We start from the raw sequence: 288,358 nt of genomic DNA, 5'->3' as shown, positions 1-288,358 counted from the left end.
GGCACAGGCCCGGGATCCCAGGGCGCCGGGGGCACAGCCCAGGCTCCTGCGCTCCCCCTCGGACAGGTGGAGGTGGGGACCGCCCAGGACAGAGGGGATGCTCCTGCTCCCGGGCGCCCCCAGGCTGTGCAGGTCAGCGCCACCCCCACCCTCAGAGCATCCAGGCCAGTGCAGACTGGGAGACTGGGGTATATCTGGGGGAGCTGACTCCAGGGCTGAGACCTGGCCACCACCAGTGTGGTTGTTCCTCCTGTGTCACCGTGTTCCTGGGAGAAGCAGAGCAGCCAGGGAACAGAGGCCTCACAGGATAAACAGCTCTGACCGAGCCGTGCACCTGGCAGGGGGCGGGGCAGCTTCCCCAGGTGCACACACCTGAGAATCAGCACTGCAGGCCCCTCCCCCAGAAGACCAGATGGAAGGATAGGGGAAGGGCAAGCTCTTGACCTAGCAGTATTGGAATGTTCCAGGGGAAGTTGAGGGATTTACAGTATATAGAAGTAGATGGTACTCCTCTTTTTTTTTTTCCTTTTTCCATTACAACTTGTTTTTATATCAGACTATAAATTTCCATTTTTTTAATCTTTTTCCACCTTAAATACAATATTTTACCACCTCTTCATTTTTAAGTTTCTTCCTTTTTGACTTTCATATTTCTACAATTACAGGTCTTAGATATATTTTCCACTTAGAGATTCCCTTCAACATACTGAACTTAATTTTGGGAGATATATAAGATATGTTTTTGTTTTGTTTTGTTTTGTGTTTTTTCTACCTCATTTTGTTCTCCAATGGCAGAAATTAATACCTTCTAAAACATGACCAGCATGCACCAAGAACCAAGTGGTATACCATGCTGGTTCATTCTGTGAGATTATATGCTCTCTTCACTCCCATTCTGGCCCCTTCTTTTATGTCATTTATAATTTGGTGGTCAATGGTGGGGCTTTCTACAAGTATTTCTGGTCTATATAAATTTGGGACTGGGCATTTTCTAACATACAGAACTTAATATACTCAGAACCAAGAGGATCACCCTTTAAGATGCCTCAGGTAGACTACATTTTCCCTCCACTACAACTTCATCACCACCACCATCTCCCAGCACCCCTCCTTTTTTTCCTTCTCCTTTTTTTTCTTTTTTTCCTCTTTATTTTGCTTTTTGGTCTTCTTTTTTTTTCCTCTTCTTTGAGATTCTTCGCCTTTTATTTTTTACTACTTTGTTTTAAAATTTGTTTTTCAGTTTAGTGGTCCTTTTATATTATTTTGTTTTGATCTTTGTTCTCAATTTCTGGCCTCTGACCTCATCAGAATCATCTAGAGTGAAATTTACTTAGGTCGTGGTTGATATTCTTAACTCAGCCTGCTCATACAGCCACTCTGCACTGAGCAAAATGACTAGAAGGAAGAACTCACCACAAAAGAAAGAATCAGAAACAGTACTCTCTGCCACAGAGTTACAGAATTTGGATTACAATTCGATGTCAGAAAGCCAATTCAGAAGCACAATTATAAAGCTACCCGTGGCTCTGGAAAAAAGCATAAAGGATTCAAGAGACTTCATGACTGCAGAATTTAGATCTAATCAGGCTGAAATTAAAAATCAATTAAATGAAATGCAATCCAAACTGGAGGTTCTAACAACAAGGGTTAATGAGGTGGAAGAAAGAATGAGTGACATAGAAGACAAGTTGATAGCAAGGAAGGAAGCTGGGAAAAAAAGAGAAAAACAAAAGGCCATGAGGAAAAGTTAAGGGAAATAAATGATAGCCTCAGAAGGAAAAATCTATGCAAAATTGGGGTTCCAGAGAGCGCTGAGAAGGACAGAGGGCCAGAAAGCATATTTGAACAAATCATAGCTGAGAACGTCCCTAATATGGGGAGGGAAACAGGCATTCAGATGTAGGAGATTGAGAAATTTCCCCCTAAATCAATAAAAACCATTTAACACCTCGACATTTAATGGTGAAACTTGAAAATTCCAAAAATAAAGAGAAAATCCTTAAAGCAGTGAGAGACAAAAGATCCCCAACATATATGGGGAGAAAATTAGATTAACAGCAGACCTCTCCACAGAGACCTGGCAGGCCAGAAAGGGCTGGCAGGATATATTCAGGGTGCTAAATGAGAAGAACATGCAGCCAAGAAAACTCTATCCAGCAAAGCTCTCATTCAGAATAGAAGGAGAGAGAAAGAACTTTCAAGATAGGCAGAAACTGAAAGAATATGTGACCACCAAACCAGCTCTGCAATAAATATTAAGGGGGGGTTTGTAAAAGAAAGAGGAAGTCCAAAGAAACAATCCACAAAACCAGGAACTGGGGGATCCCTGGGTGGCGCAGCAGTTTAGCGCCTGCCTTTGGCCCAGGGCGTGATCCTGGAGACCCGGGATCGAATCCCACATCGGGCTCCCAGTGCATGGAGCCTGCTTCTCCCTCTGCCTATGTCTGCCTCCCTCTCTCTCTCTCTGTGACTATCATAAATAAATAAAAATAAAAAAAACAGGGACTGAATAGGTGTTACGATGGCACTAAGTTCATATCTTTCAATAGTAACTCTGAATGTGAATGGGCTAAATAATCCCATCAAAAGACACAGGGTTTCAGACTGGATAAAAAAGCAAGACCCATCTATTTGCTGTCTACAAGAGACTCATTTGAGACCTAAGGATACCTCCAGCCTGAAAATGAAAGGTTGGAGAACAATTTACCATTCAAATGGTCCTCAAAAGAAAGCTGGGGTAGCAATCCTCATATCTGATAAATTAAAGTTTATCCCAAAGATTGTAGTAAGAGAGGAAGAGGGACACTATATCATACTTATCATAAGGGACACTTATCATGTTAGGTCTATCCAACAAGAAGACCTAACAATCATGAATATGCCCCTAATGGGGGAGTTGCCAAGTATATTAATAAATTAATAACCAAAGTAAAGACATACTTAGATAAAAATACACTAATAGTAGGAGACTTCAACATGGCACTTTCTGCAAATGACAGATATTCTAAGCGCGTTATCACCAGAGAAACAAGAGCTTTAAATGATTCACTGGACCAAATGGATTTCACAGATATATACAGAATTTTGCACCCGAACTCAACAGAATACACATTCTTCTTAAGTGCACATGGAACTTTCTCCAGAATAGACCACATACCTGGTCACAAATCAGGTCTCAACCAATAACAAATGATTGGGATTGTCCCCTGCATATTTTCAGACCACAATGCTTTGAAACTAGAACTCTATCATAAGAAGAAATTTGGAAGAAACTCAAGCACACAGAGGTTAAAGAGCATCCTGCTAAAAGATGAATGGGTCAACCATGAAATTAGAGAAAAATTTAAAAGATTCATGGAAACTAATGAGAATGAAGATATAACCATTCAAAATCTTTGGGATACAGCAAAAGCAGTCCTAAGAGGGAAATACATTGCAATACAAGCATCCCTCAAAAAAATTGAAAAAAACTCAAATACAAAAGCTAACCTTGCACCTAAAGGAACTGGAGAAAGAACAGCAAATAAAACCTACACCAAGCAGAAGAAAAGAGTTAATAAAGATTCGAGCAGAACTCAATGAAATAGAGACCAGAAAAACTGTAGAACAGATCAACAAAACCAGGAGTTGGTCTTTGAAAGAATTAATAAGATAGATAAACCATTAGCCAGCCTTATTAAAAAGAAAGAGAAAAGACTCTATTAATAAAATCACGAATGAAAGATGAGAGATCACAACCAATACCAAGGAAATACAAAGGATTTAAAAAACGTATTATGAGCAACTATATGTCAATAAATTAGTCAATCTAGAAGAAATGGATGCATTTCTGGAAAACCACAAATTACCAAAACTGGAACAGGAAGAAATAGAAAGCCTGAACAGGCTAATAACCGGGAGGAAATTGAAGCAGTCATCAAAAACCTCCCAAGACACAAAAGTCCAGGGCCAGATGACTTCCCAGGGGAATTATATCAAACATTTAAATAAGAAACCATACCTATTCTACAAAGCTGTTCCGAAGGATAGAAAGGGAAGGAACACTTCCACTCGTTTTATGAGGCCAGCATCACCTTAATCCCAAAACCAGAAAAAGACCCTACCAAAAAGGAGAATTATAGACCAGTATCCCTGATGAACACAGATGCAAAAATCCTCAACAAGATACTAGCCAATAGGATCCAATAGTACATTAAGATTATTCGCCATGATCAAGTGGGATTTATCCCTGGGATGCAAGGCTAGTCCAACACTCGTAAAACAATCATCATGATAGATCATATCAACAAAAGAAAAAACAAGAACCCCATATGGTCCTCTCAATAGATGCAGAGAAAGCATTTGACAAAATATAGCATCCACTCCTGATCACAACTCTTCAGAGTGTAGGGATAGAGGGAACATTCCTCAGCATCTTAAAAGCCATCTATGAAAAGCCCACAGCAAATATCATTCTCAATAGGGAAACACTGAGAGCCTTTCCCCTAAGATCAGGAACACGACAGGGATGTCCACTCTCACCACTGCTATTCAACTTAGTACTAGAAGTCCTAGCCTCAGCAATCAGGCAACAAAAATAAATAAAAGGCATCCAAACTGGCAAAGCAGAAGTCATACTCTCCCTCTTCGCAGATGACATGATACTGCAGTTAGAAAACCCAAACGACTCCACCCCAAGAATGCTAGAACTCATACAGCAATTCGGCAATGTGGCAGGATACAAAATCAATGCCCAGAAATCAGTGGTATTTCTATACACTAACAATTAAACTGAAGAAAGGAGAAATCAAGGTGCGTTTACAATTGCACCCAAAAGCATGAGATACGTAAGAATAAATCTAACCAAAGAGGTGAAGGATCTATACCCTAAAAACTACAGAACACTTCTGAAAGAAATTGAGGAAGACACAAAGAGATGGGAAAATATTCCATGCTCATGGATTGGAAGAATATTGTGAAAGTGTCAATGCTACCCAGGGCAATTTATAAGTTCAATGCAATCCCTATCAAAATACCATAGACTTTCTTCAGACAGTTGGAACAAATCCTCTTAAGATTTGTGCGGAATCAGAAAAGACCCTGAATAGCCAGGGGAATATTGAAAAAGAAAACCAGAGCCCCGTGTATCACAATGCTGGATTTCAAGTTGTACTACACAGCTGTGATCATCAAGACAGTGTAGTACTGGCACAAAAACAGACACATAGATCAATGGAACAGAATACAGAACCCAAAAATGGGCCCTCAACTCTATGGTCAACTAATACTCGACAAAGCAGGAAAGGCTATCCACTGGAAAAAGGACAGTCTCTTCAATAAATGGTGCTGGGAAAATTGGATAGACACGTGCAGAAGAATGAAACTAGACTATTCTCTTGCACCATACACAAAGATGAACTCAAAATGGATGAAAGATCTAAATGTGAGACAAGAATCCATCAGAATTCTAGAGGAGAACACAGGCAACACCCTTTTTGAACTTGGCCACAGCAACTTCTTACAAGATACATCTATAAAGGCAAGGGAAACAAAACCAAAAATGAACTATTGAGACTTAATCAAGATAAAAAGCTTCTGCACAACAAAAGAAACAGTCAACAAAACTAAAAGACAACCTACAGAATGGGAGAAGATATTTGCAAATGACGTATCCATAAAGGGTTAGTATCGAAGTTCTATAAAGAACTTATGAAACTCAACAACAAAGAAACAAACAATCCAATCATTAAATGGGCAAAAGACATGAACAGAAATTTCACAGAAGAAGACAGACATGGCCAACAAGCACATGAGAAAATGCTCTGCATCACTTGCCATCAGGGAAATACAAATCAAAACCACAATGAGATACCACCTCACACCAGTGAGAATGGGGAAAATTAACAAGGCAGGAAACAACAAATGTTGGAGAGGATGTGGAGAAAGGGGAACCCTCCTGCACTGTTGGTGGGAATGTGAACTGGTGTAGTCTCTCTGGAAAACTGTGTGGAGGTTCCTCAAAGAGTTAAAAATAGACCTGCCCTACGACCCAGCAATTGCACTGCTAGGAATTTACCCCAAAGATACAGATGCAGTGAAACGCCGGGACACCTGCAATGTCCACAATAGCCAAACTCTGGAGGGAGCCTCAGTGTCCACCGAAAGATGAAGATAAAGAAGATGTAGTCTATATATACAACAGAATATTACTCAGCCATTAGAAATGATGAATACCTACCATTCAGGGATAGAACAGGAGGATATTATGCTGAGTGAAGTAAGTCAATCAGAGAAGGACAAACATTATATGGTTTCACTCATACGGGGAATACAAAAAATAGTGCAAAGGATTAAAGGGGAAAGAAGAAATAAAGGGTAGGAAATATCAGAGAGGGAGACAGAGCATGAGAGACTCCTAACTCTGGGAAATGAACAAGGGTAGTGGAAGGGGAGGTGGGTGGGGAATGGGGTGACTGGATATTATACTATATGTTGGCAAATTGAACTCCAATAAAAAAGATACATAAAAATTATTTTATGGCTTAAAACCTTTTAATGGCTTTTCAACAAACTGAAAGCAAAAGCCACGTGTCTTTTTCTGCTTATCTGACCCCTGTTGAGTTCCCTGACTTTTTTACCTAAAAATAATTTTGTCTGCTTGACTACTGTTCCATTTCCAGTGCTTGGCAAATTGTCTGACATACAGCAGTTACTACGTCTGTTGGTTAAATGAAAATCAGAGATGACCAGGTAAAACAATACAATTGAAATTAGGGACTATGGGTAGGTATTTTAATCCTAGGGCAGATCCTATGTGCTATATGGACATTACTCTAGAGAGGCAAAAGAAAGATAAATGTGTTTGATGGTCAGGCAAAAGTATAATCCTTCAGGTTAACTCCAGAAAGGACAGACTTATGAAAGATTTTAAACCAAGCGTGGACTTGAGATTTATCAAAATATCTGCTCTTAGTTATTTCTAAGAGCAATCGTCCACCCCCAAGAGAAAAAGTAATGACAAGGAAACTAAATTCAAAGGAAATAAATATCCAGCATAAATAAACACATAGCTAAGAAATTCTTTGCTTCAGGTTATTTCTTCTAAAATAGATTTTCTACTAATTATGCAGGCATAACCATAACTCATTATTTTAATATATAGAAGGCATAAGGTAGAGAAGGAGGAATCATTTTTCTAGCGATATGTTTTGTTTCAAAGTATTTATTCTACTTAGATGGTCCCCGCATTGCCTTTTGCTGACCAGGGCTCTTAAGGAGAGCTGAAACAGGCATCTGAAGAAAAGCCCTCTCAAATAGCCAAATTTAGAGTACTGCACTTATACACACAGACATATGTATACACAGAGACAAAACAGAAAAGACTAGAAGAAAGAAAGCATGATGAAACCAGCATAGAACAATTTGTTTCATCTACTAGGTCAGCTAATGCTACATCTTTTTGTTAGAAAAAAACAAAACTTGTGTCTTAGAATATATAATCATCTAATTAACTTCCCAGGAATTCTTTCCACAGACTCTGGGACACTACTTTTTTTTTTTTTTCCTGAAAGTGTATAAATGATTGTGGTAGTATAAGTGATACAGAAGATTGTAGTCCTCCAAAGATGCACTTAAAAAGACTTTCTAAGGGTGTCCAGAGTGGTCCACTTGTTGATGGAGGAGATAGTGGTGGTATGAGAAATAAGCAATACTAAGATATTCCATCTGACACTGGACAAAGAGGAAAACGATTTTTATTGTTGTTATATAGTAATATCACCTTTCATCTGTCGAATACTTACTCCTTACACACACACTACTAAACAATTTATACATCTCTATTAAACTTCCAAAAGATTGCAACACAGAACCAGTCTTCCTCTAGTGCATATACATCTGTACTCATTTGTAAAAGGGTGTGTGTGTGTGTGTGTGTGTGTGTGTGTGTGTAATTTCATAAATGACTAAATCAGTTTCAAATTGGAGACAATTGCGTACAAATTGTAACTGGCAGAGTAAGGATTCCAAACAAAGTTTATCTTCTACAAAGTCAGTACTTTTTAGGATACCACATTGACTCTAGTAAAAGTGAGTAACAGAAAAACAAAATCTCAACCATCTATCTACTGTCAAGACTTATGGTTCAAAGCTTTTAGAAATCTCATTTGGGTGATAGGAAAATGGGAAAATAATTAGATGTGCATATTTCTGAAGAAACACAAGCTTCATCAGTACTGCAAATCAATATGTGTGCCAGACATATCTTTTTCTAAAATTAGCTCTGAATCCATTAGGGTTGTTAGATACTGAAAGTCTCTCCTAGCTCTAAAATGCTCTGTTCCTAATAAAGAAATCTGACTTCAACCACATGCCCTGGGCAAAAGCCCTTAATCTGAGGAATAAAATCACTAAAGGAACATTTTAAGTCAACCTAATGAGTTTTCCCCCATTTTACAATAAAATATTTTGGGTCCCTCATTCCATGAAGTCTATTTTAATTTCCCAAATGGAAGTAAAAACAAAACAAAACAAAACATAGTCATATTTTTTGGAATAAAAATGATGCGTTTGTTCTGCTTATTCATTTTTTGTGTGTGTACATGTATAGGACTATATGTATACATATTTTACTCTAAAGAGAGTCAACTAACTGAGAAACTAGTTGAGATCTCTGGGGTTTACTAAAAAGCCAACTTCAAGGACTATCTGCCACTACTTTCTTTTATGTTTCTTGTCAATATACATTTTATGACCTTAGCATTATAGTTCAGAGGAACGTGAGTAACTATTTTTATGTTTTTGCAGATCTGTGGTTTTCTGAATAAATTTTGCAGAAATTTCATACTCTGGCCTAAGACCAAGTCTTGAGAAGTTAATTTACACCATAGATATAAATTTACATTTTAAGGGAAAATGAGGCCTAGGACCTGGGAGATGAGTCATTAAAGCCTGAAAGTCTGAGGGAATATCTCACTTTTAGAGTGATGTATTTACATTCTAAAAGATTAGAGTGAGAACCCAGGATCCTTTCTATTCTGTCTCTAAGGAGCAGGAATTTTCTCCCTTCTTTTTTGCAGTGGAGAGGAAGCTGTTATCTTTTTCATATATATAAGCAGGAAAAAAAATCAATTTTTCCCTGGCCCTTGCATAAGGAGTGTATGGCTCCCCAAATATGTTTTCCCATCTGCCTCTCACTTTATTGTCTCAAGGTAGGCATTGGAACAAAGTAAGCAATGCAGTTATTATCCCGGAAATAGTAACAAATAATCTTTCACTGATCCAGAATGCCTCTTATTCACAATGGGGATAAAATTTAAAAGAAGAGTATTTTAAAATTCAAAGATTTACTCTTCTTGTCTACTCCAAATTTTATTTTTTGTTTGTACATTATGGACCATGAGTTACCTTAAAAGTTATTTTAATTATGTAGTATAAGGATAAGTAAGTTGGTATAGATAGAATGATAGATTAGATGAGAGAGAGAAGAGGGGTGCCTGAGTGGCTCAGTGGTTTTGTGTTTGCTCAGGGCATGATCCTGGCATCCTGGGATAGAGTCCCGAATCAGGGTCTTTGCAGGGACCCTGCTTCTCCCTCTGCCTATGTCTCTGCCTTTTTCTCTGTGTCTTTCATGAATAAATAAATAAAATCTTAAAAAAAAAAGAAAAGATGAGAGAGGAACACACAATAAGCACTGATTGATATTTATATTTGCTAGAACATGCTTATCAATAATTATTTTAAATATAAATGGACTAAATTCTTCAATCAAAAGACATAGAGTGGCTGAAATGGTTAAAAAACAAGACCTATCTATGTGCTGCCTAACAAGAGACTCACTTCACATGTCCGTGATGTGGTTTTGGCATATAGTTGAGGTTTGGTGGGGTGAGGTCCAGAGCTGACGAGCAAGAAAGAATTCTTGAGACATCTTTGGTTCAAAATGGTGGTTTTGTTAAAGCATGGGGGCAGGTCCCTTGGACAGGAAGTGCTGCTGCCATGGGCTTGTGAGGGTGGCTAATTATATACCTGGAGTTGGGGGAAGTAAGGAAAAGAGGAGATTTCAAAAGAACTTTCATATGCTAAAAAGGACCTATAAGACACTGAAGGCCTTGTCATTGTCAAGTTAAAAGTTGTATTAACATTAAGATGGGGGGGGGAGTTTCCTTCTGGAAGTTAGGTTACTGGTAAGGATTCTTTTTTTCTTGTGAATCACTAAGACATTTTGTAAACTGAATGAGACTCAAGTCTAGAGGACAATAATATCTATAAATTAACTATTTGTTTTTCCTTTCCCTTAGCTTGAGGTGTGGGCAGGAGTGCCCTAGGAATGTCACACATATTCCACCCAGGAGTGGGGATAGGAGTATGTAGGGTGTGAACTTGTGCTTTGTCCTCAGCTAGGCTTCTGTTCCTGTCATAAGGACGTATAAAAACTGAAAACGAGGGGATGGGAAAAGATATTCCATGCGAATGAAAGCCAACAGGACCTGGGGTAGCTATACTTATATCAGACAAAATAGGCTTTAAAACTAAGACTCTAATAAGAGACAAAGAAGGGCATTACATAATGACAATGGGGTCAATCCAAAGAGAGTATATAATGTTTGTAAATATTTACGTACTCAAAATAGGAGCGCCTAAATATATAAACCAAATATTAGCAGACCTAAAGGGAGAAAATGACAGTAATACAATGCCAGTAGAGAACTTAAATACCCCTTATATCAACGGATAGATTATCCACACAGAAAATCAATAAAGAAACTGTGACCTTAAATGACACATTAGACTAGATAGACTTAATATATACAGAACACTTCATCCAGGAGCAACAAAATACATATTCTTCTCAAGTGCACATGGAACATTCTCTAGGATGGTTCATGTCATGCCACAAAACAAGTTTCAACAAACCTTAGAGGATCATTCTATTGAGGTGACTCGGGATGAGCTCCTGCAAGCAGGCAGGTCACCAGAAAGACCAAACCATGATGAGAAGCTTGGAATTTTCAGCTCTACCCCACCCCCACTTCTCCAGAGAAGGGACAGGGACAGAAAATACAGTTAATAATTGATCATGCCTGCATGAGGAAACCTCCATAAAAATCCCAAATGTAGGGGGTTTGAAGAGGTTCCAGCTTGGTGAACAGCCAGGATTCTGATGCACCCCAATTCCATGAGGACAGAAGCTCCTGTGCTCAGGACCCTCTCCACTGTGTGCTGTTGAAATCCTGCCCTACAGAGTCAGTGAACATAGTAGCATCTTGTATGCCACTAAATTTTGAAATGAATAATTATGCCTTAATAATGACTGGAACAGCAGATGAATCTTCCAAATATGCTGAATAAAGACGCTGAGCATAAAGAATACGTACTGTATGATTCCTTTTACTTGAAACTCGAAAACTCATATTTAATTTATAGTGACGGAAAGTAGTTTGGTGATGGCCTGGGACTGGGAGGCGGGGTTGAGGCTGACCCAAAAGGGGCATAAGGAATGGGTACATTTTTTTCCTTGATTGTGGGAGTGGTTACATTTGTCAAAATATGTTGAACTGTATCCTTAAAGTACATTTTATGTAAATGATACTTCAATAAAACTGTACTTGAAAAATGACTGGGTGACGGGCACTGAGGTTGGCACTTGACGAGATGAACACTGGGTGTTATTCTATATGTTGGCAAATTGAACACCAATAAAAAATAAATTTATAAAAAAAGAAAAATAGCAACAAAAAAAGAAAAATAGAAACAGACATAGAGGGAACTCAAACCTAAAGAAGGTTGATACATACATGCTCAAACAATGTGTAGGTATCTGCAAATATTTGTCCATTGAGTGGTCAATAAATCACTCAGCACCAAGTTCTTAGGAAAAAATTGGGGAAGTACAAAGGCAGGCTTTGGGCTGCTTACAAACACAAATGATACCTGCTTAACACCATAATCTTAATGGTCAGGAATAACTATTATTGTTTTAATAAATAAAAATAAAAACTGTCACTTGCCCATTTTCTCCTGGAAGTTTTCACATTTTAACAATATTTATTTCTTATCCATCAGAGAGGCCAGTGGGCAACAGGAGAGTAAGTTCTTTATTTCTGACGGCAGGTGTCACAATTGCCTAATAAAAGAGAAGCAGTCTGTTTTCTTAATGCAAAAGAGAAAGGCATGCATCACCTTGAAACATGGTTTTAAAATATTCAGTTACTACCATTAGCATGTTAGAACTGACATAGTAATGAGCACATTTCCTCTATTGACAAGTAACACGCTGGTCAAGCCACAGCATTGATTTAATAATAGTTATTGAGGGAACAAAAGGGAATGCTACCTCACCAAATGCATGTATGCAGGTGTGTGTAAAAACACATATCCAAGGATACTACAAGAGTATCTCAGCTTCATAAATGTTGAAATGTGAATGAATGTCACACTTAGCACCAGGGGAATATAGTAACGAACCACGTGCTATTTGCAGGTGAGTCATACCTCCTTGCCACTGCTTCCTAGTTTCCCAGACATCTGCCCAGTCCAGTTTTCCTTGCACAGATTCTATTTCTGGAGGATGTCAACCAAGTGCCAATACTCCTGCTGGCCGATGCTTCAGGAAAACAATAAGGTATTTTGAGGCCAGCAGGGTCTAGGGTAGTGAAGGATGGTAGTGGTCACTGGGTATTTGCTGAGGGACACAGGAGCTAGTACTTTGCTTTTCATCTGCACTTTTGGCATGGTTAGGAGAGAAATAAGGAACTCTCTCTGCTGCCCATAATAGGAGCCTACAGCAAGTGCCTGCTGTTTTGGTACTTGGCCCATAGCTCAATAAATACAAGGAAAATAAACCAGCTAACAGTCTTTGGACAATATCCATCCCAAACATGGCAGCTGACCATGAGAAACTTCATCTCTCAGCTCAGCACAAGCTTTTATCTTCCTTTGCTCTCATTCTTAGAGAAGCTTTTACTATTGCTTATATTTTTAAAAAAGTAAGTTAGCCCTCAGTTTTTCATATAACACATCTCTGCACTCAATCCTGAGCCCCTCATTTTAGCTAAGACTACCATTCTTGTTGGTGGATGTTCCTTTGTAAGACAAGAGACGAATAGGTACTGTGTTGAAAAAGGTGTCCTCCAGTAGCTGAGCTATGAAAAATATTCTGGCATTTTCCAGACATGGATACACCTTCGTTGAATATAATATTTCTTCTCTACTTCTATTTATTCCTCAAGGATAAGAAATATTACCCTAAATAGTCAAACACATAAATAATAATAAAAAGGCAAAAAGTATAAATCTTTTAAATGACCAATTACAAATAAATATGGAATATTTCCTTGCATGGAGATAGCCGTCTCCAGGGCAAAAGCTGAAAGATCCAGTCTCTACACTGAATTACTGGGTGAATGCTATTCCTAAGCAAAATATAGATGATACCATTGGCTTGGAAGATGGGGAAGAGAGAGTGAGGATCGTATCAGCCTGGTTCTGGGTGAGAGGATATTGGGTATGAGACAATGAATTAGTCTCATAGCAGAATTAGGAAAGAGTGAGGTACTGTGACAGGGAACAGCACACATATGCCTGACCCAGACAGGAATAAGGATTGGCAGTCACTGAACTGGCTGCACAAACTGATTTAGGAACAGCCATTGTTGTCTAGACGTGACAAGCTGATAAAGAACTTTGGCATTTGCAGTCCTGTAGACAACATACAACAAGGAAAAGTAGTATAAAATTAGGAGAAAAAAGTTCCTGGAACTAATAAGTAAGTTTAACAAGGTCACCAATTAGATACATAGCTCAATGGAACAGAAGAGAGTCCAGAAATTGTACAATCTGTCTCTATCTCACATATATACTCATTGACAGTTGCTTTTACAGTTGCATACAGATAAGTCAGTGGGGAAAGGACACTTTTTCAACAAATGGTGCTGCCAGTTGTTGTTCATCGGATCTTACCTGAATGAGCATCGGATGAGCATCGGATCTTACCTGAAACCACACGTGAAAATTAACTTAAAAAAAAAAAAAAAAGACTCTACTGAAGTAGAAAACTGGTCAAGTCTTTAATGAATAAGGAAGAGGGTTATTGTAAACTTTAAGTCTCAAGTTTGGTTCCAAATCAAAAATAGAACCAAGAGGGGATCCCTGGATGGCTCAGCAGTTCAGCATCTGCCTTTGGCTCAGGGCTTAGTCCTGGATCCCAGGACCGAGTCCCACATGGGCTCCCTGCATGGAGCCTGCTCCTCTCTCTGCCTGTGTCTCGGCCTCTGTGTGTGTGTGTGTGTGTGTGTGTGTCTCTCATGAATAAATAAATAAAATCTTAAAAAAAAAATAGAGCCAAGACATTTGAGTGAAGACAGTGGTCAACTACTTACTGATTCAATAGTTAACAAGAGAACTGTTGGGTCTACCAGATTGAATGGATCAGGCTTGGCCAGGGAAGCAGCATTCAGCCCTAGAGGGTCAACGTTGTTAAAAATGTTCTGAAGGTAATGCAGATTGGGCTGATGGTAGAGAATGCAGGTCCAGCTTGGTTCAAAAGCAGACCCTAAGTAATTTCTCTGTGGGACTGGGTTTCTTCTATCTGCCTTGGTCACACACGGCTTCATCAACACACCCTGAGGCCTGCAGTCACAGCGCTCTCTGAAGGTTGTGTTCACACTGAGGATTTCCCAGGTGAACTGAAGATTCAGGCAGGGGTTCTGCTGCTGTACACTTTATATCCACAGGAGGGCGCCCTAAGCCCAGGATTTATCTACAAAGGCTTGTTTCAGCTCTGAGTCCACAAAACAAGTGCGCCTTGCTTGAGCCCCTCTCTCTTAAGGTTCAAAACTTCAGACTAAAACCCACCTGCCCCCACCCTGGAATCCATTACTTTGCTCAACAACAGCTCGCTGGTCACAGCCCTTCAAATGCAGGAGAAAAGTAGGGTAGATAGAAATGAAAAGAGGAGAAGGCAAGGAGCCCTTATTCTAGGAGGACCTGGGGAAGCTCCCCTCCCTGCTCTTTGGGCCCTGGGGCCCCTGGGCTCAAGGAATCTGCTTCATGCTTTCTGTCACCAGCTAACTGGATTCCTCCTAGTCAAAAGCATTCCTGGGAGAGTCTACAGCAGGGAAGTAAGTGGCTTTCCTGTAAACCTATCAAGAGGAGCCTTATAGATGGTTCACAATACGGGATTTTTAGGGAAGTTCAGGAATCAGAAGTTGAGGAAGAAAAGTTAACGGACAATCAAATGGAACCTACATGGAAATAAAGAAAAGGAGTAGGGAACTGGGCAAAGTACACAAAAGTGTACCAATTCTCTGGGCTGGAGCTTATTGACAGAGCAGAGCTGCAGTTTAGGAAGACGGCTGTATCTGTTTGCGTTTATATGTTTGCATCACATAAATCCTATATGGTGGGTTTATACTGCTATTTATTTCTTGCTATTATTAAATATACAGTAAAGTTAGTTTTCCAGAAGAGCACTTTAGTTAGCTCTGCTAAGGGAAACACAAGAAAGAAGCTTTTAGTTTTCATTATTTGAAATGTTCGTCATAGAGGAGGAGTAAACTCTATCAGGAATTGGCATGGTGGATCAGCAGATGAGCAATCCTATCTGGGAAGACAGGAGGACTCAGGAGGACAACCAGGGCTTTTCCTAGGATATTTGGAAAGTTACGGATTTTTTTTTTCTGTATGATAGATTCAGTTACTTATAAGTAATCACTGTAAAGCTAATCTAACAGTTTTAACTTGATTCGATAGAACTGATTCTCCCTCTCAGATTTTTCCTGTCCGCCCACAGAAATCTTACTATCTCATTTTGCCATGATTTTCACTGCTTTCTTATATTCCATGGACCACATTCTACCTGAAGAAATAGCACTTCTTCTTTTACCCCCAAGGGTAGATAACCCTCTGTTGCAGGAGACTATAAAATCATTCTTTATTTTTACATTAAATATTGAAACATCAGAATATGAAAGAGTTACAGCTTTTCAGCTTCACCCATCTCCAAACCACCTCCACCTAGTGATATCTTAAAATTGACAGACCTTTTCACTTCTGAAATCACATTAACCTGAATGTTGGGATCTTCATAGACAAATGATAATAATCAAGAACAGATACCCCTGTAAGAAGAAGAGATCTTCCCCCACACACTCACAATACACACCCATCTTGGGAGTCAGAGAAGTATTGTTTCTTTAGGTAGAAGAATTTACTAAGTGTGTAATCACAGGGAGGAGAGAGGAAGGCAATGATTCCAATGTTTCAAGACTTCCCCAAGTATTTATTTGAAAAGTAAGCTTTGTGGGGGAAACAGCAGTAAATCCCGTCTTAGATGTTGCATTTGAGATAAAAAAATCAGACAGCTGCATGGAGATGTCTGGTAGGGCTGAAGAACCCAGCGACCTGTAGCTCAGAGAGCTGGTCCAAACACTCATGCTAAGTTCAACAGGGCTCACCTGGGTCAGGTTGATAGCTGAGGCCTTCTTAACTCTGAAGAGCTGCAGACACAATAAAAGGCTGAGAATGTACTTTTCAGATGAAAATAGGGAAGAAGGAAGGGATGGGATTACAGCATGTGGGATATAAAGGAAAAGAATTTCAAAGAGGAGATTTACAGATAGGAGGACTGGAAATGAAGAGAAGTCATCCTCTGAAACAGCAAATGGCAGCAGAAGAGTGAGCGGTGCAGGTGTCAGGGAGATTGGGTCCTGGCAGAGACCAGTTCAGAGAGGGCCTGAAATGCCAATGAAAGAAGATTTGAGGACTGGAATTCCCTCCTGATGCTTCAGTTCAGCTCCATGGGAAAAGCTGTCCTTCAGTCGAAAAGGAATGAGAATGAATGAGTTAACACAGCCAGTTCAAGGGAGTTTCAGGAGTTAAAGTGAGATTGACAAAAGGGATGGTGAATAGTGACAAAAGTCCTGCTGAATTTCATGTGACTTTGTGGAAGCCTGGTTGACCAGAACCTGGCAGTCAATCTGAGAAATGGAAGGTAAGGATACAGAGGTCAGGTATCATTAATATGACAAGAGCCTAACTGCAAAGGACAAGGTAGAAAAAGGAAGCACTGCAATGGCGCATTATGGGATTCCAGCAGGATCATAAAATTGAGAGAAGGGGAAGGTATAAATAGAAGAAAGTCAGTACTTGGAAGCAAATCCCATCACAAGAATGCACAGCCATGGGAGTGTATGAGAAAATAAGGCAGATACAGTCATAGAAGGCAAGTTCCAGATCCAAAATCTTGGAAAGAAGTCATTTCTAATTGATAACATTCAAGGCATTCAAGACATGCCGAAGCATTGCTCCAAGGGCTGGGGTGAAGCAGCATCCCACTGGTTGGTCTTCAAGGAAGTCTGGGGTGTATCAGGTTAAAAATGTCTGAGCAATTATTTGTGTTGCTTTTAAGAAGCATTAGCATGTAAAATGCTAAGGGAGTGGAAACATAAGGCAATCTCTCACTCCCTGACACAGATGGAAGGGTGTTGAAAATGTTGAAAGAGCACCAAGAGATATACTGGGTGATGCTGTGAACAGCACAGAAGAGGGGACAGATCTAAAAATAATGAAGAGGGGCTGAGGGCAAGCTTCTCTCCTCCTCCCTCCCTTGGGTAGAACATGGCAGAAAAGTGAGGTCTTCTTTGAAGAAGGCCATAAAAGATGAGGTAGAGCCAGACCCTCACTTGACTATTACCCAACATTGTTTGTTTGTTTGTGTTACTAGCTGTGGTGTGTGAGGGAGATATGGGTCCTTCGACTTTAATGGACCTCAAATATGTATTCAGCAGACAAACCTCCAGAGAAGAGAAAACCTGGCGTCTTGTCATAGTCTCTTTTTTTTTTTTTTGTCATAGTCTTACGTCCAGAGTTGACAAGGCACCCTCAGGGTTCATCAGAGTTCTCTCCCCTTTCTGCTTACTATCTGTCTCTCTCTCTACCTCCTTTATTTCTAGATCTTTCTCACTTCTCCAGAACAGTTGAACCTTCGATACTAATATGACCTAAGAGAGTGTGGGGAGTCACAGAGTCTGTGCCTGCCTTGGCTAATTCCTTGGCTGAGCCCTGGCTTTCCACAGCAGCCCTCTTACAGATTGGGATGACCACTTCAGACATATACATTGGTTTGTTTACATGGACCACTGTGTTCTTTGAAAATTGTCAAAACTACCAATGTTAACTTTATTAATGTGAACATGATTTCGTTATACTTCGTTCTTACTCTTGAAAGTGGCCTGTATCATCAGATAAGTGATCCCCCTCCCTCTAAAACAGAATATAAATTTAGACCATAGGGAATTGCATTGTGAAATCTGTTCTCTCGTTATAACTACATTTCTTTAAGAATTCTAGCCCATTCTCAGTAGAGGTCGAAACCACGTTTCTTATTTGTTTCTTTGTATACACTGCTTCAGAATTTGAAGGACTTGTAAATGCCCTTTTCAGCAGTTTTTCTTTCTGAACCATAACTTTTCCTCAGACATTGTATGCAACTCTCCCTCCCCTTCTCTCTTTCTCTCTTCCTTTCTTTCTCCTCTTCTTGTCTAGTTGGTGCCAACCTATATGCTAGGTATTAACGTAACTGCTAAATGTTAAGGTGCTTAGGCCTACTTATACCCTTCTACTCTTTCCTCAAACCCTCATTCTAAAGAAACTTCTCATAAGAAAGTCCCATCCAGAGATATCTTCTAGTAATAATTCCAGAATGCCCACTTGCAAACCCCTCCCTTAAAACACAGTGTTCCACATTTTCCGTGACCAATTCTAGTATGTCAACAGCAGGTAAAGTCCTCTCTGCCATGCTTATCAAGGCATCTCTCATTTGGTTTTGACCCTCTTAAAATTGACCCTACAAAATGGTCTCCCAAACAATATTTCTTATTTTCAAACATGGGCTCCTTAAAATTTCAAAAATATTTCAGTCTCCTCTTTAAGTGCTCTCAGTCCTGTTCCTTGCTTCCTTTTCCAAAAAATATATTATACAAGTTCCCTGACAAAGGTCTTTTGTCTTGTCTCTGACTTTGTTTCCTCATCTGCCATGCAGTGTAATTTTGAGTCATCAAGCTTTCCTGTCCTTGTACTCCAAAGTCTCTTCATTCATCACCACCCACAGAAAAACATTTTGATCAGTAAAATCTTTGCAGTGATACCACTTTCCTTCCTGTGGCCCCAAGTGGCCCATGTGTTCTTCTCATGGGTGACTGAACTCTGCTTTGATCATGTTTGTGGTCCTCACTCACTCTAACATTCCGGGACAGCTTGTCCACCAGTTCTCTGTTGTTTGGCTGTGTCCTGATCTTCCCATGTTTGAATAGAATTCTCTGAGAAAATGCAGGTCCTTGTGTGTGTTCGTGCATGCATACACGTACCTGCTATGTCCCTTGGTTCCAGTGATGTCTATGGCTTGGTTAGGTCACTTTTTCATCTAGTATATTATCCTTTTTTCAGTGTGTTTCTGGATCAAGAAAGCAGCCACACATTGAAAACTGTGATGTGAATGAAGAACCATTCAGATCTATTTTTCTCCTGGTAAACTGTCATGATATGAACATTCCCAGAGAATCCTAGGAATCAGCTTAAATCCAGGCACAAGTACCTGGATGCCTTTTGACATTGAGAAGACTCCTGGGGACTAAGTGGCATTGCTTCTACTGCTCATTATATATATATATATTTAAAGTTATTTATTCATGAGACACAGAGAGATGCAGAGACATAGGCAGAGGGAGAAGCAGGCTTCCTTGGGGAACCTGATGTGGGACTTGATCCCAGGACTCTGGAATCACCACCTGAACCAAAGGCAGATGCTCCACCACTGAGCCTCACAGGCATTCCCTGCTGCTCATTTTAATTCACTTCCCTACTGCAGAGAATAAGATGATTAGAAGAAACATTATCATTACATATATTTCTCCCCTGATTTCTAGAAATAAAATATTTTAAAGTCTTTAAAGCTGCTTGGCATAGCTAATTCCTTACTTCTTTCTTTGCCTCTTCGTGGATAATAAAGTATAATTAGTCATCATCCTTGCCACAGAAATATCTTACATGCTGTTACTTTGTCTTTTTAAATTTGTATGCTGAAAAGTTGATTTAGTGCAACTATTTAAAAATGTGAATAATTTTTTATTATCATATTTTTAGCTATTAATTTATTATTAAATTCTAAAGCATATGGTGAATAAATTTCAATATATTTTAATGGATAATTTTCAAGTTCTAAAAATTCAAAGTGCTACACTGGAAAGAGTGTCCTATCTGGGGTAAACCCCAGTTGCCCGTTTATTCACTGTGTGACATTGGTTAAATCGTTCTGAGTGTTAATATAATCACCTGCAAAATGGAAACATGACTAAATTGTAATGAGTGTGGTGAAAATTAAGTAAGGTGATGTGTGACAAGGACCTAATGTAGTGTCTGATTGACTTAGAGTAAGTGTCTTTCCCTGCTTAACAGATGTTAAATATTGATCCTTTGCTCACCTAACCCTGCATTCTGCCATAAGGCATATTACTCAAGGTCATGGTGAAGAGGGGCCAGGAGGGGGCACATTCCTCATTCTTGTCTCATGCTTATTTATTATCCTCATCTCTATCTCTTAGTCTTCACTCTATTCTGGAAACTTCCCTACATCCCCAACTCTATTACGTTGACTTTTCAAACCTTGTTGTTCCTCAAGAACTAAGTTAAGCCATATTTCCTCCAGGAGCTCAACTCTTCCAGGCTGTGTAGATCGCCATTGTTCTAAACTTGTATAATATTTGTAGCCTGTACCACATAACCTGTCACCTAAGGATGTGATTTCTTATATTATTCTGGAAGTATTTCATGTGCATTTAACTATTATCTTCAACTAAATTAAAAATTCCTGGGCAGAAAAAAATTATGCGTTATCTATTATCTATATTCATCACTTGGTAATGTATGAGTTACAATGTACTAGATATACAGTAGCTCAAATAACTTTAACTATATAACAAATCAATTAGTTAGTAGGGTTGAAACTATTTGAATACATGTGTTTTTTAATCACTAAAGAGGGATACATTTGTTTATCCTTGTATGAATTCAATTTTCTTAACTTACCACATTGTCAATTTTGTATGTAAATTATAATAATATTTTTCACTAAAAAATAAACTCCTAATTCCAGACAATTTGGTCAAGGGTGGGGAAAGGAAGAGAGCAATCAGTGTCTTTAGAAAACAAATTACTGGGCACTGTACATAGACATTTGTCCTTTGCACTTATCTGCACTTTGCAATAACATCCTAGGTTCTCATGATTTATGACATACTGTAAGTATCAATAAATAAAGTGCTGTAAGATGTGAGGTTCAACCATTTCTGGAGATGGTCTCATCAGAATGGAGAATAAATTAGTATAAATATAAATTATTTGTAAGAGACCGGCTTTAGGACCCAGGGCACTTGAACGAGTTCTAGGACTTCCATATGTTTGCTGTAGAACCATAGATAAATCTCTTAACAACCTATTTGGCCACGGATTCTCCCCTTATAAAATAACAACAATAGCACTTGTTATGCTTCTGTCTTAATGATTTCATTAAGATTCAAACTAGGTAAAAGATGTAAAAATACTTGGAAAAACTTACAACACTGATCAGATATATGGTAGTCTCTTGATTTTGCTTTGGTTGGAAACAGAATTATGCTTTTGAAAGAATTTCTAGATGATAAAAACATATCACATTTTGCTGTTAGGCTGCATGCATATTGCCAAACATCAAAAGGAAACTACTCAGATGTTTGGTCTACCAACATGTCAACCATCTGGAGGTTTCCAAAAAAAGTATTTAAGTCCTTATTATAGCAATGCTCTTGGAGGTTTTTTGTTTTTTTGTTTTCTTTTTTTTCTTAATAGCTCTGTGACATCTGATAATTTTAATGGAAAAAATTTTCATTTAAACTGATGATTGGTGATATGCCACTTACACCACCTTTTAAAGTTGTCCAAATCTCTAGGCCACTTTTCTGAAGATGCATATATTTTTGTGACAAATGAAGAATCATTAAGAAATTGAAAATTATGTAATAATAAGTTAGGTGTTGCCCCTTCCCCATGATATATACCAGTTTTTGAAGGTTGGATGTTACTAAGCAGAATTTCAAAGGGCCCCTTGTACCTCATTTCCTAGCCCATATATCTATGTAATGTCTTAAGTAACAGAAGTAGAACATTCTTTGAAGGTGGAAAAGAACTGAAATCCTGACTCCTTTCTTTTGTAATTTATAAGTCTATGTTGGATAGGCTGGAGTAGCCTGACCAAGGCAAATTTCATAAAGAGATAAGGGATCATTTAGGTAACAACAACAACAACAACAACAACAACAAGAAAACAACAACAAAAACCAATAAAAGGAAGAGGAAAAGACCAGATTATATACTTGGATTTACTCAATAGGGGAGAAGAGAGTGGAGATGGGCTCATGATCATATTCCTAGGCAAATAGAATCCATCCTACCCCGTGACCTGGCCATTCTGAATATACTGATATGCCTTGGTGAAATGACTGCATGTATACGACTTAAAAACTTTGCATTTAATGTGCTCTGTCAGTGGTATGCTGGTAAAGTTTTAATAATTGACTCTCTGAAAAAACAAATGCATGTACACACATAAATGCATATATGTTTCTTGTAGATTTTGCTGATATAAAGGATATCTGACATAATTTTAAAATAATAAAACATGTGGTATTCTTTATTATAAATTCTATATAGCCATTAGGTTTTCACAGAGTGCTTTCACTGATTTCTGTTGAGCATTTATGTCTGAGGCCAAACTATAGTTGCATGTGATATGTGAGTGTAATTCTGATATGAATATTAATTCATATCTTTGTTTAGGTGAATGAGGGAATTGAAACAACAAAGCTATCTATTGGAATTTCACTCATTTGTTAAAGATGTGAGTAACTTTGTTGAATTGGACAATAGTTTTCAAATACTGAAAGTAATATCAGGTTTTTGTGCTATTCACATTGTAATTGTTTATAAAGGCTCATTTTTAAAATTTAATCTGCATTATAATTTTTTTCCAAAACTTTCTTAAGTATAGACAATAAGCAAATCAATAAATGATTAATAGCATTTGCTTATTTCTGTAATATAATCTTTCCACAACAGTCCATTTCAAGCTACCAATGTGACATCACCGAACATGCGGTAGACATGTATAGTTGCACATCGTTATATTACACTTCCATTACACATAGTAGAATGAAACAATCAGAGAAGCATAGGTTAAAATGTAGTGTAATAGGAAGTTGTAAGTTTTGAGTATGTCCTTTGCTTTTGTGATGATTAAGCAATGTGTCAACCTGAGAGCACTATGAACTGTTCAGATTAAATACTATTTTTGGTGTGTCTACACGGGTGTTTCTGGACTGGTGTAACATGAATCTATGGGCTCAGTAAAGCAGATTGCCCTCTTCAATGTGGTTGCATGTCATCCAGTCTGTTGAGGCACTGACTAGAACAAAGGGCAGAAAAAAGAGGAATTCACTTTTTATTTCCTGTGTGCCTGCTTGAGGTGAGACATTTCATCTCATTTTCTCCTGCCCTTGGACTAAATTGAACTGCCAGCTCTCCTGGTTTTCCAGCTTGCAGATGGCAGATTCTGGGACATCTCAACATTCATAATCATGTGAGCAAGTTCCTCATAATAAATAATTCTTCACAAATTTCAGTCTCTCTATAAATATGTCTATGTATATATGATATATAATAATGTATATAATAAAATGCATGTATCCATAACTAAATACACAAATAAATATATTTCAATATGTAAATATATAAATATATTAATATCTATCTAAATATATGTATCTTCTGTTTCTCTGAAGAACTCTAAGAAGTCTCTGAGAACTCAGTAAGATTTACTATAATTTATTTAATTATAAGCTTATACAGGTTGTTTTTGAGTAATGGCTGTGTTTCATAACCAGCTTGTAATATTCCCAAAACATCTCACAATTGACACTCACATGCTCATTTTTCCAGCATGCCATTATCTATAGTTTTTGTAGCTCAGTCAGTTTTACTATAAGAAAACTTTACCTGAGCATGAAGAAGGGAAATATGCCAGAAGAAATCATTTTGCCTTGGAGGAATTGGTTGGATGTCCACATCAGACCAGTGGACAGCAAAAATATTGACAATTCCTGCCTGGGGGCTATAGCATGGCTATCCATGACATCTGTCATAAAGCTTCAACTGTAGCCCTGGTAGTGTTAAGCCCACCAATGATAGTGAGGCAGTGAAGGGGGAAGACAGGCAACACCAGGAGAAGGGCTTTCTAGAAGGCTATTCTTTGCAAAGCACAATCTTTAGAAGTATGTCTCATTTCCTGTTCCTCCAGTATAAACATCAATGGAAGTTTGATTAATTTTTTTGAGTAATTGTTAAAAAGTATTTTTACAGGAAGAATTCTAATCTTCTGTGACTGGCCTCAAGTCATTTCATTCGGGGCATTAAAAGATGATGCAGCTTTCTTTTTCCATTTCCACATTGTGATGCCCAGTTATCTGTGGCAATACTGTTAGAGGACCACAGGGAAAATATTTTGATTAATTATGTGAGACTTTAACACCTACCACAAACCTATGACGAAGCTCAAAAAAATTTCATTTTTGAAAGTTACCACACACTAGAGTCTCAAAAAGTTGTGGTTTTATTCATTGACATTATGGGGTACGTTAAATCAACAGATGAATGGAGCAATCCTTGAATGTCAAGCTAAAATGTAAGCATGAAGACCTCTCAAAATTAACACTCTATGTGACAGTGAAAGGATTATACATGATAAGGTGAAAAATGTTTATGTTTAATTAATCTTGACATCATACAGACAACTACCACACTTCTAAGAGCAAGGTAAGTGGAATACTGAGGAGTAATACATGACACATGAATTCTGTTCTTCCTTCTGCCAAAGGCTTCACTCATCAAGGGGTCTTATTTTGTCATGGCTTAAGCCAGTAAAATGAGAGTGGGGTAAAAACATAAGTCACTTGTAATTTTACAGTTCTGACTTGAGCCAGCACAATTCAGCAGCACGGCTGAGGGGTTTTGGTCAAAGACTAATTTCTTTTATTCTCCAAAGAGCAGAGTTAAGAACAACCTTCACCATCCTTAAAAATGCATTAAAGATTCAGCTTTAGAAAACAAACCATTTCACTGAGTACGTTTACCTGTTGCCTGGACTGAAAAAAATATAGGAAGCATAATGCCAAGTGAAAAGCAAAATATATCTAAGACAATGGTGAAAATATACAAGATTCTTTGTATGTTATTTTATTTTATTTTAAAGATTTTATTTATTTATTCATGAGAGACACACAAAGAGAGAGACAGAGACACAGGCAGAAGGAGAAGCAGGCTCCATGCAGAGAGCCTGATGCGGGACTTGATCTCGGGACTCCAGGATCATGCCCTGGGCCAAAGGCAGGTGCTAAACCTCTGAGCCACACAGGGATCCCCAATTCTTGGTATGTTTAGATTTCTTGATTCTTGTCCTAGCAAGTAGCATCTCAATGAAGTAGATCTTTTGATTCACTGATTAAAAGAAACAAAAATGGAAACAATGGTTACTACAAATCAGAAAATATTATGTAACATTGATAATTAACATTTATAAAATTTAAGTAATAGTAAGAACCCTACTGAATGATGACAGCATTACCTCCATTTTGTAGGTATTTAATTAGAAACACTAATTAAATAACTTGGTTTGAAGTCCTGAAGCTAGTTTTGGGCAGAATGAAGAAAAGAACTGAAGTTTCCTACATCCAAGTCCAATTTCCTTTCCATGGTACTAGATTGCCAATCATGCCCAGTAATGGGACATGTCCACTTATCATTCCAAGCCCTGAAGTGGTCAACTGGGTATCTTTTGAGATGCTAAGCTTTTGTCTTTGTGACCAAATAAGAAGATGGGCATCATTTCCAGACTTCCCTACAGAGTGGATCACATCCGGGGTTTCAGCAGGCCATATCAAATGGGGCTTGCTGAAGGAATGAGTGTTGTTCCCAGTCTTAGGACCTGGATGGTCCTTTCTTAAGGAAGTGATAGTTGATGGTGTCTGAGTCGATTTTTCCCTTTATGTCTCTGCAGGTTCAATTCCAGAAAAGATTCATAGAATGGGGTGGAGGGTAAAAATAATTTCCATATATTTTATCCTGAGTTTTCCCCATTTATAATTTTTTTTGTTGTTCAGAGACTATTTTTCACTGAAACAAAGGCCATATTCTGTCAGAGAAGTTGAGTTCCCTGGCCCAACTCATGTAAGATTCTATAAAACACAAAAATAATATGTGGATTATATCTTATTGAAACACTTTACAAGAAATAAAACCATAAAAGCATATAGTATATGTTTGTAAATGTTATTGATCTTCTGACTACCTTGTAAATTATCAGTGGTTAATCAAGAATAAAACATGCTCATCAATAGAGGGTTTTTTAATGAACTTTTCTTTCTCTCATCTTAGTTTGTATTAAACTCATTATGACCTAACAGAAATTTATAGTTTTTAGCATAGATTTAAGTAATCTTAATCTCACAGATGACCATGTAGCCACTTTTCTCATTACTATATTAGTGTACACACAACCCTGGGTTATTTTTGTTCAGTATTGTGGCTTTTTTTTCCTTTCTGAAATTGAGTTATTTTAAAGATGTGAAGTTAAAAAAATATAAAATAAATGATAAAGAATTTCAAAAATTAATAAATAAAAATGATAACTAAATTGTGTTTTGTACATTGTAGAACTCAGTGGTATTCCTTTCTCAAATCTGAAATAAGCGTGAGACAACATTTGGGAACAAAGAAAAAGTAAAAAATGTCTTACATGATATGGTTCAGAGTTTCTTTTCTACAGTCAGCTTCAGATTTTAATTTGCAGGTCTTGGCCTCACAGCAAGGATTGGAACATTCCTTTTAAAGCACACACAGTGGGAAAGTGGGTTCAGCATTTTTTCTATAGACTGAGTGCATACAATTTTAGTACAAGATGGCAAAGAAATTTCATTTTTTAAATTAAATTACTCTACTCTACAGATTCCAGAGGAAATGACCAAGGAAATTTAATAATAGAAAAAAAATGTTAAGTACAATGAAAATGACTTTTTAAAAAGATAAAAATAGAATTACCCAAGAATTATCACAAATAAATTTGGCCTAGATGGTATTGCATGTAATTAATTTAAAACTTAAAGGGAGAATATTTCTATACTATTCAAACTATTTGAAGCTAGGGAAAAACTTTAAAATTCTCAATTTATTTTACTAAGCCTGCATAATTCTGATAATGAGAGCTGGTAATGAATATACACACATAAGCACACACATACACATGTACACACATGTATGCATGCACATGCACACAAATACATGCACACACACATGTATACCTACGCACATGCATGCACATGCACACATAAACACACAAATACACATGCATACATAAATACACACAGTTCTCATTTATGAATATAAATGCAAAAGCTTGAATAAAATGTTAACAAAACAGCAGTTTATTAATATAAGTCTCCATTACAACTATGCAGGGTTTTTTTTCACCAAAAGTAGAAGGGTGTCTCCATGATACAGAATAAAGTAGTATTATCTATCACATTAAGAGATCAAAGGTACAAAACAACTAATATTATTGTGGTAATGGCAAAGATTAGAAAATAAAGATAATATATAAAGAAAGAAAATCTGATAAATAGCAAAAAATATCTAATAAAATAAATAATATGCCACAGATTATTTATAGTCTATATTTTTATGAAAATTCTGACAAATTCTATGAGAGAATGAAAAGATATGAAATTGTAATAATAATTGGAAAGTATAAATCACATTTTCATGCTTTATATGTAATAAAATATTTGACTGGGGAAAAATAGAGAATCAACTCTAAAAACAATGGATTTGTCACTAAGATGGCTTTTCAAGATAATAAGAAAATAACATCAAAAGGAGTAATAAAGTAGCACCTAATATAAAAAAGTAAACATTACGCATACTAATAGCAAAAAGAAAAATAGGAAATACTTCAGAACAAGCTTCATCATATGCAAGAACTACGTGAAGAACTTTATATTTAACTTTCCTGAGAAACTCAAAGGCAACTAATCTTTTAAAACAATCATATTGTGAAAATGCCGGTGGCCCTCAGAGAAAAATATGAATTTCATGTATTTCAATCGAATCTCAATTCTATTTGTGGGCAAATTGATAAAAAAAAAATACCAAGAGCTATATGGGGGAATGAACACTGAAGCATGACTATGCAAATTACACCCTCCAAGATGAACACACTTGCCACTGCAGGTATAACATGCATTGCATGGTTACAGCCACTAAAATAGTGTGATGCTTATGTGATATGTCTAGACAGATTGATGGAATGATTGTTTTTAGGACCTAGAAAAAGACCTAAATAGGTACAAAAAAATAGTAAAGTAGCATATGAAACCATGGAAAATTGGATTATTCACTAAGAGATACTATATAAAATTTATATACTACTTTTAAGGTAAGAAAACAGCTATTTAAAATTCGGCTGTTCATAAGCCTAACTATAGTTCTATTCCACTCCTTAAGAAGAAAATCAACACAAAATGGAAGCCCTACGGGAGCTGGCATATCTACTTAGAGCATATTAGATCTTACACATCACATGGACAGTGTTTCTCTCTCTCTTTCTTTCTCTCCTATTCCTGTCACTGTGTCCTGACCACACGCCATGTGTCTGCTGAAAATCAGAAGTACCTCGGAATGTGAACAACTTCAATTGTCTTCCACCCAAGAAGCCATATGGGAATTTGAGCAAGTAGGCATGAGATAACCTTACATCCAGCTTACTATAAAGTGTCAACCCATTTTTAATACTTTGTATTTCATTATAATTAAAAGAATATTTGTAATACTCTTTACAAATTATTAAGTGATATCATGAAATCTTCTAGTGTAATTCAACAGCTTAAAATGTGTAAGTAAATAACTGAAGCATAGAGAGATTATATGCCTTCCCCATTGTCATGGAGCTTCTTAAAGTAATGAATTAACCTTGGGCTGCCACAGGCTTCATTTGTTACTGGCTTTCGATCTTTGGAACTAGTTACTTAACTTTTCTGAGTCTTACTTCTCTAAATTGGGATAACAAAACCTATTCAGTAGGTTTGTTGTGAGTAATAAAAGAGATATGGTATACATAAAAATTTATTTTTCAGATTGACACATTAAAAAACTTTTCAAATATAACTCATTTTTTTCAGTCTTAAAAGAAGATTGCTAGAAACACAGAATGTTCTCTTAGAAACTTAATGCGGGATTGCTGGCAAATATTCTATCAAAGACATACTTTAAAGCACACTGATACTTTGCAGAGGTCAGATTTTTATAAAGATTAACAGAATTATAATTATTGTACAGAATTGTAATTATCTTAGATGTTTTATATTAATAGCCCATTTTCTACAGGTTTATGTGATTTTTCTTTTACTCCTTCTCTGTGTCATTTACTGCCTGGTTTATACATTGGCTTGGTAAGAGAAGGCCTGGTCTCACTATGGAGAGAACTTCTAGATCTGTAATTGTTTTCACTCAACAAACGATTAACTGTGATTTATGTGATTTAAGAATTTCTGACTAATATGTCTAGAAAAGATAAGTGACATGTTATAGTTAATGATTTACTTCTTTACATCAAACTTTATGCAATCATGTCATAAGTGCATCCTGGCTTTTGAAATGCCTTTCAAAATGTGTCTAAAATCAGTGTTAAAAACACAAGTGCAGGGCACCTGGATGGCTCAGTCAGTTAAGCTTCCAACTCTTGGTTTCAGTTTAGGTCATGATCTCAGAGTTGTGAGATCGAGCCCCATGTAAGGCTCTGTGCTCAGTGTAGAGTCTGCTTGGGATTCTCTCCTTCTTTCCCTCTCCCACTGCCCCTTCCCTCCTTTGCACTATAAACAAACAAACAAACAAACAAATAAATAAATAAAATCTTAAAAAAAAAGAATCACAAGTGCAAGCCTATTTTTTACTATGATGCCAAGCTTGTCTTTAGAAAGAATTTCCAAAAGAATATTTCTTGATGAAGAAAACAGCATAATTCTCATGCTGCAATAATTCTAATAAGTTTTTAAACTGTGGATATTTTCATACCTTCGGAGAGCCACAATCACAGTCTTCTCCTACTTCCAGAAGTTGGTTTCCACACACTGGTTTTGTTATTATGTTTTTAGGAATTGGTGCTTGCAGCAGGCACTTTGGTTTTTGAGATAAAATGTATCTCTCAAAATGTGAACGGCAGGATGTACTGAAATCCTTCGGGAATTTTGAACTGTAACCAGAAGAAAAATCATGATATCTAGTGATAAATGAACATGAGAACCTGACTTGTCTAACTGTAGCACCTGGTTCAATGGAAATTCTAAATTCAGTATCTGGTTAGGACTGTACTACGTTACATGTGGAAGGAGAAAGAGCATTATTTGGAAAATTGTTTTCTTAGACACTGGGCTTGTAGAACTGGAAGAATTTCAATTCCTATGTGGAGGCGATCACTCACAATATTATTATTACAATAATGTGATATTTGTCATTTCCTGTTTGATTTATTTCACTTAGCATAATGCTCTCTAGATCCATCCTTGTTGACATGAAAGGCAAGATTTCACTCTTCTTTATGGCTGAGTAATATTCCACTGTGCGTGTGTGTATTTGTACGTGTAGCATTTTCTCAATCTATTCATTTGCTGATATGTTACTTTCATATCTTGGCTATTGTTAAAAATATGTTAATGTTAAAATTATTTTAAGTTAAAATAACATGGTTACCATACTCAGAATCTCTCACTTGGCATATTTGGAAATCTTAAATAATGAGCACTGATAAGCTGGTAAAACCTGTGTATCAAAAGATTATAGGGTGAATTAATGGAATTCAGCCACTGGTAAAAAAAAAAAATACTCATGCACATAGATTGCATCTGAATTCTTTAAGATTTAAGAAATATATATTTTTTCTCAAGAGTGACAAGGCCTCACCTCAGATACTGGTTCATCACACAACTCCCTGAGGGACACTTGGTATAATATGGAATATCAGGCATACCAAGGACATGACCCAACTCATGTGACATCAGTCCTACAAGAGCCACATTATTCTTTTTCTTAGCCTGGAAAACAGAAATATCTATTACTTAACATATTTAGCTATTTCCTAGTTAATAAAATAGTTCAACAGATGAAAAATAATGAGTCATTAAGCTCCTTTCTGTGTCATTGACTATTGTAAAATGTTGAATTAACATTTGAATTGGTTGACTCCAGTGAATCCAGCCATTGAATCAGTGCTCAATAAATATTTTCTGAGCTAATAAGGAGCTCTTGGTAAACCATAAATAAATTAGGGTAATTACATTCTTCATTCTAACTACTGTACTAGGTATTCAAAGGCCTCCAAAACCTCTTGTCATGATGCTTGATATTGGTAGTGCTTGGCCATATGATACTAAAATGCACCTTCTCTGACCTCTCTGACCATTGATACTGAAGATAATTTAAAGTTGGCTCAGGCCACAGAGGGCATCTGAGTTTCCTTTCTGTTCTAATCTTCCTGTTCTTATTCCCTTACTCCAAGTAAAGAATGAAGACTTCTGGGAGGGCCAAGGTAAGGAGATACTCTGTTTCATAATCCAAGGTATCTTCAGTGTAATGATTTACCAATAGATTCATCTCTATTTTTAGTTACTGGTTCAACAAATGTTCTTTGTGTTACTTCTGTATAATGCATCATTCTAGTCTTCATAGAAGACACAGAAACACAAGGAGCCTTACTATGAGTTTACAAACCTCAATAACAGCAACTGAAGATGGAGAACACAAGGAATTTGATGCTGCCATTCCTATACGTCGATTGTCAAAGCCAAGTCCACTGTGTGAAAATTACAGGCATATTGTCACAATCTGAGTTTTTGGAACCATTAGCTTTTGTCAGTTTTTAGACTTCCCATGTTGCTCCACCCTTTTTATACTCCCTAGGCCCCAGAAAAGCTTCTGCTATTTCATAGTGTTATATGATCACAGATAATCATTACATCCAAGAGCCCATTTTAGTAACCTGACATGGATCTCCACATTCTTACAGGTGGATTCCTAATGGTAGAACTTCAGGCTCTCTGATAACTGCTTGGAGAGATAAAACTGAACAGAAATCTCTGCCAAAAACCCTTTGGGGTAAGTATCCACTCTGCCTACATACATCTGGCCCTGGCCAGCATGTGCTCACCTGAGTAGCTGTGCATGGTCATGTATCTTCATTTTTCTCAGGTTAGAACGATGCCAATTCAGAAAGTTGTTAAAGGTATCACCTGTGTTGGGTACCACCTTGATCTTATCACCATCAGACCAGATTTCCATACCTACCAATGCCACTTGAATGTCTAGGGTATTATAAATCTGTGGGAAGAGCATTTTTCTTCATGAAAATGTTTGAGATTTCTTTATTGCCATAGATATTTTGTTGACTATAAGTGATAGATAGGTGTACTGCATTTTTAAAATAGAAAGTCTAGAAGTTGCTTTTGCTATAGTATGTGTGATTTTATTTTATATTGATCCTTGCGTGTTAAATTCCCCAAAGCTGCTGACATGAAACAGGACCCTCCCGACTCCTTATTTGGCAAAACCATAAGGAAGTCCCAAACTTCTATGTGGAAATACATGTTTCTTAGACAAATATCTTACCACATTGAGTAGGTTCATCACATCAAACACAAAGCTTCTCATCGAAGTTAGATTCCCCTTGTGTATGTTATACTATAAAATACAAAATGCAAACATGTTTTTTAAAAAAATTTGATATGGTACAGATTTTAACATTTTAAGAAAAAATACACATTCCAACATAAGTAAAAGCATATTCATCATTCATCCCTGACTTATATAACACTGTTTCAACAAAGTGTTTTTAAAGAAAATAATTTTTTGGTAAGAAAAAAATAGACATTCATATATATTTCACTTTTTCACTGAAAAGTGAAAGAAAAAGTTGAAGAAATCAAATTAACAATTTTAATATTTCTAACCAATTCAATGTTATTAAAATTTGATTATAAAGCAATATTTGCTAATTTAGAATCACAGATTCTAGTATTTTATGGATATAAATATACTTTGTAAAATGTATATAGTTCTGTATCTACTTTATATTTATATAATAGAGTGAGAATTTTTAATATATTTTAATAAACCATTCCTTTTTGTTTTTCATCATTGTGGTTGATTTCTTATAGCTATCTGGTATGAAGTATACTTCCAATATCTGAATATATTGGCAGCAGGTGGATGTTAAAGGGTCAGTGAACAAGTGAGAATTACTGCCAGCAAGGCAGGTAGAAAATACATGATGACCAGGTGACCAGAGTCTGCATTTTCACCTAGGATAGCTTATTTCCTGTGTTCACTTGATAAGAAAACTTAAAGATTGACTTAACTGCTCAAGAATCATATACATTTCATACTCACAAAGGCATTATCCAGCACCAAAAAGAGATCAATGTATTTCTCAGCCTGAAGAAAATCTTCTTGCTTTACAAAGAGTAAAATAACATGGTTAATATTTATCCTAAAAGATTGAAAAACTTGCAATGAGCTTTTTTTTCCCCAGAGGGAAATTTAATTTAAGAATAAATGAATTATAGGGTTTACCGATATCAGTAACTGTTGAACACAATGGTATATCATATATCATTGCTGAGACAATAGTAAGAAATAATGACATAGGAAATCTACACTTACCTCTGGACTATTGAGTGATCTAGAGGTTCGAATATGGCCTTGCTTCCTGCCAACATTTCTCACACCACAAGTGTGATTAGCCAGGTCTAGTTCCTCCTGGTTATATGTGAGGATAGCATGTTCTTCTTGGTCTGTGCTTTTCAGAGGCTTTATCACATATCTTCGGTTATGATGTGTGAAGTATCCCCTGTGAGATACAGAGACTCATATTTCAAGATTCTTTGCCACACAGAGTCACAGTACTGACAAGAACGGAGTATACCTCTTCCCAAATCCTAAGCTTTAGTTTTCATTCATACGACTTCCAGCTAACTTTTACTAACTTAAGTTATAATCAGTATTTGTCAATAGAAAAATGAAGAAAAAGAAAATTCTAAACAAGAAGTGCTAAGCTGAAACTATCCCAAAGAATTTAGAATATATGTCATAAGCTCCATAAATACCTGTCCATAGTTTGTTTATACACTTAGCAAATAGGAATATCATGGAGGATGAAGTAAACAAGTGTTTAGATGCTAAGAACCCCAGAGATAAAGAATCATGAGCAAATTATCCAGAGGATCAAGCTGGAGCTAGTAATAGCTTAGAGAATTCTTATTTTTAGCAGGAAAATCAGTTCAGAAATGTAAAGTGAATTCATATGATGGAGGATTACAAATGCAGACTAGACAGTCATTAAAAATTACATTGATGAAGGCATTTTATGATATGGGAAAGGCTTAAGATATGTGGTATGAATCATGTTAAAAGAATAATTAGGTATATTTCTTTCATATTTCAACCACATAAAAGGTAAACATCTATATGCATAAAGGCTGAAAACATGACAAAATATTAGCGAAAATGACCAATCCTAAGCACAATTTTGTGGTTGTTACTTTTTTATTTGTACTTTTTCTTACTTTCCAAATTTTCCCTAATTTGCAAGAATTATCTTTGTAAGCAGAAATATTCACATGTGCATATGAACACATACACTTATGAAATGATTGTAAGGGTGATACTTTATTCTTCATTTTAACAGCATTTTATCTATGTAGAATATTTGGCAAGATTGTAAGACAACATTCAGGAAGACTCAATTCTGTATAATAGAATGGTGCTTAATGTTTAATAATTTTGTAAGTGACTCACCTCAATCCATTACAAGTATTAATGCTGGCAACAGAATCCTTTTCATTTAGTATGTGTCCTTTATAGTAGCAATGTTCCTAAAGATGGAAAAAAATATTTTTTTGACTACAAGAATAAACATATCATGATTGTGGTGAAAGCTGTTATTTTGAATATGTAGGGAGGTTCTTCAAATAGCCGCAGTAGCCAAACCAGTTCCCAGAAACAAAAACAATGAGAACTTGAGAGACTGAATAATCTGTTCCACTATCGACTTTGGAAAATCCGTCTTTGATGGCTGAGTTGTCTTTCTGGCACTCATTTCAAGAAAGAAAAGTCCCAGGAGTGTGAACTTAAGTGGGCTCCTGATGAAAATGGGCGCTGCATCTGAGAAGTGGCCATCCCCCTTGGGATTGACAGAGAACTCTCAAGTCTCAGCACCCACTTTTGAGAATTTGGCTTCCCTGTGCTGAGCCCCTAAGACACTGTGCATCACATATCAATAAAATGAGGTACCCATTTTTCTAGATTCCAGAGTTCTCAAGAAGTCACACTACCACTCCTGATATTAGCTGGTCCAACCTGTCATTTTAATTGGTGTGTTAGTGGAATCCCTTTACCAGCATTAAAACCACAGAAAATTTGTTTACAACTAGAGATTCAGACATGATTGGTGCTCCATGTAAGCAAAGTAGGAGGTCACTTATATAGAATGATCCAACAAAGCTTTTATTGCTCAAAATAAACTGACTTGTTTTAGGGTCAGAAATCTCCCATCCATGTTTTTCTTGCCTTTGGAAGAAACCTTGTCATCATGAACATTTTCCTGTAAAGGACTTGGAAAAGGTACCAAATAGAGATATCATCAGCCATTCACACTTGAGCATGAATTAATTTAAATGTTACCAAAAATCCAGATATCCACGAAATGAAAGTTTTTATGTGAGAAGGGAACAAAGAACGATTTTGTGACAGCAGTTTTGTCTTTTTATAGACATACATGTTTGGGGTTGCCCGGGGAGAGTGGCTCTGAGAAATTCACTTAGCTTGGTAATACACCATGATTGTCTTTTTGTATTCTCTTCCTTTCCTCCCTTGGCATTGATTTTCTATGTCTGACTCTAGGCCTTGGCATTATCTCTAGCATGTAGGTTTAATGAAATATAAAATTAAATTAATTAAATAATTGATATCCCATTTCTGATCTCAGGTATATGCATATATTATTCACAAATAGTAAATAGCTAAATGAGGTTTCAAGTAGGTAAGAGGGAAAATATTTCTAACTTTTTGATAAGATGGTCTAGAGGAAAGTGGACTTGTAGTTGCTTCTACAAACGCGATACTTTGAAGCCTCCCACTATCATTAACCTTGTAAAAAAGCTGACTATGATTTTCTCATCTATTGTCTCTTTGGTCATAGAAGAGCACCTTGCTCCCTAGTCCTTTATTTATTTTTTGTCCTTGACCCTATGCATCTTACAACATAAATGGCAGATCACAGAAAGAGTCTCAGAAAGCATTCAGAACTTACCATGTTCTGAGGGCTGGTAGTGATTTCCTCTCCCCCGGGTGAGTAATATGTTTCAGTGTAGTCTGGCCCCAGGAGATGTCTGCAAAGTTCAAAAAATTGCAAGATACACTTAGGGTGGTAATAGGGGCTAATATTCCTGATATGATATTCAGCACTAAAGGAATGATTATGCCTACAGTGAGAAACAGCAGACATTTTGACCCATTGATCCTTTTTCTGACATTGAAATGCTGCTGCTGAAGCAAATCAAAGCATTAATTATATCCATTAGATTAAAGGGAAGAAATGCCCCCAGATACTTTTCAGCTGCAAATTCTCTGTCCTCAGATGGGTTATTTTGGAATTCTTTGTGCCAAAGGCCCAGCCTGCAGAGGGTCTCTGAAGGGTGCTGGGTCACAAATATGCATAAAAGACCATTATATTCAGGGAGAAGTTTACTAACAGATGTAGAGCTTGGTGGAGCCCAATCCCCAGGAATCTATCTCAAGGCTATGTGCCCTGAATGACTCTTACATATGTTCTTATCAAAGCAATGGGAAGCCACTTCAACACTTTGAGTTCATATGGGTAAATTTTCAGTAAATTGGGAGAAGATTAGGAAGAAAAGCATTTATCTGCGTTGTTCTCCTTGCTTTATATTTTGCATGAAATTTCCTTAGAAAGCCTCAATCTTCTTAGATAACATTAGCACAATATAATAATAATACCTAAAATTTAATATATTTCATGTCTTCTGTCTCAAATCACAGTAAATAGGGTCTCAAGAAGGTTTATTTTTCATATTCTGTTAATATAATGTAGTGATCAGACTTTCAGGAAGTACAACTTACTTGCTTTTTTGCAGGTGAAGAACAACTTCTTTTCCATTTAATACAATTTGATACTGAAGTTCAGGTTCATATCTTTCCTACAAATATTTAATAATATACTGATATCAATTTATATTTCTGAGTCTATCTAAAATAATTATAATACAATGATAAATTTAGTATATAGAGAAGCAGAATTACAAGTACCTCTACTATAAAATGGTTCTTATAGATTTCAAATATATAAAATAAAACATAAATTTTATATTAAGATGGATTTCAAAAAAGTACAATAATACAGTAATAATACTCACAGATTAACTCTACTATGTAAGATAGGAACTTACTATTTGCCCCACTGTAAAGTATACTGTCCTGTGTATTCTAATGAATCATTCATGGTATAATAATAGTAAGGCACATATTTTTATTACTTTAAAACCAAGTAAAATATACCAAGGAAAACTAACACTAAGGATTAAGGTAAAAATTATAAATATTTGCAGCAATGTAACCAAAAGTTAATATCTTTAATAAATTTTGTAAATCTTGCCAATTAATGAGATAATGGTGAATTCTCCATTAAAGACAAAATAGCCAAGGAAAAGGCAATTCAGTGGGGCAGGAGGTGATGGTAGGGTTTGGTGAACTTGGCAAGAAACATTTCTTTCTAGAAATGGTTGCCCTTCATGTGCTTCCCCCATCCTCCAAACTTGAAGAAATGTCTAAGCAGCTTTATTCTTTCTGATAAAATGAAATAGTTAACTCTCTTCCTACTGCTTAAATGTAAAAGCATCCTGAGAATTCTGCATTCTTTCCTAGACCAAGGGGAGCTGTAGATATGGGCTTCAAAAGGAACTATTAGGCATCAGCTCTATTAGTAAAAAGGCTCTTTGGTGGCTCTTTGATTGTGAAGTCTCACCATCATTCACATTACTTACATCTTTGCCATTCTCTGTCTGGTGGTTTTGTATCTCCCTTTTGTATAAAATGTGTAGTTTTTTAGGACGAACTACTTCATAGAGCTCTAATTCAGGTGTTTGCTTTATGGCTATTGCTAGAGAAAAAGAAATAATATTGATATAACACATTTAAAGGTTTGGGGTTTTGTTTTGTTTTGGGTTGGTTGGCTTTGTTGAGATGGCATAAAAGACTCCATTCCCATCCACAAAGTAAGCATTAAGAAAAGCAAGGTCTTCCTTCTCCTTCTCCTTATCAGCTTTGATAATAAAGAATTTTATTTTGCTCTATCTACTTATTGTGGAAAGATATGGAGATGATGAAATAATTCTTCAGATGATCTCTCAGTACATCAGAGATTTTTAGAACCAGAATTCTTCCCTGTGGCCCAGTTTACTCTCCCCGTGTAGTCCTCTTCAAAATTGTTGATTTTCCTCTCCGTGTTCTCAGAGATCTCTGTTTTTACTTTCTATGTCTTTTTCTCTTTGTGGTGCAAAGAGATAATCCCTGATTACCCCTTCCAAAAAATCCAATATTTCATTAGCAGATAATACCTCATTTTGGGGACACCTGGGTGGCTCAGTGGTTGAGGGTCTGACTTTGGCTCAGGTTGTGATCCTAGGGTCCTGGGATTGAGTTCCACATGGAGCCTGCAGGGAGCTTGCTTCTCCCTCTGCCTATGTCTCTGCTTTTCTCTGTGTGTCTTTCATGAATAAATAAGTAAAATCTTAAAAAAAAAATACCGCATTCTTAGGGAACACTCTACTTCTGTAATGATAAACTATTATGTTCTTTCTCTCATTAGCATTTGTTTTCAAGACTTCAGGTTTCATAGTAAGCAAAGTTTTTTTATCCCCTGCTGGGGCAATTTCAAAGCATCAGATAGCAAGTAGGAAAATTAGATAGCAAGTAGGCTAAATGTCCTTCTTGATACACTTGGTATAATAGTACATAGACAGTTTTGTATTTTGCTTGCATCTAGTAGTAAAAGAACTGATATCAGAGCCAAAATATGTGGTCTTAAGTCCTAACTAAATGGCCTTATAAAAATTATTTTGCTTTCCTATCAGTTTACTTATCTAAAATGGAGATTCATGTAAAAATTAAATAACATGAAATGCATAAAATTATGTAGCGCTAGTCTAGGAAGATGGGAGGTGCACCTTATTTACTTTTTCTTTTAATTGTTCAATCACCCATCAAAGTCAGTCTTATTTTTAAATGCTCCCATTTTCAAAGATAAATGTCAATGCTTAGAGACAATTTCCCATTGAAAGACAGGGTGACCTTGGGAACACCAAGAAGTTTTACACCTGATTGAGGTGGAGAACCTAAAGGAAAATAATCAAGCAAAAATTTTCTCCTACTCAACCCCCAGAGTTTGGCTATGGTGCTATCCCAATAAGGACTCCTTACACAGGAAAATAGAAAGTCTATAAATATATTTCTAAAAGTTTTGTTTAATCAATGGAGAATATGAATCCAATTAATAGAAAAAGTTGTGGGGTTGAGGTTAGAATACATTTAATAGATCTTTATGAGTAACCGTTCAGTTGGTTAAGTTTTAATTTTGCTTAATATTGCTGTTAAGTCTAATTCAGTGCTAATTTTACTTAAAAGTCTTCTTTGTCATCCATCCTAGCACAGTTTTTGGTCAAATTCTATCTTGATAGATGATTTTCTCCTTATGGAGTAGAAAATATCAGTGTTATTCAAGATAACATTGGAGATGGTGAGAAAATTCTTGATTTCTGGCCTGGAAGTTAATCCTCTGGTGTTATTTGGTTTGTGTGCATTTTAGAAAATACAATTATAGATCTAGTAGCATTATTCAATGAGAAATGAAATTTCAGGTACATCCTAACTAAATTATTATACCAATCACAACACCTTGACTATAAGCACGGAGTTTATGTAAATTAAGTAAATATACCAAAATGCCAACAGTAGTGAGCTTTGGGTCATACAAAAATGTTGCTTTCTCAAGAGTACTTTAAAAATGCATCAAATAATTTGACTTTTGTATAAGATGTCAGTATTGTAGTACTTACCTTGAGTTTGAATGATGAGCCAGAGGACAGAAAGTAGTGTCAAAGACATGTTGCCTACTGCAGTTAGCTGAGAAGTGGCACAGAGCATGAAACTGGTCTCCCCAGCACTCGAGTTTTATCTTCCAGTACTTATCTTTACAAATTGAAAAAAAAATCCACAAAAAAAACAAAAAACAAAAAACCTCAAGCATTCTTTGTGAGATTAGAGAATGTTTCTTAATAGTATTGGGAAATTGCCAAGAAATTGCAGTGTCAAGATCATGAGAATGTTCCTCATTTAAGAGAGGTGTTTATGTCTGTGGTTACAGCTTGTTAAGGAATTTCTATCTGGACAGCTGCTTGGCCCTGGTGTTTCTATAGTGGTGGGAAAGAATCAACTGAGACTGAGATGCTTATGTACATATTTGTATATTCACCAAACTGAACCATCACAATTGCTATTCAGTAACCTTTTAGAGGTTAATATAAAATTTTAAAAATATATTAGAAATCCATACATATTTTGAGAAATTGGCACAGAGAACACAGAATCTATAAAGCAAGTAGGTAAGATCTTACAATCTTACATAATGTAATCTCTCTGATCTTTAGTCTCCTTATATATAAAAACAGGTAATAACAATACTTACCTCAAGCTTCTTTTTTTTAATTTTTTTATTTATTTATGATAGTCACACACACACAGAGAGAGAGAGAGAGAGAGAGAGAGGCAGAGACATAGGCAGAGGGAGAAGCAAGCTCCCTGCGGGAAGCCTGATGCAGGACTCGATTCCAGGACCTTGGGATCATGTTTTGAGCTGAGGGCAGATGCTCAACCACTGAGTCACCCAGGTGCCCAGACTTCAAGCTTCTTATAAAATTCATATAAGATAATACACATATGCATGCACACATACACATGTAAGATGTAAAGAAATGCCCAATGTAAATTCTCTTAACAGTATGTGCCTCAACCAAATTATCTTGTGTATGAAGTATATTTGAAGCATACTATGAGTTCTACTACTGAGAAATTACAGCGTTTTTCTGATTACAAAAGTAATGCATTTTTATGGTCATAAATATCAAGAGAATATTGAAGAAAAAAGTTGATTACCCACTGGCCTATCATCAGGAAAGTACTTCCATTTACATTGTAGCATTTTTATACATTTTCTATGTATTAATAAAAGAAAAGAAATAAAAGAAAATTAAAATTTATAAATTTTAGTTTTTATTGTATAGAGGATTTTGGGAACCTGTTATTTTTTTGCACAGCATGAAGCATTTTTTGTATATGTCTCAGTATGTGTATATTTCTCTGATTGCCACTTCTAACTATTCTTGTGGGTAAATTACTAGTTACTAGAAATGGTATTATTTAGTTAAAAAAGGAAAATCAATGTGAGATGCTTCATATACATTGACATGGGACTTCGCAGAGAGTTATCACCGTATTACATTTCCATTTATAGTTTTCCCAGTCTAGAAATCTATGCTCTTTAACTGCTGAGGCTACTTTTCATCAATACATTTGGGAACTTGCTAGGATCTGATTGTAAGTTTTATAGTTACTTCTCTATGTCTAGCCTGTTTTCTATCCTCTTGCATTCTTTTGAGTCATTTAAGTTTTCTTTGTAATTTTATACTTGTTTTGCTGATCCAGAAGATAAACATTTTACATACATCCTATTGTGGTTGCCATTGAAATTTAACAGAATATAATCTTAATTAACATCTCTACTATCAATAATACAAAGCTTTGACATGATTTAACTCTTCTCCACAACACACTCCTTGCTACCTTACATGGTGTTGTCAAATATTTTAGCTCTATCATGATTCTCACCCCCCAAGTTATTCATTATTATTAGTTGTGTGTTTATAGAGATGATGCTAATTGAAATCATATATATATATATATATATATATATATATATATATATATATACACATATGTACCACCTTCTTTGCCCACAGGTTCTTTTAACACCAGTTCTTTAAAAAAATAGAAATTTCCTGGTGAAACATATAGTTGACCCTTGAACAATGTGGTGGTTGGGAATATTGAACCCCTGTGCAGTTGAAAATCTGGTTATAGCTTTTGACCACCTAAAAACTTAACTAATAGCCTACTGTTGATCAGAAGCATAATGATAACATATTCGATTAATGCATATTTTGTATGCTATATGTATTGTATACTGGGTATACTTATAATAAAGTAAGATATAGAAAAGAAAATGTTGTTAAGAAAATCATAAGGAAGAGAAAATGGATTTATAGTATTGTACCATATTTTTCTAAAAAAAAAAACAATCCAAGTATAAGTGGACCTATGCAGTTTAAACCTGTGTTGTTCTGGGTTAACTGTATTCCTTGATAAACACTTCATTGAAATTTTCTCAGAGAAGTACTTTCATGATTTGTTTGTTTTGTTTTGTTAAATTTTTGCTAAGAGTACATTTATTTTACTCTATTCTTTAATGGTAGTTTAGCTAGAAATATCGTTTTATTTTTTATTTTTTAAGGATTTTATTTATTCATGAAAGACAAACACACACACACAGAGAGAGAGAGAGAGAGAGAGAGAGAGAGAGAGAGAGAGGCAGAGACCCAGGCAGAGGGAGAAGCAGGCTCCATGCAGGGAGCGTGATGTGGGACTTGATCCAGGGACTCCAGGATCACACACTGGGCTGAAGGCAGGTGCTTAACCGCTGAGCCACCCAGGGATTCCCGAAATACAGTTTTAGAATGAAAATGTCTTTCGGTATTTGGGAGCTATTTTATTACCTTTGGCAACTATTTTTCCAGTTGAAAATTCTATTTTCACTCTATTAATTGGAATTTCCTTTTGTTTATTAATTATCCAAGAGTATTGCAAAAGAAGTTAAATATTTATGGAGACCATGTTAAGTTTGAGTTTATATTAAGTTAATACTACATTTCTGGGCTTTCCAAGATGACTCTAAGACTATCTCTACTTTTGAGATATTCCTGAAACAAAGTCTAATTAAGATAAATCTACAAACAGATACAATTTATGCAAATGGTAAACATGATGATTGAGATAAGTGTGTTGTGTTAGAGTAGATTTTAGAAGTATATCATTTGGTGGGTGGAAAGAACTAGATAATCTTAATTGAAAATTAAATAGGGAAGAGAAGTTAAAATGCAGGAGGAGTAAGGGGACCCAAAGCTTGCCTTATTCCTTGAACACAGTTAGATAAATATCAAATCATTTTGAACATCCAAAAAACTAATCTGAGGATAGAAAGAGCAAAACTGCATAACTAGAGGTAGAAAACACTGCCATAACCTGGAAGGCTGATCTGTGGAGAGTTGATTTGGGGGATAGAAGCTGCAGGTGGTATGAAGAAGAAGGAGCCTTGATCATGGAGAGAGGAGTGAGAGAAAAAGAAAGAATGAAACCACATGGAAGGAATTGCACAAGAAAAACTCTTTCCCAAAACCATTGACTGGGAAAGGGGAGGAGATGAATACCACAAGGTTTTTTTCTTTTGTTTTGTTTATAAGATTTATTTATTTTAGAGTGAGGGAGAGTGCAAGTGGGAGGAAGGGCAGAAGGAGAGGGATAGAATCCCGAACAGGCTCCACACTGAATATGAAACCTGTTACAAGATTTGATCCCAGGACCCTGAGATCGTGACCTGAGCTGAAATCAAGAGGCAGACATCTGACTGACACACTCAGGTACCCCCAAAATACCACAAGTTTTTACAGAGCACAGAATCTGAAGTTTTAGAGGTCTGTACCTTCATTAGGGTCATGCCTGGCAGGCTTCATGGTATACCAGTGGGGAAGGAAGATGGAGCCCCAGGAGTGGGCAGCATGGTCTGAAGAACCCCTGGGTCACAGGGAAGAGGCTCAGAGTACATTTTGGGGGTGATGGCACAGCTTCTCCAGGAGCAAGGGAACCGGCAGCACCAGCATGCTGCCCTGTCCTCTACCACTGGAACAAAGACAACAGTTCAAGGCAGCAAACTTTCATGCTGGCTTTTAGCTGCACTTTACCACAAACTCTGAACTGCTATATGGTTGCACAACTTATTTCTGGGACAAGTCGGCACTGGCTGCAGTGCAGCAAGACCCTTACTCAGAGGATCAGCATGGGTCCAGGCCATGTAGATCTCTAAAACTTGGAGTTTTGAAATCCAGTCATTTGTGCCTGAGATAAAACACAGGAGTGTTGTGCAGCGTGACAGGCAGACAACTGGAACACAGGCAGGATGAAGGCAGGGATCTGGCAGCACCCTGAGACACAAGAGAGGTAATTGTTTGCTCTTCTTAGAGGGCTTCCTGAAAAGTGGTGGGAACAAGCTCCTGCTCTAAGGATGAGAGAGCATGGCAATGCCATTCTCTACCCCCATCAGCCCTGACTGACTTCAGGGAGCAAAACAGCACCACCCAGTGGAGGCCAGAGCTGCTTACACTGAGCCCCAACTCCTGTGACCTGCAGGTGCATCTTCATTAGGGGAGTTCACCTAAGAATCAGAGCAGCAGGCCCCTCCCCCACAAGGCCCCTACAAACCACTCACTTGCACCGAGCCTACTAATTTAGAGTGCTGCAGAGCTTCAACTCTAGGAGAAATAGGATATAGCTTCCCCTTTTTCTTTTTTATAATTTTTAAAAGATTTTATTTATTCATTCATGAGAGACAGAGATTGAGAGAGAGAGAGAGATGCAGAGACACAGGCAAAGGGAGAAGTAGGCTCCATGCAGAGCCCGACATGGGACTTGATCCCGGGTTCCCAGGATCAGGCCCTGGGCTGAAGGCAGCGCTAAACCCCTGAGCCACCTGGGCTGCCCACCCCTCTTTTTCTTTTTTAATCTAATTTCTTTCCATGAACAGATCAACACACATGTAGGATCTAACTTCATTTAATTTTTTTTTAATTTTTAAAAATTTATTTATTGTATTTTTTTCTAAATCTAGCTTCTTCTCATAAGCAGACCAAAACACACCTAGGATCTAGCTTCTTTTTGTTGTTGTTGTTGTATGTTTTTGTTTTGTTTTGCTTTGCTTTGGACCACTTTTTAATATAGTCATTACTTTCAGGAGCAGGAATACAACAGGCTTTACTAACAATCACACATACCAAAAAACAGTGACCCAGACAAAACAAGATAGAGGAATTCATCCCAAAAGAAAGAATAGGAAGAAGTTGTGGCCAAGGATTTAATCAATACAGATACAAGTAAGATAATGGAACCAGAATTTAAAACAATAATCATAAGGATACTGGCTTGATTTGAGAAGAGCATAAAAGACATTAGAGAATCCCTTACTGTAGAGATATAAGAACCATAACTAGTTAGGCTGAAATTAAAAATACTATAACTGAGATGTAAAACTAAATGGATGTAATTACAATGTGTATGGATGAAACAAAAGAATGAATCTGTGAAATAGAAGATAAAATTATGGAAAATAATGAAGCTAAAAAAAAAGAGGTAAAGAAAGATATTGAATCACAAATGTAGACTTTGAGAAGTCAGCAACTCCATAAAGCATAGCAACATTCATATCAAAGGAGTCCCAGAAAAGAAAGAAAAAGGAACAGAAGGTTTATTTGAGAAATTATACCTGAAAACCTCCGGAACCTTCTGGAGGACACAGATATTGAAATCCAAAAAGCACACAGAACTCCTATTAAATTTATCAAAAGCCAGTCATCACCAAGACATATTATAGTCAAATTCACAAACAAACAAACAAACAAAACAAAAAACAAAAACAAACAAACAAACAAAAAACACAGACAAGGAAAGATTCCTGAAAACAGCAAGGGGATAGAAGTCCTTACCCTATAAGGAAAGACAGATCAGGTTCACAGCAGATCTATCTACAGAAACTTACCAGGCCAGAAGAAAGTGGTATGATATATTCAGTGTGCTGAGTGGCAAACATATGTAGCCAAAAATACTTTATCCCGCATGACTGTTATTCAGAATAGAAAGAAAGATGAAGACTTCCTAGACAAATAAAAACTGAAGGAGTTCATGACCACTAAACCAACCCTTCAAGAAATATTAAAGGGATTCTTTGAGTAGGGAAAAATACCAAAAGCAACAAGACTAGAAAGGAACAGAGAACATCACCAGAAACATCAACTTTACTGGTATTACAATGGCACTAAATTCATATCGTTCAATCATTCTGAATGTAAATGGACTAAATGCTCCAATCAAAAGACATATGGTATCAGAATAGATAAAAAAAAAAACAAACAAGACTCATATATATGCTGCCTAAAAGACATCTGCATATTGAAAGTGAGATAATGAAGGACCATCTATCATGCTAATGGGTGCCAAAAGAAAGCTGGAGTAGCTATACTTATATCAGGCAAACTAGGTTTTAAGTCAAAGACTACAACAAGAGATGAAGAAGGGCATTATATCATAAGCAAATGGTCTATCCAACAAGAAGATCTAACAATTGTAAATATTTATTTTCCCAAGTTGGGAGCATATATATAAATTGATTATTTATAAAATGATTATTAACTAACATAAAGAAACACATTGATAATAATACAATTATGGTAGGGAACTTTAGCACCCTTCTCACAGCAATGGACAGATAAACTAAGCAAAAGATCAACAAGGAAACAATGGCTTTGAATGACACACTAGTGTAGGTAGGGATAGATGGAACATACCTCAACATCCTGAAAGATCCACAGCTAATTTTATTCTCAATGGAAAAAACTGAGAGCCTCTCCTTAAGGTCTGGAACAAGACAGGGATGTCCACAATCACCACTGCTATTTAACATAGTGCTTACTGGAAATCTTAGCCTCAGCAATCAGACAACAGAAAGAAATAAAAGTCATGTACAGAAATCTATTACATTTCTATACACCAATAATGAAGCAGTAGAAAGAGAAATCAAGGAAACAACCCCATTCGAAATTGCACCAAAAGCCATAAGATACCTAGGAGCAAACCTAACCAAAGAGGAAAAGATATGATCTCTGAAAACCATAGAACACTTATGAAAGGAATTGAAGAGTATACAAAGAAATAGGAAAGAATTCCATGTTCATGGGTTGAAAGAACAAATATTTTTTAAATGTCTATACTACACAAAGCTGTCTACACATTTAATGCAAACCCTATCAAAATACCAACAGTATTTTTCACAGAACTAGAACAAATAATCCTAAAATTTGTGTAGAATCACAGAAGATCCTGAATAGTCAAAGCAATCCTGAAAAAGCAAAGCAGAGTGGGAGGCAACATGATTCCGGACTTCAAGTTATATTACAAAGCTGTAGTTATCAAGACAATATGGTACTGGTACAAAAACAGACACATAGATTAATGGAACAGAATAGAAAACCCAGGAATGGACCCACAACTATGTGGTCAACTAATCCTTAACAAAGCAGGAAAGAATATCCAATGGAAAAAAGACAGTCTCTTCAAAACTGGACATTAGTATGCAGAAAAATGAAACTGGACCACTTTCTTACCCTATACACAAAAATAAATTCAAAATGAATGAAATATAAAAATGTGAAACAGGAAACCATCAAAATCCTAGAGAAAAACATAGGCAGTAACCTCTTTGACCTCAGCCACAGCAACCTCTTACTAGACACATCACGAAAGGCAAGGAAAATAAAAGCAAAAATGAATTATTAGGGCTTAATCAAGATAAAAAGATTCTGCACAGGGTAGGAAACAGTCAACAAAACTAAAAAGAAGCCTATGGAATGGGAGGAGATATTTGCAAATGACATTTCTGATGAAGGGTTAGTGTTCACAATCTATAAAGAACTTAGCAAACTCAACACCCAAAAAACAAATAAGCTAGTTAAGAAATGGACAGAAGACATAAATAGATAATTTTCCAAAGAAGACATCAACATGACTAACAGATATATGAAAAGATACTCAACATCACTCATTATCAGAGAAGTACAAATCAAAACCACAATGCGATACCATGTCACACCTATCAGAATGGCTAGAATTTACAACACAGGAAACAACAGATTTTGGTGAGGAAGTAGAGAAAATGAAACCCTCTTGTACTGTTGATTAGAATGCAAACTGGTGCAGCCACCATGGAAAACAGTATGGAGGTTCCTCATAAACTTAAAAAAATGCTTGTAGAACATATGCTTGTAGAACAATATGCTTGTAGAACATATGCTTGTAGAACAATAATATGTTTTCCATGACTTTATTTTTTTAATATTTTATTTATTCATGTGGGAGAATGAGAGAGAGAGAGAGGGAGAGAGACACAGAGGGAGAAGCAGGCTCTATGCAAGGAGCCCAATGTGGGACTCGATCCCGAGTCTCCAGGATCAGGCCCTGGGCTGAAGACAGCGCTAAAACCACTTAGCCACTCAGGCTGCCCTCCATGACTTTAATATAACATTAAAAGTCTTGGGTAAATTACACAAAACTTGTGGTATATGGAGATGGAGAGACAAATGCTAAAGAACTTAAAGAAGACGACACACACGAGAAATATTTATCTCATAAAATCGTCAGATTTGCTAATTGATTGAATGTAGCAACTGACAGATATACAGGAATCTGGAATGAGTTCTAAGGTACAATGGGAGCAACTGTACGGATCTTTTGATGGCATCTTCCAATTTGGTCAGCTGATGGGAGTTACATTTTAGTTATACTTCTTAAAAGCAGGAGCTATATTTCCTGATATAGCTTTCAGAAGCACAGCTCCTTGAAGATAATAGATATTCAAACATGCTCATTGAACATGTACATCATGAAAGAAGTTGTAAACTGAACTATCTGGTTGGGCTATGAATGTGTTTATTAGATGGTTGAATATAAGCCTGTAAATTAAAACTGTGAACATAACAGTGAAGTAATTGTTTATTTGCTGCATCTGGAGGCAATGAGGAATGACAGATATGTGTACCCTTACGAATACAATATCCAAGGAATGACTAAACATAGGACTCAATTTATGATGATAAACCTAAGAAATCATTACCAACATCCTGACCACAGAGAAATTTGTTTTCCATAAAACTCACAACATAACATTCTGGAATTTTTTATAATGAAGCATACTTGATGATTGGGGATATGTGTTTAAACATTGTCTAACTAGAAATGAAAATAGTGCAGCATTATGGATAAAAATTGCAATAATCCCTTATATATTACCTTATTTTGTCATCATAATGGGTCTAAATAGTTCAAACATTCCAGTTCCCATTTTATAGATGACTCAAAGAGGTTAAGTGACTTACTTCAAATAATCTGCAGGGTCTGCAACATATTCCCTAAGTCATTTGAGGTAGAAGAGTGTTCGGTATAAGAACTAAAGTAATTCAAATATTTTATTGTGGGAGAGATTATGATGGCTTCAGTTGCCTCAAAGAAGAAGCCTATTCTAAGAATATGAGAGGATAGGAATTGGGTACCAACCAAGAGATATTTCAAGCTCTGGTGGATGAGTTTGTATCAGACCATTCATCCACTAATGATATCTTAATGAGCTAGAGGGGGGGAAAAGCCTATTTCTAAGAATATGAAAGGAAAGGTTTGAGAAGAGAGGACTCAGAATAATTCCTGAGAATAATGGAAGAGCTAAGGACAGGTTAAAAGATTGGTTAATAGTGATAAAATAATAAGGTTACAAATCACAGAAATAATTAGATGTACAAGAACTTCATATTAGATAATGTGTTAGGTTTTCTAGTTTTTTGAAATGGAAGTAAAGTCTGTTACCATTAGAGTTAAAGCTGTCTCATGGTAAGGTCCAAGAACTATGATGCTAGTATACTTTTTGGTCTTAAAATCCTAAAAGTTTTAGAATTATAACAGAATTTATCAATAGGGAGAAGTTGCATGGTGCATTACCAAAGGTAATTCCAAGGCTGGTAACATGTCAATTTCAAATCTCAGAGGTTTTACACATAATATAGTTTATCTGAAGTGCAATCAGCTGCAAGGGGCTCTGCTCCACACAGATGGGGGCTGTGCCTTTTTCACAGTAAGTTGCAGTGTTATTATGGAAATCAACATCCAGATGGAAGATGGAGAAAGAGAAAGAGTGAAGCTCTTTGGGGATAAACTGGAAACAGTGACATCACATCTTTGGAACTCCATTGGCCAAATTCAGTCACATAGTCATATGTAGCAGTAAGGGAGGCTGGAACTGTCTAGCTATATGACCCAGAGAAAGGAAAATGGGTGTGATGAAGAACTACCTATGCTACACAGCTTTAACATGGGTTTGTTAGATACAAAGTCATTAGATATCAAAGATAAGACTAGAAGAGCAACATGTAGCTGAGAAACATGAAACACAATAGAAACAGAAGTGAGGGCAGACCGGGTGGCTCAGCGGTTTAGCCCAGACTTTGGGTCAGGGCATGATCATGGAGACCCGAGATCGAGTCCCACGTTGGGCTCCCTGTGTGGAGCCTGCTTCTCCCTCTGCCTGTGTCTCTGTCTCTCTCTCTTCTCTCTCTCTCCCCATGTCTCTCACGAATAAATAAATAAAATCCTAAAAAAAAAAAAAGGAAACAGAAGTGAGAAAAGCAATAGTTCTAAAGCCACCCTTGGTGAACTAGCAGTTTTTCCGCTAATACATAAAATACTTGGGGTATATGAAAACTATCCCTGAAATAGGTGGAAGGTAACAAGGTCATTGCATGGATAGTTGACTGCAGGTAATATGGATGGTAAAAGGATTGAAGAAGAAGGGTAAGTTTGCGGTGAACAAAGGTCTTTAGATATTTCAGTAAAAGGAGTGAGAGAGGGTACAGTAGAGTCTGCCATTTATTCAACAAATATTTAGAATTATTTATGCTCGAGGCTTTATACAAGTTTTCTGGGGATGTGAGAAATAGCAGAATAGTAGAATTCTGGAGAAAATTATTCTGAACAGTAGGTGAAACAATGCAAAAGGGGAGAATATAAAGTTGGACACACACACACATATATATATTCTCTATATATGATCTATCTATCTATCTATCTATCATCTATCATCATCTATCTATCTATCTGATCTATTAAAGGGATTTGAGAATAGCTGAGGCAACAAGAACTAGAGTAGACGTCCAACATCACAGAAAGTGAAAGGCAGTACACAGAGGGGAGCTTGACATTCCCCTCCAGATACTTGGCAGTTCTTCAGTTTCAGCTAAGACATTAATTAAGAAGCTGCACAGAGTTCTCAGTAGTTTTACAAGTACTATGAAGGTAAAAATTGGAATTAAATGTCCCTCAAGAAGGAGAGGAGTCTAATAAACTCCCCAGGATTAGCTGGGATCTGTGAAACAATGTACTGTTAGTAAAGCTAAACAAACAATACTGTAGCCTTTACAGAGATTGAAAACTAGCTTCGGATCAACTTAGTCCCAGACTGTACTAAGGTGATCTACCTAGATACTGCCTGCCTGCAGAAGATAAGGTACAATTTGATATATTTTGATATATTTACCCAGTGAAATACAGCAATGAAAGTGTACTATCCGCTACATGCAGAATCATGAACAAATATCACACACATATTTTGAAAAAAGTCAGGCTCTGTGATCCTCCTGAAATGAATTCCTAAACAGGCAAAACTCAGCTCTGCTTTTAGATACCACATAATGATTTCCTGTGAGAAGGAGGAAATTTGGTGACTGCAAAGATATATGACTGAATCTTCCAGGAAATGTTAGTGTTACATTTCTTAATATAAATGGTATCATATAGGATATATATCTTGTGAAAATTCATTGAGCTGCACCACTATAAATTTTGTGTACTTTTCTGAATATGCACATACGTATTATACCCCTGTAAAACTTAAAGTTTGTATTTTAAAAATACATAAAAATATCAACAATTTACAACAGTTGGTTTGTTGGGAGCTATCTTAAAAAAATTTTAAACTGTTATTGCTACAGTCTTATTTATGCAATAAAGACTGCATTTTAAAAATAGGCTGTTATGAAATCTGCATTCTTTAAAAAGAAAACATTTCTAGGAGCCACTACACAGTTTAGGCTGTTATTATAAAGGCTTTCACTACAACAAATTATTATAAGCATATGTCATCTCAAATTTGTATACTTCATCTAGACTTATTCCTGGAAGGAACATAATGATTTAATCTGTTTTAAGATTAACATCTCTGATAAAACAAATAATAATTTCAAGAAAGAATTATATTAAATTCTGCCAACATTTTCCATCCATTGAAATTCCTATAAATCATTCTGCAGTTGCAGCAGAAGGAAGTTAAATGTGTATTTCATTTTCCTTGGGAAAGTATTTTGACTAATAAAAAGACCCTGAAGCCACGTAATAAAAGACAAGAGTAAGAAAAGAAAAGACTAGAAATTCTAATAAGACCTAATAATATTTGAGACTGGAAATTTTATAGACTCTACTATACTATTTCCATAGATTTTTTGGCTTAATTGCAATAATTAATTTATAACATATTATCAGTCTATACATAGCCCAATTAAAATAAATTAAGATTAAAATTTAGTTTAATTATCCATTTTTAATAATTGGTTAATACTCAAAAAATAACTACCTAAAACAAAACTGTAGCCTGTAACAATAATGTACATCTCACCAGTATCTGTCTGACACATCTGTCTTGCTGCTCAAGCTAAATTAAGCATTGCCTTGAATTCTGCATTCATCATTTCTTTCCTTCTCTTTTTTTGCTATAATCTTACTGTATTTTCATATGGTTCTACTTGCCTATCGCTGTACAACAAACTACTCTAAAACCTTAGTGGTTTAAAACACAACTATTATTATTATTATTATTATTATATTATCATATTATTATTATTCATTTCTCACTACTCTGTAGGCCAGGAATTTAGGCAGCGTACAGTTTGTCTCTATGCCATGATGTCTCTGGGGTTTCTGCTGAACTAACGCAAATGGTTAGGGGCTAGCACACAAGCAGTCTAGTAACATCTATCTGTCTGCCTCTCTTTCTCTCTCTCTGTCTCTCTGGTTAGTTTTGCCTTCACAGCATGAAACACTTGAGTACACAGACTTCGATCTTGGTAGCTTAGAACTCTGGGGAGCCAAACTCAAAGCTGTGAGTTCTTTTAAAGGCTAGGCCAACAAATGGCTTAACATCACTCCATTAGCTAGGCCATTCAAATATAAGAGAAAGGGAAACAGGCTTACCTCTTGATCAGAAGAGTGTAAAAATTTTAGTATCACCCTTACTCAACTGCACCTTTCCACACACATTTCAGAATAATTTCAAAATTTTTAAAAATTCTGGGAATTTTATTGAAATTTTATGTAATCAATTTTTGGATAACTGATATATTTAAAATACTAAGTTTTCCTGCCTAAGTTCTGATCTACCTCTTAATCTGTTTAGTAATTATTTTATTGTATCTAAAAAATGTATTTTTTTTTCTGTAAACATTTCCCACATCTTTCAGATTTATTGCTGGTTGCTTGGGACTATTGTAAGGTACTCTATTTTAAGTACTTTTGTTACTTTTTAATATTTTTAATATTTAATATTTCTTGCTTTGTTTTTTATATGTTTATGTTTTCTATATGTTTATGCGTTGTTTCAACAACATCAGACATATTTTAAAAATCTGTTTGGCTTTTGTATGGAATGTAATGAAATTTACTTTTTCATTTCCTCTGTATTTCTTACTTTTTCACCTTTTCCCTCTTTCTCCTCTCTCCTCACTTTCTGGAACTCCAATGAAATGGATGTTACTTTTTTGCTTCACTCCCACAGGGGTGTGAGGTTCTGTGTGTCTATTTTCACAGTATTATCTTGCCTGAATAATTTCTATGGTCTATCTTCAAGTGTAAGGCTGTTTTCCTCATTCTGTTCTTCAATTCATCTTTTGAGGTGTTTTTTTTTTAATTTCAGTTACTGTATTTTTCAGTTATAAAATTGCCCTTTGATTCTTCTTTGTGACTTCTGTTTCTGTACTGGGACTTGCTTTTATTGCTGAGAATGTGTTTTTTTTCTTTTGTTTCAAGCTTGTTAATAATTGCTTCCTTGTGCATCTTTATAAGGACTGTTTTAAGAGCTTAATCAGATAATTCTATAATATCTGTCATCTCAATGTTGCCATCAATATTCTGGTTTGTTTTTTATTTGTTTTTTGTTTTGGGGGTTATGTTATGTTTTGTTTTGTTTATTTGGCTGGAGGCATCCCTAGTACTAGGTATGAGAGGTGATTTTTTTTATTAAAACTTGGGCTTTGGGGATATTATGTTTTGAAACCAGATATTGCTTAGGATTTCTGTTTTAGGTGGCTTCTTCTGACACAACCCTAACAGGAAAAGGGGGATACTGCCTCATTACCTCCTAGTGCAGATAGAAATCCACATTCTCTACTTGGTTTTCATTGACAGTGAAGGTGATGTGTGTTTCTCATTACTGATGGGTGGGAAGGAGGATTCTAGCTCTCTACTAGATCTCCATTGACACTTTATTCTTTGGAGGGGTAGGAGCACCTTGTTACTAAATGGTCTCAATTGGAACCTTGTTGGGGAAGTTGGTCTTGTTACACCTGGGAGGTGGCAAAAGACTTGACCCTCCACTAGGGGTCTTCTGTCAAACACCCTGCAGCGAGTGGGTAGGGAGCACCTCATCATTGCAGGTAGGAGTAGAATCTAGGCTCTCTGCCTCATTTCCACTGAGACCAAGGAGAGGGGCCTATCATACTCATTACTATTCAGTGAGAATGAAAAGCTCAAGCTTCCACTAAACTCTGTCTGACATCACCCCAGTATTAGGTTCAGGTAGCTAGAGGCAGCCTAGCAAGTGTGTAGACTCACCAGTCAGTCTGTATGCGTGTATTAGGAGTGTAGCTATACATTATATTTCTGTAGTGTTTGACTGGAGCAGAATATTTATGGTTTAGAATTTTCTGTATTGCTAGACTGTCTTGTTCCTAGTCCTCTGGCTAAAGTAAAGAGATTTTTTTGGGGGGAGCTTTTCTTATCAGTAACCACTGACATGTTCAGATTAATGGCTTTTACAGATCCAACAATCTGGGCAAAATAAAAAACCTAGGGAACTCACCACTATAACTTTTCTTGTATCCTGAGGTCCTAGAAGTTCTGTATTCTTTCCACCTTTCAGAGTTTTATTATGTTTCTTATATATATTCCATATGGAGGTTTTAGTTGTACTTCATGAGGGAAATAGGGAAAAGTACATTTATTCCATTTTCCTGATTAAATTGCTTTTAAAGGACTTTCCCCCTATTTTACTAAGACATTGAATTTTTTGAAATAATGTTTTCATACTACTTCACTGTTGCCCCTTTAATAGCTAAAGGATCTGTTGTGATGTCATTTCTCTCATTCCTTATACTGACAATTTCTACTGTCTCTTTATACTTGATGCTTTTTGATAAACTTTTGTCAATATAATTTTTTCCTTTCAAATAATCAAATTATGATTTTGTTAATTCCTTAATTGGTTTTCTGTGTCACTTCATTTTTCCTTATTTTCACAAATTTAAATTTAATTTATCTTTTATTTAAGTCACTAATTTTTCATTATTCAAATAAATCATGGATTTTAAACGTCTAACATAAGCACTGGGATACTATGCATTTCCTATTCCTGTCCAACAAATTCTAATTTTCTATATTTGTTTATCTTTTGGTTAAAAATATCTCCAAATTTCAGGGGTTTTTTCATTAAACCATGAGATTTTGAATTTTGCTACTTAATTTTTCAGATATTTGGAGCTTTCCAAGATATCACTTTTTAAAAAAGATTGTATTTATTTGACAGAGAGTATGAGTGGGAGAGGTGGGGAAGAGGGAGAGGGAGTAGACTCCCTGCTAAGCAGAGAACCTGTCTTGCTGCTGCATCCCAAGACCTCAAGATTATGACCTCAGCTGAAAGCAGATGCTTGAGCCATCCAGGTGCCCCAAGATATCATGTTTTAATACAATTCTGATATATTTCTGTTGTTTGCTGGGAAATACTTTGTAATATTTCAACCTTTTGAAATATATGAAACACATCGATCAGCACATTATCTATCTTAGTGAAAAATCCAAGTATGTCAAAAATTATATATTTTCTGTGGTTATTAGCATACTATTCTTTATTAATTAGGCCATACTAGCTGCTTTATTGATAGTGTTATTTAAATCTTCTGTAAAGATACTGCTAACATTTTTCCTGGTTATTCTATCAATGATTATGGATTTACCTATGTCTCCCTTAATGTTTATCAGTTTCTGTTTCATGTATTTTTAAGTTTTATTACTAGGTGCATAACATTTAAGATGATTATGTCTTCATGATAAATACTCCTTTTTATTTCCAGCTGGAAAAAGCCTACTTTTCTCTGAAATTTATACAGCTATACTTTTTAATAGAATGTTTATGTGGCATGTTTTTTATATTCAATTTTATCTTTATAGTAACATTTAACATATGTTTCTAATGATATAAACTGGACTTTTCAGAATCTTTCTGGAAAATTTTCTCCATTTGAAATTTGCAATTTATGAATTTGTTTTTCAATCCATTCCCCAATACTATTCATTGTATTTTATTCTGTATTTCAGCTATCATATTTTTTACCCTTAAATATTTTCTTTGTTCCTATTTTTAAACATTTTCTCTTCCTGGTTTCATATTAGGATTATCTTCCCTTATACTTATTAGTATATTTATACCTATAATATTATGTTTAGCTCCTCTCTTCTAATATTTCCGCATAGGTTGGAATCTGTAATCCAATATGCTGGTTTTGTTTGGAAATGTTTGTGTTCCCTAATGTGTTGTTTTTGATCTCATTTGTACATGACACAATTGCTTATTCTATTAAACAATGCACATGGAGATGGGCAGTCCTATGTTGTCAGCTGGAAAAGGTTAGGTGGTGGGGAGCTGATGAATCTTCTGCCAAGTGGAAAATGGAAGATACCAGAAAACGAGTCAATTGCTCCCCACCCACAGACAGCTCTTAGGTCAGATTGTCACCTTTTGTCCCCAGAGAAGCTGTGTTAGAGAGATAAATTCCTTATATGCTACTTCCCTTGTGGGTTTTGATGGGAGAGCATGAGAAAGCCACAGCCAGAGATTAGTCTCATTTCCCCTGGCTTGATACACTGTACAGGGTTTCTATCTCTTCCTGACTTTATTCTTTTTTTTTCATAGTTTATTTTTTTATTTACATTTTTAAATTTAAATTCAATTTGCCAACATATAGTATAACCTCCAGTGCTCATTCCATCAAGTGCCCTATTCAGTGCCTGTCACCCAGTTACCCCATCCCCCCTACCCACTTCCTGACTTTATTCCTGAATTCACCTGGACTAGCCCCAGTTCCTGCAGGTATGCTGTCAACACTGTGTATTCTTGGCAATGCTGGCAAGCAGCCAGCGAAGAAAAATTGCAGATTCTATTCCTCTTTCACTGTCTCTCAGACTAAACCAAACTGCTTACTAACTGTTCCACACTACAGCCCCACACAGAAATGTGGAAGCAAACTCCCCCCATTCACACATTCTCCAGGCGATCTTGCCAGTTTTCTCAAATTCTTCTGGGACAAAGGAAAAGGATAGCTGCGCCACATCAGCAATTTGCTTGAAATCACTGTGTTTTGTTTTAATGCAAACAATATATACACGTATTCTTTTCTCATTACATTTACTTGGAGTTAGATCATTCAGTTGAGTGGGTCCTTCAAAACCTCTTTTTAGTATAGAACCTATTTGTATCAATCTAGCTTCATTTCTTCCTCTTTGCTTTTCCATTTCCTGTTTTAAGAAAAAAGCAGAAGTGTAAACCAAACAGCTCATGTGCTTCTAATTGTGAGACACTGTTGCACGAAGTTGCTGATGGAGGGGTTATCTGAAGTCATCTGAGTCAGTGAATGGGAAATTCACCCTCTGAACTTAGAGGCCTCAAATGTAAGTTCTATCATGTTATTTCCAGTTGCAACAAAATAAAAAGATGCCTGTATCAGTTCAAAAGGCTATGTCTGGAATATTAGCATATAAAAAGTGCTTGACATCATATATCATTAGGAATTGCAAATGAAAACAATGAGATACCACTACAAACCTATTAAAATGCTGACCACAATGCTGACAACAACAAATATTGGCAAGGATGTGGAAAAATAGGAACTCACATTCATTGCTGGTGGGAAAGTAAAATGGTACAGCCACGTTGGAAGGAAGTTTGGCATAACATACTCTTAATGAATGCTCCAGCAGTTGTACTCCTTGATATTTACCCCAAAGAGTGAAAACTCATGTTCACACAAAAGTGGGTGTATATGGTAGTTTTATTCATAATCGCCAAAACCTCAAAGCAACTAAGATGTCCTTTAGGGAGTGGATGGATAAACTGTGGTACACTCAGAAAAAGGAATTCTATTTAGTGCTAAAAAGAAGAGAACTATCAAACATGAAAAGACATGGAAGAAACTTAAATGCATAAATTATCCAGTGAAAAAAGGCTGTATGAGAAAGGTTATATACTATAAGATTCCAACTACATGACATTATAGAAAGGGGAAAACATTGGAGACAGTAAAAGGATCAATGCCAGGGGTTGAGGAGGAAGAGACTGAATCTGTGATGCAACCAAGATTTTTAGGGCAGTGAGATAGACTGTATGGTACTATAATGGCAGATGCATGCCATTATACATTTTTCCAACCTAGAGAATGGATAACACTAAGAGTGAACCCTAGGGTAAACTATGGACTTTGAGTGATAGAGTGATGTGAAAATGTAGGTACATGGAACATACAAATGGACCGCTTTGATAGGGATTGTTGATAGTGGGGAGACTAATGCATGTAAGGGGCAGAGCATATATGGGAAATCTCTGTACCTTCTGTACTCAATTTCTCTGTGAACCTAAAACTGCTATAGATAATATAAAATATAAAAAAAGTTATGTCTTTTCTGTTTGAACATGGGCATGAAGCACAAAAGAACAAGTTCATGACAAGTGTGCGTTGCAGCTGAGTAGATGATTCCCAAATATTTGGCTTCCCCTCTAATTGCATGTATCTTCTTGTGTATGCTTTATATACAACTTTTTTTGTTGTTTATCAACAATTAAGAGAGAAAAAAGACTCAAATTTCTTGTTCTTGATTATTTACAAGCTGATTTTTCAATATTTTCTGTAGCTTTAGTTTCTAATACTTTGTTTTCCTTCTATTCCAGTTAAAGCACTGAGGTTTTATTAAGAGCACCAACAAAATATTGTATGTTTAGAATTTAATTACAATACTTTGGATAAGAAATTGAGATTACTGGAAAACATGTATTTTTAAATGCTATTAATCCAGTTATTTTCTTATTCCTGGCACTAATTTGCATGAATAATCAAAATCAATAATGGAAATAAAACATAGGTAGCAAAGAGTGGCTGAAATATTCCCATTAAACCTTTGGTTTCTAATCAGGAGTATTTTTTAAAGTAATATAGATTATTTCATTGCTCACTTTTGGTCATTATTATATGGTGTTGGGAAAACTGGACAGATACACGCATGCAAAAAAAGAAACTGGGCCACTTTGTTACACCATATACATGTGTACATGCACACATACACACTCAAAATGTATTAAAGACTTAAACGTAAGACCTGAAACCATAAAATTCATAGAAAAAAACATAGGTAGTAAGCTCTCTGCCATCAGCAACATTTTTTTTTTTTGGACATGTCTCCTCCTGTGTGGTCAAGAGTAGCAAAAATAAACAAATAGGACTATATTAAACTTAAAAAATTTGCACAAAGAAAGCATCAACAAAATGAGAAGGCAACCTATTGAGTAGAAGATACTTGCCAATGATATGATGATAGGAGTTAATATTACAAAATACATATAAAGAATTCATATAACTCAACAAAAAACAAACACCATTAAAACATGGACAGAGGACCTGAATAGACATTTATTCAAAGAAGACATACAGATGACCAACAGACACATGAAAAGATACTAAACATCACAGATCTTCAGGAAAATTCAAATCAAAATGACAATGAGACAAAACCCCACAGCTGTCAGAACAGCTATTATCCAAAAGAAATAGTGTTAATGAGGATGTGGAGAAGAGTGAACTGTTGGTAGGAATGCAAAGTGGTGTAGCCTCTGTGAAAAACAGTATGGAGCTTCCTCAAAAAGCTAAAAATAGAACTACACTACGATCCAGCAATTCCACTTTGGGATATTTATCCAATGAAATAAAAACATGAATTTGAAAAGATATGTGTATCCCTATATGTTCATTACAGCCAAGCTATGGAAGCAACCTAAATGTTTGCCTATAGATGGATAAAGAAGATACGGTATTACATAAATGTTACTCAACCATTAAGAAAAATTCAGTCTTACTATTTGTATCAACATGGCTGACCTGAAGGGCATATGCTAAGAGAAATAAGTTAGACAAAGACAAACACTGTATGATTTCACTTACATTTGGAATCTAAAAAACACAGCAAATTTACAAATACAACAAAACACAGATTCATAGATACAGAGAACTGGCAGTTGCCACAGGGGAGAGGAGGTTGGGGGATGAGTGAAATAGGTAAAGGGGATAAAATAAGTAGGACAGCATCGGGAATATAGTCAATGATAATCACTTTGTGTTGTGACAGGTGGTAACTAGACCTTATCAAGTTGTTCATATCATAATGTATACAAATTTTGAATCACAGTGTTGTACTCCTGAAACTAATATTGCATGTCAATTATAACTCAATAAAAATCATTACACATGGAAAACACTCTTGTTATTGATTTTTAGGAAATGAAAAACGTTATATATAACTTTGTTGTTATTCATTTTACTCCAGAGTTGTTTATAAATAAAACCATTGTAGGGATAAGAGACCAAATATTGTGATACTCTGTATATACTATAGTGAACAGAATGATCAATTCAGTGAGCCTAGGAATGATTCATAATTCTCAATCAATTGAGATAGAAACATTTGTAACTAATGGCTGTGCAGTGATATAAAATGTAAGCAATTTCACTTAGTGTAAAAGCATTGTTGCTTTCACACTTAAATTCCCTCAGTAGAAAATTTAAATATGTTATGATATACATTTACAAAAATTCCCTTAAGTACTGTTAAAATAGATGAAAATGCTTATTTTATTTGTTTAGTGTCAATACGAGATCATAGCTTGAGGAGGAGCTATTACTTTATTTCTCAATTCGTGATGTGCAGCTCAGTTAAAAATAATTACTCCATTACTTTGACAAATGATAAAAGTTACTGACAAAAAGTATGGGCAGATGCCTTCAACTTGAATCTAGGCATTGTTCCCTACTGGGGTTCATTTCTTACTGAGTATCCAGAGTGTGGATTAGGGCAAGGAGCCAAAAGTCTGTATATGTGAAATACCTAGGGCCTACTGGCATGAGAGCCCAGGAGAAAGGCAGAGAACTATTCCCAGATTTAATCTGAAATTAATACTATCATGAAAACTTCAATCGGATCTCAGAGACAGAAGAGCGGTACTCTGGTTCTCTGGTTTTGCTTTGTTTATGTGGTTTTATTATCCTTGATAGAATGTGTGTTCTTTATTTAATGGACACTACAAATCTAGAATCAATCCTGTTTACTTCTCATTTGTTTACTTTTTTGTTTGTAGATAGTTTAGAATAAAACTTGGAGCTCATATTCATCATACTATTATATTTCACTGGTCTCATCCGATCCATGGCTTTACAATTTCTACAACGTTCTTTGCTTCTATGTTTTGTTTTCTTAACTGTTTCTTTTTCTTCTGTTACACTTTTCTAAATCTCCTCAATTTGTGTATGCACAAATGTGTGTGCATGATTAGTGCAGGGTGGTACCTTTAAACATATAAAGGGGCTCATTAAAAATAAATAAACTGTTTTAACTTCAGTCTAGCCTCAATAAACCTGATGAATCATGACTTCATACATGCATTGTTGAACCTCATTCTCTCCCTAAAATGCCCTTTCCTCCCTTTCCTTTAATAGTCTTGATAAGCCACCTATATTTTAAGATTTAAGTGGCACCTCCCTGAGAAACATTCTTTTTAAGATTTTATTTATTTGTTCATGAAAGACACACAGAGAGAGGCAGAGACGTATAGGGAGGAGCAGGCTCCGACAGGGGAGCTGGGTGTGAGAATCGATCCCAGGACTCCAGGATCACAGCATCATGACCTGAGCCAAAGGCAGACGTTCAACTATCTAGTCATCCAGGTACCCTTCCTGAGAAACTTCTCATGCCCTCCTTAGATAAGCATTTCCTCTAAGTTCCCTTGTGCTGATATTTTAGCAAAGTACCTCTATTTTAGCAATTACTTGATTTCTGTATTTATGTTGGTCTTTAAAAGGAGGCTGTGAGTCCTTGGGCAGCAGGGGAAGAGTTTAATCCTTCCATTCCCAGTGGCAACATAATAAATGAGGGTTTTGTAAATGCTGGAATTAAAGAACAAAAGAAAACAACCAGTACAACACATAAATCCAGAATCTTGATGGAAGACCTTTGTTAAACAAAGACTTTTTGAGGATCTCCATTTTCTAGGCTCTGTGGTGATCACTAGTCACAAGAATGGGGACAAAAATCAAGTGATTTTCAGAAAGAGTGAGCAGTCAGGGGCCTAAGATTTGACTGCAACATGAATTTTCACTGGAAACACTGTATAAAAAATAAAGTAATATAAGAAATGTATTTTAAAATAAAGCAAACAGTAAAATAAAAACAAACAAAATAAATTGTGGTTGGAAATAAAATGGAATGCCTATACTTGCAATATAATATCAAATGTGCCTTTTTGTGCAAAATAGTTTTGCTGCAAGCAATGTGGTTGTGTAGAAGGAACTAAAAATTTTGATTCAGAATAGTTGGATTTGAGTCCCTATTCCACCACTTACTTGCTATGTGAAGTAGGGAAAAACCACCTATTTTCATTTTTATTTTGGTTTCTCATCTGTTAAATAAGGACAATGATTCTTCACACGGATTTGTTGTAAGGATTAAGTGGAAGTGAAATCATACATACACACATCCATGTATGTTTCTATAAATCATACTGCATGCTACAAATGTAAAGTTTTATTATCCTATGATATTCGCATTTTAAAAATCATCAAATTGACAGCTGAAATTTCACACTATTTCTAAAGCTTCGTGGATTTAGTACATATTCATTTCCTCAGATCATCAATTCAGGATCATTGCACAGGACCGCCTCAGGTTTAAGACAGTGTTTGATTTTACCCAGAAGTTCTGCTTGATATTTAGACTTAATGTCCCAGGAGAAATCTGAATAGAAATGTGGAGACAAATTCTGAAAGGACTTGTAGAGGGTGAGGGAAGGCCACCCCAAAACAGGCCACTAGAGCACGAAGTTTATTCTGTGTTGAAGGCAATTAACAGCCATAGGAAGCTCAAGAGAAACTTGTGCTTCTCCCTGAACTACACAGAAAGGTTTAGATTGGAGGGCTTTCCTAGAATAAGGCTTATTAGCAGAGGTAAATTTTATCTGAGTGATCCATCTGTATGGGAGGGCAAACATCTAGTTACCAAATACCTATTTTTCTTAATGCCCTGTAAAGGGCATTCCTTTTCTCCGAAGTCCTAGATATCTCTCTCCTTGCTTCAGAATGACATTTACATCTCATTTTGCCTGTCTTTGCAATTTCCTTGTGTGTTGGATCCTCCTTACATACTCTATTAAATTTGATTTTCTCCTGTGAATCTGTCTCCTGTCAATTTGGTTCTTAGTCCTTGAAAGAGACAGGAATTCTTGCTCCTGACACATTTCAGAGGAAGAATGAAACACCAAGAAAGACATAGTCATCATGAAATATGTACAAATAATCAGTAATTTTGCCCAGATTCCCCTCAAAGCTGGTGAAACAGTAGCCCACACAGAAAGGCCTCACTTCTGACAAATCCAAGAACAGAATCATCCTTTTAGACAATGGACTTCACTTCTTTTTCATTTTATATATATTTTTAGACTGATTTTTATTTATTCATGAGAAACAGGAGAGAGAGGCAGAGACTCAGTCAAAGGGAGAAGCAGGCTCCATGCAGGGAGTGACATGGGACTCAATCCTTGGTCTCCAGGATCACGCCCTGGGCTGAAGGCAGCTCTAAACCGCTGAGCCACCCGGGCTGCCCCATTTTATATTTTCATACTGCCTTTACATGTTTCTAAAACACTATTTGGAAATTGGTAAGTCATTAATTGTTAATTCCATTTCATGGATGAGGAACTTTCAAGATGCCCAAAGAATTGAAATTATTTGTTAAGTCTAAAAAGCCTTTTATTGCTAGAGCTAGGGGTTTGTCTCCGCTTTTTATCCCTGTATGTTTTCTACTTCCCTTGATTTCCTTTCTCTTGACTTGCCCTGTTTTCCCATCAGATTCTTTAGCTATGCATTGGATCTGCTCAGCTCTGCCACTGGCAAGTAGAACTACAGGAGTCTATGCCTAGAATTGACTTCTGTAGACTCCATTCCAATTATAGTTACAACATGTCCCAAAAGACACACAAATCTCTGTGAGCTACTTCACAGCAATTAAAGAGTTTAGAAAGCCAAATTGGTGACACACATTGACTTACAAGGGAAAAATGCTATGTGCTGAATTAGAACAGCTGGTCTGTGAATCAAGTCTTTGCTATGAGAAATACAATAATTTTTGCAATTCAGAAGCTATGACTATTTTTCCTCAGAAGTTACTAGGACATCAGGAGGAGACCATTATCTACAGCTATAGTGTCACCACCATGTTTTTCACTGAGATATATTCTTGAACTCTCTTGTTATTCGGGGTTGTACACCATGGATTTCAACACTGAGCTGAGGCAGAGGGTTGATAAGGCTAAGAAAGCAACCTCAGATATGGTTCTTTGCTAAGACAAAGATAGAAATAACCCTGATTTAAAACAAGGTTCTAAAATGCTAGGAATAAAGTAAGTAAAATTATAACTTAAAAGTATGTTCACCGGGATCCCTGGGTGGCGCAGCGGTTTAGCGCCTGCCTTTGATCAGGGCGTGATCCTGGACGGGATCGAATCCCACGTCGGGTTCCCAGTGCATGGAGCCTGCTTCTCCCTCTGCCTGTGTCTCTGCCTCTCTCTCTCTCTCTCTCTCTCTCTCTCTCTGTGACTATCATAAATAAATAAAATAAAATAAATTTAAAAAAATTTAGAAAAAAAATAAATAAAAGTATGTTCACCATGAAAGAAGTACAGTAAAATAAAGTGTCAAAAGCATTATTTGTCTGAAAAATGAGCAAAGATAAAAGCAATCTTAATGCAAATGAGTATGTGGAACTCCAGAAATTATCCCCAGCTGCTTCAAACAGAAAATAAATATAATAAAATGATAATAGGCTATCCAACCATGAAAAGAATGAAATTCTGGCCCATTCTACAACATGGATGAACCCTGAAAACAGTGTGCTACATGCAATAAGCCAATTATATAAATGAAAAAATATTATGTGACCTCACTATATTAAGTACCTAGAATAGGCAAATTTATATGGACAGAATGTAGAGTAGAGGTTATTAGGGGTGGGGAAAAGAGTAATGGGAAGATATTTAATGGATACAAAGTTTCTGGTTTGGGTGATAAACAAGTCTGAAAATAGATAGTAGTGATGATTGTATGGCATTGTGAATGTACTAAATGCCACTGAACTTTAAGCTTGAAAAAAATCAGAGAGGAAGACAAACCATAAGAGACTCTTAATGCTAGGAAATAAACTGAGGGTTTCTAGAGGGAAGGTGGGTGGGGGGTAGGGGTAACTGGGTGATGGGTATGGGGGGCATGTGATGTGATGAGCACTGAGTGTTATATGCAACTGATGAATTATTGAAAACTGCATCTGAGACTAATGATGTACTATAGGTTGGCTAATTGAATTTAAATTTAAAAAAAGAAAATGATTAAGATGGTAGCTTTTTTGTTATGTATATTTTTTAAAAAACCCACAAATAACTAGATTTTAAAAATAGGTAAAGGACCTAAATAGACATATTTTCCAAGGAAGGCATGCATACAAATGCCTATATCTGTTGGTCTATGAAAAAGCATTCAACTTCACTAATCATAGGGAAACACATCAAAACCACAAAGAAATACCACTTCACAACTGCTAAGATGATTATTACCCAAAAGTCCAGAGTTAACAAGAGTCTGGGAGGGTGTTGAAAAAGAGAAACCTTGTACATTGTTGGTTGGAGTTTAAAGTGATACAGACACTATGAAAAACATGGAAATTCTTCAAAAAATTAAAAATTGAATTACCGTATGGCCCAGCAATTCCACTTCTGGATATTTATCCAAAATAATCGAAATTAGAATCTGGAAGAATTATCTGTAATCCCATGTACATTGTAGCACTATTCACAGTACCAAAACTGTAGAAACAATAAAAAACATCCAACAGTGGATGATGGATTTTTTAATAAGATTTATTTATTTATTTTAGAGGAAAAAAAGAGAGAGAGGAGAGAGAGAGAGAGTATGCACTCAGGGGGAAGGGTGGAGGGAGAGGATCTTCAAGCAGACTCCCTGCTAAGTGTGGAGCCTCACGTGGAACTGATTTTAAGACCTTGAGATAGTGACCAGAGCTGAAATCAAGCGTCAGATACTTAACCAACTGAGCCGCCCAGGCACCTCTGGATGATGGAGTTTTAAAAATGTGATATATACATATAAAGAAATACTATTCAATCTTAAAGAAGGAAGAAAATTCTGCGATATGTAACAACATTGGTGAACTTGGAGGACATTATGCTAAATGAAATAAGCCAGTCGCAGCAGGAGAAATATTGCATGAATCCATTTACATGAAGCATCTAAAGTAGTCAAACTCATAGAAGCAAAGCATAGAATTGTGATTTCCAGGGACTAGGAGAGAGAATTGGGGAGTCCCTAACCAGTGGACATAAAATTACAATTATGCAAGATAAATAAACTCTATAGAGATCTGCTGTATAACATTGTGCTTATAGATAACAATGTCACATTGTATACTTAAAAATCTGTTAGGAGGGTACATTTCATGTCAAGTGTTCTCACCACAATGATTTTTTAAAATTTATTTAAAAAAAGAGTTTGGATTTCAACACTAGGTATGAGAGACAAAAGAGTCAAATTTTAACGAGAAGATGACTTCACAATAAATTACATACCATAATTTTCTTCTACTTAGGGATTTAGCTTCTATAACAATCTTACTTACTTAGCATGATAATAATAGTAATATTATACTAGGTATGAGCAGCTTAGCAGACCGCCTGGGGCTAGTTGCTAAGCAATGTCTAAAGTTGTCATTGGCAAGGGAAGGTTTTTTTCTGGAAGCAGCAGAAAAGATTAGGCAAATTCAAGAGCAGATATGCCAAGATGGTTTCAGATTTTGTTTATGGAGGCCTTCCCATAATGAGTCAGGAAGGCCTGATGAGATAGATCTCAGTATCACCACAGTGTGCCATTCCTTGTGTGGCCCAGGTAGACAGTGTTAGCTAAGAAGAAAAGAGAGTCTGGGCAGAGGAGAATATGCAAGATTTATACAGGGCCCGAGCTACTTACAAATTACACTCAGATACAGAAGTTGCTTTTTTTTTTATTTTATTTTAACTTAATTTAATTTAAACCCAATTAATTAACGTATAGTGTATTATACTTTCAGAGGAAGCATTCAGGGATTCACCAGTTGGAGATAACACTAGTGCTCATGAGTTCCCGTGCCCTCCTTCATGCCCGTCCCCTGTTATCCCCTCCCCCGTCCCCCCCCCTCCAGCGACCCTCAGTTTGTTTCCTATGATTAAGAGTCTGTATTTCCTGCCTCTGTTTTCATCTTATTTGTTTTTCCTTCCCTTCACAGATGCCCATCTGCTTTGCTACTTTAATTCCACCTCTGAATGACACCACACGGTCATTCTCTTTCCCGACTGACTTATTTCACTTAACACGATCCCTCTAGTTCTATCCACGTCATTGCAAATGGCAAGATTTCCTTCTCTTTGCTAGCTGAGTACCATTCCCATCATCTATCTATCTATCATCTATGACCATCATCTATCTCCCATCCTCTTTATCCATCATCTGCCCGAGGGCACTGAGGCTCCTCCCGCAGTGTGGCTACTGTGGACCCGGCTGCTGTGCACATTGGGGTGCAGGTGTCCCGAGTGTCACTGCATCTGCATCTTGGGAGTGAGCTCCAGGCCGTGCACCTGCCGGTCGCAGGGCGGCTCTATTTGTAACTTCCTCAGGAGCCTCCACACTGTTTCCAGGGCAGCTGCACCAGCCCGCGGTCCCGCCCACAGTGGAAGAGGGTTGAGTGAGTTTTGCAGGACGTGGTAAAAGTCTGGTCCACATTTCATTCTGCGTCCTGTGGGCTCCCATTCCTTGTCCTTAAGTATTTCTGGGGAAGCCGGGTGTTGGGTTTCGTTTCAGTGAGACGTTTCCGAAGCTCACAGGCCTCAGCTGGAGCCTGGAAGGAGGCAGGTGCGCCCAGGCGCGGGGACGCCTCCTCCTGCAGGGCCTCCTGCATTGCCTGAGCGTCCCGCAGGGGGCGCCCGAGCCCAAGCCCCGCCCAGGAGGCGCGCATGCCCAGTAGGCCTCTTCCATCTGCACTAACAAGAGCCTGCCTGTGCTGGGGAGGCCTCAGGAGGACATGGGGAGCGTCCACGCTGATGAGCCGCAGACTCCTAACTGTAACTCACACCCTAACCCCTAACCCTAACTGCAAACCTAAGCTCAACCCTAACTCTAACCATAACCCTAACCCCAACTCCTAACCTCCTGCCCTAATCCCTAAAGCCTTACCCTAACTCTAAATCCTGTGCCTAACCCTAACCCCTTTCCCTAATCGCTAACCCCCATCCTAACTCCTAACCGCTGACCCTTACCCTAATCCCTCACCCTAACCTCTAATCCGTACCCATAAGCATAATCACGAACCCCTAACATCTCACCTAACCCTAACCACCAACTGCCTCCCCTCCCCTGACCCTACCATTCATTCTACCCATTCACTTACCCTGTGGTTCTAGGAGCCCCTTCTGATGTGGACGTGGCCCCCAACGGCGCCTCCAGAGTCCTCCAGGCGGTCCTGAGGCAGCCGGGCTCCTGTGAGTGCGGACGCGGCCCCACGTGTTCCTGAGTCATGGTCAGCGGGTCCTGAGGACGCGGGTCTCCTGTCACCGTGGACTATGCCTCCCATCCTCTGGAAGCCTCACAGCAGGTCCTCAGGAGGCCGGGGGCTCCTGTCAGGCTGGACGTGGCCCCACCTCCCCCCGAAAACTCACCGCGGGTCCTGAGGAGGCCGGGGCTCCTGTCAGCATAGACGCAGCCCCATCTGTCCCGAGGCCAAAGTGCAGGTCCTGAGGAGGGCGGGGGTCCTGTCAGTGTTGACGTGGCCCCACATTTTCCTCAAGCCTCACCATAAGACCTGAGGAGGCCGGGGCTCCTGTCAGTGTGGATGCGGCACCCACATCTTTCTTAGGCCTCACCACAGCCCTGACAAGGCTGCGGTCTTCTGTCCGCATGGACGCATCCCCATATCTCCCGAAGTCTACCCCGGGGGTCCTGAGGAAGACAGCGTCCTGTTGTGTGGACGTGGCCCCACGTCCTCCCGAAGCGTTACCGCGGGTTCTGAGGAGGCCGGGGCTCCTGTCACCGTCGATGCGGCCCCCAGCGGCCAGAAGCGTCAACTTACGTCCTGAGGGGCCGGGAGCTCCTGCCGGACTGGACGCCGCGCCACGTCTTCCTGAAGCCTCCCCGTGGGTCCTGAGGAGACCGGGGCTCCTGTCAGCGTGAACGCGGCCCAATGTCCCCCAGAAGTTGCTTTTCTAATTGAATTTTAAAAGTAAAATTCTGGAAACAAAAGGCAAAAATAGTTTATTAGCAGGCTTTTATAAAACTGAAGTAAGATAAGAGAAGATGATGTTATTAAGGAAATGTGAGAATCTATTATAAAATGCCTCAGAATTAGTAAAAAGGGACATTTATAGTATAAAAGGGAAAATTAGAAATTTAAAAGGTAAACTTAAGGAATTCTTCAAAGAGACCAAGGGAAGCAGGCAAACAGATGTGAGAAAGAACATGATATATGAGAAAATTGGATATCAGAAATCTCGTATGGATAACTGATACACTTGAAAAAGAGAGAATAAATGAAAGAGAATAGAGAGAGAGGAAAAATTTTTGAGATGACGGAATTCCTGATAGTGGTTAATTATGTCTAAACCTGTCCGGAGTATTTGAAACATTTGATCTCTACTCCTTTGTAGTAGTTATCTATTGCTGCGTAACAAATTTCCGCAAACCATGGCAACTTTAAAGAACACATTTATTTTCTCAGTTTCTGTTTTTTATAAAATCTGGGCAAATATTACCTGAGTCTCCTGCTTCAGTCTCTCTCATGAGGTAGCGATGAGGCCCAACTGGGCTGGGAACTGCTCCCAAGATCATTCAGTGGTTATTGACAGAATTAGTTCCTTGAGTGTTGTCAGACTGCCTGGCTCAGTTCCCTGTTGACTGTCACTCAGGGGCCACCCTCAATCCCTTACCATATAGGTGTCATTATTACTCACTTACATAAGATAGCCCCACCCTTTCCATAATTTCTGATTACAGCTAAAAGTTGTTCTTTTTCATTCATACTTCACACAAGTTTGTCATTTCATCAAAGTTAAAAGCATTTTCAAAAATCATAAAAGCAATAACTTGTTGAAGTACTAAGGAGTATTTAGAGGAACCATATGGTCTATCAGTCATAGAGTACTTGAAAAAGACCATAATTTAATCTATTTTTCTAAAGAAGAGAAAGTGAAAATAACTAATTATAATAGTAAGTTTGGTGGCATATCTGAGGTGGTTAAATGTCATGCTGTGGAATTCTTTTAAACTCGGTAAGTGCAGGGGCACCTGGTGCCTCAGTCAGTGGTTGAGTATCTGCCTTTGGTTCAGGTTGTGATCCCGGGGTTCTGGGATTGAGTCCTGCACAGGGCAAGCCATGGTGAGTCTGCTTTTCCCTCTGTCTGTGTCTCTGCCTCTCTCTATGTCTCTCATGAATAAATAAAATTCTAAAAAAAAAAGGTTGGTAAGTGGCATATCTCATCTGGAAATAGGACTGTAAAATCAAAGTCTTTGCTTTAAATTGTCTAAATTGTTCTACAGTTCTACTCAGTAGGAAACTCTGTAGGGCTTGGGTTCAAAGTCTTAGGATAAGAGAATCATTTCCCCATCAGTGTCCTCCAGTCACATGTCTTCATAAGGAGCTATGAGATCTCCACATCATAGACTTAGTGTCATCATTTCCGTATTTACAAGAAAGTTCTACTTGAGAGCATATGTTTTATTTCTAGCTCAGTTCGTGTGGTGGCTAACTGAAGATTCATACATTAAAGATTTCCATTTTATTAATATTAAGAGGAATGAGACAAGGACAAGAATTAAAATAAAAATTAAAAAAAAAACAAAGAAATAAATCAAACAATACAGCAAAGATCCATAGGTTTGTCTTAAGTAAGATTGTGGCCTCATGGGAAATAGGGATTTATTTCTGGGTTAGGACAAGGTTTTCCAAAACATCACCCCACAGATAAAGCCATAGTTTTTAATGTGTTCTCAAGTAAACTCCCACATGTAAAGAAAGCCTGCTATAATAGGAGACATTTGACAGATGGACTCTGGGTTTGTTGGGGATTGAGTTTATATAGAACCTCATACTGCAGAGAGAAATGAACTTCTTGTGGAAAAAGAAGTCGCTCCCACCCTTGGAAAAGAAGGAGTATGGGACCAAGTCCGTGGTGGAAACTGATAAAGCAGGCCAAGATAAAAAAACAAACAAACAAACAAACACAAAATTGTGGTGATGATGAAGTGGCCCTAATTGCACATGTGGAAAGCATGTGCCCTAATAATGGAAGCAGCAACTTTATTAGTTAGGATAATTTCTGTAGCAAAAAAAGAAACAACTTCAAATGGCTTAAACAATATAGAAATTTTATTGATCACATTATAGGACATCCCAGCAAAGTTTAGGGTAACTCCAGCAGTTATTAGCCTACCATTTCAATGACATCATTAATAGATCGTGTTTTATTCTTTTTACCTTCCTGCTCTATTTTATTCAGTATATCAGCCCTGCCCTCATAATCACAACACGATTGCAAAACTGCCAGATAGGCTATCCAGATGCCAACATCCAGAGGAAGGGACAAAGCTATCTTTTGAAAAATTTCCCAACTTATCTTTTCTCTTATCTCACTGGCAAAAAAAAAAAAAAAAAAAAAGGTGGCTGGGGGAGCCATACACTTACCAAATCAAGCACTAGTAAGGGAAATAAGATTATTATAATTAATTTAGAATGATAGAGATTTATCCTGGAGATGGAATAAGGATTGCCTTTTCTAAAATATGAACAACTGAATAAAACTGTTGTTCTAAAAAACAAGGAAGAATAAGGTTATTTGGAAAGCAAACAACAATGTTTATTCCAACATCAGTCAGCTAAGCTAATGATTGCTATGGGCGTTCTTATTCCAATGCTGCCAAATCATTTGATTACTTTTATGAAGCTGGAAATCTGGATGTTTATGCAAGATCTCCCAATTTTTAAATATTGGCAATAAATTCAAAACATTTAAAAATACTTTATGACCAAAATTACTCCAGCCAAATGAAAGAATTCTGTAGTCCAGATATGTCCTGCAAGCTACCTGTTGACAACCTCTGGTTTATGCTATTAACTTATGTAACTAAAACTTTCTCTACTTAGAAAGTGAAGTTCATATTAAGCTTGCCAGTCACTGAATTATACAAATTCCTGGGGAAAATTTTTTTTGATTAATAAAGTTTTTATTAATTTGTAGCAAACTTCAAATGGCACAGCTAATAAGGATTGCAAAAGATAATGTAGGAATAAGATGTTTTATCAATCAGAGAGAATGTTTATATACTTTTGTTCCTAGGGCTCTAATTTGACAGGTTAATGGTTAAAACATCAAGATGTTGCTAGTCATCTAATGATAAATATACAATTTTCTTCCATTGCCCCCAGTTTCCTGTGATTTCTTGGGGGATTTTTGGTTGTTTTAATTAGAGGGTAAATTATTTCTTACTAAATTAGAAAATCAAGATGTTCAAAATATTTGAGGAAATATTAGCCAACATTACAATAAGAAAAGGGAGGATGTCTAGAAATGTCACCTAATTAGAGATTTCAGATTCATAGCTGCTGGTTTAGAATCCTCTTCTTTCTCAAGAGTATGGAGGATAGAGATTGCAAATTCATACAAAGATTCTCAAGAGTATATCTCTCTTGAAAATTTCTGTTTAATCTCCTCAAAGTATAAGATGAATCAAGAAATGTTAACATCCTTAAGTATCAAGAGCAAATAATGAGAAAGTAAGTATATTTCTCTTCCATCCAGATTATCCAGTTTTCCAAATTGATCATTACCCCATCCATCCTTGCTTTGTTGCTGCTTTAGACTTTTGGATTGGACCCCTGAAAAAGACAAAGTTCTTAAATTATCAACTTAATTCTAAAAACTTAGATATTCTCTAACTTTGAACTATTGAGAAATTAAAATCAATTCTGTGTAGTCACACTTTCTATTTTATAGATCATTTGATATTTCACAGTGAAGCAGTGGAAACATGTGAAGACAGGGAAAGAATGTGAGAAAAACACCACACTGGAATCCAAATATACATCTGATTAATTGGTGTAAAATGGAAAAGATGAAGGATCAAGAGAAGAGCTATGAGACACTGGGTAATTAACCTATGGGAGATGTCCTCTATCTCAATTCCTGAGGAATATTTCTGAGAAAATAAAGAATATTGGGATCATCAACACTTCCTAGCTAAAACTCTCCCATCTTCTTCCACTTGGTTTTGACCACACAAAGAAGGGAGACATATCTTAGATCCTATAATCATACACATACTGTTCTTCATGAATATCTTCTAGGAAGATAGGGTTAGAACTTCTCTCCTTGATAGTAGGAGTGTGGCAAGATTACAGTAGTTTGGCTATGGATCTCTCACTTTATTTTATCCTTAAAAACAGATGGAAGTATTTTTGTGGTATTATGATATATTAAAGACAAAAATAATAGTAAGTCATTAGAAACGCTATGTTTTTCCAATCTTAAGCATATTTATTTCCTTATTTAAATCATCCTTTATCTTTCCATCACTCTAGTTCAAGTTCCAACCACTTAGTCAATGAATCTTTCTCCTACTTTACTCTGAGTTCATTCATTTTCCCCCTTACCATATTCTTCTCAGTTAGTACCATTTGCTTTGTCAGGAAAAATATGTGAGGAACTAAGCGCTCTATACATATATGACTAGTTTTCACACTAAAAATGTAAACATTCTTGAAAAAATGATCTTAAGTTTTAGTTCTTTCTCATTTACCCACAACAGAGTATCAAGTATGAAGAAATATGCTCAGTAATTACTTGAGTGAATGAATTCTACTTTTACTTCTTAAGTGCCTAACTTTTATTACAGATTTGCCTACATATGGTCTATTTTTCATACCTTGAAAACTGTAGCTAATATATAGACCTTATTCTATCTACATTAAATTAAAAAGTAAAATATATAACAAAATTTTATATTCTCCAGAATAAGCATATAGAAACTAACCTTTGAAGGAAACTGTTTACCTCCTACAGCAAAACTATTTATCAATTCATGATGATTATGTAACAGTAGAACTATTTTTAACAATAAAAATTAATACCCATACTAATTTTAGATAGTAAGTAGGACTTACTTTCTTTTTTTTAAAGTTTTTTTATTTATTTGAGTAATCTCTATACCCAACATGGAACTTGAACTCTCAACCCTGAGATCAAGAGTCACATGCTCTTCCAACTGAGCCAGACACATGCCCAGTGTAGGAGGCCTTGCTTTCTTAGATATACCTATGTGCTAAAATATCTCAGGTTACTCTAAGGAGCATGTATCCTGAGAAAGAATCTATAGAGACATTATTCACATGGGGCCCAAAGGACATTTAAAAAATCATTAGTGACTACCAGATACTTACAAGGAAAGAAGATGACGCAGATGTAGGAATCGGTGGTGGTGGAAAATCTGGCTTTGTAATTAGCTAGTGAAAAGATAAAAAAATTAATTCTAAGGTGGGGCCTTGAAAACATGTGCTTAACGGAAAGGCTTAAATCATTTTCAGAAAAGGAGAACTCATGATCTTACCCATGAAAATAGTCTAAATCTGTAAGTTCAAGTGCTTTCATTTAGGCATACATATATAATTCAGAAATAAGGCCAATGACAATAGACAGATGGTGAAGACGCCATTTTATGAAGCTGATAGATACTTTTCTTGTAATAAGTCACCAGCTTTTCATACCCAGTAATTCAGATTTAGGGGTTAAATGTACGAATATAACCTTCTCACATTTTGCATTTTCAAAAAGTTTTGGCGGAAAATCTATGTTTTATATTAATATTCACAAAGATTTTAACATTCTTCTGAGGAAATAATTGGGTATTGTGGGTTATGTCTTTTACTAGTAGTTCCTTGGGATTAGATTGGAAGTGATCTTTAGTTTTCAACTCACAAAAGAAGCTGGAGGCTCATTGCCCTCTACTGGCAGATCAGGTGAATGGAGCTTCATCTGACTCATCTAAAAATAATAATGATATATTTTTTAATGAAATGATCAGTTTTCTAAGTTCAATTTTCAAATAAGCAGTCCTTTCAAGACCTAGGAGATCAGAACTAAGATGACACCAAGTGACTGGAAGGGAAATCACAGCGGTCCAGCTGCTGCATTCTGCTGTATCCAGAGCTGCCAGAGACAGGTACATTTCCATTAAAAACATTTTGCCAATGACACTACCATTAAACAACCTCTTAAATTTCTAAACTTGCAAAACAAGGCAATGGCTTTAAGGGTTATACATATTATATGTATTGTTATGCAAATATACATATTATTTTCTTTATTGGGACATTTGTAAAAGGAAAAAGGAATCCGCTTCTAGTCAGAAAAAAAGAAAAAGAGAGAGAAGGAAGAGGAAAGAGAGATAAGAAGAGAGAAAGAGGGAGGGAGGGGACAGAAGACAGGAATAGAGAGAAGGGGAAGGAGCAGGGGAGGGAAAGACAGAGACAGAGAATCTGGAGTCAGCTCTCCTTGTTCTCTTTATTTTCTTAGCATTTGTGAACCTCAACAAAGCAGCCTCAGCATTTTAGAAAGATTCTTTTGCACTTTAATAAAAGGCAAAGAAGAAATTTTCTGAATGCATAGCTACAGAGCCCCAAATTCTTGCTAAATACTAACTAGTGGACTGGATTTGTAAAACATGACTGAGTAGGAAAGACAGGTGGTCAGGACAAGACAATGAGAGAATCACAAACTGGGACCTAAGGCAAGCACACTACAAACTACGGTTCACCTCTTGGGGTTGAACAGCCTTCCCTGTCTGTGGGTTCCTCTTCTGTCTGCGAGGCCTGGTGCCAGTAGTAGACAGTGGCCTGAACGTGAAAGCATATCATATAAATAGATTTAGTAGTTCCTTCACCATGATGAGGACACTCTAGAGAAGTCTGCCAATTTCCTTTTCCCATTGTGTCATCTTTGGTCATTGGCTGGGCTTTCTTCTGCTCTCTAGGACATTCGTAAGGTCTCGTCTGAAATTCATAATCACCACCAGTAATTTTCGACCAGATTCTCTACAGAGCCCTGATTTCAAATAATAATGATTTGAATCAGCGTTTACCTAAATTATTGTGTCATTTAATTAATTATTTATTTTATTTATTCTATAATTAGGAAACCCTTTATTGTGAATAAGTCAGTCTTTTAAAAAAAGGCTAGAAAGATGTTGTAGTGTCAAGATCATGTTTGAAAGACTAACCAATGTAGGTGGAAATCAAGATTCCATCAACTTCTGTTGTAAGACTTTGTACATATTTGTTAACCTCTCTGAGCCTTTGTTTCCTTAGAAAAAGTATGAAGTGCCTTGTTTTGCAAGACTGTTGTAGGATTAATATATAATACCTTTTCATCTATAAAATGGAAATAATAGTTACTACCTCACAACATTCTTGTGAAGATTAGAGATAGTGAATGTAAAGCAAAGCAATTGTCACAAAGATAGTGACCAATTAATGTGACATATGGTATTCTTATAATGGGTGTAAAACCTTTAATAATGAGAGTTACTATAACTTGTTATTAATTATAAGTACAGTGATCAACATAAAAAAATACACATACTGTCATGAAGGATTTCCCAGTAAAATCGATACCTGGCTTCTGGTCCAAGAAAAATATATCTGTACTTATTTCTGACTATTTGAGGTACCACAATTAAATTTGAGAATTTGGGTCATATCCTTGAATTGAAAAATAAATTAGAGGCCAAAAAGTCCCCAAAGCAAGATTGAAGCCTACCTCTGGACTTCCTTCTGCTTTCCTCTGGTACTTTGGTGCCAGATTACTACAGCAACCACCACAGATATGACAGCCACAGGGAACAGCACCCCAACCACAATGGAGAAGTCTGCAACAAAGAGAACCCAAACAAGATGAGGCTATGAGAAATTCATAAATATCCACCACTCTGGTCTTTATTTCTGTATCTATCACAAATTGCATTTATGCTTTCCTCCAGAGAACACACACTCCCTGGAAAATCTCTCATGGTCAGTAAAATGAAAATGCATTTTGTTTAAATTTTTTTTAAAGATGTTTTATTTATATATTCATGAAAGACATGAGAGAGAGGCAGAAACATTGGCAGAGGGAGAAGCAGGGCCCCTGTGGGGAGCCTGATGTGGGACTTGATCCCAGAACCCTGGGATCATGACCTGAGCCGAAGATAGATGTTCAACCACTGAGCCACCCAAGGGCCCTGAAAATGCATTTTGATCATGAGAAATACTATGTAGATAGAGGAAGTAAAGGGGAAATGCATATAAAACATTGTATATGAAGTAGGTAAAGCATCATGCTACTGAGAATACTTACAAGGGATGATGAGTATAACAACTAGAAACTGTTGAGTTCAGAGATTAGAGAGAACAGGAAGTAAGGAGGATGGAAGAAAAGAAGTGAAACATTTTTAGGATTTGGCATTGGAATCAAACAAAGAAAAAGAAACTAAAGCCTTGAGATCATATTCCTGTCAGTAGCAAATGAAGAGTGGAGACATAAAGAAGAGACTTGATAGAGGCACTGGGGACTGTTTCCTGATGTTTGCTCCATCTTGGAATTATTATGGGCAGAGAAGAAATTATGTGACCCTGTGAATTGAGCACCACTTTGAACAAATTTCCTGAGTGTAATGGTGTTTTCTCTTTTAACTGCTAATCTAAGTAATGACTGTAACTTTAATTTTTTGCTATCTCCAATATTAATTTCTCTTCTAATAATCTGAAACTTCAGAAACCAAGAGGTACATGTTTGAAGAGGAATGAGAACAACTATTGCTTTCTTATGAGACATCAGCAAGACAATAAGAAGATTAATTTTGGTATAAATGCAAGAAAAGTTCCTAAGTGTGAACACATATACATGCACATGGAGACAGATATGTCAGAAGTATAATTCTAAGATAATAACAAATATCTAAACTTTCCACCCTCCATAACAATTCCTATCCAAAAAGCCAAAGGAAATAAAATTCTGAAGTATTTCAATTGAATATAGCATGGACAGACTCAGAATGAAAAAAACAGTACTGGCACTAACGTTGGATTTCTAACTATTTTCAGAAACTGACATGGTATCAGAGGAAATAAAGAGGAAATTGACCAGACTTTACAAAAACCCCTACTTTGCAATTTTTTTAATGCATTTTTTTTTCTAATTCATGAGAGACACACAGAGAGAGAGAGAGGCAGAGAGATAGGCAGAGGGAGAAGCAGGTTCCATGCAGGGAGCCCGACGTGGAACTTGATCCCAGGTTTCCAGGATCATGCCCTGGGCTGAAGGCAGTGCTAAACCGCTGAGCCACCCGGGCTGCCCTTTTTTTGCAATTTTTTTTAATGCATTTTTTTTAACTTCATGAGAAACACACACAGAGAGAGGCAGAGACATAGGCAGAGGGAGACAAATACCCCTACTTTGAAAGGACAAAGTCTACAGAGAAAGATGGAGTATAAGACAAATGGGGAGTATTATGATAGGAAGGAGGTATGCTGTTGAACATGGAAATAATTGAAGATAAAGTATGCTCTTCTGTTTCTGGTAATGGTGGTCTAAGAAATTCAGACCAACTCCTTCACTAAAACAACTAAGGCATTTTTGCGCCCCCCCCTCAAAAAAAAAAAACAAAAACAAACAAAGCAAAACAACACTTCATCAAAGACATGGTAGTACTAAAAACAAAATAGGGGAAAATTAATTTGAAAAGATGAGTGAGAGGGCAGGAACCCAGAAAGACAGAAAGGAGAATGATCTTGGATGGAAGTTCAGAAATGCAGTAATGAAAAATAAATACACCAAGTATGAACCCTATTGTGAACTATGGTCTTTAATTATCATGTGTTAGTGTAGCTTTATCATTTGTGACAATGGACCACTCTGGTGGGAGATGCTGATAGTGAAGGAGCACTGTTGAGGCGGGGAGGGGCAGAGGCATATGTGGATTCTCTGTACTTTGCTCGATTTTGCTGTGAACAGAAAACTGCTCTAAAAAGCAAAGTCTACTATAAAACAAAATGAAACAACAAAAAAAGAAAACAAATAAAATAAACATTTTTACGATGACCACTAAAATAATATAAAATAAATGTGCAATTTCCAAATTAATAAAAAGAAAAATGGAAAGATTAAAATCCTCAGTAAGTCCATACAAAAGCAAGGTAGTAGAGAAAATGGAACACAGAATAGGCAAAATAAATAAAAATCATATAATATGATTGTAGACTATACCCAAGTATATCTGTAGTTGCCTTTAATTTAAATAGACTAAATACCCTGGCTTTAAAAAAGATTGTAAGACCACACATTTAAGAATATATATATATATATATATATATATATATATATATATATATCAGAAAAAAAGAATATATGTTTCCATGCTTTTTAAAAATAAGTAACATATATAAAACATGAGGCTTAAAAAAATAAAATGAAACATGAGTCTTTTTTTATAAAGAATAAAAGTAAAAGTATGGGAAAGTGTTATACCAATGCAAAGGAGACCAAAAGAAATTCAGCATAGCTATATTCATCTCCAGGAACTACAGACCTTATAAAAGCAAGAAGACTAGAGCTACATACAAGCATTGCTTAATGATTAAAGTGTGAAGTCACGATGAAGACGTAACAATTCTAAACTTTTATGTAATAATAGCATGCTCATAAGATATATAAAGCACTGGTAGAGCCAGAAGTAACAGTCAAATTCACAATTGTAGTGAAAGATTTTTAATATTCCTGGCTCAGTAGTTGACAGCACAGATAAACAAGATATCAGTAGGGATTAATAGATGTACACACAGTGAATAATCTTGGTATAAAAAACAGAAAATACTGCTTACAACAACATAGAATACATATTTTTGCATGCACAAAGAGAATATTTACAAATATGGGAATATTCTGAGCCATAAAGCAAGTTGCAATACATTTCAATATATTCTTAACACAGTTTTTCTGACCCTTATGTAATTATGTTAAGTATTAATTTAATAATAACTGAAAGGGATCCCTGGGTGGCGCAGCGGCTTAGCACCTGCTTTTGGCCCAGGGCGCGATCCTGGAGACCCAAGATCGAATCCCACGTCGGGCTCCCGGTGCATGGAGCCTGCTTCTCCCTCTGCCTATGTCTCTGCCTCTCTCTCTCTCTCTCACTCTGTGTGACTATCATAAATAATAAATAAAAATTTAAAAAATAATAATAATAATAACTGGAAACTCACATATGCTTATATGTTAAGAAATATAAAACTAAACATTTCAGGGCCAAAGAAGGAAGCAAGTGGAAAATAGAATATAATTTAAATCAAATGATAATGAAGATATCTTTTACCAAATGGGCTACAACTGAGAGTTCTTAGAGGAAAATGTATAGATTTATCTTTAAAAAATGTGTTTTAAAAGAGAGCTGAAAATTAGTGAGTCGAATTACCATTTCAAGAATTTTTTAAGATAAAATAAATGTAAGGAAAGGAAATGGAACAGTATAAATTATAAATTAAGATAGCAAACAAGTGTAAAAAAAAGAAAAACAAGCAAATTATTAAAAAATGCCAATTTAAAAATTCCATTTGGATGATAAAATAAAATAAAAAACCAATTCCACAGATCCCATTGATAAAAACATAAGAAAATATTAACTACTTTAAACCAAAATACATAAATAAATAAATAAATTTAGATGAAGCAGAAAAATTTCTAGGAAACCGTAACATACTAAAACATATAAGAAGAAATAAAAAATCTGAAGGGTCTTATAATTACTGAAGATATTGAATCTTCCGTTTTTATACAAACTCTTCCAGAAAATATAAATAAACACTTTCCAATTCATTTTCTATGATTGACGAAACCCTAATATTCAAATTGAGCAAGAAATTGCAGGCCAATATTACTCAGGACATAAAATAATAGCAAACATCATCCATCAATATATGTAAGAGATACTGCATCTACATTGGGTTTATCCAAAGATTGCAAAGTTAAGTAAATGTTCAGATATCAACCAATTTATTTTGCAACACTAATAAAGGGGTAAAAAATCTTAACTAATAAATAAAGAAATGTATTTGATTTAATTCCTAGGATTAGACATGAACTTCCTTAACCTGATAAAGGAGACATAAATATGTACAGAATACCTTCAGATAACAGGGCAAAACACAGAGTCTTTACTTTGAGACTGAGAAAGAAACAAAGAAGCTTACTATCACTATTTCTATTCTGCATTGTACAGGGGGGTAGTACTCAGTGAAGAAAAACAAGTACAAGAAATTAAAATTGTAAAAATTAGAGAGAAAGAAATAAAACTACCATTTTCTGAAGCAATATGACTGAATATGTAGGAAATTTAAAGGATTTATAAGCTATCAGAATTATTGAGAGGTTAGCATAAGTATTTGATATAAGAATAAATATAGAAAAATGAGTTGAATTTCTATATTCTAGTAATAGTTGAAAAAATATTTTTTCAGAAGATACCATTTAAAATATACAATGAAAGCTAAATTCCTGTAAGTAAATCTAACAAAATACATGAAAAATTTCTATGGTAAAAACCATTAAATGTTATTTGCCAGAATTAAGAAAGACTAAATATATGGCCAGATATTTCATATCAATAGATTAGGAAATCAATATTTTTAAAGATGTATTTATTTGAGAGAGAGAAAGAGAGCAGAGGGAAGGACAGGGAGAGAGAGAAAGAGGGAATCTCAGACTCTCTGCTGAGTGCAGAGCCCATCACAGGACTCAATCTCACGACCCTGAGATCATGATCTGAGCAGAAATAGTCAGACACTTAACTGACTAAGCCACTCAGGTGCCCCAGGAATTCAATATTTTTAATATATGCTTATTCTCCTCAAGTAAATCATAAGTGTGGTTTATGTTAAATGAAAATCCCAACAGGAATTGTGTGTAAATTGAGAATCTGATTATAAAATATATGTGAAAGTACAAAAAGCTAATAATCAATTTGTTCTTAAAGAAGAACAAAGTTAAAGGACAGCATAAAAATATAAAAAGATTGGGTTTAAAACAATATGCAGAAATAAAATATATGCTTTCAGAAAAAATATAAAGAATCAAAGTAAATTTAGGGTGGCATCTGTTTGGTACTCTCAGTAAAATGAAAACAGATTGTTCAAGAAGATACGAAATAAGAGAAGACAATAGAGTGGCATGAAAAAGGTTTAAAGAAACACAAAAATACCACTGACCATTTTAGACTGTCATTATAACTAACAAATAGAAGTGTTAACATTGCCAAAAATTCACTCTATGATATAGAAAACAGTTTTGAAAGACTTTCCCCAAAATAATAAGAGATAGACAATGACCAAAAAAGATAACAAGAAGGCTACACAGTCAAGATATTTGATATAAATAATTTATATTCCTGAATTCGAAACCAAGGAAGTGGAACACAATCAATTTAAAAATCTGTAATAATGGAAACATTCCTTGTACTAAGGAAATTACCAAATTCTCAATTTGAAAGACCTCACTGGCCAACAATCAAAATAATAAAAAGAAAACAACACCCAGGCATGGCATGATGTGATTAGTTTTCATTAAGGAGCAATTCTGAAAACATTTAAGGGAAAATAAACTAATGATTTTTAAAGGGTTATTTCACAATAACAAGCAAAATCAGGGTAGCCTTAATTTTTTTAAAGATTTTATTTATTTATGAGAGAGAGAGGGAACGAGAGAGAGAGAGAGGGAGAAGCAGGCTCCATGCAGGGAGCCCGACGTGGGACTCGATCCCCGGTGTCCAGGATCACGCCCTGGGCTGAAGGTGGCACTAAACCGCTGAGCCACCCAGTCTGCCCTAGCCTCAGTTTTTGAACATTAAGTATCAGTATCTACTTCTTGAAAGAGTCATTAAATTAAAACTTTAAGTCAAAAAATGTAATCCAATCCAACCTACTATTCATGTTTTCTGTTTAGCAATGGAAATAAATCCTTATAAATGCAGTGCAGAATTCTTATAAATGCAGAAAGAAAAGAAATGACTAATGGAAGTGATTTAGCAAATCAAGAGATGAAATAAAATAGAATTCAAGAAGAGGGAAGTCATAGTTCAAAAGGATTTTTAGTGAGTGTTGAAACCATTAATGAATTTTCTAATTAATGTAGTTGATTGATTTTTTTTAGTTGATGGATGTTTATGCATCTATTCCCCTACCATATCCAAATACCAGATGACACACCCTAAAGAGCATATGTGTATGTGTGATATGTGTATGTGTATATATATATATACACACATGCAATAATATATATATATATATACATGCAATAATATATTTAGCATTTAAATATATATGTAATAAAATCACAGAGCACTAGAAAAATAGTAAAGAATTTTTAGAAATTTCAGAAAGAAAAGTAAAGGGATTTAGGCAGACAGAAACAGAGCATAGTCCAAGCATCAGAAGTAAATGCTATTCTTTCTTGGGAAGTCTAGCAAAGAACCAACACATTTTTAAAAAATAGCCCAGAGGTGCCTGTGTGACAAGATGGTTAAGCATTAGACTCTTGATTTTGGCTCAGGTCATGATTTCTGGGTTGCACAATTGAGCCCCATCTCAGGCTCCATTTTCAGCATGGAGTCTGCTTGAAATTCTCTCTCTCTCCCTCTGTCCTTCCTCTCCTCTAAAAAATAATAAATAAAAATAAATCTTAAATAGCCCAAACATCTGAAGTAGATGCTCTTCTTTCTTGGGAAGCCAACAGAGAATGTGAACTTGAGACAGATAGTTTGTTCAGCTCCATCTTCATCCCCATCTGCATCCCTATCCCTTGTGTATACAGTACAATAGTGAGAACAGAGACCCAAGAACTGCTCTCTAGAAGCAATGGAGGATGTAAGAGCCAGAGGAGTAGAACAGAGACAAATGGTAGATATCCACAGTCGATGAGACAGAGAAGGGAGGAGCAAGGAAAGAGTGCTGAGAGAAAGCAATTCTCTCAGGAGGTAAATGCAATGAGAAGCTCTCCCCTGTGCAAAGTACTCCACCATGGTGACTGGAGGTGAAAATCCCCACCCTGGCTGCTTTCCACCCTAATGGCCTGGAGGGAGGTCTCTCTATCTACTGATAGAACTCACAGGCAGATCTTCCAGCTGAAGAAGTATAAGTAGGTACAAGCACAGAAACATGCAAAGAAAACCCATGAAAACGAATTCAAGTCAACTTAATCCCACCTTCAACTGAAGGTCTCATATCCTGAAGAAAAATAACACAATAAGATATGGGATGAAAAATGAATCAATCAAACTCAAAAAAAGATGACTCAAAGAACAAAACTGAATGAACAAAAATAATCTAAGCCATATTCTTAGAGAGCTCTATGAAGATATTATATCAACATATCAATTAAAGTTGATGTGAAAATAGAACAATCTTAAGGCAAGAAAATTTGGGAAATTCAAATTAAGATTACAAATGTAAAACTTGAGGAAATATTTTTGTATGTATAGTAAAAGCATAAGGATGTGGAAAATATGATTAAAAAGTTGTTAGAGACCTTAAAGATTAATATTATAGATTTAGTATATATGGAATTAACAAGAATTCTAAGAGGAGAAAAAAAAAGTCAATGAAATCTTATGTAATATGAAATTAAAGCTTAGAAGAGCAATTTTTTTTTCAGGATAAGCATGTAATGTTACCTACGGAAGACCACTGAGGAGTCATCGCAATCAGGAGGGGCCCATCCTTCTTTACACTGACACTGGAGCTCGTGGTCACACACCTAGGGAAGCAGTAATCCTGTTAGTTTCCACATTAATCTGACACCAATTCAAAGGCCCTATCCATCCATTCAGAAAAAGGACTAACCCTTGCTCTGTCTATATCTATCTATCTATAGCTATCTATATAAAATATGAATTTATCACAGGAATTTCAATACCAAGTTCTTCAAAGAAATTTTTTTTTCATTGAACCAAACTACGGAGCTGTTAAGGCAAACTTAATAATTTTAATCATTTAATGCTGGAACATTACTTTAGCATCATCAAGATTGACCTAAAATTACATTTCCAAAACTTACAGCATGTCCTTTGCACTTGGAGGAGCAATTGGTTGATTTGTATGCTCTTTCGATATCCACACATTCGGCATTAATGCAAACCTGAAAGTGATGTGAAAAACACCAACTTGACATCAATACTCAATGACTTCAGCTCTGTAAACTGCTGACTCTGTGGAATTTAGTCTTCTATTTTTACCCATGACTATTGTTATCAGACTTAGCTTTTTATTATGGAAATCAGAGCATTATTTTGAAAGTAAAAAGATGAATCTAGATAATTTTTATAAAAAATTTTGGTTAGTCCTCTAAAGAACACTTCCTTACTTCATTTATCTCTCATGGGTCCCTTAATCCACCTCTTTAGTCCACTCCTGAGACTGCTACTGTATTGCTGAGCTAAACATTGGACATGATACAGGACACCCATTCCAAACAAAAATATTATGGAAAATATGTTACTATCATATCATCTGCAATATTATAATACCTATCATTTATGTAAAATAAATAGTATTGTTATTATTATCTTAATTATTATCAGGGTGGCCATCATTTATCTAGAACCTACTGATTTAGGGTCAATAAAATTTACCAAGGTTTAATAATCTAGTACTGAGCACACAATAGTTATTTATTAAATAGTATTGAAGGAATGAATACATTCATGCATAAATGAATGGTATGAGTATTGCTTTGAAAACAGTGCCCCATGAAGCATAAGGAGTCCTTGGGAAGCAAAAAAACAAAACAAAACAAAAGATAAAAAACATTTTGATTAAAAGCTACATTTTCAACCTACCTTCTTGTTTCCACACTTCGTTCCATTGGCTACCATGCCTATTTCTTGACTGCTGTCTTCAGGATTAAATGTTTTACATGTCAGGAAAGTTACTATATGTCCTCTCCAGGGCAAATTATCTGACCCACCTTGACAGAACAACTTCCCACACATGGCATCACTGAGGAAAAGCCAAATTTATTGCAGTTGAAATACCAGGATCCAAATGGCAATTCTATGTAGTTCTAAATCAGCTCCCTACCAATATTTAACTAATCGTATTTCTCCCTATAGCTGAGACTTCTAGTTCTCCTTTATGTCAAATTTCTTTTTTATTCTTCAGTAATAGAACCACTGAATATGAGCAAGGCACATTTTCCTCAAAAACAAAACCTGCATTTCCCAGATTCCTAGACAGCTAATTTTGGCCAATTGCCTGTATTCTGGCCAATTAGAAGTAAGTAGAATCTTATGTTCAAATCCTTGAATCTGCCCTGATTTCTTATAAAGGAGAGACAATGGAATTTTATTATCCTTTAGGCTCAGGCAACCCAAAGGGTGACACTATGTCCAAAAATATAGTTTGGTAATATTTATCATCTGGAAAAATTACTGTTTAATAGAAAAACTTTGAGAATGTTAATCTTGTTCAGTCTATTATACATCACCTAGTATGTGTAAAATTTGGAGCAGGTACTAAGTTTAATCTATTATAATTTAAATTTTAAAAGTCATCTTGAGGGATCCCTGGGTGGCGCAGCGGTTTGGCGCCTGCCTTTGGCCCAGGGCACGATCCTGGAGACCCGGGATCGAGTCCCACATCGGGCTCCCGGTGCATGGAGCCTGCTTCTCCCTCTGCCTGTGTCTCTGCTTCTCTCTCTCTCTCGCTCTCTGTGTGACTATCATAAATAAATAAAAATTAAAAAAAAAGTCATCTTGAAATTGTATTATAAAAAAAAACCTTACACAAAACTCTCAACTCTTTTGCTTATGATATTATAGAATTTTTTTCCAGAATATCAATACAAAAAGTAAAACAAATTCTTCAGGTGAATTGTCAGTCTTTTATCTTACTGTATTTTTTCTTTCTGTAATGCCATGGCAAGCTTAAACAAAACTATACAAGCATTTTTTTGGATATCCTTCTGAGTAGATAAATATTTCTACTCCTAGAATTATAATGAAACACTTAGATGGAAAAGCTGCTAAGTTGTATTGAAAAGTCCACGTATAGATTTCCAGCCAGGTCCATTCACTGCTGCATGTTCCATCCAAACATTGCCTCTATTTAACAGTGACTGTACTTGATGTCATCTGAAGTTTCCACCATGAGGGACTGGAAAAAATAGTTCATTTCTTATTTGTCTTTTAACTTAGTGCCTAACCTAAAACATAGAACATAATAGTCACGTGAATGCTTATCAAATGAATGATGTCCAAATTAACTTTTGCTTTAATTGGAATAAACCAGAACATGTGTCTGGAAGTGTGTGATTTCTCTACTCTATGGAGCAAGAAGATTCAAACAACAAGCCACTTACCTTGCTTTGCAGGGGATAGGTCTGTCCTCCACTTTGCGACAGTATCCATACTTTGATCCACCTTCATTCCTGCTGTAGCACGATCTATCTGCAACCTTGGTCCCTGGAAGCAGGCATGGTCAGTAGAGACATATTAGAAATGAGATAAGTTATTCAATTCTACAAAGAATCAATGAAATATAAAATTAATGAAATGCAAAGCATATAAACTATATCAGCATAATCCCATTGACCATTGTCAGAAATAAAGGCTGCAATAGTTTGTTATTAAGAAAGCTGGCTAGAATTTAAAACAATTCTTTAGAGGTGCCTGGGTGGTTCAGTCAGTTAAGCATCCAGCTCTTGATTTCGTGTCAGGTCATGATCTCAGTGTCCTGAGGTCGAGCCCTATGACAGGCTCTGCACTCTTCTCAGAGTCTGCTTAAGATTCTCTCCCTTAAAAAAAAAAAAAAAAAAAAAAAAAAAAAAGGGATCCCTGGGTGGCGCAGCGGTTTGGCGCCTGCCTTTGGCCCAGGGCGCGATCCTGGAGACCCGGGATCGAATCCCATATCGGGCTCCCAGTGCATGGAGCCTGCTTCTCCCTCTGCCTGTGTCTCTGCCTCTCTCTCTCTCTCTCTCTCTCTCTCTCTCTCTGTGTGTGTGTATGACTATCATAAATAAATAAAAATTAAAAAAAAAAAAGATTCTCTCCCTCCGGCCCTTCCCACCTCATGCACACATTCTCTTGAAATAAATAAATAAATAAATAAATAAATAAATAAATAAATAAAATCTTAACAAACACATAAAATAATCCTGTAAATATTTAACTTTTGAATAGTGACTATCTAAATATTTGGAAATGTGGTTGATTTTCAGAAGATTCAAAAAAATCCATCTAAATATGAAGACTAGCTAGGAAAGCCACAATCATTATAGTAACCACCCACCAGCAGACATTGGAATGCTCTCCTGCTAATACTTGCTACTGTCACAATTATTTGCTATGTTTAGTCAAACTTCTGCTTTGTGGAGACACAGCAATAAGCATCACATATTTAATTTCTAATGCAGTCTTCCTTAGATTCCCATCAGACAAGCAATAGAACATAGTGCTTACGAGCTCAGGGGCTAAGCTGCAGCTGTGTGACCTTGGCCCAGTGCCTTAACCTGTTGGTTTATCTGTAAACTTGGATCATTTTACTGAATTTCATGTTTCAATGCCAAGATGATAAAATAAATTTTATTATACTTTCTTAACTATTTGATCTTAATAGCATTTATAGGCTCCCCATTATTATAACAAACTGCACTGAAAAATATTGAATAATTAGGCATGAATAAAAAGAAAAAGCATATTTGTAATTCCAAACTTCAGATTTATTGCTGCTAATATTGTGGAAAGTAACATTTATACACCTGGTACCACGCTGCTTCCCAATTAATAGTATACTTGGCCTTTCCCCAGTAACTAAATATTCAGCAGTATCATAGCTCTGAAAGTCTAATTGGAAAATTTCTACATTTTATTTGACTAATGCTTTTTCTTGAGCTTTGAGATGTTTCCCAATTATCCTTCATCAATTTTAAAAGTGCTCACCAGGCTATAAAATGAATGAATAAATGAATGAATGAATGAATGAATAAATAAATAAATAAATAAATAAATAAATAAATAAATAAAAGTGCTGGCTGAAAATCCTTTGTGAAAAAGTATTCCTGAATGCACTTTCTGGGGAAAGCTGTACGTTTTCTTTTTAGGTTGTACATACGGTTTTCCAAGTCATCCTGGAAAGACTGTGCTAATTCATGTCCTTACCAGAGTGTGTAAAACTTGGTGTTTTGACACATCTTGACTGAAACTGAGCATTAACTGTAACAAAATTTTGTCAATTTGATAAATGTTGAAGGAAATCAATTTTTCATTCCTATTTCTTACTATATTTGCATTTCTTGACTCATCAATGTGTCACTGTTTCATACTTCTTGCTAGTGCATTAAAATGACTTTAATGTTTTTTAGACATTTGCACTCCTTTATGACAATTTATCTGTTAATGCCTTGGTCACAATTTCCATATTTGAATTGCAAGTGATTTATAGAAATGATGTGATATCGGAGAGAGTGATCTCCCCCTTATATATAAGCCTTTTCAAACGTTGAAGATTAATTTGAAACAAATTTGTGATCCCTTCTGAATTACAAAATTTGGAATTTTATTTAGGGCAATCTGCCTCTCTGATCTTTTATACAAGCTACCTTTAAATGTGTGATTTAAACAATCTTTCCTATTTCAATATTGGATAAATATGTTCAACATTAATTCAATAATTTTGAACATTGAAAGTCAGGCAATGTGCTAGGACACACTGGGAATACAGTTGTGAACAAAATACACAGTCTCTAGGTAGTGGGAAATTTACAGATTTACAGGGGAGGCAGACAGTAAAGGATCAAGCAAAAGAAGAAAGTTGTAGTCTTTACTGCAGTGATTTATCACCAGATAATAAAGGGGATGCTCAGAGCTTCAGCTCTGTGCAGATTTTCTTTCCCCAGTTTCCTGCTGTATGCCAAAGTTAGCCAAGGAAACACAGGGTCTTTCTTTAACCCACACAACCATCTTTGTTTCCACATGTAACTTAGCGTGTATGTCTGCATGACCTGTTAAGCAGGAGGGCTACTGAGGCCAGATTCCAGCACACTAGGGTCCTTCCCCACGCACCAATGGTTATCAAGCTTTGCTCCTCAAATTGTGCCTCAGCCCACTCTTGCCTGATACAAAGGGTTTTATTCAGAAAGTCTTCAGAGTTTTAATCCATGTATTTCTCAGATTGCCTTTTTACTGGGTATATTGTCAATCAGTGATGTTCTGCTTTTAACTTCTTTTTTTTTAAGATTTTATTTATTTATTCATGAGAGACAGAGAGAGAGAGAGACAGAGACATAGGCAGAGGGAAAAGCAGGCTTCATTCAGGAAGCCTGATGTGGGACTCAATCCCAGAGTCCTGGGATTATGCCTTGAGCCAAAGGCAGACGCTCAACCACTGAGCCACCCAAGCGTCCCTTCTTTTATGTATATTTTCAGGAATTATGAAAAGTTCGTGGCATGTGAAAACCTTTTTCAAGTATTTTTAGGAATATGCATTTTCCCTATTAAAACATTCCTTCAGTTATTTAAGTAAGTGTAGTAGAGGAGGGTGTGAAAATTAAAGAGGTGTGCACAATGGACATCGTATACAGAAAGTCCAAAGAACTGATATTTTTTAAATTGCCTTTCCAATTTAAGTTTTGGTTTATGGTTTTGGAGATTGTTATGTTTTTATTTTTCATTTCCTTTTTATGGTATAATCAGAGAACATTGCTTATAAAATTCTATTATATAGCTTTGCACAGTTGCAGTATCATAGTCAATGAGGTTCATCTGAGGTGCGATTACTAATTTAGAAAACTAAAATTCCAGTATAATGGGCAAAATGAGCATTCAAGAGACTTCACTTTTCCAAATTGCTCCTCTGAATTCCCACAGTCCTTCTTTTCTTTTCTCCTTCTCTCCTTATGCTCTGCCCATCTCCCAGCACCCCTGGCACCCCTACACACACACACACACACACACACACACACACACACACACACACTTCTAAGAGTGTACTTATCTGAGAAGGATCTTGATCTGAGAAGGATCTTGATACTCAAATTTGTTTTTTTTTTTTTTAGTTTTTATTTAAATTCCAATAGTTAACATTAGTTTCAGGTGTTCAATACAGTGGTTCAACACTTCATATAGCACCTGGTGTTCATTACAGCAAGTACACTCCTTAATTCCCATCACCTGTTTCACCCATCCCCTCACTCATCTTCCTCTGGTAACCATCAGTTTGTTCTCTATAGTTAAGAGTCTGTTTTTTGGTTTGCCTCTTTTTTTCCCCCTTATTTGTTCTTTTGTTTCTTAAATTCCACATATAAGTGAAATCATGTGATAGGTCTTTCTCTGACTCACGTATCTCACTTAGCTTTATACTTTCTAGCTCCATCCATGTCATTGCAAATGGCAAGATCCATTCTTTTTATGGCTGAGTAATATTCCATTATATATATATATATATATATATATATATATACCACTCTTTTATCCATTCATCAGTGGATAGATACCTGGGTTACTTCCATAACTTGGCTATTATAGATAATGTTGCTATAAACATCAGAGTAGTGTATCCCTTTGAATTAGTATTTTTGTATTCTTTGGGTAAATCCCTAGTGGTGCAATTGTTGGACTGTAGGTAAGCTCTATTTATAACTTTTTGAGGAACCTCCATACTATTTTCCACAGTGGCTGCACTAGATTGCATTCTCACCAACAGTGTCGAGGGTTCCCCTTTCTCCACATCCTTGCCAGCACTTATTGTTTCTTGTGTTGTTGATTTTAGCCATTCTGACAGATGTGAAGTGATATCTCATCGTAGTTTTGATTTGTATTTCCCTGATGATGAGTGATATTGAACATCTTTTCATGTGTCTGTCGGCCATCTGGATGTCTCCTTTGGAAAAATATCTATTCATGTCTTATGTGTGTTTTATAACTGGATGATTTGTTTGGGGGTGTTTGGTTGTATAAATTATTTAAATTATTTATATATTTTGAATACTAATCATTTATCATATATGTCATTTGCAAATATCTCCTCCCATTCCATAGGTTGCCTTTTAGTTTTGTTGATTGTTTCCCTCACTGTGTGGAAGCTTTTTATTTTGATGAAGTTTCAATAGTTTCTTTTTGCTTTTGCATCCCTTTCCTCCAGAGACATATCTAGAAAGAATTTGCTATGGCCGATGTCAAAGAGATTATTGATTATGTTCCTCCCTGGAATTTTTATGATTTCAAATCTCACAGTTAGGTCTTTAATTAATTTTGAATTTAATTTTATGTATGGTGTTTAAAAAAAGTGGTACAGGGATCCCTGGGTGGCGCAGCGGTTTAGCGCCTGGAGACCCGGGATCGAATCCCACATCAGGCTCCCGGTGCATGGAGCCTGCTTCTCCCTCTGCCTATGTCTCTGCCTCTCTCTCTCTCTCTCTCTCTCTCTCTCTCTATCATAAATAAATAAAAATTTAAAAAAATTAAAAAAGTGGTATAGTTTCATTCTTCTTTATGTCTGTCCAGTTTTCCCAACACCATTTGTTGAAGAGACTTTTTCTCATTGGATAGTCTTTTACTCAGTTTTACTCAGTTAAATTTGAATTTCAGATAAAGTTTTCTTAGTGCAAGTTTACTTCAAATATTTCATGATACATGCAGATAAGAAAAAAATTGTTAATCTGAAATTCAAATTTAACTGGGCCATCTTTATTTTTATTTGTTGAATCTAGCAATCCCCAAATTGATCTTATGTCTTAAGATGTATTTATCCAGGATTTTGAGCTGTAGCACAGTTTCTAAGAAAGAAGATTGGGTCAGAATACTACTTTGGCCATGATTAAACACTGCCACCTGTTATAACATGATTTTTCATTGCATGTGCATACAGAGGGGCAGGAAAGCCAGCAGCACTGAGGCTTGTCCTCCTACCTGATCCCCATAGCTCGGTGCACTGCTCCTGCAGCGTGGGGCACAGCCCCATAAAACAGTAGCCCTCCCCATTTTGGCAAGGGAAGCCATTGACTCGGAATCTGTCATCAGGGCAAATACCAGATTTGCCATCACACATTTCCGGCAGGTCACACTCATCTTTTGCTGGTCTGCACACTGCACCAGCCTTTTTAAACTGCAGGGAAATAAAAATGAAGAGAAGGCTTTTTTTCCATCTGACTTACTCTAATGTATCTCAAATTAATGCAAATAATATTTTTCCCTTTGGCCTTTTATTGGCAAGCTCCTTCGAGGTATCATTCTATTCCATCCCACATCTGTGCTATGTAAACTAAAGACATCCCCTATTATATTATTTTTATTGACTTCTCCCAATGGCCTAAGTCTTCAAGTAATCAATATTTCTGAATTTATAGAGCAAGCACTATAGAAATATCAATGAGAAAGGTATAGAAGAAAACCAAGCCTCATTTTAGATGCAAAGAAGGGATTTTTTTCCTTTGCTGAATGCATATTTGTCATGATTTTCAAGGAGATTTACATCTGCAGCTTCGGAGATTTACTGGTGAAGTGAATCTTCTGTATTAAGGAAGGTACATTTACAAGCACCAGATCCGTGTGCTCTGAGACTTTCCCAAGCATCATGTTTCCTAATCCTAATTCCTTTTATTTGCTCAAATATTTCTTTTTAACTCCTTTCTTCCTATGCAATGATTTATTATGGGGGAGAAATAACCAAATATTCATTTGATGTATTAATTCCATGGCAATCTACTACTGCAAATCTTGCTCTTACTGCCTAAGAGAAAACTTAGTAAAATAAATTCTGCTATTTACGCAGATCTGAAGAGGTACATCTTTCCCTACTGGAGGTGAGCAAGTGTGCTCCCCTATCATCAGAAAATTTACAATATCTTTACATTGATAACAGAATGGAATCCAAAATCTAATTATATCATACAAGACCCTCTAAATTCAACCCCCACTACTCCAGCCAGACTAGCTTTCTTACCAGATATCACATAAGCCATGCTTATACCTCCTGTCCCATTTTTATTTCCTCCCAGCCTTCTAATTTAGGAATTTTTTCTCTTTTTCTGTACTTATCTAAAATCTATGCATTACGTTAGGACAGCCTCATTTTCCAGGAAGCCTCGTCTGATGTCTTCAGGGCACATTGCTGCCTTTCTTTCTACACATGGTGGGAAGAGCCCTGAATTCAGATTTGGAAGATAGAGGTTTGAATATTGGCTCTCCCAGGGGCTAGGAATATACCTTAGAAAAGGGAATTAATCTCTTTGAAAATCCATTTCCTGAACATCTACTATTTCCTTTACAGAGTCATTATGAAAACTAAGTGAAAATATAAGTGGAAAGTATTACACAAAGGGCTTATATCCTTATAATGTCTACTTGGGCATTAAATAATGCATTATATTTTCACCTGTTTCAGGTATGTATAGCATTACCCTAAAGAAACAGCATGTTCTTTGAAGTCAAAGACTACTTTTTTAAAAATCTTTTACAATTTCCAACAAATAGCACATAATCACCACTTGTTGAGTACTACTTAAGTTCTCAAATTTTCTTCCTTTTGGCCTTTTATTTCTTTCCATTCCCCGATTTAAAAAAAAATTCCCAAACACTACCTATAAGCTGGTATGCCATCTATCTACACATTCCTTCTGCAGACAGATTTTGAGCATTTAAAATGTATGAAACTCTGTGCCAGGTGCGGATGAACCAGCCCCTTGCCCTCAGAAGCCAGTCTAACTAAGGAAACATATATAAACAAATAATCATAATAGAAAATTCTATGCAATGATAGAATGTAAAATCCTAAACTTGAACCTGAAACGAAAGGCAATAAGCTTTGAAGAGAAAATGATACAGAATCATCACTTTATGTCTGTGTTCTACTAATTTCACCCTGAAATGACTTCAAAGTCTGAAGTCAAGGGAGATCCCTATATTACCTAAAACAAAAGCTTTCCCACCAAGCCCATTATTAAAGGAATATGCAATCAATTATGAGGTTTGGTGCAAGAAGGCTCTGTGGTATCAGAAGCAGTGGCAGGTATTGGCTTTGGAATTGGTCATATTTGGGGTTTGCGATTCAGTGGCCTATTATTTTGCACATTTTCTATTCTGAGCTTCTGTTTCTTCAGAAGCAAAATAAGATAATAATACCTAACCAAAATATTGTTGGGGGATCAAATAGCCCATGTTTGTAAAGCACTTGTATATAAATGGTAGGCACTGTTATTTTATAGACAGAAAATTGGTGCTCTGCTATTTCATTTAACATAGTCCCTGAGATTTTTGATATAGCAAAATAAACAGTAATCATAATTATTAAAGTGGAATAAAGGGACGCCTGGGTGGCTCAGTGGTTGAGCATCTTTCTTTGACTCAAAGTGTGATCCCAGGGTCCTGGGATAGAGTCCCACATTGGGCTCCCTGCGGGGGAACCTGCTTCTCCCTCTGCCTATGTCTCTCCTCTCTCTTCGTGTCTCTCGTGAATAAGTAAATAAAATCTCTAAAAAAATAAAGTAGAATAAAATAAAATCTTACCTGGCATTTTTCACAGCATTCTCCTATTGCACATTGAAAATTTGCTTTGATTTTACAAATTTTAGCATCACAGCAAATGTTGGTACATTCCTAAGAAATACCAGAAACAAATGCAAATGGTGATTGAGTCTCATTTTTTTTGCTCTCATTTCACCACATAATATAAATAATATAAATTTTTATATTATTTATAAGTTTTTCATCACATAGCCCCTACTGTGATATAGGCTGAAAATAATTTTTGGAAAATAAAAGAGAACAAAGCTCAACATTAGAAAAATATACTTTGGATATTTTTCCAAATCCAGCGGTTTGTCATGTATCTGAATTCTACTGACATCTTTTTAAATTTTATTATTTTCTCTAGTTCACTCAGCCTCCCATGGTAGTACTTGATCTTTTTTATTTTTTGGTGAAATATGAGAGAAAAAAAAAGGAAAAAGAATAGTTTTTAAAATAAAAGTTATCTAAATAATTAAAAATGTAATTAGTTGAGCTCATTTGTTTTATCCAGCAATATATTCAATCTCTAGAATATGTACTAAAAATCTAAAAGTATAATTCTTTATCCAATTTTGACATTTAATTCAACTCTGCATCAAGCAATAGACTGTCTTGCTCTCCCCACCTGGTTTCTGAGAAACCAGGCACCTGCACGAGGTTTTGGGGAAGCTCCTACCTCAGAAACTTCCTCTTATAATTGTTCAGTTTCCTTAAGAGAGTGCTATATTTAAAGTTACAATTTTTTAGAGCTAAAACTGTTGTCTTTATTTAAAATATAAGCATCATTTTGGAAAGATTTCTCTTTTTCATAGAATGAATACATTTGTGGTCATATTTTGAAATTACTGAAGAGCTGACCCCTTGAGGCCTTAACATGTCACTCATATGAAGTGTTGATAAAATGGGGGCAAAGGTCCCATTCAGACCCCTGGCTGCCCTGTCAATAGAGTGGGATCAGGCTAGGATTCCTAAGGGTAAAAACTCTTAAGTTGCAAAGTAAAGAACTAAATCCTAGTGCAAGGTGGCTCTGGACAAACATTTGAGTCTACATCTTGACCTTTCCCTTTACCAGCTCTGTGACCTTGGGCAAGTTATTTACATCCTCTGAGCACTACTGCAGTGCTGTGCTGAAAGTAACTGCTCGGTAGGTCCTAGGCACATAAGAGAGGTGAAGTATTTCTGCCAGAAAGGGAGGGATGAAGATACAAAGCCCAGTTGTTAACTGGTTATTGAAAAACAGGAAATGGAGAAAGAACCCCAAGAAGGAAATTAGGAAGGTCTGTTAAGCAATGTAGTATTCATTGTTAGAAAGGTTGGCCTGACAAATGTCTACAAATTAACATATGCAAAATTACAAGAAGTGTCCAATTTCAGAGTAATAATATAGTTTTATAGTATATCTTCTTAGCAATTAAAAGACAAATTAGATCACTTTAGAAAGTATTTGGTGGTACCTCCGGAGTCCCACAATCACAGTCCTCTCCCATTTCTACCACCTGGTTCCCACAGATTGGGATGGATATGATATCAGTGGGCAATGGGGCGTTGAAAAGGCAATTTGATAGTTTGTCTTCAAAGAACTTGTCATAGCTGACACGGCTGCAGGAACTGAAGTCTGTAGGTATGTAGAAGCTATGAAGATGAAGAAAGAGGAAATGGAACAGTCATGCTGAGCATGAAGGGAGCAATATCACATTGAAGATAACGCCCAAAACCTGCCCCAAAAGATTAAACCCAATCCGCTGCCCAACTGCTACGTTATGAGCTCATTTGTGCACCTGCATTAGCCATCCTGGATGGACACAAACACTTCCAGCTTAATGGAAAACTATGTCAGATCTCAAAGTGTAGCATCTAGGCTACTGTTTAAAAAAAAAAAGATATTTCTGACTTATCCAGATAATCTTATTCAGCCTTAGGCCATTTTGGTTGTGAAGTCCTAATGGTAGTAAAGTCATATTTATTTATGTGTCTCAGAATTCACTTTCCTCAGAGGAATTACTTTGGACAGAATGTCTTCAGTTCACAAATAAAGCTGAGGTTTAAAAATGCAGGAGTATCTGGGAGAGATAACATAAGATATGTGCCTGGCATGCCACCACAATGCTACTTTGTGGAAGGGTGTGAGAGACTAACCCTAGATTGAGTGAGATGCAACAGGCAATGAAAACAGATATATAAAGGGGATTGTGGGATTTTGAAAGACAAAATTCCCTGGTAACTTTGTTTAGGCAAGGCAGGAATGTATAATCTCTCTGTCCTCCTGCAAGGATGTTCTTCTTTCACTAGATTTTTTTCGAGAACCACTCAATCTGAATTCATTGAAAATTTGATAAATACTAATGATTTCCTGAAACCAGGTCTTGTGCAGATGAGGTGAAGTAAAAAATGTCAATCACCCCAGCAGCAAAGACACAATATGTTTGAATGATGTCTTAGGTAATGAAAAATATTGCATATAGATGAGGGATAATGTGGTTTGGCATAGATATGCATTCATGATTATACTATTTAATATTTAAAAGCTTGAATGTGTTGCTGAAGATGACATGAAAGATAAAGCACAGCCCAGAGTGAACCAAAATCAGGGACAGATAGCATCTTCCCAGAGAGCCTCACCTTAGTGCTCTGTCCATCACACATATTGTCGAAGGGCACTTGCAAACATAGGAGTCATGAAACATTCCAAAGTTATGGCCCATTTCATGGGCCATGGTCCCTGCTACTCTAAGCACGTTGCTACTGTGGTCCTAAGAGCAAGAATAGGGAAATAGATCCTCTGGTTTTCAAACTAAATTATCACTCAGGGTATAATTAATTTTACTAACTGGGGCAGAGAAAATGATTTTACCTTTGGCTTTTTCCCTGCTCACCATTTCTCTTTCTCTTCCTCCCCTTCTCCCTTCCTCCTGCCACATGCATACAGGCACGCATGCACACACACACACACACACACACACACACACACACATACACACACACACAACTTTGGTACCAAATACACATCACTGGGCACACTGATTGCTCTTTATTCTTGTAAATGGAGAATATTTATAATAAGCAACGTTTTGTGGTTTCCTGCCATGAGATATAGTGACTAAATGTCTTCAACGATGATAAGGAATCAAAAAATTTTAAAACAATCTACCCCCCTCCCAGGCTTGCTGTTAATGTCTTCTAATTTGATGGGAAGTCTTTGATATGTTTAGCTAAAAGGGACCTGAAAGTGCTTGTAACCCAGGACTTTAATACCACTGGTATCTCTATCAAATCTGTTACTGCCAAGACTAGATGTCAGTGACTTCTAGACTTGCCCATTGCATGAAGTCCAGCCAATAGCCAACTTCATTACCAGATTATTTCTGATGAGAAGTGTTGGACTGGGAGCTCCAGGTTTTTCAGGAGCAATAAAACAGTACTAGAGAATCACTGCAGGCTGTAATTTCCCAGTGAGGAGACAGGAATCTGCCATTACATCCACCCACTGAAACTTGATTTCCTTCTCTACTACATTCCAAAGAACCAAACCAAGAAATGCATATGGCATGGTACAAGACTAGCAAACAAGGAACATCTGTGTAAGACAGGAAGGTAATACTTACAATTCATGATATTGTATCATTCTATCAAGATGAACCTGGTAAACCTTGCTATTTAGTAAAGATGGAGTTACTCAAATGGGGACAAAAACAAACAACAACAACAAAAAAAAACTAAGAAAAACTGGAGATATGTTTAGATTTTATACATTGCCTTATTTGAGGTTCCTTAAATTTATGGTATCTTCCTTTAAATAATTATTTTCATAACCTCTATGTTTCTTTCATTTCAGATGAACTCTATTATATGTCTCTAAACTTTACCCACCCTTTGAAGTTTACTTTAAAGCAAATTTCCTGACCAAATTAACCTTCATCAATAATCCTCTTCTCTGGATTCCTACTGCAGCTTTCAATTCTACTATCACATATTATTAAGTAGTGCTTTAAATGGTCTAATTTCTTTTCCAATTTTATGGTAAGCTCTTTCAAGTCAGAAAATATATATATATATATATATATATATATATATATATATATATATATATTTTAAATATATTTTTTACTTCTGTATACACACACACACACACACACACACATATATGTATATATATATATGATGAGAAGTCTGGTGTAAACTTTATATTTTTTGCTCTGAAATGTGTCTTTTTTTTCTATCTCAAGATTTCCCCTTTCTTTTTAATTTTCATCAGTTTGATTATAATTATGGTATAACTAATTAGGTTTTTTGGAAAAATGGGTAATTTTTCATATATGTATATATATATATATATATATATATATATATATATATATATATATAGAGAGAGAGAGAGAGAGAGAGGTCTCTACCACCTGGCAGTGGAGTAGGAACACTATAAGGACCTACCCAAGACACTAAGGAACTCCAGACTGAGGCTTAATAAGAACAAAAGAAAATATCCCCCCTGATCAAAAGTCTAATCATCATCAATAACAGGTAACAACTAGCTATTGAGAGATTCAATAGCATAAATTCTCTGGGGAATCCGGAAAGACCTACAGATGAGTGTGAAACACACACTGAGAAAAATCCTCTGAAAACCAGCCCTCACCCTAAATACAAAACAATGTTAGAGCAATTTAAAGCCTGTGATGTACTGAAGGCAATCATAGCAACAACAACAAAATCCCAAACCCAGCTCAACTCCTGCTACATTGATTCAAATCCTCACACAAGAAGCCTAGCAGAAGGAAAGAAATGTTCATTTCCAGGCCAAAAATTATACACACACACACACACACACACACACACACACCTCAGACCAGTGTCTTTCACAGCATGTCTGACTTTCAACAAAAAATAATAAGCATCCAAAAGAAAGAAAAGCAATACCCTGCCAATCAACATATCCAGATTCATATCTGACACAGATGTTAGAACTATCAGACAACACTTCAAAACAACTATGATTAATATGTTAAAAGCTCTAGTGGAAAAGATGAATATCACACAAATCTAGATGAGAACTTTCAGCAGAGCTAGACACCATAAGAAAGACTCAAATGGAAATGTTAGAAATGAAATAGTAACAGGTGAATGAGGTATTCAACAGGCTTAAGAATAGATTCGGAATAGCTGAGAAAAATAATCACTGGTCTTAATAGTTCTACAAAAATTACCCAAATGGAAACACAAAGTTCAAAAAAGAATAAAAAAGAAAACAAACAGCAGAACAGAGCATACAAGTTTTGAGGGACAATATAAAATGGTCACAGACATATGTATCCCTGGAAGAAAAAGGGGATAGAATGAAATAGAAGAAATATTTGAAGAAGTAATGCTTGAGAAATTTCCAAAACACAACAGATACAAGCCCTTGGTCCAAGAAGTTCCGGGAACACTAAGTGGAATAAATTACCCATTTTTTTCCAAAAAAAAAAACTACTTAGTTATACCATAATTATAAACAAACTGATGAAAATTAAAAAGAAAGGGGAAATCTTGAGGTAGAAAAAAAGACACATTTCAGAGCAAAAAAGATAAAGTTTACACCAGACTTTTCATCAGGAACTCTGCAATCCAGCAGACAGTGAATTGAAATCATTAGAAGTGCTCAAAGAAAAACCCAGAATTACAAACCCAGTGAAAATATATACAAAACAGAAGTAGAGGTAAAGTCATCTGAAAGTAACTAAAAGAATTCATTGACAGCATACCAGTATTACAAGAAAGTTTTTTTAAATCTTCTGGTAGAAAAATATATATACCAGACAGAAACTTGTAGCTATACAAAGAAATGATGAGTGTTGGGAATGTGATAAGATGAATGTAGGTAAATATAGATAAGAATAATACTATTTTTTTCTTATTTTAAATTGCATTGGGAGATGACTAAGAAAAACTAATAATAATATATTGTGTATTTATAATGTATGTGAAGTTAAACACATGATGACAATAGCACAAAAAATGGAAGGGAGCAACTAGGGGTATACTCTTGTACAACAACTCCAGAGTATTTATTTTTTCTTACAAGGTTTTTATGTATTTATTTTTTAAAGAGAGAATGTGCAGGGAGGAAGGGCAGAGAGAGAGGGAGAGTCTTAAGCAGACTCCACGTTGCACAGAGAGCCCAATGTTGGGCTCTGTCTCATCATTTAGATCATGAACAGAGCTGAAACCTACAGTCTGATGCTTAACCAACTGCACCACCCAGGCGCCCTGAGCACAAAAGTATTTCAAGGTATAAACAGACAAGTGGAGCTGTATAATAAACCAGGGCAACCATTAAAAATAAACAAATAGAGATAACAATGAAAAGCTAATAATGGAAATAAATAAAATTATTTTCAAAAATCCTTAATCCTAAGGAGAGCAGAAAAATGGAATGCGATGGAATATCAAACATGTAGCAAGACGGAAGCTTTTAGTCCAATAATATCAATAATTATATTACATATAAGTGATTTAAATACACCAAATAAAAGACAGAGAATGTCAAATTAGGTAAAACGTGAAGCCCAAGTATCTACTGTCTACCAGAAACCTTTAGATGTAGAGAAAAATATATGCTGAAAATAAAAGTAAGGAAAAGGTTTTATCAAGCAAACTTTAGCCACCCACAAAATGTTGGAGTAACTATAATGATATCAGAAAAAGTAGACTTCAGAACAGGAACATTTCAGGAAAAAAGAGAAATATAAAATAATAAATACATTAATTCTCCAAAGAGACATGATAACTCTATTTGTGATTTTGCTTAACAGAGCTTCAAAATACATTAAGGGATAACTTATAGAATTGAAACAATAGACAAATATACAATTACACTTGGATACTTAACCATTCTTTCTACATAAATGATTCAAAAGAACTGAACAAGAGGATAAATGAACTTGATGTAATTGGCAATTACTGAACACTCCATCTACTAACAGCAGAAGACATTCTTTTTTCAAGTTCACACGCAGTATTGATCAAGAACAAACCTCAAAAAGGTTTAAAATATCAAAAGTTTACTAAGGAAAATATTTTGTAAATACTTTTCCCAGACTATTAGGGACTGAATTGTGCACCTCCCACCCCAGTTCATATATTGAGCCTTAACCTCCAATGTGACTGTATAGGGCTTCTAAGGAGGTAATTAAGGTTAAATAAGACTGTACTCCTGGGACCCTAAAACAACAGGACTGGAGAGAAAGGGATGTGTGCTTGGAGGAAAAGCCATGTGAAGACAGCAAGAAGGTGGCCATCTGCAAGCCAATGGGGGAGACCTGAGGCAAAGCCAAACCTACCAACACCTGGATCTTGGAATTTTAGCCTCCAGAACTCTGAGAAAATACATTTCTGTTGTTTAAACCATACACCCCAGGGTATTTTGTTATGGCAGCCCTAGCAAATGAATACACAGATCATAACAAAACAAAATATAAAAAATCCATAATAGAAATTATTACAGTACACTTCTAAATAATACAGGAGTCAAAACGGAGATCAAAAAAGAAATTAGAAAATATTTTTAACTGAATGAAAATGAAAACACGCTTATCTAAATTGGATGGATTCAACTAAAGCAGTACATGGAAGGAAATTTATGCAATAAATGTTTGAATTTGAAAAAAGTCTCAAATGAACAATCTAAAATTCTTCCTTAAGTAACAGAAAAAGAAGAGAACAAATTAAATGCAGAGAAAGCAAAAGAAATTCAATAATCAAGACAAGAGTAGAAATCAATGAAACTGAAAACAGGAAAACTATGCATAAAGTATCAGTAAAGCAAAAGCTGTTCTTAGAAGTGAATAAAATTAATGAACCCTCACCAAGATTTACCATGAGAAAAAGAGTAATTACTAATATCATGAATGAGAAAAGACATCACTACAGATATAAAAAATTCTACGGATATAAAATAGGATAACAGGAATATTGTCAACATATTTATGCCAATTTAAATGAAATGGACATTTTCCTTAGAGACACAAATTATCAAGACTCAGTCAAGAAAAGATAAATAGCTTGAATAGTACTATATCTGTAGAAGAAATTTTATTTGTAGTTAAGAACCTTTCCATAATGAAAATGTCAGACCTATGTTATTTTACTGATGAATTGTACCAAATATTTTAAGAAGGAATAATTCCAATTTTACTAAAACCTGCCAGAAAATTGAAAAGCTGGGAACATACCAATTTATGTAACCAGATTTACCCTAATAACAAAATCTGAAAAATACAGAAGAGTAAAAGACAACTACAGGCTAATACCCTTCATGGTTATATAGAATATAGAAGTCCTCAAGATATGTTAGCTTGTTAAATCTAGCAAGATATAAAAAAAAAATAATGCATTATGGCCATGCTGCGTCTATGCTCGATATGCAAGGTTGTTTCAACATTTGAAATTCAATCATACTACCTATCATATCAACACACACACACACAAACTACATGATTCAGAAAAAAGAGCATTTGACCGACTTGACTGTAGAACCAACTATTTATCTTCAAGCAAACCTGAACAATGCCAACAGAATGATAAGGAGAGCACATTGTAGACATGAAAGCAAGGCCCACAGTTGTTCCAGAAAGTTTTGTTGCTCTGCAAGAAAGAAAAAAATTGATGTAACAACGTATGATTCTCAACTATATGCTCTACAGACAATTCATCCAGGACTCTAAATGCTTAACAGAGAAACTCACATTGTAAATAAAAACTTAAATATTTCCTTCAGGTTTTGAATTTGCAATAGACTTTTTTTACATGCCATGGTTGTCTTATCACCTAAATAGAGGTCCCTGGATATAATAATTTCAATACTTTATTTATATAGATAAATAAATCTTATTTGTACAGTATTATTGTAATGCATGCTTTGTTTTAATTTATGTCTTTCTTTCACATATTTTTATATTCAATTGCTTTTGTTTTCTTTTAGTACAGTTTTAGCTATAGTGGGATTTGGAATTTGGGCCCATGCTGGTGGTATTTGTGTTACTGAAGCATTTATGTTAACAAATATTGAAATATTTGTTACTGGAAAGGAATTTGAACCACTTGCATTTAGTTGCATAGATGATTGGTCTGGTCTTTTGTAATTTTAATTTCTTCTTTAAGTTTTGTTCAGTTTGTTTTTCTTTCAATTTGTAATGATTCCATGTGCTGCTTTTGTTGTTATTCTGCTATCTGTTCAAGATCCTGGGCCTGGGTTGTCTCTAATAGTTTGCAAAGAATACATTGTTTTAAAAATTCCTTAGTAAATGCAGTTACATAAAAGTTGAACTTATATTTTCCCACTTATCATTAATAACAGAAAGTATTGATTTTGCCATGCAAAACAAGGAAAAATAGAGAATTTCTTCCTGCTTTACATTTCCTTTGAAAAATTTTCAGATATCTGTTACTTGAAGTGGTATTTTGCAGTATCTATGATATTTTAAAGATTCATGGAGTTCATATCCTCTTCAAAAAGTATGTTATAAAATTACTTATATTCAAATCTGCATTTGTGTAGCTTTAATACCCACTACCAGCTCATTTACAATAAATAAAAATTTCTCCCATTATGGAGCTAGCTATTTTGGTTCCTCTTTTTAGTGAGTATAGTTGTACTACAAGGTTCTTACCCAGTTATGTTGGCTTGTCAGGTAAAGGCTATGACTTTCAGTTTATAAGGAAAGGGCAATTATTTTCTTCCATCATATCTAATTGGTACTTTTATCCTGTTTATTCTAGTCTAGTCAGGAAATCTATTTTTTTTTTGGAAATCTATTCTTGATATTGGATTGCCATTTTGTGCCCTCTTTAATGCCCATTGCACAGTTACCCCCCCTCCCCTCCAGCAACCCTCAGTTTGTTTCTTAGAGTTAAGAGTCTCTTGTGGTTTGCCTCTTTCTCTGCTTCCATCTTATTTTATTTTTCTTTTCCTTCCCCTATATTCATCTGTTTTGTTTCTTAAAATACACATATGAGTGAAATCATATACTATTTGTCTTCTCTGACTTATTTCACTTAGCATAATACACTCTAGTTTACATAATACACCATGTCATTGCAAATGGCAAGATTTCATTCTTTTACCCATTCATCTGTTGAAGGACATCCGGGCTCTTTCCATATTTTGGCTATTGTGGACATTGCTGCTATGAACATTGGGGAGCAGTGCCCCTCTGAATCACTATTTTTGTATCCTTTGGATAAATACCTAATAAATACTGTGTGATTTCTAAGCTTCAGTCATGAGAAATCTGGAAGCTTTCTCTTGGTCCTCTTTGAATGATTCTTCTAGGGGAAAACTGGTCACCTTGCAAAATATCCGAAACCCTGAGACTGCCATGCTGGAGGGAGTCCAAGTTAGCTACATGAGAGCTATATATACAGAGATGACCAACCAGTGCCTGTGCTTCAGCCATATCAGGCAAGGAAACAGACATTTAAGAAGACTTCTTTTTAGGTCAGGAAGTTATAGGCTGATATGTTACGTGTAGTAGATAACCAGCACAGAGTATTAATTAATTCTTATTTCCTGTAACAACTCCTGTTTTCTTAGGAAGTAAAACTTGAATAATTTTGTCATTCCTTGTGGCTTCCTTCTATCTGATTTCAGCTGCAAACTATCCAGTAGAATTTTCTTGATTTCTTTTGAGGGATATGCTCAGCAGTCTTGTCTAATTTATAATCACCAGATTTACTTCTCATTTTTCTTTTTTTAAATTAGTCATTTTAAAAGCAGGATGGTGGAGGTGGGGGATTAGAATGTCATATGCAATTTTCTTTCTGTCCTAGAAGTTTGTCTTGACTAGTGCTTAAAGCTGATCAGGTGTTCTAAAACATTGAAATAAAATTTCTCTTGCCATTATCTAAACCTGTCATTCCTTCCTGTATACCTAATCAAAACAGACAAAATTCCAATGAATCATTGCTAAGTTGTTAGCTTTTCTTTTAAAATAAAAGAACAAGGTAACTAAGGTAAGACCATATTCGCCATAAAATTCAAATGAGTATGTTTTAAACTTTTAACCCCCCGTGTAAGCCATTTCCTTTTACCCTGTACCCTGAGATACCACTTGGCTTTGTCAAGGCTTTGATAAGTTTCTATGCAAAATACCACTTAACATATAGAGAGGAAAACCTATACATACGTGATTAACTGAGCGATATCATGAGGTTTTCTTTTTTGGAGGACACTTCCCCTCCAGTTGGAAAAATTTTCCAGGGTGGAGCTTGCATTTGGGGTTATCTTTATTTTATCCTCATCATTCCAGATTTCTATACCGACTAAGGCCACATGAGTATTCAGCTTTTTATAAAGCTGTCCAAAGAGAATACATGTCAAAAGAACGACATAATGGTTGTATTATCTTTCAATATTTTCAATGCACTTTACATTTTTGAACTTAATAATAGCAGCACTGTAAAAACCTTCTTTCCAAACACACTTGTGAAATGTACCTGTGTTGCAAGGCAGACACTCTTAGCTATTTCAGGCCAGATAACTCCTTTTTTTTTTTTTTTTGAAACAAAATTCCCACGAAAACAAACTTCTCTTGCTTGCAAACTCAAGAAACATTCTAATTTTCTGTTAGTAGTTCATTACTATGACTTCAATTTAAGTGTATTTACGAAGTTAAGTGCATTTGCTTTGCAATGTTCTGAGTCATAGCAAGGTTGACGCAGTGGTTTGAACTCCAGGAAAGGAACATGCTATAAGAAGAGTCCTGTGTCTGTGAGTCACAATAAAGTAAGTAATCCTCTAATTCTTAAACCTGGACTGAACCAAATAATCTATAATGCACAGAGGATAACCTTTACAAATAATGAGCTAAACTTAAAGACAATATGCTTACTCTAAAAACAAAAGTTTAAATTGCTACTATAGTTTACAAAACTGTGCAGTGTTGGTTAGAGTGTAAACTTCTAGTTATTAGATGAACGAGTTCTGGGGATCTAGTGTACCACTTGGTAGTGATAGTTAATAATACTATCTTAATTACTTTAGCATTGGTGAAAGTAATTTTTAAATGTTCTCACCACAGAAAAGAAATGGCAGCTATGTGACATGATGGAAGTGTTGGCTCACCTATGGCAGAAATCATTTTGCAAGTAAGCATATCAAATCAACACTCCTAAAACTCACTGAGTGCTGGATGTCAATTATGTCACAATAAAGCTGGGGAAGAAAACACTGCACAGTGACAGGCTTTCTCATGGGGCAACTTCTGGCTGAGAAACGTGAAGAAACGGTTTTAAGTAGCTTAGAAAACAATAAGAGCATTGAGGAATGCAATTATCATCAAAAGAAAAGTCAGAATCTCACCAGATGAAAGCCCTCCCCTTGATGAGTCCCTCAACTTCCTGTTTCCATTCTTGCTTTATTTCACTCACCTGACAAAAGTCCAGTCCTGGTTCAAACAATTCCTCCCTACATCTCTCCTGCACCCTGCTCTGGAACACAGTCCATTCTGCTGACTGCCTTCACTTGGAAGCCATCACTATCAACCTCAAGTAGTCTTTACCAGTCTCAGTGAACCTGCTGCATTTCCAAAATCTATTTACTCTCAGAGGCTTCTGCACATTTTTTTTTTCGTGCTCACTCTTCTGTTTTTAGAAATTGTGACACTCTCTATTAAAACCTCACTTGAGCAGATGCCTCTGCTTCCAAATTCACTCAGAGTATAGAAGCAATCAGAAGCAAATGTCTACCTTCTGACCTATACCTATTCAAACAATCTATGCCTCCCCTTCTTTACTATATGAATCAATGCTGTGAGCCTAACCTTTCCACTAACGCACTAGATCTCCCACTTCTTCTCAGATCAAGGAGAGTATTCCAGTAATTCTTCCATCTTCCTTGCAATTCTATGCTTAGTCTTCCACGGAATCATTCCCATCAGCATAAAAAGGGTGACCCATCATGGTGGGGGGACAGTTTTATAGCCTCTCCCCCTATCACATATTCCCCATTCCATTCCTCTGCTCCCATTTACAGCAAAACTTCTGAAGAGGATTTTCTGTATCTTCTCTCTCTAATCACTCTAATTATGCCTTGTCCTCTTACACTCCACAGAGACTTGTGTCATCCAGTTGACCAATAACGTCTACTTTGTTAAATCCAATGGCCAATTCTGAGTAGCAACTAACATCATTGATCATTTCTTCCTTTGATAGAGTTTTGTTTCAGGTAGCTTCCAGAACAGCACTATCCACTATCCCCTGGTTTTCCTTGAAGCTCATTGTCTACTTTTTCTTGGTCTCTGTCAATTTCTTCCATACTCTGATCAATTTTCAAAGAAGCACCTCAAGGATCTGTTCTCAGTCTCTTAGTCTCTTTTCTACTTATCTACACCCACTCCTTTGGTTATCTTATAAGAGGGTTGGTAAGGTTAGTCTGTAAAGGTCCATAGACAATGCTTCAGACTTTAAGGCTGCATGGTTATAACTACTCACCACCACTGGCACTATAATAGAAAAGCAGTCATAGATGTGTAAACAAATGAGCGTGGCTAAGTTTCATTAAAACTGCTTTAATAAAGGCAGAGGCCAGATCTGGTCCACAGGCTATAGTATGCTGACCCACGTTTTGTGCTAACTGTATGTTTTAAAGACTTATGGATTTGTATCTCCACCCAAACCTTGCCCCTGAACTCCAATAAATCTTGTATATCTAGCATTTTTACTGGGATTCTTTCTTTCCTTTCTTCCTTTCTTTTTTTTGGCATCCATGAATCTTTGCTTTAATCTGCATTGATTCAAAATTTTACAATGATATAACCTGGCACATACATGTTACTAGATGCTAGACATGTGGAAGGCATTGACAATATGGACATGTCTACCCTTCATCTCAGGAAATTCCTAGTATTATTTCTCTGATTTTTGAAATGTAAAGTCTCTGATATTTTCATTTTTAAATGTAAAAATGTTACATGAAACATCATGCATATATTTTAAAAAATTACTTAGTCATAGGACACTTTTAATAAAACTTAGCAATCCACTGTTCATTACTACCCCCACTAAGAAGCAATAATATTTTTGTTGAGATATAATTGACATATAACATTATATTAGTTTTAAGTAAACAAAATAATGATTAGGACCTAGAAGCCTTTATACAAAAAGATGTCTCAAAGTGAATGTGTCCAAAATGGAAATCCTCATCTTGCCTCTGAGTCACTATCCCCCACCCATTCTTAAAGTTGCTCAGGCCCAAACCCTCAATGTCCCTTGACTCTTTTTTTTCTTATACTTTTCATCTCTCATCTACCTCATCTACTCTGTTGACTCTAACCAGAGATCAGCTATTCTCAAAAGACCTACTACCACTGCTTTTTCTCAAGCCACCATCATCTTTTGCCCTGAATCAAGTAATGATTTCCCTATCGGTTTTATTTCTGCCAATTGCTTTCCTTCAGTTTATTTCCAACATAATGGCTAATACAATCTTTTAAGAACACACATCTGAACGTCTTACACCTCAGCAGGTTCTCCCAATGTCTTCCTCACCCGTGAATAACAGTCCTTAAACAGGCCTACCAGGCGTTGAAGGTTCCAGACACTGCTACCTGTCAGATATCATTTGCTCCCATCCTTGCCCTGACTTACTGCATGCCAGCCACAATGGCCTTCCCCCTGTTCCTCAAATATGATGATCTAGGTTCTGTCCTTAGAACTTCACTCTGCCTTGTGGTCCCTCCCCGAGGATCAGGCACTTCTTTCTCTCCCTTCCTTTCTCTACTCAAATGTCACCTTGGACACCTTGGAAATGGCCTTCCCTCTTTAACACAGCACCAAGAGGAACCTCTCTCTCTCTCTCTCTCTCTCTCTCTCTCTCTCGTTTTTACACTGCTTTATTTTTTTTATAGCACTTATATCACCGTTCTACATACTCTTTATTTGGTGTGTTTATGTTTGTCTTGAACAAGAATGTAAACTCCTTGAAGGGTTATTTGTTGGTTTTGTTCTCCACTTTATTTCTGTCATCTAGAAAAGTCCCTGTCATGGAGCACCTGGGTAACTCAGTCGATTAAGTATCTGCCTTTGACTCAGGTCATGATCAGGTCCTGGGATCGAGCCCTGCATTTGGCTTCCTGCTCAGAGGGGAGCCTGCTTCTGCCTCTCTCCCTGCCTGCAGTTTCTCTGCTTGTGCTCTCTCTCTCTCTCTCTCTCTCTCCTTCTCTCTGTCAAATAAATTAATAAAAATATTTAAAAATAAAAAAGAAAGAAAAGCTCCTATCACAAAGGAGATGCTCAACTAATATGGCCAGTTTGGAGAGTTCTTTAAAAAGAGTCAGCATTATCTTTGTGGTGAAAAGACAAGATATGGATGGCATTGTTCATTAAATGTGATTTCAAACCTTCATTTTCTCTCTATTCTTAGAGAATTTGCAGGCTTTTACAAAGAGACTCACCCACTTAAGTAGGCAGACTAACTGTATGTTCAACTAACAAGACACTAAGATTTAAACAGAAGGGATACAGAAGTCATTTTTAAAGGGTTTTGTTAATTAGATGATAAAGTCTTATTTACAGACCAAAATCAAAATCTTTTCAATTGAAACGGACTTTGAAATCCAACCAGACCAAGTTAAAAATCTTATCTCTAGCATTTCCTAACTCTGATTTTAGGAGTTACTTTGCTTCCCAGAATCTAATTCTTCAGATATAAATTAGGTTTAGGAATATCTCAGAGTTATTTTGATGATTCAGTGAGATGATATACTGAAAGATGCTACTGTGCCGGAATTTGGCTGATTATATTTGTTTTTTCATGTTCTTCTGTACATTGGCTTCCTGTGGGGATTTGCTGGCCAGTGATGTCTCCCCAGACTTAAAAAAAAAACAAAAAACAATTCAAACCAAACCATCTCTTCTACTTTCATCAACCTGAGAATAGTATGGCCAGTAGGTGAGAAACATCTCTATCATATAATAGTAATATTCAATTAAGTAGCAAAAGCTCAAGAACCAATTAGCAATTTTAGTCTTAGGAGTATTGACTTTAATCTCGCTGCTTCATAAGCATTCATAGAAACACCCAAATTGCTAAAATTACACTTAATAAAGTATACCATACCATGTTGACGTAATTGGCCATTTCAAACACCCTCTTTCTTATTTTCTCTCGATCTTGATTGTACTTTTTAAACTAAAAAACAAAAAACAAAATCAACCATGACAAAATATGGGCACTGATAGAAATGAGTATAATTGGAAGGTAAAAAAAAGAAAGGGCAACTTCAGTTTATTTTTACTTATCAGTGGTTATAATTAACAATCAGTTATAAAAGGTAACAGTTAAAAGCTAGAAGCAAAATGCTTCCTTATTTCTTTAGCTAAATCAAAGCATTTTCAGAGTAGAGATGATGTTTACTCCTGAAGTAGTAGCTCAGTGTAAGGAATTATTCCAAATAAATTTCCATTTAAATACCATGATTTCATAAACTGTGCAGAATCAGTGTAAGGAATAGCTTATTCATTTAAAAAGTGTATATGAATGGTAAATGGCAAATGAATTTAGTATAATGAGAAGCCAACCTTTAGGGCCCAAACAAATTAACTTACTCATATTATCATGGCACAAAACTTTTCCTTTTGAGATCACACACATTTAATGTTAGGCTTCTAATATATGAAACTGCATTCTTGTAAAATAATATAAACAATGTATATTACCAAAGAAAAGCCTTTTTTAGAAGATTCCATTCATTAGTCTTGTACATTTATCACTCCTTGATGAGGATAAACTCTAACTTACCATCAATTTTACTGCTTAATAAAAGACAGAATGACAAAGGTATTTAATTGGAAACAAAGTTGGAGACAATAATAAAGGATAAAGTGCAAAAAATTGACTTTATGTATATTATATCAGGTGCACATTCTTGAAAAGGAGAAATCATATCATTATATTTCAAATTTCCTAGAATAAGAACATTTCTTAAAAAAGAATAACTCATATTCATGATTTTTCAAAACTGATCCATATGTTTAATACTTCCCATAACAAATTATATAAACGGGGATTTTAAAAGACACATTTATCTGTTATAATTACCTCACCATTATCCAGGACCAAATAATATTCTATGTATTTCTTACGTTCTGGACCCTTCTGGTCATTTGATTTCTGTAATAAATATAAAAAATAAAATTATTGAGACAACACCATTCTCTGCAAGAGTCATCCTTTTATTTGAAATGTGTAATTTTATAAAAGATTGTTTTTTAAAAAAAATTATAAAAGGTCTGGCAATAAAGGAAAACATACCATTTTAACTCTAACTAAGGAACCATAATTATCCACAGACAAGGCTCAGATATCAGAGCTTGAAGGGACATCAGTGGTAATCTAGTCTGACCCCTTCAATTTGCCAGAATTTAAATGATTGCACAGCTAACTAATAGGTCTGCAAAGTTTGGATTGTTTTTTTAACAATGGGCTGTCTCCACTATTCCTGCCCTGAAATAGAGAGACTCTGACTTTAGCACCCTTCTAGAGTTCTCTTGTTGTCCTTGTTGCTGTTGTTGGTGGTGGTGGTGGTTTTAAGTAGCCTTTTATCCCCTTCCCAATGAGCACCCCCTTCTTTAGCAATGGGCAGTGCCCAGAGCCACCAGGGTACTTAGTCTGCTCTTTTCTCCTTAGACTTAGCTGAATCTCTTTCCCACGTTCGAAGCTTCCCTATTTTCTGTTTCTTTTTCTCCACAAAACAAAACAACCATAACAAAAGGTACATTTCATAGTAGATTGTTTCAATGAAAAATAGCAGATACATTATTCATACTAAATAATAAACTATCAAAGTTTATTATGTTGCATTTCTGGAAGTGCTTGTCTTTTAACAGGTAAGTAAGCTTCCATTAGCAAGAACACATTATTGAAGGCAGACTTTTAGGTGTAGTTCAATGAGCCACACACTTCCCTCCCAGGGTCCAGAGGAGCAGCATATTCATTAGCACATAGTCTGTGCTCCAGCACAGTACTCCAGTGCTGTGGCCACTAAGAATAAGGCAGTGAAACAGATATGGTCTGTAGTATAAGGAGCTCCCGCTCGGCAAACAGGCAGAGATAAATCAGGTGGTCATTAGTTCTATGCAGAGGATTAAATGGAGTTATGTGGAATTGAGTGATGAGGTAGTTATTTTAGAATAGATGGTTAGGGAAAGCTCTAAGGAGTTGGTCATGCAGCAGACATATTAATGAAAATGAGAAACCAGGCAAGGGAAGATAAATTGGAAGATAATTCCAGCAGAGAAAAAAATGAACAAAAAGACTGAAGTGAATTGATATTGACATGTTTAAAGCCCAGGAAAAAAGTCTATGTTTGTCAGAACATAATAGGGGAAGTCGTCAGTGGGTGGGGAGTAGACGGTAGAGAGATTACAGAGGGAATTGGGGCCCTAATCATACAGGGATTTGTAACTCACTGTCATCCCTCCTCTGTTTGATCTCTCCATATCAGTGACCCTCATAAAAGCTCAACCCGGGGCCCCATTCTTTATCCATATATCCTTCCCATCCTGTGTTATACCTTCTTTAAATAGGAACTCTATCTATTTCATGCATTCATTCAAGTGTCTAATACCACAGACTTACTGTGGTCAAAATATAACTACCAATTCCCAAACCTCAGACAAAACTTGCTTCTCCCTCATTCTTCCTATCTCAGTTAACAATACTATCATTCATCATTTGCTCTGGCCCAAGTCTAGAAATTATCCTTGATTCTTTTATCCTTCATCGCTAGGAGTAGTTCTGGGTTCCTAGATAACACATCAATGGTAGAATTTAAACCCACAACAAACTGAACCCAAAGGAGATTTTATTTTATTTAGACTCATTCTACCCAGTTCTTATGGATTCTGGGAACATTTAGAAGATATGATTGGATGTAAAGTGTCCCCTGAAGGATATGAAAGTAATTATAGCAATAACTTTTTATTTACACCTTATGGTTTCAAACAGGCCATATTCATTTTTCTTCTGTGACTATAACTTGAATTCATATATGGAAGATTATTCTAAGTCCCTCTGGGCATAGCCTGTACTTAATTTTGCTCCCTACTACATTCCCAACACCTATGGCAAGAAAGAAATCTGTTGAGTGAGTTCATTTATGAAGACAGTAGGATATTTTATGTCAAAGTAATAATACTTTAAACCTTTTTTGTATGTTGTAGTATTGTCAATATTGGCTGTTTCTAGAGGGAAAGGCATATATATATATATATTTCTTTTAAACCCTGGCACATTGTTGTTGATAATAGCTAATCTGCAAATACTTATTAAATAAATCATCAGTGTACAACAAAGTTCTGATGTCTACAGCCTACCATAGTACTAAGAGTTCAACAATGACTATAAAGCTTCCGTTAATTGTACCTACTAAGACTGGAACCCTGGGTAGCCAGGACAGGATACATGAGAGCACTGCAAATAAAAAATAAAAGTAGGCATACCACCAGTCTGGTGGCAGGTAGGACCACACTCTGCCGAGATCCATGTGCCCACAATATGTTATCCATCCCACAGGTGCTGTTAGTCTTCTTTTCATGGGGATCATACTTGAAAAGTGCATGTTCCTGCCCATCATCATTGGTGGGGCTTAAAGGTTCAATGAGGTACTTTTGATCTCCCTGACTGAAGTAGCCCCTGAAAAACATGAGAATCCGGGCTTTTTAAAAAATATTTCTGCTTTTGAGTGCTATAGACTTATAGACTCCAAAAAGTTACCAATACCACATAATTTCAAGCTCATGGCAGTAGAATATACTGTAACATTGCAGCTAAAGATACCTAGAGATGACCTAAACTTATTTTTTTTCCTCCCAGCAAATGGGACCTATTGGGAAGAAGTGACTACTGTAATGTCACATAGCTAACTTACATCAGTGCTGACACTAGAATGGAAATTTCCTGATTCTTACCCAGTGGTCTTCCAATTCTAGTACCTTGTCTGCTCTACAGGTGCACTGAAAAATGAAGAATTTGGGGTCTGAAAAAGAAGAGTTAAGATTCTGTGTCTATAACTTCTTAGCTATGATACTATGGGAAGATTACCTAACCTCACATAGCCTCTCCATTTATAACATTAGCATAATACCTACCCAATAGAATGATTGTTAATATTGAAGAACATAATAAATAAAGCACATGATCAACAAATGTAACCAATTTCTTCTCAATTATCTCTGCTGAAGCCCCAGGCTAAGAGTCACTTAATCAATATTTAGGGAGCACCCATTATTCATTAGTCACTGGATTAAGGGCAGACAATAAGATAGAATCATGGTTTCTTTTCTCATGAAGCTTATAGTCAAATGAGAAAGATGTATGTGGATCAAATAGTCACATCTGACCTATAAATAACACAATTATATGACATATATGAAATACTCATAATTACAGATAACTGCTAGGATGAAAATGTATAAGAATATATAATAGGAGACTGGCTGAAGTGTACACAGAACTAGAAGACAAGAGTAGATATGAGGAGATAAGTAGGTGGTCTGTTGCAATGGTTTGATAAAGGATCATGGTAGTTTGGACTAAGATGTGGCAGTAGAGAAAGAATGTAGTGAATAATCTCAGCAAATATATAGAACATATAATCAATAGGGCTTAATGATGGGTTGAAAATGGGTAGTCGAGAGTCAAAAAATCATCAAGGAATTTAGGTTTCTGGATTGGAAAAGTGGTTGGTTGATTATATTATTTACTTAAATCAGGAACACTGGAAAAATACAAGATCTGGGAGAAAATCATTAGTTTGATTTGGAGTTTATTAAGATTTAGATTTCATTAATCTATCCAGATATGGAAGAGATACTGATATAGGAAACACAAGATTAGATAATCAAGTCTGGGCATCAGAAGAACTATCTCACCGTAGACAGATGTCTGGGGAGTCATTAATATACAGAAGAAAAGAATGGCATGGCCATGGTTAGGACAAGCTTAAGAAAGAGTTTACAGTAAAGAGAGAAGGTTGGGAAAAAAAAGAGAGAGAGAAGGTTGGATAAGAGCTCTCATTCCCTAAAAGGTTAGACTCAAAAATCTGTAATTTGAAAACAAGCAGACAAACATACACATCGCTGCAAGCAATTCAAATGTGTAAATTTACAAGCCACTATCAAGAGAAGCCCTGTTTCTTTTTAATTTCAAAATCCTGTAACCCTTCAGATTCATATTTAACTACAGTATTATTCATCATATTTGAGATTATTCAGGTTTATTAAAACACTCACACTCTGCCCACTACCACAGGTATACACAAACCGTTCATGAAGGCTTACCTTAGACCCCTACATGTGCTGATGCTAGCATCTGAAACCTTTTCATTAATGATGTGTCCTTGGTAATAGCAGTCATCCTAAATAAATGGAAATGGGGGTTTTGTAAAGGGAAGTGCATGTTTCTGAGATCCACTATGAAATTTTAACTTGAAATCTTGAAACAAGATCTATATTGTTTCCAAACCATTTTATGCTGAACAACAATCAACTTAGAGATGTAAAAAAATGGTCAAGAAGTTTCTTGGTTAAAATTTTTAATATTTAGTTAATTAACCCAATGCTTAACGAGAATTTCCTAAATAAATATTGGTTTTGCAGAAAAAGGACAATGGTGGTGAATGCAGTCTGGTAGAGACAAACTTATAGATAGAAGTTTAAAATCTGAGCTTTCAAAACATCAGACAATCATTCTCTCCCTTGGCTGATTGCTCATTAATGTTTTTTTTTTCTGACACCTGTAAGCTCTTTCCAGTGAATGGGTTATTGAGATTATGTTACTATTCTTGATTTATTCAAAGAGTTTCAGCAGATTAACTGGGTTAGTGTAACATCCACTTCTCTATATAGCCAAATGCCCAATCCTAGCACTTTTCCATGTGGATGTACTTTAATCAAGCACACCTTTCTACTTTGAGACAGATGAAGTACTGGCCCACATAAATGTCTAAGTTATCACTATGGAGAGAATGAGTGAAGGCCTTCCATGGAAAAATGGAGCTCTAAAAAGATGGCAACGATAGAATATACCCCCCCCACACTACTTCACAGAGCCATCTTCTCTAAATAAGAGTCAAGAATAAAAAAATATTTTCAAAAAACAGAATTGTACAATTCTGTCATTGAGGAAATAGTCTTGAGTTCAAGAGACAGAATGATCTACAGAGGTGATTGGCGTTGACTAAGAACACAAGATGTAATTAATTCTTCACTCTTCTAATGAAAATGAGAGGCTCCTTCCCACTCTCCTCTTCCAGTTGGAAGGCAGGGAATGCCTTTGTTCTTGTCAAACTGTACAAATATTAAAGTAACTATTAAGAAATTACTACTGCTGGAAATAGAAGATCTATTAAGAAATTACAACACCAATGTTGTAAATGTTGTTTCACTTTCACTATTTTTTTGGCAATGACACTGCCTTTGGGTGTGTCAACTGACAATGATTCTAAGATGCTCTTTTACCATGATTTGTGGGCTTGTGGTGATCTCTTCTCCAGTGGAATTATAATGTGTTTCCGTGTAACCGGGAGCAAGAAGACCTCTGGAATAAAAAAAAGAAAAAAGAAAAAAAATTCAGGCTACTCATGCTAATTGAAAAGTGTTGTGATCAGGCAAAAGGTTCCATTGGATGTGCAGGAAAGTTTTAACTCCTGCGGTCCTTCTCTAAAGCTCTCAAAACCAGTCCAAGCATGAAGAGGATGCTTACAACGCAAACACTGAGAGGGCTAGAGACATTCCTGAGCAGAGTAGAATAGTGTCTGCTTTCTCATCAGGCTTTGATACTTCTCAGGGGGGATATTTGAAGAAGAAATGTAACTGAGAAGGGTAGAGTTGCTAAAAATGATTGGAAAGAGCAGCGCTCCTCACCAATTTACCGTAACTACCTCCCCCCCCCCCCCCCGTCCTGTTTCAGTTCCCTGCAAAGGCTAGCAACTATAGCAACTGAAAGTTTCTTGGGAACTGCTTGTGTTTAGTAGCTGGGGCCCTTCTGGCATTTTCACTGAGCTTCTCAGAATTCTTTCAACTACCCAGAAGCATGTAGGAGTCTGGATATATATATATATATATATATATATATATATATATATATATATATTTTAAGATTTTATTTATTTACTCATGAGTGACAGAGAGAGAGGCAGAGACACAGGTAGAGGAAGAAGCAGGCTTCCTGCACGGAGCCAGATACAGGACTCAATTCCAGGATCCTGGGATCACAACCTGAGCTGAGGGCAGACACTCAACCACTGAGCCACCCAGGTGACCCAGGCTGAATATACTTTTTAAAGAGGCAGGGCAAGGAGGAAAGGGTGTAACCACTATATGTTAATGCTATCTCTGTATCAGCCACTAGGTTAGACACTTTACATAGATCACTCATTTAACACTTTCTGCAATCCTATAAGGTAAAGATGACTCACTTTATGTTTCAGAGGAGATGATACAGTTCCAGTGGCAAAAGATCATATCTAGGTCTGCCTAAAGTCCACACCCGTACTATTTCCATCCTACCACACTGTTTCCCAAGGTCATCAGTTGTGATTTTTTTGTTTGTTTGTTTTTGGGAAAGACAATAGTCTATTTGAGAGAAAACATCTTGCTGTGCTGTATAGAATAGTTTAGGGATTGAAAGCACAAAATTAGAGGAGAAAACAACTTTTGAAATAGTTGAGATATGGGATGATCAAGATCTGAATAAGAGCTGATTGGCAGCCCGGGTGGCTCAGCGGTTTAGTGCTACCTTCAGCCCAGGGCGTGATCCTGGAGACTCAGGATCGAGTCCCACATCGGGCTCCCTGCATGGAGCCTGCCTCTCCCTTTGCCTGTGTCTCTGCCTCTCTCTCTCTCTCTCTCTCAAATAAATAAATAAATAAATAAATAAATAAATAAATAAATAAAATCTTTAAAAAAATGAGTAAGAGATGAGCCAGTGAAACTGGAAAGAAATATTGAATGTAACTGACTGGAGTGAAGAAAATGAGGAACAAAAGGACGATGTAAGGCATGAGAAACTGGGTGGGTTAGTGTGTAGCTGGTGGAAGGAGCACTGAGGTTGGAATCAGGAGAGTCAAATTCTGGTTTTACTGCTGATTAAGTCTTTGGTCCTAGAGTTTATATAATTATATATGTCTTTTTTCTTTTTTTCCCCTGATGGAAATGGTAACAAATTGTTTTAAAACCTACTCTCAGTATTAGAATAATAAACTACAATAATGTAGAGAAGATTTAAAAATCTGCTTTTTCATAGAATTTGATAAAATGTATATCTGCTTGTATCTCATTCATTCTGTTTTATTATTAGAAGAATTGCAACACTAGTAAACTGTTGTTTTACTCAATGCATTTTCACTACTTGGGTAGGAACAACTATTTGGCAAACTCCTTGGGCTGATTGAAAGAAAAAGCATATTAGCAGAGGTTTTTGATAGCTTTAAGCAGAAACCGCCTCAATTAGCACACTTTCCACATGCTAATTTGCTGTTGGTAAGGAAATCATCAGAAGTAAAAACACTTACTTGTTTTTTTTCAAGTAAAGTACTGCAATTTTCCCATTAACAGTCATTTTATACTTCAATTCAGTTTCAAATTTTTCCTGCAAAAAATGCACAAACATTTACTGGTAGTTATAAACACATACAAATATTTATTTGGCTGTGTTCATCTTTTTTTATGTTCATCTTTTTAATCATTAGCAAACAATGCTTGTTTTCCTTAATGACAGTCTATATAGTTTATAAAGCAAATGTCTGCTTCTAGCTTCTTTTAACAAATTAAAAAACTCTGCCAGCTGGATAGACCAATTACCTGAGACCTTTATATCCACCCATCTACCCATCCATCCACCCAACCACCCATGCATTTTACAAATATTACTTGAGTGTTAGTTATACGCATGACTCTAGTCGGTTCTGGAAATTCAACTCTAAGCAAGAAGAATTGATACCTATTGTCAGAAAGCTTATAATCTTGTGGAAAGACAGATAGTAAAAGTGATTTATGTCATATGATAAGGGATATAAATATGAATGCAATGTAGGATGTCTAACATCTTAACATCAGGATAGGCTTTTTTAAGGAAGTAACATGCAAGCTGAGATATGAATTAGCCAGGTGAAGCAAGGGTTGGGGGAGTTATTTGAGAAGAAGGAATAGTGTGCACCCAGGCCCAAAGACTACGAAGACTCTTCTTACTGTTTATTTTTTGTCTGGAGGTCTTCTCCAGGCTGACTGGAGGTCAGAATATGGACAAAACAACAGAAGTAGGTACAACTAGTTCACTGAGCTGTGGACTAGATAAACAATGTATTTGTGATAAATATCAAGCACATGGCATCACTACCTCCATCTTCTCAATTATTCCAAAAGTTAAGATTGATCATCTACTAGGTGCCAGTAACTAATCTATGGCTTTCATCAAAATAAATTGTTCAAAAGCTTAAATTTGTTTTGTAAGGAAATCACCTTATAACTGTGATAAAAACACTGGATATGTATTCAAATTTTCCTTAAAATATTCGATGACAAAAGGGATCTGGCATTTTTAAGAGAATTCTGGGAAGCATTTAAAGGAAGCCATACTGATGAGGATTCCAACGCATAGAGGTCCCATTCAAATTTAACAGAAACATTTTGTTGGGGGAGAATTATTTTGATAAACAAGGTCTGTTAAGGGTTTTGCTATATAAACATTTGCTTTAGAAGGAAAAGGTTCCATTGGGAACCTTACCCGGTGGGGGAGTATGTACTTCAAGGGATTGTCATCATATTTCCACAAATTATTATTTATGTCTCATTTATCTATATTTTTCCTGGCTCCCAGCAGAAGACTTCTGGGTGCACAAACTTGGAAAATTGTTGAAAGAATCATCATGTTTTAACTTTATCTTTTGACTGATTGTGTGCTTTTTCATTAAGTAGTAAGAACTATACAAACTTTAATAACTTTCACTTTAAAAAAGACAAAGATAAATTTCATGTTTAATTAGTAATTCATCCTAACTTAATATTCATCCACAATATTTTATTTTCTACTTCAGTTGTAGTTCATGGCTTTGTTTGTATGTGTGTACATAGATACAGAGATGATAGATTAATAATAGATAAAATAAGCTGTATCTAATTTCCTTGGGAGTACACAGAATTATAAATTACCATAGAAGTATTAATGTTTGCTCTCTGTGTGACCTTAGGCAGTTTATTTCAACAGTCAGAATCTTAATCTTCAAAATGAGGCTGATAAGAAAACATTACATTATTGCAAAGATTAATAAAAATAAAATAACAAATGCAAATGTTTATATATAAGTATGTATATATATATGTTATAGGTTACACATCTATAGGTATATTGTATGTGTGTGTGTATATATATGTGTGTGTGTGTGTATTTTTTCAAGATTCTTTGTTAAGTCAAAAGCTGTACCTGTTGGTCTGGGTCCTTGACCTCTCTTTTATGTAGTGGATGAAGTCTTCTGGGATAAACCACTTCATAGTTCTTTATTCCAGGGAGTTCCTTGATAGTATTTACTGAGAGGGGAAAAAGGGATAAGAAAAGATTTAGCAGAGCAGAACAAACAAGCAAGAACAAGTAAGCAAGCTGGTTGGTAATAATTAGCCTTACTGCATTTCTGATGAATAATGCCACACACAGAGGCTTAAGGGAATTATGTCAGAGAGTTAAGTGTAGAGACAGACAAAACCAGAAACCACAAATCTTGAACCTATTATCTTCAAATATTTCCCCACTGAAAGTTTACAAGTGTTTCTCTATTTGGTGAAAATATTTCTGTTGGATGTTTCCATTTCTCTTTGCTACCTTGAATCCTCTGCAGAGGAATGAATGTAGCAAGTGTACAGGCAAAAGCTGGTACAGGAAGGCAGAAGCCAAACTAAGACACTAATCAATGTCAGCATAATTAAGTAGAAGCATTCTGAAAACTACACAGTGTTCCAAAAATGAAATAACTAATATATGCCATTTCTGACTGGAATATTTTTTCTTATATGTTTCCAACTGTGATTATTTACACCAATGAATAAAACTAAAACACAGTAAGGATAGCTCCGATAGCTCCATACAATGTGTGGATTTTGCAATACAGATAAACTTTCATTTTTGCTTACAAAACATGAAAAGAGTGAAAGAGAAGCAAACAATTAGAACAGTTTTACTTGTCTGAAAGGAGAATTTTTGAGGCTGAAGTCATACAGAGAGAATTGAACAGTTATCTCATCCAACCTTCTATCTATGTTTTGAATTCTCATATCAACATGTTTCTACAAGTTATTTTTTTTAATTTTCTTTTGTTTAGAGAGAGACAGAGAGAGTGAGAGCACAAGCAAGGGAGGGGCAAAGGGAGAGAGAGAGAGAGAATCCTAAGCAGGCTCCATGCCAGCACAAGCCCGACTTGGGACTTGATCTCACAACCCTGAGATCATGACCTGAGCCGAAGTCAGAGTCAGATGCTTAACCAACTGAGCCACCCAGGTACCTCTCAACAAGTTATTCTTAAGAGGAATTAAGAGTTTTCCCAAAGCTAACATTTAATTTTCTATTTTCTTTTTTATTTGCCCACTTGATCAAGTCCTTGTTCTGGGTAGAATAATGTGTAAGGAAATGTCAATAGACCAGTTCTTTGGTTTCTCAAGGGGCTGCTCGTCAACCCAGAATATAGATGCAATAGGAAACAAAGACCAGAGTATGGGCAGCCTAGCAATTTACTTACATTGCAGACTGGAAAGGCTTTAGTTATCTATGTCATGTCTATCAGAGTGCTCTCTAAAGATAATCTCATCTCATTAAAGTATTCAAACCTAAATTCTATGATAATATAAATTTATGTTATTATTGTTGATCTTTTAACAAATAAAAGTGAGTCATCTTGGATGACTTGTACACTTATTCCAATGCTTGATGCTCCAGAAAATATTTTTAAATTTTTCTTTAGAAACTAAAGCAGAAACTTAAAAAAATTCCTAGTTATGTCAATTTTCTTTTATCATCTTAGGATGGCTAAATGCACTTGACAACTCAAGGGCCATTTACTTCTAACTTCGAAAAATAGGAAAAGTAATTAAATTGGCTAAAAACTCATTAGGTCAAAAATGGACAATCAAAGGGAAGCATTAGCTTCTCTTGCTTGAGATTTACTCTTTTTTATAATTTAAATTCAATGTAATTAATATATAGTATATTATTAGTTTCAGAGGAAAAATTTAGTGATTCATCAGTTGCACATAACACCCAGTGCTTATTCCATCAAATACTTAATGGCTATCACCTAGTTACCCGGTTATATATTATATTTGATATATGTATATATGATATATATAATGGGGTATATGGCATATATTATATATATACCATATATATAATATATACCATATACATTATAATGTATATTATATATAATTAATATATGTATTATATATTACATATATAATATATATCATATACCCCCTTATATATATCATATATACCACATATGCTTTATCCATTAATCTGTTGATGAATATCTGGGCTCTTTCCATAGTTTGGCTATTGTGGACATTGCTGCTATAAACGTTCAGGTGCATGTGCCCTGAGATTTATTCTTAAAAATATTTCAAAATCCCTTAAAACCATAGATTGAAAACTTGAACTTTGGGTTTGGTTCTAATTTTTTAATTGTTTGAAAAGACAGGGCAGATTAAATGATCTTTAAGAACAGATCAAGTAGTCTGTGATTTTATGCAAATAAATACAGCATTCCCTATAATCTCTTTGAAAAGGTGATGGTCGTTTGGATAAAGTTTTAACTGATTGTGTAAAATAAGTCTCATTACACAGTCAAGACTTCCAGAACTACGTAAGTGACCTCAATGACTTCTTGCTGTTACAGAGATAATCATTGGGCATTTTTATTTCTATGTAATTAATTTTCAGTAAGGGAAAATAGTAACATTACTTTATTTAAAAAATTACAGCAAAAATTCAAAAGCCCAAAGGAACATTCTTAATCATTTTCTTAACATTTAATTAAAATATTCATAATTATTGTAATTATTTCAAAATAATAAGATGCGAAGAGGTAAGAAAATAACTTTCACCAGAAATGAACTGATGGTATTGACACAATTCTCTGGAGCTTCTTGTAAACCCATAAAATCAAACAGGCATACCATAAGGCAACTGCATGCTGTCTAGTGGATTGTGTCCAATCAATGCAATTCGTCCCATTAATATGGAATTCATGAGGCCATATATTCACCAATGTTGCAACCAGAGTAACTCTTCTAAAAATGCTGTATGAAAAATTGTTTCATCCATTATACACATTATTCTGAGCGTAAATATTAGTCCAAGTTTCCCTGAGGTCATAAAATAATAACTAATCATAGCTGGCTCTTTTCATAAAAGCAAAAGATCATATCCCACACACATTCCCCTTTCGGAAGTGGTGAGGGAAACAAGCAATATAACCACTGCAAGTTTTCTTAATATACACACTCACCTCCAGACTTCTAGTTAGTATCTAAATCTTAATGTTTCATGAAATCAGAAATTACCAATTGACTTAAACATAGAGTCAAATATAAAAAGTGGATAAATTTATTTCCAATTCTTTAATAGCCAAGCACTTCCAAATGGCAAACAAAATAAATCAGCAAATAAACCAGAATATTTTTTTTAAAAAAGCTTCCAGCAAACTCTCTTAAGTTTGAAATCAACAGATTTTTAGCTCTTCTGAAACTCTTGCAACACATTCTCTAAAGGAAACAGATAGAATTGCTTTTAATGACTCTTATTTCTGTGAAACCAAGAAGGCCCCAAAAGAATGAGGTTTGAGTTATAACAAATTAGACAGCAGTTAGAGATATGCTACAGACTTAAATATTGTTTGGCTCATTCATCCTTAAGGTTGATGGAAATGACACAGCCTCTTCCCAGCTGAATAACATCAGGCTAATTATTTTGAAGCCTGTGGAATAAACACAACTAACTGCCATCCAGGGATTATACAAATCTGAGATGTAACACAATATGTTTCTACTAATGCATTTTAATTCTTACTTTCTCTCTCCCACAGAACTCACTTGTTGGATTACTTCTAACTAGCAAAACTAGATCAAGAAAAATAAAACTATTACTTTGGATTGTGTTAGATCATTATTTTACTGTTTATTAGTTTTAGAAAGGTTAAAATGCATTGACAACATTAATATAACACGCACTGCTCTAGATTGCTAATTTATTTTCTAATGTGTTTGGGGCAATTTTGGAGTCTAGCCTCCTTGTACATAATATTGGCATTTTGATTTTTGTTCACATCTGTTCCAAACTGTTTAAAGTATGTCATTCCAAACTAAACACATGACATTAAGCCCTGAATCAGAGTTTATTCAATATTGACTTCAGATATGGGTTTCTCTGTATCCCTTCAAACCATCTGTGATTTTATGTTTTTATTATTATATTTTTTTAAGATTTTATTTATTTATTCATGAGAGAGAGAGAGAGAGAGAGGCAGAGACACAGGCAGAGGGAGAAGCAGGCTCCATGCAGGGAGCCTGACATGGGACTCCAGGATCACACCCCGGGTCAAAGTCAGCGCCAAACCACTGGGCCACAGGGGCTGCCCTGATTTTAAATTTAGTGTAGTAAAAGTGAGTACAAACATCAAGGAAAAACTCATCCTGATGAAGTCTATCATTTTGGCTATTAAGACTAAATTATTAATACTTCTGAGGGTCATCTAGTCACCTTATGAAGACAAGAAAGAATTGCTAATATGAAACAAAATAATTTCAAAAACTACTGTACCCTCTAGATAGTCTTCTGGAATATATTAAAGACCTTTCTTTTTTGCCAGTGCACTTACATCCTCACCCCCAAACAACTGTCACATCCTTTTAAATATTTGGTTTTTTTTTTCCTATAATGAAGTTATTTTTCTCGGGGGATGGTGAAGGGCATACAAACATCTGGCCTAATTATGTTTCATTCTTTCATTCCATGTCTATGGAAACTGAGCACAAGTCATGGTCTGAGGTACATAATTTTTTCTTTGGATGATGGGGGCAGATAAATAAAAAGAGATAGGAGGGAGCCCTGGGTGGCTCAGTGGTTTAACACCTGCCTTCGGCCCAGGGCATGATCCTGGAGTCCCGGGATCAAGTCCCACATCAGACTCCCTGCATGGAGGCTGTTTCTCCCTCTGCCTGTGTCTCTGCCTCTGTCTCTCATGAATAAATAAATAAAATATTTAAAAAGAGAGAGAGAGAGATAGGAAAAATCAAATTGCTTTATTTTTTACATTCTGGCTGGGAAACAAATCCATGCAGGAATAATAGCAGTGGGAATAATACCTAGGACACAGTCTTGAAAATACAAGATGGAATGTAAAGAGGGGGTGGCTCTCTGTTTAAGATGGAAGATAAGGGGCAACTGTCTATATGTCCCCCTGTTCTCACAAAAGACACTGCAGAACCTTTGTCCCTGCCACCAAGGACTTGAAAATGTCACAGTTTTAGGCATGATTTCTAAGGAAGTTGGCTCTTGGTGCCATGTTGTGAATTCAAAAACAGGATAAATCAGCACATACGCCCAATTTTACTGAAAAGGTTGTCATGTGGGTGGACTCCAGGGTTAACTGTCTGATTCTGTTAATAGATCCTGCTTGATCTTCATGCTATTGGATAAAGTTAGTTCCCAAGCAATTCTTATGTTCCAACTAAGTAAAGGATCCCAAAGAATTTTTAGGGATAGCACTTTTGGAGAATAGAAAGATTTCTATTAAAAAAAAAAGAGAAAGATTTCTATTAAGTTTGATTTACAAACTAGAAATTTTGAGTCAATACCTTAAATATGTAGTATAGTTCTGTATTTAATGATATTAAGTAAAACTTTCACAAGTCTGGAAGACAAATCAGAAACCTGGGGTGGGAAAAATCATTTTTAGTGACAAAGTGCTGAGTGCAAGGGGGAGGAGAATTTTTCCCTCCCTAACCCTACACTTCCTGTTGATGATCCCTTCCCATTACTAGCTCCCCACAAGCATTCTAAAACCCAAGAAAAGGTTTGCTAGGGAAAGATTCCCAGGCACTGAAGCTAATGTGGTGACTTAAATAAGCTCTAGAAATAGAAATAAGACCAGGAAATGTGTCACCCAACCTAATTTAACCAAAATCTAATTGGTGAATTTCTCACAAACGGAGACACATGCTGGAAGTGATTTATTATTGGAAAGTAAAATTCCTCTACTTTTGAATTCTTCAATTCAAACTGGAAGTGAATTATCAGTTTAAGTTTAGCAGTAACATTGTTTTAATCAAGCACAATGCTATTTAATAGCACAATGCTTTATAAATATTGAATTGGTAAACTATTTATTTCTAATTAGGCATACTTATTATCACCAGTAAAGAAAGGACTAAACATAAAAATGTGCCCTCAAAATGAATAGGATGAGCCAAAGTGGTCTCTTTAATAACAAGAGATACTTTCCAAAGCCTTCTCCACAAGGACAACTGGTCAGATCCCCTGCATCTTTGCTGCTTTAAAAATAAGGAGGGATTTGATGGATTTCATTTTTTGACTCAAAGATCATACTCACTATTTAAAGTAAGTGATATGAAGTTTTCCTGGTGATTTCTATGTATTCTCAGATGAGACTTACCCATTCAAGATGTCTCCTTGCCCCTCCTTTGCATTGAGTGTTTACATCAGTCATGGCCCCTCCAAAATGACAGATTAAAACCAGCCCAACTGGTTAGTAAAATGCATTTAAAAAGAAAGAAAAAGAAAAGAAAGAAAAGAAAAGAAAAGAAAAGAAAAGAAAAAAAAAGAAAAAAGAAAAGAAAAGAAAAAAAAAGAAAAAAGAAAAGAAAAGAAAAGAAAAGAAAAGAAAAGAAAAGAAAAGAAAAAAGCAACCTATTGAGAGAAGATGCAAAGCAAGCCATTCACTGACATTATTTACTAGAACCCGAAAAGGAATCAGACACTGACCTGGAACTGGCCAAAGGAGGAAAGTGGTGGTCAGAAGAATCCCCTGCAACATGATAGGTGAGTTCAGGGGTGCAGCGCCTGCCTTTCGCGCTCCCGGGGAGAGCACTGCTCCTCTGCTCTTCCGTTGTCCCTGCCTCCACTCAAGCAAGACAGAATGAAACTCCAGGCTCATTCTTGTCTCTGCTTCAGGAAGTGTTTACTAAAGGTGTTGCACAACATTGGAGCTGTGGTCCTGCCACAGTGTGGCACAGCAGGCGGAAGTTCTGGCCACCTCCCAGCTCTTGGAATCCCTTACCATGAGCCATTGTTTCTCTTTCCTGCTTCCCCATATTTCCCTACTCTGAAGTAGTATGTTTCTAATTTATTGCTATAACCCAATAAGCTACCTTGACATAACTGGCTTTGATAGACCTTGAGAAGTGTGGGTATTTATTATCAGTTTATATAAATATTTATATATGTATTTGGTATGTTGGCAACAAGTTGTTGCAGATGTTATTCTTCCCTGACATACATACATGGTCGGTGAAGCAATTTCTAATCCATTCAATTATTACATAAAATTGTCTTTTCCAGTTATCTTCTATTTGATTCTCATACAGTGGTGCTCTGGGGAGCTTGAACATCCCAAAATAAGAATGTATGGCGAAACAAGCTCAAGGTTTGTCAGAACCCCAAGGGCATTTGTATCATTACTAACAACCAGGAATCAGGAAAAGCCTTCAAGACCCAAAGGATGTAATTTCTAGAAAAACTTAAGGAGCTGTCATTGGTAGTAGTGAGGCTAAGCTGGCATGTCCAGATATCACACTGAATAACAAACTAAATCATGTTGAGTTGCTTTTACTAAGTTCAAAGTTCTTTATACTTATTATCATATTAATTCTTATGGCACTTCTGTATGATACATGGCATTTTACCTCTGTTTTGTAGATTGAAAATTTAGGATTTAAACAGAAAAAGGATTCAAAAGATTAAGACTCAGTTGTTTTTTTATATACTAAATAAGATTAAGCAGTTGGCCTAAGGTCATCTATCTAGTAAATGGCAGGAGTGGAATTTGGACTCAGTATTATCTGAGCTCTTAGTCACACATTCTTTTTTTTTAATTTATTTTTTAAAAGATTTTATTTATTTATTCGTGAGAAACACAAGAGAGAGACAAAGACATAGGCAGAGGGAGAAGCAGGATCCCCGAGGGGATTATATATATATATATATATATATATATATATATATATATATTCCTATGAAATACAAGTTCTATGAGACAATCCTGAGGTTATGACTATGACACCAATTCTTGGTCCATTAAAATGATGCATTATGCTATGGATTCTGAAGCATATTTTTGTAATAGAGTGATTTTGATGAAAAGGGGGTTTCTCAAAATGTCATTCAGGCATCAACTAACAATACAAGAGAATGTTTAAATCTAGTCACTGAGCTTTTCAGCTATAGAACTGAGAATATCACAGGTTTCTTTTCTTTCAATCCAAGTTCTACTGTTTTGTCTTTTTCAGAGAACAGAAAGCTTATACCTACTTTGTAATTCACATGACTTTCCCCCATTAATTCTATGCACATTCATTACTACCTCTTATGGGTAAGACATTGAGGTCTTAGGTAAAGAAGTAGTCATTCCTTTTGAGATGCTTACAGTTCAGTAAGGGAGATAGGCAAGACCAGTTACCATGAAGATGTGCAGGGAGCTGCCTATATATCATGAGACACTGCACAGATAGGAAAGATTTAGGCATGGAGGTCAGGGGCTATCTTTAGCAGGACAAGGAAGGTTTCCTGGAGACAGGCGTAATGAAGTTAACAAAAAATTAACTATGAGAAAAAGTGAAGACATTATGTCATAACATACTAGTTTACGGTAATACTTCAGTATTACCATACTCCAAGAGAGCCTGGAGGAATGGAAAGAGATTCAATGTCTGGTTTTGTCCCTGTAGGAAATGAGCACCACTGGTAGGTTCTAATCAGCACAGCAATTAGCACACTTGCCTGTTTAGGTGGGTAATGGGTAAGAAAAAGAGGAACAATATCTGCCTGCATAGTGATGCATGTGGCATTTTTAAATTGGCAATTGTTCTTCAGCTCCCTTCAAAAATCTCCTGTAGTCGTGACATGCCTTTAGCCAAACTGTCTTCTAGCTATCATTCTTATAAGTTTGGTCAGTCTGCATTGCCTGGAGGTATATTTATAGTGCCCCTAATGTCTTAATGTTAAAAATTTATAACAGTCTCTAAATGAATTTTATTTTCTACTTCCCTCATTTCTTCGAAGCTGTATTGAGCAAACATAAAAGTTGAATTTTGTGGTTTAGCTTAATTTTTCCCTTTATTTCTTTGTGATAGATGCAGTGTTACCACTTAATATCTATGACTGTCAATATTGGTCAGAACAGAAAACAAATGAAAAAAGAAAAGTTACATGAGTAAACCATGTACATTTTACAATATAGTAAATTCAGAATACTTCAGTGGAATATGAAAAAGCAGAAGCTAGCACACAGAGACTGTGATAAACCATATTTATCAATGGTGTCACACAAATACATAAATGATATATATGATGTAGATATATGTCTTATATGCACACTTGTAATTATTCCCTGAGAGAATGGATTCACCCAGTAGAGCAGGTAAGAAGAAAAATATTAGATTAGGATGTATTACATGTAGGCAGGATATCTAGTTGTTAATTAAAAACAAAACAAAACAAAACAACAGGCTAGAGATCTACTTCCAAGAATGATAGATCACATGTATTGAGTTTTTATATGTGAAAACATATTTTTATCCTTGCAACATTCCTGTGAACTGGGTAATAGTTTTATTATCATTTTATAAAAGAATACTCTAAGGAGATGTTAGGTAAAATCATGCAGTTGTTCTACAAAAGAAGCAAGATTTAGACCCAAACAATGTGACACAAGGGGCAGGCTGATATATGCCCATCTACAGGGCCTCTTGAATTATCTGATGCATCACAATCTCCAATAACTTTCTGTGGATAATAAACTTCTATGTTATTTTCAATTACTATTTTATTCACAAAAAGAGCCTCTTCAATTAGATTTCAAAATTTTGGGGGTTAAAAACCATGTCAGTCTTTGCTGTGATCCCTACAATCTCTTGTATCCCAAATGCTTAGAGAATGTTTATTAATCTATTTTTGCTAAATTTTTTTCATGACAACTACTCCAGGGACCATGAATATCACACAACATGTGATTTGGGGATATGTGCCCCTACTCCTATGGAACCCAAAACATACAGTGTTATCCCCATACCTAGGAGACAGCACCTCCTCTGCTGTTAGTACTCAATGAACATTAATTTATAACAATTGAGATTGTTATCTTCCAAGATAACAATTTCAGTCATCTTCCAAGAATTCCCAATGATCAATCCACATAAATAACTTTTTCCTAATATTTTTGTTCAGAAAAACAATTTTGGGGTATTTTTGTCCAGAAAAACAATGAGGTCTTTCAAATTCATATTGCAAGATATTATTAGAATAGAGATTCAGGGGCAGCCCAGGTGGCTCAGCGGTTTAGCGCCACCTTCAGCCCAGGGCGTGATCCTGGAGACCCGGGATTTAGTCCCACATCCAGCTCCCTACATGGAGCCTGCTTCTTCCTCTGCCTATGCCTCTCTTCCCCTCCCCCCCTTCTCTCTGTGTGTCTCTCATGAATAAATAAAAAATATTTTTTAAAAAAGAATAGAGATTCAGACCAAGATAAACCTTTCATATAATATTACTACTTATAACAACAATAATAATGGTAATAGCTAATTCTTTAACACTTACTAAGTGCCAGAAACCTGGCTGATGGTTTAAATATGTGATCTCCTTTATTTCTCACAGAAATCTGATAATCATAGTAGTAGATGTTGTTATGTTGTTGTATCATGAGGAAGAGCACAGGATCTTGAATCAGAAACTTCAAGTCCTACTCTGCCACTTGCTGTATTATACTGGGATCACACTTTCTCTTAAATATTAATGCCAGATAAAGTTAAGTTCTGAAGTCATATAACAAATAACTTCCAGGGTGCCTGGGTGGCTCAATGGCTAAGCTTCTGCCTTCGGCTCAGGTCATGATCTCAGAGTCCCAGGATCAAGTCTCACATCAGGCTCCTCATGGGGAGTCTGCTCTCCCTCTGCCTATGTCTTTCCCTCTCTCTCTCTCTCTCTCTCTCTCTCTGTCTCTCATGAATAAGTAAATAAAATCTTAAAAAAAAACATTAAAAAACAAATAACTTCCAGAATTCTGCTTCACTGGAGTTTACAAGGATCAAATGCTATTATATAGTTGTAAAGCATTTTGTAGGAGTGTTGGCAATACTGATTCCATATTTGGCCCTCCATCTTGTTCATGTTCATGGGATGACCTTCCGTGGTTGCTACATGTTCCAGGCCCCTTGGAGGGTAATGTATGCCCCCACTGAAATGCAGGAGGGTTGTTCTGGTCTTCCTGAAAGTTATTTAGATAACCAGTAGAAATAATGTCATCCGCCTCTACTCCTTTGCATAAATGGCACCACTATGTCTGTTAAGTGTTAGTGATCAAGTAATTTAGCATGCAGATTCTTTGACCTCACCACATGCCCTCTGAATATCTCCTCACTTTATAAAGTCTGTAGACAAAGATTTGGGCTTTGTGGGTAATAGCTGTGTTGCTGTCTAGATTGTCGACCACCAGATTCCCCCATCAGTTATGTAACTCTGAATAGAACTCTATGTAAACTGTATGGAATATTCTGCTGTGTGTTTTGGTCTCCAAGCACCTTACCAGTTTGGAGGATCTCTACTGCCCCTCCTCCATCTTCTAACAATTGGCAAACCAGCCACGAGATGGAAAAACAAAACAAGCACAGGTAAAGTGGCCCTGCCCCTGGAAATCCCATTGTCCATGGAGGAAATCCTAAACTGGCTAGCCACTTCCACGTGAGAGACTTGGCCAGATATTTTGAGCATTTTAGATCAGCACACACGTACAAGGATGCCCTGAAAATGCCCAAGGTATTATTAGATATCAGAAATGGTGGGGGAAAGGAAATGGAAAAGTGAACCAACTATTTCGGCAGTGGTTCAGTCATTGTTCTGTGCATTATGAGACACCACAGAAATGGAATCACAAGAGACAGCACTTTGAGAGCTTTATCCCTCTGTCTCTTTGATTGTAACAAGTAGTAAAAAGTTCTTTGCTTTGAACACTCCCTTGGGTAATGTTTAAATTAATGTACCCCAAGTAGTGAATCTTTTGAGTTCTGTTACAAATTTGGCAGCTCAGATGGGACCTCTGACCTGACCCCTTTAAGTTCCCCCAGCCCCCAACATGTTATGCAGTGGGCAGCAGCAGCTCACCTGATCCAGCTCCTCTGTGTTGCTGGTAAACCTATTGGAAGAGTGCATAGGAGAACCTCTCCTGACACCTTGTTGGATCTGTGCACCTTGACTAGCTGAACAGGTTCAGTGCCCGCTCTGGGCATTTTAATCAGAGTCCCTTCAGACAGATGAGTGGTAATTGCCCAGCTTTAGGGCTTTGTCTCTATCTCAAGCAGCAGGAAGAATGAACTGTCTGGAGAAGTATTTTAAGAAATACCCCTCTTTGGGATAAAAAGAGAGAGAGGAAAGTCCCTTTGGTCAATGCACTGGCAGACTGAATACTTTTTTCAGGTAGAGCCTCAAAATCCCCAGATGAAGGAGGTCAAAAGACAATTTTAAGATTACACCAAGGATAATCTTAACACTCAAATGGCCTAAATGAGGATCTTTTAAAAAATATCTAATGAGTGTGTATGTGCACTCAACTAGAGAAAGCCAGCAAGTAGACTAAACAACGTGAGTAAGATGCATATTTTGATTGGTACTTGGAAGCTTCTAAAAACACTGACAGTATAAAATGGAACCAGATGGGTAGATTGGTCTATAATGTCATTTGGGTTGCAACTTAATTCCCTGAAGGATTGAAAGCAATTGTCTTTATCTTGTAAATCTTTGCAAAAACTAGGAATGAGGCCCCAGAAACAAGCCAAGGCTTTTCAACATTTCTGGGAACTCTTATCTACATCATTCCCCATTCTTAAGACTGAAAATTTTTAAAAAGGGAAAAAGAAGTCTTTTAAGAAAAGCATCTCAAAATCTAGCCACAGCTTCTATGAGGTTACTTTTCAAGTATAAATATAAATCTTCACTATATAGGTTTTTGATTGTGTCTATCTATATGTGATATTTTCTCCCTCTGGATGGTATTGTTAAAATTAATTTGCAAAAGAGCTCTATTTTACTGGTTAAAAGGCAAGCACTTGTAAGAATTGGGCATTCTATATATTTTTTAAAGATTTTATTTATTTATTCATGAGAGACACAGAGAAAGAGGCAGAGACACAGGCAGAGGGAGACGCAGGATCCCCGAGGGGAGCCCAATGCAGGACTCCATCCCAGGACCCCAGCATCATACCCTGAGCCAAAGGTAGACACTCAACCACTGAGCCACCCAGGTGTCCCACAATTGAACATTATAAAAGTAAGAAAAAACAGAGCTTAGCCAAATGTTTTTCATATTCATATGATCATGTGAAAAATATTCAGTATTAAAACTAGTTTAAATTTGTTGGTTTAATTAAAATAGGCATGACTTTTGGAGTTATAAACATCAAATACAATAAAGATAATCAACTTTGATTCTACTTGAATTTACTACTTAAATTCATGTTGTATCTTTTGCAATTTGTCAGCAAAAATGATTTAACATGATAGTTGATTTTCTCTGTCTTATGAAGTTTTCATGAGTAATCAGTAAGTAGGAACAAGTAGGTTGAAGAGATAAGATTTGTAGGTAAACTTCTAAATAGCTTTCATAATCTTTGGTAACCTAAAACTTCAAAGTTTGGCTAGGTTAAGTGATACATTTGATTGAATTCATTGGATATCTAAGTCTTTTTCAAATAAGATAAAATACTAAAATGTTGATTACTAAACATAAGTTTATCTACTTTTGTCAGATTACGGATAAAGTAAATTTGAGTCTTTTAGGAATAATATTTTACGCTTGAAAATTGAAAGATGGTACCATGGAAAAACACATTTTTAGAGATTATGAAATGTACTCATAAATTTGTCAATCCAGAGAATTCTGGTATAATGGAGAGATCACACTTACTTACTACTTAGTTTTCACTCAAATGTAAGGCTTCTAAACATAAAGAATTCTAATAAATGTCATTAAGACTACTGGAATCAATGAGAGAAATAACTCTGTATGCAAGAAAAATGAGGTATGTGTTTTTGGTAAGAAATGTATGAACAATGGGAATGCATTTTTGTTGTGGGAAAAGAAAGTAACTTTCTCCTAAAATGAGATTGGTTATTTGGAGAGGGAAAACATGACAAAATCTGAATGAAAAAAGAAAGTTGTAGAAAGCTTATGAGAAGCGACTCCTTGGAAAAGAATTTTATGCATAATCAGGACTGACTAAGATTGGAATGAATGAGTATTAATATCAGAAGTACAGTGGCATAAGATTGGAATTTGACTTTTCTCTGTGTTAAGATGATAAAGGTTTTGTTTGTTTTTTGTTTCTTATTTTATTATTGGTCTGTTCTGTAAAACAAAAGTGTTTATCTGCTCAGAAAAAAAAAACCAAACTTTCTTATATTTTGTCTTTATTGGGTCTTTAATTACTTAGGAAAGCTAAATCTTAATATTAAAAGAGCCAAGTTTTGCTGAGAACTCTGTAAACTTCTGCATTTGTCCTTAGAATCTCTTATTGCCATCTTGGTTAACAGATAATTAAGTTTTAAGTTTTGTAATGACTTATAATCCTATGTAAGCTTGTGCTTTAAAATCTGATATTTTTAACAAATTTCTCAAAATTCAAATTCTAAATGAAATTTTTTTGACTAATCAGGCTTTATTTGGTATGTTAAATTAAGTTGGAAGCATTTCCAGGAAAGAGAGAATAAAACTTTTAGATTATAATGCGTGAGTCAATGCTGTAACTGTTCTAGAAATTAATAAAATTCCTGAAGTTTTCATATGTCTTGGTATAACTTCATTACTTGTAATTCTGATTATTGATACTAACTTCTCATCAGATCTTTAATCATGGTCATTCTTGAGTCTTGTTTACAGCTACTATTCTGATGTTCTTACAAATGTGTTTTATCTCCAAAGAGGTTTATCAGAAGGAGTTTTGATGAATAAACGTTTTTCAAACCCTTAAGATTACAAGACTAAGTTGAGTAAGAATTTCCAGAACTAAAGGAAAAACTGCATTCAAACAGAACAAGAATTAATAACATGGGACAGAATGAATCAAAGAAGATATAGTTTTTCTGACTCCTGTTTAAAACATTGCTGACTCGTATATTTGCTCTACCAGATTATATATATATATATATATATATATATATATATATATATATATAAAAATATATATATATAAAATATATATATAAATTTTTTATATATAAAAATATATAAAATTATATATATATATGTATATATATATATAAAATCATTTTCTCCCTACCTAATTCCTCCAGAATTCAGAAACTCTCAGTGACTATTCATTCTTTCATGGCAATTACAGTTATTGCATAAGTTCAATAAGAATCTGTTCTTACAACAGAACACCATAGGAAATGCTGGTTATATGACCAAGGATTTGACTAGAATGTCATATTTGAGAAAGACATACGTAGACTCAGATATGACCAGATAGCTTTAAGGAACTAAGGTAAACTTTATGGAACCAATGAAGCCCCTTGGAAAAATTGGACTGGCACCCTTTTTTACAGCATTCTCAGGGAAGTACACAACTGAAGTACTAAAAGTCACTGTGTGACAGGCTCAGGAAACCCAAGATATTTTGGAGACCTCAAAAAAAAATACAAAGTAACCCAAATCTTTAGGTAATGCAGGCAAACCTGATGGCAAGTATTTGGCTTACACCTTAGCCTTGATTAATTACATTTGTATTATAGGAGTCCCAGAAGAACAAGAGAGGGAAAGAGGGGCAGAAGATTTATTTGACCAAATTATAGCTGAAATCTTCCCTAATCTGAAGAAGGAAACAGACATTGACATCCAAGAGTCACAGAACTCCCATCAAAATCAACAAAAGTAGGCAAACACCAAGACATACCATGGTCAAAGTTGCAAAATATACAGACAAGGAAAGAATCCTGAAACCAGCAGGGGATAAAAAGGTTTTTAACCTATAAGGGAGTACAAACAAAGTTCACACCAGATCTATCCACGAACTTGGCAGGCCAGAAGAGAGTGGCATGATATATTCAGTGTGCTTAATGGGAAAAATATGCAGCAAAGAATATTTTGCCTGCAAGCCTGTCATCCATAACACTCAGACAACAGGTTTTCCTCGTTAGTATAGTGGTGAGTATCCCCGCCTGTCATAATATTCAGACAAAAATGCTTTGAAACCAGAACTCAATCACAAGAAGAAATTTGGAAGAAACTCAAACACGTGGAGGTTAAAGTGTATCCTGCTAAAAGATGAATTGGTCAACCAGAAAATTAGAGAAGAATTAAAAAGATTCATGGAAACTAATGGAAATGAAGATACAACCGTTCAAAATCTTTTAGATACAGCAAAAGTAGTCCTAAGAGGGAAATACATCGTAATACAAGCATCCCTCAAAAAATTGGAAAAAACTCAAATACACAAGCTAACCTTGCACCTAAAGGAACTGGAGAAAGAACAGGAAATAAAACCTACACCAAGCAGAAGAAGAGAAATAATAAAGATTCAAGCAAAACTTAATGAAATAGAGACCAAAAGAACTGTAGAATAGATCAACAAAACCAGGAGTTGGTTCTTTGAAAAAAAAAAATCAATAAGATAGATAAACCATTAGCCACCCTTATTAAAAAAAAAGGACTCAAATTAATAAAATCATGAATGAAAAAGGAGGGATCACAGACAATACCAAGGAAACACAAAATATTTTTAAACGTTATTTATTGGCTATATGCCAATAAATTAGGCAATCTAGAAAATGAATGCATTTCTGGAAAACCACAAATTACCAAAACTGGAACAAGAAGAAATAGAAAACCTGAACAGACCAATAACCAGGGAGGAAATTGAAGCAGTCATCAAAAACCTCCCAAGACACAAAAGTCCAGGGCCAGATGGCTTCCCAGGGGAATTCCATCAAATTTTTAAAGAAGAAATAATATCTATTCTACTAAAGCTGTTCCGAAGGATAGAAAGGGAAGGACTACATCCAAACTTGTTTTATGAGGCCAGCATCACTTTAATCCCAAAACCAGACAAAGACCCCACCAAAAAGGAGAATTATAGACCAATATCCCTGATGAACACAGATGCAAAAATTCTCAACAACATACTAGCCAATAGGATCCAATAGTACATTAAGAAGATTATTCACCATGATCAAGTGGGATTTATCCTTGGGATGCAAGGCTGGTCCAACACTCGTAAAACAATCATCGTGATAGATCATATCAACAAAAGAAAAAAACAAGAACCATATGATCCTCTCAATAGATGCAGAGAAAACATTTGACAAAATATAGCATCCATTACTGATCAAAACTCTTCAGAGTGTAGGGATAGAGGGAACATTCCTCAGCATCTTAAAAGCCATCTATGAAAAGCCCACAGCAAATATCATTCTCAATGGGGAAACACTGAAAGCCTTTCCCCTAAGATCAGGAACATGACAGGAATGTCCACTCTCACCACTGCTATTCAACATAGTACTAGAAATCCTAGACTCAGCAATCAGACAACAAAAGAAATAAAGGCATTCAGACTGGCAAAGAAGAAGTCAAACTCTTCCTTTTCACGATGACATGATATGTACTTAGAAAACCCAAAAGACTCCACCCCAAGATTGATAGAACTTATACAGTAACTCGGCAATGTGGCAGGATGCAAAATCAATGCCCAGAAATCAGTGGCATTTCTATACACAAACAATGAAACTAAAGAAAGGGAAATTAAGGAGTCAATCCCATTTACAATTGCACCCAAAAGCATAAGATACCTAGGAATAAACCTAACCAAAGAGAAAAATGATCTATAACCTAAAAACTACAGAAGACTTCTGAGGAAATTGAAGAAGACACAGAGAGATGGGAAAATATTCCATGCTCATGGATTGGAAGAATTAATATTGTGAAAATGTCTATGCTACCCAGGGCAATTTACACACTTAATGCAATCTCTATGAAAATACCATGAACTTTCTTCAGAGAGTTGGAACAAATCATCTTAAGATTTGTGTGGAATCAGAAAAGACCTCGAATAGCCAGGGGAATATTGAAAAAGAAAACCAGAGCCAGGGGCATCACAATGCCAGATTTCAAGTTGTACTACAAAGCTATGATCCTCAAGACAGTGTGGTACTGGCACAAAAACAGACACATAGATCAGTGGAACAGAATAGAGAACCCAGAAATGGGCCTCAACTCTATGGTCAACTGATATTCAACAAAGCAGGAAAGGCTATCCACTGGAAAAAGGACAGTCTCTTCAATAAATGGTGCTGGGAAAATTGGACAGCCACGTGCAGAAGAATGAAACTAGACCATTCTCTTACACCATACAGAAAGATAAACTCAAAGTGAATGAAGGATCTAAATGTGAGACAATAATCGATCAAAATCCTAGAGGAGAACACAGGCAATACCCTTTTTGAACTTGTCCATAGCAACTTCTTGCAAGATACATCTATGAAGGCAAGGGAAACAAAAACAAAAATTAATTACTGGGACTTCATCAAAATGAAAAGCTTCTGCACAGCAAAAAAAACAGTCCACAAAACTAAAAGACAACCTACAGAATGGGAGAAGATATTTGCAAATGACCTATCAGATAAAGGGCTAGTATCCAAGATTTATGAAGAACTTATTAAACTCAACAGCAAAGAAACAAACAATCCAATCATGAAATGGGCAAAAGACATGAACAGAAATTTCACCAAAGAAGACATAGACATGGCCAACACGCACATGAGAAAATGCTCCACATCATTTGCCATCAGGAAAATACAGATCAAAACCACAATGAGATACCACCTCACACCAGTGAGAATGGTGGAAATTAACAAGACAGGAAACAACAAATGTTGGAGAGGATGTGGAGAAAGGGGAACCCTCTTGCACTGTTGGTGGGAATGTGAACTGGTGCAGCCACTCTGGAAAACTGTGTGGAGGTTCCTCAAATAGTTAAAAATAGAGCTACCCTATGATCCAGCAATTGCACGGCTGGGGATTTACCCCCAAAGATATAGATGCAGTGAAATGGCAGGACACCTGCACCCCAATGTTTATAGAAGCAATGTCCACAATAGCCAAAATCTGGAAGGAGCCTCAGTGTCCATCAAAAGATGGATGGATAAAGAAGATGTGGTCTATATATAAATGGAATATTACTCAGCCATTAGAAATGACAAATACCCACCATTTGCTTCAACATGGATGGAACTGGAGGGTATTATGCTGAGTGAAGTAAGTCAATCGGAGAAGGACAAACATTATATGGTTTCACTCATACAGGGAATATAAAAAATAGTGAAAGGGATTATAGGGGAAAGGAGAGAAAATGAGTAGGAAAAATCAGAGAGGGAGACAGAACATGAGAGACTCCTAACTCTGGGAAAGAACAAGGAGTAGTGGAACGGGAGGTGGGCGGGGGGATGGGGTAACTGGGTGATGGGCCCTGAGGGGGGCACCTGACAGGATGATCACTGGGTGTTATACTATATCTTGGCAAATCGAACTCCAATAAAAAAATATACAAAAATAAATAAATAAACATACAGGAGCCTCGTTCTAGCATAAAATTCTGTGTAAGGCAGATCTGTCTCAAGCAGTGAAGGCAGTTTGTTCCTTTAAGTGCCAGAAGGACCTTGTTATAGCTTCACTTCACCTATTAAAGAACCCCGCAACAAAGGCAGCCTTATTGGATCTTTTCAGGATGCCATTTGATGAAAATGACAATGAGAATTTCTTCAACCTCTAGTAGTCTTGTGTTATTCCTAAAGAATTAGATTTTTTGTTACTTTAACAGGCTAGTGTTCAATTGAAGGATTCTGTGGGGAAAAAAAAAGCCTGTCATTCATAATAGAAGGAGAGATAAAGAATTTCCTAGACAAACAAAAACTAAAGGAGTCATGACCACTAAACTAGCCCTACAAGAAGGGACTCTCTGAGTGTAAAAGAAAGGCCAAAACAACAAGGACTACAAAGGAACAGAGAAAATCTCCAGAAGCACCAATTTTACAGATTATACAAGTCACTAAATTCATATCTATCAATAATAACTCTGAATGTAAATGGAATAAATGCTCTAATCAAAAGACACAGGGTATGATAATGGATTCTTTTTTAAAGACCCATCTACATACTGCCTACAAAAGACTCATCTTAGACCTAAAGACACCTACATATTGAAAGCAAGGGACAGGAAAATGATTTATCATGCTAATGGATGTCAAAAGAAAGCTGGAGTAGCCATACTTATATAAGACAAACTTGATTTTAAACCACAGCCTGTAGCAAGAGATGAAGAAGGGCACTATATCATAATTAAGTAGCCTATCCCATAAGCTCTAACAATTATAAATATTTATGCCCCTAACTTGGGAGCACCCAAATATATAATCAATTAATAACAAACATAAAGAAATTTATTGATAATACTACAATAATAGTAGAGGACTTTAACACCTCACTAACAGCAATGGACAGATAATAAGCAGAAAATCAACACGGAAACAATGGCTTTTAATGACATACTGGACTGGATGGACTTAACAGATATATATACAGAACATTTCATCCTGCAGCAGCAGAATACTCATTCTTTTCAAGTGTACATGGGACATTCTCCAAAAAAGTTCACAAATCAGGCCTTGTTGAGTACAAAAAGATTGAGATCACACCATGCAAATTTTCAAACCACAACACTATGAAGCATGAAGTCAAACACAAGAAAAAAATTGGAAAGACTGGAAATACATAGAGATTAAAGAACATCCTATTAAAAAATGTAGGGACTAACCAGAAAATTAAAGAAGAAATTAAAAAAAACCACGGGAGCAAATGAAAATAAACATGACAATCCAAAATCTTTGAGATGCAGTAAAGGTGGTCCTAAGAGGGAAGCAATATAGGCCTACCTCAAGAAGCAAGAAAAGTCTCAAATACACAACCTAACCTTATACCTAAAAAAGCTAGAAAGGAACAGAAAATAAAGCCTAAAGCCAATAGAATGTGGGAAATAATAAAGATTAGAACCAAAATAAATGATATAGAAACAAACAAACAAAAACCTCCACAGAACAGATCAATAAACTAAGAGCCGGTTCCTTGAAAGAATTAATAAAATTGATAAACCCCTAGTCAGACTTATCAAAAAGAAAAGAGAAAGGACTCAGATAAATAAAATAAAGAATGAAAGAGAAGAGATCACAACCTAACCAGAGAAACATAAACAATTATAAGAGAAAATTATGAAATACATGCCAATATAGTGGGCAATCTGGAAGAAATGGATAAGTTCAGAAATACAGATAAATTCTTCATGTATAAATGTACAAATTGTCAAAACTGAAATAGCAAGAAATAGAAAATTTGAATGGATCAATAACTGACAAAGAAATGAAAACAATAATAGAAAGTGTCCCAACAAACAGAAGTCCAGGGCTAGATGGCTTCCCAGGGAAATTCTACCAGACATTTAAAGAACAGCTAATACCTCTTCTTCTCAAACTCTTCCAAAAAATAGAAATGGAATGAAAACTTCAAAACTCATTCTATGAGACCAGCACTACCTTGATTCCAGAACAAAAGACCCCACTAAAAAGGAGAATTATAGGCCAATTTCTCTGATGAACATAGATGAAAAAATTCTCAACTAAATACTAGCAAATCAAATCCAGCAGTTCATTAAAAGAATAATTCACTGCAATCAAGTGGGATTTATTCCTGGGCTGCAGGGATGGCTCAATATTTGAAAATCAATCAACGTGATACACCGTATTAATAAAAGAAAAGATAACCATATGATTCTCTCAATAGATATAGGAAAAGCATTTGACGAAATACAGCATCCATTCTTGATAAAAATCCTCAACAAAGTAGTGATCGATGGAACATACCTCAACCTCATAAAGGCCATATATGAAAGACCCACAGCTAATATCATTCTCAATAGGGAAAAACTGCCAGCTTTTCCCCTAAGGTCTGGACCAAGACAGGGATGTCCACTATCACCACTGTTATTTAACAAAGTACTAAAAGTCCTGGCCTCAGCAATCAGGCAGCAAAAATAAATAAAAGGCATCCAAATTAACGAGGAAGAAGTAAAACTTTTAAAATTTGTAGATGACATGATACTCTATGTAGAAAACCCAAAGACTCCACCAAAAAAACTACTAGGACTTATATACAAATTCAGCAAAGTTGCGGGATATAAAATCAACATACAGAAATCTGTTACATTTCTATTCACCAATAATGAAGCAGCAGAAAGAGAAATCAAGGAATTATCCCATTTACAATTGCACCAAAAGCCATAAGATACCTAAGTAAACCTAACCAAAGAGGTAAAAGATTTATACTCTGAAAACTATAGAACACTTATGAAAGAAATTGAAAAGAATACAAGGATATGGAAAAACATTCTATGATCATAGATTAAACATTGTTAAAATGTCTATACTACCCAAAGCAGTCTACACATTTAATGCAATCCCTGTCAAAATACCACCAAGCATTTTTCACAGAGCTAGAACAAACAATCCTAAAATTTGTATGGAACCACAAATGACTCTGAATAGCCAGAGAAATCTTGAAAAAGAAAAAGCAAAGTGGGAGGCATCACAATCCTGGGCCTCAAGCTGTATAACAAAGCTGTAGTCATCAAGACAGTATGGTACTGGTACAAAAACAGACACATATATTAATGGAACAGAATAGAAAACTCAGAAATGGACCCACAACTGTGGTCAACTAATCTCTTTGACAAAGCGAGAAAGAATATCCAATGGAAAAAAGACAGTGTCTTCAACAAATGGTGTTGGAAAAACTGGACAGCAGCATGCAAAAAAATGACACTGCACTACTTCTTACACCATACACAAAAATTAATTCCAAATGGTTGAAAGACCTAAAGAGACGGGAAACAATCAAAATCCTAAAGGAAAACCCAGGCAGCAGCCTCTTTAACCTCAGCTCTGGCAAGTTAGACATATCACCCGAGGCAAGGAAAACAAAAGCAAAAATCAACTATTGGGACTCCTCAAGATAAAAAGCTTCTGTACAGGGATCCCTGGGTGGCGCAGCGGTTTGGCGCCTGCCTTTGGCCCAGGGCGCGATCCTGGAGACCCGGGATCGAATCCCACGTCGGGCTCCCGGTGCATGGAGCCTGCTTCTCCCTCTGCCTGTGTCTCTGCCTCTCTCTCTCTCTCTCTGTGACTATCATAAATAAATAAATTTTTAAAAAAAAGCTTCTGTACAGAGAAGGAAACAATCAACAAAACTAAAAGGCAGGTCACAGGTTAGAAGATATTTGTAAATGACTCCAGAGAACAATATAGAGGTTCCTCCAAAAGCTAAGAATAGAACTACCCTACCAACCAGCAATTGCCCTACTAAGTACTTATCCAAAGGCTGCAAAAAATACATATTTGAAGTGGTATATGCACCCCAATGTTACAGCAGCATTATTGATGAAGGCCAAACCATGTAACAAGAACAAATGTCCATCAACTGATGCAAGGATGAAGAAGATATGGTATATTCATACAATGGAATTTTACTCAGCCATCAAAAAGAACAAATCATGCCATTTGCAATAACGTGGATGGAGCTTGAGTGTATTATGCCAAGCAAAGTAAGTCAGAGAAAGACAAATATTGTATGATTTCACTCATATGTGGAGTTTAGGAAACAGATGAATGTGTGAGAAGAGAAAAAAGAGGGAAGCAAATCATAAAAGCTTCAACTACAGAGAACAAACTGAAGGTTGATGGAGAGCGGTGGGTGGGGATAGGCGAAATGAGTGATGGATATTAAGGAGGGCACTTGTAATGAGCACTGGGTATTATATCTAAGTGATGAATCACTAAATTCTACATCTAAAACCAATTTTAGGGATCCCTGGGTGGCGCAGCGGTTTGGCGCCTGCCTTTGGCCCAGGGCGCGATCCTGGAGACCCGGGATCGAATCCCACATCGGGCTCCCGGTGCATGGAGCCTGCTTCTCCCTCTGCCTGTGTCTCTGCCTCTCTCTCTCTCTCTGTGACTATAATAAATAAATAAATAAATAAATAAATAAATAAATAAATAAATAAATAAATAAGATTTTAAAAAATAAAAAATAAAACCAATTTTACCATACTTGTTAACTAACTAGAATTTAAATAAAAATTTGAAATGAAAATAAAAGATCTTAGCCTTGAAAGGCTATTCAAAATTCAATCTGAAATTCCTTATGAAAAATTCTGTCAAAACAGATTTAAAATAATCTATATGGCTAGCAACTCTTCTTGCTGCACTTAGGTAAATAATTAGGCCAAGTTCATTACAAATAAAGTAGTCTTAATTTGATGGAAATGAGGGTGATTTGAGAGAAAAACAATTATGTTTCAATAACATAATTTATGAGTGTTAGATTCTAGTTCTCATTAACTGTCCTTGAATATTTGCAGTTTACCCATAAAACTGAATTGTCCTGATTTCCTTGCATATCTGGCTAATTTCCTACCTGACTGCTTGCAAACTATGGGCCTGACTTTGAAAGCCCACTTTCAGGACCACCTCCTGACATGAGAAGACTATTTAACTGAACTAGCATTATTTTGTTATGAAATAGGGATAGGGAACAAAATATTTCTATAACTGTACATGAGAGTTCCAAAATAACAGCTTTAGGGAGGGTAGGGCCTCAGCCTATGCTAGAGAGTATCTGCAATTGGATGCAAAGCAGTTTCACTCCTCCAATCCTGATATGGTTGCTTCCGCCTTGAGCAACTGATATCCCTCTTTGTTGCCTCCAGAAGCTTCTCCCTGTCGTGGGCCACCATCTATGCTGAGATTCACCTTCCCTCCACTGCTGCATCTGTGGGGATGCTGAGCTTAATGCCTCAGAAGCTTATTAATCACACAGAAAAGATCTCTTTTGCTGATGCCTTCACTAGGTAGCCCATCTCTTAGCAGGTCACTGGGGGAGCTCTAGTTCTAAGTGTTTTCTGTTGTCTCTTATGTATAATAATCTCATGTTGATGTTTGTATTGCTCTTATGACATAAGGATGCCCATCACTTCCCGGTACCTGGTTGTAGGGTCATTGTGCCAGAATGCCTCGAAATCCATCTGATCCCCCCTATCAGTAAGTTACATGAACAAATCTCTCTGTAAACTATATGAAGTCTCCTGCTTCATTTTTTTTTGTTTTTGTCTCAAAGTGCCTTGTCAGTTTGAAGGATGTTTTACTGTCTCTCCTTTCCAACACATCTGTAAAATATCTATTTTGTTTTCTATGCTACACAAACTTCATTTGGTTAAATGTCACCTAAAAAAGATAATTCTAGCAAGGTTATTCTTTATTTTAAAGGAATTTATTATTTATTTATTCATTCATTCATTTATAGCATGCATGAATGGTGGGGGAGGGGCAGAAGGAGAGAGACTCCCAGCTGAGCACGGAGCTGAGTGGGGCTGGGTCTCATGATCCTGAGATCATGACCTGAGTGGAAACCAAGAGTCTTATTCTTAACCGACTGAGCCTCCCAGGTGTCCCAACAAGGTGATCCATTTTTAACCATCTTATTAAAAATAATGCCTATGAAATTTGATTTGGATGCAATAAGAGGATTACTGCTTTGTACCAGGGTTCCAAATTGCGTAGTTCCTATATATTGTAATCTATGGGATATCGAGAAAGCCCCTTCCTCTAATATATGTTTGATACTATTTGAAGTGCATTGTATTCAGTGTCCCTAATTCTTGTAAAAACTTCTCAGTGTAGATATTATCAACTCCAAGTTCCATCTGAAGAAACTGAGGCCCAGAGGTATGACGGCAGTTGTCTCAGGGATGCCAGCAATGTGTAGCTTTTGATGATTGTTTGGTGGTGGCATTCACCCACAGGATTTGTCTAGATCCTAGCTCCATCCCTCAGGGGACACAGTGCACTGGATAATGATTGTTAGAAAGGGAAAATCCTTCAGGGATGCTGACTGGGGAGAGATTGATAGTAAAAGAATTCTCCAGCACCATACAGAAGACATAATGAGGATTACTGTCTCAAGGAGGTTGTGGTCTTAAGCACTGTATTCTTATTGGTTCTTTGTGATGTATTTCTTAAGGCAGAGTACCTATATCAAGGTTTACTACCTTACCCTATTTCCTTTCTAGTGCACCTCTCAAGAAAGAAAGTGCTGGAATAAACATACAGCTAAATGGAAAGGGGAGTTGTTCAAGATTTAGAACACCTTATCATTATGGTTCTCCCTCTTAAGAGAGGATAGACCTAAAACTTGGGAGTGGGAAGATGAAAAACAAACAAACAAACAAAAAAAAATGAACCCAATTATGGGTAGTTTCCTGAGACTCACAAATTGGATCTGATTAAATAAACAAACATAATTATTTTGCTCTGTTCTCTATGTATATATTCCATTCAAGGACTTCAAAATATCTACAGAAATAGTTGCTTAGGACCACCAAATTCTATGAATGAGAGAAGGCTCAATGCAGGTGGGTTATTACTGGAGCACCAAGAAGACCTCACTGGAACTGTTTCACCCCCAGGACCATAATGACTCCAATCCCATTTACTATTCACTAAGCAGAAAAAGAATTGCACATGTGGAAGATGATATCTTTCCTCATTTCACAAAAATCTCTTTTCATGCCAGAATTCTCGCTATTCTTTCTGATTTCTAATTTAATTATTTCAAAGACTGTCATGTAGAAAAAGGAAAAATGGCATTAGCACTAGAACTGAGAGAAAAGAAAAAAAAAAAGAACGAGAGAAAAGGATAATTTGGTCACCACCTTGGCAAAGGATGCAAGGTCTTCTAAGGGAAGAGAGAAGGGAGCAAAGCCTTACTGGGTGATTAGAAGATGCCAGGCTCTTTATATTAGCGTGGACCCATCTTTACCACCAAATATCAAAGACAGTTGATCTTTTTCTAAGCATGTGTGACAAATCTTAGTACCATTGGGTATAGGATATTTAATAGAAGTTTTTGTTTCATTAAAAGATTTTTAAATCACTGTGCTGTCACAAACTGTTTCCAGAACGGACACAGACACCACTCCTTCAAACCAAAGACAGACTGTAAGGTGACTGAATCCTGAGGCACTGCCTTGACTGTTTACCCTGCATCCAGAAATGAACTGCACAGATTTGGCACTGAGTTAGTACTTCCAGTGAGGTCATTAAAGGGTGCATTGAGGGGATGTAAGGAGCTCAGGTTTTAACATCGCTGGATACATTCCTTCTCTCTGCTCTATACACACATTGTACACACGTTGATATTTTATCTAATCACATCTCTCCCTCTACTGAGGGTAGCAGACCAAGCAAAAATACAAACTTAGAATTTGAACATAATCTCAAGAGAAGACAGACTGGTCGTCAGATTCAACATTTTTAAATATTTTCTTATATTTTAAACAATTCCACTGCTGAGAATCACTCTAAGAAAACTGTCTAAAATATAAAATGGCTTATATGCATCAAGATGTTAATTATCTGATTTATAAAGGAAAAAGCTAAAACTAAATGTCCCCCAAATAAGGAGATCGCTCTGGAATTTACTGCCTACCTATTGAGAGAAATATTAAACCATTATTTTAAATTACCTGTGCAATGAATTTTAATATTGTGGGAAGTCTCTACGTTCTAATATTAGAACAAAAGTAAAGCAATAAACTTATATACAAAATGATCAGAACTAAATAAAATCTTCACAAACCTATTCAGAGTGAAAAACAAAAACAAAATATTGGAGAAGCTTTTCTCTATGTGCTGGGAAGTTGAGTGCTTTTACCTCTTTTCTTTCTGTATTTCTTGATTTTTCATTAATAGTTACTATATTTTATAATTTAAACATTATATAATAAATACCAAAAAGTCAAAATATTTTCCAAAGTTAGTGACAGGCCTTCCCTTCCCTAAACTAAACTCTCCTTTAGGATATGTTTTATTTTATTTGTTTTTAAAATTTTCTTAAGATTTTATTTATTTATTCATGAGAGACAGAGAGAGGCAGAGACATAGGCAGAGGGACAAGCAAGCTCCCTGTGGGAAGCCTGATGTGGGACTCGATCCCAGGACCCCAAGATCATGCCCTGAGCCAAAGGCAGATGCTCAACCACTAAGCCACCCAGGTGCCCCATCCTTTAGGATATGTTTTAGTCATCCTAGTATCTCCAAGACCTCAATATAGTGCTTTGAAAATAGTAACTACTAAATAGGGGTTTGCATGCTGAATTAATGGTTGGAAGAGGATCACTCAAAAAACAAGCTGAGCCTCTGAACCACAAGCCACAAACAACTGAGTTTTAGAATAAAAGGGAGAGAAATAGCAATTAGTCTTTTAAAACCAAAATCACTTTAAAGCCTGAGGGTTCCCTATTCTAACTTATCATATTCCTACCTGTAGTAAGTAGATAGTGCAACCCAAATGAAAGAAAGCTATTTGCTTTTAAGCTTAGTAAATACATTTTTACATAAGAAAGCCAAGAGATTTTGTTATCACCTTTCAGGTACTGTATTTACCTAAGAGTCTAGTTTCTTGCCCAAGTCTTAATATTATAATCAGCCAATAACCTGGTGACACTGAATTATTAGCTATATGTTTAAGGCTTGCTACATTCCATTAGGTTCTTTGGACAGGCATATCTCCTTTTGCAGATATTTACAGTTTATTTACATTGTATTGCATTTTGCAAATTGAAGGTTTGTGCCAATCTTGCATCCAGCAAGTCTATTGGCACCATTTTTCCAACAGCACTTGGTCGTTTCATGTCTCTGTGATACATTTTGGTAATTCTTGCAGTATTTCAAACTTTTTCCTTATAAAACCAAATGATGGTTAGCATTTTTTAGCAATACAGTATTTTTAATGAAGATCTGTGCATTATTGTTTTTAGGCATACTGCTATTGCACACTTAATAGATTACAGGACTGTGTAACGTATTTTTATATTCACTGAAAAACCAACAAATTTATTTGACTCACTTTATTGCAATATTCAGTGCACTGAAGGATTCTGGAACTGAACCCACAATATCTCCAAGTTATGCCTGTAATACAAAGTGGTCTTTCCTCTCATCATGCAAAATCTAAATCAAAAGAAAATAGGAAATCAGCAGAGATTTATTGGGTCCGATCAAACTGATTTACCATCTGCATAATCTAATGTATTTAACAAGCAGACAAGGGCTTATTAAAGTACAAAGGGCTAGGAGGGCACTTCAACATCAAGGCAGACTGAGGATAGACATTGTCCATCCTTATATCTGATCCTTCAATTTTTGTGTTCCATTGCAGACCTACACTCTCCCTAGCCCTTCATCTGGTATAAGGACCAAGTTTAATTAAAAAACAAAACAAAAAAAAAGGACTAAGATTAAGATCCAATGTTATGTGTTCCTTGACATCTAGGGAAAAACAAAAGGGCCTGGACTGGCCTAAACATGAATATCCCTTTCTACCCTATTTCCATGGGTCAGGACCTCTAGTTAAACACCAATCTTAATTACAGGCCCTTATCTCCTGCTTATCTCCTAAATAGCAGACTTCAGTTCCCAGCCAACCTACAGAGTTACTCAAACAAGCCAATCACATGCTTCCATGGGAACCAGGGGGCATCTCATCTCCTTGATACTACTGAGCATACCTCTCACAGTCCCTAGTTCATTCTGTCCCCAAGTGCAATCCTTGGGTGTCTGGGTGTGGCATACATGGCATGGGCATTCTCCAAACCTGGGCTGTGGGTATATGTGACATAAACTGTTGTTGACCTCATCTGTCCATGTAGAGGGTTGTGTGTTAGGCCATCCTCATAACTAGGGCAGAAATGGCTCCCTTACCAGTGGGGTAAATAGTAGGCAGTAAGCACCCCAGCATAGATGCCTCCAGTAACAGTTACATGTCCTTGGCCTTGAGAAGTATTCTGTTTATATCTTCTGTGATTCATTGTGTTTTTATTTCACAGTTAAACTCCCTCAGGGAAATATTATTCCTCTTATTTATAATCAGGGATAGAGAGAGGTTTCTAACGTTTACTCAGGCCTGCCTACACATGAAAATCCAGAGTGATTAAAAAAATCTTCACTATCTCCATTAAACCTAATTCCATCCATTACAATGACTTTTGGGCTAAACAGGACCTGGAGTCTGATGCTCACATTCACTTCTCTGTCCCTTCTGATCTCTGACCTCATCCTCTTGCTTGCTCTAATGTAGCCACACTGAATTATTTCATACTCCTTGAATATGACAGACCATGCTTGCCTCAACATTAGCTTTCACTGTTACCTCTTCCTGATACGTGCTTCTTTCAGACAACTACCATAATGATTACCTAGCTCAAGCATTTGGTCTAACGGTGCCTTCTTGGTGAGAGGTAATCTGACTGTAATTTCTATTTTTCTCCTCTTTAGCACAATCTATCACCTCCCTGTTTTATTTTTTTCCACTGCAATTATCAAATACTAGCATTGTACGATATATGCTATTCATTTGTATGGTCTATCTCTTGTCCACTTGAATGTGAAGTTCCAGAAGGGCATGCAATTGTTCAGTAAGCTATCCCCAGGACTTATAACTGTGTATGTTTCAGAGTAAGAGTCCGATAAATTTTTGTATTTGTTAAATGAGTTAGTTTAAAGATTTTTAACCAATAAAAATTAAATTTATATAAAAAAAGAAATTTTAAAAGAAGTTCTTTAGGTAGAAGGAAAATATAGGTCAGAAACTGAGATCTACATAAAGTAAAGAAGAGCATCAGAGAAAGAATAAATGAAGGTAGAATAAAATTGTATGTATGTAGGTAAGTAGGTTTATGCCCAGTGCAGAGCCCAAGACAGGGCTTGAACTCATGACCCTGAGATTAAGATGTAAGCTGAGATGAAGAGTCAGATGCTTAACTGACTAAGTCCCCCAGGTGCCCTGGTAAAATAAAATTTTAAGTTTTCTTTTTCTAAAAAAAAAAAAAAAAAGAAAGAAAAAAGAAGATGTTTAAAAAGTTTTTGTAGTAAGAATTCTTTCATTTATTAACACAGAATGCTGATATTAATGCTTTTAACTTTAGAAAAATTCCAGTAGCTCATTTGAGCCTCATTACATACTGTTAGCAGGAAATCCATCATACTTCTCTTTTACACACACTCTCAGAAACCATTCAATAACTCAAAACAGTTCAAAACAGTTTTACATAGTTGAAAGAATGGCATGCCCTTCCAAGATATCAGGCACAGAATGAGGATTGGATTCTGACTGGTCTGTTATTGCAAGTTTATTGTTACTGAACTGAAACTGATCTATACTGTAAAAGTACTTTTACAGGCCCTGTACCCTCCCAGGTTAAGATGGTGTCCCAAGTAGGGCACTAAGGTTCTTAGTTCACATTTACTTAGCCGGCTGCTATTTACATTAACTCGTTTTTATTCCAGAGTGGCTGGATCTAAAGGGATAACAGCTCCACACGGATTCAAACCTACTCTTCTCAGTCGAACTTATATCTTTATCTAAAGCTCAGTTCTGCAGCTTAAATCCCCTTTTCCCACATGTGTTTAATCCAGAGGCCCGAAACATTCCCTGATTTGCCTCCCACAATTGTGGAGGCTGGCAAGTCCAAAATCTGCAGAATATGCTAGCTAGCTAGAGAGCCAGAAGAGCTGATGATGTTAGTTCAAGTCTGAAAGCAGTCTCCTTCGCAGAACGCCCCCTCTCTCAAGGGAGGTTGGTCTTTTTCTCAATGAAGGCTTTTAACAAACTGGATGAGGCCCATACATATTATGGTGGGTAATCTGCCTTACTGAGGTCTATGGATTTAAGTGTTAATCTTGTCTAAAAAATGCCTTCACAGGAACAGAATATTGTTTCACCAAATATCTGGGTACTATGGCCTATCCAAGTTGACACATAATTAATCGTCACAGGGGATATAAATTAGGCTTTGACTCTTCCTAGGAAACCTAGGGCTCTATTTAAATTGTCACTTTCTCGGGATCCCTGGGTGGCGCAGCGGTTTGGCGCCTGCCTTTGGCCCAGGGCGCGATCCTGGAGACCCGGGATCGAATCCCACGTCAGGCTCCCGGTGCATGGAGCCTGCTTCTCCCTCTGCCTGTGTCTCTGCCTCTCTCTCTCTCTCTCTGTATGACTATCGTAAATAAATAAATAAAAATAAATAAATAAAAAATAAATTGTCACTTTCTCTACAGAGATCTACTGCATTCCAAATGGGTATTGCAACTTTTAGACCATTAAAAAAAGAGAGAAAAAATGGGCAACCCGGGTGGTCAGCGGTTTAGTGCCACCTTCAGCCCAGGACCTGATCCTGGAGACCCAGGATCGAGTCCCACATCAGGCTCCCTGCATGGAGCCTGTTTCTCCCTCTGCCTGTGTCTCTGCCTCTGTGTGTGTGTGTGTGTGTGTGTGTGTCTCATGAATAAATAAATAAGAATCTTAAAAAAAAAAAAGAAAGAGAAAAGACATTGTTATATGCTCATCCACTAATCCTAGAAAAATGTGTGCCCTACATTTTCATACCAAAGAAGGCCCTCCACGTGATTCTTTGTAGGACAAAGAGGATCTGTTTCTCTGGCTTAGAAATCTTGAGCCTGTTCTACAAAGTAAGGGATACCCACATGAGCAATAATGCCTGAAGATGTGACAGGTTAATAAAAATGAACTATAAAAACTTAGAATTGAAATCAAGATGCTGATGACAATTCCTGAGTCAATGTTTTTTGAGTAGGGTCTCAGACCCAAGTGTTCACCTTTTGACCAGGAGGGATCATGTAAGTCAGGACAAACAAAAACCCTGAAGCTTGGTGGTGTTCTTACTTTCAGATAAATTATATGGAAGAAAATTGTTTGACAAGGTAACATTCAACCAACTTATCTACTTATAACTAAGTCATTTTACAAATTCTGTTTCTGTGTCACATGCTTCTGGGCTCATAAGACATGCTAAGTAAGGCTTATAGGATCAAAATATAGGACAAGCTTGGCAATCCTTGCTGATTTCTTTCTCAGTTTAACCAAGCAAAGTTGTTACCCCAATGCTCTTGTCAATGTGTGATCATTTGTACATGTATGAATAGAAAACATCCAACTAATTATTCATATATTCAATTAATTTGGGATTGGGTAGATGGAGATCTGCCTAACAGGTAAAAAATGAAGACATCTGAGAGTGGCTTAAGAAGAGAGAAGGTAAATATAACTAAATGTCAAGGAACTGAGAGAAAAATGTTTGAAGAAATTAAAATTTAGAATATAACATATATACTGATGGTTACAATTCAACTTGACTGCCATAATGCCTAGATATTGCTCAAATATTATTCTGGATGTTTCTATGAAGGTGTTTTTGATGAAGTTTACATTTAAATCAGCAGACTTTTAAAAACCACTTTACTGAGGTATGATTGATATGTGAAAAGCTGTATATATTTAGTGCATACAAGTTGATGAATTTCGATATAAATATACACCTATGAAACCATCACCATAGACATATTTAACTCCTCCTAAAATTTCCTCCTTCTCCTTATTATTGGTTTTTATTTTGTTTTGTTTTGTTTTCCCCCAAGGAGTTTATTTGGGCAGACCTGGGGACAGAGAGGCTCTACATCTAAAAGAAGGTGTTGAGACTTGTGGTGAAGCATGGTTTGTGCTGGCAATGCAGAATTCAGTGGGGCACTGGGGACTTGATCTTGGAGTTGTGGAACCTCTTGATTGCTGTTCTTCAGCACTTGCTGGTGGAAATCTCCTCCACCTTCATCATCTAGATTGAAAGGGCTCCAGGCAAGGTGCAGGATGCCCATGTTTCAGTAGCACCAGGAAATAGGACCTACAGTGGTCAGGTCCAGGTGCCCTGGGACATATGTGGGTGCAGCCAGGTGAAGTTCTTCAACTGCAAGAGAGGAGAGATTTCTTGAATACCTATCCACAGTAGACAGTTTCCCCTAAGATTTCATCTCCTTCAGCTGAGACACAAAGTAGCAAAAGCAACACTTGGTGACAACATGATGGGGTGAAAAGTTCACATGTGATAGAGGGACAGAGTGCAGCATTTGGGGGTAGACAGGCAGCACCCACCACTTTGTACTCTTGCAGTGTGCTCCAAGCCTTCAGACCTCACTCCCTACTCTCACCACCCCCAAGAAAGGCTTATTTATTATTATCATCATTGTTGTTATTATTCTTATTCTTACTCTTATTTTATGTGGTAAGAACACTTAAGATCTATCCTCTTAGTAAATTTTAAGTATACAATATAGTATTATTAGTTGTGGGCACTGTTCTGTATAGTCTATTTCTAGAATTTATTTAACTTGCATAATTGAAACTTTATACACTTTGACCATCAACTCCCAGTTTCCCCTCCCCTCGCCGCAGTCCTAACATCCTACTCTCTGCTTCTATTAGTTTGATTATTTTAGATTCTACATGCAAATGAGATTATACTGTATTTGTCTTTCTGTGTCTAACTTATTTTACTTAATATAACCTTCTCCAGATCCATTCATGTTGCCATAAATAGCAGGATTTCCTTCTTTTTTGAGGCTGAAAACTATTTTATTGTATGAATATACAAAATTTTCTTTGTCCATTCATCCATCAGTGGACATTTAGATTGTTTCCATACATTGTGGCTATTGTGAATAAAGTTTCAATGAACATGGAAATGTCTCAAGATTCTGATTTTGATTCCTTTGGATGAATACTTAGAAGTAGGATTTCTGGGATTGGGAGAGTGTTCTATTTTTAATTTACTGAGGAACATCCATACTGTTTTCCATAGTGGCTACACCAATTTACATTCTCAGCAATGTTGTACGAGGGCTCCCTTTTTTCCATGTATTCACTAGTACTTATTATCTCTTGTCTTTTTGATGATAGTCATTCTAACAAATGTGAAGTGATATCTCATTTCCCTTTTGATTTACATTCCCCTGATGATTAGTGATGCTGAGCACCTTTTCATGTGCTTATTGGCCATTTGAATTTTTTTGAAAGCATCTATCCAGGTCCTTTGCCTATTTTAATTGGGTTATGTGGTTTTTTGCTAATGAGTTGTATGAGTTCTATATTATGTTTTGGCTGTTAACACCTTATATGATTTATAGTTATTTTCTCCCATTCTGTGGGTTGCCTTTTTTTGTTTGCTTGCTTGTTTTTGTAGAGAGAGGTAGACAGAGAGAATGGAGGAGCAGAGAGAGAGAATCTTAATCAGGTTTCATGATCAGCGTGGAGCCCCTTGCAGGGCTCAATTTCACAACCCTGATATCATGACCTGAACCAAAATCAAGAGTCGGACACTTGACCAACTGAGCCACCCTGGCACCTCCTGTAGTTTGCCTATTTATTTTTGTTGAGGGAAGTCATTAAAATGATGCTAATGAAATTTGGAAGTTTTGGGTTCATGAGAAAATGGCTAAGAAAGAATTCTTGAGATATTTTTGGTGCAAAGAGGTGATTTTTATCATAACACAGGGACGGGATCCATGGCAGAAAGAGCTGCACTGGGATTGTGAGGAGTGATTGATTTTATACCTTTTACTTAGTGAGGGTTAGGGATAGCAACTCTAACGAATTTGGAAGGAAGGCTTTCAGGACCTTGAGGGGCTGGCTGCTGTTAAAGTTACTTTTGAGCTTTTTTTTTTTTTTAAGATTTTATTTATTTATTAATGAGAGACACACAGAGAGAGGGAGAGAGAGGCAGAGACACAGGCAGAGGGAGAAGCAGGCTCCATGTGGGGAGCCCAATGTGGGACTCCTTCCCGGGACTCCAGGTACATGCCCTGGGCCAAAAGCAGGCACCAAACCACTGAGCCACCCAGGGATCCCCACTTTTGATCGTTAATAAAATATAAATATTAAGGCACTAAGGCAGCCATGAGGTCCTTGAGGAAAGTTACGTTCTTTATGTTTCAGGGACCTATCAGTGGGTTGGCTGCAAGCTGTAAGAAGATTTAATTTAAGCTACATTTCTCTTGCCTTTGTTTCCTTTCTCAAATTGTGGCCACTGGTTGACGTGGGAGTTGAATTCAAGCACTTGGAGGCTCTTAACTGCCTCCTTTGTCCTTGGAATATGGATTACACTTGCCTTTCCTGATCCCACAGGCTGCTGCAAGGATCTAGCCTTGAGATAGTGATACAGAGAACGCCTGCTTGGTACACATGACCGAGCCCAGTTAAGAACTCTTCATAAACTTTTAAGGTTTGGTGGGCAGGTGAATCCTTTTGTCTTGCTGTCACCTGACGTAAATCTCCTATGCTTCTTAAAGGGGCCATCAACCAGTGAGGAGTGGTCTGCCTCTTTCTCTGGTCTATCCCTGCCCCCTGCATTCGAGATACAGTTTCAGATTCTACCCAGAAGCTCCCACAGAGATCAAGAACCAGCAACTGGTGAGCCTGCCAGGAGATCAAAGAAATGGGAATAAGGCATCCTTGGGGGAAATCCCAAATTGACCATTGACCTCTATGTGGGGAGGAGGGCCCCACATATTAGATGCTTGTGGACCACCTTGTGAGCACAAGGGCACTCCCCAGAACACCAGCCAACCTAATCCATTTGTTGGAGGAACCACACATGCATAGCACACTGCCACAGGAAACGGATGCATGTGGAAGCTGCAACAGATTGGCCTCTACTGTGGGCAGTTCATTGGCCAGCAGTGTCTGACTAGGGGCTCTAGAGGCTGAAGCTCAGGTCAGGAAATTAGAAGATGACCTAAGATAGAGAAGGACATGTGGGTGTCTTGTTAGGCTGCCAGTTTTAAGGCTGCCAGACAAGGTGGGAGAGCAGGATACTGAATTAGAACCCTTAACTTGCTGCTTTGCTAAGCTAGGAGGAGCCAGGATTCCTCGATTTAAGTTTCAAGCACTCGTGACAACACTGGATTAGGACGTCAAGAGGTGGGAGCTCTGAGAAAGTGATGAAAATGAAGAGGATGCTGAAAACAGGTGAAATGCTCCATGCCTTCTGATCCCTCATGCAAAGGAAAACTTTAAATAGCAATTACCCCAAAAAACTCAGGAGAAAACTTGTACTCTTTCTCTGTCCTTTAAAGTTGCAAATCTTAAAAAATAAATAAAGTTGTAAATCTTTTCTTGTCTTCAAAATGTAAACACTCCAGAAGATTTAAAAAACAAAAACAAAAACACTGCCCACAGAAACTGAAGAAGAAAAAAAAAAAGAGGGCAGGGGAGGAAGACCTTTTCAACTACAGACTGCTGTAGAAGTGTCCTTGTCATTTGCATTGTAACGCACCTGCCACAACAGCTAACTAAATACTAAATGTGTATAAGTGTTCCAAAAGATACTTGTATGATTAGAATCTGTGCTTTTAATCCTTTTATTTTTTAGTGCGAGCTGGGTGAGGTCATTGAGAAAACATGACCACAAGTTGACCCTTGAGCGGCACCCAATCCATTTCATTTGTCCTGGTATAATGTAGTCAGCTATAATTTTAAAACGTATGTGTGTGTCACAGAAATAATCAAATCCCCTTGTCAATTACATTGTAATGAACTCTTAACCACATCTTTAATTGTGGCCATTTTTAAGTCTTTGATCATTTGCAGACAAGTATTGTTTCACTCTGATGCTTTGGCAAAAAAAAAAAAAAAAAAAAAAAAAAAAAAAAAAAAAAAAAAGAAGAAGAAGTGTTCCTGCATAAGTGCTTCATCTCTAAAGACATTCATAGAAACGATTTTGAGAAGTATAGCTTCTGGTAACTAAGATCAATGTGCCTTCATGAGGAAGGGACAGTGATGAATCTTTCAAGTGCTCCTCCAAGGCTACCTGCATGGCCCCACAAAATGTCATGGAATGGCAGCTAGGGATCCATCCCTGTTCTCTTTTCCCACATCAGTAACATGGGCCCATTACATTGATAGTATAATGTTAACAAGTGAGGATTTGCCTCAGTTGCAGGACATACAGCAGACTTTGGTGGAACCTCAAAATGAACCTGAAAAAATCAAGGACCTGGGGCATCTGGGTGGCTTAGTTCATTAAGCATCTGCCTTCAGCTCAGATCATGACCCCATAGTCCTGGGATCGAGGCCCACATCAGTCTATCTGCTCAGCAGGGAGCCTGCTTCTGCCTCTCCCTCTACCTGCCACTTCCCCTGCTTGTGCTCTGTCTCTCTTTGTCAAATATATAGATAAAATCTTAAAAAAAAAAAAAATTCAAGGCCCGGGCACCACGGTAAAGTTTTGGGAGTCATCTATGGTCAGGCAAGATGGGTGTTGTCTGAAAGGTTGTGATTGATAAGGTGCAAGCTCATCCAACTCTTAAGAATGTGAAAGAGGTGCAAACCTTTGTAGGGATTTAGGGGTTTGGGAAGACTTTTAGTCCTCACTTGGCACAGTGTACCCATTGCTTGTGCTGCCTAATAAAGAAAGGGATCAATGCAACAAGCTCCCTTTGAGAAGGTAAAACTACTAGTAAAGCAGATTAAAGTTCTGGACATTTCCTAAGCAGAGTACCTTTTGAGTTAGTTGTGTCTACGAATTTAGAAGGTATGGGTCAGACCCTGTGGTAGACATAATAAAGGAAGAATGGCCCTAGAGTTTGGGTCCCAGCTCTGGAAGGGGGCAGAAGCCCAATATACCCCCAGCAGTGAACATGGAACTCCTCCAGCTAAAAAGCCTTTCACACAGCAATCAGTGAGCTGATCTCAGAGATTCCTGGCTGGAGATCAACCACTCATGAGCTCTAAATGTGAACCTTTTGTACTAACAGTTGAGCTATTATAAAGAGATTAAACCTATGGCTTGGACAATGGAAAACTGAGGAGTAGATGATCATAAATAAGCCCTTGTGGAGAGAGAGAGAGAGAGAGGCAGAGACTCAGGCAGAGGGAGAAGCAGGCTCCGTGCAGGGAGCCCGATGTGGGACTCAATCCCGGGACTCCAGGATCATGCCTTGGGCTGAAAGCAGGTGCTAAACCGCTGAGCCACTCAGGGATCCTCACACGTCCCAGCTCTTAAGACACTGACAGAACTGGTAATCAGGAAGAGAATGCCTTAGCTTGGGTATAAGCTTCAGTAGATACAGTAGATTGGGTACATCAAAAGAGCAGTTACCATAGTGCCCAAATAAGATGGCATCCAAAACCTGTCCTTACTGAACACCCAAATAGCTCTCATGAGAAAAGCTGTCTTCCAAAATCAATAGCCTAGGACATTATTACTGCCTTTCAAGGAGACATCTGTGCCATTATCCAGACAGAATGTTGTGTGTTCATATCTGATGAATCTGTTAATGTACCCTCTTTATTAAGTCACATAAGGACACAAGTAAACACTCAGTGATCTGACCCTTGGTTTAAAGGACTTAATAAATCAGCAGTTAGGATCAAGCAGTTCTTAATGGAAAAAGTTGTCAGTGGTTTTGGGAATAATGGTCTAATCTATATTATCCTTTGTTGTGCCTGATTTGTGGCTGTAGCAGCTGCCTCCAGTGCAACCAGATAGTCACCTAAAGAGCCACTTCCATGCTAGTGAGACCCCTTGTTGACTGCTCAGGAACCCTGGCAGAAGAGGGGGCCATGTGAGATGGTAAGAGCTGGTCACAAGGGGTGGAGTGCTGGGGGAAGTCATCAAAAAGATGACTTTTAAGATTTTTGAGGCAGGTACAAGGATCCATTTGTCTTGCTGCTGCCCAAGACAAGTCTTGTATGCAAGTTCCCTTTGCTTCCTTAAGCTGCCACCACCTACTAACATGGAGTGGCCCATTTCTCTCTTCCCTCTCTCCCTGCCTTCCAGGTCCCAGGGCCAGTTTCTGATTAGATCCAAGAAGCTCCTGAGGAGGTTACAAGACAACAATTTTGTTGACTATTTATTTTGCTCTGCAGAAGTCTTTTAGTTTGCTGTAGTCCAACTTATTTATTTTTGCTTTTGTTGATGCTACTTTTGGTGTCACCTCCAAAAAGTCATTGCCAGAACCAATGTTAATGAGCTTGTTCCCTACGTTTGCTTCTAGGATTTTTATGGTTTCAGGTCTTACATATGTCTTTCATCCTTTTTGAGTTAATTCTCTGTGTCTGTGTAAGATAAGGTTCAACTTCATTCTTCTGCAGGTAATTATCCAGTTTTCCCAATATTCTTTATTGAAGAAACTTTTCCCCATTGAGTATTCTTGGTACCTTTGTCAAATAGTAGTTGACGACTTGTGTGAGGATTATATATAGGTTACACTGGAGTTACCTATTATAAATGGTTAAACATAGAAATATCTGAAAAGGGGCACCTGGGTGGCTCAGTTGGTTAAGTATCTGACTCTTGATTTCGATTCAGGTCATGATCTCAGAGTTATGAGGTCGAGCCCTGCATTGAGCTCTGCTCTCAGTGGGGAGTCTGCTTGAGATTCTCTCTCTCTTTCTTCTTTGGCTCCTCCTCCACTCTCCCTCTAAATCAATCAATCAATCAAATATTTTTTTTAAAAAAAGAAACATCTAAAAAAATATTGGCAGCTAATAAGAAGTATACACACTATTAAAAGTATTTTCTGCAAGAAAAAAGAGCAAAGCAACCTGCTCTAGGTAAGGAATTTGAGGAGCGTGTTGGATGTTGGGATCCCTAATTCTGCAGTTCAATTCCATCAACATGTATATTAGGAAACACAATAAGTAGAAGGATATCTTTTGATCCAAGTTGAATATAGATAAAATAACCAACTTGGAATCTATGAAAATATGTGCAGAGTTAAGGCAATGGAACGTTACTCTCAAGTTTAATAAAAAAGCATGAATGTTAAAAGAATTTTATGAAAGGTATATAAAACAATTTAGGAGGCATATGTTGCTCTCCGAAATGTATTTCCTTTAAATCTTTGTATAACAAGAAGAGAAAGGCATGAGAAGGAACCACACGTAGACATGCAAAAAGATCTGCCTATAATGAGAAAACCAGGTATGATGACAATATGAGCATAAGGACCTAATATTTCTGCTCCAGACACTACAAGTCCCTTGGAGACAGAACACAGTGTAGTTTGAGTGTCCTGCAGGACAGTTGCTACACTGCTGTTGACAATTATTCAAGAGCTGTAGACAGTCAAAGAGGTCTTCCATTTAAACTATGAGAGCTAATATGTCTGTGCTTTTTGCTCAACTTGGCTTGAATCATACCATTACCATTTTGTAAATTCATCTACACAGCCATTTTCCAGATCACACACTTATTCCTAGCAGGTTGAGCCAGAATGAGCTCTATGAGTTCTATGCCACTTCACTCAGACATAGGCAAAACTATTTATGTATACCTGTATATTAGTACACATGTGTTAGTGTGGCTGTGGGTGTGAAAAGGAAGAATTACAGATTATTACATAGCTAGATCACTAGATGATAGTTAGCTAGATAACATACATATGATAGAAAATAGATGATACAAAGATGATAGATGATAGATAGATAGAGATAGATAGATAGATAGATAGATAGATAGATAGATAGATAGATAGATAGATATAGAGGTCTATAAATGCTATACAAATTACCAATATCATGAACTTACTGGTAATTTGTATTTTCTTTATATACTTGTGATTTCTTAGAATTTTCTAAAATGAACGTTATTATCTTTATAAAATAAGTAAGAAATCAAAACTTTTTAAAAATTTTTCAAAGCTGAAGAATTTTAGAGTGATGAACAGGTCAAGAATGAAGCTATTTCTGGAAATGGCATAAAAAAGAGAGATAATAAATGCAACTGATTGCCCAGAAACAGAGGTGGGCTAAAATTTCCTATTAGATTACGTGAACATTGTAATCACATGGGATGATGATAGAAACTAGGGTTTGAAAGAGGAAAGCCTGTGAAATGTGTGCTAAATTCTAGGTGAATATAAAGAAGTAGTTTGGGAGCTGAGCAAATGTGAAGAGCTACCTGACTTCAAGGAAAAAGACATGCTTGCAATTATGTAGAAGAGTAGAGCATGCAAATGTCAGTGGGAAACTTATGCAAATTAACTATTGCTCTCTCCATTCCTAGGCAGTGACAGAATGAGGGTTGTCTACAAAAAAAAGCTACAAAAAAAAAAAAAAAAAGCTACAGACATGTGCTACCCTTGGAGTAGCTGAATGAGGTGAAGAGATGTTAAAAGTGACTCAGGTTTTGTAAACAATGGAACTCATCCTGGAAGGCACACTGAAGAGCCTGGAAGACAGAGCAATGGTGAGGTGACAAGTTGGCACAGAAATACAGAGAAATTTTTAGAGTAGAGAAAAAAAATTCACCAAAGTGGTTTCCATTTGAAAAGATAAACAAGGATGCCAGGACTTGAAAGAAATAGGTACAATTTTTGGAGAAAAGATACAGCTGTAGGAGAAAAATAAGAAGAATGCAGAGACAAGAGTTTTCCTGTACATACACTGTCTTGAACTATCTTCATGTATCACAGAAACTTCCAGAAGCAATCTCAAATGTCTAAAGCATGCATTTCCTAATGAATCATTGCCAGAGTTGCTTGACATACCTTAGCTGCTGGGTGCACACCTTAGAACTTGTTTACTGTGGGAAAGGTATTTATCAGGAATAGTGATACCTTGTGAATGTGACCAGAGCAGTAGAATAAATAGAATGAAACATGACACACAGAATCCAAGGAGCTATATGAGGTTTTGCATTGTTATTGCTTGTTCCTAGGAAATCAGCTGAGAATAAGGAAATTTATAGCAGAAAAGCTGATTAGGAGAAGCACTGATCTGCAGATGAAAACTGGCTGTGTATGTAAACAAATCATAATGAAATTACTGGCCCAGAGACCTAAGGAAATGCATTGTCAGTTTTCCTGTCAGAACTTTGTAAATGGCCCCAGAACAGTCTTATTCATGTTCTCAGCCTTCTTGATTAGTACTTCTCTATTTAAGTAAACAACCTTCATTAAAGGTTCGATTTTCAGCAGGTTCAACTGAGGTTCAATTTTCAGCAGATGTTAGAATCAATCACAAAGGTACTATATTTAAAACTCTTGTACAGGAATAGAAATAGATAAGTGAGTGGCAGGCTGAAGACATAAGCAACAGTTCCAGTGATTGTTAACAACCTGGATACAAGCTTGGGAGCTGAGAGAGAGGAGGAGCCGATGAGGAAATGGGGAGGGGACAGTAGTATTTAGAACTAACGGGGAGGGGACAGTAGTATTTAGAACTAATGAAAGGTAAAAGGGACAGGAAGCCTGGGGATGCTAGATGAATAAAGTTAGTTGATAATGTGTGTGATGAGAAGGTATTTGCAAATTGGTAGAGGAGAAGGAGAAAATAGAGCCAGGAAAGGAAAAACTTGAGCTGTGAATATCAAACCTGCTTTCTACAATACACTCTTTTTTTTTTTTTTTAATTTTTATTTATTTATTTATGATAGTCACAGAGAGAGAGAGAGAGGCAGAGACACAGGCAGAGGGAGAAGCAGGCTCCATGCACCGGGAGCCCGATGTGGGATTTGATCCCGGGTCTCCAGGATCGCGCCCTGGGCCAAAGGCAGGTGCCAAACCACTGCGCCACCCAGGGATCCCCCAACACATTCTTTTTTACCCCAACAGAGATGCTGCTGAATCTTTCAGGGATCTGAGCTACTGAGTAACTAGTTTGGTGGGAAGAATCCCTAGGGAGCCTTGGAGCTAAACCCACTTATTTTCCCAAGAAAGCTGAGGTCAGTGAGGCCAAGTTACCTTAAAAAAAAAAAAAAATCCCACCATCAGTTCATGCCAAAAAAGGAAATAAATTCAGTTGTCCTACCTCTTAATCAAGAACTTTTTTTTTTCTTCAAACCTCTGCTCCAGTTATAGCATTTTGCATTTGTTAATTTAAGCAGAAATGGACCATGGCCAGGGCATGAGATTTGTCAGCGTAGGCTGAGAGGAGCTGGCATCCCGTACAGTGTGATAAATAAAGGATTTGAAGGCCTTGTGTTTAGAGGTAAAGCTCATGCAAAAAAGTGCATTAGACAATTCAGAAGCTCATCATGAAACAAATCTCTCCAAAGCCATCTGTTCCCACCAGTTGTGTATGAAAAAAATGGACAAGGCTTGCTGTATTTCACATAAGAGGGCGCGGCCTATACCAGATTACAAAATGAGTCATGACTAACTTATACTTCTCTTTATCATTTCCTGTTAAAATAAAGCTTGAAATCAGAAGATGCCGGGGTGGTTCAGTTGGCGAAGCATCTGCCTTCAGCTCAGGTCATGATCTCAGGATCCTGGGATCGAGCCCCACATCAGACTTCCTGCTCAGCAGAGAATCTGTGTCTCCTTCTCCTTCTGCCCCTACCCCTGCTCATACTTTCTCTCTCTATCTCTCAAATAAATAAAATCTTAAAAAAATTGATATCAAGGTAAATTGTGTGATGCTCATTGTCTTCCAAAGACCATACGTGCATATTAATCATTGTTTGTTCTCCTTACTGTTGCTCTAGCATTGTTTCAGCCTGTGAATCTTCTGCTAAACTTCAGATGGCATTTTGAGATCAGAGCTAGAACCTTAGGAGACATCCAGGTAGATAATTTGAGCTTAAGCTATCTACAAATTTGAGTTTTTGTCTGTCTAGCCCATTAAAAAATATATTTTATTTATTTACTTATCATTCATTCATTCATTCATTCATTTGAGAGAGGGGGGCACTGGCAGAGGGAGAGAAAGAATCTCAAGCACACTCCGCTGAGTGTGGAGTCATGCAGGGCTGGATCTCATGACCCTGAGATCATGACCTGAGCCGAAATCGAGAGTTGGACACTTAACTGACGGAGCTACCCAGGCACTCCTAGCCCATTCTTGAAATGAAAATCTTTACTGGTCCAGAAAGGGCAGTTGATGAATTGGAGCAAAAGCTTTTATAACTATTTTGGCAAAATTATAAAAAAGATACAAATGCAACCTAAAAGCGTGAATTTAGCCCCTAATGAGGGGTGTAAGTAACAATCTGCAAAAGCAAGTAGAAAAGGAAAGTTTTTCTAGGTTCTTAAAATATTCTGTGAAAATATGTGATTTTTTAGATATTAATAATTGTTTCTACCAAAAAAGGTGGAGCAGAGGTGGTCATTGAACACACCAGTTATGACAGACAGACTTTGGTTACTATAAGACTTATTAGGAACTTAAATGTTACTATACTTGCTTACATGCCAAGATAGTATCTAGAATTTCCAGAAGATATTTGGTCATGGAACTATTTTTTGATGGAAGAATGGTTACCATCTGTTCCAGTGATCTCCTGCTGCATATCATCTGACACACATCAATACTTATAGACAATAATATATAAAAATTGTCATCCCTCACATTTCTGGGATTTGCCTGTGCTAGGCAGTTCTTGCTTGGGATCTCATACAATTGCAATGTGACAGCAGCTGGGACTTGAGACACCTGAAGGATCATTTTCCCATGCTGGATGTTAAAGCTGACTGTTCCCTGAGACCCAAGCCAGGCATCAACTGGACCACACACATATGGTCTCCCCACATGACCTGGACATTTCCTCAGAGCACTGCCTCTGAGACTTGGGTGGAATTTGTATTTATAATTTCACTTGGTCTGAAAAGTAAGAGAAGACACATACTTAGGGTGATTTAACACCTTTGTGATACCACATCATACAAAGGATAAGTGAATGCAAAGTTCTACTTGCCTGAAGCTAGATTGGAGTTTCCCATGAGTTGATCAATCCTGGGAATCCTTCTTGTACTTTGACCTCATACCAAGTGCGACCATACATCTTAGCTTGCCTGGGGCGGCCCCCATTTATTCCTGCTGTCTTGGCCTAACTACTGGTATTATCACTTTTCTTTCTCAATATTGCTTGATTTGGATGGTAAATTATATAGTAACTCATCTATCCGCAAACTCTCAATTGGATACTTGCAAGACTTTATGTTGTTCACCTATAGCTTTTGGTATATTCATTCCCCTCCCCTTCTCAATTTCTATCACTATGCCTGGACTTCTGTAATGCTTCAGGGTATAAATTTGGCTCCTCTAAGCCTAAGCTTCCTCTCCTATAGAATTCTTTGCATTTATCATTTAGACTGATCTTTCTAAGATGTGACTTTCTTTTTTTTTTTTTTTTTTTAGTCTTCATGAATTTCCCCTCCTTCTAGCCACTCCAGCTCTTCACAGCAATTTTACTGGCATTACCATCCATAGACTCAATCTGTCTCATACCGACATTTGTGTAATCCTAAAAAGGATAGGATGTTAGATGTAAACTATAGTCTCTATTCCTCTCCACCCCCAGTAGATCCTATTAGTAGGAATTGTTGCTCCTTCTAGACTCAGGAATAAATGGTTCAGTCATACCTGTTAGATTTCTATGATATTTTCTGAGTCTCTCTTGCTAGACCTTTGTGTTTCCAGGAAAGAGTTCTAGATACAAGTTATAGGACTAATATAACCCCTTCTCCAACTCAACCAAGTGCTGGCCTAGTCCACTGTCCTGTGTTTTTGATTTGGGATTCTGTTAACTTTTGGTAGGGAGAGATGTCCTGATGCCTATCACAATCCCACCTTAAGACTTGAACTCTGCTTTAGACCCAAATCACTGTGAAAGATCTTACATCTATGGAGAGTTCTCACAAATAGCAATTGCCTCCTTAATTTCTTGCAGAAAACTGAAAATTAACCTTTGCCTGAATTCTCTACTATTTTGTTCTGAATGCCTGATTTGTTGGTCACCTAAATTATTTACCAAATCATATATTGTCTTCTCCACCCACCTGTATCTCTGCTGGAAATCTTGTAGCCAAGTCACTTTCCTGAGCATCTTTTTTTTTTTTTTTTTTTTTGTCAAAATCCCCACAAATAGAAAAGAGTCTATACCTAAATCTGTAGAGATAACACTGTTAAAATTTATTACAGAACAAGAGGTCCTACATAACTGATCTTCCTCTAAGTACTCAGTCTTCCTTTCTATAATCTCCAAAACAAATCCCTTTTATCCAGGCTAGTTCAGCAGTCCTTTTCTCACTTATATGTAGAATAAAAAAAAAATTTTTTTAAGAAATTGAATTCATAGTAACAGTAGAATGGTGGTAACCAGAGGCTAGAGGATGGGAGAAAAGGGAAGATATTGATCAAAATGTATTAACTTTCAGTAATAAGAGTAAGTTCTGGAGACCTAATGTATAGCATGGTGACTATAATTAATGTGTTGTAAAATTGCAATTTGCCAAGCAAGTAGATTTCAAGTGTTCTTACCATAAGAAAGAAAAAGGTAACTATGGGAGGTAATTAATTATTTTGATTGTGGTAATTATTTCAAATATATACATATATCAAAATATCATGTTGTGCACCTTTGATATATACAACTTTTATTTTTCAAAAAAACTTATAAAATAAAAATAAGCCCCCAAAATACCTTATACATTGTTACTCATACCTATTCTCCCACCTTCCCTACTTAGATACAGATGGTCCCTGACTTACAATGGATTGACTTATGATTTTTTGACGTATAATGGTGTGAAATTGATACACATTCTGTAGAAACTATACTTTGAATTTAGATCTTTCCCTGGTCTGCTAATATGCAGCACAATATTTTCTCATAATGCTGGGCAGTGGCAACAAGCCACAGCTCCCAAGTCAGCCACCCAGATCGTAAACAACTGATACACTTACACAACCATTCTGTACCCATACAACTCTTCTGTAGCTCACTTTCAGGACAGTATTCAATAAATTACACAAGATATTCAATACTTTATTATAAAATAGGTTTTGTGTTAGGTAATTTGCTTAACTATGGACTCATGTAAGTGTTCTAAGAACTTTTAAGGTACACTAGGCTAAGCTATGATGTTGGGTAGGTTAGATGTATTAAATGATTTTTTTTTTGACATGGGCTATTTTCAGTTTACAATGGGTTTTTTGAGACATAGTTCCATTGTAAGTCAAGGAAAATTTGCACTGTAAAATCTTCATAGCTTAGTTTTCCTGTGACTCCCAAATCAATACCTTGTATCCAGCATGGTGCTGACAGCATCTGCACTCCCACCAGCAATGGAATTGTTGGATAATGTGGTAGTTCTGTCTTAGCTTTTATTTTGAAGATCCTCCAGACTGTTTTCCATAGTGGCTGTGCCAACTTACAATCTCAACAACAGTGGACACGGGTTCTTTTTTCCTCACATTTATTTCAGCATTTATTATCTCCTGTCTTTTTGTTGATGGCCATTCCAACAGGTGATTTTAATTTGCATTTTCCTAATGACTATTGATGTTGAACATCTTTTCATTACCCATTGGCCTTTTACATATTGTCTCTCAAGTAATGTCTATTCAAGTCCTTTTACCATGCTTTAATTGGGTTACTGACTTTTTGCAATTGAATTATATGAGTTTTTACATATTTTGGGTATTAACCTCTTATCATATGTATGGTTTGCAAATATTTTTTCCATTCTGTAGGTTATCTTTTCACTTTGTTGATGGTTTCTTCTGCTGTGCAGAAACCTTTTAGTTTGATAGAGTCTCACTTTTTTGTTGTTGATCCTATTGTTTGTGTTTTAGGTGTCCCATCCCCCCAAAATTATTACCAAAATCTGTATCAAGAAGCTTAATTTTTATATTTTCTTCTAGAATTTGCATGGATTCAGGCCTTCCACTTAAATCTTCAATCTTCTTCCAGTTAGCTTTTGTGAATGGTATAAAATACGGGTCCAGCTTTATTCCTTTATATGTAAATTCCTTTACATTCCCCCTAATTATCACAGCACCATTTATTAGATTGTCTTTTCTCCATTGAGTATACTTGGTTCTCTTGTAAAATATTAGTTGCCTATATATATTTAGGCTTATTGCTGGGCTCTCCATCCTGTTCCAAGGTCTATTTGTCTGTTTTTATGCCAGTACTACACTGGTTTGACAACTATAGCTTTGCAGTATAGCTTGAAATCAGGAAGTGTAATTCCTTCTGCTTTGTTCTTGTTCCTCAGGATTTCTTTGGCTATTTAGGGTCTTTTGTGGTTCTGTATAAATTTCAGGAATGTTTTTCTCTATTTCTATGAAAAATGCCATGAATATCTTGATAGAGATTGCATTGAATCTATAGGAGGTTTATGATTAGGAACTTGAAACCAGATTTCTAAATAAATGAACATTAAACAAACAAATCTTAAGGGAATTTAGGGAATTCTTAGAACTTAATGATAATAGTAATATTATCTAGCTCCCACAGATAAAACTCTATGTTCTCTAGAAGGTTAAATTGATAAACACAGGAAGGGAACTATATTCCACCTGGAATCATTAAAGTTGGCCTAAAAGAGAGAATGGCAAAGATCCAAGGATTGTTGAAGACATCCTCTCATTACCAAAGCAGGAAGTAGGCGGACCTCCTCAAACCACCAGCTCAGCTAAACAGAAGAGAATAGATGGATGATTGCCTTATCAGTAATATACATCTCAGTGGGGAGTCCAGAGTTTGGAACACTTTCTTTTGGGAGAAAAAGACAATGAAAATACAGAGTACATAAAATGGTAAGGGGGGACAGAAACAGAGTATTATTAATAAAGGCAAAATATTACACAAAGGAGAGGCTGGAAATACTAAAAATAGATACCAACATTACAATTTTTATTTTGAAAGTGTAAATCAGTGATTTTTAACTCTTATCTAGTTCACAAAACCCTCAGAAAATTTGAGGACATCTGTGGATTTTATCCCAGATAAATGCAAAAAAAAAAAAAAATTCTGCCTAGATTTTTATGTGGGGAATACTGACTCCCTGAAGTTCATTTATAGATCCGGTTTCAAAAATCAGTGTTTTAGAATGTACACTTATTCCTAATATTAAAGGTAAACTATAATAATATTGACACAGAGGTTGTTCCCACCCTGCTGAGATTGTCATCATCACCCCCTTAAACTAACCAGCCAGGACAGAGGGAGGCTTTGCCTCTAATGAGCTGCCTACATCTATTTTGTCAGGAAGACCCACTTCCTGACAAGGCGGGGCAGCTGGTCCTGGAACATTTCACTCATTTCCAAGAACACTATCATTCTATATTGCATCTATTTGGTCATTTTCAAAGTCTGAGAAGTTCATTAGGGATAGCAAAGAAGCCAGGAAAATAAAGTAGACTTTGACTGGAAATTTTAGGTTCTGGCCTCGGACCAACAGATTCTATGACCTTAGGTATTAACCTTACTGTGACTCCGTTTTCTCATGTGGAAAATAATACAGCCAGTAAGATGATTTTTAACTTTCCTTTCTGCACTGTAGATGCTTCTAGATGAATATGAGACAGGACTTGGCTTTGGAGGGTCTGGTAGGATTGATAAACAGGGGATTCTTAAGGTAGGTTTAAGAAATCAATTCTACATCTTTGGTAAACTTTTATTAAGTTTCCAAAGTGTATTAGGAGTTGGGTTTAAAATTTTCTATAAAGAAATAGACATATGAAGTTAACTTCATTTTAAGGGTGTGGATATATTACTTTGGAGCAGGAATGCCTTCCATTTATAATACAATGTAGAACATCTATTGAAAATAGGCAAGCCACCAAGATGTTTTCTTCAATCTATTATCTCTATAGGCCATATTCTCAGGTAAGCCATGTCAAGCCATAGACATTTCTGTTTTGTAGGAATGTTCCCAGTATGTCACTGGGAGAATTCTGGGCTCCTGCTTTGTCTTACTTTTTTGAATTTAATTCTTTATGTTTCCACAGAACAATAGAAGCACATAGTTGTGACTATTAAGGTGATGAAAATACAAACTTGTTAAGGTGATACTACTTTGAAAATTTCATATATGCTTATATATTATTTATACATATATAAACACAGTTATGTATAAATTATATATAAATGTATTCACATATACATTTATATCAAATTGCATATAAACATATTCATATTTATGTCTTCACTTAAATAGACCAACCTCCAGAATAGATATAAAGGTAAAGCAAAACATCTTTCCTGGCATTGAGGAGCTTACAATCTGTCATAAAATTCACACATTTCCTGTATTTATTGTCTAATATTACTTTAAATGTTATTCCATTTATTTAGTTATTTGTAATTTTTAAAATGTTTATACTAACATGATCTCATTTAGTTTGGCTTAAGATCACAAAATAAATATTTAATATTGAGTTCTGAATTTTGCCTATATAGGCGAAAAAAGGCAAAAAAAGGTCAAAGGACGGTTTTTTAAAAAATATTTTTCTTTTCTTTTTATCCCCCCTCACCTTCTTTCCTGCTAAATATTTTATACACTATGTGTGAATCTAATAAATCAAATATCAAACTATTAATTTTACAACTCTTTAAGATTAAAATCAAGTCTTCATATTCTAAGGTTCCTTATAAAGTGTTTCTAAGTTTATGCACTGCTGGCATAAGCAGTAGCTTACACCAGCACATTCATTTTCAGCAAATGACTATATTGAAAAATAATTCCTATGTCACAATGAATGGAGACTATCCATTTACCTGCTAAGCTTTCTATGAGGGCATACATAACACGCTGGCAATAAAAACAAAAAAGCCCTGAATTTTCTAGGCATGCCAACATTTTTAGGCATGGCGCTAGAGCCAGCATCAGTAACACTAATGAAAAGGCAGTATGAAATCAACTATAAAAGTCAGATAAAAACAGTGGCTTGATTCTAAGACAATCCAGTTCCAAACTGAACTGGATAGTGCTAGAATTTTATGAAAATTTTCAAAAAAAAGTCACCCTAAAAATTTATGAGGAAATTTATAAAATTGGAAGTTGGTTCCCCTAAGGATTGTTACCATAATTCTTGGCTCAGACTGCTTTAAAATGTCTACACTTTGCTCACTGGCTTTTCAGGCACCACCTCCAATCATGTTTCAAACAGCAAATGATTCCATAGAACTCTGTTGGTTCTGAATCAATGTTTCTTTTTATTAACTAATTATTGTTATTACTAGTAATAATCATGTAGGAAAATTGCTCAAGTTTCATAAGTGAGTTAATCTCATGATATTTCTGGAAGAATTCCCAGAATGAATAGTTAAGCTAAATATGTAGGGCTTGCCAATCACAAAGGAAACCAATGGAATATTAGAAACACATGGTGGTAATACAGGGCAGAACTGTATGCACTTCTTGTATTAATTTCCTATTTCTTGCTGAAGATGCACGGCTATGTCTGGGCCTATGAAAAAAATGTCTAAGTAAGCAAAGATTGCTTTTTGCGATCTTTACTCTTTTATCAGCAATTTTCCCATCAGCCATTCCATTTTTGGGGTGGCTTTTTCCATAATACCTCAAGAACTGAGTGTCTTTGTGAATATAGTGAATATTTATTGATTACCCATTATATATGGGCAATATTCTAGGGACTATAGATAAAACAAAGATGGGCCACTTGTTTGGCTCAGTCAGTGGAATATGCGACTATTGATCTCAGGTTGTGAGTTTGAGCCCCACATCAGGTGTAGAGATTACTTAAAAATAAAATTAAAAAAAAAGAGATTAATGGGACATAGTCCCTATTGTCACTGAACATTACAACCTAAGATAAAATAAGACAAATTTGAAAATACACTAAAGGTGGAATGTAATAATTATTGTAAAAGACATTCATGACACACTAGATATTAGATCTACTTAGTTCCTGGTCAAAAGTTGCATGTCAGATTACCATAAATCCATTCCTTTCTTCTATCAATACAGTTCCATCAAACCAAAATATTTCTAATGAACCATTTCATAAATATTCCTATTATTCACAAAAATAATAGAAAGTGTATATTTCAGAGTTTTTTTAACTGCATGGTTAGCCTGTATAAATGCTTTTTAAATTAAATATGAATCTAATTTACATTTAGGCTAAATATTGTTAAGTAGGTAGTTGAATGAAATCAAAGTATTAATATTATATAGCTGATAATACTATTAATAGAAATAAGTACTAGAAAAAAATGTGCTTGAGGGAAACATAATGAGTTCAGTTTTACATAAGAGTTTGGTGAGGGTAACCATCAACCAAAATGCAAGAATTGGACTCAAGAATAGGACTGGTATTGGGCTGCCTGGGTGGTTCAGTGGTTGAGCGTCTGCCTTTGACCCAGGGTGTGATTCCAGAGTTCTGGGGTGGAGTCCCACTTTGGGATCTCTGCAAGGAGCCTGCCTATGTCTCTGCCTTCTCTCTGTGTCTCTCATGAATGAATAAATAAAATCTTAAAAAAAAAAAGAATAGGACTGGTATCGAACAAATTTGAGAGTTATGTACATATTACAACTTGTGAGAATAGATGATGATCTTAAATGAAAAACTGTAAAAAGAGAAGATAGTTGGAGAATGCATTTAAGTGTAAAAGCCGAACTCAGAAGACTAGAAAGAAAAATGAGTTCAGTGAAAAAGTGTGAGATGTGAGACAAAACTGAGGACAGCCATTGTCACAGGCCTAAGAGGGTACTGGTGCCATAAAAATAGAAATGATGAATTGTTGGAAATACAACAGAGAAGCCACAGAAAATGAAGTTTGAGAATAAGAAGAGAAATAATAAGAGGTTAAACACTGAAAGGGGGGAGTGAGGAAATACTACTCACTTAAGAAATGTGGGGCCCAAGAAAGAGGCAGGTATCATAGCAATATAATGTAGAAGCAGGGGGAAGGAGAGTTTATATCAAGGTGATATGGCCTAGATATGTCTGATGGCAACAAGTCAATGAATAGGGAGAGAGAAGAAGCTGACTAGAGAGGGTATGATGATTTAGGACCAAGAGAAGATCAGATTCAGTCAAGTTAACCCGAGAGAAGAGATTTTTTTTTTGGGGGGGGGAGCAGGAGCAAAGAGAGATAAGGAAGATGAAAATCCAGGGAACTATCCAGATAAAATGAAGAAAAATTAAAGCAGCCCCCCAGTGGATGGACCCAATCATTCTTGTTAATATGAGAAGCAAGCTATTCACATGAGCTGAAATGGGGGAGAAATGGAGATTCAAGGTAAGTGGATAAGGTGTGAAATAGTCATTTTAGGTAATGCAACAGGGAGATTGCAAAATTAAATTCAAAAATTGTGGAACATCAGTGAGGTTCTGATTGGCATTGAATATTTCCACGCGTAATAGTCAAGTCTGGAACTATATTCTGCAGTTATCTACTTTTGTTTTAGAAGCATATTTTAAACACTGGAGGTATTACAGAAATAAGACGCACAATTAAATATATTTATTTGTATTTTTAAAACATAATATGACCTCAGATCAGTGGAAGAATGCTGTATTATACAGGTTTGTGTCAATTTTATAATATTAAAATGGTCTGGTTTTGTCAGTTTCTTACAATTATGATCAGTGAGTGGTCTAGCTATTTAAGGCAGTCATAACTTACAAGTAAAATGAGGCTCTGTAGGCATTTAAAGGCTCAACTGCTTTTAGAGTCTGTTTTTATGTAATTATCCACTTATGCCATCATAGGCAGATACATCTCTGAAAACAAATGCTTTTATATTTTAATTTAAAAAGAAAAGAGCAGGTGTAGGTAGCAGAAAAGTTTTTGACGTAGGCAGAGGGAGAAGCAGGCTCCCCACTGGGAGCCCGATAGGGGACAGGGACCCCCGACTAGATCCCAGGGCATAGGGGTCACGACCTGAGCAAAGGCAGACACTCAAACACTAAGCCATCCAGATGCCCCCATGGAGAAATTTTAAAGTATGCCTTTTTACCAATAATAGTTCACTTTAAAATAAGCCAGATTTTTACCATGATCAGTGTATTTTTTAAAATTTTTTTTTTTTACTTACTTATGATAGTCACAGAGAGAGAGAGGCAGAGACATAGGCAGAGGGAGAAGCAGGCTCCATGCACCGGGAGCCCGACATGGGATTCGATCCCGGGTCCCCAGGATCGCGCCCTGGGCCAAAGGCAGGCGCCAAACCGCTGCGCCACCCAGGGATCCCGATCAGTGTCTTTTCAAAATGAAAGTAGAAATAGATTCGTAAGTGTGCTCCTATACCACTACATAGGTTCTTAAAATTTTTCAGCAGTTATGCATTTATCTAGGGGAAATAAATCAAATGGAAATAAATGCATGTTTACCAAAATGGTTGTTTCGCAGTGCATTTAGTTCTGATATTTATAAAGTTGATATTTCACAGAATAACTTTTAGTTTGGAATTCTATATAATTCAGACATCAGTCACAAGTGGAGACAAAATGAAAATGTGTGTTATTTTTTATGTAGGTAAACTAACACAACATACCCAATTGCAGAGTTAATTATCAAATTAATTTGTAATAGATCGTATAACATTTTCATATCTTAAAATGTTTTTTATATCAATCCTTTGATGAAATAATATTTTCAAAATAAAATTCTACAGAAAAAAATTAATACTTCAGTGAGATTGGTATATTTATAACACTTCCCACAGTGATATTTGACAGTAAAAACAAAGAAAGTAAGCAATGTGAATTTTTCTAGGTTGAGCTCTCATAAAGTTGAGTGGAAAAAATTTATAGTATATTCTATATTATTAATATAATTTCTGTTCTAATAAAACCATAAAAAAGTAATATCACTTCCACTTTATACACAGGTGTCATCAAAGGTCGCATAAGTATTAATTGGATGAGCCAGAATTTTGAACGGATTTTTGATAGGCACGTTGACAATGGCTGAGAGAGATTCAGATATGGAAAGAGAGAAAGGAGGGATTGCAAGGTCAGGTAGCAATACAGCTCTGAGGAGTAGGAGATTGGAAGGTCCACTCATGTTAATCAATCACTGGGGAAGAAAAACCCATGTGGAAAGAACTGGATGTAGGTCTCCACCAAAGTTTCCATTATAATGGTAGAAGCAGTGATTTGTCTGGATTCGGCTACCTAGTCAATGTTCCATTCATATTTAGTGCTGACTTCCGATTAACCCCGTAAAGTATGTGAAGTTCATGGTATCATATAATAAAAGTAAGTAATAGGGGATCCCTGGATGGCTCAGCGGTTTAGTGCCTGCCTTCGGCCCAAGGCGTGATCCTGGAGTCCTGGGATCAAGTCCCACATCAGGCTCCCTGCATGGAGCCTGCTTCTCCCTCTGCCTATGTCTCTGCTTCTCTCTCTCTCTCTCTCTCTCTCTCTCTCATGAATAAATAAATAAAATCTTTAAAAAAATACAAGTAAGCAATAAAGAGTTAGTAAAAGAAATATTTGCATGTTTTGAGTAGGGAGATACTGCCTCCTTCTTCATCGTGCTGAATTCCTGCAGCCCTATTCCTACCTATCAATTTGTTTCTCAGTGGTGGAGCTTAGGGACATATTCCCCACGGGTCTTCAACCACACTCATCCTCACTACCTCAAACTATAGCAGTTTTCTCTGTGTGGAGGAAATTCTGGTGTGAGCTGCATCCCACCCTACATCCCTATTTGCACTCTTCATGTGCAAATGCACATATCCAAGAGGGAGTGTGTAAAAAAAACACAGCCTCTTCCAAAGAATGATCCAACTTATGTGTATATTACTATAGTTAAGAGCTTTGGTTAATGTTTAATCTTAGAAGCACAAACTGTGTGATTCTATTTTTATTAAAGACCGGTTATTATTACTGTAGTAGTTATTGCCAGTTGGAGATTTTGAGCAATAGTATTTAAAAACCATGTTAAAGGGTCACTTGGGTGGCTCAGTCGGTTAAGTGTCAGACTCTTGATTTCGGTTCAGGCCATGGGATCAAAACTTGAGTCAGACTCCACATTCAGAAAATCCTGCCTGAGGATTTTCTCCCTCTTCTTCTGTCCCTCCTCACCTCTTACATTTTCTCTCTCTCTAATAAATTAATAATTTTTTTAAGGCCATGTTAAATACCATGTTTCTCTGTTGTTCCAAAGATCTGACTCAGGATGATGTTTTATTATGCCTATGAGTGTTTAACTTCTATGCTTCCTAAAAATGAAAAAAATTAAAGATCAATTAAGTTTCATACTTTGAGTAGAAATACCAATAAAATACACTTCTCATTATGTTATCTATATATTTTATACAGTCAGTTGAGACCAGTCTCTAGGCTAGTGGTTCTCAACCCTGGCTGCACATTAGCATCACGTGGAAAGCTATTAAAAATGCCAATCCCCAGATGTCACCCCAAGCCAATTAAATCGTATACTCTAGGGTTACAGCCCAGACTTTGGTGTTTGTTAAAGGCTCCCTAGATGATTCTAATGCTCAGCCAGCCTTGAGGAGCCACTGACCTCAGCCTTTTGGACCATAAATCTGCCTTGTTAAAAAAGCAAGGTAGGTAAAGGAGGTTTCCTTTTTTTTTTTTTTTTTTCTTTAAAAAAAAAAAAAAGAGAGTGAGGGATCCCTGGGTGGCTCAGCAGTTTAGCGCTGCCTTCAGCCTAAGGCATGATCCTGGAGTCCCAGGATCCAGTCCCACATCAGGCTCCCTGCATGGAGCTTGCTTCTCCCTCTGCCTGTGTCTCTGTCTCTCTATCTCTCATAAATTAAAAAAAAAATCTAAAAAAGAAGAAAAGAAGAAGAAGAAGAAGAAGAAGAAGAAGAAGAAGAAGAAGAAGAAGAAGAAGAAGAAGAAGGGGAGTAGGGGGAGGAGGAGGAGAGAGAGAGGCTGAGACACAGGCAAAGGGAGAAGCAGGCTCCATGCAGGGAGCCTGATGTGGGACTGGATCCTGGGACTCCAGGATCATGCCCTAGGCTGAAGGCGGTGCTAAACTGCTGAGCCACTGGGGCTGCCCCTGGATGGGTCTTAAGGGTATTATGCTAACTTAAGTAAGTCAGACAGAAAAAGACAAGAACCATCTGATCTCATTTTTATGTGGAATCCAAAAAGAGAAAAGAAATAGATACAGAGAATAGATTGCCAGTTGCCAGAAGGAGGGATTGAGGGGTGGGTGAAATGGATGAAAATGGTCAAAAGGTACAAATTTTCTGTTATAAGATCATTAAGTCCTGGGGATGTATTGTAAAGCCTGGTGACTATAGTTAATAATAAATACTGTATTGTGTATCTGAAAATTAAGAGAGTAGATCTTAAAAGTTCTCATTACAAGAAAAATATTGTAGTTATATGTGGCGATGGATGTTAACTCATATTGTTGTGATGATTATTTCACAATATATACATATATTAAATTGTTATGCTGTACACTTGAAACTAATATAATATTTCAGTTATATCTCATTTTAAAAAAAAGGTGTCTTATAGGGAAAGTTTACCAACACTTTGAGGAGAATGATTTTGGAAGATTCAAGCATTGCCTTCTCTCCTAAGAACAGTCTATGTCAACAACATCAAGATCTAATCTTATAGTTCATCCTACTAGATAATAAGTATTTATTTAGCATCTACAATGTACAGTCTTGTGTGGATTTAGTCACTGTTCTCTGAGGAGAAATCTCAGGTAATCATGAAAGGCACAGGTGAAGTTATTTCAGATTTATTTAGAGCCTTCACAGAGAATGAAGGGAAACAAAATTTAACTGATCCATATAAACTGTGTTGCCACATCAAAAATTACTCTATTTCACCTTGATTTCTGTTTAAGGTCCTGGTGTTTTCTTCTTCAAAAATCACAGAACAGAGCGTAGTCTCCCAAAAAAGTATAAGAAATGGGAAATACAGGTAGTGGTCAAGTGCCCTCAATGCATGCCCCACCCCAATCTGGATTCACACAGTACCCAAATGGTTAGGTTAAAAATCATTGAGCTTGACATTGTGTTAATCACGTATGCTTCAGTAAATTCACAGTGTACTGAAAAGGCATTGTTTTATCTGTCGACATCCTGTACTTACCAAGACACATTCCCTGTCCATATAAGCCCACACTGATTTCTTCTTCTAATGAATACTACTTACTGCCTCCAACACTCATTTAGCATTTTGAGCAATTCATCTTTTAACATCAGTGCTCTTTGCATGGGTGTGGCTTACTACAGCTCCACCACATACTACCTATAGTCATAGAACTCCCCTTTGCCTCAATTTCTTCGCGGATGTAATGACACTGTTTCATCAGTTTATTATAAAAATTAAATGAGTTATTATTCAGGCTCTTAGAATAGAGCCTGACACACAATGCTTGGCATAAGCTGACACACAATGCTTGGCATAAGCTGTAGTAGTAGTAGTAGTACTAGTAGTAGTAGTAGCGAAATAGACCAAAGACTCTTCAAGAGCTTATGTTACCCCAGAGTGTTTATCACAGGGTGGAAAACTGGTGTGTATTTGTTGGTTTACACTGTACATGAATCCTTGGACCTAGCTGCTGGGAAACAAGGAAGGATTACACATTTGTGTCACTTTAAAAACTGTTTTTTATTGCAAAAGAAGCACATGTTTGAGAGGCTTAGTCTCAGGAGAATGGTTGTCTCTCATCAGAATGCGGTTGTAATTAACATCTCGGATAGCACTTAAAAGTGTGTATGCCTTGACCTCCCGCTAGAATACTTAGGCCCGTGCAAAAGAGTACTATGCAAAAGAGCAAATTACCAGTTAATACAGATAACTAAAGCTAAAATTCACTTATTGAGATCTATGATGCTACAGCTATTGCTCTGTCAGGTGTCACCAGCTTAGGATCAGAAACAAAATTTAACTTCTACCAATAACCCAATTTATATTTAGAAAAATCTCACAAAGTAAAAACTTCCTTTTATTACAACTTCTGTGTGACATATATTATAAATGCAAGTTCTTCTTTGCCTGTGCCTGGCCCCTCTCTCTCTTTAGCTTTTCAGATTATGGTTATTGATATAAAAGAGAAAAAGGCAAAATAGGAAAAGCACAGTGTTAAAGTGTAAAAATTTAATGACATAATTATATGTTAAGAGAAAATCTCAAGTGCGTTCTATAGAAAGTATTTATGTGTTAAATAGCATTAATTAAAAGATTCAGATATTCTTTTTTTTTTAACTTTTGCAACATTCAATTGGTGGAAGCTCCAAACTTTCTGTGTCAAATGCTTGATATATGTGTACATATACACGTGTATATATAGTCCCCCCCTTTCCTCCTGATGTCTCTACCCTAGAGGAATTATTCCCTCCTCTCCCATTTTAAGATGAGTACATAGGCTCAGGGAGATTAAGTAGTAAACTGTCACAAATTCTCATTACAGGAGAATTTGAAGGCCTATTTGTAACTTCATGTTTATTTTCAGCAGATCATGTTGCCTCTTTAAAATGTTTTTACTTCTGCAGGTAGGAGATTTAAGCATATAATCTTTTTGCCATTTATTCAAATCTATTCAGGACAGAAGAGGTAAAAGGAGACACTGGCTTTTTAAAAAAAAGTTTATGTTTTAATTCTAGTTAGCATACATTGTTCTGTTGGTTTCAGGTGGACAATATAGTGATTCAACACTTCCATACAACAACTGGTGCTCATCACAAGTGCCCTCCTTAGTCCCCATCATCGATTTCCCCCATCCCCCCCACTCGCTTCTCTCTGAAAACCATCACTTTATTCTCTAGAGGTGAGAGTTTGCTTCTTTCTTAGTCTCTTTTTCTTTCTCTCTTTTTTCTCTTTGCTTGTTTGTTTTGTTTCTTAAATTGTACATATGAATGAAATCACATGGTATTTGTCTTTCTCTGGCTGGCTTATTTCGCTGAGCATTGTACTCTCTAGCTCCATCCATATCCTTGCAAATGGCAAGCTTTCATTTTTTATGGCAGAATCATATTCCAATGTGATTATATATACAATTATATATATATATACAATGATATTATATATATACAATAATGTGATATATCTATCTCTCTCTCTCTCTATATATATATATATATACATATATATATATATATGTATATATATATATATCTCACATCTTCTTTATCCATTCATCAGTCGATAGACATGTGGGCTGCTTCCCTATTTTGGCTGTGGTATATAATGTTGCTATCAGCATAGGGGTGCATGTACCCCTTTGAATTAGTGTTTTTGCAGCCTTTGGGTAAATACCCAGTAGTTCAATTGCTGGATCACAGAGTAATTCTATTTTTAACTTTTTGAGACAACTCTATACCTTTTCCACAGTGGGCTGCACCAGTTTGCATTTCCACCAACAGTGCCAAGGGTTCTTTTTCTTTCTTTCTTTCTTTCTTTCTTTCTTTCTTTCTTTCTTTCTTTCTTCTTCTTTCTTTTTCTTTCTTTCTTTCTTTCTTTCTTTCTTTCTTTCTTTCTTTCTTTCTTTCTTTTTTCTTTTTTTCCTACAGATTTTATTTATTTATTCATGAGAGACAGAGAGAGAGGCAGAGACATAGGCAGAGGAAGAAGCAGGCTCCGTGTGGGGAGCCTGATACAGGACTAGATCCCAGGACCCCGGGATCATGCCCTGAACCAAAGGCAGACACTCAACCACTGAGCCACTCAGGTGCTCCAAGGATTCCTTTTTCTCCATATCCTCGCCAGCACTTATTGTTTCTTGTGTTGTTGATTTTAGCCATTCTGACAGGTGTGAGATGATAGCTCATTGCAGTTTTGATTTGTGTTTCCCTGATGATAAGTGATGTTTCAGCTATCTTTTAAATTGAACTGTGAGAACTACGTAGTGCGCTTAAAGCCTCCAAAGTCATTAGGAATGATATAGAATTGAGCATAAGAGAGAGTTTGTTCTGTGATTTTGTGTATGTGTGTATGTGTGTGTTTTGAAGAAGTGGAAGGGACTAAGAAGTCAAACTACTGATATTTAATCCAGGAATTACCATTGACTTGCTGGGTGATTTGGACAAATCACTCCCATTCTCTGCCATTGTTTTGTCTTTGTAAAATTGGAATAATAATATATTGTTTAGCTATCCTGTAGGTAGTAAAGAAAAAGATTTAATAGCACGGTGGAAAGTTAAAATCTAGAGATTATTATATCTAGAGGTCAGGTTGCTGAACCATATTCTAGTCTTAATTTCTCAAAGAACTCCATCTTGTTTTCCATACTGGCTGTACCAACTTACATTTCCACCAGCAGTGCACTAGTTTTCACCTTTCTCCATACCCTTGACAATTGCTATCTTCTACATTTTGATGACAGTTATTCTGACAAGTGTGAGGTGATATCTCATTGTGGGATTGATTGGCATTTTCCTGACGTGTGACATTGATCACTTTTTCATAGACCCATTTGTCATTTAGATATCTTCTCTTGAATGTCTATTCAGGTTATTTAGCCATTAGTGATCAACTGGACCTCTAGCCCTTCTCCCCACCTCAGAGGTCAGAGAGTAGAACCGAAAGTTCCAACCCTCTATTCACATGGTTGATTATCCTGACAACCAAGGCCCCACCCTGAAGGGTTTTCCAAAAGTCACTTCATTAACATAAACTCAGGTGTGGTTGAAAGAGGTGTGTGGTGATGCATGGGAAAAGATACTCCTTTCATCTTTCTAGCTCCAAAGCTATTTCAGGCACGGAGACAAAAAACAAATATTATAACCAAAGATACTCCTTTTGCTCTTCTCACTTAGTATATTTCATGGGTTTTAGGAGCCCCTGACCAGAAGCTAAGGACAAAGATCTAGATATGTTTATTATAGCAAGATAGATGATGTGACTTTTCTCAAATAATTTTTAATAAAAATAGGAAAGATTTTTGTTTGTTGTTGGTAAACCATAAACCATTACTAGCTATCCAGAGTCTGAGCTCTAGATAACAGGCCTCTTCCATTGTCTGAGTCAACTTGCCTTCCTCTAAAGATTATGATTCAGTGAGTATTCATTGCCCTGTTTTTTTTAAACTGCTAGCCAAGTCATTTCCTGTTCTCTTCATTCACTTTTAGATGCTACCATTGCTGATGGTTTCAGTATAAAAGTATGTCTCTCAATGATCTTCTCTACTAGAGCTTCTCTTAACAACCACTCCACATTTCTCTCCCTTTTACTCCCTCCTATGTGTATGCCAGCACACCTACACTCATCCTTGCACACACACATAGACACCCCTCACACACATACATTTATGCCCTTCTCCCCTCAAACAGAAAAAAAAAAAACTTCAGAAATTTGTAGCTAATGATAGTCATTAATAGAGGTTTTTTGCTCTATGCCTTTAACTATAGTTAAAAACAAAAGAAAACTGTCTTGAGATTAAAATAAGACAGTCCTGAATTAAAAAAAAAATTCTCTTAACAAGATAGAATAGATTTTTTGCTTTCTTCTATGAGCTTCTACCCATTGGAAACCATTTGAGATACTGTATTCATAAGCCATGTTAGTAAAAGATTTCACAGAATTTTCTGGCATAATTAGTAATAGGCATTAATAATCATTCTTCTTTGTATTTACCTTAGTGATCTTGTCACCAGCTAGACTCCAAGACCTGGTGTTTACTGCCCACCTGCTTGTACTCACTAACCTTTCTCTTAACATTTTGCCCAAGCTGTTCTTTCTGGCTTTCCTCTTGACTCAGACAAAGGAAACCTGAAACCACCCCCCAGGTGATGGCAGGACTGCCTTGACAAGACCTCCCACCAGTCCAGATCATCCAGACTCTCTTGGAGCTAAACCTAATTCAGGTCTGTGCAGAGAGACCATTGAGTGACCTCTGGAATGGCCCACAATTACCTTTACTCATTATATCCTAAAATTTCCACCTAAGAAGGAGTCCCAAGGCATGCCTGACCTTATGCCTGCCTCTACATAGGAGGACAAGCCTTCTCTATCTAAATAATTCATCCTAACCCTAAACAGAAGGAACCCGTTTACCCTTTCTTGAGGAGTCATGGCTTTGGAAGCCATTCCCCATGATCTTCTTACTTCCTGCAAATAAAAGTTTTCTTTGTGGGACAACTCAACCTGGTGTAGTTTCTGACTTACTAAGGAGCGAACTCACGTTGGTTCAGTTACAATCTCATGTATAAATAAACTTAAATCCTGTACATTTTTTAACAAAAAATGGTGTCAGAAAACTAGTTGATAGTGTCTATACCTAAAGAGCATTCTTGACAGATGCCTCACAAATTATAACATTTAGAGTAGACCTCTTAGTATGCTTTTTGTCACCCAGAAATAGCATTAAAATATTTTTCAGAGCCCATGTCTTTGTTATGGCTTATTACATGAGATAATTGTGGGGGGGAGGGGGTGTTGGGATTAGCTACAAATGAAAAGACTGGGCTATTCAAAGAAAAGAATTGAGCTGAGGTATCAACAAATAGCCCTAAGGAAATAGATATATTGTAAGATGGAAAAAAATGGGGGCAGACATTTAAATTCTGTTTATCAACTTATCTGAGAAAATATTGCATCCTGAAATTAGACCTGTCCTTTCTGAGGGGAGGAAAAATGGTTAAAATAAAGAAAATTTTGGAGATAAAAAATTATAATCTCTGCTACAAGGCAAAGGAAGCAGGAAACAATAGACTGAATATTAGAAGGAATTATAAAAGCAATCTTGAGAAATTCTCTTGAATTCAGAATAAAAGTGTATGCATAAAACAATAATAATAATAAAGAGGAATAAAGAACATATCTATTTGATGCAATATGAATATAATAGGAAGTTAATATAAATGTATCAGAAAACAAAAAAAGACATAGATATTCACTGCAGAAGTATTTATTATACTTACAAGTAAGAGCATAAATATTCATTATTAAAATATTAGTTGGGGGTGCCTGGATGGTTCAGTCAGCTAAGTATCCAACTCTTGATTTCAGCTCAGGTCATGATCTCAGGGTCATGAGATGGAGACTGAGACTGCCCTGCCCTGGGCTCTGTACTCAGCAGAGAGTCTGCCTCTCTCCCTGCTCATGCTCTCTTTCTTTCTCTAAATTAGATAAATAAATCTTAAAAAAATATATTAATTAAAATATATGATAGTGAAATAATGAAATACCACAGATGTTTAAATGACTTTACAAAAGACATATAATAAATAACATGGTATAATACATTGTATAGTGAAATTTAAAAAAAGAATTACAAAATAGTATTGTGTGACACAAATTATATAAAATATTTTATGTGTTCCAAGAAAAAAGTGAAAATACAAAAATATATGAATCGTGGTTCGTTACAGATAGATGGAACTATGAGAAATGTTTCTGTTTCCTTTCTTCCTTTCTTACCCCTTTTTTCCTTCCAAATTATCTATTACAAGTGTGTATTCCATTTTAAATTGAACACATGTGGGTTTTTTTCTTTTAAGGATAGAATTCCGAGAGTGAGGCAAATAAAAGCCAAATTACTCTCTGAAGATTGGGAATGGGAAAGCCAAGTCCCCTTACTTCTGTCTGGTTCTTTCAGAACATTTAGGTGAGTACAAACAGTTGGAAAATACCACCTCAGTAATTGTCAGGGTATTAAATTAGAAATGTATGTAATGGCCTCATGCTTGTAATTGACTCTGAGGGCAGAATGTGCTAGAGTGAGTGGTTCTAATACAGTATGTTACTGAATAATCTTGGAAATGTGTAGCTTTTTACTTTCCAATTGGTAATGGACTATTACTGAGTAGACGCCTATTTGCTGCAGGAGAAGAGCACATAATTATAGTTAAGTGTAAAGAAATGTAGAATAAATGACCGCAATTACACTCTCTGTTCATTCCCTCAACCCTCTGATTCCTGTCACATTCATCTGGAAACTTCCAAAAGACAGCAACAGATTTATCCTGTGATCACTTAAATCCATCATCTGACATCCCACTGACTTGCCAAACATATGTTCCTCTGAATTGTTGGCTTCTGGGCAAACAAACTTAGCTGTGCTATAACTTCTTCACAATTTTGGAAATATTTATTGTGCTTCCAACAAGAAGCTCTAGGAAAAACACTGAATTTCTTCTTTCCAAAGTTTAGTACAAAGAACAGAGCCATTCAGTGAGGCTATTTTTAGTCAGAATTACCATTTAACATCTTGAAAAATTGTACTTTTAACATTTAAAGTTAAGGATTATTGAATCAATTGAAAAGAGAAGCCTAGATGTTATTCCAAAGATATTATGAAAATGAAAAAAAAAAAAACTGACTGTAGTAAATACTAACATGTTTTTCTTTATGTATTAAAAATTTCTAATATAAATAAGCATTTAAAAATTCAATTGTATGCACACTATATCTACTTCTGTGGGGGTACTAATCAATTAAATATATATTTGACTATAGCATGAGAGGTACTGGTTGTGTGCTGCAGCAGTATATAGAGAGGAAACCCGTATTTCTACACTTAGAGACTTTCAACATAGCTGAGGTAACAAGATAGAAGCATAGAAATAAAGATGTCTGACAATGCAGACAGTGTATGTTTAGAGCCAAGAGAATGAAAGGGCCTTTAATGCTATCAAAATTCTGGGAAAGAACATTTTGGTCTCGGGGGTCAAGAAAGGCTTTTTGGTTCAGGTCCAGTGTAAACTGGGTGTTAGATAGTAAGTAGCACTCAGATATATGGAAAAAAAATCTGGTTGCCCTTTCTACTGAGTGGAAAATCCTGAGAAAAGGTATTTTCCTTGGGAATGAGGTCATTGTGTAGTCTGGGTGAAGCGGAGAGTTCAGAGAACAGATGGGATGAAAATGAGTCTTGAAAGGTTAATTCCAGGCAGATCACGAAAGCTACTGAGAATACCAAACTAAATAATTATAATTTTTTGTAAGGACACTGAGCACTTAGGATGGCGTTAGAGCAAGGACATGATATAATAAGTTCCATAGGTACCAGGTATTCATTTATTAATCTTAAAGCATCTGCAGGAGGAAAAGAGGAATTGTTGGGACTCTCTGGGGAAGGAGACTCAGGTGGGCACCATTTTTGCATTCTCCCTTTACCTTGTTGGTGCCAGCACTGCTGGCTACATTTTTGCAATCTATCTCTGCCTTGCTAAGGATGATGAGCATGCCCTGCCCCTGTGCCCATGGCCCTGCCAAAGAAGGCGGGATGCCCTGCCCCTAAGCTCACCTGTAGACCCACTAAAGCTGGTAGGCACATGCAGTCCACACAAGAGATGCTCCTTGAGCACCTTGCTCTGGTGTTCAGAGGGGCTTGCATTTCTGAGCCTGATGGGTCTGAAACAATCAGACAGACAGTTCTTGGTAGGCTACCCCCCGCCCCCACAAGGCATTGCTTAGGTGGCAGACTAAAACACACAACCATTATGCCTATGAGAAAGGCTCCTGAAGCTTCAGCTTGAGGAGCAGGCTTTAGGTTTCCTACCCATCTAGGGGCTATGGAAATAGCCTCTGAGGTTCTCAGGAACATAAGCTGAGGGACACAACTTTTGTATTCTCCCTTGGCCTTGCCATAGCTCATGGGCATCTTCCAGAAAGGAACCCATACCATCATTTGGAGACTTGGATTTTTTTCCAATTGTAGCCAAGGAGACACTCTTGGATGCCTGGTCTTGATGCCAGCAGGGTTTATGATTTCAGTCTCACAGGAGGGTATATAGGCTTCCAGTCAGCCTAAAAATAGATGCTGCCTGACATCTCTCCCCTGGAACACTGGCAAGTATTCACACACCCTGAATAATTTATCAAAAATCATTCAGGTTTGAGAGACAACCAAAAGCGAGAGCAACATTAAATGATAAGGCTGGGGAGGTAGCTGCTTCATCTAACACATAGAAACCACAGAGAGCCATGCAAAATGAGGAAGCAGAGAAATATGTTCCAAATGAAAAAAAAAACAAGATGAAACCTCAGAAAAAGACTTAATGAAAGGAAGATTAGTAATTTAACTAATAAAGAGTTCAAACTGATGGCCATAAAGATGCTCCCTGAACTAGAAAGAAAAATGGATGAACACAGTAGGAACTTCAAAAAAGAGATTAAAAAATATATAAGAAAGTACCAAATAGAAGTCACAGAGCTGAAGAATATAATAAATGAACTGAATACACTAGAGGGGTTCAGCAACAGATAGTTGAAGCAAAAGAAAGGAACAGTGATCTAGGAGATAGAGCAGCAGAACTCACCAAAACAGACTAACAAAATGAAAAAAGAATTCATTTTTAAATATTTTATTTATTTATTCATGAGAAACACAGAGAGAGAGGGGGGCAGAGACACAGGTAGAGGGAGAGGCAGGCTCCATGCAGGGAGCCCGACGTGGGACTCGATCCCAGGACTCCAGGGTCATGCCCTGGGCTGAAGGGCCACTAAACTGCTGAGCCACCAGGGCTGCCCAAGAAAAAAGAATTTTAAAAAATGAGGATGGCTCAAGGGACCTATTAGAACGTCAATTGGAATGACACTCACATTAGAGGGGTCCCAGAAAGAAAAGAGGGAGCAAAGGAGCAGAAAACTTATTTGAAGAAATAGTGGCTGAAAACTTCCCTATTCTGGGGAAGGAAACATATCCACCTTCAAGAAGCCCAGAAACTTTCAAAGAAGATGAACCCAAGCAAATCCACACCAAGCATGTAATCACTAAAATGTCAAAAGTTAAAGATAGAGAATATTAAAAACAGCAGCAAGAGAACATTAATCTGTTACATATATAAGGGAACCCTCATAAAATTATTATCAGATTTCTCAGCAGACACTGTGCAGGCCAGAAAGGACCAGCGTCATATATTCAGAATGCTACAAGGAAAACAAACAAACAACAACAACAAACCCTTCAAGAACACTCTACTCAGCAAGCTTATTCAGAATTGAAGGAGAGAGAAAGAGTTTTTCAGACCAGCAAAAACTAGAGTTTGTGACCACTAAATCAGCCTTACAAGAAACATCGAAAGAACTTTGTTAAGCTGAAAAGAAAGGGCCCCGATTAGGAACAAGAAAACATATGAAAATGAATGATAAAACAAACTCAGTAGTAAAGGCAAATATATAGTAAAGGATTATTAAGCCTATTAAGTTGATATGAACCTTAAAAGACAAAAAGCAGAAAAAATAACTACAACAACAACAAGTTAAGGGATTCCAAGATAAAAAGGTATAAAATGTGACATCAAAAATATCCCATTTATAACTGTATAAAAAATAATAAAATGCTTAGGGGGAGCACCTAGGTGGCTCAATCAGTTAAGCACCTGACTTTTGATTTTGCCTCAGGTCATGATCTCAGGGTCCTGGGATCGAGCCATATGTCAGGCTCTGCACTGGGTGTGGAGTCTGCTTAAGATTCTCTCTCTCTCCTTCTCCTTCTGTTCCTTTCTTTCCTGCTGTCTCTCAAAAATTTAAAAAATAAATAAATTAACTAATTGATTAAATACCTAGAGGTAAATTTAATCAAGGAGGTGAAAAAAATCTGTACCCTAAAAATTATGCAATATTGATGAAATAAATTGAAGAAGACACAAATAAATGGAAGGATATCCCATACTTACAGAATAGAATAATTAATATTTGCAAAATGTCTACATTATCCAAAGCAAAATATAAATTCAATGAAATTCCCATCAAAATTCTAATGGCACTTTTCACAGTAACAGAACAAAATAATCCTAAAATTTGCATGAAACCACAAAAGACTCCAAAAACCCAAAGCAATCTTAAGAAAGAAGAGCAAAGCTGAAGGCATTATGCACATGATTTCAAACTATATTACAAAGCTATAGTAATCAAAATGGTATGGTATTGCCATAAAAACAGAAACATGGGACACCTGGGTGGCTCAGCAGTTTAGCACCTGCCTTCGGCCTACGGCATGATCCTGAAGTTCTGGATCGAGTCCCACATCAATCTCCCTGCATGGCGTCTGCTTCTCCCTCTGCCTATGTCTCTGCCTCTTTCTCTGTGTGTCTCTTGTGAATAAATGAATAAAAACTTAAAAAAAAAAAACAGAGACATGGATCAATGAAACAAAATAGATTGCCCAGAAATAAACATCTGCATATATGGTCAATTAGTTTATGACACAGGAGGCAAAAATATAAAATGGGGGAAAGATCATCTCTCTAATAAATGATGTTAGGAAAACTGGACAGCCATATGCAAAAGAATAAAACTAGACCACTGTTTTAAACCATACACAAAAATTAACTCAAAATGGGTTAAGGACTTGAACATAAGGTCTGAAACAAGAAAACTCCTAGAGAAAACATGAGTGGTGAGCTCCTTGACTTCAGTCTTGGTGATAATTTTTTGGATCTGCAAAGGCAACAGCAACAAGAACAAATATAAACAGGTGGGATGGCATCAAACCAAAAAGCTGCTGCAGTGATGGAAACGGCAACCTACTGAGTGGGAGAAGATATTTGCAAGTCATATATCCAATCAGGGGCTAAGATCCAAAGACATAAAGAACCCATACAACTCGGTGACAAACAAATAATCTGATTAAACATGGGCAATGGATCTGAACAGACATTTTTCCTAAGTAGACATGCAGATGGCCAACTGGCACATGGAAAGATCTTCAGCATCACTCATCATTAAGGAGATACACATCAAACCCATAATGTGATATCATTCATACCTGTTAGATTGCCTATTTTGAAACAGACAAGAAATAACAAGTGTTGGCGAGGATGTGAAGAAAAGGAAACAATTAGGCCCTGTTAGTGAGGATATAGATTTATGCAGTCACTATGTAAATCAGTTTGGGGGTCCTCCAAAAAAAATAGAACTAATGTTTGATCCAGCAATTCCACTTCTTATTTATCCAAAGAAAATAAAAACAGTAAGTTGAAAAGACATATGCACCCCTATTGTCATTACCACATTATTTGCAACAGTCAAGGTATGTTAACAACAAGTGTACACTGATAGATAAATGGATAAAGAATATATGGTATACAATGAAATACTACTCAGACATGAAAAAGAATGAAATCTCTCCATTTGTGACAACATAGATGCACCTCAATGGTATTTACTAAATTAAATAAGCCCAACAAAGACAAATACTGTATGATTTCACTTATATGTGGACTCTAAAAACCAAACAACAAATAAATATAGATACAGAGAACCAATTGGTGGTTGGAGTGGTAAGATGGTTGGGACAATGGGTGAAGTGGGTGAAAGATGTCGAAAAGTGTAAACTTTCATATATGAAATAAATGTCATGGTATGTAATGTACAACATAGTGACTGTAGTCAATTTTATTGTATCACCTACTTAAAAGTTGCTAAGAGAATAAATCTTTAAAAATTCCCATCTGGGATGCCTGGGTGGCTCAGCGTCTGCCTTTGACTCAGGGTGTGATCCCAGTGTCCCAGGATCGAGTTCCAAATTGGGCTTCCCTCAGAAAGCCTGCTTCTCCCTCTGCCTATGTCTCTGCCTCTTTCCCTGTATCTTTCATGAATAAATCAATAAAATATTTTTTTTAAAGTTCCCATCACAAGAAAAAAGAAAAAATTTGTAACTGCGACAGATGGTAACTAGATATTATGGCAATTTTTTCACGATGTACAAATACCATATTATTTGTTTTACAGATAAAACTAATATAATGTTGTATGTCAATTATACTTCAATTAAAATTGAATTCCAAAGAATACTATCAGAATCCCTGGAATGTCATTGTAACCTCATGTAGTCTTAATTTTTTTATACCAATCTCAAAAAATATGCATCTGAGATGCTGTGGGAAAGCTCATCTTTCTGTTCATTGGCTCATATAATTAGTATGAGTGTCATCTCAGAATCAACTTAATGATTCACATTCCAAGCCTACATTTTATCATGTTTTCAAATAATGAGCCTGTGTTTATACATTAAAATATATGTCAACACTGCATTTAATATACAGCAGGGTTCCAAACTAAGAACACTAAATATATGAAATCAGAAAAAACTGTGGGAAGACTGGTACTTTTAAGTCATACATTCTGTAAATTAATAAATGGAAATTTTTAAAAATAAGAATGTGTGGTAAATAGAAAAACAAAGATGTTTAAATTTGTAGAAGAAATTATGAATGGAAGATGACATGCTGCAAATGGATTGGAGGTAAAATCATTTTTAAACACGAGTTCTCATTTATGTGATCATGCCAATTTCCTGAAAATCATACCACAGATATCTTAATAGCCTAGAAATCTCCATCAGCAAGTGGTGAGATGACCTAAACCACTCAAGAGGGGCAATTCAGCACCCAAAACACATGTCAATTGTTAGAGACTTCCCAGGCTTGGACGCCACTCTTTCCTTATGGCACAGATTTTATGGAAAAAAATACATATGGTATTGTGACAAGTTTAAAAGATTAATCTCTTTTCTTTTTGTGCTACTAGCATAAGCCAAGGGAAATATAATAGGGCCCATTCCAAATTGATGAGATCTATATATTAGGTCAGTGCTCTATCCAAAGCCAGGAACAAAGGAAATAAGGATCTGGCCTCAGAGTGGAGGACAGAAGGACACATGGATAGAGATTTGGCTGGGCCCAGACAGTACTCAGAGGCCAAAAGAACGTCTCACAAACTTGATAAGCCTATCCCCAGATATGGCAGGACCCATAAGTGTAGTCACCCATGCAAAGCAACTTTTCAGCAGAAATCTCCAGATGCCATCATCAGAAATTCGGTCGATCATCACAATCACCTGGGATTTTTTTTTGAAGACACAGATTCTTGGATCCCAATCTGGATGGTTTTCATTGAGTAAAGTCTGCAGCAGGGCCATGGCATCTGTATTTTAAAAATGTCTTATAGGTGATAGCATGACTAGCCAGGTGTGAGAGCATATTGCCTTAAACTATTCCAACCCAGATTTGTTCTTTGGACTGAAATATCTTGGTTTCCTCTCTTCTAACCCCTGTCAGACCTCCATAAGCACACATTTTCCAGGCAGACTTCATCCTCAATTCTACTTTTCACGATTGGACCAATCCAGAATGTAATTACTACCTTCTCCCTTACACCAACCACACAAGGCCAGGTGGGACTCTACTTCTGTTTTTTCCTGTCTCAAGGAGAAACATGAGCAGTGGCTAGATAAATAACTTAGAAAGTCAGCCATAAAACTAAAGTCAAGAACTAATGAAGATTGGATGAAACGCCTGGTAAGCGAGTAAGAACAAAGAAGTAATATCTACCTGAAGGGAGAGAGGCATAGCATCCAATACTCAGACAGGAATAAATAGTAGTTTTGCAGGAAATGGAGATTATAAATAAATATGGAAATTTTATATATATATATAATTAATTTCACTTTCATTTTGGGAATCATTATTTCACCCACAATATATCTATCTCCCTTAAAAAGTAAATTTTTCCCATTCTGAATTATATTAAGAAATGCTTGAGTGGCAAAGCTTTGGGACAGTGTTGTGGTAGTGGGAATCTCCTACTTTTTGTATAAAAGGGCTTTGCAGTGGCATAGCAAATCCAAATCCTTCCAAATCTCATCCTAGCAACTTACAGATATATTTCATTTTTTAAGATTGATTGATTTAAATTTATTTTTTAAATATTTTTATTTATTTAATCATGAGAGACACACAGAGGGAGGCAGAGACATAGGCAGAGGGAGAAGCATACTCCCTGTGGGGAGCCTGATGCCAGACTCCATCCCAGGACCCCAGGACCATGACCTGAGCCAAAGGCAGATGCTCAACCACTGAGCCACCCAGGTGTCCCAAGAAATTAACTTTTAATGTAATGAAAAAATAATAAGTCTAAAAGTAAAAAAATAGAAAAAGATGCCTTACACAAACATAAATAATAAAACAGCTATAGCTTACAGATCTTTCTATTTCTCCTTTCCTACCAGGGTTTTGTTTGTTGTTGTTGTTGTTGTTGTTGTTTTATCAATTCAGTCTTGTTCAAAGTATTTCAAATTTGGAGTTAGTGATTATTGAATCCTTACTCTCCCTCAACTGTATGAGGAACCATGCTAACTACCAGAGGTAAAAATACTCTTACCAGTAGAGTGTATGGGAATTCTTTGTACTATTTTTACAACTTTTCTGTAAATCTAATATGATTTCAAAATTAATTAAAAAAAAAAACAGCCAGTTCTGTGCTCTGATTTGTTAAAAAAAAAAAATATGTCCTATAGACAACCTATAACTAAATTTGGAGAAAGATGATAGTATATGAATTTTTAAGAATGCCAAAGGTTAAAAAAAAAAAGTCTTCATCAGGCTACAGAAATAGGTAGAAGATACAGCTACAGAAATGAGTAGAAGACCAGCCCTCCTGAGTTACAGGAGAGGTAGCATCAAGTACAATACAATGGGAGCATTTGGAAGTCCATCGTTCATTCAGTAATATTTTTCACTAAAAACATGAAATTTTCAAAAATCATACTAGGAATCTTGTCTGAGAGTTTCAGGAGGGAAACTATGGCTTTGCTTCATTAGTTCCAGTCTTAAAATGCATTCCTAGTGAAAATTAGCAAGTAACTCAGGCCATTACTAGCTACTGGGAGGCTGACAAACTGGTTGTGCTTTGTTCAACAGTTAACTTCCCACAAGGCAGAACTTCAGTGTCCTTCCCTATATATTGCTGCCATCTAGTGAACAAATCTTTCCATGAAATGCTGAAAATAAATAATTATAAAATTGGTAATCCAGATCTCTATCTTAAGAAGCTAGGAAAAAAAAAAAAAAAGGAGCCAGAAAGACAAGTATCAATTATACCCAAAGTAAGGAGAATGCTAAATAATAAACAGAAGTCAATAAAATTAAAAATAGACAAACCAATAGAGAAATCCACTAAGGCAAAACCTGAGTTTTTGATCAATAAAAATATCAATAAAATTAATAAACTTATGGCTAAACTGATCAAGAAAAAGGAGGGGAGATGCAGATTATCAACACCCGGAATCAAATAGATATCAGCACTGTAGATATTATAAACACACAAGAGGAATTAGGAGATAGTACAATTTTATGCCAATAAAACCTAGATGAAATGGACAAATTCCATGAAAGATAAAAATGACTAAAGTTGATAAAAGAAGAAAAAAGAAATCTCAAATACTCTTATGTCTATTATAGAAATTGAAATCATTTTATGTATATATATATATATATATATATATATATATATATACACTCTTTCCTTATCCTTAGGTGACCCAGACTTTTAGGTGACCCGGGTATAATCACTGACAAATTGTACCAAACATTTAAAGAAGAAATAAGACCAAGCCTACACAATCTCCTTCAAAAAATAGATAAGAGGCAAACACTTCCCAACTCATTTTATGAGAACAGAATTATTTTTGATCTGAAGCCAAACATATCACAGAAAAAGAAAACTCAGACTAGCATCTCTCATGAACACAAATGGAAAAAAAATGTATCAGCAATCTAATCTAGCAATAGTATAATACAACTATTATAAAAAGAATAATACATTACAACCAACCCCAGTTTGTTCCAGGAAGGCAATGTTGGTTTAACATTCCAATATCAGTGAGTATAATTCACCACATTAATGAAGATGAAAACACATGGGATTTTCTGAATAGATGTATTTGACAAAAGGGTATTTGACAAAATGTAATGCCCATGATCAAGGACATTTATGAAAATCTTATAGTTAGCATTATACTATCCTAGAATAAGAAACAAGCCAAGAACATCTGCTTACATTTACTGGCAGCATAGTAGAAATTTTAAACAGTACAATAGGCAAAAAAAAATAAAAGACTTGAAGTTGCTTTTATAGAAGACAAATAATGCAGGTAGAAAACCTTAAGCGATTTTCAATAAAAGTAATATGACTAACGTTAAAGTCAGCAAAGAGGTAAATATACAAAATGTATACTAATGTGCTATCAAATAATTCAAAATGAAATTTTAAAGACACAATATACAATAGCAACAAGAATAATGAAATAATTTGGACAAATTTTTAAAAATATGTATGAAATTGGTACACTAGATATTATAAACCTTTGGTAAGAGAAATTAAAGGGAGCTAAATAAATTGATAAATAAACCATGTTATGCATTGGAAGATGCAAAATCATCACAATATCAATTCTGACATACAGTAAGACTATTAGGTACTATTGTTGATAATAACAGATTTTTATGATTGCCATGTATACTTATATAACATGTGACAGAAATTAAATGGCTCAGACAGATGATAAAAATTATTCTTACAGCAGGCATAGCTATGAGGTTTATACTTTTTTTATGATAAATCAGCTCTTCCTAAAGTTCATGAACTGTGTGCCAGGGTATAAGAGGTTGCCACAACAAACTATATTTTATCTTTTCTGGGCAAGGGTAGATACTCTGTATCTGTCTGACCTGAAATTTACTAGTTAGAGGTATTTACAATTTCAACAATGGATTATGCTTTGTCTTTTGATGACATATCTCTGTGAAGATGTTTTTTCAGTGGATGCTGTTTTTAAAATGGTGTGAAAATCATTGTAGAGCCAGAAATAAGAATGATAGTGTCTAGTCTCATTTCAGGCTTTGAGAAGTGTATATAAGGGGGAGCCCTGGGTGGCTCAGTGGTTTTGCACCTGCCTTTGACCCAGGGCGTGATCCTGGAGTCCCGGGATCGAGTCCCACATCAGGCTTCCTACATGGAGCCTGCTTCTCCCTCTGCCTGTCTCTCTCTCTCTCTCTCTCTCTCTCTCTCTCTGTGTGTGTGTGTGTGTCTCTCATGAATAAATAAATAAAATCTTTTTTAAAAAAAAGAAGTTTATATAGGCCTGAGAGGCACACAAACATTAATAAGTAATTGTGGTTATTTAAAATTAAATGAAAACACTATTTTTTCTTTTAGTTTACATGTATCATGCTTTTCAAATAGCTACTAAGTTGTTAGCACATAATATATATTGTGTTGTTTGCACCTAGCTACTCAATAAGCAGAACTTTCAGGTATTTCTTTAGTCATAGGGACACCATGAAAATAATCAGGTTAGAAAAGATGCAGTGAATCAAGAATATCTGAGACCTTTGCAACTAATCATTTTGAAAGGGATACCTATTAGTGATCAGTACAATCCAATCTGTACTACTTTAGAAGTCTGCACATTTTTCTATGAAGGATCACATTAAATATTTAGGCTTTGCCGTCCATATTTGGTTTCTGTCACATATTATTCCTTATTTGCCTGCTCATTTGTTTTTGCAGCCCTTTAAAAACTAAAAATAATTCTTACCTCATAGGTCATTCAAAAAAAACAGGCTATGGGCCAGTGAGGGACCACAGGGTACAGTTAGCCAGCCTCTGTTTTGGATCACTGAGAAACACAGCTAATTTTAGGGCTATAGTTTGGTACATATTCACTGATCCAACATAATAAAAACACTGATGAAGGAAGTTGCAAAGCACTTTTGGTGTTACCAAATTCTGAGATATTATTTTTTACATTTTAACATCTCAGATATTAGTTATTGTGCTTCTGCCTAGGTGGGGGTCATAGGGCAGTTACCATTGCCCGTGACATCGTAAAACTTGATCACAGATGTCTGTGTCATTTCTACCTCATTTTGCTTGCTTATTCTTTAATTACTCTTTAATTTAAAAAGAAACAAGAATGTGGTGTGAACATGGGGAAGCAAAAGAAAGCAAGAAATTTGTGACCATGAAGCAAATGCTTAATCTTTAAGATGAGAGGCTTAAAGAGAAGGATAGATTAAAGTATATAAAGAAAGATCCTGATGTACTCAATGAAAGAAAGGCCCCCCCAACATCCTTCCTTTTTATTCTTCCAATATAACACACAGCAGGACTCACCTTACCACATCCTGGCTGATACCAACTTTATCAACTTTTCCATTAAGGCCAAACTAGACTGAGTACAGTGAATGATGGGCTGTCTGTATGTCAAGTGTATCACTTGTATAACTGACTTTGTAATGGTTGAAATTGAGAAACTGGGGCTAAAGTATCCAGTGGCTCTAAGGATTGCAAGGATCCAAGATTTGAATGATTACCATGCACACACAAAGACACCTATGCAGATGACTGCTTCGTACAGAGAGTAACTTAGCACAAGTGTTACACTCTGGCCACAGTTCACCTGGACCTTAAAAGAAGAATAGGGAAGATCCCTGAAGGCCTCACCATGTATATTTCTAACCATAGATAAAACATTTAATAGATGCCAGATGATTATTAAGCCCCTTGGTTCTAATTCTTAAAAGACTAGACTAGGATTTAATTCTTAAAAGGGCTAAGTTTCTCTTCATTCCTTTATCCACTCTTTCTGTTGACAGTTCATATAACAATATTCTATAGCATGAATTATTCCACTTAGCCATTTGCTGTTATAAGCTGAGTACAGTTAGAAATGCTCACTTTTTGATGTTGTTTTAAAATTGATGTTTTGTATCATTTTAAATTTTGTTGCATCTTTTTATAAATCAATTGATTGCTCACATATAAGACATCTTCAAAAAAGTACATAATAATTTGTCATTGAAAAAAAATCTTACTGTACAGGAGTATTTTATTGGCCTCCTCTTCACCCAATTCCTGTGGGAAGGGTTTCTATTATAGGGCTAGGGGGGTAACCAAACACATGACACACAACACTGGACAGATGAGGAAAATAGCAGTGTATCAGTCATACATACTCATACCCTAGGGGAGGAGGACATTGTCATGCAGAGCCATGTAGGAGCTGTATTTAGAACAAAGTGAACAACCAGGGACTATAGGAACTAGACTTTAGTTTCAAGAACATAAAATCCTCCCTGATTCCTGTGGAAGGATGTGATTGCCTTGTTTGAATAATTCCATGGGCTGGCAGGGAACTCAAGGGTAAAAAGGAACTATGCTTGATCTCTGTAATAGGAAGGTGCTTGGCTATGGGTCCATCTCTACAGGAACAGAGTGAGAAGGGAAGCTTGCAGCTGAACCATTCAAGTCCTTCCCTCTTGTCTCCAAATACCAGGGCACATGTAATATTGGGCCTTACTTTTAGGCTTTAAGCCCCAAGAGGTAAATAATATAACAACATGGTTATGATCATGTTTTTCTAGGTAAAACAGAAAAATATATATCTTAGGGTACCTGGGTGGCTCAGTCAGCTAAGCATCTGACTCTTCACTCTTGGTTTTGGCTCAGATTATGATCTCAAGGTCCTGAGATCAGACATACATTGGGCTCCCTGCTTAGCATGGAGCCTGCTTAAGATTCTCTCTCCCTCTCTCTTTGCGCCTCTCCATTCCCTTTCTCTCTAAAAAAGAAAAAAGAACAAAGGAAGAAAGAAAAGAAAAGAAAAGGGAAAATTCAAACAAAATATGCCAGTTATAAATTTAAAGTAAGTCAAATTCTCTAATAACATTAAGGAGGAAAAATTAAGAAAGTGAATCAAATTTAATTTGCTTTATAAAATCTAAACTTAAACCCTGAAGAAAAGCACAAAATGATTATAACAGTAAACCATTGGCCAAACTCACAAGTGAAAAAAAAATTTTTTTTAGGTATCAATAATGTTATATAACTTCAGTGCAATGCTGAAAGAATATACCATAATCAAATAGGATATCACCCACCTCAGGAATAAAAGTATGGTTCAGTTTTTATTGAAAATACGTATTTATTAAAGTATTGGGTCCAAAGAGAACATTATTTTTTTTAATTTTTATTTATTTATGATAGTCACACAGAGAGAGAGAGAGGCAGAGACACAGGCAGAGGGAGAAGCAGGCTGCATGCACTGGGAGCCCAACATGGGATTCGATCCCGGTCTCCAGGATCGCGCCCTGGGCCAAAGGCAGGCGCTAAACCGCTGTGCCACCCAGGGATCCCAGAGAACATTATTTTACAAAAAATTTACCATAGTCAAAAAAATATTTACCATAGTCATATTGAAGTGTCACATTCACATTTCTGTTTTAAAAATCAGGGAACTAGGTCTCTGAAGAATACTTTCTGAGCAGAATTTTTTTGGTGGAAGGAAATATAACTTAGGTAGAACACAGAATTCACTAATAAAATAGAACTACTACACATACATTTTCTAGTTGTTATTACATTTTCACATTTAATACTCACATTTTTTAGAGTCTCTTACAATTCAAGAAAACAAGTAAAAAGAAATGTGATGGAAACACTAGAAAGAAAGCACTAAAGCTGACACAAAAAGAAATGTGAATCAAACCACAGGTAAAATATCACAGGGCATCCACTAGAAGGGTTGTCACCAAGAAGACAATAATAACAAACGTTAGCAAAATGTGGATAAATTGAAAGACTTGGGGCGCCTGGGTGGATCAGTTGGTTAAACGTCTGATTCTTGATTTTGGCTCAGGTCATAATGTCAGGATCCTGGGATCGAGCCCTGTGTTGGGCTTTGTGTGGGACATGGAGCCTCCTTGAGATTCTCTCTCTCCCTCTGCCTCTGACCCTCCTTTTCTCCCTTTCTAAAGAAAAATAAAACAAAACAAAACGGAAAGCCTTGTACACTCCTGATGGGATTTACAGTCATTTAGAAGATCTAAAAAGTTAAGCATAGAGTTATCATGTGATCCAGGAATTCTATTATATATATATATATATATATATATATATATATATATATATATTCGGGTGAAATGAAAATATATGTCCCACAAAAACTTGTATAGAAATGTGTGCAACCACATTATCAAAATAGCCAGAAAGCAGAAACAACCCAATGCCTGTCAATGATGAATGGATAAACCAATATGGTATATCCATATATTGAAATATTATCTAGCCATAGAGTAGAATGAAGCTCTGATACATACTGCTACATGTATTGTCCTCGAAAACATTCTAAGTGAAAGAAACTGAACACAAAATCCACATATTGTAAGATTTGTATGTAAAATATCTAGAATGGACAAGTGTGCAGAGAATACAGATTCAGGGGTGCCAGTGGATGGGGTTGGGGGTCAGGAACAGTGAGTGATTTATTGTGGATATGGGGTATTCTTTGGGGTGATGAAAATATTCTAGAATTAGTGATACTGAATACATAACTTTGTGACTCTTGAAGCCCATTGAATTGTACCCTTTAAAATCATGAACTTTTCAAAATGGAATTATCTCTCAATAAAGCTATCATTAAAAAACAACCAAGACTGGGGTGCATTGGAGGCTCAGTAAATTGAGCATCTGACTCTTAATTTTGGCTCAGGTCATGATCTCAGGGTATTCAATCCCGCTAGGACTCCATGCTCAATGGGGAGTCTGCTTGAGGATTCTCTCTCTCTCCCTCTGCCCCTTCTACTCTCTCTCTCTCTCTCTCTCTCTGGAATAAATAAATACATCTTTAAAAAAAAAAAAAAGCAAATCAGGCCAAGATGGAGTGACAGAGATTGAATTTACCCTCATAGCAGACATAAACAACAACTGGAAAAAATTCATTAAACAACAGTCTTCAAGAATTTAGATATTTGGCAGTTGAGGACAGAGATTCCAGAATAGGAATCATGGAAGTGAGCCCTACATTTGTTCCAACCTGGAGAGATTTTCCATGACACAACCTAAGAGGAAAGACTCAAGCATTGTCCAGTAGTTTATCTGAGTCCTGTTGATGGAGCTGGGAATTTAAGGAGGCCAAAACAACCAGAGTTCTTAGGGCAGAGTACCTAGCCTAAAGAATATGTCTGTACAAAGATTTACACATAATGCTCATAGCAGCTTCATTTGTCATAGAAAAAAAATTGGAGACAACTCAAATGCCCATCAATAGGTGAATGAACAAATATATTGTGATATATACATACAATGAAATACTACTCAGCTTTAAAAACATTAATTATGGATACATACAAACAACATTAATCTATCTCAAGATAATTATGCTAAGATTGTGTCTTTTGTGTTGAGTTTTGGTAATATTTTGTTTCTTGATCTGGTTGCTGATTATAAGGGTATACTTGCTTGATATAAATTCACATGATCTGTATACTTTTCTAAAATATATTTCAATAAAACAAATTTACAAATCAATGACTTTTGTAGTTTTGGCAATAGCTAGTTTAATAAAATAATATAAAGCCCTCACTTGAAATAGAAAAAAAGTAATCCTTGAAAAAAAGTTTAGTAAATTTATCCTCATGTGAAGATATATGCAAACTGTTATAAAATATAATTGAATATGTGAATGAATTGAGTCATACTACATTCCTAGGTGGAAATACTGAGTTATCATAAAATGTAACTTCTTTCATATTATCTCATTGTCTTCTTTAAGTCAGGATAGAAATGTTGACAAAAAATGTTTTTCAGAGAGAAAATAGAGGAGAGAGAACTTGCCCTACTCACTGATATTTGCCATTGCTTTTGCAACAAAAGACTTCCTTCCTAGGCTTAGGGACTTCCTCTTCTGAAGAGGCTAAGGCTGTCTCCTTAAAAGACTTATAAATGCAAAATCTTTGAATTCCCAACCTCCATAGCTCAAGTTGCAGTCAAATGGTTTACACCATGCTCATCAGACATGCCCCTCCTCAGGTTGTAATTGGAAATTAATATTGTGTTGACAGGTAGTAGTAGAGACATCCACTACTTCTGGCTTCTAGCAGTGGCAGGGGAAGCAATTGCAGTGGGAGTGTCCAGCATTGGGAATATGTCCTACCTCAGTCCCCATGGCAGTAGAAGAGTGCTGGGGAATGAATGAAAGCATTCTTCCTGTCTGGGTAACTGCTATGCCTATTTCTCCAGCACCTCAAGAGATTCTTCCAACTACCACTATCTTTGATAGCTCTTTCTTGCCTGTAAATTAGACTCTCATGTTTACAACACAAAGGTTAGCACTCAGAATGATTGCAATCAACAACCTTTCTGCCCAGAGAGTTGGTGAAATGTAGGATTTATGTGGCTTTGTTTGTGCTGAAAGCAGTGAAAAATCCTGGTACAGTTAAGGGCTGGAACTCTAGCAGCTGGTAATATGCATTGACTGGCTGTGGTTACATGTAATAAAAGGCCCATGGAAGGCAAAGCTTGGGAATCTGTGTGACCTGTACAAGGAAGGATATATAGAGTATGAGAATTTCAAGGGATTGGAGGTGAACAAGTTGCTTCCAATAGCGTAGGACAACTTACAGACAGAGAGTAACAACTTTAAAGTCTAAGATCCTTAGCTCAAGACATAGATTTAAAAGCAGAGAGTTTTAATAACTCTAACATGATACAGTCTCTTACCTCTTGCACCCCAATGCTGGGATAGTCAAAGAAATCAACCTGGTGGGGCATCTGTATGGCTCAGTCAGTTAAGCATCTGCCTTAGGTTCTGGTCATGATCCTGGGGTCCTGGAATCAAGCCCCTGCCTGTTCAGTGGGGAGCCTGCTTCTCCCTCTTCCTCTGCTCCAGCCCCCCACCACTCGTACTCTTTCTTGTTCTCTCTTTCTCAAATAAATAAATCTTGCAAGTTTCACTAAGACAATAGACCATATGCCCATGAAATTATTTTCTATTATTATACCTTCCAGTTTTTTTCTAAAATATTTGTGGTTATATTTTATTCATGATGGTTTCATTTTTCTTGATATTGTAAATGGAATGTTTTACATTCACATTATAACTTGTAATTACAGAGAATATCTAATAATTTTCATATATAGGTATTATAATCATTCACTTAAATCTCTTGGTTCTAAATAGTTGTCAAATAATTTATTCATTTCCCTCATAGGTACATCACCTATATATAATTATAATTCCCAGTCTTTCTTTCCAAAATTTATATATCCTTTTCCTCAAGAAAACATACTACCTTATTTATTTGTATACATCTTCTAATCCCAAATATTCTCAAATATTTTCCATTTTTAAATAAATTTTGAGTTTTTATTTTCAAATACCTACTCAGCATCTTTTGAATTTACCTTACTTTTCTTTCATTTGCCCTATTAATATGGTGAAATATGTCAATTGATTTTCTATTAATGTTCTGTCTTAGTCTGGGCCACAACATTTTTTTTTTAATAGCAAGTCTTCTTCTCAGGGGACAAACCTAAGTGACTTAGGAAGATTTCAGGAACTCACTTGTGTCCACACCTCCAGATCCTTAGCACTTCCTAGAGTTGACCTGGCAAGAAACAGAGTAGGAGAAATGATATTTTCCTGTTTTTACTTCAACCTACCCCAAGGCCAGAAAACACATGAGCCAGGGTGTGAAATGAAAAAGAAAAATAATAGGAACTTAAGAGAAGAAAACCCACCAACTTTGTTAGGGAGGGATGTATTTTTTTTTATTATTCCTTCATCAAATAAGATGTATGGTGATTTTATAAAGATCAACTAACTTGCATGTTACCTCTTACCTTATCTGAGTTTTGTTCCTTGAAGATAGTACTTGACCTTTTATTTTAGCTGTGTTCCAACTCTTTTTTTTTCTTTTGTTCCAACTCTTATATGAGATTTCCAAAATGACATATTCTATTTCTTCAAACAGCTAACGCGCAATGACTTGTGCTATCTGTGTAGAGCAGCACTGACCTAGCAGGTAGAGTTCCTTAGGCATGCCTCCTTCACAGTGAGAAAGCCTTCCTCTAATTATATGCACTCATGTTTGAAAATTATAGAGATTCTTAAAATCATCAGTCTACTTATTAAAAATGAATTATTTGCTTAAAGGTTAAAAGTTGAATACATTTCAAAGTATACATGCACTTTTATATCATGAATATGTTGTAATCTTGCAGTATTTTCCATATCAAAAATAATATATATAGGAGAAGAGAGTGGATTAATTTTTTTCTTCATATCAGCCTTTAAGAAAGGAGAAGAAATTAATGGTTTTTAAAGTTAGATATGGCTTGTGTCTTTATTAACATTCTTTCACTGACTAAGGAGGAAAGCCAGGGTCAAGCCACAGACCTAGTGATTCCACCTGTTGGTCCTTCTGCATACTACACAGCCTCACAAAGCTAGGCTCAATGGATTCAGTTCAGCCCCTGGACTCTTTTTTTTTTTTTTTTTAATTTATGATAGTCACACACACAGAGAGAGAGAGAGGCAGAAACACAGGCAGAGGGAGGAGCAGGCTCCATGCACCAGGAGGCTGACATGGGATTTGATCCCAGGTCTCCAGGATCGCGCCCGGGCCAAAGGCAAGCGCTAAACCGCTGCACCACCCAGGGATTCCCAGCCCCTGTACTCTTATAAAGACCTCATCAACCTGATCTCTCTGATCCAATATCACCTGTTCTTCTAGGTTCAACTCATCTCACTGACCTTTTTTCTCATTGCTGAAAAATGTACTGTTCTCCCCTTTCTCTGAACAGCAATAAAATTCAGGCTAATGTATAAATTTTGGCACTCATATATTTTTAATATTATCCAATTATATTATGATATGGTACTTTGTTGCTTTCAAAAGTTTATTCAGTTAGATTTTGCCTCAAACAACTTCCTTACCCTGACAAAATCCAGCATCAAGTGGAGTGTCTGATACCCAGCAGTATACATGATTAAATAGAATTCTTTGTAGATTCATAAAGTCCCAAAAGCATGAGGTCAGAGAGGAAACTTGGAAGGTCTTTTCCTACTTTACTGCCTCTGTGCCCACATTGATGACTAAAGTGAATAACACTTTTAATATAGAACATTAAAAAATTAAATTGTAAGAACCTATAAAGAAATTAACTAAATAATATTTTTAAATTGAAGCCTACGTAAACCACAGTGATAATTGGTTGAGTGATTTTCATACTGTGTTCCCTGGAGTTCTGGGATTCTCTGAGGTGTATCAGGGCCTTTGAGAGGATGAAAAGGAAAGAAGACTAAGTAGATAAAAGTCATCCTCCTCAAAACAACCTAAGCCAGAATAGTTCCATTGTTATTTGTTTTATGTTTTGGGTTCTTTAAAACGTTTCTTCCATAAAAAGAGGCTCAGCTGATTAAACCAATTGATAACTTTAAAAACTACTCATTTGGTCAAATGCTTTTCTTTTAGGTATAAAGAAAACAGGTCAGCTAGGACAAGTAACTATCTGACCTTCCCCAGCTTGATAATGTCAGACTTGACACAAGAGACAGACTTAGGAAACATTTAGAAAGAACTGCCTGTTTGCTGAGTACCTCTATGTATCCTCATGCATCCATCATGCAGCCTCTGGTATAGGGATAGAAAGATTTGCCCTAACAACTGGTCAAGGGAGTTGATTATCATGAAAAATATCTATTTTACCTCTCCTTTTTCATTCAGAAAGATGCTGAGGCTATTTTTAAACATTTAAAAATGTTATTTTTAAAATGTTATTTTAAAAATATTAAGAAAACCAGTAAAAACTACCTAGCATTTTATACGTATAAATAATTTTGTTTACAAAATACTAATCTAAGGAGACACATGTGCTTTAGTGGTATATCTCTCCCCCTGCAAACTGTCCTGTTCAAGGGAATGATTTTTTTGTCATAGGCTTAAGCTTTGCGGTGAAGTGGGTTCTACCTAAGGAAACCACTTGAGGGAGCCAAAGGCATTTCTCTCAAAGTCTGCATCCGTTTGGAGAAGGCTGCTTTCCACCTCATTGTAAATTTAAAGGAAGTGGGTGGGGAAGCCCAAGGTCTGGGAAAATGACCATAATAATAGTACCTTGTGTTTATATAGCACCTTTCTTCAATTAGCTCAGCAAGTTGGGATATGATTATTCAGCTGGGAGCTTCTAGTTGTGGGAAATGAGGCACAAGGCAGACACGTGGCCTAGGTGGGACAGAGGGTGAGACAAAATCTTACTCGTTTCAAATGCTCATTCATTATTTTTACACTAAAAGGCTGATGTGTGACCTTTCCTGGCTATTTCCTTAGAAACAATAAGCTGAGAATTCAGAGTCCCAAACTCAAACACATTTAATGGAAAGCCCCATAAGTTCTACTAGGAGAAGAAACCATGCTCCTCAGAGCCAAGAAGGGAATTATAAGAGAATTCTTTTCAACTATATAAGTGTACTTACAAGGTGACAAGTTGAATATACCAATTCCAAAGCAAGTTGTAAAAATAACAGAGCTTAAAAAAATCCTCAGATACATTTCACTTTTATTCCTCAAGTAAATCTACTCAAATTTGTATTTTAAATCATTCATCTTCTTTCTGTTCTCTGCTAAAAAATGACCCCAAAAATAAGAAAAAAGTTGAACTTGTATTAGAAAAACTAAACTCTTGTACCACATAACAAAATACTATTTCTGCAGTCTAATGTGTTGGTGAAATGCTCCAACACTATTTAGTAGAGAAACATCTACATAAAAGATCATTTAATTATCAGACAATTAGGTCTGGTTTAATCATTGACAGAGAAGATGGCTATAGTGAAAGTTTCCAATGAGAGCATTTGCAATGACCGATGCGTAGTACATGATTAAGATGTTTTCTTCCTGTAGAGCCATTTAGGGTCTCACCTGCTAATGAAAGGCCTCACATTTCCTCCAAGTACTAAACATGTGCTTCTTTTTTTTTTTTTTTTTTAATTTTTATTTATTTATGATAGTCACAGAGAGAGAAAGAGAGAGAGGCAGAGACACAGGCAGAGGAAGAAGCAGGCTCCATGCACCGGGAGCCAGACGTGGGATTCGATCCCGGGTCTCCAGGATCGCGCCCTGGGCCAAAGGCAGGCGCCAAACCGCTGCACCACCCAGGGATCCCTTTTTTTTTTTTTTTTTTTTTTTTTTTTAATGAAGATAGAAGCATTTTCTTTTTTTCCTTGTTTAAAATTCAAATTTAATTAGCCAACTTTAGTTTTGGATGTACAGTTCAGTAATTCATCAGTTGTGTATAACACCCAGTGCTCATCACACCATGTGCTCCCCTTAATGTCCATCACCCAATTACCCCATCCATCTAAATGTGAGACACGAATCCATCAAAATTCTAGAAGAGAACACAGGCAGCAACCTCTTCGATCTTGACCACAGCAACTTCTTGCTAGACACATCTCTAAGGGCAAGGGAAACAAGCAAAAATGAACTGTTAGGACTTCATCAAAATACCAAGTTTCTGCACAACAAAGGAAGTAGTCAACAAAACTAAAAAGCAACCTAAGGAATGGGAGAAGATATTTGCAAATGGCATATCAGATAAAGGGTTAATATCCAAGATCTATAAAGAACTTATCAAACTCAACACCCAAAAAACAAATAATCCAGTCAAGAAATGGGCAGAAGACCTACACAGAAATTTCTCCAAAGAAGACATACAAACAGTTAACTGACACATGGAAAAAAATGCTCAACACTGTGTGGCATCAGGGAATACAAATCAAAACCCATGCCTTTAACCTCTGATTGGGATGTGGGCATTTACTCACATGTATGTTTGAGGCTGACTGTCCTTTTATAGGTTTGAACCCAATAGATTCACCCTCCAGGGTCAGTCATATTTTTACCAAACACATATTTTTTCTTTAAATTTCAGATGATGCTTGAATTTGGCTTTCTTAATAGTTCAAATGATTGTAACAGATGTCTGTTACATAAAGGGTTTCTCCAAGGTGTTGGGGGACTAAAATAATTGCAATTAACTGATTTTCATGTTATGAAAACATCCAACTCAGAGATTCTGCATATCTTGAAATGGAAAGCAATCAAGTCATGCTTCTATCTCTTGCTTACCTCTTTCCCTCCTCCACATTATACCAATTATTTATTGAGTTTTATGAAGAATCTATTTGTTTGTACCTTACTTATTTGCATGCCTGCTTCAAGAAGTCTTCTTTTCTGGGACTGGTGCAGACTGACTTCTAGAAACTGCCTATAACAATTATATATTATGTCTCAACAGAATGTAAATACATAGGATGTGGCCTTGGAGATCAGGGGTTTTAAGGGTATTTGACTACCTGAATAGCGCAAAAATACATAAATCTAAAGGTACAAAAAATAAAGTGGTGGTACCTTAGACTTGAGCTTATCACCAACCAACTCTTATTTTAAGTCATTGATTCCTCAAATCTTAGCTAAAAGGCCAAGTCACAGCAAGGTAAGGTAACCTGCTCATGCATACCAGTGGTAGATATAAGTCTTCAAAGCTAGATCTTCTATAGTAGCCTTTATTGTATTTTTTGAATTAATCCTTACATTCCATATGGATTTTTTAACTTCCAGGCAATAAGTTGGATGGAAAAGCCAAATTTTCTTAAGATAGAGGATAAATCAATTTATTTTATTCCATAAGTATTTTTGAGGCACTATTCTGTGTAGTGTTCTGCTTGATGGAGATGAAGAGGTAGGGTTTGACTTCCAAGATTTCAGAAATATTCCTTATGTCTTCTAATCAATTTAGATAAAATAAACCCTGGTAGCTGCAGTTTTAAATTTCCTGATTAGTAGTGTTTTCACAACCAGGAAAAATCCATATGCAATATTAAATGAAGTAAAGTATTAAAATTTCTTTTTCATGATAGTTTTTCTCCACAGTTGTTCATGTAAACATTCAAAATGCAAATTTTACCTGAAAGTTATTAAGTACAAGATTTCATTCAAAATTTGAGAACTTTAGGGATCCCTGGGTGGCGCAGTGGTTTGGCGCCTGCCTTTGGCCTAGGGCACGATCCTGGAGACCCGGGATCGAATCCCACGTCTGGCTCCCGGTGCATGGAGCCTGCTTCTCCCTCTGCCTGTGTCTCTGCCTCTCTCTCTCTCTCTCTGTGTGACTATCATAAATAAATAAAAAAATTTTTTTGAGAACTTTAGTCATTATTATTCACATATACATAATCTGTGACTTCCTGAAGGTAGGGATTTTATCTTGATCATCCTGATGTCTCATAGCATGAGTAAGACTGACAATAAATGCCTGGTAAATAAAGGAAGATTGGATCAATATACAGATGCTTAAAGGTTACTATACGGTTACTCAAGAACAGAGAAAGGAGATAAAATGGAAAATGAACAAGGATAGATGTTTAAGGATCAACTACACTTAGGTCATTGCAGAAAGGAAAGAAGTTGGAGAAAAATATGATAAACAACCAGTTTGTTTTGGCAGTAGTGTTAAAGGTTAAAAATGATAAGAAATGTGGTAGCTATTAGAATTCTCCATAATTATTGCAGTTCTCTCTTCTTTGGGGTACATTAAAGATTGTGTGTCCCTGACTTGTTTTGATTAATGAAATATGGTTGAAAGTGATGTGTGTTATTTCCCACTGAATGTTTTGAGAGCCAACGAGAACTTCCCCATGCTTTTTGTTTGTTTGTTTCCTTTTGTTGACTAAAGGTTTAGGCAAAAGCTGCTTCATAAGCTTAGGACAAAGCATGAGAACGTAATGTGCATCAGAGAGTCCCCTGCCAACTCATGAAGAGCATGCAGCATACTGAGAAATACATCTTACATGTTTAAGGGCATAGATTATGGGGTTGTTACTACAACATAACCTAACCTATCCTGGCTGATACAGAGAGTAATAAGAGCTTTATTATTAGATAAGATTGATTAAAATATTCAGAATTTTCAGTTTTACATTTCTAGGCAGGAAGTAAATTTAAAATTTTTAAAAATGAGTTATTATGGACAAAAGTGCTGATTACCCATTTTAAATATTTAATATAAAAGGAAGAGAATTCTCTCTTGTGTATTCCTATCAGTTTTTTAAAAAATATCATAAGAAATATAATGATGAGAGAAAATGTATATTGATACTAGAATAAGAATAGTTCAGCAACATGCCAACACTTTGAATAGTATTGAAGAAGAATATCTGAAAGAAAGATGGGATTGAGGCAATCACTGAGAGACCTGTTTACCACATTAGAAAAAGTCTGTGTTTGGAGAACACAGATCTCACACCTACCAGAACTATAATAACATCTTCCAGTGTGGAAAACAAGACACTAGAAGTCTCTGAGGACTGAGCCTAATTTCGATCCTACTGACTTTTGGGGGGAAGTAGAGACTCACCTGTTGAAGTCATACTTGAGTTGTTAAGTAAAGAACAAGTTAAATAAAATGGGGGTAATATTTCACTGGCCACTGATGAGGTTAGCTAGAGAGTGGTGTCACTGGCTAAGTTATATTTAGGCTGCCATAACAGCCTCATATAAGAAAGTTTTAGAATGGGATCAAATCTTCCTATATGGGATACAGCCCTCTATTTTCACCAAGGGTGTCAGATATATGACTTGGCAAAGGTAAACACGACTAAATTTTTCCCACCTTCTGTAGGGTAGCAGTGACTTAACTAGGGACCTAAATGATATCCAAAAGCACCCATTTCACTCTCCAAAATAGAAAAATATGATCTCTTTCTATAAGGTTAGTAAACAGAAACATCACTATAAACAAGAAATCAGTAAGTAAGTATATCTTAAGGGACAAGCCACTGAAAGAACCAGAAGAAATCTTTAGACAACCTCTAATTAAACCTTCAAAGAAATCTGAAAGGATATTGCATCTATGAAATTTTTAAAAAGAGGAAAAAATTCACAACAGAGAAAAAGTTAAAAATGTGATTGCTAAACAAAAATATGTACAATGGAGATAGTAAACTGCTTAAAATAAGTTACTTAGAAAAATTAGAGCAAAAAAATAAAGACATAAAAGTTAAGAGAAATTATTAGAAATAAAGATAACAGAATAGGGAGGTCAAATGTAGGAATTTCAGAAGGGATGAATTGGGGATAAGACATAATACAGACATGGGGAGAAAATTGCCCTAGACAAAGAAAACTCTGATATTTAGAAGCAGAGGGCTCCTAGCTAAAAACCAGGGATTTTTAGTTTAAAAAACACTCACTCCATTAATATTTTGTCACAAACATATTAGGGGAAATTTTAAAAATTGTTTCTAGAATAAAAAACATTCCATATAGGTATTCAGTCAGAAAATGATACAAACATTGGCATAGGAAAAACAGGAATTCATAATAATAGTTTATGAAAGAAGAAATATAAATAGCCAATAAACATGTGGAGAAACAAGGACTTAAACAAGAGTGACAATTTCTTACTTATCACATTGGAGTGAATTAAAAATAGTAAAATGCTTGGTGTAATCAAAAGTACTTGGAAATGTGCACTCTAGAACATTTTGGAATTAATAAATTAATTAGAAATTAGAAGAGACTTTTTTTTTTTTTTTTTAAAGATTTCTATTTTATTTTATTTTTTTTTTATTAAAGTTTTTTTTTTTTTATTTTTATTTTTTTTTAAAGATTTTATTTATTTATTCATGATAGTCACACAGAGAGAGAGAGAGAGAGAGAGGCAGAGACACAGGCAGAGGGAGAAGCAGGCTCCATGCATCAGGAGCCCGACGTGGGATTCGATCCTGAGTCTCCAGGATCGTGCCCTGGGCCAAAGGCAGGCGCTAAACCGCTGCGCCACCCAGGGATCCCAGAAGAGACTTTTTGTATGACAGTTGAGAACATGTAGTTAATACTTTTTGTGATTTTTTGACAAAATTTATATTTCCTAGAATATACCCAAATTAAAAAAAAAATCACTTCATTGTACAAAGATCTGACCATAAGAATATTCAGCAAAATAAATAAATAAATAATAAAAACATATCATCTGAAACAAATGAAATATCTAAAATTTGGCCTTTGTACAATCATGAATAATATACTGCAGATGTATAAGCTTAAATGAATAGATAGATATTCACAAAATCAGACTAAAAAAGCCAATATATTCACATTTGTTGTTTGGATAAAGCTCCAGTAGCTAAACAACCCTCTTTATTATGGGAGTCAGGCAGAGTCCTCCTTATCCCTTCAGTTCTCTACTAGCCCACAGAAGTACTATTCAAACAAGCCAATCACACACTTCTTTAGGAACCAAGGTTTGCCCCATTCCCCTTGATACTACAGCACCTGTCTCCCACAACCCCTGGTTCTGCACTCTGCTCCAAGGGCAACGGCAACCCCCTCTGTCACCATGTGTTGACAGTAGTGACCTCCTCTGGGCTGTGTCTGTGACTACTATACCTTTGTCAAACTCATCTGTACACTATCAGATGTCACATGTTTGACCATTCCCATAACCCTAGGGTGGGGTTAACCAATAGGGTGAAGAGACAGGAAAGGAAGCAAAAAGTTTAAAGGTTTAGATGAAATAGATTGATGGAGCAATGTCTTAGAGCAGAGACAAGCTGGTGGACACCAGCAGATAAGTAAATGAGTTAATTTTGTTAAGAAAGAGGACTTCACTCTGTTATAAAGAAGAAAGGGACGATAGAATGAGTGATGACCCAGCTAAACCCTTGCAAGATAATTTGGGTATTGCTAATAAAGAAAGAGGCAATGTCATCTGCTAAGATCAAAAAGCAGTAATAAGGACTGGATCTTAAGAAATGGATCCATTAGAAAAAAAATCATTAGGATATTTTAGCTCTCCAAGTGTATAATTAACAACTAATAATAATTTCAAGGCAATTAATTATCTCACATAATAAGAAGCCTAAAAGCACCCAGTTCCAGAATGGGTTCCAGAGCTCAACAAATATCAGGATGCATGACTGTCATCTTCTTTTTTAAAAAGGATTTTTATAAAGTAAAGGATTTTTTTAAAGTAAAAGGATTTTTTTATTTTTAAGTAATCCCTACCACCAATGTGGGGCTTGAACTCACAACCCTGAGATCAATAGTTGCATGCTCTACTGATTGAGCCAGCCAGGTGCCCCATAGGTTCATTATCTTTAAAACTTTCTCTGCCTTCTCCTGAAAGTGGTTGGATGGCTTCTGCAGATCCCAGCGTCACAATTTGACATGACTTTCCTAAAGAAGGGACACAGGAAGTAGAAAAGAAACCACTGGAAGCCTCCAGCAAATATCCCTTAATATCATTGGCCTAAACCGATCAGGAGCTATCGCAAGACTAGCAATTGGTAAAGGAAATGCAATTAGCTTGACTGGCTTCAACAATCATTAAGCAAATAACAAAGGGAGAAAGAATTCAAAGTAAGCAATTTACAGACTTTGTTCAAGGGAGTCTGAACAAGTTTTGTAGGAGCAGCTATGGATAATGCCATAATAAATACATAAAACATGAATGAAAGAATTACTGGGCAGCTGTCAATGTAACATTGAAGGTGGAAATCCATGAATTTATAGAGAACATGATATCCTAGATTTGAGACTTTCTTTGGAAAACAGCACTCTAGGAATCAGAAGTAAATCAATATGTGGAGTATCAAAGGGAAAAAAGAAGAATGCTAGGATGTTCGTGAAAACTGTATTGAATGGCTCACCATGGGATCCAGAATGTCAGAAGGTAACGGACCTAGTTATGAGATAACCAGAATTCAGAGAAAAGAAGTATGGCTTTGGGCATTTGGAGATCAGGATGAAAAAATAGAATGAGCAGGTGAGATAAAGGAAATAGAATAGAATCCAAATTTGCTAACATTGGGAACCATCATACTTCAAAGTGTAGACATGCAGAGGAGGTCTGAAAATTTTTGATAGAAATAGTGGATGTAGAAAGGTAAAGGATGTCAGAAGGATGTCTTTGGTGCAGTGGAGAAAATAGCAGGAATAATTTTTACATTATTTACATTGTTCTGTATTCCTAGTTAAATGGTGTTTTCCTTCAGGCCAGGGAGCGTTTTTTACACCTTTTTTTTATCCTGTTCTAGGAACCGGAGTGATGAGGGTGGTGGCTTGCGGCGCTGTTAGAGACAGTCCCCTAGGATCCTAAGATTTTTACAAGAGCTTTAAATAGCAGTGATCACATTGGACCTGCACAGTTAGATTTTAAGTACTTTTTTAAAATCAGGAAATAATTTCATATTATTAATTAGGTTGGAGATATTATATCTGGATACAATTCTTTCTCTTATACCTTCCAATCACACTCTCATTTTATCTACCAATGACTCATTTCCTCCAGGTACAATCAATGGTTGTGTCTAGATTATTCAAGTGCTAGTAGATTCAAGGCACTGAACTCCAACAACACATTTAGTACCCTAAAGACATTTATCATAAATAGTTTTAAAAAGGAGGCTAGGAAAAAAAATGTCAAACAATAGTAAAGAGATGAGGGTGGCCCAGGTGGCTCAGCAGTTTAGTGCTGACTTCAGCCCGGGGCATGATCCTGGAGTCCCGGGATCGAGTCCCACATCGGGCTACCTGCATGGAGCCTGCTTCTCTCTCTGCCTGTGTCTCTGCCTCTCTCTCTGTATGTCTCTCATTAATAAATAAATAAAATCTTAAAAAAAATGGGAGATGAAATAAAATATGATATTTATGCAAAGAAATACTCCTTAACCATAAATTGTATTTTTAAAAATGCATTAACATAAAAAGGAAATACAATGTAATTTTTAAAATTAATACTTTTATGCATGTGAAATGTCCAAAAGATTTGTTTATAATGAGAATATGGGTGATTTTTACAGCAATTTTTATAGCTTTAGCATCTTTCCAAAATAAGTATGCATCATTTAGGTTAGAATTGTTGTACAGCGAATAACAATAATAAAATACCTAAGGCAAACTTTGTCCTATAAAAAAAAGAGGGTCGACCAGGAGGAAAAGAAAGAATGAGAATCATTGAGGTTTCTCCTTTCAGAACACCAGAGGCCTTTCCTTGTGTGGCAGGAGACACTCCCACCCTCTCCCCCACCGGCACTGGTCCCAGCTTTCCTTCCCCCTCCCCCTGTCTTCCCTTCTCCTTCTCCCTCTCCCTCTTCCTGCCAGGTAGGTGGTGAGATTAGCTTCTGACTCACCATAATTCATATAGCTTCATTTCCTGTTTGGGACTCAGGCCAGAAGATCTGAGCACAGTGTGATTCACCCACTGTTTTAAATAAATATCACCCAAGGCTTTTCCCAGTCCCTCAGGCAATTTCCCTTTGCCCCTTCGGAACAGTGTGCTTTATTATCCGATTGATGCCTTCTAGATTGCCTAATTAAAAACACTCCACACTTGGTCAAGAAGACTTTGAACTTTCAGAAGGCTGCCCATGAGTCCATCCCAGCTGGGAGGGTCATGTGGTTTCAGTCAGGGCCCTGTGGAAAGGAGGCAGGGAAGCCAAAGGGTGCTCCCAGGGCTGAGGACCAGACTTCCCCAGGAGAGACATCCGTACCACTCTCCCCGGCCCTCTCCACCGTGACCGCACTACCCGCGCTGAGAAAACAGCGGTATGAGGATGTGAATAATCATAAAACAAACAAGCACAAGCCAATGACGATGACGCCCAGGACATGTCCGTGGGCTGCCACTCCTTTTTTTCTGTTTCTTCACTTTTTCAGGCTTCTTCACAAGCTTTTCTCCCTGGGAAACATTATTGGTTCTCATGGATCTTGTCTTTCTCTTGTCCCCATCCTTCTCTTGTCCTAACGTCCACCAATAGGCCTATGAATTCTAAACTTGGATCTCTCTCTCTCTCTCTCTCTCTCTCTCTCTCTCTCTCTCTCTCGGCAACTCTGTGACCCTGTCAGGTGCCTTTTGTTTACTGTGCGTCCACCCCCAGGTCTCCCTCCCATGCTTTGTTTCTGAGGCCTTGCCTGGGCAACCTTCTGTAGAAGACAATTCCTGGGCTCCCAGGGACAGCCACTTTGCATGGACACGTCAGGAGCCTTAATTCCTGAAAGGTTATCCCTTGGGGCAGACCGTACCCAGTGATCCCTGCAACAGTATAAAAGCCCAGATCTCTTGTTTGAGCAGGATAAGTTTCATCATGCAATTTAGTCTCCAGAGTTCCCCTGGGGATGGGAGGAGGCTGGACTTCACCGGAGACTGCACCTGTGACTGACTTCTTCCTCTTCCCTGTAGCTTCCACTACTTCTGGGAGAACTTCTTTGGTAAATCACTCGCTCATAAATTTTTATCTGAGAATCTGCTTGGGAACCTTGACCTAAGACGTGCCTGGACTTAAAATTTGTTTATACAACTGCATCTTAAACATTGTCACCTGGATGACTCACATGCACCTTAAACTCTAATTTGCCAATCCCCAAACTTACCCTCTTCCCCCTGCTCTTGCTTCCCCTTTCCTATTCCCTAGTTTATAAATACATCCAGTCTTTCAGAAATACATCCAGTCTTTCAAGAGAGGAAACCTTGGAGTTATTCTAGATGCTTCTCTTCTCTTCGACCCCTACATTCACTTAATCACAATTTCCACCCATTTTAACTCATTAGCCTTTCTTCTTGTCTTCTTGTCCCAATCACCACTGCCATTATGCTGTCAAGCCTTCATTTCTTTCTAGTCTCTCAAACCTCACTTAATCTCACTTAATCCTGCTGGGCTGGGGCCCCCTGGGGTAGTCATCTAACTACTCACATCCCAGTTCCTTTCCCTCCCTCTTCTTCTGCTATATCCACAAATTTAATACTTCTCTAAATCAGTTCCACACTGGTTCATCTCTTTCACATATCTGAGTATTACAACAAAAGTATCACTCAATCTTATATATGGGAGCCACCACAACATTGTAATTTCCAACCCAAACTTAATTCATTTTAGGATGTAAAATGTCAGGGTACCTGGGTGGCTCAATTGGTAAAGTGTCTACCTTTGGCCTATGTCAGGATCCAGAGTCCTGGGATTGAGCCCCACATGGGGATTAACTGCTCAGTGGGGAGTCTGCTTCTCCCTCTCCCCCTGCTTGTGCTCTTTCTCTCTGTCAAATAAATAAATAACATCTTTAAAAAAAAAGAATATAAAATGTCTGTCTTCTACTCCATAACCAATCCAATCCCAGTCCCCAAACCTGCTGCCTATATTCTTCTTTGTCTCCCTATATATTTGTGTTTTCTCAATTTTCCCAAATCATTTTTTTCTTTCATTTTTTTTCTCTCTCAAGAAAAAGTCTATCTTATCCTGAAACACAGAGACTCACACACGTACATTTGCATGCACACTGGTATGCACACAGACAGCAAATACACAAACCAATCATTCTCTTAACTCTTCATTGCCCTTTAGCTACTATCCTATTGCTCATCACTATGAGTCATCTAGTAATTTAAAAAAGCAATTGACTGTCTCCAGTAGAAAAACTCCAACACTCTGTGATTATGCTTTTGAAGTTTTAGCAAAGTTTCATCTTTTGCATGTAAATCATTGATCCACTTGAATTTCTTATGGCATAAGGCTATAGCAATAGATATCCACTTCTTTAAAAATGTGAATCAGGGGCAGCCCAGGTGGCTCAGCGGTTTAGCACAGCCTCCAGCCCAGGGCCTGATCCTGGAGACTTGGGATCGAGTCCCATGTTGGACTCCCTGCATGTGTCTCTGCTTCTCTCTCTCTCTCTCTCTCTCTCTCTCTCTCTGTGTGTGTGTGTGTGTCTCTTGTGAATAAATAAATAAAATCTTTAAAAAAATGTGAATCAGTTATTCCATCACAATTTATTAAATCTGTCTTTCCCATATTCAAACTATTGCCTAATTCTTCCACTGTAAAATGGGGAAAAAAAGCACCTACTTCAGATAGTTGACTTAAGACTTAAATGACAGTATCTGTAAAGTGCTCAGAAGCATGTCTAGCACGCAAAAAGTACACAATATATTTAGCAACTACTATGCAAAACATAAGTTTTAGTTTATTTCTGAATTATATTCTTTTTAAACATTTTTTAGGGTTTTATTTTTAAGTAATCTCTATACCCAATATGGGGCTGGAACTCAACCCTGAGATCAAGAGTTGTATGATCCACAAACTGAGCCAGCCAAGCACCCCTGAATTATATTCTTATATATCAATAGACAATATCTCCCTTACTCATACACTTCTTACAGTTTTCCTGGCTATTCTTCTACAGTTATTTTCTTATTAAAATCATCTTTCCTTGGGGTGTCCAAACCTGATTTCAGCTCAGGTCATGATCTCTCTGGGTCCTAAGATCCAGCCGTGTATAGAGCTTCACAATCAGCAGGGGATTCTCTCCCTCCCTCTCCTTCTGTTCCTCTCCCCATTCGCATTCTCTCTCTCTCTCTCTCTCTCTCCTTCTCTCTCAAATAAATAATCTTTTTAAAAATCACTTTTCCTTGCTGAAAGCCAAACTAAGCAAACTTGGAGTATTTCTAATATAGAAATAACTTTAGGAAGATCTGATTTTTAAAATATTTTTGAGTTTTCTTACAAGAAGTACTTAAAACATTTCAATGTTATTAATTATTTTAAACATTTAAATTTCATTAATTCTAAGCATCCATGTAAACATTACTTCTGTATTTATTTCTTCTCCATTGGTTTATTTTCCTACTTCTATACTAAGACCATATCATTTTAATTTTGGTTGCTTTGAATCACTTTTAATATCTGATAGGACTAATCACCCTCTATCTTCATTTACAAGTGATGTGGCTTTTTTTAAGCTTTTTTTTTTTTCAGAAAATTCAGTTTATCTAAATCCATTTAAAATCTCTTTGAAATTTTATGAATATTGTATTACATTTATAGACCTGCCAGGCTTACAATCTCTAGTTTTTATCTTTAAAAATAAGAATACTACAACATTTATTACAATTACCTTGCATTCTTCAATTACATTGATTAATCCGAGATTAATTTTACATAGTCCTGTGGAATTTACTTCCATATTTTTATGGTTTTTTTTTAACATTGCGATTGGGAAATTTCTTCTATTATATTTTTAGAATTTGCTTTTGCTTCCAGGATATAATAAAGAGTTAATTTTATGTTTCTCTAGTACCTGTCTACCTCACTAGACTCTTTTATTAGTTTTAATAATTTTTAGCTGTTTATCAAGAATACTTGAAAAAAATGCATATTCAATTGCTAGATTTAGCCTTGTATATATTCAATTAAACCATATGAAATTAGTTGCCAGTTTTAAGTCAAGAATGTTTAAATAGTGAAAATTTCATATGGATATGTGTATATCTACATATATCTATCCATATCTATATCTATATAGATCTAGAGGTATATATATGTGTATATATATACACACACACATACAATGATAGTGAGATATGTTCAAATTTTATACACCCTTGGTAAGTTTTTTCTTCTTGATCAATTACTTAGTGACTTTACTCTAAATCCTGTCACCGTGATGATATTTTTCTTCTTATAAGTCTATAAAATTTTGCCTTATGCAATCTGAAGCTTATACAGTTTAAAGCTTTGTACAGTTTCAAGCACACACATTTATGTCTTCCTGGGAAGTTGTTCTTTCCACAATTATGTAGTGAACATTTTATCTCTGTTCCTGCCTTAAATATTTTTTCCTTAGAGTGTTATACCTTCACTAACTTTCATTTGATGATTTATTTATTGTAGCTTTTATCTTTCTACTTTCAACCTCACAGTGCACTTTTCTTTTAGATGTGTTTCTATAACTGGATTCTTTCTTCTTTTCTTTCCTTTTTACTAAATTTGATGAGTTTTTAGCAGATAAGCTTTGTCTTATTACTAACACATTTAAATTTATATTTACCATATTATTCTTATTTCTATTTGCCATATTACTTCTACAGATTCTTTGTTTTATTTTTTATTTTATTCACTAAGTTTGACATTTTACATTATATTTCTGTTGTAAACTGGTTACCCCAAATTTGTAGCACGTGTATCTGCTAATGTATAAAATTAATTATAATCTCCTCTCTTTTTCCAAAATGTTCAAGAGCCTTAGAACACTTTAAATTCAATTATCCACCTTTCATCTTATGTCATATTGTTGGCCAATATGTTAGTTGCCCCTGTATATGCCCTTCACTAAATTAATGTTCATTTTTATTATTTTATATAGTTAATGCTTAACCTTACTTTTCCTCATGTTTACCAATTTGTCCGCCTATCACCTGTCTTGCATATCCTATCTTTCCTTTGGTTTTTATTGTTTTTCTTCCAGAAGTATACTTTTTAGAAGCTGTTTTAGCAAGAGTATATTAACAGAAATCGTGTTGTTTGTAGAAAATTTGTTTTCATCTCCAATTGTATAAATAATCTCTTTTTTCCTCATACCATGAGGTTTGTTGTACAGTGTTCAGCTAAATCCACTTTTATTTAACCTTCCCTAGACTCCTAAGGCTTCCTAAATCTGAGCCTCTGATCCTTTCATGCTTTCCTTTATTTTCCAGAAAATTCCGCCTATTACCCATGTAATATTGCTTTTCTCATCTTTAATATTGCATTTCTTTACTCTATCCTTTCAGAACTCCAGTTCACAAAACGACTTGAACACCTGGGCAAGAGGGGTTCCAGTCTCAGATCTTGTATTTGTAAAGGTCTTGTTTTCATCACTACACACATTCATACATATACATACACATAATACCTGAACAATGCTCACTCATAATTCAGCACTCAATGCTGATACAATGCAACCTAAAACTTTAAATATATGGTCTTACAGTTAACAGCACTGTGACTCCAAGAAACCTTCTTGGATTTTGAATTTTGGGGGAAAAATACTTTGAAATGGTACGGATATCCATAGCTTATGTGACAGCCATTGTCAAAGATAGACAATGCTTCATAGTGAAAGAAGATTTGGGTAATAGAAGACTACATAATTTGTCCAACTCTTCTTTTCCTGAAGAATGAGTATAAAAGATTCTTCCATAACATAATGCATTTCTAACTGTGTCTTGAGTCACTCTGTCATTTCTTTTTTCTTTTATTGTTATTCCGATTTATGATTCCATGATAACCTGGCATTAAGCCTGGTTTGCAACAGTTGCACATAGTGATTGAGGAATATTTTCCAATATTTAACAACTCAGGTTATTCTTAAATTTGTATTCATGTATACATGATACAATGGGTATACCAATCCTTTAGATTACTGTATAACTGTAGGTATCACTCTATGAAGCAGTAAAAATCATTATGTGAGAGCAATTCATTTCACTTAATTAAAATATTTTAGTTATCCACAATAAATTATCAGTATTTTAACAGTACAAACTTTAACAAAATTAATTCAATATTAATTTCAAAATAATATATGCATTTCTATTAAATATATATATATATATATATATATATATATATATATATATATATATATATGTGAGCAGCCCAGGTGGCTCAGAGGTTTAGCGCCACCTTCAGCCCAGGGTGTGATCCTGGGGACCCGGGATAGAGTCCCACGTCAGGCTCCCTGGGTGGAGCCTGCTTCTCCCTCTGCCTGTGCTTCTGCTTCTCTCTGTCTCTCTCTGTCTCCCATGAATAAATAAATAAAATCTTAAAAAAAAATCTAGATGTGTAAAGTTTTAAGGTCATTTCCAAATCTAATATTTATTTAAAATAAATTTAAAATATATAAGAACTATGGTAATCCAAAGACAGATATCTAATTTGACATAACTGTCATTAAAAAAAATTAAAATCTTGCTTTTAATAATATGATTATTGGCCTTTTGAAATGAAGAAAATTATCATTTTGAAATTTAATATAATGATTTATAAATTGTGTATGTTTTTGTATATTATTTATCCAAACATGACTGGTCCAGCAACAGAAAACCCAAAAATGTACAATGATAATTTAAGTTAGTCATCTTTGATAATCTGACAATTTTTAGTCCTATAAAAATCATAACTTGGCACAATTTTATAGTTATGAAGATATACGTCAAGGGAGGAAGATATAAATTATTTAATAATTTGTTATCTTGAATTATAGCTTTCAAATATTTACATATGTTTTATACATATTTGCATTTATACTGATCTGGGCCCCACAAATGTCTACCAGACAGGATAATCATTTGCCATCTCTCAAATCAATTTTTTAATCTACTTTAGTGGACACAGGGAAAAATATTTTATGAATATATGGTAAACACCCTCATATTCTCCTTTATGACTCTTTACCTTTTTCATATTTTCCATCTCTCTCTCTTTCTTTAATTCTAAGAACAATTTTTAACAGCTTTATTGAGAAATAATTGATATACAAAAACTACACTATTTAATGCACACTATTTGATGGGTTTGAACATATACACCTGTGAAGCCAACACCACAATTAAAGTAATAAATATATCCATTATCTCTAAAAATTTTCTTGTCTGCTTTTATTCTTTTTTTGTGTGTGTGGTAAGAACACTTAACGTGAGACCTACCCTATTAAATGTTTAAATCTATAATATAGTAATGATAATGATAGGCACTACCGTGTACAGAAAATCTCTAGAAGTTATTGATTTCCATACCTGAAACTTTATGCTGAGATATCTCTTAGCTATCCCAATTTCTCTACTTTTAACATATAACTAGGAAGTGGGATAGCTGTGTCATATGGTAGATATGGTAGGTAAGTTTTTAAGGAACCTCCATTGTGATTTCCACAACCAGCTGAACCATTTTTCATTTTCATCAACAGCATACAAAGGTTCCCATTTCTTCATATCTTCACCAATACTTGGAAAAGATAGCTGGTATCATTTTAATTTCTTTAATTTGTTAAGATTTTTTAGTGCCCTAGCATGTAATGTATCCCAGAGAATCTTTTGAAAACTTGAGAAGAATGTAATGTGTACTCTGCTACTTTTGGATGGAATGTTCTGTATATGACTGTTCAGTCCTTTGGTCAATAGAGTTGTTCAAGTCTCTTATTGACTTTTCTGCCTGAGTGTTCTATCCATTATTGAAAATGAGATATTGAAGCCCCTACTATTATTATATTTCTGTCTATTTCTCCTTTCAGTTCTATTAATGTTTATTTTATATAGTTAGGAGCCCTGGTAGTAAGTGCATATCTATCTATAATTGCTATATCTTCTTGATGAATTAATTCTTCTATCATTATATAATGTCTATGAGTCTTTTGATAGTTTTAGACTTAAAGCCTACTTTCTCTGATATTAATATAGCTATACTTGCTCTCTTTGGCTTACCATTTGCATGAAATATAATTTTCTATCCTTTCTCTTTCAGTCTACATGTGTTCTTAAATTTAAAGTAAGCCAGTATCTGGTAGATAGCATAAAGTTGAATTTGACTTTTAATCTATTTGGCTACGTTATGTCTTTTGATTGAGGAATTTAATCCATTTACATTTAAAATAATTATTGATAGGGTAGTTTGTTCCTTTTTTCTTTCTATCTTGTAGTTCTTTTGTAGCTGGTTTCTCTCTCTCTCTTTTCTGTCTTGTTTTCTTCATTTTTAATGGTGTTATGCTTTGAATCTTTTTTTTTTTTTTGTCTCTTTCTTAGTTTAAATTTTCATTAGTTAACATACAGAGCAATATCGGTTTCTGGAGTAGAATCCAGTGATTCATCATGTACATACAATACTCAGTGCTCATTAAAAAGTGCCTTCCTTAGTACCCTGCACTCATCTATCTCATCCCCCTATCTATCTCCTTCCAAATCTTTTTTCTTTCCATTTGTGTATCTTCTATGGATATTTTCCTCATGGTTATCACAAGGCTAACATAAAACAATTCTAGTTATAACAGTCTTTTTAAAGCTGCTCACAATTTAAATTTAATTATATATGAAAATTCTACACTTTTACTTCTCACACATACACTTATGCTATAGATGTCACAATTTACATGTTTTAGAAAATTCATTAACAAATTTTCATAAAACTAGTTATTCTTAATACTTTTGTTTTTAATTCTTACACTAAAATTAAAAGTGATTTATTTATATGCCATCATTACAGTACCACAGTATTCTGTATTTATGTATTTTCTTTTAGCAGTGAGTTTTATATTTTCATATACTTTTGTGTTTCTTTTTAATGTCCTTTCACTTTAACTTAAAGAACTCTCTTTAGTACCTCTTGAAAGTAAGCTCTAGTAATGATTAACTCACCCATCTTTTGTTTGCCTTGGAACTAATATATTCTCCAATTTTGGGTGAACAGTTGCTGAATACAGTATTCTTGGCTACTAGTTTTTCCTTCAGCCCTTTGAACACATATCATTTTACTCTGTTTCAGCATGCAAGTTTTCTATTGAGCAATCTGCTGATAGTCATAAGGGCTCACTTGTATGTGATGAGTTGCTTTTTCCCTTGCTGCTTTGAAACTTTTCTCTTTGCCTTTGCCTTTTGACTATTTGATTATAATGGGTCTTGGTATAGACTTCTTTAAATTCACCTTCTTTGGAACCTTTAGGTTTCATAAATTTAGATATTTATTTCCTTCCCCAGATTTAGGATGTTTGCAGTCATAATATACATACTAATTCCTATATATAATGGTGTCTTAGAAGTCCTTTCGACTACACTGTTTTTTTTTTTTTTCTTTGTGCTCCTCTGACTGGATAATTTGCATTTACTTGTCTTAAGTTCACTGATTTTTTTTTCTGTTTGATCAAGTCTACTATTGAAGCACTCTATTATAATTTTCAATTCAATTTATTTTGAATTTTTTATCAGACAATTCATAGATCTCCTTTACTTGAGGCTTTGTTTCTGGAGATTTACTTTGTTTTTTTGTTTTGTTTTGTTTTGTTTTTAATTTATTTACCCATTTGAAAGAGGTGGAAGGAGGGGGAGAGGAAGAGAGAATCTTAAGCAGACTCGATACTGAGCACTGAACCTGATGTGAAGCCTGTTCTCACATCCTGAGATCACAACCTGAATCAAAACCAAGAGTTGGATACTTAAACTACTGCACCACTCAGGCACCCCTTTATTTTGTTTCTTTTGTTGTATCCCTGGTTTGTTGTGTTTCTTGTGGTTTTGTGTTCATGTCAGCATGTTTGAAAAAGCAGTCATTTCTCTTCCACTCTTTACAGATGGTTTGATGGGGAAAGACCTTCACTTAGCCTGGCTAGATTCTGGGAGTCTTTCAAACTTTTCTATGGGTATCTATGCACCACTCCTCATCCTCTATTTGGGGTTATGCAGAGCCGGGTGAGTTGCCATAAACCACCAATTCCTTTTCCCTGGGTCAGTGTACTTAATGTCCTAGACATGCAGTGCAAGCTCCACTTCTTTTCCTCCTTCCTGAAGAGGAAGGTGAAAGGTGCATACCTTTTCAAAGTTGTACACATTTTCCTAATCTTGCATATCCATGCTGGCTGCTGAGGGCCATCCACTCCTTTTCAGGTTTTGAAACTGCTTGTTTCCTCAAAACTCTGGATGGGATGAGACAGAAGCAATGCCTCAAAAGCCTGGAGATGTTGAATACACACTTTACTTTCAATTATTTCCAAGGGAGATGTCTCAGGCCATGTTGCATCAATGTCAACCTGTGCCCACTTGGGAGAGGATCTGATATAGGTAAAGTGAAACTGCTCTTACTTATTTCAATGACCTTATTTTTGGATGTATCTCATTTAGGGTTCTGGAACCTCTTAACTGGATTCTGGAAATCTTATAAAGTTATTTTGGTGTTATATATCAATTTTAAAACAGTGTTTCTGTGGAAGAACATGAGATGAAATTTCTTATTCTACCAAATTGCTAATTACCCCATGAGCCACATTTATGTCTTGATATTCTGTTTATTTTAACTCTGTTACCAACTTTTTTTATATGGTCTTTTGTGTTGAGTGCTTTTTTATGTGTCTAATAGTTTGAAGCTTTTGTTTTGTTTTGTTTTGTTCTTAAAAGCTCTGTTGTATGACACTTTTGAAGGCCTAATTCTATCATCTCTGACTCATGGCAATTTATTTTCTGGTGTATTTTGTCATTTTAAGATCGTGTTCATTATTTAGGAGAATTATCAGTAGGGAACCTGAGGAGCTTAGAGTGAGACAATATACTGTTCGGATGGTTTCTGTTTGATTCTTCCATGTTTCACAGGATATTATCACCCAAAACTTTCTCTCTTATCTTCATAGCATAAGAATTCTTTCTTAATAAAAATCAGTCCCCAAATGCAAATGAGGACAAATTTGTGGTTACAAATTCATGGGGAAGATTTTATTTTCTTATTCCAAGCTTGAGTTAGCAGAAACACCATATTAGTGGTGAGTGCAGTCTTTTTAGCCCATGGCTTATCTGAGACCTTTGTACCTTCAGGATTAGTGATATATGGATGTCTCAGTTACATGTGTTTTTCTTTCTGTTGTGTTTTGGTTTTGGGGGGTTGGTTGGGGGGTAATGTTTTGTTTTGTTTTGTTTCTTCCGGTTTCCAAGGCTCATCTCCTGACCTTGTGTGGGTATAAATTTCAACTTACACATTAACGCTCCTAAATTCTTTCCTTTCTTCTTTCCTTCTTTCCTTTATTTCTAACTTCCTCCCTTCTCCCTTTTTTTTTCTTCTTTCCTTGACTAAGTAGTATATTTGTGTAGAAAAAACTATGAAAATAAAAAAGAGTACACTATGAAAAATAAGTCACCCCCTCTTCCAAAGGCCTCATTATTCTGGTCCCTCACCAGAGACAACTCATATTATCAATTTCTTATGATTCTTTCAAAAATATCCTATGCATACTCATGTGGCTTTTTTTCCATCCATATGTCACAACATGATACAAGGTCTTATGTATTGTTTTTTTCTTGTAAGTACACTTTTGGAGGTCCTTCTCTATACATAAAAACCTATAAATAATCTTCCTAGTGGGGTCATAATATCCATTACATGTTCATATTGTCTGCTATCAATGTTTCTAAATTTTTGTTTTTACAAACAATATAATTTTATGCAAATGTTTCATAAAATTACTTTTATACCTATGTGAAAATATTTTAGACTAATTCTTAGAAGTGAAATTATGATTCAAAATATATATACTTTTTGTGATAAATGCAAAAAGGTGCCTATTTTCCCATACTCTCAAAATGTATTGTGTTAATAGATTTTGGCCTCTACCAAAAGGTAAAAATGACATATCATTAATTTTTCATTTATATTATTATGAATAAGATTGAGCTTTAATTAATAAATAAAAATAAATTTTGTATTTATATACTTTGGCCATTTTTCCAATAGTTGTAGGACTTTTGTTGACTTGGAGCTGCTAATCATGTGTGCAAGTGAAGTGCTGAGATTATCCTACTCAGACACATTCTCAAGCCTGATGCTACAGCAATTGATTTAAACAGGAAATCTATTTATGATACTGACCTATGAAGATCCCTTTGGCAGCTCCTTATTAGCGAAAATAATCTCAAACCTCATAAAATGGTAGTGTAAAGTGCTCCATCACCTGGCTCCTATTTATCTCTTAATTCTCAGCTTCAGTCATCAACTATTCCACACTTACCACTCCTGCAACACTGAACTGCTTCCCATACAATGTTGCTTTCCCAATACTGTATTCTACTCCTAAAATATATGCCTCTTATCCTTTATTCTATGATCTCAGCCTTTTCTGAGTTAACTTCTACTTATCTTTTATGATGCATTTAAATTATAACTTCCCTTAACCTCTTAAAGCAGAGTTTGGTGCCCCTCTTCTACACACTTAAATTGCCTATTGTAACTACTAAAATTATCTGATTGGGGCACCTGGGTGGCTCAGTCATTGAAGTACCTGACTCTTGATTTCAGGTCAGGTCATGATCTCAGGGTTGTAAGATGGAGCCTCATGTCAGGCTCGCTGGACATGGAGCCTGCTTGAGATTCCCTTTCTTCCTTTTCCTTGTTCCTACCCCTCCCTCTTTAAAATATATATATATATATATATATATATATATATATATATATATATATGATTATGTAACAATTTCTCCATTGGGCTGAGAACTTATTGACAAGGATTCTATTGTATTAATCTTTGAATTCCTAGAATGTGGCATGGATACTACTGATACTCAATGGTATTTATTAAATAAATGAGTGTACCCATCTCCCCAGTGAGAGAGAATTAGAAAAAGTGTGGGAGTAAAAAATGGATGAAACAGTGTACTCTGCTTCCTAACCACTCCCTGCCTTTTACCACATACACTTTAGATGGGTGTATTAGTTTTGAGTGTGGTTATACCAAGACGTAGTGGAGAAACTATGGCTAAAAAAGGAAAATGAACACGTGTGTGTGTGTGTGTGTGTGTTTTCAAGATGTCATTAAGATGGTAGAGCACAAACATAAAAAAAATACCTCTAATTAAAAAGTGCATACAATGACCTATTCCAGAATGTGAAAAAGTATTATCAGAGTCTGGAAGGATTCATGCCTCTCAGGAAATAAAGAACATTTTCATCTGAGATGTACTAATGTAATTAGTGTTGATTAGCCATCATCATAGTAACATAATTGACATTTTGAGGAGTATTTTTTAAAGTTTATTTCTACTGTTGAGATGACTCAGCTATTTCAGAAAACAAAATTAAATAAAAAGTACAAATGAGTGGATGAGTATACCTGAAAGTCCTTCTTATATAATCAAAGCTCTGACTGCCTGTTATTGCCAGGATCATACATGTCCCCATCATAGGTGTTATTTTAAACAGTTAACCAGCAAAATAGTGGAGGTCTGCCTGGGATCTTTACTTGGGCGAAGGGTCCCAGAAAATTAGAAGAATTCAGAGAATCAGTATGCTTTCTTTTTCCCATACTGTTATTGTCATGGTTACCATAAGAGAGGGAGATATTTAATTCAAAATACTGAGCCTGAATCTTTTGTTTAGGTTATCTGACCTCACTAAACCCTTGCTGAAAGTACATCAGACAAAAAAAGGAGAGGGTCCCCAGGCTCATACGAATGGCTAGTTTCCTACATTGTAGACAAAACACTCTTCTAAATCCATCAGCCATTTTAGGTAGGGCACCAAATTATAAGAGACAGATTAAAATAGACTTAAGGGGGAAAAAAGAATAGTGGGGAAGAGAGAGGTGTTTTGTTTTATTTGTTTTGTTTTAGACTACTGAGGGCTTCCATACTCAAAAAGTTACACAATCAGCCTCAGAAAATAAGAACTAAGGCAATTCTGGACTTCTGGAAATGAAAACTAGGGATGCACATTGTCAACACTCTCTCTCTCTCTTTCTCTCCCTCTGCTTGTCTTGGCCTGTTTGTTTCACTCTTTCTTATAAGCCAGTGACTTTACACAGTGGGAGATACTGATTCTAATAGCAATGGGTTCACAACTCTACAGCTTCAGAGTAGAGAAAATAGAGATCTTACTCCATAGCTCCTGGAATGAAATATTCCTGGAACAGAATGCAATTAGCCAGGCTTAGCTTTAACTATATGCCACCACTTGGCTAAGTCACTATGACTTGTGGGGGTTGGAGGCTGGGGTACTATGATGGTTCCAACTTGGATTGTGTTTATTCTTTTGCTTAATTACTGCATTTGACTAGGGCTGCTGTCAAGGGGTGTGGAGGAACTCTATGAGAACCACAGGGTAGGAGGTAGAGAAGGGAGGATTATCAACAGCAGAAAAAGGGAAGAATTGGGGCAGAAAAAAAAAGATATCAACTTCAGCAACCATCAGAATAACATTGATTTTATGGGACATTGTGTTCTGTTTCAACAGTGCTCCTAACGAGTGAACTTTGTGAACTTACAAATTGGGGACCGCCTATATCTGAAAAATTACTCAAGGGAAAAAAGGACAATGGTTGTGGGAGAAAGTGCATCATGTCATTTATCATCTGTTTTCCCCTTGAAGAACAGGCGTGGCTTTCCTTTGGGTTTCTGGTCGTTCCAGTGAGGTTGCTTCCTTAGTTGATAGGCCAAAGCCATTGCCCTTAAGGTCAAAGCCCAAAGTCAGTCTGATTGTCAGCAATAAAATCTCTCTTCTCCTCTGAGGAGTGAATCAGGAAATTCTTTAGAATGTCAAACATGTAGATTATCTTGTTCACAGGTCTGTATTTATTATATATAATATCAAAGCATAAATTAACACCATACAGTGGGCGTATAGTCTCCATAGTTTACTCTAAAATAACTGCCTTAAGGTTCATGTTAGAATGTTACCTGTGGTGAAAGTTTTGTAGTAGTTATCCTTATACAATATAGATACATTTTTGTTAGATAATTACTACATGGAAACAATAAGATGTGTAGTGTATTTGTTTTTTATAGAAATGCCAAATAAGGGATCCCTGGGTGGCACAGCGGTTTGGCGCCTGCCTTTGGCCCAGGGCGTGATCCTGGAGACCCGGGATCGAGTCCCACGTCGGGCTCCCGGTGCATGGAGCCTGCTTCTCCCTATGCCTGTGTCTCTGCCTCTCTCTCTTTCTCTCTCTGTGACTATCATAAATAAATAAAAAAAAAAATTAAAAAAAAAGAAATGCCAAATAATATGAATGAATACACCCCAAAAGCCAGAATATGCTTATCTGACCATATAGCCCTGTCTTAGGGCACCTGAGGAACTCATCTGTTCTCAAGAAAAACCTATAGGAATACAATGTAGGAAAGTTACTCAGATGTTTGGCAGATAACTCTGGAAAGATTTTTTAAAAATCATTTCATGCAATTGTTTTACAAATGTTAAAAAAAGAGAGAGAGAGAGAACAAGAACATGGAAACTCTCCCAAAATGCAAAATGCAAAATCCAACAATCACAACTGAAATACAGTCCATAACAGCTGCCAGATTCTCAACAACTTCCTAGGGAATAGCTCCCAGAAAAAAAAGTAACTCTTTTTTTTTGTTTGTTTGTAAAGTTAAAATACCCTCCTCCCATGCTTTATTTTCTTTCTTTCCCTTAACTGTGAAAGAATGTAAGATTTCATAACAGCAGACATTCCGCTTGCTTTTGATTGAGTCATTTTATGCAGATATTTGACCATGTTGAAAAAGGAATTGAGAAAGAAAATGTTCTTCCTATCACTGGCATTCTCCAAACACTCACTGGAGCATCTGAGGTAACAGCATGGCCACAGAGGTTATCGCGCTCTATGAATTGGTTGTACCTGCCATTCACTGTCATAGCCATTGAACAAAAGAGTTTTGCATTGCAAACACTGTACATACCAAGTGTGAAACAGCTCAGACTTCAAGTAACCCTCCACTTGTACGGGGTCTGATCTCAGTCTTGTAGTTTAGGAAAAATAGGTTACAAACCTTGTCCTGTCTTCAACATTTAAAATGCTTCCGTGGGCCACAAATGTTTTATTACTTTCTTAGCTCATGGTAAGAAACCCACTGACATTTAAATCTGCTCTCTTACAAAGCTAAATTTAGCCTCATTTTGACAGTTTACTTTGGCCCTAAAGTATTTCCTTTAGTCAAATACCTTCAAAAGTCTAACTCATCCACTGGCATGGATAGAGTATTAAGTGGAATTAAGGATTCACAAGCTCACGTGATTATCATTTCAATTCAAAGGGAAATTTGACCTTTGGGAACTGAAAATGAACTTATGTTATATAGTTTGTGGTAATTCTTGTGATTTAATTTTAAATAATTGTCTAATCACCATTTATATCTCCCCCAACTTTTGGCCAGACCTCTTGAAATCCAGTTTCAGAAATTCTGTTGGGAGAAGCAATGGCAAGTACCCAAAGTGCTGAATGTCTTGAAATTCAGTATATATATTTTTTAATGCAGAGAGGCAGTAAATGGAATTACTATATATTAGACAGTTCAGTGTTGATCTCATGTTTTAATATATTTTTTCTTTTTTTATAAGTAGTTGAGATTGAACAGTGAAAAAAGAAAAAAGAAAATGACATCAAATTCTAAGTCAAATTTTAATTCCAGTCTTGACACAAAATGATATGTCATCTAGAACAAATTACTTCAATTATCTTAAATTCAATCTCTGTGTATAATTTAATGACAGCTGCTGAACAAACAACTGCAGAACCTCTTTATTCATTATTAATACATAATAAAATATATTTTCTGATCACAAAATCCAATGAGAATTTTCTTTATCAGATACCTTTTGGGATAGTACTCTTGCAAGTAGTAATTTAGGGACTAGTCCTGTTCCATATGGCTCTGTCATTTTAGTCTTTCATTTTTGGTTCCAAAGACAGGGGGAGAGAGAGAGAGAGAGAGAGAGAGAGAGAGAGAGAGAGAGCAAGGAAGACATATAGGACGATTCAGGAGCCAGACTTGGAAATGGCTTATATCATCACATCATGACTTATATCATTCCACAGATAAAAACTCCATCACATCCACAGAGTGGATAACCTGTATCAATTTCAAATATCATCAAAATTATCAAATAAAGTGAATTCCCTAGATGTAAGATAGGCTGAAATGATGGACATGTAGCGTTACCTTTACCACAAATAGTAAAATGAATGAGGCTAATGAGTTCTACATCCTCCTCCATAAGTCTGTAGTTTAGTGAATAAAGAGAAAATATAGGATAAGATTCAAGAAAAGCAGAACTAATCAAAGTTGCAAAGAACAGCATACAACACTAGACTTTAATCTTTAGGGGGCCAGAACCATGTGTGATATTTCTTATTATTTCCCACATATTTGCATGCAATTTATGGACGTTTATTAACATTTGTTGTTGAAGATACTAAAGCTGAGAGACTTGAAGGTAAGATGAAACTGTTGAAAAGAGTAAAATAAAAACTAGTTGCTTTTGAAGACAAACTTTTTAATATCAGTATATGAGCATTAGCCAGTCTTGCCATGGAGAAAAAAGGCAGTATGGAATTAAACAACAATCAGCTCCGAAGAGAACCCTGCCTATACCTCTTTACATGAACATCTCCACTTCTGTTGAAGGACTTTGGTCACATCCCCAGTCATGGCTATACAATCACATATATCACAACAGTGAGGCTCTTTTTTAGGGAGAAGGACAGTCCTTCAATGCTCTTCAAAAACTTTTATTTTAGAGTTTTATATTGGGTTTATTTGTTGTTAGTGGTAGTTTTCTGTTGTTGTTGGGTTTGTTTTTTGGTTTTTTGTTTTGTTTTCTCGTGTTTGGGGGGGTTGTTAGTTTTTGGGTTGGTTTTTTTTTTTTTTTAGATGAAAAGCAAACACTTATAGATCAAAGAGTCTTGCTTTTGTAGGAAGTTTTCCAGGATCCATAAACTATCCATGAGGATAATTCTTCAAACACACAATGATTTCAACAAAATAAAACAAAGCTGTTGGACTTCTGCCCTACGTCGTCAGGGATAAAGGCGTGTCTCTCAATTAAAAAACCGTTTGCTATAGCCTAGCCTCATGACTTGATGCTGCCTGCTGATTTCTATCAGTTCTGATGCCAATCTGAGCCTGGTCACCAAATTCTAAAGAAATAATGGATACACTGTCTTAAAAACATTCCCACTCACTCACACCAATAGAGAAACACATGAACTTTTGGTAAATTTAATAATAGCCAATATTTATTAAGTATTTATTTTGTGCCAGGCACTGCTCTAAGATATTTGTATGTATTAACAAATTAATCCTTTCTTTGAGAGAAAGTTACTGTTATTGGTCTCATTTCTTTAGATGAAGAAACTAAAGAACAGCAAGGTAAAGTATCATTTTCAAAGTAGCACATGTGGAAAAGAAGCAGAGCCAGAATTCAAGCTCTCATTTTAGTTTCAGAATCAAGTTCCTAACTGCATCACATATTGCCTGTGGTGACATAAAATACCACAATCAGTCATATTCAACCAAAAAAAAAAAAATCTGTCCTGAAAAGAAATGGTTTTTTTTGTTTTGTTTGTTTTTGTTTGTTTTTTTGTTTTTGTTTGTTTAAGAAGATGATGTATCCACCCTGGAAATTGAGGGTAAAAGATACATTCTAGTAGACTGTGCATTAAGTAAGATATGCCTTCCAGCATATCTGACATGTAGAGAGCTTGGAAGTCAATGCTCTCACCTTTATAACAAGGAAAAAAATGAACAAACTACAAATCAATTCTTCTTAGACCTATTCGAGAACTGAGGTTGTAAGGAAAACTACCATCCCCTATATAGACACAAAGATGACTACAGAGAGTCACAGCTGAGATCTGCTTACCCAAAGAGCAGAAACCACTGGAACTATAAACTTGTGGTAATGCTTAGGTGGTAATTTTCATAAATTTTTGGAGACTGAGTTGGGCTAGCCTGTAGGAGAGAAATTCTTGGTAGTTTCTCTCAGTCTAATGGGACCCCACACTTTTCTGGGCTTTACTTCCAGGAAATCTGGAAATTTTTTTATGGTTAAATGTTGAGAAAGATCCCCTCCTGGATCTGGCAGGAAAAGGGGAAGAGTAACAATGGTGAAATATGCCTAAAGCATTCTCCATGGCAAAGACCTACTCTCTAGGAAAAAATAAAATTTTACCAGTTGGAAAAGAGAAAGGCAAATATAAAGAAGAACTTACTGAGAAAATGCAAGATTGTATATAATCTGTTTTGTAAGTATAGTTTAACTGTAAATTTTTAGCTAGTATAGGCTCCTTTGGAACATTTCAAAATGTGTCTGGAACATTTCACTTTATTTCCCTCCTGTTTTTCTACTAACCTGTAGTTCTATAAATCTACTTTTTGCAATTTTGATTAATAATTTTATGAATGAAAGTTTAAAAAGTCATCCTTTATACCCTTGAAGATCACGGCTCAGGGACATAGAATTACTAAAAGAAAGATTTAGTTATAAGATTACAGAATGGTTTTTTACCCCCAACCCTAGTTTAGTACTATACCAACAGAGCTCCAGTGGAATAACAGTGAATTGCAATTGTTAGGAGTAGTACTTGGGAAAGTCCAATGTCAACAGGGGAAACAAAAACAAGAACATTAGATGAATTTGAAGTCTCTGGCACCTACAGCTACAATAAACATTAGACACAAGCCACTCCTACCCAGATTAACACAAACTTCACACTAAAGGATTATTTAGTGTACTTCCTGTTCTCTAATACATAATGTCAGGCTTTCAGCAAAAATGACAAGGCATGCCACAAGGCAAGGAAAAACTGTCTGAAGGGACAAAGAAAGTATCAGAATTAGACTCAGATATGGCAGAGATGTTGGAATTATCATCCTGGGAATTTAAAATAAATATGATTAACATGCTAAAGGCTCTAATGGAAAAAGTAGGCAGGATGTAAGAACAAATGAGTAATGTAAGCAGAGAGATGGAAACTCTAAGAATCAAGAGGAAATGTGAGAAATCAAAACCAGAGTGCCTTTCATGGGCTCATCAGTGGACTGGTCATGGCTGAGAACAGAAGTAGTGAGCTTAAAGATAGATCAAGAAAAATTCCCCAAGGTCAGCCCGGTGGCTCAGCGGTTTAGTGCGGCCTTCAGGCCAGGGCGTGATCCTGGAGGTCCCTGCATGGGGCCTGCTTCTCCCTCTGCCTATGTCTCTGCCTCTGTGTGTGTGTGTCTCATGAATAAATAAATAAAATCTAAACAAAATAAGAAAAACTCCCCAAACCATCAAGAAGGTGAAAGGTAGATAATGAAAAAAAGGTTTTCAAATCATGTATCTGATAAGGGACATGTATTTAGTAAGGAGTCTGTCTCCTAGTTAAAAACCTATGGGTGATTTTTCAGATCTGAGCATGGACCATAACAAATGATTTATCAGGCAGGCCTCATGGTGTAAATCTGTATGCTGCACACCAGCCTTGGTGTAAATCTGTACACTGCCCACCTGGCTGCACGGCCAGTACATTGCAGTTTCTGAAGGGAATTGTACTAAGGGATTCAAGCCTCTCTGGCTTGTTGAGATCATGCTCTTTGCATATTTATGTTCCTAGCCCCACTGCTTTCATTTTTAGTTCATTTTATCTGAGGCTTTGGACAGATCTGCCCAAACACATCTGCTGAGAACTCCTTACACAGGGGAGAGGAGAGCACCTTGAACACACTTTTCCCTACTCTAAGAGGTACCCAGTATTTTCACGCTCCTAGTGTTTTCCTCTCTCCCTTTCTCCTTCCCCACAGTCCATGATACTGCCAGAGAGTTTTGTTTGGGCCTCCTCAACCTTGCCTCATGGTCTACATCCATGCTGAACCATCTGACCCTCAACTGGCACACTGTACTATGGGGGAAAATGGGAAAAGAGAGTGCTTTCTCTGATTTTAGTCTCTTGTTTATACCACCTGGGTAAGTAATTAAAGGTTTAACTCTTTCATTTTTGGCTTGTTGCTTTAAATAGCTATTCTGACACCTGGTAGCCATGCTCTCTCTCCCAGCTTAATTGCACTCCTGACAGCTAAAATGTATTTTAAAAATTTTAAACTCAATAATAAAAGATAATCCAATTAAAAAATGGGTAAAAGATCTGAACAAATATTTCTCTAAAGATATACAGATGGACAAAAAAAAAACCCACGTGAATAGATACTCAACATCACTACATATCAGAGAAATGCACAAGAAAAGAGATAACACTTTGTATCCATTAAGATGACTGCAACCAAAAAATGGTTAATAATGTGTTGGCAAGGGTATAGAGAAGGTGGAACCCTCATACAGTGCCAGGGTGAATGTAATATGGTGCAGCTGCTTTGAAAAACAATCTGGTAATTCCTGAAAAGGTTAAAAGAGAGTAACCATATGATCTAGGAATTCTACTCCTAGCTATATGTGCAAAAGAGACTAAATGAAATGCAATGAAAGAGAAATGAAAACATGTGCCCTTTTAAGAACATGTACACAAATGATCATAGCAGCTTTATTCGTAATAGCCAAAAGGTGGGAATAGCTCAATGTTTATCAACTGATGAATGGATAAATAAAAGTGGTATATCCATACAATGGAATATTATGCAGCAATAAAAAGAAATTAAGTACCTGTACTAGCTTAAAAACATTATGTTAAGTGAAAGAGACAGTAAGGACCACATATTGTGATTTTATTTATAGGAAATATCAGGAATAGACAAAAATACATAGACTGAAAGTAGGCTAGTGGTTGTCTATACCTGGAGGGGTGACAGAGGAATTGAAGAATGATGTTTAAGGCATGTAGGGTCTCATTTAGGGGTAATGAAAATATTCGAAAATTGTCAGGATGAATGTATAACTCTGTGAATATACCAAAAGCCTTTGAATTTTATACTTTAAAAGGGTAAATTGTAAGTTATGTCAATTATATCTCAATAGAGCTATAAAAAGATGTGTTAAACATTGTATCCAATTTCAGAATGAACAAAGCTGAAATTAATTAGAAATGTATTAACCATATTTCTATTCAGTTTAAAATCCATTTAATAGTTTTAAAATATTTTTTTGTACACAGGTATATTTCTAGTTTTCAGGATAATATTTGACATATAGTGATATTCAATAAATATTTATTTAATTAATCAAAAGTTACATAAGTGTGGGGCACCTGGGTGGTTCAGTTGGTTAATCATTTGATTTTGGCTCAGTTAGTGATCTCGGGGTCCAGGGATGAGCCCTGTGTCCAGATCCTTGCTCAGCAGGAAGTCTGCTTGTCCCTTTGCCCCTCACCCTGCTCATGCTGTCTCTCTCTCAAATAAATAAATAAATAAATAAATAAATAAATAAATAAATAAATAAAATCTTTTTTAAAAAGGTTACATAAGTGTAATTAGAATACCGGGAAAAGAAAGTGAGACTAGAAAAGAGGAAATATATATAGCAATAATGTCCTGAACTTTCCAAAATGAATGACAGACCTAGGTCCAGGGAGTTCATAGAACACCAAACAGGATAAATACCAAAAAAATAAATAAAATAAAATAAAACCCCACCTAGGTTATTGTATCCAAACTGTAGAAAATAAAACACAGCTAGAGGGTGGAAAGATTAGAATTACAGCACGCTTCTTGTCAGAAACCATGCAAACAAGAAGAAAATGGGGTAAAATATTTAAAGTTTGAAGGAAAAAAATAATGACCTAAAGTTGTTACATTTCGAAAGTGAAGGAAACATAGATACTTTCTCAGATAAATAAAAACTGAGAGAATTCAACACAAGTAAATATGTGCTTTAAGAAATATTAAAATAAGTTATTTAAGGAGGAGACAAATAATATAGATCATTTTATGGGTTGAATTGTGTTTACCCACCTCCCAAAAAAATGTTGAAGTCCTAATGCTCATTACCACAGAAAGTGACCTTATTTGAAAATGAATGTAATCAAGCAAAAATGATATCATCATGGTGTAAACCCATATTAAAGAGGGGAGGGAGATTTGGACACAGAGGCAGACATGCCTAAAGAGAAGACAACATAGAGACACAGACAGAATGTCATCTACAAGCTGAGGAATGCCTGGAGCTACCAGAAGCTGGGAGAGAGGGTGGAACAGAATCATACCCCAAGCCTCCTCCACCACTGACTTGGTTGACTTAGATGATGAGACTGTAGACTCAGCTGATGCTGAAATAATTCAGATTTGGGGGATAAGAGGATAGATTGAACAGCTGCCATTTTGATTTTGGACTTACGGCCCTTGAAACTGTGAGACAAATTTCTGTTAAATCCACCTAATATGGAGTACTTTGTTATGGCCACACAGGACACCAATACAGATTATAGTAAGTGGGGTGCTGTTGTGACAAATATCTAAAAATATGGAAGTGGCTTTGAAATTTGGTAGCATCTAGAGTCTGGAAGAATGTTGAGGAGTTTGATAGAAAAAGCCAAGGTTACCCTGAAGAGACTGTTGTAGAAGCCTGAATGTTCAACATGCTTCTGGTGTGATCTCAGATTAAAATGGGGGACATGTTATTCATAATTGAAGAAAAGGCAATCCTTAAGAAGTGGCAGAGAACTTGCCTGAATTGTATTCTGTTGGACAGTAAGTAGAATTTGATAAACTCAAATATGTAATTGAGGCTGTTTCTGGGAAGGTGTTGAAGGAATAGTCTGATTTCTCCTTGCTGCTTATAGTAAAATGAAAGAAGAAGGAATTACTAACCAGAATTTAAAGAGGTGGAGTGACCATATCAGCAGAAACACTTCCAGCTTGGACTGAGGGAGACAGAGCTTAGACAAAATGAAGGAAGACTTTCAGATTTCTAGGATTCTATAAACAGGAAACAGGTGAATAGAGCAATTCAGCTATGAGCATGTGTTACTCTTCAAAAGAAAAAGAAAAAAAAAACAGAAGAATTACCTCATGGGAAGTTCAGAGGTCAATGGATCTGTCATTGACATTAGGGCTCTGAAGCCTCCTCTGTTCCAAAAGTCAGAGCCACATCATGAGTTCCAAAGGGTGGGGTTACTTCCCAGGCAGAAAAGGATGAACCACCACCCAGGGCTGCCACCTAGTAGGCCCAGAAGACAAAGCATTGAACCAAAGAAGATTAGTCTCAAGCCTGAAATCTAATGGAATTTGCCCTGCTAATTTTCTGACTTGCTTAGGACCCATGACCCCCTTTTTCCTTCCTATTTCTTCATCTTAGAATGGGAATGTCTATCTTATGCCTCACCAAAGTATTTTTGAAGCAAGTAACTTGTCTGGTTTCACAGGTTCACAGGTGAAGAGGAATTTTTCCCCTTAGAATGAATCACACTCCAAACTCTAGCATTAATAATTTGAGTGATTTAGATGATGGGATTTTAGAGATAGAGTTGATACTAAAGTGATAAAGATTTTTGGGATGTTGGAATTGAGTAAACATTTTGCAAGAGGAGGACACAAATTTAGGAGGCTTGAAGACAAACTATTATGAAATGAATTGTGTGCCCCACACAGTGAAACGTTTAAGTCCTAACCTCAGCACCTGAGAATGTCACTTGATTTGGAAAGAGAATCTGTTCAGGGATAATCAAATTCAAATAAAGTCATTAATCCAATATAAATGATGTCCTTACAAAGAGGGGAAATTTGGACACAGAGTTAGACACTTAGAGGGACAGAGAATACCATGTACAAGCCAAAGAATGCATGAGAATATCAAAAGCTATGAGAGGAGCATGGGACTGATTCTCCCTCAGAGCCTTTGGGGGAAACGAATTTTGCTGACACTTTGATTTCAAACTTCTGGCCTCAGAATCAAGAGACAATAAATTTCTGTTGTATAGGCCACCCATTTTGTGGTAATTTATTATGGAATTCCCAGAAATTTGGTTCTACATAAAGGACTGGCAATATCAATAACCAACCACTTTAAATGTGAATGCTCTAAGTATAGCAATTAAAAACCAAAACTTGTCAGAGGAGATTTAAAAAAAAAAAAACACTGCACAACTATATTGTCTATAAAAAAAAACTTTAAACATAAGGATTCAAACAGATTGAAAGTAAAGGGATAGAGAAAGATATGCCAGCTAACTCTAATCAAAACAAAGCTGGTGGCTATATTAATTTTGGACAAAGCAAACTTCAGAACAAGGAAGATTATCAGTGATAAATAAAGGGATTACATAATGATTGATAAAGTGTCAATTTTGCAAGAATATATAACAATCCTAAACATGTATGCACCTAATATCAGAGGGTCAAACTACTTGAGGCAAAACCTGGTAGATCTGCAAGGAGAAATAGATGAATCTACTTGGGGCCCACCAAGTCACCCCTATATCGACATTACCATCTGTTTGTCAAGTATTCTTTTTGTGACTGCTCTCAATCCACAAAAAAACATGGATTATATGCAATAGGACACATAATACCATGACAAATTGAACATGCAACATATATTCATAATATCTAGGTATCTTTCTCAATAGATCATCACTTCATTTAATAATTACACAGTGATCTTTGGTTTTCTCCTGTATGTTTCCTCCCAAAAGGTATCCTCTATAGAGTGTGGTTTAAGATCATCAAGACACCATCATATACTCCCAACTGAATCCTTCTTTAATTCCCTGGAGCACATCCTGGGACCTTTAGATTGAAACCAGAGTTGATTTCTGCAGGCTAATATCTTCACCCTTATGGGGCACCTGTAAATCTATCTCAGGCAAAGTATTATTCTCTTGTTCTAGCCTTTCCTTTTCACCTTTATTCATTTTTCAGCCCCCTTTATATCAGCAAGTACTTTTTTTTCAGTTCATCATTGGCTTTCATTCAAATCCTCCTTCCATTCCCAGAGTACAACTGTAAGGTTCAGCAGGGGATTAACCTATACAGGTGGCAGTAATGAGTCCTGCCAATGCCCTTTGTCTATTTCAGTCAAATAAAGTAAGACCGGATAAGCACAAGCATATGACTGTCTCATCCACTGGGTAGAAAATCAGAAACAGATCCCGCTTAGGCAGTTGAGAAGAAATGACAGTCCAACATCCCCTTAGGAAATTGTACAATGACATTAGGTATATTGTCATGGTGGCATGTTAAGCAATTGATCTTTTTCCTAAAACTTAAAGTCCAACTCCTGGCACTACACAATCTGGTAGAGATAAAGAACAAAAAATTAGAAGTACAGAAAAAATTTATGTAGGTTCCCATGTCCGATCCCTCATCCTTATCTTCTCTGTAATTTCTCAACAATCTGTCCAATGGAAAATTCCCTTTACTTTCATGCGTATTAAATTCTGATACACATTTGTTCAACCATAGAGGCCATCACTTCAGCTCATTATCACCTTCACTTTTGTAAGCATATGTTTCTACCACTCATTCCAATGTTCAGTAAGCTCACGACTTTGTAGAGGTGAATTTTCTTGCATATGATGATTTTGAGTCCATATTGCTGTATACCTGCAAAAAAAAAAAAGTGGTTCTTTGATTAGGTGATATGTAAGCAAGAAGTCCAAACTGAAATAATATTTTCTGTTCTATCCTATTTGGTGTCAGGGGATTTGCTTCAGCTATCAGATATACAAGCTCAGTATGCATATCTATCCCAGTGAAGACTCATTGGTATCCACCACAGAGCCATGAATTACCTGCCACCTCTGAGTCCTCCCAGAGCACTTTGGTATGAGGCCCATGGCTCTATTTAGTCTCTGATGATCCTGTTGACAGACCAATTTTTAGTTACCTTTCAAGTTTCTGAGTGAAATGGTTAGATACAGCTTTTTCCTGACCATTGTTACACTGCTTGAATGTCTACAGCCAGTGATCTCCTTACCCAAAAGTCCACCCTCTAAGTGCAAGTGGGCATTCATTTTTGGGTTCAAGTCACCTTAGAAATTGGAAGGCGATTTCTGATGGGTATCATGTCCCACTTTGGTTCCCCCCTTTAAGGCTATGTTTTCCGTAAGTGCACCCCAGAAGGTGTTCCTTTAATTTTCCAGTCATCTGGAGGATTTGTTTCCAAATCACATTACAAGGCCATTAATCCTAACCAAAAATCTTGGCTGTTGCCACAGGGTGGCAGTAACAGACTTTTGCCAGAAGCTACAGTCAACACACCTGCCAGCAGCAGAAATTTCCACAATCATCACCGCCTTGTACAGTCCTCTTATCGTTTACAGTTAGCCTTCAGGATCTGGCAGCTTTTTGTAGGACATATTGAACTATAACATAAGAAATTTACGAGGGATGCCTGGGTGGTTCAGCGGTTGTGCGTCTGCCTTTGGCCAGGGTGTGATCCCAGGGTCCTGGGATCAAGTCCCACATATGGCTCCCCATGGGGAGCCTGCTTCTCCCTCTGCCTATGTCTCTGCCTCTTTCCTGTGTCTTTCATGAATAAGAAATAAATCTTTAAAAAAAATTTATGGGCGCTAATATCATTGTTTATCACAGATCTATAATTAAAGCCAAAATCACTCTCCAGTGCATCTCATATGGTTTTAAATTAACTACTTGAGTGGACTCGGGTAATTCTAAAGGTGTCCTGTCTAGCATTCATAATTAAAATGGGAGGAAAAGCAGACTGGCACAACATCCCTTTTCCAATGATTTGGATAAGAGAAGAGCCCATTCAGACACCACATCCTTTGCAAGATACATTCTGGTAAGAATAAGGCAGTAACCATGCACAATTTGTATCCATAAATCCCCATTTTGAGCCGTATTTTCGCTCGCTAGCCTTATACTTACACATCACTACATTCCCCTAATGTAATTACAGTGCCTATGAATACTGCATTAGCACATCTAGGTACCAGTATTTCGCAATCCCAATAAAGTTTCTTCATCACTAGTGGTCTCTTGACCCAGATCAATGCAAATGGCTGTGGGTCCCCTACTGTTTTGTTTTTTTTTTTTTTTTCTAAGAGACTTGGGCTTTCCCATTACAATCATGATTGTCTCTTACTTTGCACTTTTAAATTGTCATAGGCTCTGAAGACGTTATGGACTCTTCTCCTGTGTAATACTCAGATTTTTAATCTGCCAACAGGTAGGGTAAATTGAATGAATCTGTCTCAATTATTTTACAGTCTGAGGAGTTGGTGCTAGAGTGTTCATAATCTTTTATAGCGATTCATTAATATTTAGTGACTACTCCATTTATTTCCCCTTTTCCTGCCATTTTTAATCAACCATCAAACATTTCTGCCTGTTTCAATTGTCCCAAGGTTTTTCTCCATCCCTTGTATCCTTCTTGCCCTATTTCTTCTGAATAATCCTTCCCCATGTTATTAAACGCCATTCAGAAGATCCGAGCAAGGAGATCTGGGGGAACTTCCAAATCATCTTGTCCGTCCAATAAGGTAGGCACCAAGATGTCCACAGAGTTGTAACACTTTTATCTCAGCAGCAACCATCACCTGACTCAGAATCACAGTGTTGGGTGACGCATCATCATACAAGCAATCTAAAGATGCTATCATCCCCAGGATTTCATTAACCTTGGAATTTTCCATGTACTATCCAAGAGAGGAGGTGGACAATTCCCCTTCCCAGGGCATGTATGACACACTCTTGCCATTGTATAGCTTAACCCAGTGGGAGTTGGCCCCTCTAACCACTTCTCTGTGAAAGCTGCAAGCCAGGTTAGGATCCTGAGTACAGCTGCTTATGATGTCACCTCTAATTCCCCAAAATCAATTTCCATTTCAATAACAATTCCCAGAAGAGCTGCAAAACAGATCGAAAAAGTAGTTTAACTCTGTAATTGACCGAATTCCAATCAAAGCAAATATCTTTCCAAACTCCTCTTGGATACTCCATGGCTCCCCTTTACAGACAGTCACAGGCCTGAAATGGTGGCACTAGCAGCTGCAGTGTGCTCTTGGTCATTTTACCTAGGATAGATGAGAGCAGCAAGGCTCCTGCTCTTGGCTGACTCCTCAGTTTGAATCTCTTTTGACTTCCTCCTTGCCCTGAACTCATAAATGCTTTTCTGCCTATTGGTGAAAGGAGTAATTCTGTGAACGCAGCCTAGAATGGGCAGGGAGAAATCACGTAGAAACAATGTTTTCATCTCCTTCACCACCCCATATCTCATCTTTCTTTCTCCTAAACAATACCTTAGCCTTTATTATCTAAATTGGGGGGTTCATTTTAAATGTTCCATCTGGGTCACTAAACTGTATGGTATGCAGCTAAAAGTACAGCATTCCCCAGTTTGGGTATCTTGAGAAGAATTCACCACTGAACTCTACAGGGTACACTCACACAAGCCTTTTATTGAACAATAAAGGAACCAAAAGGGGATTAAGAGATACAAATTTTCAGGTACAAAATAAATAACTCATGGAGATAAAAAGCACAGTATAGGAAATATAGTAAATTAAGATTGTAATTAACGTTGTTTGGTGACAGATGGTGACTACACTTACCATGGTAAACACTGAGTAATGTACAAAATTGTTGAATAATTATGTTGTACATCTAAAACTAATATAACACTATATGTAATTATGCTTCAATAAAAAATAAAATAAAATAAAGGTAAAGGACGCAGAGCAGCATGAGAAAGAGAATGAAAGCAAGCATCAGGGAAGCCCCAGAGACATCACAAGGCCCAAACTCCCCAGGGCCCTTTCTCTGAACACCAGGGACTAACTGAAACTCTTGCCTGAACCAGGAGATCTGTGCAAGGAATCTTAGGCAGAAACCCCATCAAAAAGCCTTCAGTGGCTCCTTAAGTAGTCGAGCCAAGTTATCAAACTGGTTAGGCCAGTTGCAATAATTGGCCCATAGTAAAGAATTGACCCTCCAGGTCCCTTGGGAATTTTGGGTCTTAAGCAGCACAAATAAATACCACTGCCACTATTTTGACCAAAAGTAAGACCAGACATCCAGGGGTTCCCAGAGATAAAGATCGAACAATTCCAGTCTAAAGGTATATCAGCTCTCTCTCCACATACCACCTCACCAGAAAACTTAAAACATTTTTTGCCTGCATTATTATTTAACTATTAAACTATTGTTAAATATTAAATAAAAACTGTTTAAGTTTTATTTATGTATGTTTTATCTCTTCAGCTATATCATAAGCTTTCTGATGAATGAATCCATTTATTAAAGTTGCTAAATTAACATTTATTGAACAAAAGTATGACAGTGATATAATGAATACACAAAGAGAATTGATATTGAGATGAATTAGAAATAGAATACTACTAACCTGAGGCACTAAAAGAGACTCTGTAATCATCACGAGAGAGATGTCAATAGCCAGTTCCTGTATGGGGAAATATCTCAAAACTTCTATTTGGGTTTCATATCACTGAAATATACCTGTTTGAGGAATCCAAATTGCTAGTCAATATAATACTCTGGGTTCTATGCTGCTCAACAAAACAAGAATGAATAATAAAATAAGAGGAAAGGAGAAAAAACAAAATTTTTGTTATGAACAACTTGATTTTATTTTTTCCTTTCTTTTATCTTCTTTTTTTTTAAAGAAAATTCTGGAGAATCACATATGAAAAGCTTCTGAGATACTGACAATTTTATTTTTTACTTGTGTGATAGTTACACAGTTATTTATTTTACTTTTTCATTGTACTGGAAATTTATGCTTTATTCACTTTTTGAATATGTGTTATATTTCACAAATTTGAACACAGAATTTTAAAATCTATGAGAATTGACAAATTATTGAGAATAAAATACTTCATAAAATCAATAAACTAAAATAAATAAAGAACCTATATAACAGCACTAATAAATCAAGAGATGTAATTAAAATAAATAAGGTGAATCTTAATTTTATAAGAAAAATGGTCCAAGATTGTGAGGGGGTATTGGCAATTTCAGTAAATGTGGTAGCAAAAGTATAAAATCATATAAAAATGCCCTTTTTGAGAAAGAAATGATGTGATTGTTTAAACCAGAGTTTCCTCTGGATGCTGGCATTCATTCTCTATTGTGAATTATATTTATTTGTACATGTGACATGACTGATTCTCCCTGTGAGATTTCTTACTGTTTAGGGACAACGATTCCACTGAATTCATTTTCAGTGCTTCTACCACACCTAGCTGTGTATTTTGACCATTAAAGTATTGTATAAATGAATAGTAAGGGTTTTTTTTTGTGCTAGCATTCAACTATTCATTTATTCAAAATAAGCACCTATGATATAAAATAAGAATAATAGAGGAATTTGGATTTTTTTCTATCCACATATTCAAAATAGTTAACTAATAAACACAATATGTTACATTACTCTCATTTTGGGGAATTAGAGCAAGACTAGATTCCATTTGGACTTTATGCTTCCCAAATTAATTACATAAAGTGGAAAATAAAGAGTGCTACTATTTGGCTGAACATAGAACAATTCAAATTGGACTTTCATAAGAGCACACACAATAGGGATGACACAATCCGACATTTTAAATAGCACTCAGACATTACCAATGATCTCACATTTAACTTCACAACAACCCTTCAAGCCCATAGGAAGATGTTACCTTCATTTCATGGATAAGAAAGCAGATTTTAGCAATGCCATGATATTTCCTCATCCATGTGCCAGAAGCTGGTAAACCAAGCTGAATCCAGGCTTTGGAGTCCTCTGGGTGTGCTTTCCACTGTATGTCATTGTCATTGTCATACACAGACTCAGAACAGCATGAGAAAGAAACACTAATCTACAGGTAAGTATTCTGTTTCAAAGTGCAAAGCAGCTAATGCATTTAAATTAATGAACTATAAATCAAAAGTCAAATTATAGCTTAAAGACAAACAAAATGCAAGTGTAAGCAATTTACTTTCTTGTCACTAAAATTGTTATTTTTATTTTTTTCCTTCTCTTAGGTGGCTAATTCACAGCTGAGTTAATCAAAGATTTTAGAATTATTATTTTAGGAACTTCCGTCAATTCAAAATGTAGTAAGACTAAGGATCTATAGTTACAGTTTCTCAATGTGCCACATGGTGAGTGCCAAGCACTGTGTTAAGCATTCTATAAACATGATTTTCTTCCTTTTTAAGATTTTTATTTTTTAAATTTATTCATTCATGAGAGACACAGAGAAAGAGGCAAAGACATAGGCAGAAGGAGAAGCAGGCTCTCACAGCAGGGAGCCCAATGCAGGACTTGACCCCAAGACCCCAGGATCATGACCTAAGCCAAAGGCAGGTGCGTTTCAACCACTGAGCCACCCAGGCACCCTAAACATAATTTTCTTTAATTGTCATAATAAACTTATGATGAGGTAAATATTATTACTTCTCTATTACAGACTTAACACTTACCTAAAACACATGGCTAAGATTTGTCTTAACCTACACTACAAAGTTTGGGCCCCCAACCATTCTGCTATTTGAGCCCCCCATATGCAAGGGAAAGAATCTGGAAAGAATCTTAGAAATTATAATATGTGGGACACATGAGCCAAAGGCAGATGTGCAACCACTGAGCCAACCAGGTGTCGCTCATCATTCCCATTTTTTAAATGATGAAGCTGAGTTTCAAATGGTTTGAGGGGGCCACTGAAGGCTCCAAAACTAGTGAGAATCAACTGTTCTTATCTTCGCAGAGTTTTTCCTTATAGTGAGGAAAAATTTCCTTCTTGTTCCATCTTTTAGGGTCATAGAAGAAGTCTAAATTTCTGTGTAACAAATACATCTTTAAGGACAAGTAATGAGTCTAACCAAAAAAGGTAGAAATTCTCCTTAGAATGACTAAATACAATCAAGCAATGAAAAGCGTTAAGAGATTTGAGTAGACTTGTCTGTACAGTAGACCCATTTGCCCCAAGGCCATCCAATTCTCCTCTTCGGTGGAGCCATCCACATTAACAGTAGGTACAATAACTGAAAACTGACAGAATGCTTCACAACAACGAAAGAGGTACTTATTTTTCCCTGAAATTGTATATCTGAGAAGTGCGAGGCATAGAGTACATAGGTAAATTCTCTAGTCACATAAGTAAAGGGTGGAACCTAGACTTGAATGCCATAAGTCTGACACCACCAGGCCACTCTATAAAGTACTACATTCTGTAGACTACCAGTGAAAAAATTTCAGGCAACAACAACAAGCAGAGAGAGAGAGAGAGAGAGAGAGAGAGAGAAGGAGGAGAAGGAGGAGGAGGAGGAGGAGGGAAGAAAAACTAAGAAGAAAGCCTTCACCAAAAACTCAATGCTATTTTTTTTTTCCTACTCTGGGCTATTTTCAGCACCTGGTGATAAGAACCAATAAACTACTACTACATATACTACTATCATGATTAAATTACACTTAAAAAAATTAAGAAGTATCTTGAAAATGTACATTGAAAATCGACTATACAGATCTTTAAAATAGACTCTACTTTGAGAATAGTGTTAGGTTCCAAGCAAAATTGAACAGAAGGCAGAAAGAGTTCTCACCTGCCACCCAGAGTCCGCTCCACTATCAATATTCTGCACCATAGTAGTATATTTGTTACTATTATGTACTGATAGTTGATAAACCTACATTGACACATCAGTATAACCCAAAGTCTGGTTTATATTAGGGTTCACACTTGGTGTGGAATATTATTTGGGTTTAACAAATTTAATGACACGCATCTACCGCTGCGGTATCGGACAGAATGGTTTCACTGCCCTAAAAAATCCTTTATGCTCAGCCTATTCATTCCCACCCCCACCCCCCAACTGTTGACAACCACTGATCTTCTCACAGTCTCCACATTTTTGCCTTTTTCAGAATGGCATATAGTTGGAATCCATACAATATGTAGCCTTTTCAACTTGGCTCCTTTCATTTAGTAATATGTAGTTAAAGTTCCTCTATGTCTTTTCATGACTTGATAGTTCATTCCCTCGCAGCGCTGGAATTCAACTGTCTGGATGTACCACAGTTGATTTATCCATTTTCCTACCGAAGGACATTTTGGCTGCTACCAAGTACCGACAGCAAATCTGCTGTAAACACCTGCGTGCATGTTTTTGTGTAGACATAAGTTGTCAGTTCATTTGGGTTAACACCAAGGAGGATGACCATTGGATTATATGGTTAAGAGTATGTTTCGTTTTGTAAGAAACTACCAAATTGACTTCCAAAATGGCTGTACCATTTTGTATTGCCACCAACAGTGAATAAGAGCTGTTGTTGCTCCACATCCTCACCGGCATTTGCTGTCAGTGTGTTGGATTTTGGTCATTCTAACAGGTAGACAATAGTATCTCATTGGTGCTTTAATTTGCAATTCCCTAAGGACATAGGATATTGAACATCTTTTCATATGTTTATTTTTCAACTGTATACCTTCTTTGATGAAGTATCTTTTGCCCATTTTTTAATCAGGTAGTTCATTTTCTTATTATTGAGTTTTCAGGGTTTTTAAAATACTTGGATAACAGTCCTTTGTCAGACGTATCTTTTGCAAATATTTACTTCCAGTGTGTGGCTTTTCTTTTCATGCTGTTAATATTGTCTTTCCCAGGGCATAAGTTTTTAATTTTAATGATGTCCAGCTTAAAAATTATTTTGTCATGGATTGTGCCTTTGCTGTTGTATCTAAAAAGTCATTTCCAAAAAATAAAATAAATAAATAAAAATAAATAAAAATAAAAATCATTTCCATAGCAAGCTCAGGTACATTTTCTCCTGCTATTTTCTATGAATTTTATAGTGTTGCATTTTATATTTAGCTATATTAAATATTATTTAATATTTATCCATTTTGAGTTAACTTTTGGGAAGTGTGTAAAGTCTGTGTCTAGATGCATTTTCTGTTTGTTTTGGCGTATGGATGTTCAGGTGCTAACAAAAGTATCTTTACTTCATCGCATTGCCTTTGCTCCCTTTTCAGAAAATTGACAATATTTATTGGGGTGTATTTCTGGGTCATCTGCCCTGTTCCACTGAACTATTTGTCTGTTCTTTTGCCAATAAACACAGTGTCTTGATTACTGTAGATTTATAGTAAGTTCTGAAGTTGAGTACTGTCAGTTCTCCAACTTTGTTTTTCTTCTTCAATACTGAGTAGATTATTCTGAATATTTTATGTTTATATATAAAAATTAGAATCCATTTATTGATATCCAAGAAATTAGATTTCAACTAGGATTTCAAGTCAGTCTATAGATCAAGTTGAGAACTGACATTGAGACAATTTTGAGTCTCTCAATACATAAATATGGAATAACTCTCCATTTATTTAGTTCTTTGGTTTCTTTCATCAGAGATTATAGTTTTCCTTTATAGAACTTGAATATATTTTGCTGGATTTGCCTCTAAGTATTTCATGGGGAGGCAGTAAATGGTAATGTGTTTTTAATTTCGAATTTCACCTTTTCATTACTTGTATATAGGAAAAGGGTTAACTTTTATGTATTAAACTTGTGTCCTACAGCCTTGCTATAACTCCTTATCAGTGGCAAGAGTTTTTGTCAATTCTTCTGGATTTTCTACGTAGACAATCATGTCATCAGGAAACAAAGGCAATTTTATTATTTTTCCTTCTCAAACTGCCTATGCTTTATTTCCTTTTCTTATCTTACTGCATTAGCTAGGTAGCACAGTGTAGGAAAAGAATGGTGAGGGAAGATATCCTTGGCTTGCTCCTAATTTCAGCAGAAAACTGAATTTCTCACCATTAAATGCAAAATTTGCTTGTAGGTTTTCAGGAGATATTGTTTACAAGCTGAAGAAGTTTCTCTCTTTTTCTAGTTTGCTGAAAGTTTTTTACCATGAATGAGTATTTCGTTTTGTCAAATGCTTTGTTTTCATTTATTGATATGGTCATGTAAATTTTCATCTTTAGCTTTGTGTTGGATCTCCTTGAATACATAGGATGAATCCCACTTGGTTGAAGTGTATAATTTTTAATATATATATTGTAGGATCTAATTTGATAATATTTTGTTGAGGAGTTTTGCATTATACTCATTAAAGATATTGGCCTCTAGTTCTCTTTGTAATGTCTTTTTCTTGGTTTGGCTTTAGAGTAATGTTGGTCTCATTAAGTAAGTTAGGACTAATGGACTCTGCTTCTATTGTCTGGGAGAGAGTCTAGGAAAATGATAAAATGTCTTCATTAAATTTTGGGTAAAATTCATCAATGAACCCATTTGGGCTTGGTACTTTCCATTTGGGGACGTTATTATTTATTTATTTAATTCCTTTAATAGATATAAGCCTATTCCAATTGTCTATTTCTTCTTGTGTGAGTTTTGGCAGATTGTCTTTCAATAAGTTGGTCTGTTTCAACTATGTTATCAAATTTGTGGGTATAGAGTTGTTTATAATATTTATTTAATATCTTGTTAATGTCCATGGGATCTGTAGTGATGTCCCTTTCTTTAGTTTTGATATTGGAAATTTGTATCACCCCTGCCTTTTTTTTTAATCTTGCTAAAAGTTTATTGATTTTACTCATCTTTTCAAATAATCATCTTTGGTTTTATTGATTTTCTCTATTGATTTCCCACTTTTAATTTTATTGATTTCTGCTTTAATATTTTTTAAATACTTTTTATTGAAGTTTGATTTGCCAAAATATAGTATAACACCCAGTGCTCATCCCCCCAAGTGCCCTCCTCAGTCTTTCTTTTTTCCTGCTTACTTTGGATTTAATTTGTTCTTGTTTTTTTCCTAATTTCTTAAAATGGAAGTTTATTGATTTTAATCTCTTCTTTACTAACATATATCTTCAATGCTATGAGTTCCCCTTTAAGATCTGCTTTGTTGTATTTCACGAATTTTAATAAGTTGTGTTTCCATTTTATTTTAGTTCAAAATATCTTTTAATTTCTAAGGTTAAGTTATCTTGAGATTTTTCCTTTAACCATTGTGTTATTTAGGAGTATGTTGTTTAATCTTTAAGTACTTTAGAATTTTCTTTCTGTTATTAGTTTCTAATTCAACTCCATACAGTCTGAGAGTAGACACTGTATGATTTCTGTTTTTTTAAGTTTGTTAAGGTATGTCTTATGGTCCATAATGTGATCTATATTGACTAATGTTCCATGTGAACTTGAGAAGAATGCCTATTCTGCTGTTGTTGGTTGAGGAAATCTATACATGTATATTATAGTCATTTGATTGATGGTGTTGCTGAGTTCAACTATGACCTTACTGATTTTCTGCTTAATGGTTAGGTCCAAATTTTATAGAAGGGTTCTGAAGTCTCCAATATAATAGTGGATTCATTCATTTTTCTATGCAGTTTCACCACTTTTTACCTCACATATTTTGGTGCTCTGATGTTGGATAAATACATATTAAGGGTTGCTCTGTCTCCTTGGAGAATTAATTATTTATTATTAAGTAATGCCTCTCTTTATCTCTGATAACTTTCCTTGATCTGATATCTGAACTCTCTGAAATTAATATAATTACCCCTTTCTAGTTTTGATGAGTGTTAGTGTGGTGTATCTTTCTCCATCCCTTTTTTGATTCTGTATGTATCTTTTTATTTAAAGTGTGTTTATTTTAGAAAGTATATCATTGGATTTTATTTTTAGATCCACTCTAGCAATTTCAGTCTTTTAAGTGGTGTATTTAAATCATTGACATTAAAAGTGATTATTGAGGGCAGCATGGGTGGCTCAGCAGTTTAGTGCTGCCTTTGGCCCGTGGCCTGGTCCAAGAGACCCAGGATCAGGTCCCACATCAGGCTCCCTGCGTGGAGCCCACTTCTCTCTCTACCTGTGTCTCTGCCTCTCTCTCTCTCTCTCTTTCTGTGTCTCTCATGAATAAATAAAGAAAATTTTAAAAAAAATAAAATAAAAGTGATTATTGATGTAGTCAGATTGATATCTACCATATTTCTTGCTGTTTTCTATTTGTGGCATTTGTTTTTTGTTCTTATTTTTTGTCCTCTACTCTTTTCCTGCCTTTTGTTATTTTAATTGAGCATTTTTATTTTTCTATTTTCTCTCCTTTCTTCATATATCAATAATACTTCTTTTTTGGTGTTTTGTGGGGTATTTTTTACTTGTTTTGTGATTACCCTAGAGTTTGCAAGTATATATATATATGTATATATATATATATATATATATATACACATATATATATTCTTTTACAAATATATATATTTTACAAATATATATATATTACCCTAGAGTTTGCAAATATATATATTTATATATTTATAAGTGTGCAAATATATACATATATATTTACAACTAATCCAAATCTACTTTTCAGATAATACTCTACTACTTTACGGGCATTGCAAGTGACTTATGATAACAAAATATTCCTAATTCCTCTCTCCTTCCCCTATACTATTGCTATTATTTTTTCCACTTATGCATTAACATATACATTAGTTTACACACACACACATATATATATGCACACACTTATGTACACATTAATGATATATTTAACATATATATTATAAATACTAATGCAATACTATATATCCTAATATATATAATACTATATACATATATATGATAATAATATATATTTACTAAAACTAATTTGTATACACTAATACAATATACTAATATATATTTTATAAACTAATACTATATTATACAATAGTGTATAAATATATGTTATATAATACAATTTTGCTATTATTAGTTTGAATAAGCTGTCATTTGTTAGACCAATTAAGAGTTAAAAAATAAAGTTTTATTTTTAATCCTCAGATGCTCTTTCTTTATTTAGATCTGAGCTTTTGACGTCTATTATTTTCTTTCTCTCTGAAGAACTTTTAATATTTTTTATAGGAGATCTTCTGGCAGCAAATTCACTTAATTTTTGTTTTCTGAAAAAGTTTTCCTCTCATCCTCACTGAAGGATAATTTCATAGGGTACAGAATTCAAGTTTGATTTTTTTCCCCTCAACACTTTAAATATTTCAATCTACTCTTTTCTTACCTTCATGATTTTAGAGGAGAAGTCAGATTTAATTCTTATCTTTGTTGCTCTGTAGGTACTTTTTTTTTTTCCTTTGTCTCCTTTCATGATTTTTTCTTTGATTTTCTGTAGTTTGAATATGATGTGTCTAGATATAGTTTTGGAGGGACACTTATTCTGCTCAGTATTTTCGGAGCAGAATAAATGTCCTGGATCTGTGATCTGGTGTCTAGCATTAATTAGAGGAAATTCTCAATCACTATAACTTCAAATACTGCTTATGTTCCTTTCTTCTTTTTCCTCTTTTGGTATTTATATTAATTTTGTGTTATACTTTTTGTGGTTGTCCCACAGTTCTTAGATATTCTGTTCCATGTTTTTCCATCTTTTTTTTCTCTCTGTTTTTTAATTTTAGGAGTTTCTATTGATATACCCTGAAGCTCAAGGACACTTTCTTTAGTCACATCTAGTCCACTAGTGAATCCATCAAAATAATTCTTCATTTCTGTTAGTGTTTTTGATGTCTAGTATTTTTTTTTATTCTTTCTTATAATTTCCATCTCTCTGCTTACATTACTCATGTGTTCTTGCTATATTGTCTCCTTTTTCCATTGCAGCCCTTACTTAGCCTCTTAACCTTGGTTGTTCTAAAGTCATAGTCTGATAATTCCACAACCCTGGCATATCTGACTCTGGTTCTGATGTTTATTTATTCTCTACAAACTGTGTTTTTGCCTTTTAGCATGCCTTACAATTTTTATTGACAGGTAGACATGATGTACTAGATAGATGGGATTGTCAGGGATATACAGGCCTTTAGCAATGTAATGAATGGTAAGATGTAGGGGGAGAGGAAGCATTCTATTGTCCTATATAATCAGATCTCAGTCTTTCCTAGGTCACTGAGCTATGAACTTCATCAGTTCATATCATCATATCAGCATCTCTCTCTCTCTCTCTCTCTCTCTCTCTCTCACTCTCTTTTACTTCACTAGAGGTACAGGAAGGCTAGAGTGGGCTGGAGTTTAATATTTCCTTCTCTCAGGTTGGGTAGGCTCTGATAAAACCCCAATAGTTTGAAATATGATCCAAATAGCATCTCTTGAGAAGGCTTGTTGAGCACAATAAAACACCTTTACATGTTTGAAAATGGTTCCTTTTCTTTTCCCCTTATCAGAAGAATGATAGTATTTTCTCCCAACTTTTACTATGAAAACTGGAGAGTTTTGTGAGGTAAAACTCACAAAAGTATGGGTAACCTCTGATGACTGTCTCTGGAGTTTGATCTTTCAGAGTTGTCTACATGGAGCCTCCAGCAATTTGTCAACTACGGTTCAGATTTTCCTATCCTGGTGGTACTGGTTCCCACAGAAAGTTCTGCTCTGGTAAATCGAGTTCTCTGTACCTGTTCATCTTTCTCTCTAATTTTCTTGACAGTGGTTTTCCCTGTTGCTTCACTTCTCTGAGTGATCTAGGAAAAGTTGTTGATTCTTCAATTGACTTAGCTTTTTGCTTGTTATGTTCTTAGATCTTTACATGTCAAACCAGAAACTCTAAGCCCCTAAAAACTTCTTTTTCCTTTCAAACAGTTTTGTATATACATGCTGTAAACTAGAGAAGGGCAGAAATGGCCAAAGAGTGATGATTAACCTAACCTGGATTCAGAGTAGCAAGAATAATAGTTTTACTGAGAGAAGTAGCTCATGAGAAGGTCAGATATTTGAGGAATTTTATTTTCTTCATGGTATTAGCATTACTACTTTAGATAGAGACATTTACTGAATTGTCTTCCTTCCTTCCATCCATCCTTCCTTCCTTCCTTTCTTTACTTATTTTTCTTTCTTTTTTCTTGAGCTGTATTTGTCTTAGTTTTGGTTTCTCAAAGTTGATCCTGCATTTGGACATGTGATACCAGTGGATAGTAGAGCTCACAAGGTCCTAAATGCTATACTTGAGTAATACATTGTTAAAAATGCAAAACTTTGGGGTGCCTGAGTGGCTCAGTCAGTTAAGCATCCAACTCTTGATTTCACTCAGGTCATGATCTCAAGATCCCAAGATTGAGCCCTGTGTCAGACTTCTGTGCTCAGTGGGGAGTCTGTCCCTCTCCCTGCTCACACACATACACTCTCTCTAAAATAAATAAATAAATCTACCAAAAAATGCAAAACATTGCAATCTATTTGCTTAATTAATACATGTAATTCTATTAAAAATAAGAACTACAAGATAAGCAATAACAGTAAATTTGGGCAAAGTAGCACTTAAACACGTAAGTATAATTTGACCTGATTCTAATCAATCTTTTAATGTTATTTTCTTCACTTCATCCCCTACGTCCATTCTTTATTTCAAACTAAAGCTCATTCGTTCTTATATCAGCACAGTTGGGCTGCAAACACACCTCTTTGCATCCACATAGAGTTCACTTCATAGCTATAAACTATGTGAAATATCCACTGTCACCTCACTGTAGAGTTGTTACTTATCCATTTTGTTTTGTTGTTCTTGTTGTTCAAACTGAGATTCTGGAATACAATACATTGTAAAAGGCCTTGTATTTGAAAATCATAGAATACTATAGTCATTTTTAGTTACTCAAATATGTCTCCTTTGAATTATTCAAATATGCCAAGCATGTTCAGACCTCAGGCTTCTTTGTATGCTGTTCTCTCTGCTTAGAACATTCTTTCTCCAGATATCCACAAAATTATGTCTTTGTATTATTTAGTTAACTGATCAAACTAACATTATGTCTTTGTATTATTTAATTAACTGATCAAACTAACATAGAAGGAAAACTCACTTTCTCTTTCTTTAAATTATACTATTTGTTCATAGAAACAAAACACACTATTGAAAATATCAATTGTTTTTTGTGTAATGTCTCTTCTATTCTGGTGGTATCTCAGTCCCTTTTCTGTAGCACTGTATGCTCATTGCCTAACAGAATGTGTCTGACAGAGAAGATGCTCAGTAAACTCTACAGAATGCATGGATACTTCTTCGAACTATCTTTTCTGCTATGTACACTGATATAATGTCACATCATTTTTCTACTTTGATGAATTCTAGGTAAAATAAAATTATACCTATTCATTTATTCTTAGTTCATTATCTACTTATTAGGGTGCATAGCAGCCTAGCTCCAGCTATGGAATCCTGCCAAAATCTGCTGTTTGGCTTAGGGCATTCTCTTTGGGAGGCTGAAAGGTCACTCCAGCGTTATTGCTGGTATTTTTGAATTTGTACATGATTTTGATGTATTGATACTATAATCTGTAATCATTGTAATGACTTCATTATACTGTCTAAATATATATGGTCAAATGAAAGAAACATTCTAGATATTAACAGGGTGAAAATTTTCTTATATGCTATGTATTTTAAAATTTTATCCATTAAACTATAAATGTGTGTGTGTATTATTGTAGGAAGAAAATACTTTATTAATGATTGTGAAAACTGTTAACTTTATATATAAAAGTAATTACTACAAACTCAAATAGTTGAATAAATAGAATAATATATTTGCAGTTAATTTAAGAGTACTAGATAATTCATGCAGAAGTACCTAATATTATGGAAAACATGGTTCTATATGGAACAATATTTATGAAAAATATAAATAGTAGTAATTGGCAGAAAAATAGAGATAAGTACTTGACATAACTCTAATAATTAGATGTACTAGCACTTCTCATGTTAATCAAAGAATATTTTTTAGTTACTTAATTCCACTTAGGCTCTAAAACTTATTTTAAAGACATCCTATTTATGAATTTTCACATCTATGTAGATGAATCAAAAGCCAAAATTTAATGAGGAGGGAAATTTTAAAAATCTTATACAAATTGCATGGCAAATTACTTCAATTCAAAACAATAAAGAATATAAAGAGCATAAAGAAGAGAAATATTAGAAGAAAATATGGTTACCTCAAATACCATAATTTTTCATTAATCAAATTTTAAAACAACAAATATTACAAAATTGAATAAGATATTCTCTTACAGTTCTGGTTCTCAGAAAAGAAAAGCTAACAAAATAGATGGTCAACAATACTGAAATAGCTACCCATTTTCAAACTAAAAGTTTGGTAGTTCATTGGAATAATAATGAATTTCAGTAGACCTCTGCTCTGCTTGCTTCCTGAGAGATTTTTGTAGCCCACATAGTTAACAGAGTGAATTTCCTTGAAGAAATAATCATAGAAGAGAAAATAAGTTTTAATCTAAAGTCATGTAGTTGATGTTTACAAGGAAACAAATGGGGTGTAGGCCTTAAGTAATTAAGAAGTTTCAAGCATGAATTGCTTTTTTACCAACCATCAGCTACATATTCAAAAAGCAATTATAGCACAGGATGAAATAAAAAAAAATTTTTGTGGCTTCAGCAAGAATATACTGGGGGCATTTACACCCTCTTTTTTCCAGCCAGACCTACACTATATAACGCATAATAGATTTGAGCTCTGCTTCATCATGTATCCATGAAAAATAAACAAAATGACTGTGGCAATTACAAGCTAGAAGAACATCTTGAATAAAGAAAGGTTCAATAATTTATTTACAGTTAATTACAACAACATAGCAGGACCTATGAAATCAACAGTTTCTTACAGAAAATATAGTGATCCTGATGGAAACTGCTAAAGAAGCAACCAAACAGAAGTGTTTGAAAACTGCATGAATATTTTACATCCTATCTGCTGCAAAGATTGCATTATTACCCTACTCAGGTAACATGCTAAAATTAATATTAAATAAAATTGAAGATACAGATAATATATCAAAGGTAATTTTATTGCCTTGAACAACAATCACATTGTTTTTATCTCTGCATTTCTGGATCTATGGTCTAAGGGTAGGTTTTATCCCAGTAATTGTGCAAAACAGCAAGTGAATGCAAAAATATTAGAAATAAAATATATGAGTGATGGCAACAATCTTAAGCCTGCTTCTGAAAATATTCAGAATACATTTTCAAGTATTGTATAAAGCTTGAGTTTATGAAATTGCTTCAAAGAAATTACATCACATAATGCAACTTAAGTTCAAATAATAGATAATGAAAACCTTAATAACTTGGTGATGACATCACCATTAGTTGGATACTTTATCAACAGAAAGAGTGAGAAATAATCTTGCTCATCCACCAGTTTCAGTTGAAAATAAGCACCTATTGAGTATGGCAATTGTGTGGTAGAGTGATAGAAGTAACCTTATAGATTAAGATACTTAGAAATAATTGGTTTCTCACACCAATGTGAACCTTATAAAATTTGACTATTATATATTAGTAAAATTGTAATAATAATCATTAATTTGTTGGTAAAATGCTAAATTCTTATATCATGATTCCCTCCTATGAAAGTAATATTTGCCTTTGGTTGAATATTGATTCTTAGCACTGGTGTTTTAGCCCCAAAAGATATGTTCAGAACTCTTGTCATATATCCGACTTTCTAGAAACAGTGGATAAAGCTGAGGCTATGTCCTTCTCCTTATAATGCTTACATTTCAATGAGAGATAGGAAATAAACAAGGTGTGTTATATCTCCAGAATGTTATGACAAAATATAATGCAAGTTAAGGAGTGGGCAGAAAAAAAATTATTTTAGATAGGGTGGCTAGAGAAAGCTGCATAATAACTAGAACAGGAGTACTTTTAACAAAATGTACAGCCAATGCAAGAGCATGATTTACGTTTTTAGAAAGCAAAGAGGAATATAATACCAAAAGAGAGAACAAAGAACCAACAGTAGAAGACAGAGTGGGAGAAAAAAAATTAAGGATTTGAAACTTTTACCAAGTGTCATGAACAATCCTTGGAGGGATTCAGCAGGAAGATGAAACTATTTGACTTATATTGTCATGTGGAACACAGACATTCTGGGGGTCGGATATTGGAGGTGCAAAGGAGAATACTAAGACTACTGCAGTTGTCCAGAAAAAAAAAATTATAGTGCCTAGTCCAGAGAAGCAGCAGAACAAGTAGTAAGAAGTGATCAGATGCAGAATATATTTTGAACATAATTTTTTTAAAGATTTTATTTATTTGTTCATGAGAAACACAGAGAGAGAGGCGACACATAGGCAGAGGGAAAGAGGCTCCTGCCTGCTGTGGGACTGGATCCCGGGATTCTGGGATCATGACCTGAGCCAAAGGCAGATGCAACCACTGAGCGACCCAGGCTTCCCAAACATAATGAAAACACTGAACTTAACAAACATGATTCATGATGCATAATAAAAGGCAATTTCATTTTATCTCCCACCATCTATTTAAAATGGAAGAAAATTTGGCATACCCATTACTTTCCTATCTCACAATTTACCTTGGTGGTCTCTATCACTTTAAGGTCTCAGTACACTCTTTATCTTTAATATTGTGTTATATGAAGGTATAACAGAGAAGGCACATTGATTTAATATGATAGTGAAGATAAGAAATACAAAATCAGACATTGCTCCTAGGTATTTTTAACTTTTAAAAATGAGTGAAAACTGTCCCAAATCGGGAAGTCTTAGGGAGAAGCAGGGTAATTGAGAAGTAGTGAGTCTAAAGCAAGAATTTAGGACTTCAACTTTCACTTAAGATGTAAAAAGCTGCAAAGAATGTTGCTCCCAACCTAATGATGAAAAAAGCTGTATACTACCATTTTCTTGAGCCCATCATTGAGGTGAAATCTCAAGGCAACTGAGTAACTTATATTTCAAAAAGAAGCCTGCAAGCTTAAAGCATGGTATAAAGAGATGGCCACCGTACAAGTGAATAAGATTAAATTAGTTAAAGTTTTAATGAATTGCTAAGGTCTAAGTATGGGATAATGTGTAAGTTTGAAATAACTGGAGGCCCCAGACACAAGGGGAGTTAATATTCATTCCACATCTCTTCACACACACTTCCACTGGGTGCTCATGAGAAACATTGGTTTGTTTTAGGTTCAATTGTGTCCCCCAGAGAAAAATGCTGAAATCTTAACTCCCAGTACCGTAGAATGTGACCTTATTTGGATCTAGGGTTGTTACAGATGTACTTAGTTTTTTTTTTTAAATAATTTATTTATTCATTCATGAGTAACGGGGGGGGGGGGGGGAGAGGCAGAGACACAGGCCAAGGGAGAAGCAGGCTCTATGCAGGGAGCCTGATGTGGGACTCAATCCCAGGTCTCCAGGATCATGCCCTGGGCTGAAGGTGGCGCTAAACCTCTAAGCCACCCAGGCTGCCACAGATGTACTTAGTTAAGATGAGATCATACTGGAATAAGATGCACCCTCAATCCAGTGACTGATTTCCTCAGAAAAAGAGGAGACTTGCACAGAGAATGCCATGTGATAGCAGAGACAGAAATTGGAATAATGGAGCTCAAAGTCAATGATGGACAGCCAAAATCAGAGGCTAGAAAGAAGCAAGGAAGGATTCTAGCCATAGTCTTAGAGGGAGTATGGCTCTGTTAACACTTTGACTTATCCTTCTAATCCCCATATTTATGAAAAAAATATATTTCTTTTGTTTTAATTCACTTGGTTTGTGGTACATTGTTTCAGCAGCCCTAGAAAACCGATAGAGGGGGTGAGGCAGGGAACCAAAGAATCCTTCCTGGTGGCACAGGCATGGGAAGATAATAGATGGCTACTGGAAAGGAGCAGGTGTGGAAAGCTTTATACACCTCCCCAGGTCTCCTGCTCATTTTATGAGTTCAAGGATTTGAGGCCTGATCAAGGAAAAAGATATAACCATGAGGTGATAATAGCACCAGTTAATAGGAGGGAATTTCTCTTACAGCTTGAGACCTTCCAGAGACAATGGCATGGGGTCACTACCCAGAAGGAGAATTGGAGAGATGCGATTAGAGAGGGAGCTTGTGTCTAGCGTGATGAGGAATCCCTAGGTCAAGGAATTCCACAGCTTGTTTTTTTTTTTTTTTTTATAGTCCCAAGGACTGTTTTATCGGTGTCTAGCAGATGTTGGTTGCAGTTTCATGGAATATGCAAAAGCTGGTTCCAAATGGCTAAAAGTATGCTTATTTGGGCTATACTTAAAGCAATTGGATCAGTAAAAATTTGGGTTTAGCTCTGGCAGGGTTTTGAGATGATGATCCCAGCCTGGTGTGAAGTAAAATTAAGGACAATATATAGAGGCCATTTTTGGCTCATTTATATAACAAACTATGCCTTGGCACCATGTTGTTTTATAGTCCAAGTTATATTTTATTTCATAAAGCCTGAGCTTCGAGCCAGCCATAAAGTATTATAATGATCCAGAATCATGTAAGTCCACAAATTAGGATTTCAAAGTCTGTTTGCAGCTGGTCTGCCCATTCAGTGGGGGCAATTGAGAAGAGTAGATCAGAAAAAGAAAGATTTGTTTAATCATCTAGTAATAGAGTAACATTATGGCCCCTCTGGTACATGTCTCTGGCTCTCTGTAAAACTTGGTAAGTGTTCTACAGGCAGATATATTAGCAAGTACACAAAAGATCTCCCTCTCCACCTTTATCAGCCAATAAATAATGTAAGGCTGTGTTGTTATTTAACACCACGGGCCCTAAAGTGTGATAAGATTCAGCCCTGAGCTCCATTTTGTGGCCGATTTGTTTAATTTGTGTGGTAACAGTGTCCCAACAATTTGTGTGCGAAATGGCTATCTGAGCTTCTTTTCTTCTTTTTTCTAAAGATTTATTTGTATTTATTTATGATAGACAGAGAGAGAGAGAGAGAGAGAGAGAGAGGCAGAGACATAGGCAGAGGGAGAAGCAGGCTCCATGCAGGGAACCCGACGCGGACTCGATCCCAGGACTCCAGGATCAGGCCCTGGGCCAAAGGCAGGCGCGAAATCGCTGAGCCACCCAGGGATCCCCTCTTTTCTTCTTTTAAATCCAGGGCATCTATCTGCTTAAATTGTTTTAGCATTAGCCATAATTGCCAATAAAGAGGACTTATGTTTTTTAGAAGCCCCTTTAGAAATGACTGGGTAGATGCAGGATTCATTTTAGCCTTCTCTGGATGTGCCAAGTCCATCATGCTACAATACCATCTGTTGCCTGATAAGCTCACTCCCAAATCCTCAACTGGTAGAGGAGATCTTTAGTCTCAGCTAACATTTTCCAGTATCTTCCCAGGCCATGATGAGACCTAATGTAGGCTGAACAGATTTCAAAGCCATAAAAATTCACATTAGCAAGGTGGATGCATCTGGGTCCAAAGTCTTCTCTGTGGGTCAACCCATCTTCTGCACTAATCGTGCAAGATTCTTTAGAAAAGTACCATTTATTTGCATCCAGTACTATAGCATCTGATTGTTGAAATTCAGACCCTGTTACATGGAACTCCAGATAAATTCTACATAGCCAGGTAGCCCCCTTTATATTTATTTCCTGGTATAGTTCCTTAAGGAGAGATTGGGCCCCAGCATAAGAAGCAAAGGCTCCTCCAAGCTAGAATATTCACCTCTGTCTCCACGCTATACTTTTGTCTTTTCAGTCTTTATTATGCTGTGGGTGGTTACTGACAAAGCAGAGGGCAAATTATCCCAGTCACTGTCATGGTGATACAGTGCTGCTTTTTTGTCTAAAGATCACCAATTTTTCTTCCCAGGATCTTCTCACTCTTCATCATCTCCACCAGGACTTTGGGCTTCTACCTCCTCTCTTGGTGGCTTCCTGTGACAAACTGGTACAAGCAAGGCCTAGCACATGTCTTATGGTTTGGCATAACAGCTACCACTTTGGAGTCCTGTGATAGATAGGGATATAAATTTATTTGTCTTCACTTAAAGTAACACTTTGGCTAGCTCAGCCCAAGGGTTAGGATTAGGTCTCAATATCCTTGTGCAGAGAAGCTATAATGATGACATCACAACTGCATAAATGAATATCACAGAGGCATGCTAGCTGCTTGCAAAGGCTCCTCTTCCAACCATATTTAAGAGACTGGCCTCAGCCTCAAATCTGTACCTTATTGACTTGTTTACCTACCATACAAATTCCCAGAAATGAAAACATCCTGTCATCTCAGACTATCCCAAATCTCTGGCTTGGCTGTGAGGAATTCCTGCCACCATATTCTATTATGATGTGATTGGTGGTCAATCCTTGCTCTTGTGGCATGCAATCTTCCCTTTTCCTATTAAATGCCCATAGGTCTTAAAACATCTAGTACCTACCTAGTGGGGAACCCAGGCAGGAACACTGACCACTTTACCTGGCAATTCAGTGCTTCTGATCCCATCTCTAGTCAGTTTTAATAATGTGGGTTCATTCAAATACTGGTGTTACTGCTTGGCCAGACTAACGAGGCACAGTCAGGGGATCCCTGGGTGGCGCAGCGGTTTGGCGCCCAGGGCGCGATCCTGGAGACCCGGGATCGAATCCCACGTCGGGCTCCCGGTGCATGGAGCCTGCTTCTCCCTCTGCCTGTGTCTCTGCCTCTCTCTCTCTCGCTGTGTGCCTATCATAAATAAATAAAAAAATAAAAAAAAAGAACTGCAAAAAAAAAACGAGGCACAGTCAGAGACCATGAAAAATATAGAGGGTAATATGGCAGAGAGCAATACCACACAAAACTAACATGTAGGCATCCAAAATTAGGAGCCCCAATTGCTTAAGAATTTCCAGGATTAATTTGCCAAGTGATTATTTTATTGAATTGTCATGTGCCATATAAATTCCTTTATCATCACTAAAAATGACCTGGTCCTCATTGCTTCATGTAATGAGTTCATCAGGGGCTGATTAAGGAAAAGTATATGATTACAAGGTAAATAACAAACAGTTAGTTTTATTTAGATGGTTTTTTGACAGATTTTAATGTGGGGAGGTAGGGTGAGTACCTCACTGTATGAGAGCTTCCAGAGACAATGGCCCAGGACCACCACCTAGAAGAGGAAATGGACAGGGGAATTCTTGAGAGAGGGAGAAACTGATGAAGATGTTTGTATGTCTAGATGATGCCATTCAGCAGCACAATGGAGAGTATGTAGGTCAAAGAATTCCAAAGGGCAACAGTGGCTTGGCATCTTTATAATCATAGTGTTTGTCTTATCTATGGCTAGCAGATTTTGAATGCAATTTTAAAGGGTGTGTAAAGCAGACTGGCTTTAAATCACTAAAAATATGCTGATTTGGACTGTATTTTTGAGCAACTTGTGCAAAAATTTGAGTTTGGTACTGGCAGGCTTTTGAGTTAACGGTGCCAGCCTGCTGTGATGAAATAAACAACATATAATCAATATACAGAGGACATCTTTGGATAATTTATATTACACTCTCATTAGAAGCAAACCCATGGCTGCTGGAAGAGAGTAGCAAACTTTTTTGACCTAGGACACAGATAAAGAATGATTGCTTCCAGGGTACGTATAAAAGCAAAATATTGGAAAAAAAATTGGAAACCTTTCCAACTGAAGGACACACTGGAGTCCTTAGAGAAAGATGCTCAGAGAAAGCATTGTTGCTTGGAGAAATATGTAAGATAAATCCTCTACCTCTGAAAGAAGGACAGCAAATCACTCCTGGCTTAGGATTCTACACCAATAATAGGCAGAGGTCTGTTGCCACTGGGGCGGTGACAATAAAGTCTCTCCCTTCCAAAATCAACTACAAATAAAAGCAGAGACTTCCTACCATGTATAGGAATGGAGAGACACTGAGGAAGCCTTAAAACTGATATCCAAGCACAGCAAGAATTGAGGTGAAGGTAAGACTGAGGTTGGACCAGGGGGTCCAACAGAGGACTCTCCTATCCCTTGAATGAACCCAGTACTGAGTAACAAGCAATACATATCTACTGCTGAGAGGAGGGAAGGAGCTTGGGAAGAATCCTCTATGTGGTTCAGACATGCAGGGAGGGTAGAAAACTGATAGTGGGGAAGGAATATTGATAAAAACTCTCTGGTATTTTAGCCCCCACCCCAACCACAGGATAATAGAAAATCACTATTAGAAAATTTTGAACTCAGCAGTACACTAGAGATAGTAAGAGCAACAATAAAATCCAAAAATAGTTCAACTGCTGACTATGGATAAAATTTCCCCCAATATCTTCTATACTGTGTTCAGGAGTCAAGAAAAAATTATGAGACACAAAATAAAGCAAGGGAAAACAAAACAAAACAAACAACGCCCCATACTTCATTGTCACGAACTGAAGCAATCAATACAACTAGACTCAGAGATGAATCAAATGCTGAGATTGTCAATCAGAGAGTTTAAAAATAACTATGATTAATATGCCAGATGCTTAGTGGAAAACACATATAAACATATGAGAAAATTCAGGAGAGAAGTGATAGTCAAGTGAAAATGTTATAAATAAAGATACACATATGCACGCACACACATAAACAATATCAGAAATAAAGAATTCTTTAGATGAGCTCCTCAGTATATTTACTACAGGAGATTAAAAGAATCAGTGACCCAGAAAATAAGTCAATATACATTATTTTTAAATATTCTTTTTTTTTAATTTTTATTTATTTATGATAGCCAAAGAGAGAGAGAGAGAGGCAGAGACACAGGCAGAGGGAGAAGCAGGCTCCATGCACTGCGAGCCCGACGTGGGATTCGATCCCGGGTCTCCAGGATCGCGCCCTGGGCCAAAGGCAGGCGCCAAACTGCTGTGCCACCCAGGGATCCCTATTTTTAAATATTCTAATTGAAACAGAAAGAGAAAAAGAGAGAAAATATGACAGTTCATCCAAGAGCTCTTGAATAATACTTAGTGATCAAATGTATACATGGAATTGAAATCCTAGGAGGCAAAGATAAAATGGGCAGAAGAAACATTTGAAGAGACGATGATCAAGAATTTTCCAAAACTAACAATACACATTAAACCAGAATCAAAGGAGCGAAAACAAAACAAAACAAAACAAAACACATCTGATAAATACCAAAGAGACAAATAGTAAAACTGCTAAAAATCAAAGATAAATACAAAATCTTCAAAGCAGTCACAGGGAAAGGATTACATACAAAGGAATAAAGTAGTAAAAGCAATAGCAGAAATTAGGCCAATTCAAAAGACAACAGAGTGACATTTTCAGTACTAAAAAAAATACAGCAATCCAAAATCCTGTATAATATAAATAAAATATCCTTCAAAAATGAAAATGAGATAGAAAACCTCTTCAGACAAAAAAAAAGTGTATTCTTTGCTAGAGTATCTGAACTATACAAAGTGTTTAAGAAAATTTTTTTCTTATTTTTAATGACTAAGATTGATAATCATCCTAAATTTATTTCATTATGTCAATTTTGAATTTTACTAGTTATTCACATGGATGAATCAAAAAGTTTGTTAGATAAGCAAGTCTGAAGTTCAGGGGATAAATCAAAACTGAAAATATTATTGTGAGATAATAGAAAATACAAATATTGATCTTTGTCCCTAATTCCTGGTACAAAGCTCCTAAAGCCCTTGTAATATTCTAAGTGATATGAGTGCTAGGAGCATCTTTTGTTCTGGTATTTGGTATCTGAGGCTCAGTAACCACTTGCAAACATAGTACTTCAAAGTTTTTTTTTAACTTTCAAAATATGATTTCCTAGTCTGCATTATCTTCATAACTGGTATAATACCTGATTTACGGAGTTGTGCAATATTCTAAGTAGTATGACTTCTAGGAGCAGCTTTTGTTCTGACATTTGTTCCTTACAATATTCCTAGTAAATATTGAATAATAATTTTTCAATTATAATTTGATGAGTGAACTATCATTCCTGACTTTTTAAAAAAGCCTTTTTCCTTAACTCTATAAGAAATGTTTTTCTCAGCTTTATTGAGGTATAATTGTTCAAAATATATATATTTAACGTATATAAATTGATGATTTGAGATACTTATCCTTTGTTAAGTGATTACCACAATCAGGTTAATTAACACATCCATCAACTTCCATAGTGACCTTTTTTTGTTTGTGTATGGTGAGGAGGTCTACTCTCTTAGAAAATGCCAAGTACATTCTGTATGCATGTAGAGAAATGTTTTAAGAACACTTGTGAAAAAGATGTTTCTAAGAATGCTACTCGCTTTCTACATTGAGCAAAGTGTTATATCAGTGAATGGATATGACTGCCAGTTTGTAATGCATGCAGAAAAATGTAAAAAAAAAACCCACTTATAAGCAATGTTTTTGAGAATATATTATTACCTATAGTCACCATGTCCCAGATTAGATCCCCAGAGTTTATTCAATATCTTATAACTGAAGGCTTTTACGCTTTGACCATCATCTCCCCATTTCCCCATTCCCCAGCACTTTGTGACCATTTTCTCTTTGTTTATATGAGTTTGACTTCTTTTCTCCCTAGATCTTATATATAAATGAAATCATATAGTATTTGTTCTTATCTCTCTGGCTAACTTCACGTGTCTTGTGACCTAATATTTGATCTATCCTGGAGAATGTACTCCATAGACTTGAGAAGAATATATATTCTGCTGCATTGGGTGGAATGTTCTGCAAGTCTGTTGTATACATATGGTCCTAAGTATAGTCCAAGTCCTGTTTTCTGTCTGGATGATCTATCCATTGTTGGAAGTAGGGTATTGAAATATCCTATTATTATTTTATTGTCCATTTTGCTATTCAGATCTGTTAGTATCTGCTTTATATATTTAGGTGCTCCAATGTTGGTACATATAATTTACAATTTTTATAGCCTTTTGATGAATTGGCCCCTTTATCATTATAAAGAGACCTGCTTTGTCTCTTGTTATAGCTTTTGAGTTAAAGTCTATTTTGGCTAATTTAAGTATAGCTATCTCTGCTCTTTTTTGGTTTCTATTTGCATAGAATATATTTTCCATCCCTTCACTTTGAGGCTATATGTGTTCTTAAAGCAGAAATGAGTCTCTCGTAGGCAGCTTAGAATTGGGCCTTGGTTTTTTTGCCTTGTTTTGCTTTGTTTTTGTTTGTTTGTTTTTTTAATCCTTTTAGCTCTCTGTCTTTTGATTGGATAATTTAATCCATTTAAATTTAAAGTAATTATTGATAGGTAAGAACTTATTAATGTTCTTATTAATTATTTTATTAATTATTTTTCTGGCTGTCTTGCAATTTCTTTGCCCCTCTGTTCCTTTTTTCCTGTATTAGTTTTGAATTGATAATTTTCAGTAGTGATAGGCATTGATTCCCTTCTCCTTATCTTTTGTGTAACTGCTATAAGTTTTTGTTTTATGGTTACCATGAGGATTATATAAAACATGTTAGTGTTAAACAGTATATTTTAAGCTGATAACAACTTAACTTTGGCCATACACAAAAACTCTACCCTTTTACCCCCCCCCATATTATGTTTTTTTATGTAACAATTTACATTTTTCTATATGCATCCGTTAACAAATTATTGTAACTATATTTTTAATACCTTGGTGCTTTTATCTATATACTAAAGTGATTAACATACCACCATATTGTAGTATTAGAGTATTCTGAATATAACTCTAAACTTAACGTTTATCAGTGTGATTTATATTTTCATATGTTTCATATTACTAAATAACATCCTTTCATTTCTCCTTGAAGAACTCCTTTCAGCATTTCTAGTAAGGCATGTCCAGAGGTGATGAGTTCCCTCTGCTTTTGTTTGTCAGGGGTCTTTAGCTTGCATTCATTTCTGAAGGACAGCTTTGCCAGGTAAAGTATTCCTTGTTGGCAGTTTTTTTTTTTCTTTCAGTACCTGCATGTACCATCCCATTCTTTCCTGCCCTGCAAGGTTTCTGCTGAAAAATCTGCTCAGAGCCTTATGGGATACCCTTGTATGTGAGGAATTTTCTTCTTTTAATGCTTTTTAAATTCTTTTATTTTAAACAGTTTTATTTTAATATGTCTTGGAGATCTTTTTGTGTTGAAACTTTCTGGGGACCTGTGAGTTCGTGAACTTGGATGTCCAAATCTCCGCCCAGGTTTGGGAAGTTCTCTGTCATTATTTCCTTGAATAAGCTTTCTGGCTCTTTCTCCTTGTCTTCTCCTTTTGGGACTCCAGTGTTACCTACATTGCTTTCTTGATGATATCCCATTATTTACATAGGCTTTCTTCACTTGTCTTCATTCTTTTTGTTGTTGTTGTTCTTTTCTGACTAGATAATTTCAAATGACCTATTTTCTACATCACAAATTCTTTCTTCTGCTTGATCAAATCTGCTACTGATGTTCTTTATTGCATTTTTTTTTAACTTATTCATTGCATGCTTCAGCTCCAGAATTTTCTTTGGTTCTTTTCCATGATTCCCATCTCACTGTTAATTTCATTTTGTTCTTGTATTATTTTTCTGAAACTCACTGAGCCTTTTTAAAGTAACTCTTTTGAATTTCTTGTTGAGAAAAATCACAAATCACCTTTCCTTTGGGTTTGGTTCCTGGAAAATTACGGTTTTCCTTTGGTGGAGTCATGTTTCCTTGATTTTTTTTTTATGTTACTTGAAATCTTGCATTGTTGTCTTCACTTTTAATGAAATAGTCACCACCTCCCATCTTTACTGACTGTTAGGGGAATCTGCAGACAAGGCGTCCCTAGAGGCTCACGGGTGGACTTCCTGATGGAGTCCACATAAGGGTTAGTAAGATATAAGTTCCTTTGATGCTCACTGACAGCCCTGACTGACGGTATTTCAGCCACTCCCTGCCCCACTTATGCAGAACACCTCCTTCCAGATAGAGCAAGAAAAAAGTGGGTTTCTTTGGCAGTGCCATGTACTACTGGGGAAGTTGGCTTCTCACTCACATGTTCTCACTTTCCCTCATGGGACAAGTTGTGGCCAAGAACATCTATCTTGATAATACTGTGTTGCTTTGGGGTGGGGTGATGCAGGTAAAGTGAAATTATTTCTCTTATCCCCTTCAATGTGTCCAATCTTGGATTTTATTTTTTTTTCAGAATATTGATTGATTGGTTGATTTGTACCAACAGTATGGTAGAACTTCTTTGCTGGATATCTGGACTTCTACAAAGGCATCATTGTCCATACATCATTTTCAAATTTGATGTTCTTTGGGAACAAGATGGTAGAAAATTCTTTTTCTGCCATTTTGTTGAGAAATGTCTTAAAGAAAACAGCAAAACTTTAAGATGAAATAGTTTTTACTCATTTATTTACATTACCTTAAAAATGCCTGTTAAGTGAGTGAAGTAGAAAAATAAAGCAAAGCACTTTCTAGTGGAAAAGGAAAGAATAGCATCTTATATCTACAGATGATATGATTATTTACATAGAAACCTAGAGAATGATGCACTCCTTAAACCAAGATAATTTACTAGGATTTTCAGAAGAAAATAAATGTCTGACAAATAGCAGTCTTGCTGTTTATTAGCAATTTCTGAAGGAATAAATGAGGGAATGATATTTCATTAACAATCTAAAATTTTAAATATTCAAAAATAGTAACTTTTATACCTATACATTATCTAAATATGCCAAAAAGTACAATATTTAATATTAGTATGACTTTTTAGAGACATGAAATAAAATAATATATATATTCCCAGGTGGGAATATATAAAGGCACTAAATTTATACATAAATATTCAAAAAACAGTAAAAAAATCCATGTGGAATAGTCTTAATTTTTTTTCTCTTGAGAAATTCTACACTTTGGGAAAAAAAGAGTAGATGTCAGCCAAAAAGGGTCAGAAAGAAGAGACTTAATATCCCTTCAGCAAGTAAAACATACTATAAACTCATGAAAATAAAAATAAGTATTTCAATTAGCATAGTGGCAAACAGATACATTTATGTATGAATTTAAATATTATAAATGTTATCCTCTAAAGGCATGCTGAAATGATGAATTTTAAATTTTTGGAACTGGAGAAATTAGTCAATCATTGAAAGTAAATTAAATGAGAACCTTATTTTCCATGAGTGCTAATACACACCAGATGAGCCTAAGACAAACATATAAATAATGGAACTGTTAATTTTTAAGATAAATATAGTTGTAAATCTTTCTTTCATTTTGGCTTTAAAAATTACTTTTCTTTGAGTGCACTAAAGTCTAGTTTTCCAAGGTCCAAAAATGGATCTAGGAGATAATTTTTCCTCCAGATCGGTGGCATTTTATACTGGAAACATAAACTCACAAGATATGAAACAATTAAATCAAGTTTTAATTTTCCCTCCTAGACTCATTCTGTGGGTAATCAAATGGAGGGGGAGATAGTAGTTAAAGATAGAGAAAAATAGAGATTTTTATGATTCCAGGCTGAGTTGGTACACACTGATAGAGAGGGATTGAACCTAATTCTAGCCTGTGTACCTCCAACATAATAGGGTCTTGTCTTCCTAGAGAGAGAAGTGCACTTCCACTTACAGATCTTAAAACATCAAACAATTTTGGCTTTGATGAAGTGCCTATCTTGTTTCCTAAAACTTCTCCAGTGCTCTGATGAGCCCGAGGTCTCCATTCACAAGATCAACTGGGAGTTCAAATCTTCTCAAGAATTACTGAGAGGACTCATCTCATTTTCTCTCACTCACGCACAGTTTATTAAAAATACATTACTAAATTTTCTTTAAAAAATATTTAATTCTAAATTTAGAATTTGTTTTATTATTAACTTGGATCTATAAAGTTTATATTTCATTCCTATAATATCTATAATTTTCAAGTAATTTGTGGGCCAGGTTGATTATCACAGAAAGTCTCATAAAAAAAGTGTTATACCACAATTTCCACCCTCCACAATAAATGTACACAATAAAGTGTACATTTGATTACATAAAAATTAGGTCAAACCACATACACAAATCAAAAGGCAAAACAATTGAAAGGCAATAATTGCATCATTTAAAGTATAAGGCTTAAGATCAAAACATTTAATTTTTTTTTTAACAAATGAGAAGCAAATATTGCAATAGAAAATTTGGAAAACGTTTAAGCAAGTACTTCAGAAATGAAGAAGTATGTATGCAGCTATAGAAATACATAAAGAGCTATTAACATATGAATAAAATGTTTATTCTTGCTTGAAATTTAGACAAATTAAAATGATATTAATTATAAAACAAAATTTTTAAATAAAATAACTGTATAAATGGGAATTTTTAATGTGATGTGAAAATTTTAAACAGGCACAATATTTACAATTTGTCAGTACATAAAAATAAAAAGCATCTATTGATTGATCACTATGTACCACTCTTTTAAGCTAGTAAGTATATTAGTTCTCTAATCTGCATAACAATGTTGAGGTAGATACTGGTACAAATATTATACAAATGAGAAAAATGAGGGCTGTGACATAGCAAGGGACAGAGCCAGAGCCAGAGTTCTTACCTTCCCAGGCCAAGTGAAAACTACTATCCTATTGCCCTGATAGAAGACTTTAAAACAGACATATCTTTGACATACACACCTATGCTAGAGATAGAAATATGCTAAGGAAATAATCATGAATGTCCATAAAGATTTAATTATTAAGTTATCCTAGCAGCATTGAAATTGCAGAAATTTGAAATTGTCAAAAAAAAGATTATCTGAATAAACTAAGTGTAATAAATACAAATCATAGAGTTATAAAAATAATTTTATAGAAGACCATGAAATGATGTAAAAATGTACAATATACATTATTTAGTAATAACAGAAAATTTAAAAAATAGTGTACATTATACCATTGTTATGTTGAAAAAAATCTGGATTCATAAATATCAAAGTAATAACAATTATTGCCTTTGATTGACAATAATTGCTTTACTTTTATTTGTATCTGTAACATTTCTATAATATGATAAAAAACAAATAAACCTTTTATGACATAAAAATGTGTGTGAATATATTTAATCTTCTCTATGTTGATAAGAATTAGTATTTCCAAGGAAAAAATGAAAAGAATTCAAAATGATATTTTTATATTTGACTATATAAAAATGTAAAATATCTGAATGCTAATGTCACTGTTAGGATAATTAAAGACAAATGAAAAATGTGAAAAATAAATCATTTTCATCACTTATCACCCAAAATATTTCATACTTTTAATATATTAAAAGTTCTTGTGAATCACTAAGGAAAAAGTAGAACAAACAATCTGGCAGGAGATTAATTAAAAACAGAAGAGACATACAAATAATGAAAAACACATTAATGTATGTTCAGGTTTAGTAATGATCATAGTAATTCATTCCAGTTAGATATTGGGTATATATTACTTGTGGCTGAAATAATTCTAATTGATAAATCTATACAGTGTATAGTGTGACTATGTGTGTTTAGGAATGGGGTAAAGGTCCTGTCAGCCCATTCTCCAAAATATAGTCTTAATATCTATACTTGTCTTCATTTCTAATGTTAGTCTGATATTGCTCTGCTTTGTTTCTTCTGTAGCACTTGTCCATAACTGGGAAAAAATTATTTTGAGGGAGGTGAATTATTAAGTTGTTTATTGTCTGTATATAGCAGAAGGATTGTGTAGTCTAAGGTCTTATTTGTGTTATTCACAATTATATGTCCATCACCTTGAAATCTGCCTAAAACAGTAGTTCTGTAAAGATTATAGAATTTATGACTAAATTAGTAAATGAGTTATAATGGAGGAAAAAGTATAGTTATTAAAGTAAAATTTAAGAGAAAAAGAAATCAGAACACATCCCCATTTTATTTCATTGATGATTTGTATCTGATCTATTTAAAGGTCATTCCAATGTACTGTAATTTTCAAAGTAAAATCAAGTATTGTTTTGAGTTAGTTTTAAGAATCAGAGGTCTAGGGGCACCTTGGAGGCTCGGTCAGTTAAGTGTCTGCCTTAAGCCCAGGTCATGATCCAGGGTTCTGGGATCCAGCCCCATGTCGGGCTCCCTGATCAGTGGGGAGTCTACGGCTCCCTCTCCCTGCCTCCTGCTTGTACTTGCTCTCTCTCTTTTCTCTCTCTCTCTGTCAAGTAAATAAATAAAAATTTTTCTTTAAAAAGAATCAGAGGTCTAAGTCAATGTCATATAATTTAATCTATAACTTTTCTTCCTCATTTGTTAAATGCTAGGGAAATGTCAGTATCAGGTCAATATACCTTATATGAGACTCATAGGAATTCTTTGCAAGGTAATTGAGGATTTAACATTGATCATTCAAAGAATAGTTCTTGCATGAATCATACTCAGAATTTCTAAGAAAAAAATTAAGCATCTATTTTATATTGTCTCAGAAATTGTTTCTTTTCCAATTTGTAAAAAATAAAATTTCCTTTAAAATGAAATACTATTGAAGATATTTGTACACTCATGTTTATAGCAACATTATTTGCAATAGCCACAAGGTAGAAGCAATTCAAGTGTCAATCAACAGATGAATAGATAAGAAATTGTAGCCTATACACACAATGGCACTTAAAAAGGAAGGGAATTCTGACACATGCTGCAACATGGATAAACTTGGGAGACGTGGTGCTAAGTGAAATTAATCTGACACAAAAAACCGATACTATATGATTCTACTTAAATGAGGTACCTAGAGTAGTCAAATTTGTAGAAACAGAAAACAGAATGGTGGTTAGGAGGGGCTGGGGTGACAGGGGATAAGGAGTTATTATTTAACGGGTATATAGTTTCAGTTTTGCAAGACAAAAAGCGTTCTGGAGATTGGCTGCACAGCAATGTGAATGTACTTTAACATATACTGAACTATATATTTAAAAACAGTTAATGGGTGATGGGCACTAAGGGGAGCACTTGATGGTATGAGCACTGGATGTTACACTATAGGTTGGCAAATTGAATTTAAATAAAAAATTTTAAAAGTTAAATCTGAAAAAGACAGTTAAGATGGTAAATTTTATGTTATGAATATTTTACTACAAATTAAAATGTTTTAAAAGTGAGATTGGCTATACTTCCAATAGAACTGAGTTTCTTCCTAAAGAAGAGATGATAAAAAAAAAAAAGAGAGAGAGAGAGAGAGATGGTAAAAAGTAAACAAATTATTGGGAGTCAAAGCTCACTCTTTAGACAGATCCTTGAGCAATTCTCAAGAAATGAAACTTTCCAAGATGTTTTATACCTTGAACTACAATGAGGGATTGCTATGAGGTTCCAATCAGAAAGTAATCTGGAACCTTCAAAATACAGAGGTCAATGTCAATTCACAAAGCTTGGGGAAACAGCCTTCCAGTAGCACCTGTAAATCTGAACCTAAAATCACTCACCAATTATATCTTGTATATATCAAATACGACCCTAAACATCTATTTTTCTGTGACAAAACTTAGATCTTCCAAATGAAGCTATTACATTTGAGTTTTTCTTTTAATCAACAGGAAGTGTATTTCAAAAACCAAACTTTTAAGATGACAAGTGGCTTTTTTTGACTTTTGGATAGACATATCGCCTCAAGTTGATGGCCTTTTGCTACTGTTTTTGGTTTTGGCTTTTTGTACCACAAGAGTCTTTGTCAAACTAGGGAATGGGAGTACAAATTAGACATCTTTTGTATTTTTCATTTAATCAATTACATTGTGGATGTAACCAGTTTTAAAGTACAGCAATTGAGTATTTGGAAGTCATATCATGCAGATAGAAAAGGGAGTATTTTGTACTCAAATGAAATCACAACTCACTACAATTCAAATTTATTTTTTTTATTTTTTAAGATTTTATTTATTTATTTATTTATTTATTTATTTATTTATAGAACAAGGGGAGAAGAGAGAGAGAGAGGAGAATCATAACCAGGCTCTGTGGGGGGCTCGATCTCATGACCCTGAGATCATGACCTGAGCTGAAATGAAGAGATGGAAGCTTAACCAACTGAATCACCCAGGTGCCCCTCAAATTTATTTAAGTGGCATTATCTACCATGTGCTCTTTCTCAAAGTACTTCTTAAATGTTTTTTTCAGTTCAAATCAAATGTGGATTAGTTGATTTGAAGTGTCAGTGAAGTCTAGAATATTTTCCAATTGTGGCTAACTTTGGAAAATAAACCTACATCACAGGTCCACTTCAGGGCCGGTCCCCTTTCAGCTTATCCACTACTTTGTCTGTTTAGTCACTGTGTTATCTGGATATATATGAGCCCAGGACTTTACTTTAGTATGAAAGCTATTTGTCCTTTCCTTTTATAAAGAATTTTGCATTCCTTCTAGCAAAATACTGAGGTTATGCTAAAAATAATCCTGTTCACCAGTTTTAGATTAAGACCATCACAAGCAGCATTGTGGAGAATTACTGTAAATGTGTGTGTAATGATTGCTCCAAGTCGTACCAGTAAATTACCAAGGACATAATTTGAAGTATTATAGTTAAATGAAAAAATAAGTTGCTTTTGGATGCAAAAACAACAGTATCTACTTCCAAAAAAAAAAAAAAAAAAACAAAACAAAACACAGAAAATTAAGGAAATCATCTGGGTGATTTAACAACTAAATTTCCAAATAATCTGATGGCTGGAGCAATCAGATTGTTCTATCTCCCTTCCCCAGTTCCCAAAGCGTATATAGATCCAACCAGAATAGATTTTAAAGTTTATGTATTTCTGGAGTCCTGGCATTTCACAAGTGAGAATACACAATGAGAATGCTTCCTGTCCCAGTGGCATGGGATGTTTAACGGAGCTTAATCACATCCATAGAAGTCTCTCATAAAACAAAACGTATTGCTTATGAATGACGTCTATTGCTGTCTAATGTTTCTTAAAGGTGGTGACTTCGCAGATGAAAGATGACTAATGCACAATACCCAAAATAAATTATATCTCCTCCATCCCCATTTCCCACAAACACTTGTTTTAAGTAAATGGAAATAAAACCAAAACAATCTGGACTGCCAAATTCCATTGTGCACATAGTGGTCATTTTCATCCTAGGATGACATCCCAACCTCCTTCCCCTTGTCCCTCACTAATGCCCCTGTCCTTTTAATTACAGAAAACATTCCTCTTGGACTTCTTCCCTAAAGAACTCAGAAGCACTTTTAAGTAACTTTTCATTACTAACATTTCCTGGCTAAGAGATTATTGAAAGATAACACCACACATAAGGATGTTTCCATGTACTTGAGTCCTCTCTGCACATAAAGATTAAACAACTCTCATAATGTAGAGCTGAGAAATATGTAGGAGACTATGTAGTTCACACTTCCTATGTCAAAGACCAGGAAAAAGATGTAGACAAATCAGTAATTTCTCACACCATGTGCTAGCTCTAGTTACCTCTTAACCTAATGTCATTTCCATTCTGCCAATCTATGAAGCTGTTGACATAGCACAGAATCAGAGAAGATGTCCAAAGCCATGTAGTTCTTTAAACCTCAAGTTAAATATTTTAAGCAAGAAGAACTAAATACTAACTAAAATTGAGAGTTCTTTTTTTAAGGAACCAGGTAAGCAAAAATACAGGAAAAATTAAACTTGAATTTTATTTCCTCTTGTGCCATTCTTATTTCCTTTCCAGGAGATACTAATAAAAAGTGGAGGATTAAAAATGTTTGAAGGAGTAAAAGGACAAGCAAAGACCTTAATGACTCCCCCCCCAAAAAAATATGGGTAATTCATAGACTATGTCAATTCCAGTGTTGCCTGCTAATATTGGTAAACATGAGTCTCTCAGCCACTTCAACGCACCAATTTTTTTGGTAAATTGAATTAAGAGTTACGAAGGATAGAATAAAATCAGACTAAGATCTTCAGTGTATTTATTTCAAGAGGATTCTTGTCAGGTGGACTAAGATTTATTTCTGTAAATCGAATATTTTCCTCCTTGCTTTGTTTGTTAGGAAGACCATAATCAAATTCTTTACATCTTTGTAGCAACAATATCGTTCCCATTGCATGTATTTTTATACTAATCTTAACTCTGCCACCAACTTAATTTTCTCTTTTTGCCTTCCCTTATTTGTAAGTTATTTCAAATCCTTTTCAGAATGAACTATATTATAAATTATATAAACTGTAAACCATACATACTCTCCATTTTTCATGACTAAAAGATAAAGTACCTATAGACATCAACTGGAAAAATATGTTCAAGGTAAAATATTTCATATGTAGTGGTGAGAATGCTGTTAATAAAGCTTAACCAAGAAATAACCTTTTCCTTTATTCCCTATCTATAAATATCTCCATTAGGGCTTGATATAAGTTACTTGATAATATGCAAAAATAAACAGGACCACCCTCAAGGGAGCAGTATTTGGCAAATCAAAATAAGCTTCCTTCTCCAGGCACAAAATTAATTCCAAGTGATAGCTTATCAAAATGAATACCAAGCACAGCCTTTCATGCAAGAGAAATATCTTGGGAAATGGTCACAGAATTTTGGTCTGGGGGAGTTGGGGCAGGAAACACATGCATAGGCTTCTTCTCATAGGTATGACCAAATCCTTCTAGTCTAGAAATTGGACTCCATAGAGCCAGGGGACAGAATCCTGGGGATTGCAGATGTCTTATATACTTGATATTACTCTGGTCAATAGTATTGCAATAAAAGTTCCTTAGTTTATTATTTTTAAAACTGTAATAAAATATAGCACAAAATTTACCATCATGGTCATTTTCAAATATATGGGTTAGTGGCATTCAGTGCATTGATATTGTTGTGCAAACATCACTACAATCCACCTCCAGAATTCTTTGCCTCTTGCAAAATTGAAACTCTGTGCCCATTTAAACTACCACTCCTCATTCTCCCCTCCTTGCTGGCTCTGGCAACCACTCTTCTACTTTTTATCTTTAAGAATTTGACTACTATAGATACTTTGTATGAGTAGAATCATATGATTTTGTCTGTGGCTGGCTTATTCCAATAGCATCTTGTCCTCAGGGTTCATCCATAGTGCAGCGTGTCTCAGAATTCCCTTCCTCTTTAAGGTTGCATAATATTCCAATGCGATGTATATATCACAATTTATTTATTCATTAACCTGTCAAATGACACTTGAGTTGTTTCCACTTCCTGGCTATTATGAATAATATTGCTGTGAACAAGGGTGTACAAATATATCTTTGAGTCCCTGCTTTCACTTCTTTTAGGAATATATCTAGAAGTGAAATTGTTGGATCATATGGTAATTCTATTTTAAAATTTCTGAGGAACCGCCATACTGTTTTCCATAGCAGCTGCACCATTTTGCATTCCAACAAACAGTACACAAGGGTCCAATCTCTCTACATCCTTGCCAACCCTTGTTATCTCTTTTTGTAAAGCAGCCATCTTGACGTGTGTGAAGCAGCATTTCAGCGTAGTTCCGTTAGTTTTTGAAACAGGATTTCCAGAAAACTGTGCTGTAGTTCAGCCAGTACATTTAAGAAGACAACAAAGAATTCAAACAAAGGTGAGTATATTTACTAATTGTTCATTAGAGACAGGCCACGTTCTTACCAGGTAGTCTGACTTGAGCTCTGTTAATAACATGAAAACAAGACCTATTCTTTCTTAAGCCTCAACTGACAACTATGAGATGGTATAAATTACCAGGCCTGGCTGTTTGTGATTAGTCATGACTGTTGAATTTCTTCTGGAACAACAATAGGTGGCAGTAAATAAGATTGTAAATGGGCCTATTTAAAGACAAGGCAAAAGTTCCACTTCATCTTTTTTGCTCCTTTTCCCCCCAAGCATTTTGCATTTGATAAAACCCAAAACACATTTAGCCCTGAGCAACAACTGCCCCCCTCCTTAAACACATGTGTGTCTCAAGAGAATGAATCCATATGTTTCTGATTCATTTACAATTAATTCATCAAAATGTTGTTTTGATGTCCAAGAAGCTTTATTGAGGCTCTCTCATGAGTCTTTTTTCTTAGAAACAGGAAATTATGCCTTGCCAAGAGCCAAACTCAAAACACACAAAAGGGTTTTGAGCTGAGTTTGAAACATTGGGACTTCAACATCTAAGTGACTGCCAAACTTGGGACAAGAACATCTCTTCATCTCTACATGCAAGCCAAACCCAGATTTAATGTCAGATTAATCTCTGGCTCTTAAGATGCCCAGCATGACTTGAGCCTTTTTGTGCAAGCACTGTAAGATTCCAGGTGAGCAGCAAAGCATTATGAAGTTGAGAAAGAAGATCAACAGATTTTTTTAAAAATTTATCCTAGCAAGACACAGTGAGTTTATAAAAATGTCTGTAGACAGCACATCCACTGATAACCCCCTGAGCAGTTTCCTTTCATCCACTCTGCCCTGTTTCCTGTTTGTAAACTATCTCAAACAAGATGGCTTAACACCAGGTGATTTTAAACACCACAGAGTTCAGGCTGTTCTTTACCCACATGCTCTACCACATACCAAACTTAACTTTTCAGAGATCAATGCCATTCAGTCTTCAATGCTCCAAGCATTAATTCTCCAACCATCTCTAGGATTCTGTTCCTTTTCTACTTGAACTCATATAGGTTTCTAGCTTATGTGAATCCTTCTCCAATGCTCCAGTCTAGCCAAACAGGTCTGCTTTCTCCAAATCTCACTTAATGCTTTCAGTTCATTGTTGTTCACACAACTCAAATTTTCTGCCTAAATGTCACCATCCATTCTGCTTGTATCTCTCTTCCTCTCTAGGGCCATATATCAACCCCAGCCTAATATCATCTCACCTCCTCCTTAATGTCTATAGCACTTATCTTCAGTGTACATGGTCATTACCATGTACTCCTCTGTAAAGACTCTTTTATAGTAATTAGATATACATGAAAAGATGAATTATCCTGAATTAAATTATTTTTCAAATATCTTGCTTCATAAATAGCTGCTACCATTTTGTACACTAGGGAGAACAAATAGTGGATGAGAATTTTTGAAATGACATAAAACTGATTGCACTTAGAGAATCCCACATGTGATAAAATATAGAAATATGGTTTAGTTTATGTATGGCCTTAGTTTTCTAAGGGTAGAAGTTATAGATGATGATGACAGGAATTTCTAGAGTAAAATTTAGCATTGATATAATTAATATGAAAAGGAAGGATCAACTTGAGATCTAATTCTGCTATCATAGGTATACCAGGTTTATTGCTTAATTGCTTTAAAGTTAGTTGTAATTATTAGAAAGAAAAGGAAACAAAAAATAAAATACTGCTTTCACTTTAGTTCAGATTAATGAAGAATAGCTGGTCAATGATATGACAGTGTCTGATCCAGGATTCTCTACAGATATACAGAAACAACAGCACATATATGAAGAGATTTTTTTTTGAAGAGATTTATTATAGGCATTGACTCACACGATTATGGAAGCTGAGCAATCCCATTGTCTGTTCCCCAAAAGAGAGGGCAAAGTATTTGAATGATGTTTATTCCTCTCCTTATATCCTATAATTGAAACAGTAAGATGTAAAATTAACAATATTTAAATACTACATAAAGTCAGCACATCTTGTATTACATGATAAAGGAATAAAAGAGAGGAAAAGAAAACAAAGATATTTTCACAGCATATGTATACACACACAAACATATCCATACCAAAATAAGGAGGAAATAGCCATGACAACTACAGTTTTCACTTCTGTAATTGGTCACACATGATCACAGCCAGTCTTTTTACCTACCCTTTTTTAACTATCTATTGTATATTCCCTTTGCCTTCAGCAAACACCTCTGCTGTTTATGATTCTTTAGATGGTAGGGTGACCCAAACCTTCCTTCCCTAAAGGACCTGGGGCATTATTAGTTCTGCCTAGTTATAGTTTTCCACTCACCATAATCACAGGGTTTGGTAATACTGAGAGATGCCCTAAGGGGTGTCCTGTATGCCAGACATATTCTTCCTTACTTACATTATAGAGTAGTGATCAGATTTTCCCTTTGTATTTAGGATTGATCACCCCAGCCAGCACCATAACTCTTTGCTTTGCATATTGATTCAAAAGCATGAGAAGCCCAAAGTGGCTAACAAAGTTCAATAGAATCATCATGTCTTCTGGTAAAAACATCCATCCCTCTGGAACTAACACCTCTAGGTCAGCAGAGCATAAAGTCATGCAAACAGGAAACGTAAGTTTTGCTAGTTGGTCACTAGAGTAATAACGAGTGCCACTCCCATTTCCACCTCTTGATCTCTGGACCCATGAATCCCAGCTATGGAAGAAATAGCACTGCATAGTCAATGCTGACTCAGAACATAATAGCCTTCTAGAGAACTTTCTTCCTGCCTTGCAAACTTTTGTCACCTCCTGAGTCTTCATAAACCCATCCCACTGTTCTATCAAGCCAGCTGCTTCAGGATAATGGGGAACCTAATAAGGCTGATGAATTTCATTAGCCATACTCACTGCCCTTCTTTCACTGTGAAGTTCCTTTGTTAGAAACAATGCTGTGTGGAGTAGTATGACAATGGGTAAGGCATCCTGTAACTCCAAAGATTGCCATTTTGGCAGATGCATTGTGTACAGAGAAGGCAAATGCATATCAAGAGCCTCTATTACTTTAAAGACAAAACGATGCCCCTTCTTTGTTGGAAGTGGTCCAGCATGACCAACCTGCAACCAGGTATGGTGCCATAAAGGAGGCTCAGTTTTGGTCTCTGCTACTTGCAGTTGGGTGCTCAGCCATGGCCATAGCTAGACAGCCTTGATGAGTGAAAGTCAATATTTCTGAGTCTATGCATAATCTCTATTCTTGCCACGATGACCAATATGTTCAAACGCCCAGTGGATAAGAAGGGTGCTGGAGAAACAGGATGATTGGAGCCCACAGAATGGGTATCCTCCTTGTCTGCTGAGGTAACCCTTTTTGTTTTGTTTTGTTTCTAATATAAATGCATAGAAGGCACATATTCAAGTTTTATTTAACTTTCAATGAAGAACCCACCAGCATGACAAAGTTGGTTTGAAAGAGAATATGCAAATTGAAAATTGTAGTCAGTGGATAACAAGAAATTCTGAAATCAAATCGTTAATTTTGATACAAAATTGGTTAATGGCCTACAGGGTAAAAATAATTTTTGAGATCTTTTTTTTCTACTGGACAGAAGAAATAATCAGCCCCCCCCAATCAGTTTTAGAGAATTGTAAAATGTCAGGGCTTAATCGACTGCAAAGTTATATTCCCCAGAGAGTTTTTGTTAAATTCTACTCCTGAAACCAATATTATACTATATGTTAATTAACTAGAATGTAAATAATAACTTGATACAGAAAAATAGATGAGTCTTTCTTATGCTGTTTGCAGTAGGATAAATTAATACAATTTCTATGAAGTTAGTAGCTTATCACTTATATATAAAATAAGGTCATCCTTTGATGGGACACAAATATCTTCATGTATTTTGCCAATTCAGAGAGGCCTACTGACATATCTCCTCCCTAAATTTCTTTGTCACCAATTTTCCAATCATGTTCCTCCTAAGTTTCTGATCATCCAGACAAACCTTTGGCTGTAGTCCATCAATCAATATATATCTGCACATCTGGGTATCTCTCCTTCTGAGTGTAGTGCACAACCAGCTGCACTTCCTGAATTTCTGCCCACTGGGAGAATTTCCATTCACCACTGTCCTTCAGGGATATCCCAGAAAGGACCCATAATGTTACAGCTGTCCACTTCTGGATAGTGCCTACATATCATGCAGAACCATCTATAAACTTGGCCTGAATCTTCTCTTCTTCTGCCAGCTGATTGTAGAGAACTGCTCATAAGACTACAGGTGTAGGCTGGAAGAGAGAAGGCAATGTAGTAAAAGTGGGGATCATGAACATTTGGGCTACTTCTTGTAACTTATGCCTTCAGAGTCTGCTTTGAGTTGATCACATAAATGCCACTTCCATTCAATCATAGAGTGGTACTCTACATGCTTAACTTGATGGTTTGATGGGTCAGATAACTCTCAATTCATGAAAGGCAGCTCAGGTCATCTGGTAATTTGGTGGCCCTTGGTCAAGCATTCAGTCTCTACTAAGGCCAATAGCAGATGCCTACTAAAGGTTCAAGATAGCATCCCTATCTGTCATTGACACTTTAAGCCCCATTTGGTTTGCTGGATCATATGACCCAAGTGTCAGAGCAGCTTATACAGTAGCCTGGATTTATTGTATACCTTCTCTTATTCTGGGCCCCACTCAAAACCAGCAGCTTTTCTGGTCACTAGATGAATAAGCTGGAGTAACATACCCATATGAGGAGCATATTTCCTCCAAAGTCCAAAAAGGACCACTAAATGTACATTTTTCTTGGTTGTTAGAGGGGCCAGATGCAATGACTTGTCCTTTACCTTGAAAGGAGAATATCTTTACATGTCTCACATTCCTGGACTCTAGAAATTTTACTGAAGTAAAAAGCCCCTGAAT

At 36.0% G+C, this 288,358-nt stretch overlaps 2 protein-coding genes and 2 pseudogenes across 2 annotated transcripts; 1 reads left to right on the top strand and 3 right to left on the bottom strand.

The window, feature by feature from the left end:
• Positions 1–25,376: 25,376 nt before the first annotated feature.
• On the bottom strand, positions 25,377–40,402 carry ADAMDEC1 (ADAM like decysin 1). Its single transcript, XM_055300257.1, has 14 exons — positions 40,290–40,402; positions 38,220–38,335; positions 37,300–37,376; positions 36,470–36,548; positions 34,957–35,033; positions 33,823–34,009; positions 33,550–33,612; positions 32,770–32,841; positions 32,312–32,481; positions 31,876–31,957; positions 31,069–31,199; positions 30,184–30,361; positions 26,855–26,940; positions 25,377–25,557 (listed from the first exon to the last, which is right to left on the bottom strand). Exons 1-14 carry the CDS (start codon positions 40,375–40,377, stop codon positions 25,533–25,535), a joined length of 1,431 nt encoding a protein of 476 aa, XP_055156232.1. The 5' UTR covers positions 40,378–40,402; the 3' UTR covers positions 25,377–25,532.
• Positions 40,403–72,590: 32,188 nt separating this feature from the next.
• On the bottom strand, positions 72,591–129,563 carry ADAM28 (ADAM metallopeptidase domain 28). The gene is made up of 23 exons (XM_055300054.1): positions 129,508–129,563; positions 122,944–123,047; positions 121,037–121,113; positions 118,983–119,061; positions 117,804–117,880; positions 115,965–116,157; positions 113,563–113,634; positions 112,582–112,653; positions 107,648–107,817; positions 105,023–105,107; positions 99,108–99,238; positions 97,943–98,120; positions 96,486–96,575; positions 93,891–94,086; positions 88,346–88,448; positions 86,826–86,985; positions 86,045–86,125; positions 85,666–85,744; positions 77,726–77,834; positions 76,725–76,803; positions 75,887–75,952; positions 75,352–75,414; positions 72,591–73,791 (listed from the first exon to the last, which is right to left on the bottom strand). Exons 1-23 carry the CDS (start codon positions 129,557–129,559, stop codon positions 73,771–73,773), a joined length of 2,337 nt encoding a protein of 778 aa, XP_055156029.1. The 5' UTR covers positions 129,560–129,563; the 3' UTR covers positions 72,591–73,770.
• Positions 129,564–156,413: 26,850 nt separating this feature from the next.
• On the bottom strand, positions 156,414–195,239 carry LOC129523193 (60S ribosomal protein L18a-like; annotated as a pseudogene).
• A 4,857-nt stretch (positions 195,240–200,096) lies between these two features.
• On the top strand, positions 200,097–200,675 carry LOC129523285 (rRNA-processing protein FCF1 homolog; annotated as a pseudogene).
• Positions 200,676–288,358: the final 87,683 nt, after the last annotated feature.

The sequence above is a fragment of the Nyctereutes procyonoides genome, unplaced genomic scaffold (genome assembly GCF_905146905.1).
Source record: "Nyctereutes procyonoides isolate TBG_1078 unplaced genomic scaffold, NYPRO_anot_genome, whole genome shotgun sequence".
Classification (NCBI taxonomy): Eukaryota; Metazoa; Chordata; class Mammalia; order Carnivora; family Canidae; genus Nyctereutes; species Nyctereutes procyonoides.
The sequence above is the reverse complement of the archived record's forward strand: the minus strand, read 5'-3'. Positions and strand labels throughout refer to the sequence as shown.

Excerpts from the sequence above, each read along its gene's own strand:
- ADAMDEC1 (XM_055300257.1), bottom strand. The coding sequence starts at position 40,377 with ATGCTCTGTGCCACTTCTCAGCTAACTGCAGTAGGCAACATGTCTTTG. Across the intron at positions 34,010-34,956 it reads AATACTTGTAATGGATTGAG|GGGATACTTCACACATCATA; the intron begins GTGAGTCACTTA and ends TGTATCTCACAG. Across the intron at positions 32,842-33,549 it reads TGGTGCTGGATAATGCCTTT|TATAACATACACAAGGGGAA; the intron begins GTGAGTATGAAA and ends TGTATTTTATAG.
- ADAM28 (XM_055300054.1), bottom strand. The coding sequence starts at position 129,559 with ATGTTGCAGGGGATTCTTCTGACCACCACTTTCCTCCTTTGGCCAGTT. Across the intron at positions 98,121-99,107 it reads GTGATGGACAGAGCACTAAG|CTTCTACATACCTACAGACT; the intron begins GTGAGGCTCTCT and ends TCATCTTCATAG. Across the intron at positions 85,745-86,044 it reads CCAAGTGCAAAGGACATGCT|GTGTGTGACCACGAGCTCCA; the intron begins GTAAGTTTTGGA and ends CTGCTTCCCTAG.